The sequence below is a fragment of the Bos indicus x Bos taurus genome, chromosome 10, assembly GCF_003369695.1.
Source record: "Bos indicus x Bos taurus breed Angus x Brahman F1 hybrid chromosome 10, Bos_hybrid_MaternalHap_v2.0, whole genome shotgun sequence".
NCBI lineage: Eukaryota > Metazoa > Chordata > Mammalia > Artiodactyla > Bovidae > Bos > Bos indicus x Bos taurus.
In genome coordinates, this window is record NC_040085.1 from 14,404,295 (window position 1) to 14,667,599 (window position 263,305).

Here is a 263,305-nt window from a genome sequence, read left to right on the forward strand (position 1 = left end):
ACTCCCTCATTGGCGTCAGTGTGTAAACATGCTTGTTTTTCCTTATAACAAAGATAAACATCTCAACCCTTTTCAAGATTCACAGTTATATATTTTGTAGAATGCTTGCCAACTTGGGCTTGTTTGGTGCTTTCTTATGAATAGACTGAGGTTATGGGTTTGGAGAAAGAATATCATGGAGGTTATATGAGATTCTTAATGTATCATATCAGGGACCCCCTGATATCAAATGACTTATTGCTGGTGATGTTAACCTTGATTGCTTGGTTAGGGTGGTATTTGGCTGGTTTCTCTACTGTGAAGTTTTTAATTTTTCCCTTTCCATACTCCATTTGTTAGAAGCAATCACTAAGTCCAGACCATGTTCAAGGCAAGAGTTATTAAGCTCCATCTTCTAGAGCAAGGGACAGTACATTAAAACCCTCACAGTAATTAGTAGGGCTAATTTTGGAGCAGATACTTTGAGGCTTTACAAATATCCTGGTCTCCCTGAAAGTTTTACCTACAGATTTTAGCACTCATCAATGGATCTTGCCTATAGCAAGATGGTCTAATGGTGATTTCCTATTTCCCTTATTCCTTCTACACATATTAAGAGAAATTTTTTCTGAAAAGATTATCCCTTCTCTCATTTATTCAGTCATTTATTTGTAGCAGTGTGGACTTACAGAGATTTATTATTTGAATTATAATTTAATATTATCATTACTTTTTACATTGCTCAAATTGTTTCAGCTCTGGCCACTGGAACGTCATTTGAGTTGGCTCTTGTGTCTTTTGAATAGGTGCCTTGCCTTTTTGGCACTTACTTTCTGGCAATGTACATTGCTCCAGAATTACGTCGTATTTTCCCTGTTCCAGTTCTAGAATTAGCCATTTTTCCAAAGAACCCTGGTTCCTTTTATTGGAGAATGGTATTTAGAAGCCAAAAGCTAGATGCTAGGTGTCTCCATTGCTAATGAGTGCCACTCATTTTAGGCTTTCCTAGCAGACAAAGCTTCCAGAGAAGGCAATGTCACCCCACTCCAGTACTCTTGCCTGGAAAATCTCATGGATGGAGGAGCCTGGTGGGCTGCAGTCCATGGGGTCGCTAAGAGTCCACGACTGAATGACTTCACTTTCACTTTTCACTTTCATGCATTGGAGAAGGAAATGGCAACCCACTCCAGTGTTCTTGCCTGGAGAATCCCAGGGACGGGGGAGCCTGATGGGCTGCCGTCTATGGGGTCACTCAGAGTCGGATACGACTGAAGTGACAGCAGCAGCAGCAGCAGCAGACAAAGCTAACAAATATATGTATGTATATTAACCCCTATATACACACAATATCTATATTTATCTCTGCATCTATTTGTGTGTTTATGTGTGTGTAATATGTACATATATATCATAGAGATACCTATGGATTATTGGTCTATGTAGATATTTATATAGCTCTATTATATATATTCTATAACATGTATAATATTATGTTAATAGACATAGACATAGATATCTGTAAAGTGAGAATGAGTTCATTCTGATATCTCCAACTTGAATCCAGCACCACAAAGTTTATTCTGGCCTTCCACTCCCCACATTAACCTAACCACCCCCTTCTTTCCCTGACAGTAGAAACCCTATCTCACTACAATTTATTTACTTACTGTTCAACACTAGTATACAGGTTAAGTAGTATCAGAATTGTTAACCTGTGACCCTTTTACCAGCTATAACCTTTATGTATGATTCCTTTTGTCTTACAGTATCCAGTCAAAACACTGTTTTCCAAAACTACCTGTTTTAGCTCCTCCCCCACATTTTCCGTTTATATTCATAATACAGTTAGATTCATATATTACATTTTGCATTCTATTTAGGATTGAATGACTTTTAAAAGTTTTGATTACAATTAAGTTCTGTCTTTGTAGAGTTCTATAGATCTCGACATAGAAAAGTGGCATAGAGTCATGTGTTCAGCATCATGATAATCACCCAAAACAGTTCCATCACACTGAAAATTCCCATGTGTGATCCCTTTGCAGTCAACAACACCTTGTTCTCTAAGTATTCCCCCTGCAACCACTGATCTGTTTTCTATCATTTTGCCTCTTCCAGAGTGTCATGTAAATAGAATCACACAAAATGTAGCCACTTGAGTCTGGCTCCTTTCACTTAGCAAAGTGCGTTTAATGCTTATGTATATCGTTGCATGAATCAATAGTTCATTGATTTTTACTGCCGAGTAGTATTCCACTGTACGGGGCTTCCCAGGCAGTGCTAGTGATAAAGAACCTGCCTCAGTGCAGGAGATGTAAAAGACACAGGTTCAGTCCCTGGGTCGGGAAGATCCCCTGGAGGAGGGCATGGCAACCCACTGCAGTATTCTTGCCTGGAGAATCCCATGGACAGAGGAGCCTGACAGGCTGCAGTCCACAGAGTCACACAGAGTTGGACATGACTGAAGTGACTTAGCACATACGCATGCATTCCACCACATGGACATACTACACTTCATCTGTTTACCCACTGAAGAACATCTTGGTTGTTTCCAGTTTGGGTTGTTAATGAATAAAGCTGCTATACACATTTGGGAACAGATTTTTGTATGAACATATTATTTTATTTACCAGGGTCAATATGTAGGGAAGAGATTGCTGGTGGTATTGCATGGCAAGTCTATGCTTAATCTTATAAAGAATACCCACACTATTATGTCTATAAGTCTTGTATAGTCAAGAGGTTCCTTCCCCATATCCTTTTTTTCCCTTTTCTTTTCTTGAAATGTTTTGTGGAATCCACTAGACAATGATGCCATTAAAACCATCTTCCAAAAATATACCAAACCCCTGCATACTTCCCAAACTGCGTCTGGAGTTTCCAGGAGGTATGTGAGATGTTAATCCTCTGCAGCCTTCTTCCAGACACTTACCAGGTCTGGCAAGGGGTGCTCCAAGCAGAGCCCAAACCCACCTGGAAGCCTGCCCAGGGTGCCCTCCCCACGTGCCTTAGAGGTCCAGACATCCAGCCAGAGAAGGCGACTCGAAAGTTCTAGGGCAGCTCATCCTGCACCAAAGCTCCAGGCTGCCCGGAGACCATCTCAGATTGTCCAGGGAGCAAGACAGAGTCGGGTGAGGGGAGTGGTAAGCTGCAATGGCAAGAATGTGTGTGCCTTTCCCCTCCCCCAGCACACCTTTCCAGGTGACCTTCCACCCAGAGTAGGCCAGACTAGATCTGTGAGAAGGGGGCAGGGAGCTGTTTTAGAGCCTGAAGTGGGAAGGAATGACCCTTAGTTGACAAGCAACTCTAGTTCTCAAACTTCCTTGTCCTGGAGAATCACCTAGGGTACTGTTTAAAATGCTGAAACTCAGGCCTGCCCCCAGAGAATACAACAGAGCAGGTCAGGGGTTGCCTAGGAATCTGTATGAAGAACAAAAATGAAAAAATAAATAAATAAAGCCAAAAACCCTCCCTAATGACTCAAACACAAGTGATCCTCAGACCACACTTCGAGAAACCCTGGCCAAGAAAATGTTTTCTGGCACCAACCGAAGATCCACCCCCCTTCTCCTCTCTCCCCCAACTCCAGCCTCAGGGAGTTGGATGTCTTAGGAACCTGGGAAGAGACAATGACCCTGGGAGCTGACCTACTTTAGGATTCTAATGGGAAGAGGGGTTAGGCCTTTAAATTGTGGGCCCAGAGGGCAGAACAGTGCCCTGGCAGAGCAGTCACAAGGAAGCAGATGAAGAACTGTAAGGCAAATCTACTGTACCAATCCCAACCTGTTGCTGTCGTGATTTAGTCACTAAGTCGTGTCTCTTTGCAACCCCATGAACTGCAGCACACCAGACTTCCCTGTCCTTCACCATCTCCTGGAATTTGCTCAGATTCATGTCTATTGAGTCAGTGATGCTATCTAACCATCTCATCCTCTGCCACCCTCTTCTCCTTTTTGCCTTCAATCTTTCCCAGCATCAGGGTTTTTTCCAACTCATTGGAAAAGTATTGAAGTTTTAGCTTCAGCATCAGCCCTTCCAATGAGTATTCAGGGTTGATTTCCTTTAGGATTGACTGCTTTGATCTCCTTGCTGTCCAAGGGACTCTCAAGAGTGTTCTCCAGCACCACAGTTCAAAAGCATCAGTTCTTCAGTGCTCAGCCTTCTTTATGGTCCAACTTGCACATCCATACCTGACTACTGGAAAGCCTAAGCCCAATCATCTAGTGGGAAAGCGCCCTTTACCTTTGGATAGGTTTCCCACTATGGCTACAAAGCGCCTCAGAATCCAGCTGCTGCTTCCCCCTAGTCCTTACTCATGGCGCCCCATTTCTAGAACTTCACCAGTTCTATGAGTGTGCCAAGGCCCTGATTTGTGGGCCCTCCCTCCAGATATAGTCCATTTGGGGGTACTGCCTGGGCCTGCCCTTGCCCCACTCTCAGCCCAGTCAACCCCCAGGTCATGCTTCAGATCTCGGTCTAGAAGTCAACCCCAAAGTTCCCTCTGACCCCCACAGCTGGATGGAGCATCCCTACTCTCTGTATCCCATATTAAAATTATTTATTCCCCCCCACCCATCTGACATACTGTCTGTATAAAACACCTTTACTGAGTTGAATTGTTGAGTTATAATGCGCTGTTTTTAATCTGTCACCCCATGAGGCTACGGGGTCCTCCAGGACCCACTAGCTGGCATTTAGTAGCTGCTCAATAAATGCCTGGCAGTGAATCAATGGCAGTGCCCTGGCAGAGAGTAAAACAGTCTGCCTGGGGAGGCAATGAGCCCTCATCACTAAAGCCTTTCATTCACACAGGCTGATGCGTCCCTGTCAGATCTTGCAGGGGGAGTTGAAGAGTGCTGGCTAGGACATGTGCGCCCTGGGTCCCTCCTGCCGTGGGAGCACTGGGTGACCACACTAGCCCTGCTGGAGGATACCTTTGAGGAGCAGCCATGCCCCAGCGAGCCAATCACCTGATGTCAGTCTGGTTCGCAGCAGTTTGTGTTCAGGAAGATAAAGCAAATTCATTGCAAATCAGCAATGACCAGACCAGAGGTCACCCTGGTTCTCTTGTCCTCCATTCCAGAGCCAGCTTCTGTCACACCCACTCCTGAATACATGGGGACTTGCCAAGCCTGTCTGGACACACTGGACACAGAGAGGCCCCACCAGCCTTGAGGCAAGGCAAGTTCCTAATACCTGAATATCTCTGGGCCATGGCCCCTGCTGTGTGCCAGGCTCTCCCCAACCCACTGGGACTTGGGCCCCCTAGGCTGTGAAGACAGGGGGCCATCCAGCTTTCCCAGGCTGGGCTTGTCAGTGGTGATAGCTGCACATATAGAGCCGGCCGGAGTTCAGGCAAAGCCAGGGCTCCCAGGGAGCTGCTTAGCTTCCTTCAATCTACCTCTGAAGCATAGATCTTTCCCAAATGTCTTCACAGTCCCCGAAGAGGGCAGAATCCAGAGCACGGATGGGCCCAGGCCATTCCTCCCTCAGCCCCTACTCTGCTCCAGAGAAATAAGCTTCGGGGGCCTGACCCCCATGGGTTAGGACATCTGAGGGTGGGCTGGGGGCAGGAGCCCAGGAGTGTAGCGTTCAACCTGCTATTGATTAGCTGTGTTATAAAGGGCAAGTCCATTTCCCTCTCTGAACCTTTGAGCTCTCCTTGATAAATGAGGGAGAGGGACTAGACAGGTGTTTCCTGACCCTGGCTATGAATCAGAATCATCTCAGTGATAGTAAGAGAAAGTAACTTGAAAATACACAGATTTTCCCAAAGCTCCTAAAGGAATCTGAATCCCCAGGGAGGAGAGGTTTACAAGCTCTCGCTCCCAACCTTGCCCTGGTGGGTCAGGGGGAGGCTCTGTTGTTGGTATTGTTTAGTCCCTAAGCTGTGTCTGATGCTTTGTGACCCTATAGACTAGAGCCCGCCATGCTCCTCTGTCCACGGCACTTCCCAGGCAAGAAGATAGAAGTGGGTTGCCATTTCCTTCTCCAGGGGATCTTCTCAACCCAGGGATAGACCAGTGTCTCTTGTATTGACAGGCAGATTCTTTACCACTGCACCACCAAGGAAACCCCCTAAGGAGCCTCTGGGACCCTTCAAACCCTCCCCAGCCCCCTGCACCATGACTCTGGGATGCGGTCTTCCCAGCCACAGCCCACCCCTTACCAGGTTCTAAGCTTCCTCCAGCCAGGGCTAGAGTAAGCTGCCCCATATCTCTCTCTCCAAAGAGTTCTGGAGCCGGAAGCACTAGTCAGCGAGCAGTTTATTAGCCATTAGCCTGTCCGGGCCTCCCCTCGCTGAGGCCTGTACACAGTCTAGACAGGGCCTTCGCTCCCGGCAACCCTCCAGTCCTCGTGTGCAGGCCCCACCCAGAGTCCACCCCCACCCCAGTCCTCCACACTCTCCTGCTCCCACCCCTTCAAGGCAGCACCAGATCAGGGGCCACACCTCAGCTAGAGGAGGGGAGAGAGGGCAAGGGAGAGGAGGCGAGAGCTAGGGAAAACGGAACCAGATTGGCCCCCAAGCCTCTGGAACCACCACCCCAGGACAAGGGAAAGTGGGTAGGGCTGGGAGCAGGGTGCCAGGCGATGGTTCAGGCGGGAGGCTCTTCTCCAGGAGGTGCAGGGAAGCCACTCAGGTCTCGGCCAATGATCTCACTCACTGTAAAGGAGGGGCAGTTGAGAGACTGGGAGCAGGGCAGGTCGCCTCCTTTTCCAGAGACCCCCAATCCATTCCAGGCAGGCCTCCCTCTAGGATGCCTCTAGATTTCTCCTGCACTGGCTGGCTTCTCTTCCACTGGGCCTCAGTTTCCCCACTGTGTCCTAACACCTGCTCTCAATCAAATCTTGCTCAACTCTGTCCACGTGGGCTCTCGGGCCCTCATGCCAGCCCCTTCCTGCTGGCTCAGCCCGCACTGTCAGCAGGGCCGGAAGTGGGTGTAGCCGATGGGAAGAAGAAGAGTAGAAATAAGTGTCCTCATCGCCACTCAAGACCACAGTCACCATGTTTGGGGGGAGGTGAGACAAGGGAAAACTTGACTGAACACCAGCAAACCACTGCCCCTCTCTGAAACTCAGTGTCTGAATCTGCAAATTGAGGGAGCTAGATTGAATGGTCTTGCAAGTACTTCTAGCCCTGTGTCTTTGTGATCTGGGGTCGAGGGCCTAGGCAGAAGGGTGGGGCAGGTACTCCCTGCCCCCTTCAGAATTAAGTTAACCGGAGTCAGCTGGCCACACGCACCAGGCACTTGCCTCCTGAGGCCCTCCAACTGGCCCCGAGGGGCCATCAGGGCCCAGTCTCTGGAAAGCCAAACTCCAGCCCTCAGTAAACATGCAGAGCAACCTCTTGCACACACTCACACTCGCAGCCCCGGGTCCCACACCCACCTTCCTCCAGCGTGATACCCTGGATAGGGACACTGTCTCGGAAGCCGCTGCCGTAGCCACCCCTGGATTTCTCCTGCTCCGGAGCCCCCTCCCCAGGGCCGTAGCTTGGCCCTACCTCACTGTATCCCTCAGCAGGTGGGGGGTGAACACTGCCCTGGGGAGGGAAGGGGCCTTCAAGTGGTGGGGATGAAGGCATCGGGGGCCGGAAGGGGGAGGGAGGAGGGAACTGCAGCCCCAGGGGAAAGGGGGAGCCCCGTCCTCCATAGGGGTCACTAGGGAAGGGCCGGGGAAGGAGAGAGACTGGAGGTGGGCGGGCACAACCTGTGGCACCCCCAGTCTCAGGGAACATCCGCAGGCCGGGTCTGTAGGATGGTGGGGGCCCCGTCTGGGGGTACAGAGGGGGCGTGCCATAGCTGAAGCCTTCTGACAGGTAAGGAGTTTCATAAGCAGGGTCTTCATGGGGATAGGAGGGGTAGGGGGGCCTGGGTGGTGAGAAGTCCATGTCAGAGCCAAAGGGGGGGCCCGATGCTGAGGGGAAGCCCCGGAGAGATGCATCCGGCAGAGGCTCCTCCTTGAAGATCACTGGATGGAGGGGAAGCAGGAGGACATGCTGGTGAGAGGGCTGGCAGTCTCCCCACCACATACCCGCTGACCCCACCTCTCCAGCCCAGGTTTCATCCAGCCCTTAGCCCCTCCCCATGGGGCACTGCATCCCTCTGCCCCTGCCTTAGCCCCCACATCCCAACCTGCCACCACAGGCTGTACCAGAACGCACCAGGCAGGAACTTGAAACTCTGGGTAGGACTGCGCTTCCTCCGCCCATTGGAGACGTAAAAGTAGACCTGGACCGGCCGGGACACGCGCTTGTTGCTGTACTCAGGGACGGCCAGGGTCAGAGTCACCTGGGGAGGAGCAGAGGATGAGGCACGGAGCCCTCTGGGATCTAGGCTCAACCCAAACACCACCTCCTGGCTTTTTCCATTTGCGAAGGAGCAAAATTCATCCCCCAGAGGTGTCCCTGCTTCCAGAATGGCCAGGATGCCTCCTCTAGCAAAGAACAGGTCACTTCTGGAGTCCACTCCCAAGGCAAGGGAGTCAGCTGAGAATTTCCTGACTTCTCCCACCCCCAGGGTGGAGACCCTAGGAACACGGGTACCTCATTGCTCTGCAACCGGTTCACCGTGGCCTCCTCCTCCCATTGCAACTTTCCATCTGTGCAGAAAGAACAGGGAGCTCCAGCCCAGCCCCACAGTCCCTGCCCACTGCCATTTCCCCTCTTGCTGAGCTAAGGCCACACTCAGAAGGTCCTAACAAAGCCTGTTTCCTCAATCGAATGGAACAGCCCATTGCCTGTTTACTCAATCGAATGGAACAGGCCGGGTTTACAACTGTCTCCAAGATCTCAAGCCATCAGTTGAGCCAAGAGGAATGGCAGGACCAATCCAGGGACCATAAAAAACTCCTGAGCCCTCCCACCCAACTCCAAACATCATCCCCTCACATGATAGAGCTGGAAAGAAGTTCAAGGGTAGGAAAGGGTCTCAGCTTGAAGGGAGTCAATAAGACTCCAAGTCTCAGGACCCAGAACCTCTGACTCTGCTCTGATATGGTCCTAGGGTGCTAAACTTGAAGGCAGGGGCTGGGGCTCTGAGCAGGCAGGGTTAGGGGCGAGCTGAGCCTCAGGCTGGGGGGTGTAACTGGGCCCCTCAGTCTTCCCTTCTCACCCCTGCAGCTCTATGCTGGATGCCTCACAGGCTCTTGTCATCATAGCTGTGCTGCCAGTCCGGAAACTCAGGAGGGGCTCAGGGTCTGGCATAGTCCCTGAGGGCTACGGGTATAGTCCCATAGGGCTATAGTCCCATAGTCCCATAGTATAGGGCTATGAGTCCCATAGGGCTCAGGGTATAGTCCCCTCTTCCTTTCTCATCTTCCCTGTCCACATGAGGGTAAATTAGCTCACAGCTGACTCATCTTTAATAAAAATAATGTGTATTTCTTACATTTATTCACCATCTTGAGCATTTCAGATGGCTGTCATATGCAGGGGAAGCAGTGCAAGAGGAAGGGCATCTTTCCGTTCCATTTTACAGATAAGGAAATTGAGGCTCCACTTGCTAGTGCAGAGACTGTTCACCCTCCCCGTTCCAAGCTCTTCCTCCCAGAATGGGTACTCACCAGGGCCCCTCTCGATGAACACCACCTTGGAGTCTGGCAGGAAGTTGGAGCCAGTCAGCACGAGCTCCTCCCCTCCCCTGACAGAGCAAGCACTGGGGCTGTAGGCCTCCACCTGGGGCAGCTCCTGAGCTGATCGCTGGGCTGCAGAGCAGTGCAGGAAAGGCCTGGCTGGGCTGCTATGGAGAGGACAGGCTCCTGCGCCCCCACCCTGCCTAGGATAACTGCCACAGAGCCTGGAGGAGCCCTCCTCAGCGGCGGACACACAAGAAAAACAACAGTCTTCCTGGGGTCACACAGGCCAGGTAAGGAACCCCTCCTGGGCGGAGAGAGAGGCCAAGGGGCTGCCCAGGGGCAGATGGAGGCTAGGGTTGCTCTGGTCCAGCCTAGGGGCCGAATCTGCAGCCGGGGTAAAATAGAACACTTCCCCCAGCCCACCCACAATAGAAATAAAGGCTGGGTCCCTTAGGGGACCAGCCAGGCACGGCACACTGCGGAGGCCATGGGCAGACAGACACACGGACAAGAAGTTAGCCAGAGACAGAAGGATGGCACAGGGCCTCTTTGCTCACAGCACTCGATGGGTACCGATGCTGTCTGCACCGAGACAACCTTCCCGCTGCCTTGGGGCACGTGTACTCGGAACACCAGCCGCACGCGTGTGTTCTTGCGCCCAATGTCCGTCTCGCCCTTCCGCAGTTCAATATCTGAATTCCGCAGCTTCAGGATTCCGGCACAGTCAATGCTGAAGCCAAAGAACGGAAGGCAAGCCCTCCCATCTGAGGCCAGAAGGGGATGCCTCCCAAGAAGGGAGTCCCCATCCTCCATCCAAAGCCCTAAATGACCTTCTCTGGGAGATTATGGGGGTGGCTGTTTTAACCCAGAGTGCTCCCCACCCCCAAAGTCCTCCTCTAGATAGTAAGAGGGCCTGACACCTCCTAGGGATGATGTCTAACTCCTCTGGGGAGAGGAAGAGTTGGCCTAGCTTAGGCCCCATGGAAAAGGCTAGTCCTAAAGCCCGGAGACCAGAAGGAGATGGAGTGAGAACCTACTTGGCTGCCATGTTGTTCTCAGGGAGCAGGGTCATCTCCAGCACCTTGGTGCCGCTGACTACGGCTTCGTAGCTGGCCGTGGCCACCATCTTGCCGGTGATGCGGTGCACCTGATAGAAAGCGTGGGGCCGCAGGTTCCTCTCGTCCGCCGTGCCGATGAACATCTGCAGGGTCAGGGGCTTCTCGCTGTAGCCCAGGAGCTGGCAGAGGGAGACGGAGGCCACCCGGCTGAAATTTCCCCTGTCTCATCCTTCACCCACGCCCAAGTTTTCAGTCCCCCCACCCCCCACCACTCCAGAGGAGTGAAAGATAAAGGACATCCTGGAAGGGATTCCCAGGGGGGATTGGGCACCAACTCTCCACCAGCTGGGGAGAAAACGTGGCCTGGAGTTCACAGTGTTATTCTTGGAATGAGGCCCAAACTGGGCTGGGTGAAGGGGAAAATCTTCCAAGAGAGACTGGCCCAACTGGACAGAGACAACCTAACTCCCAGTGAACTTTGGCCTCAGCCTAACCCCTCCCCCACATCTGGCAGCCCACCATTTTCCAGAGTAGACAGGAGGCTGGTGTCCCATGGGATGAATGGAGTGGGGGTGGAGGCACAGAAGAGTAGAAAGTACATCCGGGTCCCTGAAGTGCACCCTTCCACCCCAGCACTAGTCCCTCCCCCAGGCCGCCTGCAGGGTCATTGCTGAGAGGGAGTGTGGGAAAGGGCAGTGCCATGGGTCTGCACAGCTGCGGCCCATCTGCAGGGATCTGGGACTGGAGAAGAGACAGGCTATCAGGCCTGGCTTCTACCACTTACCTTCACTACAGGGTGACCACCAGGGGCTGCTTTGACAGCTCCCCGGCTGCCCTCTGTCTCATAGTGGGCCCGGTGGTGGGCTCTGGGCTGTACCTCGATCCTCAGCTCCAGCTGCTCATACTGGCTGGGCAAAGGCCAGTCGAGTGGGGGTAGGGCAGAGGTCCTGGAGAGAGACACAGAGAAGCACTGATCACCTGCAGCCTCAGACCTGAGTCAGGGCAACCCTGGGTCCCAACTCCCAGGGGTGTGATGGAGGAAGGGGCGGGGTGGGTTTGAGAGAAAGGAAGTCAGAGCAGAAGTAAAATGGTCCACAAGCCTATAATCAGGGGCACTATGGGACAGGCCTCTCACAGGCCCTCGAGATAGGGGGGTGGGGGACACCAGGAGTGAGACTCCCTTCTTCCCAGCTCTGAACACTGGGTCTGGTGGGGGTGGGGCAAGGGTTCCCCTGGATACAGAGGAACCCCAAGATTGGGTTCCTAGATGGGAAGAGTCAAATAAAGAAGCACAAATTCAGGGAATTCCCTGGTGGTCCAGTGGTTAGGATTCTAAGCTTTCACTGCAGGAGGCACAGGTTCCATTCCTGGTCTAGTGATCAGGAGCTAAGATCTCGCATTTCAAGTAGAACATAGTGGGCTAAGCAAGCCAGCAACTAACAGAGCAGGGCCTGATCACATCCCTTCCCAGGCCAGCACACTTTCCACTAGTTGGAGCTGGACGGGTGGGTTCCAGAGAGCTGGGGATACAGATGTGCAACTTCCCTGTAGTGAGCACCCAGACACTCTGCACCAGGGGATCTCAACTGGTAAGTGCCCGCAGGTGATACTCGGCAATGTTTGGAAACAACTAAAAAGTTGTTACAACTAGGAGAGTGGATAGAGGCCAGGATGCTGCTAAACATTCTACAATGTCCAGCTCAACCGACACAACAAAGAATTATTCTGCTCAAAGTATCAGCAGTGCTGAGGCTGAGAAACCCTGCCCTACAGGAGCCTAGAGGAATGGGTGTTAAAGTTTCTTTCCCCCAGGAAATTTTTCTGGATGAAACCAGCTCAATCTGACATCCAAGATTTAGGATTATAGAAATAGACACGGTTCTTTGAGGGTGAGAAGTGTAGAAGGGCAGTAAGAACTGCTTGTTTGAACATGAATTCTTTGACTTGCAAACACATGCTACTTCATCTAAATTTTGCAGATATACTTTTAAGCCACAAGTCAGGGCCAAGGAATTGAGTTAGAGAAAGGGGACTTCCTGCTGCCCATTGCAGGGCAGAATTCCAGCCCAGGATCCAGCACAGAGCTGAGAGTGGAGGACGCCTAGAGGAATTCCTCCTTTACCTAGGTGGTCCTTCTAGGGCTCCAGGGGCTTTTTCTAATATACAGGGAGTGACTGACCTTCGGCAAATCATCTGTCCAAAGGAGATGCCTGTTAAAAAATTCTTCCTAAAACTGAGTGAATGGCAGCAGTCAAGCTGGTAGTAGAGTCTCTCTTCTGTGCCCTAGGACCTTTTCCAAATTCATCCCTTGACCCTCCTACTCCCTGGGTGGGATGGCTGGAGACAGTGGTGATTTCAGGCACAACCCTCACCTGAAGATGGGGCTGTGTCCCCCAATCCGGGCCTTGGACCACGCCAGTGGAGAAGGCACCGCCAGGTAGTCCATGCCAGCCGCCTCCTTCCGAGGACCCCCAGGAGGAGCCCCGGCCTCCTCTGCTCCCGAGGGCAGCTTCCCATTGCATGGGGCAGGCTCCTCAGACCGAGGCAGAGCCACGGCCTGCTCGCTGGAAGTCCTCCGGGTCTTCTGGGGTATGCTTTCGGCTGATGGGGCTCCCACATAGTCAAAGGGGCCAGGGGAGCCAGGATCCCGGACCAGAGGCAAGGGGGGTGGTGGAGGTGGTTCAGGCCCCTCCTCCCCTAGGCTGCCTCGGCGGGACAGAGCTGGGGAGGCCGAAGATGGGGTTCCCGAGCTGGAATAGCGCCTCTTGCCACATGGAGAGGCAGGTCGTGGGGAGGCTGGGGTGGGCCCAGGAGCGCTGAGGAGTAGCCAGCTATCCTCTGGCCCCCGGCCTCCAGGACTCGGACCATACAGGCTCCAGGGGTCATCGGGGGTCCACGGCCTTGGGGAGGCCCGGGGTGAGGGCAGTGGGGAGCCCAGGCCAAACCGGGAGGCTGCCTCATTTAGCTCAGACTCCACCTCGTCACAGGCCGCATACAAGGCTGCCTCGTCCGAGGCATCCGAGAAGAAGCTCCAGGAGGACAGGCTGCTGCTGCCCGGGCTCGGACTGAAGAACGGGCCCCCACCCTGCCCCCCTGCCTCTCGGTAGCCTCCAAAGCCTTCCGGTGGGGGGTAGTCCCTGGGGGAGCCTTCCCCCCAAGGATCTGGGTTGTCCTCCAGCGCAGCTGGTGGGTCGGGAGTGGGAGAGATAGAGGTGATGCGGATGCTGGGGCACTCAAGAACACGGCCTCCCCCAGCCCCCCCGGAGCTCCCTCCTGGCCCCCCCAGCCTCACTGACCGGGCTGGCTGGCTCTCCCAAGTGCCAGGTGAGGGGGCCGGGCGGGGTGGTGGGGAGTGCATGCCAGGCCGAGGGGGTGGAGGCCGGGGAATGCCAATGGGAGCAGCGCCATAGGGAGGGGGCTCCCCCAGGGCCAGACGGCAGCATGGTGGGGTGTCCTCTGAGTCCAGTTCTGTGGAAAGGGAAGGAGACAGAGACAGGGATGACACAAAAGGCGGGGAGAGAAAGAGGCAGGTGAGATGTCTAGGTTCCTGGAGTGGGCAGCCACCCCTGGCCAGTATGCTACCCCCGCCTCAGCAAAGAGAGGTCTCTGAAATGCCCTTCAGAGCCACAGAGACAAAAGCAGAGTTGGACTTGGGAAGGTGGAGAAGATAGATCCAGAAGTGCCGGACCTTTTCCTACTCAGAGAACTTCAGGGCTCTGGCCCTGGGACCTGGGGTACCAGACAGGGGGCGGGTCCCAAGGCGGGTCGAGAGGGGCTGGAGCTGGGTTTGGAGGCGTGTTTAGGGAAGCATTGGGCTGGGCTGGGGGCGACTCACACATGAACCCAATTAGCAGCGGTTCCCAAACCCCCAAACGGCGCTGGCAGGAGCCCCAGTTGCCATCGCAACGGTGGCCAGGGGAAGGGGGGCTCCAGGGCTGTGATGACGAGGGAAGGTGGCTCCTCCCTCACTCCCCCCAATCCGGGGGCGGGGGTGCAGCGAAGGGGGTGCTGCGCGCCGGCCCGGGGAGGCGCGGGGGGGCGGGGGCGCGGGCTGCGCGGATTCCGTGCGAGCGGCGGCCGCCGCCCCCGGCTCAATCCCAGCCATCTGCCTCTCATTGCGGCCAGACGGGGGAGGGGGAGGGGCGCCCTGGCGGGGCCTGAGAGCGCCCCCAGCCCTCGGCGTCCCGTCTGCGGGCCCAGAGCTCCGTCCCCGAGGGGCAAGCTCCAGAGCGTAATGTCCCCTTTCCCTGGCGGCGCCCTGGGCTCTCAGGACCGTGTTCCCGCCCGCCCCGCATCCCAGTGACAGTCGGCCCTGCCGAGAGGCGGCGCGCAGCCAACGGCACCCCCACCCCCACCCCAGTCACGACCTAAAAAGGAGAAAGTGGTGCCGGGCCCCCAGCCTCACGTCTGCAGATCCCCCCGAGCCCCGCGACTCCCCGCAACCTCTGACCCCCTCATCTCTCACCCCAGGCTCTCTCCCCTGAAGCCCCCAGACTCAGGACACCCGCCCCCTTCCCTCACGGAGCCCCAGACCCCTTCCCAGCCCCGCACTGACCTTCCCCCGCCCCACCCGCGCCCAGCGGGGGGGCCTCCTTTTCCTCCCCGAACACCAGCTTAAACTCCAGCTCCTCATCCTCGCAGCTCGCTGCCCCCATGGGTCCGGCCGGAGCCCCCAGGTCCCGGTCTGGGCGGGAGGGGGGATCTCAGGAGGCTGCAGTGTCTTGACCGGAGACTCCCTCCCTCCCTTCTCTGAGACGCCCCCTCCTCCGCCGCTGACGCCTCCCTCCGGACGCCCCCTCGTTATTATAGAAACTTTTCCAAACTTTTTTCCCCAAACTTCTTCAAAGTGCCCCCCCAACCTGTCTCTGATTGGCTGCCGGGGATGCTCCAGCCCCTCCTCCAGGGATGAGATGGGAAAACCACGCGCCCCTTGTGCCCCCTCCCTCCCGCAAGCCTCCCCGTCTCCCTCCCTCGGTCCTCTCTCCAGTCCCTCCCCCTCAAAAAAAAAAAAAAAGAACAAAACTGAATTGGAAAACGGTCTCTCCAGCGTTGGTAGGACCATAATGATGCCTATTGGCCCTCAGTGGTGACAATCATTTCCCGCAGGGCGCAGTCCCACCGCAATCCCCAACTTAGTCTGAATTCGAGGGCTCTGGGTTCGAATGCCTTAAAGGGGCCACATCCTGGGTCCACAGTGTAGAGGACCCACGGAAGACCCTTTCTGAAGAGTTGTGCAGCCAGCCAGCAACTAGCAAGGAAGCACCACATTTTATCCCCTTTCCCTTGTCTAAGGGCAACCAGGCTCTGGGGTGCAGAATGGCTCCAGGCTGCTCTGAAGTGGAGAAGGCCATTCCTTTGAAGTCCCTAGCCTGAGGCCGCCCCGCCTAATTCTTCTGGAAGGAAGCCTTTGCCTGGCCGAACCAGCCCCTCCACCGGTCCATCTCTCCCTGTCCCCCAAAAGTGAAGAAGAGTTATTGGTCTTGAGGCACTGTTCAAAGGTCCATGACTCCTGATGGGCGACAATCCAGGCCGGACTTTACTGCTGTCCTAGTCCCAGCCACCCGGAGGGGCCATTAACTAGCCTCCAAGGGAAGCCGGCTCTCTCCTCCCTAGAATCTTAGTCGGGAATGAATCTCGGTTCCGCTGGCATCCCGCTCCAGCTCTCCTGATAATCCTGGCCAGGTTTACCGGCGCCCAGCAGTCCCAAGACCGGGTGGGCCCCTGGGCTGGACACCTGTCACCTGGGCGGGAGAAGGAAGAAAGACTCGGACTGGAGTTCCTAGAAAGGCCAGGCATATTGGGGTCCTGTTGTGCGGGAGGGATTTAAGTCGAAATTAGTTATTCAGATGCCGGTCGGTTAGGGTGGGTGCATGGGTGTTGGTACCATTCCCCCTACGCAGACCTTAGGCTACAAACCTATCAGCAGGCCGCAGCTACCTTTAATCTAAAGACCTCCAGCTGAGGGCCCAGCCCGCAGCTGTGCTCGGGCCCCGCACCGAAGGGGTTAAGCGACGGCCCTAGGCTCAGACGTTTACAAACACTTGGGAGCCGGGCGGGGACCGCGCCCGCTACTCTAATGAGAAACAGGCTCGGCGGGGCCAGGGCGCAGGGGAGGGCTGGCCCGGCCGGCCCGAACTCCGCCGCGGCCGAGGCGACTGCCCGCCCCCCTCCCCTCCCGCCCTCCCTCCGGCCCGCCCTGGGGACCCCCCAGCCCCGGGGGACCCCAGTGACGTGCGGAGCTGCCCCGGCGGCGAGCCCAGGACCGCGACGCCGGAGGGGCGGGGAGAAGAAGCCAGGCCGGCGGGGAGAGAAGAATGTTCCGAGGCCGAGCGGGGAGGTGGCCTGGTTTGATTTTTTTTTTCCTTTCTTATTACCCCCGCTTTGGTTTGTCGCCTCAGGTTACATTTCCCTTCCAGCTTCATCATGGAAATAAAGAAAGGAGAGACCCAAGGAGAGAGAGAGTGAGGAGCATCCTGAGACGGACTGCCAACCCGCACCTAAGAGGCTGACCGAGGGCCGTGGGAAGCCGAGGCAAGGCGGGAAGGGGTAGAGACCCTGCCCCTGCTCTAGCTCACCATCCCCGACACGCCGCCTACGCACCCCGCAGCCCCCCCGCCCCCTGCTCCGCAGCACTAGCAGACGTGCGCATTCTTTTCAAATGTCATATTTCCTTTGATCCTGGGCAGCGTTTCTCCATGTGTCTGGCTCAGCTCCTGCCCAGCCAGCCGCTCCCCCCGCCCTCACCCCACTCTGTGTATTTTCCTGAGGTCCCTCCCCCTCCTCCCAGCATCTGGAAGGCCCTGAGGACTGGCGTTGGCGCACATTCCCCTGGAGACTCTGGCCTCGCCTTCCAGTGACTCAATTTCCCCTCTGCGGGTGGGGGCCGGGAGGTGTGGTGCGGGCGGAGAAAAGAGTTGTTGCGCGTAAATGTGGTATGAACAAGCCTGCAGACTGCTCAGAGCGCTAGCTTTCCTCGTGGGGCAGAGGAGGGGGGGCTCCCCTCGACTCTGAAAACCCTCGGATCTGTCTGAACTGCAGCTAAGGGATGGAATTTATAATTTCTGCGAAGTCCTGCCCGGGGAAAAGTGGGTAGTTGTAGGTTTGGGTTGCTCCGCACATCTGCCCCCTGGCGACCACAAAGACCCAGCCGCCCTCCCTCCCGCGGGTCCGGTCTCTCGACCGCCCGACCTTGGTCCCCGATCCCCTAGCGCGCACATCTGAGCACAGCTCCTCTTTCTCACCTTGTGTTCGTGGAGCGTTGACTTCCGCTCTCCACTTTCACAAGCGTGACTCAACGGCCTTGGAAGCGGACGTTTCTTGTTGTTTCTAAATTACACAAAATACAGTCTCCTTGTAAAGGATTCAAGCCATACAAAAATATATAGTAAGCTGTGATCCCCCACCATTTTGTCTAAGTTTATTAACCTGTATATGGTACATATGGCTGGGCTTCTCAGGTGGCTCAGTGATAAAGAATCCTCCTGTCAATGCAGGAGGCACAGGAGACCCCGGTTGTATCCCAAGGTTGGGAAGGAGGAGGAGGAAGTGACAACTCGCTCCAGTATTCTTGCCTGGAAAATCCCATGGACAGAGTTGCCTGGAGGGCTACAGACCCTGGGGTTCCAAAGAGTCAGACCCAGCTTAGCGACTGAGCTTGCACACACGCATGCCTGCCCTTTTTGTGTATGTCAGACCATGTTGCAAGCATTTTTCTTGACTTGCTTTTTTTTTTCCCCTCAGTTAACAAATGACTTGGAGATCTTTTCCTGTCAGTACATGTACATCTGAAAATAGTAATAAAAACACTCCTCTTCATTTGAGATTGGTGAGAAAGCTAGGTCTGGAACCCAGGTTTTCTGGGTCCTTGTCCAGTGCTAATTCTACTATACCACATTTTATGTAGGAATCTGTCTCAGAGTGGCCTTCCCCCACCGCCGAAAATCAAACCCTTAAAAAAGAATGAGATGATGCAGGTAGGTTATTGTGGAGAGCAACCACAGGGGACAAAAATGGGGAACTGGGAAGAGTGAAATGGGAAAGCGGAAAAGCCATCCAAACAAGTGATGTGGAGCTGGTGGCCACTTCGAACAACTGGAACATTGTCCCAGCACTTTCTGTGGAGCCATACAGAATGTGATTCCAGAGACAGGATATTCGTCTACTCACCCTCACCCCCAGTGGTCAAAAGTTCCCCTTTAACTGTTAATTCCCTCACTCTTCCAGCTTTACACAAGTGTCAGAAAATGGTAGGTATTCCACAGTGCTGCAGCAAAGACGCCCCCGAGCAAGAGGCGTAAAAGATAGGAGCTATACCTGCAAGCTGGTACTCTCAGGTGACAGGGGCAAGCTATTGGTTGCCATAGTAATAGCTGGAGTAAAAAGATGGATGGAAGATGTGTCCTATCTAATCTTTAATTCACACAAAAAATATGTATTGAGGAACTTCTATGTTTAGAGGCATTTCTAGGCATTGGGTGCCTGTATTTATAGACCAAGCCTCCAAGAATTGTTGGGTATTATCAGGTTAGAGATACATTTCATACTTGACATCTCCTTCTTCCTTTCCCCCTAACTGTACAGAACTGTTTTATTCACAGAGTATCTATCTATCTGTACTTAACTTATCTATCTCCTTCCTTTGCATTCCCTTCATTGCCATTCCAGTGTAGACCTTGATTTTTTCTTAGACTCTCAATAACAGTATTAACATCAATGACATACTTTACACATTTGACAAAAGAAGCATATAATTTTTAAACCCTATCTATATGATTTTCAGTATTAATCATGTATGAAACAATAATAGCCAGAAAAATTGGAAAATAATAATTTTCTTTTATTGACTTTATATGCTCATATGTTTAACAAGGCAAATAAATATATCTATATATATGTCATATAGATATACATGCCATATAGTTACAGATTATCTACATATATATATATATATATATGGCAGTACAAGACAGAAAAAAGCAACAGATTAATAATTGTAATTTTATGCATATAATTTTTATTTTAAATATAAAGGGAAAACATACACTTACATATTGGTCTGTCATAAGAATGAATTATAACGTTACAACTTCTGTCTTAATTTTTGCAAATTTGTCAATGATTTTGTCAAAATTGATCTTCACATATAGACAGTATAGCCAGATTTGTTGATCTCACTTATGGCTGATCAAAGAAAACTTTAATAGTCTTAATTTTTTGAGATATAATCCATATACCATAAAATCCACTCTTTTGGAATGTACAACTCAGTAGGTTTTAGTATATTTACAAGGCTGTGCAACCATCACCATATCTAAGTCCAGGCTATTTTCATAACCCCCCAAAAGAAGTGCCATACCCACTAGCAGTTACTCCCGATTTCCCCCTTCCCTTTCTCCCTGGAAACCACTAATTCACTTTATGTCCCTATAAATTTGCCTCCACTTAGCCTAATGTTTTCAAAGTTCATCCACTGGTAGTACATACCAGTATTCATTCCTTTTTATGACTAAATATTTTAATTTAAAAATATTTTTCACAGACACCGATAGAAAAAAATCTAAGGAAAAGATTGGCACAATTCATTAACAATCCCATTTCACAGTAAGTTCCAAAAATTGCAATATGGTTTTGTTTCTCCTTGAAGCTAACAGCTTTCAGGTGCCTCCTTCACTGAAAAGTTTTAAATACAAACACTTCACATTTTTACTGTAATAGTTTCTATTACTGTATAACAAATCACTTTCAAAACTGGGTGCCTTCAAACCACAATGATCATTTGTTATCTCGAATAGTTTCCATGAGTAAGAAATTCACTAGTGATGAAGGCTCCTTATCTGCTCCACAACGTCTGGTGAGAGACTTGAAGGCTAGGAGCTGTAGCGGTCACATGTCTAGCTATTGACGTTGACCGCTGCATGAAACTAGCCAGAACAACTGGTTGCACCACATACATATGACTGTTCGGTGTGGCTTGGGCTTCCTTACCAAACAGCAGCTTTGAGAGCACGCTTCAGGTAGGCACTACATTCTTTTCATGACCTAGTCTTTTTTTATATATATAATTTTTTTCATTTATTTATTTATTGTTGGCTGTGCTTAGTCTTCATTTCTGTGCAGACTTTTCTCTAGTTGTAGGGCACAGGTTTCTCATTGCAGTGGCTTCTGTTATTGCAGAGCAAGGGTTCTTAGGTACTCTAGCTTCAGTAGTTTTGACATGTGGGCTCAGTAGTTGAGGCTCCCAGGCTCTAGAGCACAGGCTTAACAGTTGTGGCACATAGGCTTAGTCGCTTTGTGGCATGTGGGATCTTCCCAGATCAGGGATTGGGATTGAACCCATGTCTCCTGCATTGGCAAGCAGGTTCTTTACCACTGAGCCATTAGGGAAGCCCATGTCCTAGTCTTGAGTCACAAGCCCCTGGCCAGAATCAAGGGATGAGAACATAAACCCCCCACCTCTGGGTAGAAGAAGTATCGGTTATATTGGAAGAAGAGCATGTAGAATGCACTAAACACATACATATGGTCTTCTTTAGAAAATTAAATCTGTCACCATTTGGTCATAACAATCCACATTCCTCCCACATTCATCCTCTCCCCATAAGATCTTAAAGTCTCATCCCATTACAGCACCAAGCTCAGGCACAAGGGCCCAGATCTCATCACTTAGATCCTGGACCTCAAGCCTGAGCAAATGCTGTTTAACAAACCACCCTGATACTTAGTGGTTCCTTCCAGCTACATATTATGTAATTGGGAGATAAAATATAAAGGTGAAAGTTATAAACTAATAAAAATGTTTAACAATAACCAATAATTCAGGCAATGTAACAAAACAATTCTATCCATAAGAGATGGTTGGTTGGAAGCAACAGAATATGGCTCCCTGTAACTTAAGCAAAAGAGGAACATTTTGACAGGAGAGATAGCAGAACTAAGAGAAAAGGAGAATCCTTATGAACTTGGGGCTTCCCGGGTGGCTCAGCTGGTAAAGAATCTGCCTGCAATGTGGGAGACCTGGGTTTGATCCCTGGGTTAGGAAGATGCCCTGGAGAAGGGAACGGCTACCCAGTCCAGTATTCTGGCCTGGAGAATTCCATGGACTGTATAGTCCATGGGGTCACAGAGTTGGACACAACTGAGCGACTTTCACTTTCGCTTTCTTCACTTATGAACTTGGGTTGAATCTCTCTTGGTCATAGTATATGATCATTTTTATGTATTGTTGGAGTCTGTTTGGTAATATTTTGTTAAGAATTTTTGCATCTATATTTGTCAAAGATATAGGCCTGCAATTTTCTGTTTTGATAGTATCTTTAATTTTGGTTATCAGTGTGAGAGTAGCTTCATAAAATGTTTTTGGAAGTATTCCCAACTCTTCAATCTTTTGGGAGAGTTTGAGAAGAATCAGTATATGGTCTTCTTTGTATGTTTGGTAGAATTCACCTGTGAAGTCATCTGGTCCTGGACTTTTGTTTGTAGGGAGTTTTTGTTTTGTTTTGTTTTTTGGCTATGCCAGATGGCATATAGGATCTTAGTACCCCCACCAGGGATCAGACTCACAGCCCCTGCATGGACTCAACCACTGGACCATCAGGGAAGTCCCTGTAGGGAGTTTTTAAGTTCCAGATTCTACTTCTCTTCTAGTGATTGGTGTGTTCAAATTATCTGTTTCTCCTTGATTCAGTTTTGGTTGGACTATATGTTTCTAGAAAGCTGTCCATTTCTTCTAGGTTGTCAGATTTGTTGGCATATAATTGTTCTTTTTGGTTGTTTGTTTGTTTTAATTTCTGTAGTACCAGTTGCAATTTCTCCTTTTTCATTTCTTATTTTATTTATTTTGATTCTCTCTCCTTTCTCCTTGTTGAGTCTGGCCAGAGGTTTGTCAGTTTTGTTTACCCTTTCAAAGAACCAGCTCTTGATTTTATTGATTTTTTTCTATTTTTTTTTAATCTCTATTTTATTTATTTCCTCCCTGATTTTTATTATTTCCTTCCTTCTGCTGACTTTATGTCTTGTTTTTTCTTCTTTTTATAATTCTTTTAGGTGGTAGGTTAGGTTGTTTACTTGAGATTTTTCTCATTTTTTTTTTTTAAGGAAGGCCTGTATCACTATGAATTTCCCTCTAAGAACTGCTTTTGCTGCATCTCATATATTTTGTATGCATTTTGATTCTCATTTGTCTCAAGGTATTTTTTAATTTCCTTGTTAATCCTTTGTTTTTTTAGTAGCATGTTGTTTAGTCTTCATGTAATTGGGCTTTTTTGTCCTTTCGCTTCTTGTGGTTGATTTCTAGTTTTAGTCCATTGCGGTCAGAGAAGATGCTTGAAATAGTTTCTATACTCTTAAATTTATTGAAGTTGGTTTTGTGCCCTAGTATGTGGTCAGTCCTAGAGAATGTTCCATGTGGACTTGAGAAGAACGTGATTTGGGGGGTGGGCGTGGGGGTGTAATGTCCTGAAAACATCAATTAAGTCTAACTGTTCTATTGTATCATTTAAGGATCTCTGTTGCCTGATTGATTTTCTGTTTAGAAAATGTGTCCTTTGATGTTAAAACCTTCTACTACTGTATTCCCATCAATTTCTCCCTTTATGTCTGTTAGCATTTGTGTATGTACTTGGGTGCTCCTATATCAATGAGTGTATTAATAAAATCCTCTTCTTGATTGGTCCTTTTATCATTATATATTGTCCTTCTTTATTTTTCTTTATAGCTTTTGCTTTAAAGTCTATTTTGTCTTGTATGAGTATTATAACTACCACTTTCCTGTCACTTTCATTTGCATGAAATATCTTTTCCTGTTCCCTCACTTCATCCTATGTGTGTCCTTTGCCCAAAGGTGTGCCTCCTATAGACAGCATATGGTAGATTCGTGTTTTTTTAATTTTAATCCAGTCTGCCACTCCATGTCTTTTGATTGGAGCATTCAGTCCATTGAATTTAAGGTAATTGTTGATACATATGTATTTATTGCCATTTTAAACTTTGTTTTCCAGTTGATTCTTTGTTTCTTCTTTTGCTTCTTTTTGTGGTTTGATAATTTCCTTTTATTTCATGCTTGTTTTCTCTTCTGTTTGGCATTTGTGAATCTATTGTATGTTTTTTATTTGTGGCTGCCCTGTTTTTCAAGTATGTTAACCCCTACCTACCTGTTTGCTTTAGGCTGATACAGCCTTTAGTATTGCTGTATTCTTTTAGTTTTTGCTTGTTTGAGGCTCAAACACATTCTGGAAAAAAAAAAGAAGAATCTGCATGTTCTTACTCTCTTTTCCCACATTTTATGATTTTGATGTCCTTTTTTTTTTTTCACATTTTCCTGTTTAACCCTTTTGCTGTTCCTTTTTTTTTTTTTTATCATCACTTTCACAAATAGGTGTTTTTTTCCCTTTGATCTCTATACTGGCTAATTTAAGTGATTTACTTTCCAATTATGATTTATTTCTTCCTATATCTTCTTGCTTCTTTTCTATATAGAAAAGACCTTTTGCTATTTCTTTTAGGGTAAGTTTAGTATTGCTGTATTCTTTTAGTTTTTGCTCATCTGAGAAATTACTTATTTCTCCTATTATAAATGATAATCTTACTGGGTAGAGTATTCTAGGATGTAGATTTTTCCCTTTTAAGACTTTTGAATATATTTTTCTACTCCCTTCTGCCCTGCAGTGTTTCTGTAGAGAAATCAGCTGACAGTCTTAGGAGGGTTACCTTGCTATTAAACCTTTTTCTTTTTCTTGCTGCCTTTAGGATCTTCTCTTTACTTTTAATTTTTGAAACTTTTATTGTAATATGTCTTGGTGTAGGTCTGTTTGGGACTCTCTGTGGTGGACAATCCCCTGTGAGCACAGGCTCACGCATCGCTGGTAGGAGTGTAAAGTGATACAACCACACTGACAAGATGTTTAGAAGTTTCTTCAAAAGTTAAATATACCTATCATGTGACTGAACATTCCACTCCTAGATATTCACCTGAGAGAACTGAAAACATAGGCCTATACAAAGACTTGTACATGACATGTACATTTGTAAGAGCCAAAAAGCATTGTCCATGAACAGATGACCTGATGAAGAAATTGTGGTACAACAGAATACTACTCAGCAATAAAAAGGAATAAACTATGCATGCATGCTAGCACTTCAGTCATGCCCAATCCTTTGTGACTCTTTGGACTGTAGCCTACAGGCTCCTCAATCCATGGGATTCTCCAGGCAAGAAAACTGGAGTGGGTTACCATGCCCACCTCTAGGGGATCTTCCCAATGTAGGGATCAAACCCGTGTCTCTTATGTCTCCTGCACTGGCAGGTGAGTTCTTTACCACTAGTGCCACCTGGGAAGCCCGAAACTATTTATACACACAACAGCATAGGTGAATCTCAAAATAATCACATTAAGTGAAAGAGATCAGATAAGAAAAGAAAACATGCTATGTGATCCCATTTATATTAATATAAAATAGAAAAGGCAAACCAATCTAAAGTGACAGAAAGCAGATTAGTGGTTGCCAAGAAAGGGAAAATAGCATAGAAAGGCAGAGGGAAAGATTAGAGGGAAGTTTCAGATGTGATACATATGTTCACTATCTTAATTGTGCTGATGGTTTCACGGGCACATAAGTATGTCAAAACTCATTACATTGTACACCTTAAATATGGGCAATATATTGAATGTCAACTCTACTTAAATAATGCTGTTAAAATATTTAACTTAAAAAAGTTGATAGGAACTTCCCTGATGGTCCAGTGGTTAAGAATCCAAGCTTCCAGTGCAGGAGACATGGGTTCAATCCTCGGTCAGGAAACTAAGATCCCACATGCCAGAGGATGAAATAAAAAAAAAGAAAGAAAGAAAAACTGATAAACTTACTTGATTGATTCAAAGTCCAGCTTCCAGAGGACTCTTTCAGAGGATCTCACCCATAAAAGAAGGCAGCTGAAAGAGCATCAGTTCAGTTCAGTTGCTCAGTGTCTGATTCTTTTTGACCCCATGGATGAAAGAGCATAGACCTGCCTTTTTAAAGTTTTTGTATGACCTTAGACTGTTTACTTAAACTCTCACAGCTTCTCATTTTCTTCATCCATAAAATGGGGCTAATAATAATCTGCCTCACAGGTTTGTTGCTAAAATTTGAGTGAGATAACAGATGAGAAAGCTGTAGGTACATAAAACATGATTTCCCATTTCCAAAGGAGTTAGATTCATTTCTGTTCCCACTTTTGCCCTCTTTCCTTCCAGACAGGGAGGGATCCTAGACACAAAGACATCCAGAGGATAAACAATGAGGAGGAAACATGGCAGAGGGCTGGGATTGTGTTCCCCTGAAAACACCGTCTGAGGCCAAAACATGAGACTTCCGGAGGGTGGTCCCAAAGGTCAGAGAGATGGAGTAGAAAATGTGAGTCAGGGAAGGAGATGATGCCCCGAAAAGCCATCTATTGAGCTAGCTACTGTTGTGGAGCTCAGTCCTGTCAGAGATGCTCTGAAGAGTAATAGGGCATAGCTCAGAATTGACCCTTTGGGGCTTTCCTGGTGACTCAGTAGTGGAGGGTCTGCCTGCCAATGCAGGAGACACAGGTCTATCCATGATCCAGGAAGATCCCACATGCCATAGAGCAACTAAGCCCTGAGCCACAACTATTGGGCCTGCGCTTGAGAGCCTGAAGCCTCACCTAAAGAGCCCTCATGCTGGAACTACTGAGCCTGCGCACCCAGAGCCCATGCTCTGCAACAAGAGAAGCCACCACATTGAGAAGCCCACAGACCGCAACTAGAGAGAAGCCGGAGCAGCAACAAAGACCCAGCACAGCAAAACAATAAGTTTATTTATTTATTAATTTTTTAGATGATAAGGGCCTTCCCCAATGGCTCCGCGGTAAAAGATTCTGCCTGCAATGCAGGAGACACATGAGACATGGATTCAATCCCTGGGTCGGGAAGATCCTCTGGAGAAGGAAATGGCCACCCACTCCAGTATTCTTGCCTGGGAATTTCCATGGACAGAGGAGCGTGGTGGGCTACAGTCAATGGATCCATAAAGAGAAAAGAAAAAAGAGAATTGACCCTTTGAAAGACAGGAGACTGGGGCACTGACCCATGTCCTCCACCACGAGGGTTGCCCCCAAGGCATTAACTCTCCTCTCCTCTCACCACAATTCTGTCAACTGAGAGAGAAAAATTGAGACAGGCCTTTTGGATGGGGTGCTGGCAGGATGGAGGCCGGTTGAGGGGGGCGGGGGGCATATCCACTGTGGGCACAGCTCAGATCAAAGGGGGCCTGAGAATGTGTGGCGGGGGAGCACCAAAAGCAGCTGCTTGGGGCCCAAAGCCCATCTTTGGGTCAACCACGTGACCTCCTCAACCTTAGGCAACCTGACAGTTGAGAAGCTTGTGACCCGGGATTCAAGTCCTCCCCTAGACCACAGGCAGGGACACAACTGACTTCCTCAACTGCTCCCTCTGGACACTTGTCTGGGAGAGAGGAGTGAGAATACCTGAGGGGTGAGTCATTAAAGGGGCCCTGGGAGGAAAGGGCGGGGCTGGGAATTTACCAGAAGGAAAAGCTAGCTATTTCACTCAGCAGCAGTGAAATCATTTTTCTCTGCTCTACAAATAGTGAATTAGCAATACTCCTCAGATTGGAAACACAGTGATACTGATTGTATTAGTGTCTATCACTTATTAAGCACACAACATGCACCTGGAAATGGGCTGTATTCTTTCCCGTGTTATTTCATGTCATCCTCTCAGCCACCCAGTCCAGTCGGTAGTATAATTAATTGAAGTGCAGAGAAACTGAGTAACTTGTTAAATATTAAACAGCTAGTAACTTGCAGAGGCAGAATTAAGTTCCAGGTAGCCTAACCTCAGAGCCTGGACCTTTGACCACTAGATTATAGTTAACTCCCTATGAGAGAGAGCAGAACATTCAGCTGGGAAAGCTGCCTTACTGGGATGAGAGAGACTAGGAGAGCACAGAAATTAAATCATCAACATTAATTAGACACAGAAAGCAAAGAGAGAAGGACTCCACACTGATATTAGAAGGTGAATCATGGTTGTCTGTGTATGGACAGGCTCCCTGGTGACTCGGTGGTGAAGAATCCACCTGCCAATGCAGGAGATGCAGGTTCAATCCCTGGGTTGGGAAGATCCCCTGGAGAAGGAAATGGCAACCCATTCCAGTCTTCTTGCCTGGGAAATCCCATGGACAGAGGAGCCATGGGGTCCATGGGGTCACAAAAGAGTTGCACATGACTTAGCAACTAAGCAACAGCATGTATGGACACTTGTCATTGATGGTTGTTCAAAATCTTTTTAGTCTCTTCATGATAAGGTAGAATAGAAAGAAGCTACCCTTCCAATTTCCCTTGCCTTGAAGGTGCAGACAGCTTAGGTTCTGCCAAACCCGCTCTGTGAAGAGCCAATGGTGAGCAGAGATTCCATTTGCTGAGGCAGGTGGCCCTAGACAGAGTAGTTCTTTGTGAAAGCATCGGTCTCTCCACTTTGCTGAGGAAAACAAGTGAAAAAAGGCTTTTGTCCTCCTTGGAACACTAAAGGAGAAAAGCATGCCCCAGACACTGAAAAGGTTTCCCTCCAAAATGGATCCAAAAGCAGAGAGAAGCAGGAGCCACCTCAGTAGGGATCCTAAAGGTTCTGGACCCAATTCCAATGTGTGTCAGGAAGGGGCAGGTGTCTCACAGCACCAAGGAATTCTGGGACACCAGCAGGGTGTCCTACAATTCAACTCAACCCTGACACTACCTGGAGAGAGCATCAGATCCCACAAGGCAGTGAAGGGCTCTGTTCTACAAGTCTGCCCCTCCCCCAACTTCAGATAGTAGTCTCAACTCCAGGTTATCACCTGGGTTTCTAGCCAACAGGCAATAGATAGAAGTTTCCATCAAATCTTGCCTTGGTGTCAATTAATTGACTAGAGCAATGCAGAACACAAAGAAAGATTGTGCTTACTAGACCTCTGGTTTATTAGAAAAGGATTTAACTCAGAAACAGACCGATGGAAGAGATGCACATGGTGCGGTATGGGGGAAAGGGCACAGAGCTTCCGTGCCCTCTCCAGGTGCCACTCTCCCAGAAAATCAATGTGTTCGCCAACCTGGAAGCTCTCCAAATTCATCCTTTCAGGGTTTGTGGAGGCTTCATTACATAGGCATGATTGATGAACTCATTGCCATTGATTCAATCTCCAGCCCCTCTCTCTGATCCAGAGTTTGAAGATGGATCAGGTACCAAAGGTTCCAGCCCTCTAATCACAAGGTTGGTCCCTCTGGCAACCAGCCCACATCCCTTTGGTACCTAAGGGTTTTCCAAAAGTCACTTCATCAATGTAGCAACATTCCTCTCTCAACACTGGAAATTCCAAGTGTCTTAGGAGCTCTGTGCCAAGAATGGGGCCAAAGAGCAACTATTTCTTGTTAGATCACAATACCATAGATTCCCCTCCAAGCAGAACATTTTCTCCATAACTCTTCTCTGCTCCCTGGATGGGGGATGGGGGAGGGTTGGTTTGTGACTTTTCTAAGTAGGATGCAGCCCAGTCTCCCAAAGTGACAGTTAATTTCCCCATAGTTGTACCCTTTCCCTCGCTGGGGAGGGTGTTTTTTAGCAGCTTGGAGCAGAGAGAAGATTTCCCCCGATAAGCAGAAGCAGCTGTGTGCCAGTGAGGGGAGGACCTGCCCTGCCACAGTAACAGAGGTTCTTGATTTATGTTTGTTCTTCACATCCAGAACAAAAAGAGAGAGAGAGAAATAAAAAATTTCTTCATCTACAAAATTTGACAATAGGTCTGACCTCTCAGAATTGTGATGACATTCTGTGAAAGGACTTTGTAAACCATCAAGTGTAAAAAAGACTAGCTTTTTATCATTGATGATAATGATGATAATAATGACTTATGGTAGGGAAAGGTGACTTAACCAGTCTGGACCCCTTGTCTTTCCCAAAGTTCACACTGTAAAGTTTGCACTTTTGCTCATGACATCCTCTCTGCTGGAATCACTTCTCCCAGGTTTTGTCTGTCGAAACCCTATTCCTCACTGGAACACCAAGGGCCAACTTCAATCAGGTATTAAATGTGACACCAGCAGATGGATAGCTGCCAAAGTCAAGAGGAAGCAGCAGAATAGATTTCCAGGTCAGGGTAGTGATAGGTGGGAGAGGGAAGCTGCTGCACCTCCAGTCCTGCGGGAAAAGGGAGGCTGAGATGTAGCCCTACCAAATAACTTTCATAAATTGACTTTTGTGTTGTTCAGTCGCTCAGTTTGCAACCCCAAGAACTGCAGCAAATCAGGCTTCCCTGTCCTTTACCATCCCCCAGGGCTTGCTCAAATTCATGCCCAATGAGTCAGTGAGGCCATCCAACTATCTCGTCCTCTGTCATCCCCTTCTCCTCCTGCCGTCATTCTTTCCCAACATCAGGGTCTTTTCTAATGAGTTGGCTCTTTACATCAGGTGGCCAAAGTATTGGAGCTTCAGTCTCAGCATCAGTCCTTCCAATGAATATTCAGGGTTGATTTCAATATTAGGATTCGATATTAGGATTGACTGGTTTGATCTCCTTGCAGTCCATCAAATTCACTTTAGGAGAGTTAGAAAATACAGATAAGCGGGACTTTCCTGGTGGTCCAGTGGCTAAGAATCTGCCTTGCAATGCAAGGAATAAAGGTTCAATACCTGGTCAGAGAACTAAGATCCCACATGTCTTGGAGATCTAAGCCCACAGGCTACAACTATTGAGCCTGTATGACTCAATGAAGATCCTGTGTGCCACCAACTAAGACCCAGGACAGCCAAATAAATAAAAATTTAAAAATACATAGAAAAAAAAAAGAAAAAATACATAGAAAAATATGAATATAAAATATAAGAAAATAAAAGCACCTGAAAACCTACCATCCATCACTTTAAACATTTTTCTATTTGTACATTTGGATATTTATATATATCTAAAGTTTAATGTTTCTTCCCAGTAAAATTTAATGTGTGAATTTAACTCAGATGACCATTATATCTACTACTGTGGGCAAGAATCTCTTAGAAGAAATGGAGTAGCCATCATGGTCAACAAAAGAATCCAAAATGCAGTACTTGGATGCAATCTCAAAAACGACAAAATGATCTCTGTTCATTTCCAAGGCAAACCATTCAATATCACGGTGATCCAAGCCTATGCCCCAACCAGTAACGCTGAAGAAGCTGAAGTTGAATAGTTCTATGAAGACCTACAAGACCTTTTAGAACTAACACCCCCAAAAGATGTCCTTTTCATTATAGGCGACTGAAATGCAAAAGTAGGAAGTCAAGAAACACCTGGAGTAACAGGCAAATTTGGCCTTGGAATACGGAATGAAGCAGAGCAAAGGTGAATAGAGTTTTGCCAAGGGAACGCACTGGTCATAGCAAACACCCTCTTCCAACAACACAAGAGAAGACTCTACACATGGACATCACCAAATGGTCAACACTGAAATCAGATTGATTATATTCTTTGCAGCCAAGATGGAGAAGCTCTATACAGTCAGCAAAAACAAGACCGGGAGATGACTGTGGCTCAGACCATGAACTCCTTATTGCCAAATTCAGACTTAAATTGAAGAAAGTAGGGAAATCCACTAGACCATTCAGGTATGACCTAAATCAAATCCCTTATGATTATACAGAGGAAGTGAGAAATAGATTTAAGGGCCTAGATCTGATAGATAGAGTGCCTGATGAACTATGGAATGAGCTTCGTGACATTGTACAGGAGACAGGGATCAAGACCATCCCCATGGAAAAGAAATGCAAAAAAGCAAAATGGCTGTCTGAGGATGCCTTACAAATAGCTGTGAAAAGAAGAGAAGCAAAAAGCAAAGGGGAAAAGGAAAGATACACGCATCTGAATGCAGAGTTCCAAAGAATAGCAAGGAGAGATAAGAAAGCCTTCCTCAGCGATCAATGCAAAGAAATAGAGGAAAACAGAATAGGAAAGACTAGAGATCTCTTCAAGAAAATTAGAGATACCAAGGGAACATTTCATGCAAAGATGGGCACAATTAAGGACAGAAATGATATGGACCTAACAGAAGCAGAAGATATTAAGAAGAGGTGGCAAGAATACACAGAAGAACTGTACAAAAAAGGTCTTCACGACCCAGATAATCACGATGGTGTGATCACTGACCTAGAGCCAGACATCCTGGAATGTGAAGTCAAGTGGACCTTAGAAAGCATCACTACGAACAAAGCTAGTGGAGGTGATGGAATTCCAGTTGAGCTATTTCAAATCCTGAAAGATGACACTGTGAAAGTGCTGCACTCAATCTGCCAGCAAATTTGGAAAACTCAGCAGTGGCCACAGGACTGGAAAATGTCAGTGTTCATTCCAATCCCAAAGAAAGGCAATGCCAAAGAATGCTCAAACTACCGCAGAATTGCACTCATCTCACATGCTGGTAAAGTAATGCTCAAAATTCTCCAAGCCAGGCTTCAGCAATACGTAAACCGTGAACTTCCAGACGTTCAAGCTGATTTTAGAAAAGGCAGAGGAACTAGAGATCAAATTGCCACCATCTGCTGGATCATCGAAAAAGCAAGAGCGTTCCAGAAAATATCTATTTCTGCTTTATTGACTATGCCAAAGCCTTTGACTGTATAGATCACAATAAACTGTGGAAAATTCTGAAAGAGATTGAAATACCAGACCACCTGACCTGCCTCTTGAGAAACCTACATGCAGGTCAGGAAGCAACAGTTAGAACTAGACATGGAACAACAGACTGGTTCCAAATAGGAAAAGGAGTACATCAAGGCTGTATATTGTCACCCTGCTTATTTAACTTATATGCAGAGTACATTATGAGAAACGCTGGGATGGAAGAAGCACAGGCTGGAATCAAGATTTCCGGGAGAAATATCAATAACCTCAGATATGCAGATGACCCCACCCTTATGGCAGAAAGTGAAGAGGAACTAAATTATGACCAACCTAGATAGCATTTTAAAAAGCAGAGATATTACTTTGCCAACAAAGGTTTGTCTAGTCAAGGCTGTGATTTTTCCAGTGGTCCTGTATGGATGTGAGAGTTGGACTGTGAAGAAAGCTGAGAACTGAAGAATTGATGCTTTTGAACTGTGGTGTTGGAGAAGACTCTTGCAAGTCCCTTGGACTACAAGGAGATCCATGCAGTCCATCCTAAAGGAGACCAGTCCTGGGTGTTCATTGGAAGGACTGATGCTGAAGCTGAAACTCCAGTACTTTGGCCACCTCATGCGAAGAGTTGACTCATTGGAAAATACCCTGATGCTGGGAGGGATTGGGGGCAGTAGGAGAAGGGGACGATAGAGGATGAGATGGCTGGATGACATCACTGACTCGATGGACGTGAGTTTGAGTGAACTCCGGGAGATGGTGATGGACAGGGAGGCCTGGTGTGCTGCAATTCATGGGGTCACAAAGAGTCGGACATGACTGAGCGACTGAACTGAACTGAAAGTTTAATGTTTCTCCCTAGTAAAATTTAATGTTCAAACAAAATAACTAAATGTTAATAGAAATCTTCATATCTCCCTAGCTAATATATGGAATCACATTTTTATCAGGTCTTTTTGTGGTGAAATATACATAACATAAAATCTACCATTTCAATCATTTTTAAATGTACAGTTTAGTGGCATTAAGTACATTCACATTGTTGTATAACCACCACCACTATCCTTCAGAAATTTTCATCTTCCTAAACTAAAACTCTGTACCACGCAAACAGTAACTCCTCATGGCCTTCTCCCCTTAGCCCCTGGCAACCACCATTCTCCTTTCTGTCTCTATGAACTGATTATTCTAGGTAGGTCATAACAGTATAATCATACAATATTTGTCTTTTTTGTGACTGGCTTATTTCACTTAGCATAATAGCTTCCAGGTTCATCCACATTATAGCATGTGTCAGAATTTTATTCCTTCCTAAGGATGAATAGTAGTCCATTGTATGGCATAGACCACATTTTGTATTCATTCGCTGATGAACATTTGGGTTGTTTCCACGTTTTGGCTATTACAAATAATGCTGCATTTACAAATAATATTGTAAATAATGCTTACATTTCACCAATAAATACACTGGTGTATAAATATGACTTTGAGTCACTGCTTTCAATTCCTTTGAGTGGAATTTCAATTCCAGAAGTGGAATTGCTGGTAACAGATCCTTTTTGCTTTTTTCTTTTCTTCTTGGCCATGTGGCATGTGAGGTCTTTGTTTCCCAACCAAGGATCAAACCCATGACCCCTAAATTGGAAACTCGGTTTTTAATCACTGGACAGACAGCAAAGTCCCAGCAGATCCTTTTTAAAATCAGTGAACCACATCTTCTCATTTCTATGCGTCTGATATGATGCTAAAAGATTTTGTGGTTGAACTTATGAGAAAACTGATATTCCTTCTTGCATTTCACATGTTCCTTCTGGGGTAGGTTTTCTTCGTATTCCTGGTGCACATCCACTGGAAATTTCTTTAGGCGACTCTTTAGAAATTTCTTTAGAGGACCCTGTAGGTGTTAAACTCAGTTTTCACTTATTTGAAAGTGTCTTAAAAAAAAATAAACTTTGTCCCCAAAATAACTTTACTGAGGATACAATTCAATGTTTATAGATTTTCCCCCCTTTATTTTAGCACTTTGAATCATTCCAGTGTCTTCCGGTTTCTACTGGCTGCCGAGAATTGTGCCACTGGCTTAGCTGTATTTCTTTGCAGATGCTCTATGTTTTCTCTCTAGCCTTTAGTTTGTTGTTCTAAATTGTTCTGCAGTTTTACTGAATTGTGTCTAGATGTGGATTTCTTCAAATTTATCCTTCTTGGCATAAATCATGCTTCCTGTATTTGTGAATTCCTGTCTTTCATCAATTCTGGAAATTTTTCAGTCATTTGCTCCTCAGATATTGCCTTGCCCCATTTTTTCTTTCTCTTCTCCTCATAGAGAAGCCAATTTGATGACTGAAAGATCACCTCGCTTCTTTTGCCTCAACTTTTTTTATCAGCTTGTCTCTGTTGCTGCATTCTGATTAATTTTTTCAGGTCCATCTTCTAGTGCACTTTCTTCAGCTGTGTCTTCTGTATGACAGTTTTAATTTTAATGGTTACATACAATTTTTTATTTCTTGATAATTTATTTTTTTCCTACATCTCTCCGGGCATTTTTATAATCTCTTATTTCTGGTTTATGTTTTCTATTCCATCTTCTGTTTCTTTAAACACTTCCCAACAGCTTCAGATTCTTCATCTGATTGTTCCAAATTCTGGACCCCTTAAAGATTTAAGCCTGTTGATTATCATTCCTGCTGATACTCATTTGTGGTGATTTGAATCCTTACATATTTATATTCAGTAATTTTTTGATGAGTTTATATTTGGCTGAATTTAATCCAGAAGTTTGGATTTAAGATGCTTTCCTCTAGGGAGAATTCCATTTGCTTCTGTTGGACTTCAAGGAGCATTAATAACATGGGGCCATTTAACGTTTTAAGCTGATGGTTTACTTAAAAAAAGGGAACGTTAAAATTCCAACCACAAATCCCTATGTTAGCAGATCTCACATGGAAGCTAACGTTTTTGTTGATGTTAACATCTAGTGCTGCAGTCTGGATAGGTTTGCTTGTAGGTTCCCTCTGCAAGCAGGTGGACTTCTTCCTTTCTGTTAAGAATGTAGCCCCTTGAGGATCCAAGCTTTGGGGAGAATAGAGTTGTCTCACATGTAGCTCTTTACTCTCTGGTTCTCCCCCAAACTCTCTTACCCCTACCCAGTTCCCAAAGCTCTAAGTTTCTACTTAGTTGACCTCTCTGTTTACTTACGATTTCCTTTTTGCTTTGTATTATTTTGTTTGTTTCAGGGGGACACACTTGGGAAATTATCCTTATTTCCGCAGGACCTCACCAAGTTACTTTAAAAATATGTTTGTTGTGCTTTATATAGCATTTAGGTATTCTGCCATGGGAGGCTTCTATGAACTCTGTCACACTACTGGAAGAGAATTTTTGAAGGAAACCAAAAAAAATGTGATGATATGGTATATATTGTTTTATAACCTGCTTTTTTTCCTTTGATATATGATAAACCCTGTTGTACTAATAAATGCAGGCCTAGAGCAGCATTTTAATGGCTGTATAGTCTTCCACTGTGTAATGTATTCAATCTTTTTCCTATTATTGGGTATTTAAGTTTCTATTTTTTCACTATTTTAAACAACATTTCAGTGAATATCCTGAATCTTTGGCTAAATCTTTGCATACATCATAACCTTTTTCTTTCTTTATCTGTTTATAAAAGTGATACCTGTTAATATAAAATATTCAAATACTAAGGAAAACAACGGAGAAGACAATGGCACCCCACTCCAGTACTCTTGCCTGGAAAATCCCCTGGACGGAGGAGCCTGGTAGGCTGCAGTCCATGGGGTCGTTGAGGGTCGGACACGACTGAGCGACTTCCCTTTCACTTTTCACTTTCATGCATTGGAGAAGGAAATGGCAACCGACTCCAGTGTTCTTGCCTGGAGAATCCCAGGGATGGGGCAGCCTGGTGGGCTGCCGTCTATGGGGTCGCACAGAGTCGGACACGACTGAAGCGACTTAGCAGCGGCAGCAGCAGCAAGGAAAACAAAAATTCTCCATAATCTTTCTTGCTGTCACCTCAATTAATACAATTTGGTCTATAATTGAAATCTCTTAATCAAACAACAGAGGAGAATTAGGGCTAGAATATGCAAGAAGAGAGACCACAGTCTCTGCCCCTACTTGCATCCCAGCAACTAGAAATAGGGAATCAGAGCAGGTACAAAGGATGGTCTGAAGGTCACTGAAGACAATCAGCTATAGAGAACTGAAGGGATGAGAGACACCCAAATAGACTCCAAAGGCCTGGGACAACCAGGGTCAGGTGTCCCCGGCCTCAGAAAAGGCCAGAGCTTCAAAATCCAGGAATCAACTCTGCCTTGCCAGTTCCCCACTGCTGGAAGAAGAAAGCAGAGGTCTTCTCAGGCACTCACTCCAGGCTCCTCTTCCTACCCCTCCTTCTCTTAAAGACGCTTGGTTTGCTTTTTATATTTTTTTAAAATTTCTTGATGATGTGCCTGAGTATGGACTTTTTTTTCTTCATACATTTGCTGGAAACTAGTGGGCACTTTTGTTTATTTTTGGCTTAGCTAGGTCTTTGTAGCTGTGTGGGCTTTTTCTCTAGTGGCGGCGAGCAGGGAAGACTAGTTGCAATGCGAGGGCTTCTCGTCACAGCGGCTTTTCTTATTGTGGAGCATGGGCTCAAATGTGCACAAGCTCCAGCAGCTGCAGCTCATGGGCTCTAGAGCACAGCTCCAGTAGTTGTGGCACACGGGCTTGGTAGCCCCACAGCATGTGGGATCTTCCTGGACAAGGAATCAAATCTGTGTCTTCTATATGGACAGGCAGATTCTTTACCACTGAGCCATCAGGGAAGCCCAAGTTGGTTTGAGTCAAAAACTATTATAGGTTCTGACACCATCCCCAATCTTACACTTTACAGTAACTTCTTCCGATTCTCAGGCTCGTAGGTCAATCTAAAGAAATCTAGCTGTAAAAGGTTTTTAAATGCACCTCTAACTCCTTTCTGACTACTCTCCTCAAACGGAGGCCAGGTGTTGAGACCATGAGCTCAAAAAGAATCATGAAAGGAATGACTGTCCTCTCTGATGGCTCTTAGCTCCTGAACTAGACTTTTTTGAGGAACTGCCAGACTTGCATTTATATTCTGTGAGATACCACCATATCACCACAAGACTTCAGATGAATTCTGTCAATTCTGCAGGTACAAGAAGACACCCCAAACCATAAAGAAACCCAACCTCCTAGCTCCTCTCAGTTGAGTATGGAGCACCACCTGGGATGATTAGCATCTCAGTGAAGCCTCAAAAAGTTAGGGTTGTTCATTTATTAATCCAATTCAACAAATATTTATTGGGTACCTACCTTGTACCAGCTTTTAAACAGACTACAGTTTAAGAATTCCCTAAATAGGTCAAAAATAGCATGCACTGACTCCATCAGAATTCCAGATGTGTATCCTGGAGCTCCAGTTTCTGGAGAAACCACAGTTAACTGCTGGCTGCTTTTGCTCCGGCTAGAGGAGTCCATGGACCCCTGGACAGGATGGAAAGTTCCACAAGGTGAGCACCTTCCAGTAAGTCTTGCCCCACGACCCACAGGGTTGAGTCTCCCCATGAAGGACTGAGTGCATAAGGCTGGTCGTATCTAATTCCATAACCTTCAGCTACGGTCAGGCCTTGGGCAGGTAAAGTATGAACACCTTCTGTCAACCCTGAATCCTTAAGTCTCCCCAAGCTCCTGAGTTCTCCAAGACCCTTGTCCAGAGCATGTTTGTCAGGAAGATTTATTAATATTAACCAGAGAATTTGCAATGGAGGAGTGGCTGTGGGGAGAGAGGGCAAAGAGGCTCTGCGGTGTCTCCACTGCCGTGTACACCACAGTATCAGCAACTCTCTGGTGGGCTAATTCACCTAGCTGACCACAGCACCCTGGGAGAGGTCTGTATTCGGAAGGAATAGAGCCCAGTGGACACGCCACACTTTCCCTAGTCACCTTCCCCACCAGCTGACCCCTTTGCGAAAATGGCAAAGCTTCACGGTTCAGAGCCAGCTTGACCAGGTGCTTAAACGCTGAGTGCTTTCTCACCTATAAAGAAGTAACAAAAGCAGTACCTATCCCCTTGGGGTTGATGTGAGGATTAAATGAGCTAATGGCATGTGGTGAGCTTTAGAAAAGTGTTAGCTATGATCTTAGGGCAGCTGTGGGAGAACAGAGTCCTAGGACCATGACATCCTACTCAGCGCCACCCCCCACCCAACCCTCCACTCCCCCCAACCCCGCCGCGGAATCCCAGGCTTGGCGCTGGAGCTGGGAATCCTGTGGAAGAAGGGAGAGAGACCAGCGGTAGGAGGTGGCTGTGGGTTCCTGGAGGGTGAGGATACCCAGCGACAACTGGACCTGACCTGACACCTTAGGAACAGCACTAGTTTCTGTTCTGCACCCTGCTCTGTGCCCTTCCCCGCCCTCGGGGCGGGACTGTAGAGGCATCAATTAAAGAAGGAAGTGGTTCGGGCAGAGAGATCAACCCGGCGAAGCGGGAAGCGGAACCGTGAAGGAGCCTGGAGATTGACCCCTCTCCCAGCCCTCAACTCCTCTTTCATCCATCCGTGGGGGCTCGCAACTTCCAGAAGCTTCTCTCATCTTCCAGCCTGATGTCTGGCTCTACGTTATGGTGAGTGGAGAGTGAGATATGGATGCGCCTCGTGCCAAGACCAGGGCACAGTGGGTCACACGGGAGGGGCTGGGGCTCGAACTAACAGCGCTGAGCCGAGTCACGGAGGTGGCGGTGGCGGGGGGTGGGGTGGGGGGGCGGTTAGAGGGGTGGGGATGGGAGGGGAGCAGGGAGGCCTTGGGCCCACGGCCGGCTGGTTACGTGGCCCCCTCTCTCAGGCCCAGCGGTGCCTCAGCCCCGCTGGTGCCCATCGAGGAACTGGAGAACCCGGAGTTAATAGGCAAGGGCGGATTTGGCTCTGTCTTCCGGGCACATCACAGGAGTTGGGGCGTAGAAGTGGCGGTCAAGATCGTGAACTCGTGAGTGACCCGAGGTGGGGGTCTGGTCCGGGAGGCTGGGCCGGGGAGGAGGGGCCGCTGTGCCGCGGGGCGGGGCCTGAGGGCGGCGGGAAGGATCTCTCAGGCTCAGAGCTGACGGCACCCCTCTCCTGAGGGCAGGAGGGCCATATCCAGGGAGGTGAAGGCCATGTCCAGTCTGCGTAACACGAATGTGCTGCCCCTGCTGGGGGTCACCGAGAAGCTGGTGTGGGAGTACGTGTCTGGGCCGGCTCTGGTGACTCCATTCATGGAGAACGGCTCCCTGGCGGTGCTGCTACAGCCCCGTTGCCCTCGGCCCTGGCCGCTCCTCTGCCAGCTGCTGCAGGAGCTGGTGCTCGGGATGTGCTACCTGCACAGCCAGAACCCAGTGCTTCTCCACCGGGACCTCAAGCCCTCCAACGTCCTACTAGACTCAGAGCTGCACGCCAAGGTCAGCCCATCCCTCACCCAGCCCATCTTCTGGACCAAGTCCTGCCCCAGAGCTGCTCAACCCCATCCGCGGGACATAGGACCCGCATCTGCTGCAGCCCTGTCTCCTGAATACCCTCAGCATCTCCCTCTGGACACAGGGCTGCCCAGGTGTCAAGGCCCAGCCTGGAGCTCTGGCCCCTGCCACACCAGGTGATAGAGGCCTTGACCAACGTGGTCAGGTCCACAGGTCCACCCCACCGGGCCCTCCAAAGATCCGTGGCTGATCTAGCCCAGGAGACTCAGACCTCAACCCAGTGCCATGGAGAGGGGACCCAGACCTCCAACCAGAGGCCCACTGGTCCTACCCTTCCCCTAACCCTCCATACTGTCTTTACAAGGCTGGGCCTGCACTTTTGGGGGGAGGGGGGTAAGAAAAGCATTCTGGGAGTTTCTTGGACCTGCCCATTCCCTATCTCCCCCTATTTATCTCCCTTTTCTTCCATCCCCTATCTCCTCGTTCTTATCTCCCTTTTGCAGGTGGCAGATTTTGGCCTGTCCACATTTCAGGGAGGCTCACAGTCAGGGGCAGGATCTGGGGAGTCAGGGTGCACCCCAGCCTACTTGGCCCCAGAACTGTTGGCTAATATAAACCAGAAAGCCTCCAGGGCCAGTGATGTCTACAGGTAAGGCACCCACTCCAAACATATATCCAAACATATATCCCCAATTTCTACACCTGTCTGGATCCTTCGAAGGGATGCTGTATGAAAAGGGATCTTGCCAGCAGTTGGGTCAGGCCTCAGCTTTGTGTCTACTGCAGCTTTGGGATCCTAACGTGGGCAGTGCTAGCCGGAAGAGAAGCTGAGAGTAAGACAGACTCTGGGATCCTTCACCTCAGGTGCCCCCCTCCCCTAAGCCCCCAGTCTCCCAATCTCCAAGCCCTCCTCCTCCTCCAGTTTACCTGCTCAGACTGCCCGACTCCCTCCTCACATCTCCTGCACTCCCCACCCCTTTCCATGATGGGGTAGACTTCATACTCTGAATGCCTTCTCTTCACACCCCCACCCCCACCCTATTAGTGCCCCAGACATCATTGGTGCGGGAAGCAGTGTGTGAGAGGCAGATCCGGCCCCCACTGACTGAGCTGCCCCCGTCTGGGCCTGAGACTCCCGGCTTGGAAGAACTGACAGATTTGATGCAGAAGTGCTGGAGCCATGAGCCCCAGAAGAGGCCTTCCTTCCAAGGTGTGCTGGCCATCCAGCTGGCAGTCGAGATAGGCCTGAATTTGTCAGCAGGGGCTTTTCCCCCGGAAAAGAAATTTTGTTCACCTGCCACCCACTCTGCCTTCTCTCTAGAATGCCGAATAAACACCAAGAAAGCCCTTGATCTGGTAAATAAAGGAGATGTGTCTGGGAGAAAGATGAATGCTGCAGTCTTCATGGTGAGTGCTCAACACCCCCATCCAGGAGCTGGGCAGGATGGCACAACGTGGCTCCCTTGGCCACTCAATGACCCCACTGACCACCATTCTCTAAGCTTTGACTATGGTCCCCCCTCTCTTCACCCCATCCCTGAGTTCCCAGGCAACAGACATGGACCCAACTCCCTTGGGTTTACTCCTGCTCTCCCACCTCCATGCCCAGCCAGCTCCCCATCCTTACAGGTGAAGGAGTTCCTTTCTGAGCACAGGGGCAGCAACAGCCCAGGCCTGGAAAGGACAGAAATAGACAGTCCTAGGGAAACCACAGGAAGCCATGACTCCTTGGTCTCTGAAATGATGAACCTGAATCTCGAGGGGTGCCCCAGCTCTGTTCCTGAAAAATGTACAAACCTTCTTGAGAGCATCGGGGTCCAGAGAGAGCAGGTTCCACCTGCCTGGACAGCAGAGACATCTTCAGATTCAACAGCCCGACCTCCTCAGACTCCAGAGACTTTACCTTTCAGAACCCAGAATCCCTGCCCCACCTCTGCTTGGACCCCAGGTCCTGGACCCCAAGGGAGTCAGGTGAGACACTGGCAGGACTACAGGATGCGCTGGGACTCCTGTGAATCCTGTCCGCTTGCCAGGGGACACTTGGGGCTGAGGGTGTCTGCCATAAGGGAATAGGCCCCAAGACAGGGAGCCTGAGAGCCTGTGTTGTTTGTAGGGGGCTGAGAGATGTGACACCAACTGGCATCCCAGAGGGCTGGCACCAAATCTGGTACCAGGTACCCACTCTCCACTCCTTCCTTTCCCTGCTTAATTCTTCTACTAGCTTCTTCCTCAAGACCAAATACAGATCCCAGGTACTTGGGGAGGGGGAATGAGAAAGGGCTAGAGCCCACCTACCCCAGCCTTCTCATTTTGTAAATGAAGAAACTGACAGCCACGGAGGTCACACAGCAAAGCCAACCTGGCTCCTGAGCATTTGGACTTGCCCCAACACCAGCTCTGTGAACCTCTAAATTCCATTCCACTGTCGCTGTGTTGGTCCAGAGGGTCACCCATCAGAAAAGACCCAAATATCATCAATCCAATGGACTTGAGTTTGAGCAGACTCCCAGAGATAGTGAAAGACAGGGAAGCCTGGCGTAATGCAGTCCATGGGGTCACAAAGAGTCGGCCACGACTGAGTGATTGAACAACATCAGAGTCTCAGATGTTAGTTGCCACTCCTCTTTAGCTTCTGCAAACCCAATTCTGAAGGTGCAGCGTGAAGGGAAAGGCTGAAGACAGTCCGAGACCCCACACTTGCATTTCCCCAGGGTGAACACGAGGTGTCGCTGCCCCTCCATCCTGCTGCTCCTCCTTACTATAAATCTCCAGCCACTTAATCCTCCCAACATCCTCACTCTTTCTCTTAAAGGGCCATGGTTTCCTACCATCTTTAACTGCCAAGGAGTACAGATTGGAAACAACAACCGCCTGATTATACAAGGAGGAACTGCCTTATCCACGAAGGGCGTGGCACCTGGGGGCGTGGATAGGGGCCCTCAGTGCAGCCCTCAAGGAAGAAGTTCAAAAGAAGGACCGCAAGAACCTGAAGCCTGGAGTGGGCCATAGGACTGGTATCATAATAGCAAGAATTGAAGCAGCTTCTCAACTGCCTCCTGGACTTGAGGCTGCTAGCCTAGACTTTCTCTGAGGGCCATCAAGCCTTCACCTGAATTGTCTTTGTGGCCCCAGGAGACAATAAATGTGGAATTTTAACCAAAGCACCATGAAGGAGGCTAAAGCTTCAGCCAGGGGCAGGAAGAGACATGGATGAGAGATGGGGGAGCTGACATCGAGGGAATGGGAGGCACTGTGGTTTCTCTGTGTGGCCAGAGTGGGATGCTGAGGGTTGTGGGTGGGCAATGTTGTGGCACACAAGGTCAGGGCCGTGTTGGCGGTGGGGGCAGGAAGGAATCCTGGCTCCTGGGGCAGCTCTAATCTCAGGGCAGAGCACTTCCTGTAGAGCAGGCAAGACCCCACCCTAAACCAAACCCTGAGGATACAGGCTAAGGTCCTGCCACCACCTTTTCTTCTGAGCTGTAGACACTTGGCAGTGGAGTCCTGGGGAGGGCGCTCTCCCTGGGAATTCTCAGACCCCAGCACATCTTTGCCCTGCATGATGCCCCTAGGCTCTCTCATAGGTCAGCCCCCATACTACCACCTCCCTCCCCCACATATATTCACGCACACATTGCTTCCATGGACACACTGGAAACCTTTGATTCTCAGCTGGTATTTGGGAGTGGACAGCAATGGCTCCATGAAGCTACACGCAGATGTGCCCCTCCCATGGAGCTGGACACCACTGGAGTATAGACCGCTCAGACGTGGCCACAGCACTGCCATCCAGGCTGGAGGGGCAGGGAAGGATTGCCTCTCATCTGGACCTAGACCCTGGTCCCCCTGTGCCACCATGCTTTTCTTCCCCACATCCTTGCCAGCTTTTGCTCCAGCCCACCCTCAGTCTCCCCACACCCAAGGTTTGGGGCCCATTTTGACATTTAACACTTGGTACGGCCCACACCACCCCTTGCATCTCTCCCGAGGTCTACATTCCCATTCCTTGAGGGGAACAGATGTGGGGAGGCTGTGGTGTCAGGAGAGACAATCAGAGTGGGGGAGGAAGCGGGAGTGCCGAGCATGGCTAGGGCACAGGAAGGGCCGGGCCATCCCATCGGGGAAGTAGGAGGGGGCTGAGGTGCCTGGAGGGAAGCGCCTGCTGCCCTGGGCTCAGAGCTACTAACCTAGCAGCACGCTGACTCCATAACGGTGCCCCAGAGTTACTTGGTTCAGCTGCAGCAGCATCGAGGCCGTGAGTTGGGGGGAAAAGGAGGGGGGGGGCTGGGGCTCCTTTGCTTTAACCCTAAATCCTGTGCCCCTGGCTTTTGCCTGAGCACCTCTGCAGTCTGGGTTTGAGGGTCGACATCAAACGAGTGGGGAGTCCCCTCACTGCCAGCTGGAAGAAGGCTGGGAGGCCCAGAGAGTACCTGGAAGGAGATGGGATTGCCGTGAGCTTGGGAGGTCTGGGAGCAAGTGGCGTGGTCCTGGTGAGAAGGGCACAGTTGGGGCTGGTCTGGGCCTCAGACAGTAACTCACCCTGGCCCTCCTCAGCCCCAGGGGTCCACCCCCAGGCAGTGTGGCGCAGGGCCTGGCGAGACCATGGCCCGCCTCTTCAGTCCACGGCAGCCCCCCAGCGAAGACCTCTTCTACGAGACCTACTACAGCTTGAGCCAGCAGTACCCACTGCTGCTGCTGCTGCTGCTGATCGTGCTCTTGGGGCTCCTGGCGCTGCTCCCTGTGGCCTGGGCAAGTGGCAGGGTGAGCAGGGGAGCGGAGGAGGGCTCTGGTGCAGGTGTCCTTGAGGACTTCGGGACAGGCACTGCCTCCAGGGCATTTTCAGGGTTGGGATTAGTGGGTCTTCTTTTCGATGTGTTTTCTTTGCTGGGACCCGGGAAGCAAGTGCTGGACCTTGCTAAGAGCTGCAGTGACCCTGCACAAGTCACTGCCTCTCAGGGCACAGTTCTGGGTCTATGCAAGAAGACAGCTGGCCCCTCGATGCTTCTAATTTTTCTGTGGGTCTGACCAATCTTACCCGTGCCTGTGATCCGCTGGTCCTAGGATTAATCCAACGCCGGGTTTTCCGATTTTCCAGGGGGGAAATTACACTGGGCCCCATGGGAATCTGTTTCCTGGTTTTCTTTCCCTCTTCGGGGGCTGTGCCACAGTTGTACCCACAGACTCCCAGAAAGCACTTTCCATCCTGCTCTCATTTAGTCCCCAGATAACCTATTTCCAGTTTCTTTTGTGGGGGAAAAGGGCTCTTCAGTTCCATTTCTGGAAATATCCTGCTACATGTTTTCTTTCCACATTTCGGAGGCAAGGTGGGAAACCCACTGGATGAGACCAATGGTCCTCCTCCAAGTCCAGGAAGAGGTGGGGACAAACGGTGGAGCCTGGGAACGGGGTGGTGTTTCTGCGCCTTGAGGAATGGGGAGATCCAGCTCCTAAGCAGGCAAGGGAGTTTCTCGGTGTCCCCCTGCCAAAGCACTGGGAGGTGGGGACAGGTTGAAACTCCAAGTCTCAGGCCCCTGGCAGGGAATTTCCCAAGCCAGTTGGCCTGATTGGATACACTCATGCTAAGTCCCTCTGTGAGCTAGAATTTTTCACTTCCTTTGGGATTCCAGGGGTGGGGTGGGGGTGGGAGGGGTGCTACAGTTCCTATCTGACAGATGAAAAACCTGAGGCTCGGAAAGGACATAGATTCACAAGCAGCCAATATGAGGTTGGAGCAAGGTCTTCTGGGTACATGGTCCAGGTTCCGTCGCCCTGCAGTATGCAAGTGAGATAGTGAGTTGAATCACAAGAGACTGCTGGCTCTGTTGATTAAAAACAGATTATTCGCATTTTCGTGTATTTCAATCTAATGTGAAAGACAAGTGGAGGCGCTTTGCTCACTGCTGTCTGCTCCTCCTCTTCTTGGATAAGCTCCCCAAACCCCACATTCCAATCTTGCCTCATGTTCCCCCTCCCCACCAGGAGCTGGCCGCAGACCCAGCCTTCCTGACCACTGTGCTGTGCGCTCTGGGTGGCTTCTCACTGCTGCTGGTCCTGGCTTCCCGGGAGCAGCGACTGCAGCGCTGGACGCGTCCCCTGTCAGGCCTCGTGTGGGCAGCACTGCTTGCACTAGGCCACAGCTTCCTGTTCACTGGGGGCGTGGTGAGCGCCTGGGACCAGGTGAGCAGGTGGAGCAGGGCAATGGGGGTTCCTAGGCCTCAAACATGCACCCAGGCCTGGAGGAGCAGCATAAGCTTGCAACTTCCCGTGCCTCTCTCCCCTAGGTGTCCTTTTTCCTTTTTGTCATCTTCACTGTGTATGCCATGTTGCCCTTGGACATGCGGGACGCCATCACCGCGGGTGTCACCTCCTCACTCTCACACTTGCTGGTCCTTGGGCTGTATCTTGGGCCTCAGCCCGACTCTCGGCCGGCGCTGCTGCCACAGGTGAGCACACAGGAAGCACAGGCTGCATCCGGGGCTGGCTCTGCTGGGCGCTGCTTGCTTCCTCTGGGCGTTCACCAGCTGTTTTGTTGAGCTGACTCCATGGCAGGGCTCAGGGTTGAAACAGACTTGGCGGAGCTGGTCCACAGTGCCAGCGCGATGCCTGCAAACGCCAGAAGAGGGCTCTGGCCCCCAGGGAAGGGAGTTCGCCAGGGGACCAGGGTGATGGGGACAGATGTGGATAACAGAACCTTCACAGAGAATGTAAAAATTAGAGCTTGAGTAGTTTCCTGCTGCCGCGTGGGCGGGGATGGTGGAGAGGTATTCTGGCAGAAGGGTTCTAGGCCTAAGAGGCTATGTTGGTGCAGCAACCAAGGGTCTGGATGGGGTGGCGGGGTGAGGGAGAAGAGCCCCCTACAGACTCCACAATGCGGCACCCGTTGCCTCGAAATACTCTTAACTGTAGAGTCCTCCCTGCCATCTCGGTTAGCCCCCCGCCCCCACCCCGGGGTGCCGCGTTGCCTGAGACTGACGCTCCCCGCAGCTGGCTGCAAACGCGGTGCTGTTCCTGTGCGGGAACGCGGCCGGAGCCTATCACAAGGCGCTGATGGAGCGCGCGCTGCGCGCCACGTTCCGGGAGGCGCTTAGTTCCCTGCACTCGCGGCGGAGACTGGACACCGAGAAGAAGCATCAGGTTCTCCGGGCCAGGAGGCCGAGCGGGACTGGGGCTCGGAGAGGGGAGTTGTTTGGGTCACACAACCGAGCTCCGGAGACTGAATGACTTTAGGCGGGTCACTTGACCTGTTTCTTCCTTTATAAAATACAGCTATTGTCTGCCTTGGAAGGCTGCTGTGAGGTTCAAAAAACCTGAATCTTGTGAAAGCACTTTAGAGCTTTATGATATTAAACGAAGGGCTCTAATTCCTGTGTTGGTGCTGGAAGTTTAATCCCTAACATCGATCAGTGCAGGGCAGAGCTGGAGCCGGGCTGTGGGCGGTGGGAAGGACCTGGGCCATGGCTCTGGTGAACACCTCTGGGGCTGGGGGAGTCTGTGGGCTCCTAGGAGTTTGAGGGGGTGGGGTTCCTGGCTTTAGGGAGTGGGGTGAGGGTTGGTGCTCATAGTTGCCTCCCTCAGGAACACCTTCTCTTGTCCATCCTTCCTGCCTACCTGGCCCGAGAGATGAAGGAGGAGATCATGGCACGGCTGCAGGCTGGACAGGGGTCACGGCCAGAGAGCACCAACAACTTTCACAGCCTCTATGTCAAGAGGCACCAGGGAGTCAGGTATGAAGGATGGCCAGAGGGGAGGGGGTGTGGGCTGAGACCCCAGCCCCACTGATGCTGTCTCCCCTGCCCAGCGTGCTGTATGCTGACATCGTGGGCTTCACGAGACTGGCCAGTGAGTGCTCCCCTAAGGAGTTGGTGCTTATGCTCAACGAGCTCTTTGGCAAGTTCGACCAAATCGCCAAGGTCAGAGGGGGCTTCCTTCCCCACCTTCAAACTCCCCACCCTGGAGAGACCCTGCCAGGGAAAGTCCTGCCTTATAAGATCCCTGTCCCACTTCCAAGCTCACGTGGGCTCCCAGATACTCCACTGCAGTAGGAAACCCTCTCAAACATCCCCAGGTATGGAACTACTCACGGCACACCTCAGACTTGGAGGGATCTTTCAACATCCTCACAGATGTCCCAAACACAACACCCCCGAACAGGCTCTGAGTCCCAGCACAGGTGTCTCTGGACACCACAACCAAATCTAGATGGATTTTTCTGATGCACTAATGTTAGGAGGCCCTTCCAAGGGAAATCTCTGCCCTCTGCATCCTCAGCTTAGCTACCTTGTCAGTCCCCAGGGATGCCCCCAAGGAATTTAATCTTGGGTGTCCTCCCAAAAAAAACCCTCAATCCTGAGATGACTTTCATATGCTCAAATCTGGATACACCCTACATGTGCCAAAGCTGGAGAGATTCACAAACATCCCAACTCTTCAGATGCCCTTCTGAGAAAGACAGCCACATACAAAACCTCAGCCAGCCCCATATCAAGCTGAGGGAGGCCCTAGATCTGATCTCGACACTCTCAACCTCAGAAGTTCTTCAGGGCTACCACATTTGCTCCCACTTGTCCCAGCTCCTTCCTGCCTCTTCTGGCTGCTAACCAGCTGCCGCCACCCCCTGCACACCCTTCCCCTAGGAGCACGAATGCATGCGGATCAAGATCCTAGGAGACTGTTACTACTGTGTCTCCGGCCTGCCGCTCTCACTGCCTGACCACGCCATCAACTGTGTGCGCATGGGGCTGGACATGTGCCGGGCCATCAGGTCAGCTGGGGGGGGCAGGATGGATGTGCAGAGGAGCAGGCAGGATGGTGGAAGTCCTCCTGGAAAGAGGGAGGGGTACAGTACACCATGGGTAGGGCTGAAGTCAGCATTCAGACTGTTCTCTACACATCTCGCTCAGGAAACTTCGGGCAGCCACAGGCGTGGATATCAACATGCGTGTGGGCGTGCACTCAGGCAGCGTGCTCTGCGGGGTCATCGGGCTACAGAAATGGCAGTATGATGTCTGGTCCCATGACGTCACTCTGGCCAACCACATGGAGGCGAGTGGAGTGCCAGGGTGAGAGCTGGGGCTCCAGGAGGCTATAGCGAAAGACCCATCAGGCCTCCCACATGCCTGGTTTTTATAGTTCTTTAAAATGAGCATGTTCTCAAGTGGGGCTCAGGGAGATCCTGGGGACAGGAAGGGGAGCTGGGAGACACCTCCTGTAGCACAGGATCTTGCTGGAAGTCAGACCTCCAGGAATGATCCTCGAAAGAAATGAGAAATTTGGAATCCCTCCCTCCTGACTCCCCTTGCCCTCTTCTTCCAGACGAGTACATATCACAGGGGCTACGCTGGCCCTGCTGGCCGGGGCTTATGCTGTGGAGGATGCAGCCATGGAACACCGGGACCCATACCTTCGGGAGCTAGGGGAGCCGACCTACCTGGTCATCGACCCCTGGGTAAGAACCCAGCCTGGACCCCATGACCTGGCCCACCCCGACATCCACAGCCAATGAGCCTGATCTCGTCCATGCCAGAGATTGAGCTCCTGGGTCCTGATGTGTGTATCACGAGGGAGGGGACACAAGCCTTAAAGGAGTGTGGGGAGAATGGGGAAGTCAAGTCAACGTGATCTTGACTCTCAGCCCTCATATGGCCCAGGCTGCAGAGGAGGACGAGAAGGGTACTGCAGGAGGGTTGCTGTCCTCTCTTGAGGGCTCCAAGATGCGTCCATCACTGCTGATGACCCGCTACCTGGAGTCCTGGGGTGCAGCCAAGCCTTTCGCCCACCTGAGCCACGTAGAGAGCCCTGTGTCCACATCTACCCCTCTCCCGGTACGTGCACCTCCTTCATGAGCCCAGCACTTAACATCAACCCACCCCCGTGGCCCACTTCCAGCCCTTCCTGCCCCCTCCACCAGTGAGTCACTTGATGACATCCCAAGGTCCTGAACTGTCTGGTCACCCCAGTCACTGGTTCAGGACCTTCCTTGCCCTTCTTTCCAGAGAAAGGACAAAGATGACTTCCCTCTGAGCTGAGTTCAGAGAAGACTCAAGACCCCATAGACTCCGTGCCCATTGCTCCCCGGCCTCCATTCAGGAAGCCCTTCCCCTGGAACCATACTCCCTCCTAACTCTGAGGCCCATGCTACACACCCCTTCTCGCCAGGAAATGGGTCTGTTTAGCTCAGACCGCACGCTCTCTTCTTCAGTCCCTACTGGGACCAGGACAGTGGGGGCCAATCACTCGTTGCCCCCACTCTCCAGCACTTGTACACAGATAAGATGAAGTGAAAGTGAAAATCTCTCATGGGCTTGAAGAAGGAAGTAACAATGAGTGGGCAGCATTGGGGAGAGGACAGGGAGACTGGCCTACCCCTTGTCTGGAGAAAGCTAGGGCAGGATGTTACTGATCTATGCAAAACACTTCAACGTAATGAGTGATTCATCATCTGCCGGGAAAGCCTGCATCTCCCCCACAGGCTCTTGGTACTTGATGACGAGTGGCCTGAACCCCCTCATGCAGGGACCCAGGCCATGTCCCTAAAGGCTTGCCCTGGGATTCGATTCCTCAGCCTCTTCTTCTCCATTGTACCCCATCTTCCCGAAAACTGTTCAGCATTCCTAGCCACTTGTCCACAGATCTTCCCAGAATCTTCTCAGCAAGGTAGACCTGCTTGGATTTATGGGGTGACTCCAGAGTACCCTTTCTGTGTCCCATCCCCCCTCCTCTCCCATCCAACAGGAAAGCAGACCAGAGATCAGTGAGCAGTGGGGTGCGGGGAGGGGTGGAGGACCTTGGCAGCAATGGCTCAGTGGCTGAGTGCCTCAGCGTGGGGAAGGGGAGAGGTCAGAATGCTATGCTGGCAGGATGGAGAGGAAGGAAGGACCCAAGACCCAGTGACTATTGCAGGATGAGGCCGCCTGCTGGGGGTAGGAGAGAAGGGGGCTTGCCCAGGGGCTGTAAGACGGTGTTGAGTGCAGTCCTCATCCATCATGGTGGGGATGCCTCCTCAGAACCCTGCCAGATCTCCCTAAATCCTTCACTGTCATGCAGGCTGATAAGTGTTAGGGCAGAGTGGCAACCCCTTATTCTAAGGTATCTTTCAATGCGGGACCACACCAGCCCAGAAACTCCTTTCTCAGTTCCTGACGTTCCAGGGTCTCATTTAAATGTTAGGGATCCTGAGAATCACACTTGGATTACTATTAAACAGTGTGGAACTGTGGGGTGACTGGGCAGTGTTTGTGTGGTGGCTACCATCCATCCATATCTATTCCTTCTACAATCTTTCATTACCTACTATGTAGCATGCACTAGGGTAGTTCTTGAAAAGACAGAAATGAATGAGATAGTTCCCCGCCTTTAAATAATTTATAGGCATAGGCGTGGGCAGGAGGTAGTTTGATAAAAGTTAGACTCAGGTGTAGATGTATAGATGGTTCCATGCCTAAAACATCTCTCAATCACTCTGTCTCTCCCTCTCTGCTCCTCTCACGTACACAGGGTTTTGGTTTGTGGGCCAAGCCCACAGGGTGGCCCTGCTGTGACCTGTTTTCTTCACGTGAGCCAGGGGAGTGGGGAAAAATGATCACCCTACATCTTGCCACAGGTCGTGGCTGTGGCACTTCACCTCCTTCCTTGGTACTCATCCTCAGTTGCAGGCTGAATCTCACATCTCTGCACACATTGCATATTCCTTTTGGTGCAGAAGAGAATGACCTCAACCAGGTTTCTCTTCCTCTTCCCCATTGTTTTCCATTTTTGGTTCTCTCCCCTACCACCTCCCAGCTCAGCCTGATCATCATGAAAGGGCAGAGGAGATTCAAAGTGTTCTGCATTGCCATTCCAGTTTCAACCAACAGGGATTTTTTTGGCATGGGGTTATGGGCAAGTCACTGCCTTTGGAATCTGTTGCAGCCCTTAGGGAAGATGAGACACAAGAAATCACAGCCATCAAGCCTACAGAAGATCCAGGGTTGCCTCTTAAGTGATAGAAACTATGAGGAAATCAGAGGGCATAGAGATTCTCAGAGTCTGAAAGGCCAGAAAGAAGCTTGAAGAAATAAATGTGGTTTGTGGGCAGGTGGGATTTGGTAGAGATGGAAATGGAGAGAGAAATGGTGATGTGTATATAGAGAGATAAAGATAAAGATAGAAAGGGAGAGAGAGAGAGTTGAGTCAGATGCTCAAGTCAAGGCCCGTGCAAATTTGAAATGCCTCGCTGCAGAGAGGCTCCACCATGGTGAAGGATGCTCACTGTCTTTCATCTTCCTCCATCCCTGTGTTCTCCGTGCAGGAGAAGGCCCTGTCTTCCTTCAGCCCCCAGTGGAGCCTGGACCGGTGAGGTGGTCTGAGCAAATTTGAGTGGGATTGTCCCTGCGACCAACTTCCATCCTCCCTCAGGGGCTGCTCCTGCTTTGCCCAAATGCTTTTGAGGGTCTTCCTGGTGACAGGCTGGGCTCTCACTGTGCAGGAGCCGTACCATGAGGGGACCTGATGAGGAATTAGACACTGGGGATGCCAAGTTCTTCCAGGTCATCGAACAGCTCAATTCTCAGAAGTATGGAGATCTGAAGAGGGCTGGGAGGGCTGGAGGCCAGGGCTCGGGTGGTAGAGGAGGGACAGTGCTTCCTCTGCCCAGAAATGAAGGGAAAACCTTCCCAGCTCTAGCCTTTCCACTCACCTGACCACGCCCCACCCCCCACCCCCCGCCCCTTCCTCTTCCGGGCTTACTGCCCCCCACCTCCCATCAGACAATGGAAACAGTCAAAGGACTTCAATCCACTGACACTGTACTTCAGAGAGAAGGAGATGGAGAAAGAGGTAGGCTGGGAGATGGCACCAGAGGACTTCCCAACCTCAGTTTCTCTGCCTTGGGGAGGGGCAGGCCCTGTGGTCCCACCTCCCTTTCCCAGTTCTGGGCAGTTTGTGACCTTGAAGGGGTGAAGGGCTCGTACTAGTCCTTTGGATTTCTGGTTGGTGATGAGAGGAAGGAGGACAGCTCCTTGGAGAACCGGTAGGGGCTTCCTGGGTCAGAACTGGAGGGTGGGACAGTGAGTCTGGGGCCCACTCCTTGCTCAGGATTGACACCTTCAAGGTGATGGGCAGCACTGGTGCTGACCCCTCCCCATCCCTTGCAGTATCGGCTCTCTGCACTCCCCGCCTTCAAATACTATGCAGCCTGCACCTTCCTGGTTTTTCTCTCCAACTTCATTATCCAGATGCTGGTGACAAACAGGTGAGCGACCCCTAGACAAAGGAAGCCCTGATTCTCCAAAAGAGATCCCCTGGCTCTTCCAGACCCCTAACCCACACTTTCTTCCCTTACTCACTTCCCCTCGGCTCAGGGCACTGAACCACAGAGGAAATGGAAATACTTGTCGTGGGGAACCAGTAATCCTAGCCCTCATCTCATTGTCTTACGTCCTGTGCACTTTCTGCATACCCCCAAGCATTTTCACGTGTCTATCTCCCTGTTCTAACAACAGTCCCACGAGATTTGGATTTCTTTTGTTTCCATTAAGAAATCCAAATCTCACAGCATATGAGCTTAGAGAGTAGGTCCCCACTCCTAGTTCGCTGCTAGGAAGGGTGAGGACTCATTCAGAACTCAGCCAGGTGAAAGAACTTTGGCCCAAAAGCCCAGAGACCAGTCTGATGCAGCCTCGGCCACTCTCATGAGCCCCCGTCCCTTCAGAAATTGTCCCTGGGTTATCCCAGTACTGTCCAAGACCCTGCAGCTTTCCCAGGTCATCAGTATGTAATGTCTTTCATCTGCCCAGGCTTCAGCAGCAGCCAGTTCAGATCCCCAGGACCACTTTTCCCTGTGTCCCCCACCCAGACTGCACACAGAAAGCCTGTTCTGGCTCTTCAAGGCCTCATTCTTGTCTCTCTGTAGGCCTCCAGCTCTGACCATCACCTATGGCATCACCTTCCTCCTCTTCTTCCTCCTCCTCTTCGTCTGCTTCTCAGAGCACCTGATGGTGAGGTGGGCTTAGGGGCAGAGTGGTGAGCTGGGGCCCCCGACCATGACCTGGCCTGTAGTGGGTGCTCCAGCTGCATGGCTAAGATTCGCATGCTCCTTCCACAGAAGTGTGTCTTGAAAGGCCCCAAGATGCTGCACTGGCTACCCACCCTGTCTGTCCTGGTGGCCACACGGCCAGGACTGCGAGTGGCTCTGGGCACCGCTACCATCCTGCTCGTCTTCGTCATGGCCATTACCAGTCTGGTGAGAGAGAAGGGGCCCTATGCACCCCCATCAGGCCATGCTGGACCTTCCAGATGCTGAAAGAGGACCCTTGGATTTGGGAGAACAGCTGGACTAAGGCCAGGGGATACTGGAAATGTTGGACAAGTATAAATGAAAATTACAGTCATGCACAGCCTACCACCTGGGCATAATTATCATTAATAACACTTTGGTGGACATCCTTCCTATCTTTTTTTCTATGTAGGCAGCTTTCCTTACTTACCTTGAAAATGAAAATAGTATTAGTCACTCAGTTGTGTCCAACTCTCTGTGACCCCATGGACTATAGCCTGCTAGGCTCCTCTATCCATGGGATTCTCCTGGCAAGAATACTGAAGTGGGTTGCCATTCCTTTCTCTAGAGGATCTTCCCAACCCAGGGATTGAACCTGGGTCTCCCAAATTGCAGGCAGTCTCTTTACCGTCTGAGCCACCAGGGAAGCCCTACCTTACACAATTATGATTTTGAAAGCTGAGTTTGGCAGGTTTTTTAGAACTTAGAATCATTCCTAGAATTCTATCCCTGAAAAACACTTTAGGAATCATCCCCCAACCAAGTTACAAAACCAGAAGCTGAGGCCCAGAGAGATTATGTGGTTGGCAAAAGATCACACAGTGATCTTGGATCGTGGATCTTTTGATCCATGACGGTGCTCATGACACCCACTCCCCCAATCCCTGCTCACTCCCAGCAAGGACCCCAGCACCGAGACTCCCTCACCAACCAGGGAGGATAGCAAGATCTGCCACTTTGGCAGAGTCTGGCCCCGACTCACCCTTGGGTCAGCTGAAACCCAGATGAAGTCACCATCATGCCCAAGCAGCTGCCTGCTGCCTCAGCTCCTTGTCTCCCGCAGGTCTTCTTACCAGCAACATCAGCCTGCCCTTTTCAGGCTCCCAATATGTCCTCCATGGCTTCCAACCTCTCCTGGGAGCTCCCTGGGTCCCTGCCTCTCATCAGCATCCCAGTGAGTGTCCCCCACAGCCCTGAACGTCCCTCCCCCACTCCATCCTGCGGACAGGGACAGACACAAGTCCCACTCGGTGTGTGTTTGTGTGGCTGTCACCTCTGCCCCTCCTTGATGGGACAGGAGCCCTGGGGTGTCCCTCGCCCCTGCCCGTGGGACAGGCCCCACCTCCTGACCGCCCTGCCTGGCCCCACAGTACTCCATGCACTGCTGCGTGTTGGGCTTCCTCTCCTGCTCCCTCTTCCTGCACATGAGCTTTGAGCTGAAGCTGCTGCTGCTCCTGCTGTGGCTGACGGCCTCCTGCTCCATCTTCCTGCACTCCCACGCCTGGTTGTCCGACTGCCTCATCGCCCGCCTCTACCTGGGCACCTTGGACTCCAGGTGCGCATGGCCGCTGCACAGAGGGGCCCAGGCTGGGATGGGACAGAGCAGAACTGTCCGCATCTCTCTGCCTGAACCACCCACAGGGCAAAGAGAGAGGGAGGCAGAGGGTTACATGGGAGCCGGTGCAGGAAGTGATAGGGAAGCCATGGGACAACGCTTATCTGTGGCCTCCTCAGGCCAGGGGTGCTGAAGGAGCCCAAACTGATGGGAGCAGTCTCCTTCTTCATCTTCTTCTTCACCCTCCTAGTCCTGGCTCGGCAGGTAAGTCTCCCAGCTCACCACTCCAGGGCCTCCCTAGGAAGGGTGAGGCAGGGTCCCCATATATGTGACTTAGTCCCTCTCACCCTTTCCCTTAATTTCACATTTCCAGGGGCGAACCCAAATGGTCTGTCCATTGGCAGCTTAAAGTGAAATTTCCTGCTCCCTTTCTTCTTCTTTGCTCCCTAAGGGGTGTGCCCTTAAATCCTCCCCTCCACCCCTCTCTCCCACCCCAATCTAGGAAAATCATGTTTAAGAAAAAATCCTCCACCCCTACTGCCCTCCCTCATTTGAATCTAGATTTGAGGCAGTCTCCCTGGGCAGAGTTGCACCTTAAGCTTTTCTCTAAACTGGGGGTATGGTGTGGTTTTAAGCATCATGTGTGAGGGGTGAATGCTCAGAAGCCGGGCCCTCCTGTACCGTGCCTCCCCATGGCCCGCTGTGACCCTCCACAGAACGAATATTACTGCCGCCTGGACTTTCTGTGGAAGAAGAAGCTGAGGCAAGAGCAGGAGGAGACAGAGACAATGGAGAACCTGACTCGGCTGCTCTTGGAGAACGTGCTCCCTGCGCACGTGGCCCCCCAGTTCATTGGTCAGAATCGGCGCAATGAGGTGACTCCCCATCCCCAGCTCCTGAGCCCCAGAGGACGAGAGCCTTGGCTTGGCCCATCTTGTCTGGACTCCTGCCTGACGGGTTGGGCAGCCACCCAAGCCCCCATGCCTGTCAGGGGCCTCCGTTTTCACAAGTTCTTAGGCTCTGTCTTTGGTGAGCACAGTCTCTGCCTCCCAAGGTCTTACTGGGAAGGAGTGTTCTCTCTGATGGCTGCTCCCTACCCTTCAAAAGCCTCATGGAGTGTCAGTGGGAACTGTGTGAAGGACATAGTCCTCCCATCCCTCTACCCCTTCACTGTCCACTTTGGTAGCCATTAGCCCCAGTGTGGCCATTCTTTAAAATAGAAGATTCAGTTCCTTGGTCACGCTGGCCCCGTTTCAAGTGTTCCACAGCTGCTTTGGCCAGTGGCCACCATATAGAGCAGCGCAGCCAACAGAACATTTCCATCACCACAGAAACTTCCGCTGGGTGATGCTGCTCTAGACTCTTCTTTTCCCTACTATTGCTTTTTTTTTTTTTTTTAGTTTGAATAGCAAAATTTATTTCTCAGAGTTCTGGAGGCTATTAGTGCTTCATTTTATCTTCCAAAGTGTAGCTATCTTTGTAAGCTGACTTAACACTTTTCAGCAATAAGATATAAAGATAATTCCCATGGATATGATCCTAGTTCCAAAAGAGACTCCCTTCACGTTGCCGTGAGGTGATCTTGACTCCGAACTTCTCTCTTTCCTGGAATCACAGTGAGACCCAATCTTTAACTCCTGCGTCACATCCCTGGAGCAACCTGACCCTACCCCTCTGCTTCCTTCCTGATCTTTCTTAAACTGAGGGGGAGGAGTGTGGACACAGGGAGGAGGAGCCATACAGACCCAGAAGGGGGAAGAACAGGGCATAGCCCCTCATGGCAGCCCCCTGGCCCCCCCAGGACCTCTACCACCAGTCCTATGAGTGTGTGTGTGTCCTCTTCGCCTCGGTCCCAGACTTCAAGGAGTTCTACTCTGAATCCAGCATCAACCATGAGGGGCTAGAGTGTCTGCGGCTGCTCAATGAGATAATCGCTGATTTTGATGAGGTGACAGCTCCAAGGGTCACCCCCAGACCCTATGTCCTGGATTCTAGAATTTCCCACCAGGCCCTCCTTCCACTTCACTCTCCTGGCCGGGAGGACCATCCTCCCCTCCCCAGCCCTCCGGCTCCTCCTCTGATCCCCCAGCTCTGCCCTCCCCAACAACTCTGCTCACTGCGACTCTCGCCGTGCCACCATCCCTGACCCCACAACTGGTCCTTTAGCTTCCAAAAGCCTGGGGCTGGGCTTCTGGGAGAGAGCCAGAGAGACTGGGGACACAGCCTCCTTTCTGTACAGCTGCTCTCCAAGCCCAAGTTCAGTGGGGTGGAGAAGATCAAAACTATCTGCAGCACCTACATGGCAGCTACCGGCTTGAACGCCACCTCTGGACAGGATGCACAGCAGGTACCACGTATCCCTTCCTTACCTGCTGACCCTCTTCTGGGCTCTCCTTGGTGGGCCCATAAGTGGGCCTTATCCCTGTGCCTTCATTGACCCGTCCTGGTGGGCTGGCCCTTTGCCAGGATGCTGAGCAAAGCTGCGGCCACCTTGGCACCATGGTAGAGTTTGCTGTGGCCCTTGGGTCTAAGCTGGATGTCATCAACAAGCACTCATTCAACAACTTTCGCTTGCGTGTAGGTGAGGACCCTCCCTTCCTGGGGCAGTTTGGGACTTCATTCTCAGCTTCCCAAGCTCTCCCTCCCCCAAGTCCTTTGTTAGCTGCTCCCCAGCTCATCCCGGGAAACCCCTGCAGACTCACCCCTTGGGATGGAGCATGAAGCTAGAAGGCCCATACACTTCCTTCCCTAAGCAGCACTCCTCTGGCCTGTCCTTTCCTCCAAGGCCCCCAGCCCCTTCAGTCTAGTTCCCTGAGCTTTCTTCCCCACTCTCCTTCTTCAAAATTCCCCCTCAGGGCCCCTCTTTACCACACCTCTTGTCAGGGTTAAACCACGGACCTGTAGTGGCTGGAGTGATTGGGGCCCAGAAACCACAATATGACATCTGGGGCAACACGGTGAATGTGGCCAGCCGCATGGAGAGCACAGGTGTCCTGGGCAAGATTCAGGTGAGGGAGCCACTCAGAGGCGTGGGGGCAGGGGGACAGGGTTAAGGATACCCCCACATTCCCTCACCCCTTTCCAATTGCAGGTAACAGAAGAGACAGCCTGGGCCCTCCAGTCCTTAGGCTACACCTGCTACAGCCGGGGCATCATCAAGGTCAAAGGCAAAGGGCAGCTCTGCACCTACTTCTTGAACACAGATTTGACACGAACTGGACCTCCCTCAGCCACCCTAGGCTGAGAACCCATCCCCGTCCTCTCCATCTGTAAGCTCCTCAGTAAAGAGACTCTGGTATGTCTGGGTTAGAACTGATGTCAGGAGCTGCTAGTTTAGCTGAGGAGCATCTTCTCCTCGCCTCTCAGTAGGACTGCTTCTTCCCAGGCCACACTGAATATATGTGTGCAAGTGTGAGCATGAGTGTGTTAAAAAGGAGTGATTTTTTTCTCACAAGCTCAGCAAAAGGACTGCCTCTGCTTCCCTGCCTGCCTGCCAACCTGATTCCAGTATTGGGTACCCTTGGAAGTAGAATTTTATCCACATGACTCAAAACAAAGACTTGTCCTCTCCTGCTTCCCACCCACAAATACTGGAAAGAATCTCCAGGAAAATGTCATTTGATTTTTATTTACACAACAAACACTAAATAAGCACCTGTTATGTGCTCACTATGTAGCATAGGTAGGAGGCCTGGGATATAATCTATTAGGTCCCTCCTCATTTCAGCTGCTGTTCTCAAGCTGACCCACCATGCTTTCTAGCAAGGACATGTATACAGTTGGGGGTCTCCAGTTCTCAGGTCTCTCAGATTCTCCATTGCTTCCTTTTGCCTCCTGCCCAGATGCTGATATTACATAGGTCCTAAAGCATCCATGGCTCATTCCTGCTCACATTTTGGGGTCCATGAGAGGTATCTTGATGTGCAGAAGTTACACAAGGATTTTTGACTTTTCTCCTAGGTGTCTTTCTCTTTTTATGCAAGAGATTCAAAAAGTAAACTGCCGCTACCATCTTCTTAAAATGCTGTCAGAACACAGCCAGTCCAAGGCTCTCCAAGACAACAGTCTTCCCAAGTAAAGAATGACCCAACCTTTTCGCTTTTGCAAATCTTCATTTCCTAAGGGTGACCACATCACAGAGGGCCTTCAGCTCCAGCCTGTACCACAGCATTTTAGGGGCTGGCAAGATGCTGATGTGCAGAGTTCTAAGGAATAAGATCTGACGACTTGGCTCGCTGGTGAGACTGCCTCCAGAGAGAGAGGGAAAAGAGGCAATCCCCCAAGACATCTCCCATTGACAGGACAAAGAGTACTGGCAGGAGGTTGGAGTCCCGCTAACAAAGATCCCCACCCCAGCCCTCTGGGCAGACACCTCATAGCAGGTCTAAATGTTCTTCCTGTGCTGAGTCAGGGAGTCTGGAGTGATGGGCACGCCTGGGTGGTCCTCCTTGGCCAGCTCCTTCAGGGGTCTGCAGACCTGTGTTGTTCCAAGTATGATCTGCAGATCGCCTTCCTCAGAATGGGGGTGGGAAGGTCTGATTTCTCCGTCTGTGTCCCAGAACTGAAAAGGACAGGGGACTAAAGGACGTGCCACTCTGCTACTGAGAAGGAGCAACCAGGAGCACCCCAGTCTCCCGTCATGAACGCATCACACACACCCGGGGGGACCCAGTTTCAGACTTCAGTTTTAATTGTAAAGCTGCCTGTGGGGACCCGGTTCCCATTCAGCCCTGAGTTGTGCCCCTCCCCGCCTTCCGCTCCACTTTCCCACCAGCGTTCTCTTCCTCGGGGAAGGAGGGGGCTGGTCAAAAATTGGGTCAGGCCAGCGGGGAGGGCATTCCCCCAGGAGGAAAGCTATGGTCCTTGCACTGCAGCCACCCAGCAGGCCTAGTTGAGTTCGCTTCACTCGAGAGGGTTGGTGGAGGCAGTGAGGCTCTCGGCGGGGTCAGGCTCAGGAGAGGCGGGGGTGCCCCTCACTGTCTGGGCCAGGGTGCCCTTGCGACGGCTGCTGGACGTCTCGGAGCCGGTGCCCTCTAACAGCTTGGCGATGAAGCCCACGCCGGCTGAGCGCAACAGGCCGCCCCCGGCACACGCGTACAGCAGGGGGTTCACGCTGCTGCTCAGGAAGGCCAGCGTGATGAGCACGTGGCGGGCCAGGAGCAGCCGCCGACCCACCGGTCCGGAACCCAGGGCCTTGCCCGCTGCCGCGCGGAACCCCTCGGCCAGGTTCACCACGTGGTAGGGCAGCCAGAAGGCGGCGAAGGCCAGGATGATGAGCGCCACCAGGCGGCCGGTGCGGCGGCTGCGGCGGAAGCGCCGGGCCCGCAACCTGCGCCCGATGTCGCAGTAGCTGGCCACCACGACCAGGAAGGGCAGCAGAAAGCCGGTGATCACCTCGAAGAACAGATGGAAGGCCCGATGTCTTTCGCTGGGGTACTTCAGGAAGCAGGTCAGGCTCCTATTGTTCAATCCCAAGTGCACCGTGCGGTACAAGAGGACGGGAGTGGCCAGCAGAACAGACATCACCCAGATGCCGGCCAGCACCCGCCAGGCGACTGCCTTGGTGCGCAGCTTCTGGGACACAAAGGGGAGGGCCACCGCCAGCGAGCGGTCCAGACTCATGGTCATGATAAGTAGGACGCTGGCATACATGCTGACTCCACAGATATAGTGGAACAGGCGGCAGCTGGACAATCCAAAAGTCCAGGTCCCTTGTGCCACAGAGTAGAGGAAAAAGGGGGCAGTGAGCAACACGGCCAAGTCGGCCAGGGCCAAGTGCAGCACCATCAGGGCAGTGACAGAGCGCTTCCGCAGCTTTGCCAGGATGCTCCACACTACAAAGCTGTTGCCAGGAAGCCCTACAGCCAGCGCCACTGACAGTACGATGATGACCAGCAGAGAGATGAAACTGACTCCTGATGAGGAGGGTGCTGCAGGAGATGTAGTGTTCATGGCTATAGCAAGGACCTGAAGAGTGAGGGTGACACGCACATGAAGGAAGGGTTTCCTGACACTCCCGATACACCTAGTCTGGGTACTCTCATCTGTCTTCAAGGTCAGCACCATCAGATGCTGCTCACCAGGGTATACTACCCTTATCATCACCCACTGACCTGTCTTAAGAGGATCTGGCTGAGTAGAAAGATTAATTTCCTAACTGTGCCACATACCCCCTTCCTGCCCATAGACCCAACTGCAAAATGTACAGCAACAGCAGAGGCAGTATTTCCAGACCTGTCAGCCTCCATACCTTAGGAGACCCTAAAATCCAGAACCAAAGTGGAGGCTTTTCTTAACAATGCTGTACCTCTCAAAAGGCTAGCTCCTTTCCCCTACCACCACCCGACCCCTGCCAGACCCTCAGCCCACTCAAGTGCCACTGCCCTCTTCCAATCACCTACCCACTCACCCCAGAGGTGCCCAGGCTCCACCAAGAACAACAGGGATGGGGAAGATTTCATGGACAGGAGACAAGACCAAGTCCTCTCAAGTTCCTTTACCACTGGTCAGCTTTCTTTGGAAGTCCTTTGGACCTTACAGCTGTGCTCCCTCCCCCCACCTCCCCTACTCCCAGGGTACTTACTTAAGGCTTTGCCGGGCACTGGTTGGAAGCTGGTGCCAATCCCAGGGTGAGGGCAGAATGGCGTAGCCTATCCCCAGATCCGAGCCGGTGCCAGGGGCCTGGCCTGGGGTCTGGGTGCTATCAGTTAAGTCAGCTAGAGAGGAAGTACCACAGAGCAGGGGAGGGAAGATGCATCTTCCTAAGGGTGGGGCCGAAACTCCTACCCGCTCCCTTCCCTAGGTGGGGTGGAATAGTCTTTGTGTTCCAGAGTCCAGTGGGGAGGAGGACTCCTCAGGGGTGGGGCCAGAAGAGAAGATCCCCGAAGGGGTAGTGAGAGAGGAAAGAGTGAGGGGGCGGGTAGGCTGCAGTGTGGCCTCAGATGCAGGTCTAGATTGAAGAATTGAACAGAATGATGAATTGTGTCATGCAGGAGAAGGGGGGAAGGAAGCCAGAGAGGGGAAATGGACTCAGACTGAGAGGTCAGAATGTTGAGTATCTTTATATCTTCTGTGAACGATGTAGATTTTCAGATTAATAGGAAATGTGGGCTGGGGCTGGGGCTCAGTTCTGGGCTTGGGTCAGGTGACGTCATGACTTAAAGAGGACAGCAGTCTGTCTTTGCCTTGGTTTCAAGCCATGACTGGGATTTGGTGGAGAGGACTCCCTTCCAGTACCCTCCATCCCTCCCCTCATTTAAAAGAACTACTTCCATTCTAGGTCCATCTCCTTTTTCTTTCGTAGAAGCCAAATGGTCTCTCTAGTATCACAGAGAATGACAATTTCTTCCCCTTCCTGAACCACTTGTCTTGCACTTGCCAATGTGGCTAAGCTGCCACATGAATTTGGACTTAAGATGTGGGCGCTGGGCAAGTAAGTCAGCACCACATCTTTCCTACTTTCCCACAGCTGACTTCTGTCCCACCTTAGACACAGAGGGAAAGCAGAGATGAGCACAAGAAGCAGACATGAGAGAGGGGGGAAACCAGGAATGTGGAAAGCGAAACAGCCCCCAAAAGGATCACTCTTCCCCCTCCCTGGAAGGAGGGCAGTCTCCTCTTCTTGACTCACCTGCAGAAGCTAAGAACCAAGAAGTCTAATTTTCAATCCAATAACTAGCCTTCCTGCTTCCCTTCCAACTCCACCCCTTCTTGGGAAATACGCGTAGTGGTGCTAATGGGTACGAGTGGAATGGTGGTCATTGAGGTCCCTTAACCTTTGTCGTGGCCCCAGCTTTCCTGCTTTGAGAAAAGCCAGAGCAGGACTTCCCTGTGGTTAAGAATCTGCCTGCCAATGCAGGGGACATGGATTCAATCTCTGCTCCAGGAAGATTCCACATGCCAAGGGGCAACTAAGCCCGTGTGCCACAATTCCTGAATCCGAGCTCTAGAGCCTTTGAGCCACAACGAGAGAAACTCACACACCATAACTAGCGAGTAGCCCCCACTCACCACGACTTGAGAAAGCCTGGGCACAGCTACGAAGACCCAGCACAGCAAAAAATAAGTAAATTAAATTCTTTTAAGAAATAAAAAAAGAGACGAGCCAGAGCAGAGTTGACCCAGCAGCTATCAGCTAGAGGATATGATGAAAACAAATGGGCTGAAACCGCAGCAGAAACTGGAGGCAGAGTTGAGGAAGAGCTTTCTGACCACAGCCGGCCTGTGGGATGGGGAATGTGTAACAGAAGTTAGGAAGCCTCTGCTCTGGTGTGGGAGGACAGGAAGAAAGCCATGAAGTCAGTGTTTGAGGGTAGAAGCTTCTGGCTCAGAGCTCTGGGGTCACCCAGAGGCCCCTTCTGACAGGAACTAGGTTGTCTTTGCCTCCTCTTCCACGTTGCTCCCCACCTCCATCTCTCTCTCCCATCTTTCTCCCTCTGCCCCAGACTAGACGCTCTAACCATACTTTCTGCCCGCCCAAGTCCAGAGCTCTGTCCAACCCCAGTTTTGGTGGCCCTGGCCTGACCCTGAGGACTGGATTTCCTCTAACTTGACTTCTGCCTGGGTGGTGTGAACAGTCACAAAAGCAGAACCTAGGGTGATGGTCGGTGTGACCACTCAGGTAATCAAGCATCTAAGTTTGTTAGAGACTCAGGGGTCTGGGACAAGAGACTTGCAGTGCTAAAACTGAGAAAGTCCTAGGCAAATGGGGATGAGCTGGTTACCCTAGTGACCACACGTGTGTGCACATGGACATCCCCTAAAAAGGACTCCATCCTACATTCCCAAACTCAAAAGTGTCAGGATCCAGAACAATTTTGAGACCTAGAGAGATTCCAAAAGATGGGAACCGAGAAGTATTGGGAAGCCAAGACTTGGCAGAGAGGAAAAAGAGAGAAAGGAGAAGTGGCATCTCCCTGAAAAATTCTTTCGTCTTCCAGATATCCACACCGTTCCTCATACCCCTCAACTCCAACCCCCAGAAGCCTCCTGGGTGAATGAGTGTCTGCCCCTGAGCTCCTTTTTTGAGTCAGGTGACCTTTTCAGGGAGAGTTACATTCAGAGAAGGTTAAGTCTCCGACTTCAAGGTCCCTCCCCCGCTGTTCCAACCACAAGACAGACAAGAAAACTTTCCTTCCAAACCCTACAGACTGACTTTCCCCTCCCAGAGCCAGTTTCCCATCCACTTAGCTCTAACAGACCCGGAGAGTAGATCTTATCACCATCCCTCTGCCAAGCACTCACACCTCTCCTTCCTCCTTCTCCTTTCATTTCCAGAGCGATTCTATGGGTTGGCTTGGGGGAACCAGGCCATCTGGGCTGGGGAGGACAGGGTAAGATTGAGGGCTTGCATTGCCCAGACTTGGCCTGACCCAGCAGTGAGCTAGGTGAACATGGGGTAGTTTCACTCAAGTAGGATGAACCACTGGAGGGAGCACTCTTAAGCCACCCTGTAATGTATTTCACACAATTTCACAGTATCTTTCACAATAGCTATTGGCAACAAGTTATCAGCTCTGGCACCGGGCACAAGCCAGCCTGCAGGTACGTGATACTCTTTAATACAGGCCATCACCACTCCCAGTCCTGGGAGGAACCTGGGCCTGCCCCAGATGTATAATAATTCTGCCCAGAGAGATCTCAACGCTAGCGGGAGAAGGATCCCCAAACCATCCAGAGTGGTTCCCTGAGTTCCAAGGGGGCGCTGGAAGGGAACAGGGAAGAGCCTGGTGATAGGGTTTGACGTCAAGGGTCCCAACCCTGACTATCCTTCTGCGCCCCGCCCCCAGGGTCTCCATTGCCGCCGGCCCGCCCCACCACTTTGAGCCGAGGGGTAGTTCGGAGCTCCAAGGTCCCCTCCCTAGAGCGGCCGCCCCCTCGGGCCTCTCCGGAGCCCTCAAAGAGCCGCATGAGGAAGCGGGGACCCGCCCGGGGCAGGAGATCCCCGGCGGTGAAGAGGTAGAGCACCGGGTTGACGCTGGAGCTGAAGAAGGCCAGAGCCGTAGTTCCGGCTCGCGCCGCCTGGCCCGCGCCGCCCAGCCTGGCGAAGGCCCCTTCGGGCGGAGCCAGCGCGGCGAGCGCCTGCAGCACGTTGACAGCGTGGTAGGGGGCCCAGAGCAGGCCGAAGGCCAGCACGATGGCGCCCACCAGCCGGCCCACCCGCGTCACGCGCCGCCCGGCGCCCCAGCGGACGCCCCGCAGCCGCGCCAGCGTCACGCCGTAGCAACCGAGCACCAGCCCGAAGGGCAGCACGAAGGCGGTCAGGGTCTCCAGGCTCAGGTGGGCAGCGGCGTGGGCGGCCGACGGGTGGCACAGCTGGCACACATGGTCCGCCCCGAGGTGACGGTAGACAGCCGCCGGGGTGGCGAGCACCAGGGCGGCCAGCCAGACGGCCAGCAGCAGGCGGCGGGCCAGGGCCGGGCTGCGTAGTCGGGGCGCCAGGAAGGGGCGCGTGACGGCGAGGCAGCGCTGCAGGCTGAGCAGGCCGGTGAGCAGCACGCTGGCGTACATGCTGAGCGCGCACACGTAGTACACGGCCTTGCAGCCCGCCTGGCCCAGGGGCCAGGCCTGCCGGGTCAGGAAGGCCACGAAGAGCGGCGTGAGCAGCAGCACGGCGCCGTCGGCCAGCGCCAGGTGCAGCACGAGCGTGGCCGCCAGGGGGCGCCCTCTCGCGGACCGCCAGCCGGCCAGGCTCCACACCACAAAGCCATTGCCCGGCAGCCCCAGCAGCGCCGCCAGCAGCAGGAAGGCTGTACCCGTGGCCCGCGAGGTCTTCCAGCTCAGCAGCGTCTCGTTCCCCGGAGGACGGTAGCAGACTGACATTCTTCTGTCCTTCCGGGAGGCTGGAAAGAGCCGTGGGGCGCATTCAGGTGGGGCAGAAGCCCACGTTCCGCCTGATGCTAGTGAGAAGGGACTGAGCGTCCCTCACTCCCCTGCAGCCTGCCTCTGTTCTGTCTGGGGGCCTCTGTCTCTACCCCCCACCAGAAACCCAGCCCCAGCTCAAACACTACTTCTTGTAACCCATGTCCCCTGCTCTCTGTCAGGCCACCTCCCCAGTCCTGACTCCCAGGCTGTCCCTGCCTCCACCTCCACTCTTCTCACCTGGCCTCTCCTTGGTCCGGCCCCATTCCCTATATGTATATACCGCAGGGCAAAAGTGAGTGGAGGGGAGTAAGGTCTAGTGGGCAGATCTACTTACCCAGCTGGGCGGGTGCAGGGTTGGGGGCTCTCCAGGGGCCTGGGGAAGCCCAAAGGCAAAGCGGCAGTGGGCAAGTTGCCTAAGTCTGTCCTGTGCCTGTCAGGTTGGCAGAGGGTGAGGCAGAAACAGGGAGGGACAAGGTGGGGCTCCTCTTGGGCCTTTCCAGGAGCCCTCCCTCACCCTGCTGCTTCCCATCACTAACTCGTCCAGGCATGTGAGAGCCCGCCTCCCACATGTGGGCTCCAGGAAACAGGATAGGCTGAGGGGGTGCAGATAAGGTTCCCTGGGTGTGTGGGTGAGTAGGGACACTGCTGGATCCTGCCCCTGGGTCCTGCCTCTGCGCTCATTTCCCCCCTGCAACACACACACACCCCCAGTTCTCAGCCCTCCCACCCTGCAGCTCTTACACTGTCAGGCATCCCTTGCCAGCTCTCAGCAGAGAAGGCAACCCAACTCCTCATTCCCATAGCTGCTGTATCTTTGCCTGTTTTCCGACTCCTGACACTGCTAAGCCCCACATTTCCTCAGCTTCCTACCTACCCCCTCTCACCTCCTGCCTTGGGCCCTGCCCCAGTCACTCCAGCCTCACGGCTCTCAGAGGACTATCAGTGACAGCTTTCAGTGTAAAGCATGGGGCTAAGTTCCCGGGGGGAGTGGGAGATGCACAGAGGTGTGACGGGCTTATAGGCTGCGTGAAGAGTTGTGACACACACCCATGAAGAGGCCACACTGCTGGGCTGCACCGGGATACGAGGTGAGGAAAAAGGAGAGGCTGCGGTGAGAGACACACTGGAAGGAAGCCGTCTCTGGGTGGCGACGTCAGGCAAAACTTAGGAAGGACATTTGGCAGATTGATAAAATTGAGGGAAGAAGGAAAAAGGCTTCTGCCTGTCAACAGCCAGAAAGGGGCTCCCTGGGAGCCAGGACACCAGTATTGTCTCAGTTTGGTTTTCCTCCCAGCAGAGCTTGAGTCGAGGGTGTGGATATAGGTAATCCTGTCTTTAGGCAGTCAGCTCGGGAAGCCAGAGTGAGAGCAAGGGAAGGGGAAGAGGGGAGCCAATAAGAGGGCGTTATTAAGTTCCTTCAGTGGGCTCCAGGAACCTCTGAGCACACAGAATACCTTCCGGAAAGACAGAAGGCAGATGTTTATGTCCAGCTCACCTTCCCCATTGTTTGAGGGTTGTCCTAGAGGCTTTAATGCCCTGACGCACACTTGCAGCCTGTCCTGTACAGCTTCAGACAAGGCTCCTGGACAGTGTGTGTGTGATGTGTTCACTGACAGTGAGAGTCTGAGCTTCCATACAACTGTTAGCACAACCACAGCTGAAGTGAGAGATGGGACACGGGATACCTCAAGTCCATTAAAGGAGGCATTTTCTCTGCCCCCAGCCATGACTGTGTGTGCTGTCGCTCAGTCATGTCTGACTCTTTGCGACCCCATGGACTATAGTCCACCAGGCTCCTCTGTCCATAGGGACCATAAGAATACTGGAGTGGGTTGCCATGACCTCCTCCAGGGGATCTTCCTGACCCAGGGACTGAACCCGCATCTGTCTCCTGCATTGGCAGGCGGGTTCTTTACCATTAGCGCCACCTGGGAAGCCCCCATCCATGACTCCTTCATGCTAATTAAGTGGCCAGTGGAAGGGAAAAGTGAGTGACTAATCCACTGTGACTGAAACAGGCAGTTCTAGAGAAGGAAGTCAGAGAAATGTTAAGCCAGCCCCTCCCCTGGACCACAGAAGGAAGAGCAGGAAAGCAGGAAGGCCAAGGTCCCAGACAGGATCCTGATGATCCTGGATCCATAGATCACACCCCGTGGGCGCACACTGCCTCCTATCCTGTTTTCTCCAAGCCCTGCAGGTCCTCAGCACCCCCTCCCTTTTCCTAAAACTGCAGTAAATTTTTTTTCAGTAGGTGGCAGCACATACAAAGCAAATCACACAACGCAGCTTTGCACAGATTGGCAGCTAGAAGTTCCCTCCATATAAAGAAAAACACCAGAGATTACATTCCATAGCTCCTGTTTACTCTCACATCACACACTACCACCAGAGACACACTCACAAAACCTCCATGGCTTCTGCCTTCCACCACCACACCCCGCCTCCACCCCCACCTTGGACTTTGCCCTGTGTATTGGCCAGGCAGAGGGGGCCAGAGTCCAGGCTTGACTCATCCCCCTACTCACTGGGGCTGAGATCCCAGCTCTGGAACAGAAAACACCACCACTTCAGCTCCAACCCAGCAGAGAAGCACCCAGCCTAGGACGCCAAGGAGAGGCCCCTCTCCGGGTCCCTCCCTCCACCATGGAATACCTCTCTAACCTGGACCCCAGCAGCCTGCTCAGGTGACTCCTAACCCTCCACTCCAGCTCTGGGTGTATGGGCAGAGCCACAACACTCCATTCAGCCTTGAGTTTCCTAGACTCTCCAATTTGTACCCCTCCCCCTCCCTGCCACCACTTTTCACAGTGGGCTTGTCTAGATTCTGACCCACACCCAGTCCCCCATTCTCCTCATTCTCCCCATTCCCCCGCCAGCCCCCTACTTCCTCCATCCCCCACTCGGTAGTCTCTTCCTCTCCCTGGGCTACTCTAATCTGCACACCTAGATCCTCTCTCCCAACTCCCCTAACACTGCAGCTACCCCACCCACGCCCATCACCCCCAGTGCACTCAGCAGACCTCTCACCCCTTCCTGACCTTCATTCCCACCTACCAGGTCAGTATCCAACATGAGCGCCGATTTGGGCCGAAAGGTCTGGACCTCGGCTCCACCACGCCAGCGACCTTTCCGAGTCTGTGATAACAAGCGGACCACCCGGAAAGGCCTGACAGCCGCTACCCGTCAGGAACTGCTAGACAAGGCAAGTGAGTCAAGTCCCTGGGTTCCAAGAGTGGGGACAGCCAAGGAGCTAGTCAAGAGGGAGAGCTTGGAATGACGAGCAGAAAGAGCGGTGGTTATTACATGGCTGCCCCTCCCTCTGAGGGCTGAAAGCAGGGGGGTCAGCCCGATGGCTTCTACTGCATTTGAGACGATTCATTTTTTTTCTAAGGAGCAAGCTTGTCTTTGGGGGTGGGGAAGGAGTGGATAGGGTTGGAGCAATACATTTCAGAACTCCAATGTATGGAACGGCAATGTCTGACAGATCAAATTCAAATCCTGATTCTGCCACTTCCTACTGTCAGACCTTGGGTAGGTATTCAGCCCATCAAAACTTGTAAAAAGGAAACAATACAGCTGCCTCCTTGGGCTGTGGAAAGATGTAGAAGATAAGGTATGAAAGTGCTACAACAGATACTTGACCCTCGTGAAGACTCAAAAAGGTGAAAAGTCACCATTACTGCAAACAGCTCTGGAGAACTCTGTGGGGTTGGGGAGAGTGAGGTGGGGCGTTGGAGATGAGACCCCATCATGGCAGGCCTTGTCAGCATAATACCTTGACCCCAGAGAACTTGGCTAGCTTTTCAATTCCAAACCGGCAGGGGTGGCTTGGAAGCTGGGAGAGGTGACAGTGCCATGGCAGGAGCAAAACAGGACAAATGGGAAACAACGGGCCCTAATGAGGGTTTCCCAACAACCAAAGAACAGCGCGAGCTGGAGCCTTCTGCAGGGACGCCGGAGAGCCGGGGTCATCACCCAGCACCCAGGGCCGACCGTTGGGTGCTGGGCAGCTGGGCAGGGACAGGGCATAGGATAAGCTCTGCCCCTCCCCTCCTGCTTCTTGCCACTGGGCAGGCTCTGGAGGCCCTGGTGCTGAGTGGAGCGCTCACACTGGTGCTGGAGGAAGACGGGACCACCGTGGAGAGCGAGGAGTTCTTCCAGCTGTTGGAGGATGACACGTGCCTGATGGTGCTGGAGTTGGGACAGAGCTGGAGCCCCCGCAGGGTGAGAGGCCCATAGTGGGGCTGCAGTAGACCACTGATCCTTCTGTCTCTCCCAAGCCTCTTGTCTCACCTAGCCCTGATCTTGGGGACAGAGGCTGAGAGAGGTGAGGAGTTGTCAGACTCCCCATAGAGGACAAACAATCCAGGCAAGGGGCAGGGGGTCAGTGTCTGTCCCAGGGCTGACAGGGTTTAGTGGTGAAGCTTCAGTACACTGATGAGGGGGTGCCCTGCAGAGTGGGGTGCTGTCATATGGCCTGGGCCAGGAGAAGCCCAAGCACAGCAAGGACATCGCCCGCATCACCTTCGACGTATACAAGCAGAGCCCTCGAGATCTCTTCGGCAGCCTGAATATCAAAGCCACGTTCTACGGGCTCTACTCCTTGAGCTGTGACATTCAAGGACTCGGCCCAAAGAAAATACTCAGGTCAGAGGCCACACGTCACACTTTTCCACCCCTACAGTTGCAGCCCCAACAATTCCTTCTCACGCTCTCCCCCACCCTGTTAGCTCTCCCTTGTGGAAAACCCCCAGCCTCCAGCCTGTGGCTGCCTCCCAAGCTCCCCCCACCTCTGACTTCCTCTTGTCTCCGCCCTGCAGGGAGCTCCTCCGATGGGCCTCCTCACTGCTGCAAGGCCTGGGCCATATGCTGCTGGGGATTTCCTCCACCCTTCGTCGTGCAGTAGAAGGGACTGAGCGGTGGCAGCGGCAGGGTCGCCTCAAACCCTACTGAGCAGGGGGTCTGGCCCTAGCCTCATTCCAAGACACAGACTGGAAAGGACTGTGACGGCGTCGAGCCTGGGGGCCTGCACAGTGCAGACTGGCCAACTCACCTCATCTCCCCACTGTCCTCTGATGTGCTGACAACAGGCCTGTTGGCACGATCCTTCCAGTCCCAGCCTACACCCGTTCCTGAAGAACACTATCCCTTCCTGACCATCGTTCCAGCCTCCCACTTACCCTGAAAAGCCACAGCCTGTCCCCAGGTGTCTGGATCCCATTCTGATTGCCACTACATCTAGAAGTCATACTCCCCTGCTGTCCCTAGGCTCCTCAGTGCCCTGAACAGAGCCCTCTCTAACCTCACCTTGAGATCTCTCTTTCTCTGTACCCTTCCCCCTGCAACATAACAAAAGTGTTTCCAATAAAAATATAAAAATGTTTATTGGTAAGACATTTGACTCCAATTTAAACTAGAACAGGGCAAGATAGATACTTCCTCTCCTCACCCCCCCATCAACACCCAGTCCCAGATCCAAGCCCTCAGTCTTCAAGTATGGAGTTCAAGGCCCGCCTCCGCTTGGCCACCGCCCCCTGCTCCTGTTCCCAAGCCTCTCGACGCTTCAGGAAGGTAGTCAGGGCCACGTTTCGAGCCACATGGTGGCCAAAAGGGTCTCTTATCAGCTCCTGGTTCCGCTCCCCTGCAAAGGGAACCATTCATGTTCAGTATCACCACGCAGTCATCCCCCTAGGCTTGAAGAGACTCTACTTGGGGAGAAGGTCCCTCCATTTTTCTGGAATCCTGGGTCTGCCTCAGGATAGAGTTAACACCTCACCGTCCAAATAACAAAAATGGAAGCGAAGGGCTACACAGAGGGGCAGACTACATGGAGGGGCAGGGAGAGCAGACTGCTCAAACCCACAGCCAAAACCACCCTTTAGAACTGAAGTCTCTGCTGAATTTAGGTCCACTCCCAGCCATCCAGCTTTTCAGAATAAGGAAAGGGAACGTTTGGAAAGGTCAAAGAGAGGAGCTCACCCAGCTCGGCAGCAATTTCCTTCCGGGCCCCCAAGGCTGCTCCGCTCCAGATAGCATCTAGCACACGGCTGCCATGGCGACTACAGGCCAGCGTCACATAATGTCCCTGCATTGAGGTAAGTAAGGTAGAGCCATCTACTGCTACTGCTAAGTCACTTCAGTCGTGTCTGACTCTGTGCGACCCCATCTAGGGCAGTCCATAAAAGGGTATTGTTGGTGGGGGTGGGGTGGGGAGGTGAAGTTAAGAGGCCAAGTTGAAGCAGTCTAGGAACTACGCATCCTCTCTGTGACTGAAGGCCAGTCCCAGGGAAAGCACACACTCTCCAAATGGAGGGATGGCAGAGGAATCAAACAGGAGCCAAAACTCTAACCTTTAGTGTCTTTAGCACCCGGCGGCGCTGCTTGCGTGTCACGGAGGGGCTGGTGAGGACGGCATCGAGCACATGGGAGCCGGCAGGGCTTTGGGCCAGAGTCAGGAGCTGCGGTCCTGTCAAGGCACTGAGACTCTGGAGTATGAGACAGGGACTGGAGAAGTGCAGCAGATGCTGCAGCAGGAGAGACCCAAGAACTGCCACTTCCCCCAGGCCCCTGGCGGCGGCCATTTCCACCTGAGAGGACAAAGACAGGCAGTTAGGAGGCAGCCACCAAACCGCCACCTTCACTTGGATGAAGCCAAGAGATCCCACCTCCCTCACCTCTGTGGCGAGGGGCTTCCTCAGCTCTGGGAGGCCTGGTTCCCAACTAGTCACAGGCTTGGCCTCTCCCCTGCCTCACCCACCTGGTGCTCCATGGGCACTGCCCGCTCCTCCTCCGCCAGTCCATAGTACACCTCATAAGCCATCAAAGCGGCAAAGAGGGGCACACAGGCCACTTGCCGGGAAGAGGGCTCTGCACAGTGGAATGCCTAGAAGGGAAGACAGAACGTGATGAAGCTGAGAACTACCTCATCTGACACCTCGGCTTTCCAGCCAGGGGAAAGCGTTCAGGACAGGTGCCTGACTCCACAAGAACATAACCTGCATGTGGAGAGGATCTCATCTTCCTTGCTGTATTCACAGCCTCCATATATATAACAGGGGCTGAATAAGTTTTTTTTCCTTAAAAGTTCTTTCTTTGTCCAGGGAGACACTTTTCATTCCAGGGCCATGAGATGGCTCTGGCTTCATTTCCCCCATACCTGTGAACTCGCTGGGTATCAGATCCCACGGGTCCAGAAACACAACAACTGAAGATTAGCTAAATCCTAGCAGGTAGAACTTGAACTCAGGGTACAAAGGGGTTGCGGGTAACCCCCACTCACCTCCAACAGCAGCTGCAGGACCTGGGCTTGGTGGGTCCCAACTCTGCGGCAGGCGCCAACCAGGGCAATGACTACCCCTGGGTGACCCTGGGCCAGCACAGCTTCCAGGGCGGGGCTCAGCTCCTCAAACACAGGGGACAGCTGAGGGGAGACATGGGGTAAAGAATTTGACATTCTGGTAATGGTGGGCTAAGTTATTCGATGAAATCTTCCTGCCAAAAGCAACTAAAAATGCTAGGTGAAACATAAAAGCATTGGCAAAAGCCAAGACTTTGGTTTGGATGGATACGGAAGGCCCAGAACAAAAGGAGTCTTAGAGGGGAGGCCTCACATGGGGAGGGGGGAGCAAAAGGGAGGGCTAGAGTTAAACCTGCCCTTCCATCCTAGCTCTCAACCCAGGGGATCCTGGCAAAGCATGCCTTGGCACTAAACAGCAAAGAGAAAGAGAAGCTACGGAAGCAGTTTTGCTGCTCGCATGGATTTACAGCCAAGCACCCAGAGACTGAGCAAGCCACGGAAGCTCAGGCTGAGAACTTGGATTAAGCCAATCTCCTACTGGCACTGGCACCTGAGAAAAGCTAGAGCACATCCTTTCTGGGAAGAAGGCACCTTCACCCTAAGCTCTGGGAAGCCTCCAGGAGTGACTTCTCAAGGGGAATGGCCAGCACACTGTTGGAAATACAGAGGCATGTACACAATAAAGCAAAGCCCAGTGAACAAGAACTAACAGAAACAGACTCGGCCAAGTTCCCAACTCACCAGCTCAGGGGTGGTGATGGCATCCAGGAAACGCTGCAAAGGGAAGTTGGCAATAGAATGTGCAGCCAAGGCCTGCAGATGTCCTTGGAGGTGATCTTCAAAGAGGCTCTGGAGCCTTGGGGGCTCTGACACTAGCAGCACCTGCTCCAGGAGCCTGGAGCTTGTCTGATCTCGCAGAAACAGCAATAGGGGGCTGGGGACAAGGAGAAGGTGATCAGGTAGTCTTCACTTTATTCACAATGCTCACATCACTGGACTTATCATGGCGATCACCATGGACTTATCATGGTGAAGTGTACTGAAATAGCAAATCACTATACTGTCTAACAGGAACTAACATAATGTTGTAGGTCAATTATACTTCAAGAACAAACAAACGGAGGGAAAAAGATCAGATTTTTGGTTACCAGAGACAGGGGGTCTGGGGGGAGGGGGAACTGGCTGGAGACAATCAAAAGTTACAAAATTCCATTTATAAGGTAAATATATACTAAGGATGTAATGCATAACATAATAAATATAACAACACTACCATATGTCATATACAAAAGTTGTTAAGAAATTAAATCCTAAGAATTCCCATCACTAGGAAAAAAAAGTTTTTTTTTTCTCATTTCTTTAATTTTGTGTATAAATGAGATGATGGATGTTCACTAAACTTATTGTGGTAACTGTTTCATGAGGTAAACCAGTCAAATCATGCTGTATACCTTAAAATTATATAGTGCTGTATGTCAATTATATCTCAATAAAACTAGACAAAAAAAGTAAAATAAAAAAATAAACACACACATACAGAGAATGGAAACAAACAAAATACCCACATCATGTCATTCATTTCACATGGCCCACCACCTTGATCAATCCTGAGGCCCTGTCCATACCTGCCATCTGCTGAGGAATTCCGGCTACTCAGATAGCCAATCACAGCACTGCAGAGGTGGGCACAAAACTGGGGCAGCTTGCGGTGTAAGATCTGTAAGGCCACTTGAAGGCAGAAGCTGGATATCTTGTCAGTGATAAACACTGTGGGGGAGGGCAGAAATAATAAAAGTGGCTTTCCCAAAATCCAGACAACCTACACAACCTCAGGCAACAGGGTATAAGGGACTATGGACACAAATGGTCTAAACAGAGCCTTTACAACAAACCAGGCAAGATTTGAAAAAAAGACGAACAAGACCAATGGAAATAAGAGCCTTGTTTGATGATAATCCTCTCCAAAAAAGAAGATCCGAGATCTTCCTCTATTTCCCTCCTTACCAGCAATGTCCTTTAGAAAGCAGGAGCTCAGGTTCTGAAGGCAATTCAAGAAGGTTTCAGGGACCTCAAAATCAGTTGGCTTACATTCCCGAGATGGGGCCTTTTGTGCTTCTGAAGGAAGATCAAGAACATATACAGTGGTGAGACCACAGACTGCCATCCCGAAGGGAGAAGAATTGCACAGCTGAACAAGGATTTGGCCTGGAGATGCAGAATGCATACAGTACAACTCAATGTCTCATCTCCATGACTGAACTGAGACTACATTTCCCTTTTAATTTTTCTAAGGAACTTCAACCAGCTCCCGCACGGTCCATAGGAAATAGTCCAAACTCCTCAGTCAGGAATTCAAGGTGTTCCAAAATCAGGCCTCACCTAAACTCACTACCCTATTTCCCAACGTTTTTCAAAATGTAGGTCCGCTGCCTATGAGTGTATTATGAAATCAATCTAGTGGGTCTCAACAAGCACTTTTTATGTAACACACAGAATAAAATGAAAAGGGAGGGAATTCCATGGTGGTCCAGTGGTTAGGGCTCTGCACTCCCACTGCAAGGGGCAAGGGTTTGATCCCTGGTTGGGGAACTAAGATCTTGCAAGCCACACATGGCACAGGAGTAAAAAAAGGTTGGGGCGGGGGGCGGCTGGTAGAAAATATCAGTGGATTGTATGTAGAAAGGTCTTGCTTCCTGACCTTTGGCTTGAATCCAATATGTGTATGTACACACACATGTATATTGAATGATGCTTGAAAATTGTTTTCTTACTGTGAGCTGTAGTTAAAAAAAGTTTGAGAGGCAATGCTCAAGTGAATCACTTCTTCCACTTACCCCCATTCTTCTAACAGCTGTCCCCTAAACACACATAGGCATCCTCACCTCTGGGCCTCCATGCGCACTAATCTTTGGCCTGCTATATCCCTGTCCTAATTTCACTGCTAATTCTTCAAGGACATGAAGAAATCTTCTGCTTACTCTCTCCTTCTGAACTTCCTAAACTCTCCTTCCCTGGAGGTCCACACCCCTTTCTTGTAATACTTACCAGGTGACTGGGAGCCACGGTGCCTGGCTCTCTCAGACTCCAGAAGAGTCCCTCCCAATACCTGCAGCAAAGTTCTGACCACGAAGCTGCCATGTGTGTCTCCACAATAGAAAAGAAAATCATCACAGACCTCAGCAGCTAGTCCCAGGACCAGCTCCTCCAGGGTCTCCACATGACCATCCTTCCCATCCTCCTCCTCCTCCTCCTCCTCTTCTTCAGGGCTCCCTAGCAATCGAGGCAGCTGTAGCAAAGCGCTTTGCAAAACGTGGACCCCACATCGATGACAGGCCACAAAGCGCAAATTGGAGTGCAGAGCAGCCCATACGCGACACATCGGCTTCCGGGGACTGAACCCCAACAGTTCCTGTAGCATCTCACTGCCAGTCCGGTTTGTGGCCAAGGCTAGGGCCTGAGCCTCCACTTCCTTCAAAACATTGTGCACCATCAGCTCTGAAAAAAAACAAGAAATACATTAAAGAGAATGAGAGGAGAAGGTTATGCCTTAGGGGAGATGAAACTAAGTCCTCACACCCTGGGGACCCACGAAATTGTCCTTACCTGTCCTGAATTTTATACCCAACCAGTTCCTCCCTTGATCCCTCTCCCCAAGTTGCTCCCTACCTCGTTCTTCTCCCGTCTCGGGGGCCTCTTTCAGCGCGGACAGCGCTTGGCGGAAATACCCCAGAGCTTCTGGGCTCAGGTGAGGGTGCGCATCTGGGGCCGGCTCCGAGCGCCCATCCGGAGGCGAGCAGGGATGTCGCTGGCGGCCTGGTGGAGGGCGCCCCGCGCCCTTGGCCCCGCGCCCTCGTTTTCCGCCAGCTGGGAACCGGCGCCCCTGTTTGTGGGGGGAACGCGGACCCAGGCCCATGGGTGCTTCGGGCCCGCTCCGCCCGGAAAAGCTGCCTTAGCCGCTGGGGGAACCTCAGTCAGCCGGTTGAGGGCCCGGGCCCGGCAGAGTTTCGACACGCCGGCGCGCTTAAGGCGCAGCATTACACGTCATAGCCTCGCGACTGCCTCTCTGGGGAAGGCGTGGCTGAGTCTCTGGATCTCCACGCCCCGCTGGTGGATCCTGGCCTCCGCCCCTTGTCCAGGCTCCTACGTGTCGTACTCTTTGACCGGATCCTCCGAGTCTCCTGCTGAAACCGGACCAGAACGTGTACTTCCACTCGACCGTCGTCCTCTTGACTTCTTGTCCCGCCCCTGCGACCAGAATTAAAACTCCTCGACTTCGAGAACTTTGTGAGCCAGACGGCACGAGGACTCCAGCGGCAGCACAGGTGGCAGGTATGGAGTTCGAGCTCCCTCCACATCGGGCTCAGGGTCCCTGGGCCTCGCGCCAACCCTCCACGCGGAAGCCGCACCTCTGGGCAAGGGGCCTGAACTCCATAGCTCAGGACTCTGTAAGACATGCCGAGAGAGACTGCCCGCCACAGTCCCACTCAGAGTCCCAGTAGATGGCCGGCCTGGACAGCCCCTCGCAGCCCCCTTCTTCACTCCTTGGTCGCCCAAAAGGGACAGCCAACCTTGTCCGGGGCCTGCGCTAGTTATCCCTCGCAGAAACTTCTTTCCCCATCAAAGGATCTCAACCTTGGCTCCCCTTCCTACCTGTATCAGGATCACCCCCCTTCGACATAACGCAGTCTGCACGCTTCCCTCAGAGCAAGTCCTTTCTTCCACAGATTTAACCCCTTTGCTTGTTGAGTCATGCCAGCTACCATGAAGGGCCAGGTGTGCGTGGTGACTGGTGCCTCCAGGGGTATTGGCAGGGGCATCGCTTTGCAGCTCTGCCAAGCAGGTGCCACAGTTTACATCACTGGCCGCCACCTGGACACACTGCAGGCCACTGCTCAGGAGGTGAGTGCTTCCTCTGGAGTCCCAGGGGGCAGAAACCATCCGAGGGAGCTCTTTCCATTAACTACTCCTCTTAATCCCTTACCTGAAACCAAAATATTCCTCAATAAACATGAACATTTATTCTAAGTGGGATAAGTAAACCCCATAAGTAACTTCAGATCAGGGCACAGTTTGCCATTAAGTGAATTTTATGAAAAAAAAAAAACAAAAAAACTTTATTTGAGAGCTTTAGGGATTTTGGAATTGAATTTCAAGAGTTGTGGACCTGTGCTCTTTCTCTTTTCTTGTTAAGATTTTATTGAATTGTGTTTTCATTTGATTTTTCTACTGAATTTCAGTTAAATAAATTTTGGGGTGCCTTTGATTTGCTAGGCACTGGAGTTACCAAATTTAGTAGGACATAACTTTTGCTCTGAAGTCTAAGGCAGAAATGGATCCTTTCAATGTAATGTGAATACAGGAAGTGATAAGAGATGAAAGGAATGAGTATGAACATGATAAGCAATAAGTGTATCCAGAATGTACTAGAAATGTGAGTGAGCAGTTCGGCAGGGAGGTCAGAGGGTGGGACCCAGAGCATGAATCTTCAGGATATGAAGATTGTTCTTGAATAAATTATTCTTCTTTCTCTGAAGTTAGAGGAGGGGACACATTTGTATAGGAATAGGAAGTAGAGAGCGTTCGTGTCTGAGAGCTTTGTTTTTTCATTTACCAGGCAGCAGTGTTGGTGGAGTGAGGGTAAGAAGGCTGGGATTGAGTTGAGATTCCAGATGAGTGGTTAGGGGTGGGAGCTAAGGGCACAAGAGATGGAAATGACCAAGAATGAAGAAAAAGAACTCCTTTCTCAAGAGTTCCTCCTTTCTCAAGAGAGCCTCCAAGCCTATTTGTCCCTCAGCCTCCACGTGCAGAGTAATACAATGCCTTGAACAGAGTAGACCTCAGAAAATGTCTGTAGATTTTAAACCTGGGATTCCCCATCCCCCTTGCTCCACGACAGTACCTAGCATTACTGACGGAGAAGGCAATGGCACCCCACTCCAGTACTCTTGCCTGGCAAATCCCATGGACAGGGGAGCCTGGTGGGCTGCAGTTCATGGGGTCACTAAGAATCGGACACGACTGAGCAACTTCACTTTCACTTTTCACTTTCATGCATTGGAGAAGGAAATGGCAGCCCACTCCAGTGTTCTTGCCTGGAGAATCCCTGGGACGGGGGAGCCTGATGGGCTGCCGTCTCTGGGGTCGCACACGACTGAAGCGGCTTAGCAGCAGCAGCAGCAGCAGCAGCATTACTGAAACTCCTCAAACAGACACCAGAGGGCAGTATTGCCCACCATGTTGCCTCAGCTACTGCCTGAGGCCTAGGATTGCCTCGCTCCCACGTTGAGGCTGACGGGAGCTGAGTTCTGTCTCACGTTGTGCAACTCGGAGCTCATATCCCTTCTGCCTCTTTCCAGGCGCAATCCCGGGGAGGCCGGTGTGTGCCCGTGGTATGTGATTCAAGCCAGGAGAGTGAAGTGCGAAACCTGTTTGAGCAGGTGGATCGAGAACAGCAAGGACGTCTGGATGTGCTGGTCAACAATGCCTATGCTGGAGTCCAGGTGCTTTTTGAACTTTGACCCCAGCTCCACACTTCGGACCTCCCCCTCTGACCTGAGTCCTCATCCCCACTGGTTGTCCCCTTCCATTATCCAGCCCCTTCTTGCCTCCAGAGCATACTATTCATCACTCTCCCTGTGCCTTCCAGCCGATCCTGAACAACTCTAAGAAGTCATTCTGGGAAAGCCCCGCCTCCATTTGGGATGACATCAACAACGTCGGACTCAGGTAGGTGCTTCCCCGGCCACCCACTTAAGGGCCTGGGCTCCCCTCAGTCACTCAGCCAAACATTAACAAGCGCCCTCTCCTTTTCCTTCTGATCTCCTCGTCTCTTTGTTCTCCCATCTGTCCTATTTGTCCACTGCCCTCTGAAGGAGTTTCATGCAGGTGAATCTGGGCCCAGGAACGTCAACTTTGGCCTTGTTTCTGTCCATACTTTTCATCTGAACTCGCCCTTGCCCGCTCTCCTGTCTCACTCTCTGCTTGTCCAAATGCATGATCCATAAGGAAGCCTCTTTCCTTTGGTAAAGCTTGCCACGGTATGTCCAAACATGGCTGCTGCTAAGTCGCTTCAGTCGTGTCCGACTCTGTGCGACCCCATAGACGGCAGCCCACTAGGCTCCCCCGTCCCTGGGATTCTCCAGGCAAGAGCACTGGAGTGGGTTGCCATTGCCTTCTCCAAACATGGCTAGAGGAAAGAATTATTTTGTTTTAGATCAGCAGAAGGTCAGTGAGGAAGACTGAATGCCAGCCATCTTCGCCTCCCCTCCTCACTCCAGGCCCGCAGGCAAGAGTGTTCCAGGTGTGAGTAGAGAGGGCAGGGGTTTCACACGCATCTGGAAAAGGAATGAGATGAAACACAGCGTGTACACTTCACCCAGCATGACATACATCCTTCAGGTCTGTGTTTATTGTTGGGAAGTGGGTACCCTCAGAAACTATACTGCATGGATGTGATCAGCCACCTGTGGGAGTCACCCAGAGATTACATGCAAATCTACATCTAAAGCATCTAAGGAAACCCTCGGCTTCTAGTGGCAATCTCAGGGAAGCAGGATTACAATCCACTTGTCATTTCCAAAGTGGAATAAATGTTGTGAGGAGATGGAGATGGTCAACCAAGCATCAAGAAAAACCCAAAAAGTTTGAAATTGGCAACACCCATGTCCTTAGCCCTCTAAAGAGAGGGGCCTTCCACACTCTCACCTCTTGCTGGTCAGGGTTTTGAGCCTGCAAAGCAGAGGCCCAGACCCTGGCACCAGAGCCCTGATGAATGGTCCAAAGCGCAGGTTACTCTGGGACCCTGCTGGAAGCGCACCAACACCTCCTCTCACCACTCACACACATAATTATCGTGCCTCTCCTCTGCATTGCCTGAGGTTGGCCTTCTTTTTGATACCGTAACTCACTCTACTTGTTTTCATCTGGAGAGTCCTGTCTCCTGTGCAAAAAAAATGTTTTTCTGGTTATCAAGTATGTGTGTGTTATTTTTTTTTTAATATACTGTGTAGACCAGTGTAATCATATTCCCCTGGTCACCACCCCTCTCTTTTGCCCGAGATATCGTTGTTGTTCTTTAGTCACTAAGTCATGTCTGACTCTTTTGCGACCTCATGGACTATAGCCTGCTAGTCTCCTCTGTCCGTGGGATTTCCCAGGCAAGAATACTGGAGAGGGTTGCCATTTCCTTCTCCAGGGGATCTTCCTGACCCAGGGATCGAACTGACATCTCCTGCATTGGCAGGTGGATTCTTTACCACTGAGCCACCAGGGAAACCCCCAAATATACTGGGTAGATTAGTATAATCTTATTCCATAATCACCAACCCTTCCTCTTTTGCCTGGGATATGGCTACTGTTAATAGCCTAGTATATATTCTACCATTCATTTAAATATTCCACTGGGAAGAGATACCATAATTTATTTATCTAAGCCCTTATCTGTTGCGGTAGTGGGAAAAAATTAGGCTAAAAAATATGTACCTCAGAGATTTTAGTAAACATTATCAAACTGTCCTCTAAAAAGACCCCACCAATTTATAATCTCAGAACGATGAAGGAGAATATCTGTTTCCCCATGTCTTCTATCATACTAGACAATATCGGGCCAGGAGGTCAGGCAAGTTTGGCCGTTCTAATAAGCCAAAGATATCTTGAAGATGTTTTTTAAATTCACATTTCTCTATTATTTGTGAAGTTGAGCTTTTGTTTTTTACATTTGTATCGGTTCTTTATTCTTTCGTGAGTTGTGTTACTAAATTATTCTTTTTACATCAATTTATAAGAGACCTTTGTAGAATAGATCCCTTTAATGTGTGTTTTACAAATATCTTTCCCAATTTATTACTCATTACTTGCCTGCATGCTTTCTTCAGCTCTCTAAACATACTTAAATGTATATACGTGTATGTATTTGTATATCTACGTATATACATGTCTTAATGTATAAGTCATTTATATCTTGGTATGGTACTGAGACAAGCTTCCCCATGGTAAAGCGTCTGCCTACAATGCGGGACACCCGGGTTCAATCCCTGGGTCAGGAAGATCTCCTGGAGAAGGGAATGGCAACCCACTCCAGTATTCTTGTCTCCCCCTCCAAAAAAGGGGCTCAAAGAGATATTGGAGAAGGAAATGGCAACCCACTCCAGTATTCTTGCCTGGAGAATCCCATGGAGGGAGGAGCCTGGTAGGCTACAGTCCATGGGGTCGCAGAGTCAGACACAACTGAGCAAATTCATTTTATTTATTTATACTTTCTTTTATTGCTTTTAGGCACTCATTTTTTTATACCCAAGTATTTTGGGAATGCATTTTAAAGCAATAAATGAGGTAGAGAATCCATCCCACCTACTAAATAACTGACCGTGCATACACGCTAAGTCACTTCATTCATGTCCAACTCTGAAGTGGACTGTAGCCTGCCAGGCTCCTCTGTCCTTGGAATTCTTCAGGTAAGAACACTGGAGTGGGTTGCCATGCCCTCCTCCAGAGGGTCTTCCTGACCCAGGGATCAAATCCGCGTCTCTTATGTCTCCTGCATTGGCAGGCGGGTTCTGTACCACTAGTGCCCCTTGGGAAGCCCAAATTATTTGTTGGCCAGATGTTTGTTATTCAGTCTCTCAGTTGTGTCTCCAAGGGTTGGACACCACTGAGCGACTGAACAACAACCATCTCTCCCTGTTTGAAATGTTCCCTTACTACTTTGCTGAATTCTTCTTTACACTTGGATTAACTATTGAGCACTTTGTTTCATTGGCATATTTAGGTATTATAATGCCAGTCCTGAATTCTTTTTTAAAAAATATTTACTTATATGGCTGAGCCACGTCTTAGGTGTAGCAGGCATGATCTTCGACCTTTGTTGTGGCATGTGGGATCTACGTGGGGTCTAGTTCCCTGACCAGGGATTGAACCCTCTACATTGGAAGCTCAGAATCTTAGCCAGTGGACCACCAGGGAAGTCCTCTGCATTCTTTTAACTATTATGTCATTGTACAGTTTATGGCAGCATATCCCCCTCACCCACAAGATATTCTTCTTCCTTTTTCAGAATTTTCCCGGCTATTTTCACACATTTATTCTCATTGACCTTTAGATTATTATCAATTTCTCCAGAAGTCTTGAGATATCACTCAAATTGAATCTGTGGATTAATTTAAGCAGAACTCAAGTTTTACATGTTGGTTCTTCTAAACAGATTCTGTCTGTACTTGTTCTTTTTTTACATATTTAGGTGAGAAGTGGATTATTTAGAGAGAAACACTGTCCATACGTAAAGTGTGGGCCATCTCAGAGGGATAGAGCGGCCTGTATTCTTTTATATTAAATAGAGCTTTATAGTTTTTCCTTGTAGATCCTATGTATTTATTATATTTTATCCCCCAGAGTTATTTTAGCTTTGTCATTGCTGTCATGACAGAGCACTTTTCTTCCGTTACAGTCTTCTAAAGATTGCCATTTCTCCTCTTTCAGTGGTTAATTTTACCTGTGGGTTTCTTAGTATGTGACCTCAGGCCCTTGGTTCACCAGGTTGGCGGCCCTGTTGGAGAAGGAAATGGCAACCCACTCTAGTATTCTCGCCTGGAGAATCCCATGGGCAGAGGAGCCTGGCTAGCTACAGTCCATGGAGTCACAAGAGTCGGACGTGACTTAGTGACTAAGCCACCACCACCACCTGGCTCAGAAGCCACTAGGGGGCAGAAGAAGCTTCTCGAGACAGCCCTGACGTGGTTCATTTCTTCTCTGCCCCACCTTCTAGAGGCCATTACTTGTGTTCAGTGTATGGGGCTCGGCTGATGGTACCAGCTGGCCGGGGGCTCATTGTGATCATCTCCTCCACTGGGGGGCTGCAGTATCTCTTCAACGTCCCCTATGGCGTGGGCAAAGCTGCGGTGAGGACCCACTGGCGCAGGGGTTGGGGTGGACAGTCACAGTTGCCAGAGCTCAGGACAGATGGTCCCCGGTGGTCCAGGTGGTGAGGCTGACTGGCCCTCCCCTCTTCCCCTCCCCTGTATAGACAGTTCCTTAGCCTGGGCTCCTCTCCCCTGGCCGGCCAGTGCACTGGGGAAGGTGGATAGCTAAGACGGGGCTCCTGGGAAGGCCAGGGGTTGGGGGCATCCTCGGCAGAAGCAGGCAAGGCAGGAGAGGGAGGTGACACGACCAGGTGCCTTGACTCCCACCCGGCCTTCTGTCCCTCTGCAGTGCGACAGGATGGCTGCGGACTGTGCTCAGGAGCTGCGGCGCCACGGGGTCAGCTACGTGTCTCTGTGGCCGGGGCTGGTGCAGACAGAGCTGCTGAAGGAGCACATGATGAAGGAGAATGCTTCAGATCCCCTGATTAAGCAGGTGGCCGGGGGAGGGCGAGGGTGGCAGGGAATGCAAGGAACCAGTCTTTCCCTCTCCAATGACAAAACAGTAACAGCAACAGAGAGTAGATACCAGGGCTCACCGTGGCGGGCGCAGGGCTGAGCACTGACGCGCATTCTGTCCTTCACTCCGTAAGGGAGATGGTAGCTCCATTTTACAGATTGGGAGACTGAAACTCAGGGAGGTTAAGAAACTTGCTCAAGTCACATATCCTGTAAGTGGAAAGACTATCCGCCTCCAGAGCCCATAGTCTTGACCTCCACTCTGAACTAATCTAGAAGGCCCAGATGCGGTTGGCATCCCCATATTCTTCCACTTAGGAAAGGCAGAAAGGCAGTGGGTACCAGTACGTGGTTACAGGGCTCGCGGATGTGGGAAGGAGTGATTCCCGTACCTTCCCAGATGCTGAGTCCTGCAGGCGCGGTGACAAGCACCTCCCTCTCCTGGAACAAAAGCTGAAAGCAGGAAAGGGACTTGGGCAGCGCTCTTGGAAATTAACCCTTCACTCTCTGCCCCTGTATTTCAGTTCAAATTTCGTTTCTCATCCGCGGAGACCACAGAAATGAGTGGCAAATGTGTGGTGGCGTTGGCAACAGGTGAAAAGGTTGGGGGCGGCTGGTAATGAGAAAGGGCATGGGGGATCTGCAGGGTGGTGGCCACTGGTTCTGGGTCCTAAGCCAGGAATACGCCCTTCTTTTCTATGGCTTCTGGACACCCAAAGGGTCCAATGTCCAGTTTGAGGTGTGGGAGCCTCAGCAATTGGATCCTGGGAACAGTGGCCAGGAGCCAGAGGCCCAGAAACCAATATGGGCTCTTAAGCCTATCTTGGTGATGCCCTGTGCCATTGGGCCCAGGCCTGGTCACCCTGGGCCATTTGCAGGCTGTCTCAGCTGTCTGTGTGCCCACAGATCCCAATATCCTGAGCCTGAGCGGGAAGGTGCTGCCGTCCTGTGACCTCGCACGACGCTACGGCCTGCAGGATGTTGATGGTAAGAGCTCTGGCCCAGCAGCCAGCCTGAACCTCTCTTCCTTCCGTTTCCAGCTCACTCCTTCTCCCCTTCTCTCCCTTCCTTCCTCACATTCCACTCGGTCTCTGCAGCCACGTGGGGGTGTCTGAGGAATGGGAAACAAGGATCTAATCCTTCTTTTCCTGTGGTCCACAGGCCGCCCTGTCCAGGATTATTTGTCTTTGAGCTCCGCCCTCTCCCATGTCTCCAACCTGGGCTGGCTGGCCTCCTACTTGCCTGGGTTTCTCCGGGTGCCCAAATGGGTCATGACCCTCTATGCTAGCAAGTTCTAACCCTGCTGGCCTCACACAATTCTGCTTCCCTTTGGGCTGAGTGGTTGGTCTATCTCAGTTGGAACACAGCCTCCTTCCCTGCCTACCTACTGCACACCGTTGATCTGAAGAGAAGCCTCTGCTGTGCCCTGGTTGAGCCCTGGGGGCCTTTATAGGTCCTTCTTCAGGCCTTCCTTACCCCATCATTTTACTTTTTGCCTTAACACTGAAAAATGTTCTAGGGGCTAATAATAAAGCTCTCATTTCTCCTTCAGTTCATTTTCAAGTACTTATCCTTTGCTCAGCAAGGTGGTAGGTACTTTAGAGGAAGACCTAACGATATGCAACATGTTGAGGCTCTCAAGGAGCTGCATCCACAGGACAAGGCCCCTTTCCTCCACATCTGCTCCTGCTCTTCCCTGCAGAGCTGCCTGTCCCTTGCCCCAGCCAGGGAGCGGGGTACCTCCCCAGCCAGAAGCAGGCACACCCACCCCTTTTCCTCACTGCTTTCCCACGCCCTCATTCCGCCGTCTCTTCAGGGATGCCCACTGCCTTCTAGCTGGGCCTGATCCCAGGGTGAGGCCCAATCCAGGGAAGGCAGAGTCCATGATATTCAGGATTTCTTGGAACTGGGGAGGAAAATCCCAAGGGAGAGGCAGAGGAATAGTTGATGACACTGACACACTCGCATTCTTGGGATGACACCCCAGGAACTGTTTCCTGAAGAACTGATCACAAGAACCTTTCAGAGCTGCTTTCCCTGCTTGGGGGTCTGTCCCAGCCTGAGGCAAGGCAACAGCGGGTGTGTTCCAAGGAGGAGCCAAGGGCCCCTTTGAGGCCACCTTCCCGCCAGCAGCTCCACGGTCATCAAGGTAATGGGAGAGCTACTATAAATCAGAGTGGCAGAGGCCATTTCTAATCTTCCAAAAAGGCAGGGGGAGAGCCGAGGCCTCCCACAGCTGCCTACAGAGCCTATGGAAGCTGCGATCTTCCCGTGGCTTTCTGGGAATAGCCCCCAGTTACTGCTCCAGTGACTGCTGGGGTGGCTCTCTCACCCATGAGAGCTGATATGTGCATCTCCTCCAGTCCTGCAGCCAGCCACTTCACGGTGGTTGCTTGAGTTTAGCCATGGTGAAAATATACATGCTACAGGAATCAACAACTGCTGTCAACCAGGGTTTTTTTTCTTTCTTTTTTTTTTTCAAAAGAGCCAGCCAGCTTGCAAGCATGTGACTGGAACTGCGTACCTAAACTCCACCATTTGCTGAGGCACCCTGTTTAAATCAGAGCAATCAGATTTCCTCACCACCCTCTCACCCCCTTCCACTCACCACCCTAATCCCCCTGAGACTGGTCAGGGGCAACAGCAATTGCCTATATGCTTTAGGAAGGACAAGGGCCTCAGGATCTCCTCCAGCCTTCCACAGCCATCTTTAAAAGCCATCATTTGGACAAATCCTTTCATGAGGGCCTTGTCCCCTAAAGGTCACAAGGCATGATGGGAAGAAAATGGGCTTCAAAGGTGTACAAATCTGCATACAAACCCTGACTCCACTCCTTTGAAAATTAAGTGAAATAACATATGGGCCAAGCAATATGGAGCCAGTAAAGTCAGTTCTTTCTCTTGACAAATATGCAAGAGTGTGCTTTGCAGCAGGCACAGTTCTTGGCTTTGGGAGAGCAGAGAACCAGACAGAGTAGGCTCCAGTCCACAGAGGACTTTCATTCAGCCCTGGAAGACCTTAGAAGTCAGTACAAACCTTCCACTTACCGTAGGAAGTGAGTGAACTGGGGCCCAAGAGTCCACACCATGCAGGGTACAGCCTTGATCCTGGTGTCTCAAGAAGCCAGAGGGAGCGGTTTTCTTCAAAAGACACCACATTGCTTCCCTCCAACAAGACTTAATTAATCTTAGAAATGTAAACAGTAGAGTAGAGGTCTGAGAGAATGAAACACGGAGAGTAAGTGTTGATTGGCAGGAGAAGAGTGTCAAGATCTGAGAAACCCAATAGCAGAGAGTCTTAGGACGTGTTGGGAGTCAGTATTCATTCAGAAACATTTCTTTTGACACCTGCATTCTGCCCAGCACCATGCTAGAGAAGACTGGTTCAATTTGACGAGATGGGTGCTGTAATAAGTACACAGTACAGAGTACAGGAGGAAGCAGCTGGCCTCATTAGGGAATTGAAGGGAGTGATATTGATCAGAGACTTAAAGAATGGGGGTGGAGTAGTTTTTCCTAACTGAAAAAAAAAAAGCAGGTATTGAAACACAGAATGTTGCAGGACAGCTACAAGTTGCTATGATGTGACTGTAGATGTGATATGGGATAAATTTTCAGAGAAAGGAGATGAATACAGATCAGTGATTAAGATTTAAATTGTGGGTGGTAGGTTTCCACATGAGGGATTCATCTAGACGCTGAGTGACTCTTAAGGCAGAATACCCAGGGGAGGTAGGTGGTTGGAGAGAGGCCAGCTGGAGCTCCAGTTCAGCTGTGGAGGTGACTTCCCTCGGAGCCCAGCAGGACAGCCTTAGAGTGTTCGGCCTCAGGGTAGCCCTGCTGGGACGAGAAGCTGGGCTTTCATTCCCCGCCACCACTACCACTGAGCAGTTGCCAGCCACAGCGTGGCCCAGGTGGGGCTGGGCGGGGTAAACCAGGTCCAGATCAAGGGCAGCCCTCCAAGAAGAGCTGCAGGTGTCAACCCTGAAAGCACTTGAAGGGGGCGTTGGGTACAAAAATGGAAAGGGGCATCCAGGCAGAGCTGGGCAGAGCACTAATGCTGTTGGCTACAGGAGGATGTAAGCGGGAGAGGAGTGTGCACAATTTGTATCTGAGGAAGCTGACTGGGGCTCAGGGGTGGGGAAGATGGACCGGGGGAAAACAGGCAGGCATCAGAAGAGCTGCGTGGAGTCTGACCAGTGTCCCAGGATGTGATGGCAGTGGGGATGTGGATTCAGGAGAGATTGCAGGAGGCAGAGTCAAAAGACAGGGCCTGTCAGAAGGGAGGGGGCTGCTGCAGGACTGAAAGCAACAACAGGCACAGAGAAAGAAAGAGCATGCTGAAGCTGTGAAGGAGACACCAGCCTGCTGGAGGTCAGCCCTGGCGAGACACAGGCTGCTGAGATGGAGCCCCCACCCCTACCAGAGCAAATCTAGGGACTTGATCAGTCCCCAGGAGATGCTTAATCCCCTAAAGGAGCTCAGGCCAGGATGGAAAAGAGACTTTTGATTAGCATTTTAAAATGTACATTTCTAACAGCATTGTTTTAGAATGTGGGTCAGAATCCAAAAGGTATACAAAGGTAACGTGAGAAGCCTTCCTTTTATCCCTACTCACCACTGCCAGTCCCAACCTAGGAGCAGCCACAGAGAGAGCCCAGGCCTGTGCAAGCGGAGAGCTAAGCATACTCAGAGAAGAGATTTGACTGCATGCAAATCTGGGCCTCTCTTGTGCTAAGGGGTTGTATTTTCCAAGCTCGAAAGGCCTGTTCTGGCTCCTGTGTTCTACACTTCTAAGAAGGGGCAGCCCTGGGTCCAGAGGCCCCACCACTTCCCACGTTCTTATGCAGCTGCTCCCATCGCCAAAACCTTCCCTACCCTGGTAGCAGGGAGAGTAACAGAAACAGCAACTGAAGGCCCAAGGAACGGAGACAAATGGCTGCCAGAAGCAGCAGTGGTGCCGAGGAGCTGGGCCTCAGCAGCCTGGCCAGCCCTGGGCTCCTCAGAAGCGGACCCACACTGCTCCTGCAAGATGCATGTCACACCTGAAGTGGACTCCTCTTTCTAGAGCAACTGCCCAAGCATTAGGGGTGCCCAGATGAGGCCACCTGTGTAGCTTCTGTCCCCAGAGAGTCCCCAAGGAGGTAGCTCTGACCAACTGGCTGACACAAAAAATGAGAAGGTGATGGAAGCAGGGCAGAACCATGGGGTATCAGATTCCAGCTTTCGGTCATTGTAATACGTTCAGTTCAGTTCAGTTCAGTCGCTCAGTCGAGTCCGACTCTTTGCGACCCCATGAATCGAAGCACGCCAGGCCTCCCTGTCCATCACCAACTCCTGGAGTTCACTAGACTCATGTCCATTGCGTCAGTGATGCCATCCAGCCATCTCATCCTCTGTCGTCCCCTTCTCCTCCTGCCTCCAATCCCTCCCAGCATCAGAGTCTTTTCCAATGAGTCAACTCTTCGCATGAGGTGGCCAAAGTACTGGAATTTCAGCTTTAGCATCATTCCTTCCAAAGAAATCCCAGGGCTGATCTCCTTCAGAATGGACTGGTTGGATCTCCTTGCAGTCCAAGGGACTCTCAGGAGTCCTCTCCAACACCACAAGCTAAATGACACACCCACCAGTGCCCTGACAGTTCTAAGGCCAACCATCAAAGATCAAAACGTGGGTGGTACCCCAGTTCCTGGAAATCTCTGTCCCTTCCCCAAAATGGTTGGAATAACTCACCCACTCATTAGCCTGTGAAATTACCCAGCCCATAAAAACTGACACCCCATATTTCTGGGCCTCCTGTCTTCTGAGACGGCCCACACTCTGTGAAGCATGTTTCTCTCAAATAAATCCACTTCTTACCTATCCCTTTGTCTCTCACTGAATTCTTTCTGCAATGAGACATCAAGAACCTGAGCTTCATTAAATTCTGAGAACAGGCCTGTGATCTCAATTAAAAGACCATGAAGGGGGACTTCCCTGGTGGTCCAGTGGTTAAGAATCTGCCTGCTAATGCGGGGAACACTGGCTTGATCCTTGGTCTGGGAAGATTCCACATGCCACCAGGCAACTAAACCTGTGCATCACAACTACTGAAGCCTGTGCGCCCAGAGCCTATGCTCTACAAGAGAAGCCACTGCAATGAGAAGCCTGAGCACTGGCAGCTAGAGAGTGGCCCCCACTTGCCCCAACTAGAGAAAGCCCACGAGCAGCAAGGAAGATCCAGCAGAGCCAAAAATAAATACAAATTTAAAGTGTGACTCTCCATAAACTTAAAAAAAAAAAAATGATGAGGGATTTCCCTGGTGGTCCTGTTGTTAAGAATCTGCCTTGCAATGCAGGGAACGTGGGTTTGATTCCTGGTCAGGGAATTAAGATCCCACATGCTATGGAGCAAGTAAGACCACATGCCGCAACTACAGAGCCTGCAAACCACAAGTAGAGAGTCCGTGTGCCTAAAGGAAAGGTCGCACAGGACACAGTGAAGATCCAGAGTGCCACAACCAAGACCCAAAACAGCCAAATACATAAACAGTAAAAAAATGTTTAGCCTTTGACATTTAAAATAAATACACAAATAAAAAACTGTGAGTTCAAGTCCCATCCTGGGTTTAGGCTGGACTCGAGTCACAGTCAGAGTTACACGGTTTCAGCAGTGTAAACAGGGGGCTGGCTGTAAATGTCTAACCTGGAGCCCATCTATTTCCTGCCTCAACCTCAGCTCCCTGCCCCCTGCTCAGGGGTCTGGGGCTTGGGAGAGGACTGCACAGGACAGCTGCCAGCTGTGGGGGGACCGGGGGCCTCTGTGGGAACAAGCCCTGGGGAGGCTGGCCAAGCCTGCAAGCTCCCTGAACCTCAGCTCCAGGTCCTCCCTGCCCCACCCTTCCACTCCCCTCGGAACTCAAGCCTGAGTCATGATGGGTGCAAAGGGGATACAGAGACACAGTGTTGCTTTAGTCAGCAATTCCAGCCGTTCTGCTTCTTTGCACTGAATTCAGAGGTTCCACACCACTCCCTGTCCACTTCCTCCCCACCTCACATGAGGCCTAGGGTGCAGACACCTCTGACCACCCTTCCCCACCTCACCCTAAGCTCCCAGCTCTGGGATCTAAAGGATCTAAGTCCCAGCTCGGCCTCCTCTTCCCCACCCAGATGGGTGCAGCATATCTTGCTCTGACTGCCATGGCTCGTCATTCATTCACTCACTCATTCATTCTTTCCCAGGACCCCTACCACCACCACTAGCTTTATCTGAATGCCCTAGGGCTATTTAATTTTCCTAGGGGCACTTACGACTCGATGAGACCATCTTTTGTATGTATTTGCTTCTATAGAGTGGGTCTCCCCAGCTTGAGAATAAGCTTTTTGAGAGCAGGCACCTTGGCAGTCTTCATCATGCTGTGGGGTGAGCTGTATTGGTACTCAGGGATTACTACTCAAGGACTGACTGGCTGAATTATGTAAATGGTTGTTGAGTGGCTACCATGGTGCAGACACTGGACTAGGTGAGGGGACATGCAATCAAAGCAGCCTTCTTAAGAGAGCATGGCCAGAGAGAAAGCAGGGATGTGCACCCCTACAGGATGACCTGACTGCAGGCACCATAGGGTCTGCTGCTGGGGAGGCACAGAGGAGATGCGTGTTTGAGCCCCAAGCCAGGATTCCTCCCCGGCACCTGCAGCCCCAACTCCAAGCTCACTTCCCTGGGAATCTCACCCACTAGCATAAGAGCTCCTCCAGAGTCACACATGTCTCTCTAAGGGCAGAGCCATAATGTTACATTTGCCTATAACATTACTTGACTGCCTCTCTATACTGTTTCCAAAGGTTCTGTGGACAGCCCTGCTCGGGACCATAACTCCATGCATCCATATGGCCTCCATGCCTACCATGGCGTCCAGTTCTGGGGCACCCAGTCACTCTCTGTTGAACAAAGGAATGGACAGGGAAGAGGTAAGGGCTGGGTCCTCCCCCAGGCAAGCAGCTCCTCCTTCCTGGGACTGTCCTCTGTCCCTTGTTCTCATCTACCAGCCAGAGCACCCCACAGTCTCTCCTTGTTCTAAGGATTCTGTTTCTCATGCAGGCGTAGAATCCAGGGCTACTACTTCTTGGCACCACTCGCACTGTATATGCCCCAAACCCAAGGCATGCCCTCGACTTGTGCACTGGTGGTTGTCATCCAGGCCATCAGGCAGTGAGTTTCTTGGCCATGTTCCCAGCCTCACCATACTCTGGGCAATTTTAAGGCAAGGTTGTCATCTTCACCAGCCACCATGCAGTACCTGGCTTTTGTAACAGAGACTAGTTCTGGCTCAAGAAGTTTTTCCAGCTTTTCAATTGCATTTCCTGGTTGCTTTCCCTTCATCTCTTCCCCTAGATTTGCCAACCTGAGTCAGCACCTGCCACACCCTGGGGGAAATAAGGTGCTCTAGCATCGGGACTTTCCCTCTGGGGCCCTTCTGTCTTTGGGGCCCAGCCTTGGCACCCTGCCCTTCCCTCTCACTGGCCAATCTATTCCCTCTTCTTCTCCAGTTATGGGTATCTGGTGGCACCACTGGTCATCAAGGAATTTCCCCAACCTGGCAGAGCAAACTGAGGAGCAGAGAGGAGATCTGTAGCCCTCAGATCAAGTACAAAGGACCCCAGAACCTTGGGGAGGTGGTGAATATAAAGGATCTTCTTGGACTTTGAGTCATTCTAGCCCTCTGGGCCATCCCAAGAGTCAGATTCCTTCATAACTTTGGAGAACATTCTAGTCCTCGAATATTCTCTACCCCATTTTCACAAAGTTGTTGACCAGCACACATTTGGTTATCCCCCTCTCTCATGATGGTGAATTCACCACCACTTATTTAGGCCCATTCTATCTTTGGACAGCTTTAATTGTAAGAAAGTCTTCCCCCATAGCAAGTGTATATACATTCACTGGTCTTTGTTCTTTGCTCTCAAGATTAACAGAATCAATATGGCTTCTGTTCCAACTAGAAGCCCTTAGAATCTGAAGATCCTCTGCCCCTTGAGTCTTCTCCTCCAGTTTGACATTCCCGTGTCCTCTTTCTGGTCATGGCCTGTTCTCACCGTCTTGATTTCTCCCTCCGGACCTTGCTGATTGTCCCTGTCCCTCTTAAAATGGACCACACACTCCCAACAGGGTCTGACCATCACAGATCTGGGGCCTCTGCACCCCCTCATTCTGGGTCCTAAAGTTCTCTTCATACTGCTCAAAGTCAGGCCACTACTTCTGGCAAGGTGCTAGCTCTTACCAACCCTGTCCCAACCAGAATCACCCTGTCTGCCCACTGGTGTCATTCCATTGCCCACACATCATGCCCTTGTGCAGAGGATGGTTTGAGGACCAAAGAACCAGACTGTGCCTCTGTCCCCGTTCGATGCCATCTGGTCAAATCTGGGTCTCAAATTAAGTTTAGATCTGGATTCCATCATCCAGCATTGCTCCCAACTATGTGTTAGCAGCCTTCAGTTCTTGAGAATGGCAGTGTGCTCAGCCAGCATGCCACTGAAAAGTGCCACCACCAGTAGAGACTTCCCTCTAAGTTGACAAACACACATTAATCACTGTTATTTGGAGATGAAATTCCTACCAGTTATATCTGCTATCCTATCATCCTACCCACAGTTAACCATTTTGTCCCTAAACATGTCCCAGGATGGAGCTGATGGCTGCAGAACCTCTGTGATAATCACTGGGAAACCTGGTTTCCAGCCCTGGCTGCCACCAACGTGTATGTGATTTCATGTTACCAAGTGTGTAAGGGCTGCTGGGAAATAAGCAGGAGCCAGATGATCCATCGAGCCCTCTCCAGCTCTGACGTCCTGTTCTGGTGGTGGTCAAGGTTAGAGAGAAGGTTCAAGAAGCTGAGGGAGAGGAGCTTCCATGTTGCAAGAGACAGGAAGTGGGCACTTCTGCTCCTGTGTAGAGAAGCTTCATCTCCGCCCTTCCTTCAGGGTGGCGGGTGGCAGGCTCAGATATTCCCCCTTGCAACTCCTTTACTGCCACTTAAGCTGATCTCTGGGCTTCCCAAAAGCCCAGGATGGTAAAAAAAAAAAAAAAAAAAAAAAACAACCCTACCTGACAATGCAGGAGATGTAAGAGATGCCAGTTCAATCCCTGGGTCAGAAAGATCCCTTGGATGAGGAGATGGCAACCCACTCCAGTATTCTTGCCTGGAGAATTCCATGGACAGAGGAGCCTGGCCCAGACTTCCCAGCATTTGATTTCCCCTCAAGTGCCTGGGGTGCCCCCTCCAAACATCTAACCACTGCTTGCTTGATACCCTGCAGAACTATGGCCTCAAGAAGATCCAGACCATCAGTTCTGACCATCATCCAGACCATCAGTTCCTCCCAGTAGAACTCCCTCCCAACCTGGCTCTCCAGAACACCCACCCCAGCTTCCCAGAAGTCTTGCGACGCTTCACATCCCCATACTCTGGACGTTTGTTGGGCACAGCTGAGCACAGTGAACAAGCTAGATGGAGGGAAAGTAAGGTGTCTTCTGAAATCAGACAGCCAAGGTTGGTTGGTTGGTCAGTTTGTTTTAGAGAAGGAGAAAACTTTATTGTGTGTATATAAAGGGTGATTTCAGTTGTCCTCTGAAGGGCACCCTGACTTTCAGCATGAGACCAGGCTGCATCACTTACAAACTGTGTGACCTTGGGCAGAATCTCAGTTTCTTTTTATCCTGGTTGTAAAGAATTTAGTTGTTATTAATATTGGCTTCAAGGTCACAGAACCTCTCTTCACAGTCTATTTTTTCCTTCACTCCCCAGTGAGGATTCTTCACCCCACCGCCCAAGTCTGGCCCTGACATGCCTCTACTAGAGTTTGTCGGTGGGTCTCTCAACTCTGCCTCCCGTGGTCCCCATTCCCTACTGGGTGGAATTCCTGCCTGCGCCCACCCTGCCCTCTTCTGTTATCGACAACAGCAGTTTTAGTCATCTGACTTTGGTTGATTGGTGTTCAGTTAGCACAGGATTGAGATCAGAGGGTATACATATTAGTTAGAGAGACTAATCACAAACTCGGTGAGTGAGCGCAGTGTTAGGGGCACTTGGTTTCCTCCCAGCTGTGTGGCCTTGGGCAAGCAACTTGACCTCTGTGGGAACCCACTGAATGCACTGGTCCTCACCGTGCAATCATGATAGGTGGTGAGTGCCCCAAATAGGATGTCTGGGCCAGGTCAGTACTCGGTTATTCTTGCTCTTTTCTCTGCACAGAAGGGAGTAAAATCCTTTCCTCAAGCATCATTCAGACTGTGGCCTCAGACACCTGCCTGCTTCCCACTTATCCCACACAGGAGGCCAAATATAACTCCTGACACATCCTTTTGCCTTAAAGCAAGAGGCTTGTCTTGGCTCCACTGCTCTTATCTCTACAGGCACCTGGTTCAGTCTCTGCCAGCCAGCTAAGTCTGTTTGGCTATCTCTCACCCACCTTCCTGTCATAACACGTGCTTGAAATGCCCTTCCTGTCCTCTTTCCAAAACCAGGCCCCACCTTCTTGGAAGCAGATTTAAGAATCACTTCCTCCCTTAAGTCTGCTTGACTCAAACCTCCCAGTTTCAGGATTGCTAATCATGAAAAAATATTTCATGCCTACTGCAGCCTTCCTCCACCCCGTCTCCTCCACCCTTTGCGACTATGACGTAATAAGATTGCACCTGTCACATCTGTACCTGTGGGCACCTGTCTTCCCAGATATCTGGTTGTACATGTGAGTGGTTACAGAGTAGGAGGCAAGAATATACAGTGACCAAAAACTCAACCAACAAAACAAAAAAGTAGCTGGTGAGGTGGAGAGAGGACTGGGCCAGATCAGAACTATGTCCATTTGACCACTTACTACATGGGTGACACTTAGCAAGTTACTTAGCCTTTCTCTTTGAGCCTCTATCTCCTGGCATATTTGTTAAGAAAATCAGAAAATTACTAGGACTTCCCTGGTGGTCCAGTGGTTAAGAATCTGCCTGCCAATGCAGGGGACATGGGTTTGATCCCTGGTCAGGGAACTCCAGCGTTCTTGCCTGGAGAATCCCAGGGACCGGGGAGCCTGGTGGGCTGCCGTCTATGGGGTCGCACAGAGTCGGACACAACTGAAGTGACTTAGCAGCAGCAGCAGCAGCGGCAGGAAACTAAGATAGCACATGTTGTGGGGCAACTAAGCCCGCATGCCACTAGTAGAGAGAAGTCCCCACACGCTGCGATGAACACCCAGCCCAGCCAAAAAGAAAAAAGTACTACTATTATTATTTACCTTACCCAGTACTGTCCTTGCTCAGTACTGTTCAGACTCTGTCCTAAACACTTTACATAGACTTTTACATTTAATTTTCACTCAACACTAGCAGGTAGGTAACATTATTTTCCCTATGCTTCAGTTGAAAATACTGAGACACAGTAGAAACTCAACACAGATATTAAGTACCTTGCCCAGGTCACATAGCTAAACAATGGCAAAGCCAGAATTTGCACCTAGGCAGTTGGATCCCAGAGTCCATGTTCCTAAGCACTCTCCTTACTGCCTCCCACATGTAATCCTGTGTGTGTGCAAAGCCCTTGACACAGTGCTTGTCACTTCAGTCCCAGTGAGGAAGGTGACTGCAAGTGTAGGAGGCCAGGGCAAGTGTCTCTTTCCCTGAAGCATGTCAGGACAGAATAGAGAGCGGACACTTTACACGCATTTCCAGGGCCTAAGAAAGGTGGGGAAGAAATATAAAGAATTTAAAGCCATATTTTCCTACCCAGATGTGTCTTATAAACACACATATGCCACATGGACACACACTTCTCACAAATACATCACACTCACACATACACAATCAGTGGCCACTCTGAACCCATGAAACTTCCATCAGGAAACCTTCCTGAGCTGGTCCAGGCCTCACAATCTCTCAGATCCCTAAATGTGTACAGCACTGACCATTAGGCCCAGCCAAGCCAGCCCTCACTATGTAGTGTTCTATTCATTCAAATAACTATGCAATAACTACTGAAAATCGGGACCAAGTATTGGAGAAGGAGGACCAAAAAAAATGTTGTTTCTGTCCTCCAGGAACTTTGAATCTCCTAGGAGAATCTAGCATACACATCAAGACGTCACAGTAGGACAAAGGAATAAGTGTTGTCAGTGACAGACAGGTATTTTGGAAAGCTTCCTAGAGGTGACACTTGAGTTAAATTTTAAAGGTGAACAGGAGTTATTCTGGCAAAGGAAGAGGTGTGGAGGAAGGAGAGTAAGGAAGAGGGAACAGGTTAACAAGCTTGGGAAACCCCAAGTCGTTCTATCAGCTGAAATGAAGAGTTTCTCATAGAGGCAGAACATGAGGCCATAGGGATAAGCAGGGCCCAAATGCCAAAAAGCCTGATGTGCTGACCTGAGAGATTCAGAGTCTTTCCCAAAAAGCGTCATGGAAGGGTTTTTGGCAGAGAAACATCACAATCGAATCTGCATTTCAGAAAGGTTGACTCAGCAACACAGAGATAAAGGGGTGACAGGGTGAAAATGAGGGGACATTGAAAAGACTTTCAACTATCTCTGGAATAAATGAACTGAAATTCTTAGCACAGTGGGAATGGAGAGGGTATTTATGAGATACTATGGAAAAGTGCGGAGGTCATCCACTGATATAGGTAACATGAAGGTCAAAGGTTAGACTGGAAGGAGAGGAGCCAATGATACTTTTTGACTTCTGGAGTTCCAGGTGTCTCTTGGACACCCAGGTGATACCTAATAGGCTTATGAATATGTGTGTGTCTGTATTTTTCCCCATTATTACAGTTTGCAAGACATATGGACTGGAGATACAAGTTTGAGTGCCAGGGCAGTACAGGTAGCAAGAATGTCGATGTAGTCACTCAGAGAAAGTGTGGGCCAGGAGGTCTGTGGACTCAGGACTGAGCTCTGAGGAGCTCCAACTTCAAGCAGTTGAAGGCTTGGATTTGTGAACATTCTTCCAGGAGCAGGGTGTGAAGAAAGGAGTGAGAAAAGGAGATCAACAACATTTAGGGGAAAACAAGGTGAACAGACGAGAAGAGAGGGACGAAACTGCAGGAGAGACCAGAACACGGTGTCAAGTCGAGGCAAGTCAGTAGCATCAAACACTGCAGACGTCAACGAAGATAAGGACAGGAAACTTCATGTTAGGTTTGGCAACTAAGAGGTGGCCAGTGCGGCCAGAGTGAGGTCACTCGAGCGATGAAAGGGTGGGTTTCCGGCTGTTGAAATCTTTTCAACTGAAACGCAGTTTGAGCATCTGGCTGGGAGCTGCACCCCGCGCTGCTTTCCCGAGTTCATCAGAGTCGAGCGTTCACACTGACACACCAGAAGACTAACAGGAACTTGGCGTTTTCGAACAGAGCGCGCAGGAATCCTGCGCAGGCGCTTCCGAAGTCGGTCGGCTCTCCCGCGAGCCCCTCCCCAGGCCTGCAGAGGGAGCTGCGCCTCGGAGAATCCAGGGCGTGACGCCGCTCTAGCCAGCGCTCGGGCTCGGTGGCGGGCGCCGCAGCTCCGCGTCCGGCTCGCCTCCTCCCAGCACAGGTGGGTCCGCCCGCGGTGGGCAGCAGTGCTTGGGAGCCGTGGGGCGGGCGGGTAGCGGCAACCTCTGGGCACGGAGTGGTCCCCATCACCTACGTGCCCCAACTCGGGCTCGGCTCCGGCGGATCGGGCTGTGGCCAGGGCCGCACGTGTGCAAGTCCGGTTCGGGTGGGTTCCTCCTGGACTTGCAGTGTCTGTCCCAGGACCCCTTAACACCCCAGGGGTCTCCGCCCGGGCTTGCTCACGGCTTCCTGGGGACATCGAGGGGCGGAGCTCCAAGGGGCGGGACTCCCATGATTGACACGTCTTTCGCCAGGTTTCACGGGCACCAGTGGACCCTTCTTCCCCTGCCCTGAATCTGAGCCAGCACCATGGTGAGAACCCTGAGCCCAGCTCCTCACCTCCGCATGCTCATGGGAGGTGGGCTTGCCTCCGTTGCCCGATATAAACCTGGGGCTCTGCAGGGGTGGTTCCGGTGGGTCTGCCCCAGCAAGGCAGCCTGCACTCTTGCAACCCGCCCATCCCTATAGCACGGGCGCCTGAAGGTGAAGACATCGGAAGAGCAAGCGGAAGCCAAAAGACTAGAGCGGGAACAGAAGCTGAAGCTATACCAGGCAGCCACCCAGACTGTATTCCAGAAGGTGGGGCCCTCAGAGGTAGTCCTCTCCCACCGTGGCTCCCTTAGCATAGTACTTGGCCAAGAACTGCGCCTCAGAGTCAGGTTGCTTGAATCCACATCTAGGTTCTATCACTTACTAGCTGTGTGTCCTTAGGCAAGCTACTGAATCTCTTTGGACCTCAATTTGCCCATCTGTAAAACAGGGCTAACGATTGCACTTACTGCATAAGGCTGTTGTGAAAATCAACGATTGCAAGATTACATATTATCCCATAAAGGGCTTTGTATAGTACTTGTAGTAAAGTGTGGCATTCACAGAACATTCAGTAGTTCTATTTATGTTATGAAGCTCTGTAGCAGAAGAGTGATGTGATCCCTGATCCTGCTATCTGTCTTCTCAGCGCCAGGCTGGAGAACTGGATGAGTCAGTGCTGGAACTGACAAGCCAGATTCTGGGAGCCAACCCTGACTTTGCCACCCTCTGGAATTGTCGACGAGAGGTGCTCCAGCAGCTGGAGGTCCAGAAGTATGTAAGAGTTTAGGGCCCAAGGAAGATGGCCCTCGCTCTGGCCCTGCCCGGCCTGGGTCCAGGGGTGAAAGAAGAATGCGGCAGCCAGGGGCATAGGCGGAGGGCTGGGTGCAGAAAGTCAGGGGTGAACTGAGACTGGGTGTTGGAGGGCCCTGACCCCCATTCCTCTGGGCACAGGTCCCCCGAGGAGTTGGCCACTTTGGTGAAGGCAGAACTGGGCTTCCTGGAGAGCTGCCTGAGGGTGAACCCCAAGTCTTATGGTACCTGGCACCACCGCTGCTGGCTGCTGAGCCGCCTGCCAGAGCCCAACTGGGCCCGGGAGCTGGAGTTGTGTGCCCGCTTCCTCGAGGTTGATGAGCGGAACTGTACGTGCCTGCAGATTCTGTCTCCCTGCCTACACCTGCCCCATGTCCCGGTAGTAGGGCCTCAGTAAGGTCCAGAGTTGGGAGGGATGGCCAGGATGGGCCCACTGAGCTGATGACACAAGGGATGATGAGGTCAAATATGTCCTCCATGGAGGGCACAGAGGTGTTTCTTGGGGTCTCCAAGGGGATGCCAGGGTCCCAGCCAGGCAGCTCTTCTTGCCCTGCTTCTGAGATGTGTTGTCTGCCCATGCCCCTAGTTCACTGCTGGGACTACCGGCGGTTTGTGGCTGCACAGGCAGCTGTGCCCCCTGCAGAGGAGCTTGCCTTCACTGACAGCCTCATCACCCGAAACTTCTCCAACTACTCCTCCTGGCATTACCGCTCCTGCCTCTTGCCCCAGCTGCACCCTCAGCCAGACTCAGGACCCCAGGGGCGCCTCCCTGAGGATGTGCTGCTCAAAGGTAAGCAGGGTCAGGGCGTGCTTGAGAGGACTCTGCCATGCTGCCCTTCTGACCCTGATGCCTAGACCTGCTCTTGAAGCTACCACTCGGGAAAATGCCTGGCTCTGGGGATGCATAAGATCCAGCCCCTGGCTGCAGAGAGCCCAAGTGTCTACTTGGCTCCTGATGTATGCAGCCCCTGGGTAAGGCTGGCATATAAGTGAAACTGAAGGCAGGAAGTTCTCCAAAGAGAGGGCAGTATGTGGGGGTAGACAGGAGCCCAGAAGGGTCCTAACCAAAGCCCCATGCCTCCTTGGCCCCTGCAGAGCTGGAGCTGGTGCAGAACGCCTTCTTCACTGATCCCAATGATCAGAGTGCCTGGTTCTACCATCGGTGGCTCCTGGGACGAGGTGAACAGTACAGAAGAGGTGGGGATAGGAGCCAAGAAGGAATGGAAGGATATTTAAGGAGACCTGAGACTATTTCTTCCCACAGCTGATCCCCAGGATGCCCTGCGCTGCCTGCACGTGAGCCGGGATGAGGCTTGCCTGACTGTCTCCTTCTCTCGGCCCCTCCTCGTGAGTCCTGAAGCTTTTGCTGAAGGGTACCATGGATGGTGGGCCTGGTGCCGTTGGAGTGATGGTCTGTCTCTGTCCCCTGCACCAGGTGGGCTCCGGCATGGAGACCTTGCTGCTCATGGTTGATGAGTCACCCCTGGCTGTGGAGTGGAGGACCCCAGAGGGCAGGAACCGGCCTAGCCACATCTGGGTATCCCAGGGTTGGTGGGTGGAGTCGGGGCTGGGACAGGGCTGGGGTGGGACAGTCAGAAAAGTGGTGCAGCCTGGGCTTTCTCTTAACCCTGTGCTCCCAGCTCTGTGACCTGCCCGCCACCTCCCTCAACGATCAGTTGCCCCAGCATACATTTCGTGTCATTTGGACGGCAGGTGATGCCCAGAAGGAGTGTGTGCTCTTAAAAGGTGAGCCAGCCTGCAGCCTCCCCGCTTTGCAGCAGCACCCCCCATCCCTGTCTTCCTCTCACGGGTGTCCTCTCCTACCCCTGCTCTGTCTCTCAGGCCGCCAAGAGGGCTGGTGCCGGGACTCTGCCACGGATGAGCAGCTCTTCAGGTGATGAGCACAGGGAAGCACACAGACAGGAGCAGGGCTGTGCACTCTGGGCAGCTGGGTGGGATGCCGGGGGCTCAAGTAGATGTCTCAGACTGGCTACTGGGGATGACCAGCACTGCTCCCCCACCCTGCCCACCCTCAGGTGTGAGCTGTCAGTGGAGAAGTCCACGGTGCTACAGTCGGAGCTGGAGTCCTGTAAGGAGCTGCAGGAGCTGGAGCCTGAGAATAAATGTGAGGCCCGATTCCCCTGAGCTCCTGCTTCTCTAAGGAGGGCCCATCCTAGACAGGCTCCTTGCTAGGACCTTCCTAATCCCCGCCCTCTCCCCAGGGTGCCTACTCACCATCATCTTGCTGATGAGGGCGCTGGACCCCCTGCAGTACGAGAAGGAGACACTGCAGTACTTCCAAACCCTCAAGGCAAGTTGGGTCCGCGGGAGTTGGCACGGGGGCAGCCCAACACGCAGAGGGCAGGCAGCTGACACACAGTCCCTGTGCCCTCTTCTCCCTGCCAGGCTGTGGACCCAATGAGGGCAGCGTACCTGGACGACCTGCGCAGCAAGTTCCTGCTGGAGAACAGCGTTCTCAAGATGGAGTACGCGGAGGTGCGCGTGCTGCACCTGGGTCACAAGGTAGGGCGTGCGCATGCGCCTTCCCCACCCTCGCCCGCTGGCCCGCCTCCCTCTTCCTCAGGACCCGGCAGTGTCTATATCTGCTCCTCAGGCCTCAGCCAAGACACTCAGCGTCCCCCGCTTTGCCTTCCATCTCACATGCCCTTCTGGACGTTTCTTCCTTAGCTCATTCCATGCTTCTCTCCCTGGGGCAGACCCCACCACCTAACAGCTGAATAGTTCTCAGAGATTTCTGACAAACTCCTGACTCTCTTTTTCCTCTGTAGTCCTTCCTAATCAATCTCCCCAACACGTTATTTTTATCATGGCGCTGCTGCCCACCTTTGCTCCCACCAAACCAACTCCGGGCTCACCAGGCCCTCCCCCGCTAGTGGTCTGTGTTCATCCCAGCACCGTGTACCTGCCCTGCTCCCTGCACCACAGGCCACCGTGGCCCCGTGTCCTTGATCTGCAGCATGTACTGCCAGGGGTGGTGAGGTATGCTTCCCAGCTGCTCCCTCCTGTCCTCAGCTGGGGTCCCCTAGGGCCTGTGTGGGGCGCACTGGGCGAAGGCCTGATAAACGACAGCTGAGAGCTGTCCCCCAGGCCTCGCTGGGTATCTCGTCCCCCTCCTCAGGATCTGACGGTGCTCTGCCATCTGGAGCAGCTGCTCTTGGTCACTCACCTTGACCTGTCACACAATCGTCTCCGAGCCCTGCCCCCTGCCCTGGCTGCCCTGCGCTGTCTTGAGGTAAAGCCCCCAATCCTCTGTCATTGTTCTGGGTTTTCCTTTCTGCCTCAGCGATTCTCTTATCTACTTCTTCTCATGTGTCCTTGTGAATACATAGTAACTCATGCTAATGTCTGGGCTTCATACCACATTCCTCAGTTTATTTCTTATCTTTCTAAATCCTGTTGGCCCCTAGTGTCCTGAGCTCACTTTCTCTAAAAAGGCTTCTAACCACTAATATCTCCAAAATTCCTAATCCCTATAAGCTATAGTAAAATATGCTAACATTACAACATTCCTTAAATCTTTAGCTTCTAACTATTTTAATTATTCCTAAGCCCTTCAGCAAACTCCTTTGCCATAAACATTTCCCTCACAAACAGGTTTCAGATAGCAATCCATCCCATGGCCTCAAGCTGTGGCCTACGTGCTCATCCTGGAACACTCTTCTGTAAAGGTCCTTGAACGAATGTCAATGATTAACTTTATGAATTATTCTCTGAGCACAGCTGCAGAAGGCTTTGTGCCTTCTCATGCTCCTCTCAAGAACAATAAGCACCTTAATATTCCTTTCAACTCAATATTCCTTTCAACTCAGCCGAGGAGAGGAAAAAACAAGTCAGAATCACAAGGCCTAACTCCTTCATCCCAAGTCTGTGCCTGCGGGACAAGGAGAGGGAGTTGGGGCTGTGCCTCCATTTTGTCAGTAATGCCTAACGTGGCTCCTGACACCTTTCCCCTTCCTCCACCTCAGAAGTCTCCCCACCCTACTAAGAGATGTCAGGGTCCTCCAGCCCCTACAGATGACCCCAGCCTTCTCTTCTGTCACCCAGCCTGATCCCAGGAGCCCTTCCATACCCTGTAAGCTGATCACCCTAGGCTCCCCAGTGGCTTGTACCAATCCCATACTGACAGCTGCCTGCCTGCCTGCCTTGTCTTCCCTGCTCCCAGGTGCTGCAGGCCAATGATAACGCAATCGAATCCCTGGATGGTGTCACCAACCTGCCCCGGTTGCAGGAGCTCATCCTGTGTAACAACCGTATCCTTCCGTCTGGGTGCCGTTCAGACAGCAGGGAGGGCAAGGTGCCACACCAGGAAGGGATGGCCAGGAGGCGGGATGGGCATGCCCTGGGCGTGAGGAGGGGGTGTTGGCCATCTAAGCTGAGGAGAGGATAGCCTGGCGCTGTATGAGGCTGTCATTGAAAACTGTCATTGTCATTGAAAACTCTCACTGGTAGAGTTTTGCAGGATGGAAGGAAGTGACTCCCTCAAACCTGAGTTCACAAACCGCTGCCTATAGATGCTCTTGGGTACCACGTTGTATGTTTAAAATAAGGAGGTTTTATATTCTTTAAAAAATGTAGAATTCTGATTCTTCTCAAAACGTGTAAGTTGAAGCATGCTTTGGCCTGCATTTCTACTTGGGAGCCCTTGGCCATTGATGAATGATGGGCGCCTCTGCAGCAGGGGCTGGCTTTCCCCTTGGCCACAGTTTCCACCACTCCTCTGGGACCATATCGCATCAGGGTCCTACGCCTCCTGCCTGGCCCCCGGCAGGTATCTGCAGCCTAGAGGCCTGTGTCCTACTGGGAAGTGGCCAAGGGGCCCATCCAGCAGGCTGCTCAGTAGCAGTGCTCGTTCTGCAGTGACAGGTGTTCAGGAGCAAGCGGATCTGGAGAACCAGCTGAGCTTTCCTTGACTCCTGCCCAAGGCCTCCAGCAGCCTGCGGTGCTCCAGCCTCTCACCTCCTGCCCCAGGCTGACCCTCCTCAACCTGCAGGGCAACCCGCTGTGCCAGGCGGAGGGCAGCTCGGAGCACCTGGCCGAGCTGCTGCCTTCGGTTAGCAGCATCCTCACCTAAGAGGCCCTGCCCCCACCCTTGCCCTTTAACTTATTGGAACTGAATAAACAATGAAGAGGTCCCTGAGCGCTGCTAAGCTGCTGCCGCCACCACCATTATTGCTGTCACCACTGCATTTCTGGACAAGAAAGGGAGAGAGATGTGTCGGCTCCCCCTCTCTGCTTCCGTTTTATGCTCAGTCTTGCTGTTCCCTGTCGCAGAGCATCAGAACCTCCATTTTTAGGGCAGAATCTGGGCCACGGCTAGATTGGAGTCTGCCTTCTGCTTTGGGGCTGGGCTGCGCCTAAGCTGCAGGCTGGCATCAGGTTTGGGTTCAGTTCTAGTTGGAGTGGGGCTACAAAGCACCTGGAAGTCTCTCCAACTAGAAGGGCTCAGAGAAGTTTCTTCCGTGATCTGTGCCCCTTCCAGATACCCTGTCTGCCCTGGCTCTCCTTCACCAAAGCTGTTCCCAGGAGGTGTGTTCAGAGCGCCCTGGCTCCACTCTCTTATAACAACATTATTAGTCCTCATGAGTAGCATGCCCAGGATAAAGAGCCCTTGAAAATACTTGATCCCATTTGATCCCCACAAGCTCTCAGGGCTGAGATGATTAGGCTCATTGTGCTGATGAGGAAACTGCTGTTCAGACGCACCCAAGGTTGCTGAGCTCAAGTGCTGGAGCCAAAGCTGTCTCTGTAACTTGGTCTGGGATTCCAGATTCATGTTCTTGCTTCTGGATTGGGCAGAACCTGGACTTAGCTCCTGAAGTACCGAGATGGTGTCTTTTCCCAGGGTCTCCCCTCCAACACACACAAGTACCTTGTCCTGACTCTGAAAGCCCTGCGGCACTTGAGCCTCCCGGGAGGACAGGGGAGTGGCTCAGGGGTGAGGGCACTGAGTCAAACCTGGCTGGGTGGGGAAACAGAAAGATTGATTGAAACAAGAGGGAGCGAATGTGACCAGGCATTTTCCTGTTTCCCTGAAAATCTACCTGGGCCTACATGTACACACACAACTCTCAGGGCCCTCCCTGTCCTTTTGGTATCCAGAGTGATACACAAATAGCCTTCCATGAAGCCCTTTGGCTGACCTGCCTGGAAATTGGATTCCTGCTCTTGAATGTGCTGGAGCTGGGGTTAGACACCCCCTGCCAGGTCTGGAGCTTAGACTTGGACAGGAAAAGGTCATGGGGATGTGGAGGGCTCTGCCAGGTCCTGGAGCCTCCGTCCCCACTCCCCAAGGCACCTCCTTGCCACATGCATCACCAAACTCAGCCTCTCCTCTCGGCAGCTTCCTTGTATCTCCTTGCCCTCCCTGTTTTTACTGTCTTCTGTTTAGTGTCCCATGGGCAGAGCTGGGACAATGGCAGGATGGAGAAAAGAGAACCCAAGAACAGGTCCCAACCTTCCGGAAGATGCCTGACCTCCTCTTTGCCTTGGGGTTCTCTCAGTGGCCTCCGTGGTGTTTCTCCCAGGGTTGGGATGGAATTGGGCAGGTGCCTGCAGCCGGTTGGTCAGGATTCCTAGGAAGAATTCCAAGTTGAGAACCGTGGCCTCCAGCTCACCAGACATTTGTCTCAGTGGAAGAAGGGGGTACTCTGCAGCCTGGGGGCAGAGACTTCATTCCCACCTGAGCCTCAGAGCAAAGACCAAAGTCACCTCCAAACCCCTGGGGGGTTGGGGAAGGGTGACCGTTAGAAAACGAAATCGCTTCCACTCTGACCTTCCTAACCCCAAAGGTGGAGGGACCCAGGGAGCAGGAAGCAGCTCTCACTCATACTGGGGGCTTGGCGGAGCCAGAGGAAGAAGGAGGGACAGGTGGATGGTAGGGTCAGAGGATCTGGTAGAGCCGGCAGGTCAAGGGCTGGCTGGTGGAGCCAGTCTGAGGGCCAATTGCTGATGTCACCAGTATGTAACAACTTGGGATCCAGGGACCTCCCTGGACTGGGTGAGTCCTAAGAGCCCATGGGCAGTTTCAGAGACACAGCCAGGCAGCCTGAGCTTGGGAACAGCAAGTCTGCTGGATAGAGGTGTGGGTGGAAGGGGCTCCCTGCCCCATTGCCCTCTGAGCTTCTCCACCGAGAAGGTGCCTCTGATGCACCCAGTTTGGCAGGCAGCATCCCCCAGACAGGTGGTCTCACCGAGTCTTTCCGACTTCAGCCCTCATAGACTCCAACCGTGCCCTCTCCCTACACGTCGGTCCTTAGTTCCTCGAAAAGGGAAAAGAGGGTGTGGCCCAGCGTCATTTCCCGGCCCCCAGACGCTGGACCTCCTCCCCCACGTGGGGGGACGAAGCAACCTTCCTTCCTCCTCTTCCCAGAAGCTCGGCCCCGCCCTCCCCCCTTAAAAACCACTTACCAGCCCGCCCCACGCCTTCCATTCGTGCGGCGGAGTCCGTCCAGTCCCATCGGTCCCAACCTGTTCCACCTCCGCCGCGGGACTCAGAGATGCCGTCGCCAACACCTTCATCAGGTGAGGGGCTCCGACGGGGCACTGCTGAACCCCAGCGATGCTGTCTGGCGGCCGAGGTCGGGTCCCAACAAGGTGGAGTGCGGGCCAGCCAGAGCCTGTCCGCCCCAGCGAGGCTCCCGGAGACCAGAGATCCCCTGCCTGGGAAGTCTGACTTCAGGCACCTCAGGCCCCTCCCAGCAACTCCTCATGGGTGTCTGACCCAACGACATGGGGAAATGCCAGGACCCCCGGTGGTGAATGTCACTTATCTGTCTAATTCAGAGGGCAGTGGGTGGGGGATTCCTTCTAAGCAATGGGTCCTTGAGGCTGTCAGCATTGGATCTCTAGACTGAGGAGCTGGCAGGGGGAGCAGGCTCAGGATGGTCTGTGCTGCCACCTCTCGAAGCTGTGACAAGTGTACACTCGTTTCCTGGGATGAGTGCTGGAGCAGGTTTCTGGACTGGGCATCTGCTTTGGAGGATGTCCGTGTGAGGGTGAGAGGGGAAAAAGACTCGTCTCTCTAATTTGGGGAATTTCTCTAGGTGAGTGAAAGGAGTCTTTGGGGGAAGGTCTCTGGGTGGATCTGAGGGAATCTCAGGGTCAGGGTCAGATCATCTGTCATCTGGCTGGGATGGAATCAGCTCTCTGGATGGAGGGTTTCTGGGTGAGCTGACTGGAGCATCCTGTAGGGGTAAAGGAGATCTGAGTGAGTGATCAGAGCCCCCCTGCCTCTTTCACGTAGGCGGTCCTCGTTCAGATGTCGGCCGCTGGGGCGGAAACCCCTGGCAGCCCCCCACCACACCTTCTCCAGAGCCAGAACCAGAGCCAGACAGACGTTCTCGCCGCGGGGGCCGTTCCTTCTGGGCTCGCTGCTGTGGCTGCTGCTCTTGCCGGAACACAGAAGACGATGACTGGGGGCCTGAGCGCCATGGAGACCGGGGAGGTCGAGGATCTGGCTCCAGGAATCGAAGACCCGACTCCCGGGGCTCAGACTCCCGCCAGCCTGGCTCCCGGGACTCCCGCCGGCCTGGCTCCCGGGACTCCCGCCGGCCTGGCTCCCGGGGCAGTGCTGTGAACGCAGCTGGAGATGGCACCATCCGGGGTGAGGCCCACCTGGCCACGTTATCTGAGAGCCAAAATGCCTTAATTGGGCCTGAGGCTCATTCTGACATCTCTGGGGGCCTGGGAGGCTAGTGGTGGGGGCCTGGACGCCCCGTGGGGCTTTACTGAGCTGGAGCTGTGGCCTTGCAGAGGGAATGCTGGTGGTGACTGGTGTGGATCTGCTGAGTTCACGCTCAGACCAGAACCGCCGAGAGCACCACACGGACGAGTTCGAGTACGATGAGCTGATTCTCCGCCGTGGGCAGCCTTTCCAAATGGTCCTCTTCCTGTCTCGTCCCTATAAGTCGTCTGATCATGTCACCCTGGAGCTGTGCATCGGTCAGTGGAGCCTGCAGTGGGGGATGGGGATGATGGTGGTGAAGTGAAGTAGGGGTGGTGGTGGAGTAGGGATAGGGAGCTGGTTAGCAGGGCTGCCAGCCCTGGTATTAGGGTCACAGGGATGTCTTTAGGCTCCTCCCTTACCCCACTCCTCACCCCTGCCAGCTAAGGCAGGTGTAATCATGTAAGTATGTCCCCCGGAGGGAGGGTCTTGGCTTCCCTGTTTTCGTTTCCTAAGCTCACCCTCTCTGAGCCTCCAGGAGCATTTGTCCCAAGATACTTTTCCTTTGGATCCTTACTACTGCATCCTCTCCAGTGTTGCTGCTTTTGGGTATCTTTCTTTCTGGGTCTGCCCTCCTTCCCCAGGATGTGACTTCACTCTCTGTCCAACTCTGTCTCTCTGTTCCCATGGCCCAGGGCAGGTGCCTCCCTCATTGCATTGCTTGGTGGCCATTGACTGCCTAGGCTGATGATTATACTGCTGCCGGGGGCGGGTGACTCCTGGTACCCTTTGATTAGGGCCTAGCCTTGCCCACCCCAGCCTCTAATTTCCCAGGTACCCTTACCACCTCCAGCAGGGATGCCCTGGGCCCTGGCATCTGCAGCCCCAGTGAGCAGGCAGGCTTTCAGGACAGGAACTGTGCTTTCATGTGGGGCAGGGCCACCTAGACCCAGACAGGGCGGCTCTGCTCCTCCTGCCCGGGTACTGGGACAGTCAGGCAGGTAGAGGGTGACGGTGACCTGGTCTCTTCTGCTCACCTCCGAGCTAAGTGCAAGGGAACAGGTTTGGGATGTTGGACTGGAGCTCTGCCCTGACATGTGGGCACGCATCGGGTGGGGACAGAGCTATTCTCAATCTGGCCCAGGTAATTGTCCAACTTGGGACACACATCCTGGGTGGGGCTGAAAGAAGTCCAAGGCTCCATCCCCCTGCTTCAAGTGGGCTGCAGCAGCTAACTGGTGTTTCCTCCACGGCAGGAAATAATCCTGAGGTGGGCAAGGGCACCCATGTGATCATCCCGGTGGGCAAGGGGGGCAGTGGAGGCTGGAAGGCCCAGGTGACCAAGTCCAGTGGGCAGAATCTGAACCTACGGGTCCACACCTCCCCCAATGCCATCATCGGCAAGTTCCAGTTCACCATCCGCACACGCTGCGAAGCTGGAGAGTTCCAATTGCCCTTTGACCCCCGCAATGAGATCTACATCCTCTTCAATCCCTGGTGCCCAGGTGAGCTGCTGGAGCAAAACACGGACAGGAGGGGAGGGCGTGTAGGGCTTCCTTCGCTAGATCTGGCTACGCGCCTGGGTGCCTAGCCCTAGGAGAAGCCAGCTTCCCAGTGTCCAGGTGAGGGAACCTCGATGCAGGACGTAGAGAAGTGACCAGCCCAAGGTCACAGAGCCGCATCACCTCTCCTGGTGAAGGGCCCTGGTAACAGCCACCCTTCTCCCATTATCCCCTATCCTGTTTGCTCTGTCCTTCCTGGAAGCAGTGCTGTCAGGCTAGAGGCGTCCCTGCTCTTCCTCTGCAGTCATGAGCCCTGCAGAAGCAGCTGAGGGGCAGGTGGGACCCAGGGAGAGGGCTGAAGGGAACCAGGCATATGTGTTTTGGGGACACAGAGGACATCGTGTATGTGGACCATGAGGACTGGCGGCAGGAGTACGTGCTTAATGAGTCTGGGCGAATTTACTATGGGACAGAAGCGCAGATTGGCGAGCGGACCTGGAACTACGGCCAGGTAGGGTTGGCTGGGGCCTCGTGCCCTTAGGGGCACTAGAGGCAGGTGAGGTGGGGTGGGGGCGCAGGTGCTAGCCTAAGGGTCACCTCTGCCCTGGCTCCCCCCAGTTTGACCACGGGGTGCTGGACGCTTGCCTGTACATCCTGGACCGGCGGGGCATGCCCTATGGAGGCCGCGGGGACCCCATCAGTGTCTCCCGGGTCATCTCTGCCATGGTGAGCCCCCTTGAGTCTCTGAGCCCTACTGAGTGTCTGCCTGCTGTCTCCCGCCCCCACTCCTACCATTTCTGATTCTTCCAGGACCCCAGCCCTGTCCGTGCCCTTGCAAAAGGTACGGTGGGAAGGGATCTCACTCATCTCCCCTCCCAACCTGCCCCCTAACCCTCCCCTTCCTGGCTCCAGTTCCAGCTCTTGTGGAATGTAGGGCCAAACCCCAAACTTGGCACACCCAGGATTCACATTCCTGTGTCAGACCAGGATGGTGGGGCAGAGGGCTGTGGGAGGGGCAGGCAGGACTCAGGCTGCCTCTGAATCCTGAGCGTTTAGGGGTGAGGGATGGTTGCAGGGCCAGGGGTTGGGCTGGGGGCCACATGGCAGGCCCTGAGCCTCTTCCCCAATTCTGCCCCACCCCATCCTGTCCTGGACAGGTGAACTCCTTGGATGACAATGGGGTCCTGATTGGGAACTGGTCTGGAGATTATTCCCGCGGCACCAACCCATCAGCATGGGTGGGCAGCGTGGAGATCCTTCTCAGCTACCTACGCACCGGCAACTCTGTCCCCTTCGGCCAGTGCTGGGTCTTCGCTGGTGTGACCACCACAGGTAGTGGAGGGATGGGACGGGAACCGCCTGGGCTTTACACGGAGGGTGGAAGGAAGCTAGGCTCCACCTTCATGAGCCCAGCCCAGTTGTGGCTGCAGTGCAGGGACGGGCGGGGGTGGCTGGCAGGCTGGCCTTAATTATCATTAATTAGTGTTAACAACCCAGAAAGGCCTAGAGGAGAGGAGGGAGAAGGGACAGTCAGGCACAAGGCCAGGCAGGTGGCCTGGCTTCCCCTAACACCCAACACTCCCTGGCTCGGTGAACTTCTGACTCTAGTGACCCCTGACCCAGCTTGGCAACCCCAGTTGCCCCTGTCCCCTTGCTATTCCTGACCTCATGCCTCACCTGCCCCCCTACCCCTGCCCTGGCCCCGGGCCCTGAACCCAACCCTGGCCGCCCCCCTACAGTGCTGCGCTGCCTGGGCCTGGCCACCCGTACTGTCACCAACTTCAACTCCGCACACGACACAGACACTTCCCTCACCATGGACATCTACTTCGATGAGAACATGAAGCCCCTGGAGCACCTGAACCATGATTCTGTCTGGTGAGGCTGGGGCTGGGCTGGGCTGCCTGTCCCTGCTGATGACCAGAGACCCGAGGCCTGGATATCGAGAGCAGGGGATGCTGGGGAGGCCCCAGGTAGGCAGCCCACCAAGCCCTCCATCTATGTCCATCCAGGAACTTCCACGTGTGGAACGACTGTTGGATGAAGAGGCCAGATCTGCCCTCAGGCTTCGATGGATGGCAGGTTGTGGACGCCACACCCCAGGAAACCAGCAGTGGTGAGCAGGGCCCCTGCCTGGCTCCTAGACCCCACTGGGGGCCCCTCCCTGTGTCCCCAACTAGGGGAACAAACTCCAGTGTCCTGGACGGGGACTTGGAGTCAGATCCTTTCGTTCCACAGTTCTTCAAACGGACTCATGAGGGCAATCACCATGTGACCCGTCATTTATTTTCACCTTTCTGCATAATTATTTGCCCCAATTTTATTTATTTATAATGGTTATTACACTCAGATGGCTCAAAAGTCCAAAGATTTGAGAGAATTCAGGGAGAGGTTTCCCTCACCCAACAAATCCACTTTTTCTACTTACATTTTTATTTACATGTCCTGGAGATAATTAATTGAAAGACCTTTTTATTTATATATATATATATATTTTATAGTTTAAAAAGTCACTATTTTAAGTAAAGAGCTTCCCAGGTGACTCAGTGGTAAAGAATTCACCTGCCAATTCAGGAGATGCAGGTTCGATCCTTGGCTTGGGAAGATCCCCTGGAGGAGGTCATGGCAACCCACTCCGGTATTCTTGCCTGGAGAATTCCACGGATGGGAATTCCCTGGTGGGCTACAGTCCATGGGGTCATAATGAGTCGGACACAACTGAGTGACTAAGCACATTTTAAGTAAAACATGCTTGGAAGAAAAAAATATATAGAATTGTGTAACATAAAATGGAAAATTTCCTATTCTCTCTCAGGTGGTTTCAGTTTTGTTTCAAGGAAATTTCTAGACCTGAATTCCGGGAACAGATTCCAGAAATCTGTGTGTTTGGAAAGTTCCCCTGGTGATGTTGCAGATCGGCTGGGTTAGAGGCTTTCTCTAGGGCACAGTGTTAGGTCAGCAGCAGTGTGAACCCAGCCCCTGACTTCCTCTCTTTTGACACATATTCTTGCTTTTACCAAGTTCTTCTCATTGCTCCGCTGAGTTATATATATGGTATGGGGGAAAAAATCAGGGTTCAGGTAGGTTCAAAGGAGATAACAGCTTCTATAACGCAGTCCAGCCTAAGAAATAATCACTGATGGTGTAACCTACTAGTCTCTGTTCCACAACGAATGTTTCTGCAAAAATTAGATCTCCCCAGACTTTCCTGGTGGCCCACTGGTTAAGACTCCACACTTCCACTGCCAGGGCTGCAGGTTCGGTCCCTGGTGGGGGAAGTTTTGCATGCCATGAGGTGCAGTCAAAAACAAAATTAGATCTCAAACAGGTCCCCCACACCCTTCCCACTTAATAATCTGGCCCCAGGGAGCCCTCACCTGCCCCTCCAGCTGCTTCTCCCCTCCCTGCCTCCCCCTTCTCCCTTCCTCACCCTGAGTCAGATAGCCCTCCCCTAGCCTACCTTCCTCTTCTGGTCTCTGACCAGACCTGTCCCTCTCAATCATCTCTGTAAATAGTGCCCCCTGAGTTATACAACCCCAGAGATGCCTGTGATGTTGAAACAGCCTGTCACAGGACACCAGGAGACATGAGTTCCAGTCCCCACTCTAGGAAGTGGGTGGGCTAGGTGGCAGGCAGGGATTCTGAGGCCAGCCAGGCCCGGGCTTGATTCTAGCTTGATCACTTCTTAGATATGTCATCTTAGGCCAGTTCCTTGCACCTTTGAGCTCTGGTGTTCTTGTTTGTAATATGGGGATGATGTATACCTTATAGGGTGATTGGGAGGAACCAATGAGAAGTCATATTAGACTAGCAGCATGGCTGGAGCTTAGTAGCTACTTAGTAAGGATTAGCTCCTTCCAGTCTCTCTGTGTCCGGCTGTCTTACATCTCCTGGCAGTCACTTTGCCTTGCTGAGCCTATTTCCCCATCTGTAAAAGGAGACCCTAGTTCAAGGTATTTTCTAAGATTCTCTCCTGTTGGACAGCCCTCACTTCCTGTTCTGTGTCCTCTCAGCCACACCTCCTCTCTATCAACCTGTCTCCTCCAGAAAGCCCTCCAGAGCATGTTGAAGACAGACATTGTTTCCTACCAGCTCCCCTGTCACCTCCCCACAGAAAGGATACCGTGGGCTATAGAGCTGAGGGTGGTTCTGGATCTTTCTGGAATGGTGACTGTGATTTCATCTGTTTCCCAGCTGGCAAGCAGAGCCATAATGGGCTCTGGGTTTGTTTTGATGTAGGATGGGGTGGGTGGGGTGGGATCTTGACCTCTGGGGGTCATAGACAGCCGACATCCAGCTTCAGCCAATGGAGGAAGTGTGCCAGCAATTCGGTTAACAAGGCAGGCTTATCCCCCCTACAGTCGTCACTGCCCCCCTCACCCCCACCAATGACTGAAGCAAAATAGAACTGCTCTCCCCTTTGTTTGCCCTCCCTGAGCTGGACTGTGAAGTGAAATCGGTCAGTCGTGTCCAACTCTTTGTGACCCCATGGACTGTAGCCTGCCAGGTTCCTCCGTCCATGGGATTTTCTGGCAAGAATACTGGAGTGGGTTGCCATTTCCTTCTTCAGGGGATCTTCCTGACCCAGGGATCAAACCCAAGTCTCCTGCATTGCAGACAGACTCTTTACCATCTGAGCCACCAGAGAATCTGGACTGGTGGGGGCTGAACCTGGGCAGTGGGCACTGGGTGGGCTTGGAAGGGTGGGCCCAGGATCTGGGGGTCCTACTCAGCCTCCCTGGATCTCTCACCCCTGTGGTGCCCTCACTCCCATAGGCATCTTCTGCTGTGGGCCCTGCTCTGTGCAGTCCATCAAGAATGGCTTGGTCTACATGAAGTACGACACACCCTTCATTTTTGCAGAGGTGAGAGCTGTGCGCCTGGTGCCTTCATGGGCGGCCTGGGGAGACCAGGGCACTGGCGTTGGTCCTAGGTTCTCCAGGCGTGCCCCACTGCTGACCAACTACCTCTGTGACCTTGGGCAGGTCACTCATTCTGCAAATCTTAGTTTTCCCAACTGTAAAAAGCCATAATAATGGCTGCCGTGCTTTCTGTGCTCAGGATCAAAAGAAATAATGGGTATGAAACTGCTTTATAAGTCATGGAGTCAGCAAGTGAGTGCAAGGGATTACTGTTATTAATGCCCAATGCACTGTGAGGAGCCTCCCAGATAAACTTCTTTCCTGCTCTCTGGCCTTGTCTGGCTCAGCTTGAAAAGTCTCCCAGTTTCACTCTGCCAGGAAGCTCCCAACCTTTGGATCCGGCCTTCCCTGCAGTTCCTAGGATCCGGGAAGGCAGCTGGAGGGTCATGCCCGCCCTCAGACCCTCTGGCTCATTCATTCCTGGCTCACACCCCTCACAACTGCCCTCCTGACAGGTGAACAGTGATAAAGTTTACTGGCAGCGACAGGATGACGGCAGCTTCAAGATCGTGTATGTGGAGGAGAAGGCCATCGGCTCACTCATCATTACGAAGGCCATTGGCTCCAACATGCGGGAAGACATCACGCACACTTATAAGCACCCAGAAGGTAGCAGCTCCCCATCCCGGCCAGCTCTGGCCACAACCAAGGGTGCCTTCCAAGCGTCCGCCCAGCCAGCAGCAGCTGTAAGCTCACCCTTGACCCTCAACCCCCAGGCTCAGAAGCAGAGCGGAAGGCAGTGGAGACCGCGGCCGCCCATGGCAGCAAACCCAACGTGTATGCCACGCGGGACTCAGCGGAGGATGTGGCCGTGCAGGTGGAGGCGCAGGACGCAGTGATGGGGCAGGACCTGATGGTCTCCGTGGTGCTGACCAACCGCGGCAGCAGCCTCCGCACCGTGAAGCTGCACCTCTACCTCTCTGTCACCTTCTACACTGGCGTCGCGGGATCCGTCTTCAAGGAGAGCAAGAAGGAGGTGGTGCTGGCGCCGGGGGCCTGTAAGTGCCCCGTCCCCAGCCTGTAGCACCCGCCTCCATGGCTGGGTAGCCCAGGGCTGGGGACATGGAGACCTGGGGAGGCTGGGTCTGGGGAAGCAGGCCTTGGTGACACCAGGCCTCTTCCCTGCAGCGGAGCGTGTGACCATGCCTGTGGCCTACAAGGAATACCGGGTCCACCTCGTAGACCAGGGGGCCATGCTGCTCAACATCTCAGGCCACGTGAAGGAGAACGGGCAGGTGCTGGCCAAGCAGCACACCTTCCGTCTGCGTACCCCAGACCTCAGTCTCACGGTAGAGCAGCGGGCTGGGCTGGGGCAGATTGGAGGGCAAGGCGCAGGGCACTAGGCCAGAAGCAGTGGTGGGAGGAGGTCAGGGACCAGCCTGGGCTCTTGGGCTTCAGTTCCCTTTTCTGGAAAATCAGGTCTCCTTTCCCTTACTCTGGGGTGGCTTCAGCTGGGGAGTAGGTTGGAGTTTCCTCTCTGGCTTTGGGTGAGCCCTCCCCCAGAGGCAGGAATGTGGGGTCAGGGCGGTCTTCATTCTAAGGAGCTTTCCCTCCCTCTCTGGTGGGACTGTCCAGTCCCATAAATTTGGCCCGAGGCTCTGATAATGGGGGTCTCTTTCTCTCTCAGTTACTGGGAGCAGCCGTGGTTGGCCAGGAGTGCGAAGTACAGATTGTCTTCAAGAACCCGCTGCCTGTCACCCTCACCAACGTCGTCTTCCGGCTCGAGGGCTCCGGGTTGCAGAGGCCCAAGATCCTCAATGTTGGGTGAGTGCAGCCCCTCCTTCTGCCCCAGCCACTGCCCTTGCCAGCCTCCTGGCTGCATGGGTCCCACCTTTGTCCCTCTCCTGCTCAGGTCAGGACGGTAAGGTCTGTCACTTGGGGCCAGCCAGCAACACCTCCTGCCTGAGTTCAAGAAGGCCTGCTTCAGGCAGTGCTCCTCGGTGTCCCTGCCCTGCCTTGCTGGCTTGTTAGGGAGCTAAAACCTCAAATAGGAATCACTAGTAATTTGTCACTACTGTCGCCCAGCACTCAAGAGTTGAGCAGGCACTTTCAGGAATGTAAGCTCATTTGGAGACCCCCAATACCCTTTAAAGTACATTAGAGATAATCATATGATGAGCTTCAGGTCCTGGCTTCATCACTCATGGGCTGTGTGCTCTATGTATGATCTTCTCTATGCCTCAGTTTTCTCACCTGTAAAGCAGGGATAACAGTAATAACCTGGCTCTGAGAATCACAGGAGACAATGCATGTAAAGGCCTCAGCGTGGTGCTGGGCACAGCATCAGTGCTCCGCTGGTAGCTGCCCCCCTTTACAGATGCGGCAGCTGAGAATCACAGGAGACAATGCATGTAAAGCCCTCAGCGTGGTGCTGGGCACAGCACCAGTGCTCTGCTGGTAGCTGCCCCCCCTTTACAGATGGGGCAGCTGGTGGCCACATCTCCCAGAGGGTCTCGGCTCCTAAGGGGCAGGCTCCACTCCTCCACCACAGTGAGCACCTCACGCAGGCTCTCGAGCTGGTTGCTGGGCTGGTGTGGTGAGCAGAGTGAACAGTTCCTAAGGAGAGAGCCCTGTGCCTCAGGCCCTCATCCCACCTGCTGGGGCCTGATCCCAAGGGGAGGCTGTGTGCCCAGCAAGTGCCCAAGGTCGTGTTCCCAGGCCATGCTGCCACCTCTGACATGGACTCACACATGCAGGAACAGGGAAAGCAGAGAAGGCCAGAGGCTGACCTTTAAGATCAGCTTTCTGGTGACAGGAGCAGGCATTTTCCTCATCCAATAAAGAGCACCCGAAGGAAAGTGATCACACTCACGGAGGGGCTGGGTGGGGAAACAGAGGGTCCCTGACCACCCTACCCATCCCTCTCCCCCAACACACAGGCTCTGCCTGGGGGTGGCCACCCCTTTCGCCAACAGACCAGAGCTGAAAAGGCTGCTGTTCTGACCTTTGCCCCATCCTGGGCTCCTGGGTGATGGGACACCTCACAAAGGAGCACTCTCCTCCTATCGCCCTAAAAGAGTTTCTGGCAGCTTAGAGAGTGGAGCTTGGAACTCCCAGGCAGCCTGCTTGCTGGGGTCTCTCACCTGCCGCTGACAGACAGAGGTTCCTCTGTCCTGAGGGGTCCCCGGAGCTGGGCTCCCTTCAGCTTCTCTGCCAGATCTTTGATTCTCTTCCCTTCCAGGGAGTAAGGCAAGGGCCACCCACACTGCGTACTGGAGACTCAGCCCCTCTCTTCAGCTGTGGGGCTTGTATGGGCCCAGTCTCCCCACCAGTAAATGAGAGGGTTGGATGGTGGTTTCTCAAAGCAGGCACTCGGTTGACATTCTGTGGCTCCTCCAGCTACTGTGAGCCCAGGCGGGGCCTCCAGCACGGGTGAGAGCCCCGAGCTGCTGATTTGGGTATATTATTGGCTGGCCAAAAAGTTCGTTTGGGTTTTCCCCTAACATCTTAGAGAAAATCCCTGAACAAACTTCTTGGCCAACCCAAGCAATTCCAAAATTGGCATTACTTTGCTCTCATTTGCACATCAAAGGCTGTGGTATGGAGCCTCATTATGGCAGAAGGCATGCCACCCCACCTGCTGACTGGCCACTTAATAAACATTCCAGCACTTACTCCTCCAGACAGCTGTTGTCACCACTAAAGCAGTCACCAGGGGAAGCTAGAAGTCTGCTCCAAACCCTTCTCGGGAATTTCCCCCAGAGCCTGAATCACATTCTCTAGAATGTCCTTAGAGTGGTCTTCTAAAGGAGTGAATTTGACTTTGGGGAGACAGCTTCAAGTCATTTAGAACTAAGATTGATTAATAAGGTAAATAAGTGAGCCGGGTGGGTCATAATGCCCTTTTCAATCAGAAATGAACCTTGGCTGTAAAGGAGGGACAGTGACTTGGCCAGGTGTGAGTGCACGCCCAAGTGGGTACATGTAATGTGTGTGTGGTTTTAAATGGCTGTGAAGGAAAATCTGAGAGGAGCTTTTTTAAATGTTCAATGTGGTGGAACAAGAGCATAAATGCTAATTTGATGCTAATACTCAAATTGGCATCAAAGACAATGCTAATTTGGATGTCTAAGTTCTGATGTCCTGTCAGGGAGTTTGTTTTATTACTGGCACTCAGTTGTGGGCACATTCCAGTGTTCGTAGCTGATGTGTTTGCCTCAAACTCTCAAACTAGGGTGCAGTCAAGGTCTCGCCCGACACTAAGATCAGGGTAGGGAGAGATCTTGACATCCCTAGTTGGAACCTAGAGAGCAATTTATCTTGGAAATAATCTTATAAATAAAGGCTAGGCTCTGAAATAGTACAGTTCAATTACACATGTGTGTGCTCAGTTGCTTCAGTTGTGTCTGACTCTTTGTGACCCTATGGACTGAAGCCCACCAGGCTCCTCTCTCCACGGGGATTTTCCAGGCAAGAATACTGGAGTGGGTTGCCATGCCCTCCTCCAGGGCATCTTCCCGATCTGGGGATCAAACCCATGTCTCCTGAGTCTTCTGCATTGCAGGAAAATTCTTTACCCCTGAGCCACCGGAGAAGCCCCACAGTTCAATTATAGTATGGGTAAATAGACTTTTGAAGGCTGGTCTGAACCCAAACAACCTTTAACCTCATATCAATGGAAAAGTGGGCACAAATTAAAAACACAGATTTGTTACCAGGCAGAGTACAGCTTGAGGCTTCTGCTGTAACTCAGTGGTAAAGAAACCACTTGCAATGCAGGAGCTTAGGAGATGCAGATTCTGTCCCTGGGTTGGGAGGATCTCCTAGAGGAGGGCATAGCAACCCACTCCAATATTCTTGCCTGGAGAATCCCATGGACAGAGGAGCCTGGTGGGCTTCAGGGCACAGGGGCTCAGAGTCGAAGATGACTGAGGCAACTGAGCACGCACGCAGAGTATAGCCTACCTGTTAAGTTGTAGACTGAATTTCAAGTTGGATATTCTGATAGGAAGTCTAGAAATTAAGTCTACAACCTATCAGGTAGGCTATAGACATCTATCTTCCAGACTTTCCTACTTCTCGCCTTCATAGAGCTTGGAGGCACCTTCAAGACCGTCTGATCCCACCCCATCATTTTATATTCACTTCCATTTTACATCAGAAAGTGAGGATGACTGGTACGTGTTCTAAACTACACAGTTAATGGGGTAGAAGGAGTACAGAGTGGTCCAGGGACATCCCTTGGCAGCAGGCTCCAAGCTAAATGTTTTGCCCCAAGGAAATCTTTGATGTTGGGGTGTTGGCTCATTCCCTTGGAGGACTGTGGTGTTTGCACAAGTCTGGCTCCAGAAATCGTCCCCAAGGCAGGCTCAAGTTTAGCAGGGGCCAGAGGTAAGGGTTTCAGGCAGAGGTGGGAAAGGACAGACGCTAACAGGTGTGATCAACTGCAATATACATTCAGTCACAGTCAGTGTGTCTGCGCACATGCAGATTGCTGGAGGAGCTCAGAGAAAGGCGAGATTCATTTTCCTGAGGGTAGGAGGTGCTCCAGGGAGCCCCCAGTGAAGAGGAGGTGTGAACTGGGTCTGGAGGCAGCCCAGAGGCAAGGCAAGAAAACGGGGTGAATTCAGGGGAGGGGTGGAGCTCACTGGGGCTGGTGGGCAGGAGGAATGTGGTGGGGGGTGGGGAATGATCCCAGGCAGGCGGGGTGAGTCAGAGTGAGCCTGTGTGTCAGGTCGGGGAGCTACAGTTTTGTCTATCTCCCAAGCAACAAGGAAGCCAAGCCCTTGAAAGGCTCAGTTCACCTCTGAGTGACTGGAAAAATGAATGGAAAATGAGATGAGAGGCAAGGAGGGCAGTTAGAAGGCAGGTGAAATTGTAAATTCCTGGAGAGGTGATCTGGGACTAGAGGTCCCTGGGAAGGAAGAAAATAAAGACACTGAGGTGTGTGTGTGTGTGTGTGTGTGTGTGTGTGTGTGTGTACACTAGCATGTGTATTTCTCTCACATACACACTTGCGTGTGTGTCAATTTAAAGATGCCAATTGTCTCTGTTCTTGGGAGGGACTGCAGTGTTGTTTGCTTGCCTTTTAGGGGACTCCAGTTTTGTTTTGTTTGTTTGGGCTTTTTTTTCCTTTTTCTTTTTTTTTTGAGATAACATCCTAAGAGGTGATGGTAGCAGAGAACTCCTTTTCTTCCACCTTCTTCCTTGGCAAGCCTGGAAGTATTTGGCAACACTGTGTCAAGCCCCAAAGTCTCCTTTTGAGGTTTCCTTGATCTTGGAAACCCATTAGGGGATGGGGCTGACCTGGTTGGGGCAGGAGCATCAGTGATGGAGAGGAAGGGGGCTGTGCTCGCTCTTCGCCCAGATGTTTGTGAGAGCAGGGAGGGAGGAGTTCTGAATGCCGAGGAGGTTTCCAGCTCGGCAGCTGGCTGAGTAGCTACTGATCACGCTTTGTGGAGGCGGACTTGGGGTTCAGGCTCTGTCCTCCTGTAGGTTAGGTCGTGGGTGTAGAGATTCCAGCTGAGCCCAGAAATGCCTGAAGGGCTCCGCCTGCTGCTCCTTCCTTCCAGCTGCCCCATCAGCCCTTACTCCCCACTCCACACCCTGTCACCCCAGGCCCATGACCCTATCTCTGCCCACAGGGACATTGGGGGCAACGAGACAGTGACCCTGCGCCAGACGTTCGTGCCTGTGAGACCAGGCCCCCGCCAGCTCATTGCCAGCTTGGATAGCCCACAGCTCTCCCAGGTGCACGGGGTCATCCAGGTGGACGTAGCCCCGGCCAGCGGAGGCGGGGCCTTCTCAGACATTAGAGGCAGCGGTCGCTCAGGGGAGACCATCCCCATGGCCTCTCGAGGTGGGGCTTAGCCCTGAGCCAGGAGCAACGGGACTGATGTCAGATGAGCAAGGACACTGCCTCAAGACGGGGGGCTACGGCAGAGAGGCTCCCCAGGGGCTTAGGTGGGAGACCCGGGCCCCTGGGAGGAGCTGATCTCATTTGCACAGATGCTGGACGTAGATGCTAATAAACTGTTTTTTAATAAAGCTGCTGTTCTGTCCATGTGTCAGTCTATGTCAAGCCAAGGAGTGTGGGCTCACGGCCTATCCTGGGGATGCAACTTGGCATTTCTGACACGCCTAGTTCTGAGAAGCGTGGTTGTCAGATCACCAATGGCACCTCTCAACAGCTCTTAATGGGGGCTGCTTGGCATCAGGACAGCCTCCAGTGCTTCCCTGGCCAGTCTCCCCCCACCCCAGGGTGCTTCTACTGACCGAAGCCCTTCTGAAGCTACCTGGGCTGAGGGGGACTGCCCCTTCCACAGCAGCCCCTAATGGAGAGAAGGAGCTAAATTCCTTTCTATGGGCACATGTTTGAGGTAGAAATAGGCTGGATTTCTCTGGGAACAGCAAAAGTCACTTTCCAGTATTGATCTTCAAATATCCTTGTCAAAGAATTTTTACAAAAGTAATACATGTTCAGTGTTAAGCATTAAGAAAATACAGAAAATGGTAAAGGAGAAAATAATAATCCTCAACTCCCACCATGTACAGAAAGTAACTTAACATTGTTTCACATGCTGCTTGCCACCATCCCCTGGAACCCTGCCCATAAATTCCTACAGAGTTAAATATTCTTTGAAAACACCTTGGTTAGAGACTAGATGGTAGACTAGGCCCTCCTGGTCCCTCGAATCTCTGGCTGCCGTTCTCACTCTCTTCAGCTGGTACCTCTGCCTCTGCTCAGGTGACTCAGGCCTCTGTCCTGGGCTGTCTGTCATCCAGCTACACTCTGCCAAGGTGAGCTCTGCCAGCCTTGAGGTTTTAAAGACTCCCCAAGTTGTATGTGTTCCTTGAACCCCAAACTTGTATATTCACTGCCGTCTCCATATCTTTACAATATGACTGTCCAATGTGGTTGTCTCATAGACACCCCAAGTGTACCAGGTCTGAAGTCAGACTCATGACCTCCCTCCAGCAGGTATCTTCCTGCAGCTTCCCCTCCTACATCAGTAAATGGCACTTCCATCTTTCCAGTTTCTTGGCCCCAAACTTTTGGAGTCACCCTTGACTCCTCTCTTTCTCTCATAACCCACATTTGGATCTGTCAGCAAATCTTGCTGGTTTTATCTCCCATTCATAGGTGTTCAGCTTCTGACCACTCCTCATCTCCTCCACAGCCACCATCCTGCTCAAGCTGCTTTCCTCCCCCAGCTGGACTGTTGCACTTGCTTCCTAATTATTTCCCCACTTTGACTCAGAATGAGCAAGTGGACCAGATCGTGTCAATCCTCTACTCAAAGCCTTCCACTGCATCCCCTCAAATCAAAGTCCTTATAGCGCTCTGTGACTCCGACCCCCGCCCCAGGCTCAGTCCATCCAGCGCGCTGGCCCCTTCCTACCTGGACAGTGTGAGGCACACTCCTGCTCCATGAGCTCCGTGGGGCTGCACTTTGCCTGCAGACTTCTTTCCCACGTGGCCCCACGGCCCACTCCCTCTTCTCCTTCAAGACTCGCTAAACTGTCACCATCTTCTGGTCTTCTCTTTCATTCTATTTTATTTTATTTTATTTTTTTTTTGCGGATCTCTGGGCCAGAGGTGCTGTAATGGCTGTGAAATATGTCAGATCCACAAAAAATTAAGTTCAAGTTTTCCCTTTTTAGTTCGTATACAAAATGACTGGGTCCCCACTCTGTGTACATCTGGAATTTTCCTTTCTGCAAACTTATAAGGACATTCAGTTTACAGTGGAATATCTGATCAACAGTTCTGAGTCCTTTCACATAATTTATCATCCAAACCCAGACACGCTTGAGATGAAAGGGGCATTAGAAATACATAATTTTTAAAAGCAACTATACTCCAATAAAAATAAAATTCTAATGCCTATTAAAAAAAGAAATATGTAATTTTTGAAACGTTTACTTTTGCTCAGTGTTTTGCTATACAGATGAACTTAAATAGTTCTGTTAAAACTATTCGCAAAGATTTTTTTTCTAAAAAGTGAATATATATGCACAGTAAATAAATATTTAAATTTTCAAATTATTCTTGCTATATATTCACAAACATCAATAAATTTCTTAGCTGTATTTCTAAGTAAGGTGTTACTGGCATTTTTTCTGAAGAATAAAGATTTTTCAGTATGGTTTTGTCACACGAGTGTATGTTTCCCGGTTCTTTGTCTCGTCACAACAAAGATTTGGAGCAACGGACATTAAAGCCCTTGGCACGTCACAGCTCTCGGGTCTTGGAAAAACCGTGCTACAGCTCTTAGGCAAATCAGTGTTACAGCTCTATTTTATTTAGAAGATAGCAGGAGAATCCAAGACTCAAAGAGAAGAGAGTGGAGGAATGCGAGGGGACGGGGGGAGAGAGAGAGCAAGCGCCAGAGAGCGAGAGAGAGTGCGTGGGCGCAGGAGCGCACATGCACTCGGGAGAGAGAGTCACCCATTCTATTTTAAAATTGCAGCACCTTCCATGTTTGCTGTTCCCCCTTGTTCTTTACTTTTCTCCAGAGTGCATGTTACCATGTGATGTTCTTATATTGAATTTTTGTATCGTTTGTTTATTCTCTAATTCTCTTTACCACTACTGCCCCTACTACTACTTCTACTACTAAGTCGCTTCAGTCGTGTCTGACTCTGTGCTACCCCAGAGACGGCAGCCCACCAGGCTGCCCCGTCCCTGGGATTCTCCAGGCAAGAACACTGGAGTGGGTTGCCATTTCCTTCTCCAATGCATGAAAGTGAAAAGTGAAAGTGAAGTCGCTCAGTCGTGTCCGACTCTTCGAGACCCTATGGACTGCAGTCTACCAGACTCCTCTGTCCATGGGACTTTCCAAGCAAGAGTACTGGAGTGGGGTGCCATTGCCTACTGCCCCATCCTAGTGCAATCCACCATGCTCCATCACTTGGATCGAAGTTCCAGTTCTTCCGCAAGACTTTGCCCTTCCCTGTCTATTCTCAACTTGGCATCCAGGGGATGCTTTTAAATGTCAATCAGATTATGTTACCAATCTGCTCACACTCCCCAGTGGTTCCTCACCTCTCACAGAATGACAGCTATGGCTACTTCACCTTTCTTGTTTCTCAAAGTCTTGACATCATGGCCTTCCGACTGATGGTTTTCCCTGCCTGGCACATCATTCCCCTGCTATCCAGGTGGCAGGTACCTTCCTTTGAAGTCTGTCCTCGAATATCACTGTCTTAATGGAACCTTTTCTGGCCACCCAATTTTATTTTGTATTTATTTTTCTCTGTGCCAGGTCTTCACTGCTGCACGGGCTACTCTCTAGTTGTGATTCAAGGGAGGGCTTCTCACTGCAGTAGCTTCTCATTACGGAGCATAGGCTCTAAGCACGCTGGCTTCAGTAGTTGCGGCTCCCAGGCTCTAGAGCACAGGCTCAGTAGCTGTGGTGCACAAGCTTAGCTGCTCCAAGGCATGTGGGATCTTTCTGGATCAGGGATCGAACCCACAGTCGTCTCAATCGAACTCAATCGTCTCCTGCATTGGCAGGCACATTACTACTGAGCCACCAGGGAAGTCCCTGGCCACACTATTTTAAATTGCAACCCACTCTTCTCACGACCACTTTTCCTTGCTTTATTTTTCTCCATAACACCTATCTACATCCAACATAGTCAATATTTTAACAATGCATTTATTTATTGTGTCTCTCCTGCCCCAACTGTAATATAAAACAGTGATTTTTATATTTATAAACAGTGTAATATAAGCAGTGATTTTTGTCTGATTTTGTCTTTGTTATATGCTCAGAAGTTAGTGCATGGAAATACTCAGTGAATACTTGCTGAGTGAAGAAGAATTTGGTACTAACCTATGGCTTTCCTGGTGGCTCAGACGGTAAAGAGTCTAACTGTAGTGCGGGAGACCCAGGTTTGATCCCTGGGTTGGGAAGATCCCCTGGAGAAGGAAATGGCAACCCACTCCAGTATTCTTGCCTGGAAAATCCCATGGATGGAGGAGCCTGGTAGGTTACAGTCCACGGGGTCACAAAGAATCGGACATGATTGGGCGACTTTACTTATGTATAAGAATGACTGTCATCTTCACAACAACCGCTTAAGGTAGTTGGATTGTAATTCCCCCTCTACAGATGAAGAAACTGAGGCAAGGGGCTAGGGTACCTGTCAAAAATCATTAAGCAGTCTGGAATAGGATGGGAACCTGGGCAGTCTGGCTCCACAGCCTGCATTTTATCTGAGATTGAAAGTGGCCCCACAGAGTTCTTAATTTCACCCTCAAACTCTTCTTCCCCTAGTTTTTCCCATCTCATTGTTACTATGATCATCTAGTTGTTCCAGCCAAAAACCTACAAATCACCCTTGATTCCTCCCTATTCTCTCTCCCAAGGTTCACTCCAGCAGAATTTCTTATCAGTTCTATGTCCAAAATATATCCGAGTCTGTCCTCTCCACTTACACTGTCACTGTGCTCTTTCCCTACGGAACTGCCATAGCCTCCTGATGTTTTTCCACTCTTGTTTCTGAATAATCCAATTTCTACACAGCCAGTGAGCTTTCGAAGCTCTAAATTAAATCCTGGCACTCTCCTGCTTAAAACCAGACAGGGCTGGTACTGAACCCAAGTTCATTTGTTTGCTTCTTGAAAGCCAATACTCAAGAGACACCTGTTGGTGGGAAGGACTAGCTGCATTATTCAGGAGGACATCAACCTCAGAAGATGGTGGACTAATGTCCCCAAACCATCTCCAAGTTGCCGGTTACAGGACAAAGCGTTATAAATTGGAGTTTCAGGGGTGTTCGAGATGGGGCTATGTGCAGAAGAGCAAAGTCAGCTCCAATAATAATAATAAATTGGCCATGTGGTGTTCTGGTCAGCACCATCTAGAAGGGTTTATGTGCATTTAGTCTTCTACTCCAGGCTCGGTCTGCTCCCATATTCTTAAGGCCAGTCCCTGGGATTCTTAAGCAAGCAAGATTGTCTCCCACTCAACTAGTCATTATCTAAAAGCTCTAAGACCGGCCAGGGTCAGTAGGGAGCGAAGATGCAGGTAAGTTTTAAAATCTGTGCTGCTGGAGCAGCTTATCTTATGGCTACACTTCCAGTGCTTTCCCAACACCCTTAGAACCATGCAAAGTGCTGCCCTCATCTATTTGGCCTTGCAGCCGTCTCTAACCTCAACTCCACCACTTGCCCCTGACCCTGCTGCCTCAGCCCCACAGTCCTTCTGCTTCTCAAATTCACCAACCTTCTACCTAACCCTTGGCATCTGTTCTTCCTTCTGGAGGAACACTCTTCCGCATGGCATGGCTGCCCCTCATTCTTCAGGTCTCAACTCAGATGTCACCTCCCTCAAAAGAGAGGGGATATATGTATACCTATGGCTGATTCATGTTGAGGTTTGACAGAAAACAACAAACTTCTGCAAAGCAATTATCCTTCAATTAAAAAATAAATGAATTTTTTAAAAAAAGATGTCGCCTCCCCATTGAACTCTTCTCTATCCATCAATCTGATTCGTTGGTTACCGCCAGCCTCTTAAGTATATCACCCTATTTTATTTCGTATCCTACTTAGCACTTATTGTTTAACATCAGTGTGCTTGTTTGTTCATTAAATTCTGTCTCTTTTCTCTAAAATGTAAGCTCCTTAAGAGCCTGTCTGTTCACACCCAGGACCAAGAACAGGGTCGAGCACAGAGCTGCAGAAGTGTTTGCTACTTACACACTTAAAAGCAACAATTTGCAAGATGTAACTTATCATTGTTCCTTGAATGTGTGGAGCAAACTCCAATAGTTGTACTGTTTTTAAATAAAAATGATGTGATTTACTTGATTAATCTCTCATTCCTAGAAATTTAAGTCTTCCCAAAGTTTTACTATTTAATTTTTTTCTCAATTAAAAAAAAATTGGAGACTTCCCTGGTGGGCCAGTGGCTTAGACTGCATTCCTAATGCAGGGGGCTTGGGTTCGATCCCTACTCAGGGAACTAGATCCCGCATGCCACAACTGAGAGTTCTGCATGTCACAACTAAGACCAAGTGCAGCCAGATAAATTAAAAAATAATAATAATAATAAATTTAAAAAATTGAAGTATAGTTGATTTAGTGTTAATTTCTACTGTGCAACAAAGTCAACCATTATACGTGTATATGTACATTCTTTTAAAATATTTTCCATTATAGTTTATCATAGGATATTGAATATATAGTTCCCTGTGCTATACAGTAGGGCTTTGTTGTTTATCTGTTCTATATATACTAGTGCATCTGCTGCTGCTGCTGCTAAGTCGCTTCAGTCGTGTTCAACCCTGTGCGACCCCATAGATGGCAGCCCACCAGGCTCCCCTGTCCCTGGGGTTCTCCAGGCAAGAACACTGGAGTGAGTTGCCATTTCCTTCTCCAATGCATGAAAGTGAAAAGTGAAAGTGAAGTTGCTCAGTCATGTCTGACTTTTAACGATCCCATGGACTGCAGCCTACCAGGAGGTAGGTAGGAGGTCCATGGGATTTTCCAGGCAAGAGTACTGGAGTAGGGTGCCATTGCTAACCCCCAAACCTCAGTCCATCCCTCCCCTCCCCTCCAAAAGTTTTGCTATTCTAAATAGAGCTGTAATAAATATCCTTGTACAAGAAAATAAATCTTTGGGTTCATTTTAAATTATTTCCTTAAGATAACCCCCAGAGTGAGAATTATTATGTAAACAAGATTGAGCACATTTAAGGTGGTTCAATATACTTTACTAGTTTCCAGAAATACATCAGTATCTCTTTTTATTGAACTTGGGGGAAAATGTGAGAGCTTAAGATTTCTAACAACTTTGTAACTTGCTTCACATTTATTCACTTCATCCTGGTCCTCTGCATGTATCAGAACTCAAAAATGCTTGAAATCCTCAAAAAGAAAAAGAAAAACAACAACAAAAAAATGGGAAGGCAATGTTATTCTCCAAACAGCTAGAGGGAAAGAAATGAATATATGTTGAGCTCCTACTATGAGTTAAGCTCAAACTGGGTGCTTTATGGGGATCATCTCCTTTTATTTTCTGGGGGTGAGCATCAGAATCCCTATTGTCCCAGTTTAATTTGTTCTTAGGCCTCTGGCTCCCCTCCTACTAGAACGGAAGGGCAAGGACCTTATCTCTGTTACTCACGCTGATTCATAGCCTGTGACATACTAGGTGTTCATCAAATATCTGTTGAATGGAAAATGAACTAAATTGGAGGGTGATGGAGAGTCTGGAGGCTTAGGAGTGCAGTGGAGGATTATGTTTTGGAGCATTTGTGGGAAGAATGCATGAGTGATAACTAGTCCAGCTCTGGGAAGAGATAATTGGGTACTCAGGGAGAGCTGAGTAATGACCAGTCGAGCAAAACTCTTACTGGGATTGTACCTCAGCAAAAGTACTAGGGAAACCTATTTAATACCATTTACATTTTATATGATTATTTCCTTTACATCCTCCTTTATCTAACAGAATGCCTTCCTTAAAAAATTAAAGATGTATTCTTAGTTTTAAGAAATTCACTAGAAGACTTCCTTGGTGGCTCAGTGGTAAAGAATCCACCTGCCAATGCAGGAGACACAGGTTCAATTCCTAATCCGGGAAAATCCCACATGCCTCAGAGCAACTAAGCTCATGCACCACAACTACTGAGCCTGAGCTCTAGAGCCAGTACTCTACAACAAGAAAAGTCACGGCAATGAGAAGCTCAAACACCACAACCAGAGGGTAGGCTCTGTTCACCACAACTAGAGAAAGTCCACACATGGCAGTGAAGACCCAGTACAGCCCAAAATAAAATTTTTAAAAAAATTTAAAAAGAAATCTGCTAGAATTTGCTGAGGGAGGCTTGGGGAGATAACTATGAGGGCTTTTGTGGAGGCAGTCAACACATGAGCCACAGAAGATGAAAGTCAAGTCCACGAGGCAAGGACGAAGGACTCACCCAGTATGTGCGAAGCACAAAATATGAGACAACTCAGTATATCTGGAAATGCAAGCAGTTTGAAGAGGATTGGCTTATAGGTGCATGATAAGTGCAAAGTGGCAAGGAATGTGTTAGAAGAGGTAAACTTATTCAGATCATTAAAAATCCTTTTGCCATATTAATAAGGGGGAGCTTTCAGTTAGGGATGATGTGGTCAATTTTTCATTTCACCAGATTTATGATGAAAGCAACATGGAAAAGAAATTAGGAGTTGGGCTGGAGGTAGGGAAACTAGAGTCTTCTCAATGTGAGAGACAGGGAACCTGATATAAGATACAGACTGTGAGCATGAAAAAAAGAGGGGGTAAGTTTGAAGGTTCCATTAGAAGTAGAATTGATTAGACTTGGTGAGGGATTAGATTTGGAGAACAGAGAGGACAAACTTAAGGGCAATGGTCTTGTTTTCTGAGTCACGGGTAAAGAAACATGTCATGCACAGAAATACAGAGGCCATGAGAAAGAACAGAATTTAAAATAGAAGATAATTTTCAGTTTTCAGTCTGGCATATAAGGAGCTTAGAAGTTCTTCTCACTTCTGTCCTTACAAGTAGGATGAACAGAAAATCAAAAACCAAGAGAAAATCTTGAAGGAAGCCTGAGGGGTAGAAGTGGGTACATCTTATTTATAGAGGAGCAAGGGTAAGAATTACATTGGGGGAATTTCCTGGTGGTCCAGTGATTAGGACCATGTGCTTTCACTGTCAGGGCCAGGTTCAATCCCTGGTTGGGGAACTAAGACCCTGCAACCCATGCGGGGAGGCCAAAATAATAATAATTACATCAGACTTCTTCAGAAACCAAGAAGAGAGCACAGTAAAATGTCTAAAGTGTTGAAGGAAAAAAAAGTCCATCAACCTAGACTTCTGTATCCAACAAGATTCTCTCTCAAAAGTGAAGGAGTAACACTTTTTCAGGCAAACAAAAATTGAGGGAGTTTGCAGCCAGAAGATCTGACTTGCAAGATATGCTAAAAGAAATTCTTCAGAAAAGAAGGAAAACGACATAGGCCAGAAACTCAGATCTACATAAAGGCAGAACTTTAGGGAAAAGAATAAAGATAAAATTAAAAAGTCGGGTAACCAGAATTTCATAGATGTCCGATTTGAGTACTTTAGAACTTCCAGCTAGATGTCCCGCGGGCAGTCGAATACGGCTCTGCAGGGAGGAGTATAGGGGCCATTATCTCTAAGGAGATGGCCCGTGGAAAGGGTAGTTTCACTAAATCGCTGTAAGGCGGTCAGAGCAGATAATTAATTCAGAAAACAAAGAATACACACTGTGTGTCAAGGTTCTGTCCCTGGAAATAAGGAGAGACTCCAGGAAGGGTGACAAGGAAAAAGACAAGTTATATGAGGGGGCTGACTGGAGTAAGCGCACAACAGAATTCGAAAAGGGAAATCTCTGTTACTATTTTTAGCACTACACGCCTTTAAAAAACATATCAAACACAGAAAAACACAAAAAATTACCTACAGTCTCACCATCTAGAAAAAAGTTAACTATCTGACGTATTTTTTTCAAACTTTGTATTTTATTTTTTAAGGGCGGGCGCCCTCTCCTGTTCTGTGAAAAGAGCCGAACCCTTACTGGAAGCCGCGCACCGCCCGGGGAAGGCTTTGAAGACGCTGGGATTTAAGGAATCGGATTAGAGAGGCTGAAGACGATGGAGAGGGAAACTGGCACGAACCTCCCTTTACAGACTAGAAATTCAAAGAACGAAGCGCTTTCTCTGCAGGCTCCCCGAAATAATGCACCGGTCGGGGGCGGAGCCCAGATCAGCGGCCCCGTCCACCCCGAAGCTGTCGGAAGTGCGCGAAAGCGAGGGCGGGGACCAGCAGCGGCGCCGGATCTGCCCGGGCGTGGCCTTGTGACGCGACGTCACGTATCCCCTGTCTGGCGGCCCATTGGTTCGCCACTACCACCCTTTTCCCGGGTAGGAGAACTGGTCGCAGAGCCGGAAGCGAGGTAGACTTCGGGTTTGAGACAGCGGCGGCGTTTCAGGCAGAGCGGTCTAGTGCCAGTGGAGCTGGCCAGCCTCTCCATTCAGGCTCCATCCCGAGTTGGAGAGAAACAGGATTCTGGTGGCCCTTGGGAGGCGCAGAGTCGGATAGCCAAGTATCCGTTGCAAACTGAAATAGCGGAGCTAGTGAGGGCCACCGGAAGCCCCGCCCCTGGGAGGAGTCGGGAAGCCGCGCCGAGGAGGTAGGAACCCAAAGAGACGGCCCCTGGGGTGGGGTCCGCCTGCCATGGCCACACCCCCGGGGGCCGGTCCCGCTGCTCTTCGCTTTGTAGCTGCTGCCAGCTGGCAAGTCATTCGCGGACGCTGCGTGGAGCATTTTCCCCGAGTAGTGGAGTTTCTGCGATACCTGCGCGCTGCTGCCCCTGGCTTGGTTCGCTACCGGCATCATGAACGCCTGTGTATGGGCCTAAAGGCCAAGGTATTGGAACCAATAGGACCTGGTAGAGGGGATAGGGATCGACTACTTGGGGGTGGAACCGGTAGGAAAAGGGCAGTTTGCTCCGACGTGGGCTTTCTGAGCTCAGTACCCTCCACAGTTGGTGGTGGACCTCATCCTGCAGGGCCGGCCTTGGGCCCAGGTTCTAAATGCCCTACATCACCACTTCCCAGAGTCTGGACCTGTAGTGCGGGACCCCAAAATCGTGAGTAACCCTTGAAGCGAGCCCTACCCCGGTTAATACCTGATGCAGCAAAGTTGCTTCTCTTCGTGGTCACTGGATACTGGTGCCCCTAACCTGTTTGCCTTCCTTACCCTCGACAGACAAAGCAGGATCTGAGGAAGATATCGGAGGCTCAGGAAACCTTTTGCCAGCAGGTGAAGCAGCTGGCAGAAGCCCCTGTTGATTTGGCCTCGAAGCTGCAGGTGGGACTGGCTGCTTTGGAAGCAGTGGTGTAGCTGTTGTCTCTAGCCCTCTCTGACCTGCTGCTTTTCCTCCTGCAGGAACTTGAACAAGAGTATGGGGAAACTTTTATGGCAGCCATGGAAAAGCTGTTTTTTGAATATTTGTGTCAGCTGGAAAAAGCACTGCCTACGCTGCAGGCACAGCAGGTTTTGTTGGGGCAAAACACTTAAGGGCAGAATGCTGGGATGGCAGGTGGGGTTGTAACAAGGCCTGTGGTCTTCATGCCTCTCTCCCTTCTCACAGCTTCAGGATGTGCTGAGCTGGATGCAGCCTGGAGTTTCTATTACTTCTTCTTTTGTCTTGAGCCAATATGGTGTGGACATGGGGTGGCCACTTCCAGGTACCAGGACCATGTGGGAGAACTAAGAATTTGGGGGGTGGAGTTTTAGCTTGAGACCTTTTGAGACAGCCCACTGGAAGGGTTACATCGGCCTGAGGTATAAGAAACCAAGCTGAGTGGATGTGTTCGAATTTTAGCTTTTTAAGAAGCCTTGTTTTCTTCTTCAGAGTACTCTGCTACTGATTCAGTGAACACGACAGAGCCCTCAGAGCAGAGTCCTCCTCAGCAACCAAGACCAGCACTCCACGACCCTCTGCCAAAAGCCTCTCCTGGCCCACTGCTTCCTCAGGGACCAGCCTCGAGGAAGCATCCGGAACCTCTGACAGGCCACCATTTCAATCTGGCCCCTCTAGGCCGGCGAAGAATCCAGCCCCAGTGGGCACCCACTAGCAGAGGCCATAAGGAGCGCCCCACAGTCATGCTGCTCCCCTTCAGGGACGTGGGTTCACCAGCCCAGGTCACATCTAAGCCTGGGAAGAGCAAAGATGGCACACATACAGCAGATGCAGCCGGTGCTGTGGGCACCAGAGCACCCTCGACCGGGAAGTCTAAGAGTCCATCTGAGACCCTGGGAGGAAGAGCTCTGAAGGAGAATCCAACTGACTCATCTGCGTCGGAGCAAAAGGAGTGAGTAGAACAGCTGCATCTCCCTACTAGCAGCACGTGCCCTGCCCGCTTTCCTTTCACCCTGTCTTTGCTTGCTCCCACCTCAGGAACTGCCACATGGACTGCCACATGGAACCACTTAGACTGTCATTATCACCTCCTAGGAAGTCAGGTAGGTATCCTGAGTCAGAACCAGATCAAACAGCCCTTCCTCCTGGGGACTCCTGAGGATCTGTGTTCACTGAGGAGAGTGCCTGGACTCTGCTTTTCTCCCTACAGTGTGTCCTCCATCTCTGTACAGCTCTGACATTACCATAGGGGACCTGGTTTTGGACTCTGACGAGGAAGAAGATGGCCAGAGGGAAAGAAGAGTGAGTAGGAAAGCTGGGAAGTGGATGGGTGGGCAGAACAAGACAGAAAGTGACATGCTCTAGGATATGGAGGGCTCAGGGCACGTTTCAATGATGATAGGATCTCCCTGCTCCCTTCTCTGCAGGAATCTCTGGAAAACTATCAGAAGACAAAGTTTGACACCCTGATCCCCACCTTCTGTGAATATCTACCCTCTTCTGGCCCCAGCACTGTGTCTATCCCCTTCCCTGACTGTACAGACAGTTCTAGACTCCTGTGATAAGACTGAAATGCTCACGACATTCTGCCTGTCTCCTTTCTCTCATACAGTTTAGTGGGGATAAAGTGAAAGCCTGGGCTTGGGTTGCCCGACTATAATGCTGAAGTTACTTTGTAATGCTTGATAATTAAATTTTGGATTTGTTAAACACTGTCTTGATGCAAGGAAGGGGAATGAAGCCTTCTCTAAGGTCTAGGTAGGTCATTCTTGAGAAGCATAACCAGCCTCTCTGGGGCTGGAAGCTGATCCTTTTGCCATTTTACTTCCCTTGGAGAGTGTTGTTCAGACATGTCCAATTACCAGGGCTGAGAGCCTGGAAGAAAAATTTCCTTTTGCTATTCTGAAAATACTCTGTGGTCCGATGCCAGAATATACTTTGTAAATTCTCATGCTGCCAGGTTCGTTGCAGGTAGTGGCTCTAGAATGGAGATGTTTCACGGGAAGGGTACTCACTGTCCCTGACTCTACTGGGTCAGTGCCGGCTCCACTTGCCCTGGGGTAGCACCCAGATGCCAGCCTTATGCAGAAAATCCCAGAATCTCAAAGTCATTGGGATCTCTCTTTATTGAGGTATTTAAATTATGTAAATACTTCCACGCTTTGTAGATATTCAGAGGTCTATTTAATGAATCCGATTAACAAAACATGATTCTAAAAGCCTACCTCTACCAGAACCAAGGCCACATAAAACATTTATGTATGAATCAGCCTCTCTTTTCAATCCTCTTCAGAATGCTGGGTCCCCAGATTCCCACTTGATTCTCTCAGCTTCCTTTTCTCAGCCTGCCTGCCTTGCTTCCTCCCCACTAAGTGCCGTCGGCATTTTGCATGTGCAGATAGAGAAGTACAGGATTACTGCAGGAACCGTCAGGAGAGGATAGGAAATGACCAAGTAATAGCCTAAGTAGCTGGGACGAGAGAGGGGCCCACTTGGGAGCCCTGTGGTGGATGCTAGAGCCCTGGGAGGGCAGAACTGCTCAGGTCTAGCTCTCGTCACTGAAGATCGGATTCACCTGCTGGGTGACACGGATGAAGGTAGTTCTCCGGCTCAGCTCCTTCAGCTTAGCTGCTCCCACGTAAGTGCAGGTGGAGCGGATGCCTCCAAGAATGTCTCGGATGGTATGTTCCACATCCCCTTTAAAGGGCACCTCCACTGTCTTTCCTTCTGAGGCCCTTAGAAGAAGAAAAGCTTTCTTACCTTTTCTCGCTGGATTCCTTACCCTGGTCTCTAGCGTTTAGTTCTTCCCTGTTCATCACTTTTCTTCCAAGAACTGTACCATCCATCTCCCAGCAACCATGAGTTCTGCCATCACCCTTCTAGGAAAGTCATGCTTTCCAAGAACCCTTGGCCTCTGGCCACCACACCTACCTGTACTCAGCCACACCCCCGGCATACTTCTTCATGGCCATTTCGGAACTCATGCCGTAGAAGAGCTTGTACTTCCTGCCATTCCTCTCGATGAGCTCACCACCTGACTCACTGTGCCCAGCCAGCATGCCGCCCAGCATCACGAAGTCAGCCCCTGCCCCTGCCAGCACCAGCGAGAGGGTAAGAGATGAAACTGGCCCAGGTGCCCAAACTGTCACCCTCAGAAGCAACTCACACCAAGTTTTCAGGCCTCACAATGATTCTGGCATCTTCCTGGTTTTGTTTCCTTAGCTGGCCCATAACCCAAGCACACAGGCCTGCTCTGCCCTGACTCTATTCCTCAGTAGGCCTGACTTTTCCAAGAATTTCAAAAAGAGTCTCTGCCAGGCTTCTGCTCTCTGCTTTTTGTTGCTTTTGCCATCTGCCTCTTTTTACTGTGCCCAGCCAAGACTCACTTCAAGTGTCTCAAGAGCAAAGGTCTCCAACTTGAGTGTGAGCAAGGATGACCCAGGAAGCTGGGAAAGTACAGATCTGCAGCCCTACTCCCCAGAGCTAGATCCTGTGGATGTGGTGTGGGGCTCGGACCTCTACTCCATCCAGTTGTCCAGGCGATGGTGCAGATGGTCCTGGCCCACATTTGGAGAGTCTGTATTAGAGTTTCAGGATGTCCCCTGCTGGCTGCCCCAGGTGACACCATAGACTTCTGGGTCCCTAGTCATATTATTAAAGAACAGCTTTCTTGGACTTCCCTAGCCTGATCCTCAACCCGCTCCAGTGTTCTTGCCTGGAGAATCCCAGGGACGGGGGAGCCTGGTGGGCTGCCGTCTATGGGGTCGCACACGGTTGGACACGACTGAGGCAACTCAGCAGCAGCAGCCTGATCCTAGACCCTCAGAGGTGACTCATCCTCTTCTACAGGATCCTCCTTACGTGCCCTCCTTACCGAAAGCCTTGGCCACATCCCCAGGACAGCTGCAGCCTCCATCCTGCAAAGTAAGGAGCACTGTGAAGAGACAGCATGGATGCCCCAAGCCCTCTAGGAGGTCCCAGCGGCCCAGCTCAATGCTGACAGGGACCCAGGAACCCTAATCCAAACTCTACCAGAACCTCCAGACGTGGGTGAGAACCCAGATGTTTGGCAGCTTCATACTCTATCCTGCCCTTGACCTTACTGAAATGATGTGGCCTTTGAGGCCGTGAGCAGCATCTGCACACTCCATCACTGCACTTAGCTGTGGATACCCCACTCCAGTTTTCTTCCGGGTGGTACACACGGAGCCTGAGAAGAATGTGACAAGAATGAGGATGAAGTTGTTCACAGGTGTCTGCCACTGGAGGGGTGGCCAGTGGCCCCCAGTGAACCAGCTTACCTGGTCCAATTCCCACTTTGATGATGTCAGCCCCAGAGAGGATCAGCTCTTCCACCATTTCTCCTGTTACCACATTCCCTGCCTGGGACAGAACCATCAAAACAGCATGCTCAGGGTCAGAAAGAGTCAACATTATTACGAAGAAGAGTCGCTGGGTTCCCCTTTTAGATGAGTCACTTCAGAGGACCCTGCTTCCCAAGCTGAGCTAAGGGGGTGAGTGGCCAGTGTTACGGTTGTACTAGGGTAAAGTGGGGTCTAGCTGGAATAAGATCACACCGGATTTACAGTAGATTTCTCTCCCTCCCCACCAAGACACCCAAACATATCCTGTCCTTAAATTGTTACGTCATGAGACCTCTCTGGCTTCAGGGGAAGTGGGAGGACATGGTAATGTAGGCTCAGTACCCACCTACCCAGCTGTATTTGCTTTTGATGAACAGGACAGAGAGACCCCACAATGCTGTGAAGAAAACAAGGCCTTGTCATCACTCCCCTGAGCTTGTAAAAAATAAAACTGCATTTCATGCAACCCCTTTAATGTAAGACCGTAGTGTCTGTCCATGTCTTTGGGCAGGTGTGTATGTACCAGAGATATGTACAATGCATAAGTGTTCCATTGTGGTTTGGTGAGTGACATCGGGTACTGGATTTACAAGACCGTGTATCAAGGGTCAGAGAAAACAGCACTGGCCAGTAAACAAACATCTAAAATGGGGGACCGTGGATAACCACCCAGTGCCATGATTAAGTGGACTAGGAAATGCAGTAGAGGAGAAAGGAACTTATAACAAAATAGAGTGGCAGGAAGAGTGGAGGAAGGAGAGGAACGGACCCACTAGAGGGCAACAGACATACCATGATGGTGTGTTCAGGGAAGCGCTTCCGCACATCCTTCACAAATTCCACAAAGTGTTCAGAGTAGCCATTGGCCACGTCCAGGCATACATACTTCACCTGGGGAATAGCGTTCAGGATCTGTTCCAGCTGCTCAAAGTCCGAAGAGCCTGTGCCTGAGCTGGCAGCCAGATGCTGTGAGAGAAACAGGGCCATGAGCATGTCAGAGGCAACAACATGGCTGGTTAGCCAAGGGGAGTGGGGAGGTCAGGGTTGGAAGACAAGCAAAAGGGATTGTCGGAAGACGGCTAAGGCAGGGGTCGGGAGGACCGGTGTTACCTCAAGACAGTCAGGATTCTGGCTGGCAAACTCTTTCCACTGCTCGAGGCTGTAGTGTTTATGGACAGCAGTGAAGAGGGAGAACTGGGGAGAAGAAAGCGTTAAAAAGGAAAGAACTTGTTAGAACCGCTTTCTCTGGAAACAGACCTTTATATTATCCTATCTGAGGGACAAAAGGACTGAAGTCTGGAAAAAGCAACTTGAAGATGTCAGTGGTTGAGCTGAGACCTCAGTTCCACCATTATTCTCCCTACAAATGCAATCGGGCTTTTCCACATAAGCCAGTACCTGCCCAACACTCCCACCAAAGCACTAAGTCATTTGGATTGGACTTTACCTGCCAGCGTGTGCAGTGCTTCTGACTTAAAAGGTGACAAGGACAAGCTGTTGGTGCAGTGGGATAAGCAGCAGACGAGAGAACCATGAAAAGGCTGTACAGAGACAGTGTCTGCCTGCACTGACTCAGCTCCTCCAATGACAACCTAGTACAGAACTAACCTATTTTTGGTATTTTCTGTTCCATTTATCAGCAGTAATTCAGTGAGCCTAAATGCTCACAAAATCAAAAGAGGTAAAGCCTTAAGGTTAACAGCCAATAAGGTACTACCCTTTCTCCATCTCTGCTAAAGTAGTGGACAAAAGGGACTTTGTCGGTGGTCCAGTGGTTGAGACTCACTTCCCATGCAGGGGGTGGGTTCGATCCCTGGTGCCACATGCTTCAACACATGGAACCCACCCCCCCAAAAAAAAGTAATGGACAGATTTTCTTAAATCATGGACCAACCTGAAAAGTCTGTTTCATTCAGCCTGTTTTGGTTAACCAAGTTCAAGGCTAGAATGACTCATCAGACTTATGTTCCCTAGCTCAAAAAATTGCAGACAACATCCCAATACAAAGGCCACTGTGAATGCTGGTGTTTGTGCTTTAAAACTGCAGACATGTGAATAAACAAGGCAGCAGTTGAGAAAGCACAAATCTTGCAACTGATGAGATCCAAGGGATTAGCCGGCAGTAAGGAAGTGCGCATGCTATACTCAGACATCATCAACATTGCTCAGCCAAAGCTGCTACTGAATTCTGCTTTCTCAGAACACTGCCACTAACAAAGAAAAATCACTCTAGGAAGTCATCACACCTGGGAGATATCTTGGCATAGGGTGGCATGATGAATACATCCAATTACATACCAAGCTAGAGATCTAGAAAAAGGTCCTTGCTTGCACCCAACCTTTTAATTATTACTGAGACTTGCCTGTATCTCTAAAATCTGACTTCTTAAACATTCATCAGCAGAAACAAAAAGCCAGTCTCAACATAAAGCTCAAGAAAGTCCCAGCAAGGTCCATACGTTGTAGGACATCTGTTAACACTGAAGTCAGATTCACCATTGCTGCTTAACTCTACTGGACAGGCCAGGTGGACAACAGGCAACAGTGGGATTGCTAAGCAGATATTGAATGGCAACAGAAATATGGTACCAAAGCTGCGTAACTATGAACCTCAGAGAAATGACAGCATACATTCCAGAAAGACTTCTAGCAATCAGAAACAGAAAGGGAGACGAAGTCCTTAAGGATAGCAGAGCCACAAGCAGCAGCAGAATCCATCAACCAGGGCTACATGGATAACCAGAAGAGTGTATACGTCCTCAGGATACCCAAAGTAACTATCTGCTTTCTCAGCTACAAGTATAGAAGCAAGTAATATAACTGACAGGAGCAGCATCTTCCATTTTGAAAACAAGCAATAACCTGAATAAGAAAAACATTCCATTTTGGGCACATCCCAGAACACTCAGGAACCTAGGACTTAAAAGGAAGAAAAAAAAAAAAAAAATATATATATATATAGCAGGCATGAAAGAAACTAAATTTCTTCTCGATAGGATTTTCTAGTTGGGAATTTTTGAATGCTCAAACTATATTTAGTTTCTGGACTAAAACAGTGAATGCTGAGTATCCTAACAGTAGTGTAAAGAGAGATGCATGTGGTTTGTAGAGGGTGATCTGGGTAGTGGGAAAAATTGGCAGGATGTTTAAAATGCTGGACAGGAGAAGAGGGAAGTTTCGTTAAAATGGGTGCAAAACTTAGCTTTGAATCTCCCTAAGTCAGATGGCCATTTAAAGTTATCAGATAAAGAGGCCTTAGTACTATTGCAGAAAGCAGTAAATCAAGCATCCTGTTAATTGTCAGAGCTGACCTGGGATGGGAGTGGGGATGCAGATACCTATGCAGTCAGCCCACAAAACACCATGAGGAAGGGGCATGAGGGAAGTCCTACCTTACAGAGGACCTTGGCCATCTCAAAGGTGCCCACAGTATCCATATTGGCAGCAATAATGGGGATCCCAGTGTACATCTGCTTTGAGTTCCGAAAGGCAAAGGATCTTGTGAGATCCACCTGCAGATGCGAACAGGAAACTGAGCGTTTCACTCATCCAAAAACAAGTACTGCAGGAGAGCAAAAGCCAGGAATCTTTCCCAGTTCAGGCCCTCCAAGGAGCTTGGAATCAAGAAAGAGCAACTAGGAAAGCAGGCTCACCTCACTTCGAGACTTAAGGGTACTGCGTTTGGGCCTCAACAGGACATCCTTGAAATCCAGTTTGACGTCGTTGTCGATGTGAGGCATGGCAGGGACCTTAAGATAGCAATGAATCTGAGGGTTGGAAGGTAGGAAAAGTCTAGGAGAGGGTAGCTGAGTCAACTTCCCTTTAGCTCTTAATGCCCTGTTAGGGCTGGGTGGCTTATCTCTCTCCTAGCTTAAATCGTGGAAAGTCTGAGCATTGACTGAGGTACAGTCCCTGAAGAATGTCACTTCAGACCCATGAGGTTTCACTTTCTCTCGGTGTCTTCAACAAATAGTACTATTTGTTGGGGAGAACTGGGATGGAGTCGTGAGTGACCCTAAAATGGTGCATTCTTTACCCCCACCACTCTTCTTTCTGCCACCCTTACAAAGACCAATCTGGGGTAAGGGGCAGATTTGGAAGCGAGGAGTGGTGGGTTTCTCATAAACCAGCTTCCGGGATAGGGGTACTCACTTCCTGTCTCCGTGATTCGAGTGGCAGTTGACCAACGCTTCTCTCGCTTAACCACAGCCTCGCGCAGCCCCGCTGAGCCTTGTGGGATAACAGGTTGGGCTAATTTGCCGCAGAGAACTAGCAGCCTAGGAATTCCGGCTTCGGTGGCAGCCGTGCAAGGCCTTCTGGATAACAGAGTTCACACACTGAGGATGCCGTCGGATCCGAGGGACAGGGGACTACAACTCCCAGAGTGAGACGCGCGGAGCTGCCCCCTGGCATGATGGGAGGAGTAGTTCGTTCCGTGCCCTCTTATTACTAGCCCCAACTCACTGGGGACTCTCAGAATTGTCATCTCTGCTGTGACTAAGCTGGCTGCCTTTTTACTTTCTTTTTTTTCTTTCACTACGCTACCGAAACGAAACGCAGAAATATTCCTGAGCCTTTCCGGAACCCCTTGGAAAGAAGGGAGAGGGGGAATGCGAGGCAGGGGTGGAGCCTGGCTGTGACCCGGAAGTAGAAGTGATTCCTGCCGGCGGAGTGCTGGGGAGAGGCATCGGCGACCGTAGCGGCAGAAGCAGCAATTTGTCTGTGTGCAGCCCCAAACTGAGAAGAAGATGCTAATTAAAGTGAAGGTGGGAGCACCACCAGCCTTGCCAAGACGCAGTGGTACTGGGCTGGCCGCTGTGCCTTAAGGGAGAAACCGGGAAGGAAAACCACGCCTTTCCCGAGCCTGGAGGGGGTTGACAGCTTCGGGGCTCCGCGCGAGGGGTGCCGGGAGGTAGGGGGGAGGCCCAAGAGGACTTTGAGAGCAGGGGGCTGGCCCCGTCAGGAGACTTTTCCTTACCTGCTTTTACTTCAGGGCCGCCTTTGTCCGAAGTCTCGCTGTTTGTATGCACCCCCGCGGTCTTAGAGAAGGCCTAGCAGCATCTTGGCCTCCTTATCTCTCGGTTTTTTTGGAATGAGCTCTGTTCCCCATCCTTCATCCCAAGTTACCCGGTTCTCCCAGCGCCTAACGTAGGCTACTCCGAGTACAGCACAGCACAAAAGCGTTAGCCTTTTGTGGGAAATGGGGCCTCCCAGAAACTAGACTGTAAGCCTTGGCTAGTTGTTGCCAAGATGTAGTATCTCAGCCTTCCTTCAGGAACCAAAGGTGGGAGCGTGTTCAGTCAGCGCCTGCCTTTCTGAGCCAGCATCCTGGACTAGCCTCAGTTCCTTGACTGAGGCAAGTTATCAGTATCCTAGTACGCGATCTCCATCCCGCCTCCCATGGTTCTTCACTAATTCCCAACCCTCATTAGCCCTACCTGCAGTTTCCTCCTTTGTGCCTTAAGACGGAGGGACAAAAACTAACAATTGGTGCAGTGCAACGTTAAACTTTTTTTTTTTAACTGCTAAGTAAGTCTGTCGTTACTGCGTCTGCTCCTTAGTGTATTTACCACGCATAATAGCAATTAACATCTTTAGCTCTTCTGAACTACCTCTTAGCTAGGGATTGGGGCCAAGCAGTATTTTAAAGGTCATTGTTTTTTAAAATTTGAATAATGACTTACAGCTTATAGCTCAGTCAGTAAAGAATCCGCCTGCAGTGCAGGAGACTTGGGTTCGATTCCTGGGTCAGGAAGATAGATCCCCTGGAGAAGGAAATGGCAACCCACTTCAGTATTCTTTCCTGGAGAATCCCATGGACAGAGGAGCTTGGCAGGCTGCAGTCCATGGGGGTCACAAGAGTTGGACACGACTTAGCAACTAAACCACATATTTTCATTTCCTTTGGATAAATACCAAGGAATGGAATTACTAGGTCATGTATAACTTTAAAAGAAACTGCCAAACAGTTCTCCAAAATGTGGCACCATTTTACATCCCCACCTGCAATGAGTAAGCATTCTAGCTGCTCTGCACCCGTCTTTATTTTAGCTGTTATAAGGCAGTGAAATGTTACCTCAGTCAGGTTTAAATTAATCACTGTTGGTCTTCCCCCACCACAGCATTTTGTCATTGAACTTTTGTATTTGGACAATAATAATCAGTATGGCATTTCCTTGTATGTTGGTTTGTTTTATTAATTGTATGTCTCATTGTCTGTTGATTGTAAATCTTCACTTGAAAAAGATTGTTGACAGAGGCTGAGTCACTTAATTTCTTTTGTATCCCCTCCAGTGCTTAGAGCAGAATGTTAAGTTTAGCTTCATCATAGTTCAGTTGAATACCATTAGATGTATTCCTAGGTCACAATGATCAGATTTGAGGGAAGAAACCCAGTATGACGTGATCTTTTAAAATTGTTCGGTTTTATTTATTTATTTTTAATTGTTCAGTTTTAGGCAGTTTTAATTTATGGACAATTTCAAACATATAAACAGCAAAGAGAAGGAATAATGCACCCTATGTTGTTGTTTAGTCACTAAGTCATGTCCAGCTCTTTTGTGATCCCATGGACTGTAGTCCACCAGGCTCCTCTAGGTCCATGGGATTTCCTAGTCAAGAATACTGGAGTGTGTTGCCATTTCCTTCTCCAGGGCATCTTCCCAGCCCAAGGATTGGACCCAGGGATCAAACCCGTCTCCTGCATTGGCAGGCGGATTCTTTACCACTGAGCCACCAGGGAAGCCCAAAGCACCCTATACACAGTTTCAAAACTATCATCTCATGGCCAATCCTATTTTATTTATACTGACTACTTTTCTTACTTGATATTTTAAGAAGCAAACCCCAGATAGTGTACCATGTATTATTTGTACATATTTCAGTATTTATCTGTAAAAAAGAATTTTTTTCCTAACATAACCATAATTATTACACCTCAAAAATCAATGATAACTCCTCACTATCATTGTCTTATTTATTTTTTACAATTTGTTTGAATCTGGATCCAATTAAAATTCATACATTGTGCTTGGTTGGTAAGTATTTTAGGCCTCTTTAAAATTGTAATTCTACATTTCCCTGATTTTTTCTTGTTTAATAACCTAGATTATTGGCCCCATAGAGTTTCCTATGTTTTGGATTTTGCTGACTACATCCCCATGTAGTCTTTTAATATATCTCTTTCCTCTTTATTTCCTGTCAATTGATAATAAGATCTAGAGGCTCAGGTAGTTCTGTTTGTCTGTTCATATGAGAATAATTCAGGGGTGGTTTTGTGACATTTACTTCTGTCAGGTGGTTTTGCTTTCTGTGATGTTAGTAGTTGCCTAGATCTATTATTGCACTGGAGTTTACAAAATGGGGATATTCTGATTTTATTGTTGCTTCCTACATAAGCTGGAATGCTGAGCCGTGTCCAGCACAGTGCCCATTAGCCCTCGTGGGCTATCAAGCACTTGAAATGTGGCCAGTGAGACTGAGGAATTGGAAGTTTTATTTCAGTTATTTATTTTATTTGTATTTCATTTTAGTTAAATATAAGAACTAAAACTTTATTCAGCCCTTGCTACTGCTGCTGCTAAGTCACTTCAGTCATGTCCAACTCTGTGCAACCCCATAGACGGCAGCCCATCAGGCTCCCCCGTCCCTGGGATTCTCCAGGCAAGAACACTGGAGTGGGTTGCCATTTCCTTCTCCAATGCATGAAAGTGAAAAGTGAAAGTGAAGTCGCTCAGTCCTGTCCGACTCTTAGAGACCCCATGGACTTCAGCCTACCAGGCTCCTCTGTCCATGGGATTTTCCAGGCAAGAGTACTGGAGTGGGGTGCCATTGCTGGGAAACCTTTTAACTTGTTTGGAACAAGTTGGGAATGTAAATCTTTTTCAACTGTAAATTATGAAAAAAATTTTAATCTTTTGAATACTTATTTATGTGGCTGCATTGGATCTTGGTTGCATCATGTGGGATCTTTTGTTGTGGCACATGGACTCCGGCTCAGTAGTTGTGGCACTCCGGCTTAGTTGCTCCTTGGCGTGTGGGATCTTAGTTCCCCTACCAGGGATCGAACCCTGATCCCCTGCGTTGCAAGGTGGATTCTTAACCATTGGACCACCAGGGAAGTCTCATCAACTGTAAATTATGAAATTTAAATACAGATCAAGTATTTGAGATGAAAACTTACCATCTGCATTGAAGTGTGCTGTAAGTATGAAATGCACACAGGATTTGGAGATTTAGTTAGAAAAAAGAATGTAAAATATATTAATAATTTGCATATATTGGGTTTCAGAATATTAAAATTGCACCTTAAAAAAATGTGGCTACTAGAATATTTAATATTGTATATGTGGCTGTTACTAAGTTTCTATCTCTAGTAGACGGTGCTACTTTACTCTCATCAAGGACATTATTTTAATTTTTTTTTTTTATTCCAGAGTGTTCATGGTTTTTAAAAAAGGAAAATACAAAAAAGCACAAAAAAAGTAATTTAAGTCAGCCATAATCTCACAACTCAAAAGCACTGATGTGTATATCCTTTCAAACTTTTTTGAAAGCATATAAATACATATGTTGATTTATTTATTTACAAAATTAGAATTATACTATTAATCTAAACACAATTTGAGGAGTCTGTGGTTTTCCCCCTGTGTCTGTACCATAATTTATTTAACCTTCAATTTAACCTTAAATTGCTCTTTCTAGTTTTGCAGTTTCAAAAGGTTGCAGTCCCATTATCATAGATATATTTTTGGACATATTATTTTCCCAGAAGCGTTGTTGCTGGGATGCCATATGCCAGAATGCTGTCTGGATACATTCATAGGCTTTTGTAGTCAATCTCAGAAACAAGAGAACCAGTCCTAGACTTTTAGAATTTATAAACCAGTAATTTTTTTCAAACCTTGTAAAGCACAAGCATCCAACTCTTGGGAGGGCAGTTCTAGGCCTCCTGTTAGAGTTTTTTGTACTCTTTAAAAATTGTTATTATTAAATCAGAATGAATATTTATTAATATCCATATGATAAAGGAATATATTTTTATTAGAAATGTAAATAGTACAGATAAAGGGAGAGTCAGGTTTGGTAAACCCTGTGCTCAGTCCTACTCCTCTTCTCAAGGATAATCATCATTTTAAGAGATATGTATACTTTTAATCCTTTTTATGTATGTATGTATATATCTACATGTAGAAAGTGATACTAATCGTATATTCTTTTAGATCTTTCCATGTCTGTGTATAAGCTGTTGCATAATAAATATATCATTCTATGGATGTACCATAGTTTGTTTTCTTATTAATAGGCATTAGGCTATTTCTCGGAGAGGGCAGTGGTGCCCCACTCCAGTACTCTTGCCTGGAAAATCCCATGGACAGAGGAGCCTGGTAGGCTGCAGTCCATGGGGTCGCTAAGAGTCGGACACGACTGATCGACTTCACTTTCACTTTTCACTTTCATGCATTGGAGAAGGAAATGGCAGCCCACTCCAGTGTTCTTGCCTGGAGAATCCCAGGGACAGGGGAGCCTGGTGGGCTGCTGTCTATGGGGTCGCACAGAGTCGGACACGACTGAAGCGACTTAGCAGCAGCAGCAGCAGCAGCAAGCTATTTCTAGTGTTTTGCTTTTATAAAAGGTGTTACTGCTACTGCTAAGTCACTTCAGTCGTGTCCGACTCTGTGCGACCCCATAGACGGCAGCCCACCAGGCTCCCCCGTCCCTGGGATTCTCCAGGCAAGAACACTGGAATCGGTTGCCATTTCCTTCTCCAGTGTGTGTTACAGTATACTTTATATGTTCCTCTTTGAATATGTACTGAAATTTCAAGTTTTTCCTTTAGGTTAGTTACCTAAAGATAGAATTGTCTGGTTAAAGAGTCTTTGCATTAAGAACAATAAAGTGAAATATTTGTGGACAACGCAGAATTGTATACTTTTCATTTGGTCAGGAAAGAGCCTAAAAAAAATACCGTATATTGTCACTGTCATTTCATGAAAGGATTTTTAACAGCTGAATATATTTAGTTTCAGGGCTTCCCAGGTGGCACAGTAGTAAAGAATCTGCCTGCCAGTGCAGGAGATGCAAGAGACACAGGTTCGATCCCTGGGTTGGGAAGGTTCTCTGGGGTAGGAAATGGCAACCTGCTCCTGTATTTTTGCAGAAAATCAGAGGAGTGTGGCGGGCTACCGTCCATGGGGTCACAAAGAGTCAGACACAATCGAGAACGCATGCACATATTCAGCTTCATGAAAATCTCACTGTTGCTATTCCTTTTCTCATTTTAACATAGACTATTGAATTTTCATATAGACCAGCTTGGTTTGGGGTGGAAACTTAAGAATCACTATTGTAATTTATTATTTTGCATCCAAACAGGTCAATCCAAGGGAGTTACTCCTGCATTTTTTTTTTTTTTAATATCCTTAGTACTGAGCCATTGTCATGGTTGAGAAATTAGGTCTTATGTCCTTTCTTCATTCTGACCCCATAAGTGGGAACCATATGTTATTTTGTTATCTGCCACAGGAGTGTACATCGAGTCCCAATACTAGGTCACCTGGGCTTCTCAGGTGGCTCAGTGGTAAAGAATCCACCTGCCAAGGAAGGAGTTGGAGATGCAGGTTCGATCCCTGGGTCAGGAAGATCCCCTGGAGAAGGAAATGGCAACCTCGTCCAGTATTCTTGTCTGGAAAGTCCCATGGACAGAGAAGCCTGGCGCACTACAGTCCACGGGGTCATAAAGAGTCAGATGCGACTTGGCAACTGAGCACGCATGCACTAGATCAGCCAGACTCAGGCAGTGCTGAATATGGAGCTAAAAGCTCTGGTTCTGGGGCCAGCGAATTTGTGTTTGGATCCACACTGTCCTTTTGACATCATAGGCATGCTTTTTAACCTGTCCAAACCCCATTTTCCTGATCTATAAATGGTTATAGGAATAGTACATATCTCAAGTTACTTGCAAGGATTAAATATTGATGCATTTAAGACACTTGGTATAGTTTCTGACTCTTAGAAAGTGTTCAGTAAGTGTTGGCTGTGATCATAACATGATCTTCAGTGTATTTAGTGAGTGAAGTTGCTCAGTTGCGTCCGACTCTTTGTGACCCCATGGACTGTGGGTCCTCCGTCCATGGGATTTTCCGGGCAAGAATACTGGAGTGGGTTGCCATTTCCTTCTCCAGGAGATCTTCCTGACCCAGGGATTGAACCTGGGTCTCCTGCGTTGTAGGCAGACGCTTTACCGTCTGAGCCACCAGTGTATTTAGCCTTTCCATTATTATTTATTGACTGCTTATATGTCAAACACCATACTTTGTGCTTAGACTGGGAAGATTGAACAGTCTCTGTCCTTTAAGAAGTTGGAGTATAAATTGGAGAGTTTGACACTTAACTAGCTGTAATATCTATTAAAGTGCATTGGTGACAAGCCATCAATCTTAAAGGGTCCCTTAAAGGTTTGAGAAGGAGTGGAAGAGGGGATGGCAACAAGGAAAACAGTAGAAGCAAAGAAAATGCCCCTAAATTAGACTGTCCATTTGTAGTCTAGATTACTGTAGACTGATGCAGGTGGAACTTTTAAGAGCAAGGATGGATGGGAGATAAGATAGGATGAAGCACAGTATTTGTAAGTGTACAGTTGTGTTTTGGGTATCAGCAACCTTTAGCCTATGGAAGAAGTCAAGAAGACCAGAGCTGCAATTTTAGGATTTAGGTGAAAATCTGGAGAAGATACAGAAGAATAGAATGTTGAGTTCTAGTATGGCTTAAAAAGCTGGTCAGAGGTGATCTCTAGTGTCCTTGAGAATGCTTTGAATTATCTGAGTGTTAATTTCTAGCATTAGTACATAAAACAAGGTCCTTTTCAAAGGAATACTCTCCTTAGGACAACTCTCATTGACGTCTTATCCAAAGGAGTTATAGTATCCTCATGGATTCTAATTGGGTGGGGGATGAGATGACCTGTGAGATTAAGAGGTCAAATGGTTTACAGACTCTTCCCCTGTCAAAGTTGTTCACAGCCTAAAAATGTCTGAAATTGGGTATGAGCAAATACTCCTGACACTTCAAATCAACTTTGCTGAGAGTGTGCATTTCTCAAAAGGAAGTCGATCCCCCAAGGCTAGGCCAGGATGTTTTACCTAGGAGACAAATTGTATACTGAACTATAAGACTCAGGAAACCCTTGCCTATTTCAGACGCTGACCGGAAAGGAGATTGAGATTGACATTGAACCCACGGACAAGGTAATGTATGCCCAGTACCTCTCCAAGCCTATCTCCCTACATGTACCTTTGCCTGGGTATGCTGATGAACTTAGTCCTTTTGCTCTCATGCTATCTGCATAGCTCTTGTTCTTTCCACTTCCATGGTCCCTCCCCCTGAGCAGCCCCTGACTACTTGTACCCCTAAAGGTGGAACGAATTAAGGAGCGTGTGGAGGAGAAAGAGGGAATTCCACCACAGCAGCAGCGGCTCATCTACAGTGGCAAACAGATGTAAGTATGGAATGGAAATGAAAGTATGCTGATGGGTTTTTTTTCTTGGCTATGCTGGGTCTTTGCTGTGCTGCCTTTGCTGTAGTTGAAGTGCATGGGATTCTCAACGCCGTGATTTCTCTTGTTGCAGAGCACCAGCTACAGGGCATGTGGGCTTCAGTAGTTTCAACTCCCGGGATCTAGAGCACAGGCTCAACAGTTGTGGTACATGGGTTTAGTTGTTTCTCGGCATGTGGGATCTTTCCAGATCAGGGATTGAACCTCTGTCTCCAGCATTGGCAGGTTGATTCTTTACCACTCAGCCACCAGGGAAGTCTGAAAATATCTCTAATTTCTCTTGTTAACAGGTTACCCATATTGCTAATACCCCTGTGGGCTTTTGTCTGTGTTCAAAATTGAAAGAAATATCAAGTTACAGTTGGGGATTAGTAAAAATATAAAAGATGTAATTTTTTTTCTCATATGCATTCATAGATCTCCAGAGATCCGTGAAACCCAGGTTAAGAACGCCACTCTAAAGGGTATTGCTAATACCTTTTTTTTTTTCTTTTTTGCCTCTTCCTGTAGGAATGATGAGAAGACAGCAGCTGATTACAAGATATTAGGTGGTTCAGTCCTCCATCTGGTGTTGGCTCTGAGAGGAGGAGGTGGTCTTAGGCAGTGACGGACTCTGCTCCATTTTACCTCCCTGCCCTGTCACTCATAATGAGGCATCATATATCCTCTCACTCTGTGGGACACCAGAGCCACTACCCCCTCCCCTGGATGCCCAGTCTTGTGTGTCTGTTGGTGGGAGATTGTGAGGACCCCAGGAGGCAGTGTTCCTGGCCCAAAGGGCCCTTGCTGGCTATTGGGTTTTAGTTTGCAGTCCTGTGTGCTTCCCTCTCTTATGGCTGTGTCCCTGGTTCTCAATAAAATATTTCTTGACCTCCTGGAATCTTTCTTCTATTGCACAAATGTGACTGAAATCAAAGTGGACCCAGGGAATTCCCCAGTGGTTCAGTGGTTACGATTCCCTGTTTTCACTGCTAAGGGCTGGAGTTAAGTCCCTGGTTGGGGAACTAAGATCCCACAAAACGGGTGGGATCTTAGTTTTGGGTGTGGCCAAAAAAACCCAGAACGGACCCAGTGCACACCCAGTTACACCAGGTTGAAGGACTGTGACAATGGAAGGGAACATACCCTTAGAGGAATTCTCAAACTGTAAGTGTATACTCAGGAGTGTGCTAGAGCCAACTGTTACTTGTGCCAGAGCTAATCGTTGGCATCTTTCCCAGCCCCATATTAACTTACTTCATGTTGGTAGCTTGAAATTGGCCATGGTCAAGAGTATTTACAGAAATTGACAATACAAATCAGTCCTTCCCCCCAAACTGGTTGTTAAATCTCTTTCAGCATACTACTGATGTGGGTGGTAGAAACCAGGAGAGTGAGTTCTCCCCCATTGAGATGCTACAGGACATTTGGGCCTGGTTCAAGAAAAGCCCTCAAGAGCTTAATCAACACTACATTCTTTTATGGCTGGAATATTGCTGAGGGCTTAGGTTTCTATACCATGGAGAGGCTGATATTGAGATAGGATGAGGAGTGATGAGCTATGATGGATCACTTTAGGTCTCGGTGAGATAAAATGAGAGAGGGGTACTAGAAGAAAGGGCTTCCCTTCCTTGGCTCCTCTAGTTCAGTAGTATATGATGAGCCTGGGTTGGATGGAGAAACAAGACCTTGCAGAGACCTGAGGGTCATAGGAGCTGTCGGCGACGGTACTTTGCTGAGGTCCTTCCCCTCCTCCACCACCAGAGGGCGCCCTTGTGCGGTCTTGGGCCGACCTTCCCCGCTCGGCTTGGCGACGCTCTAGTCGCCGTTTCTCTGAGGCCCGCCGGCGGCCACTGAGCTGTGAGAGCAAGGCCTGCCTCCGTGCGCACAGCCTGCGGGCACGGGTCATGGCGCGACTCCCCAAACTCGCAGTCTTCGATCTAGGTGAGGGACCGGGTTGGGGAAAGTTTCGTAAGGCACAGTATTTCTCCAAAGCCCAGTAGCTGCTCTCGAGGCCCTGCGCCCTCGCAGGCTGAGACACCCTCATCTTCTCCCTCTCGCAGATTACACGCTCTGGCCGTTCTGGGTGGACACGCACGTAGACCCCCCGTTCCACAAGAGCAGGTGAGGCAGGGCTGGGGAGGCCTGGGGCCAGGCGGGGCTCCGCGGGAGCTGAGCGCACTCTCGCCGTCTCCAGTGACGGAACTGTACGAGATAGGCGGGGCCAGAGCATCCAACTGTACCCTGAGGTGCCTGAGGTCCTGGAACGATTGCGGGGCCTGGGAGTACCCATCGCGGCCGCTTCACGGTAAGAAGAGGGGCTGAGTCGGTCTAATGTTGAGAGATGTGTGCATGAGGAGACTTCCGTGTAACCCTTTGGCTGCAAAAATTTAGGCCGCGCAAATTTGCAGGTATTTGTACATTTTCGAATTGTACCCTCTGCTGTGCATTTTGTAACTTTATAAACATTGGCTCAGTGGTACCCGTATCAGGCAGGAAGGATATGGAATTGAAGCTGGACGGAAGATGCTTGCCCATCCCGGACAAACAAGAAGTTGATTTCCCCCTGGTTACACGTTAACTTCACTTGCAGCCTTGGCCCTCCATTCTCCCCATCTACTACACCTTTTTTCAGGACAGGTGAGGTTGAAGGAGCCAACCAGCTGCTGGAGCTCTTTGACCTTGTCAGATACTTTGTTCATCGGGAAATCTATCCAGGCAGCAAAGTCATGCACTTTGAGAGGTATGAAGCGATAAATGGTGAAGCAGGGAGAGAGAAGACCAGGGAGACTGGAGGAGCTAAGAAGCCAGCGTGGTCACTCCCAGCGTGTCTTGCACAGGTTGCAGCGGAAGACTGGAGTTCCTTTCTCTCAGATGATCTTCTTTGATGATGAGAAGAGGAACATCGTAGATGTCAGCAAATTGGGTACTAAGTGGTGAGGCTAGCCATTTGGGGAATGAGGAGAAAGGCTTCCTAAGAGGGAAAGGGTTGGGAGGTATGTACAGGATAGTCTGCATGCAGGTGATGCCCCCAAAAAGGCGAGAGTCCTAACTGGGAGCCCTGAAGGCCTGATGAAATGTGGCTTCTTTTCTTTCTAGGTGTTACCTGCATTCATGTCCAGCATGGAATGAGCCTTCAAACCCTAACTCAAGGATTAGATGCATTCACAAAGGCCCAAGCTGGACTCTGAGGTCCAGTCATTTGAGGCACAGAACTGAAAGGAAATCAGGAGGGCATTTTCAGGTCCATTTGTAAATTATTAAAGTGTATTTGTGTGCGGCAGAAGAGATCTTACCCTGTGTGGGTTGTTTCTGTTTTGACCTGGGGTGGGCCATCCAGAGGTGCAAAGACCAGAACGTGAGGCACTGGATCCGCCTTATGAACTTGTGGCAAACCGACTACGATCTCCTTGTGCGCTCCCCATTCCCACCCCTCTCCCGAGCTCTGTCAAGGGCGTAAAAAACTCTTGCACTGGCCCCAAGTAGTAGGGTGCATTACCCTGCACATTTCTTTCCAGGAAACAAAGAGTTTGTTTGCGGGTTGGAGTGGGGCGGCCTTTTTATTCAGCGGGAAACTAAGCGGCCGCTTTGAGAGGAGCGCGTGGGTTTGGGGCTGGTGTGTTGGCTCACGTGATAGCAGTGGTCTCACTGGCGCCTGTTGATGATGTCGCCGCGGTGCCCTAAGGAGGGATTGGCCGAGGCCGGTCTCGGAGTGAGGCGTACGGCACCTACTCGGGAGCAAGGCGGAAGCGCACGGGATACCGTGGGGCGGAGGCGGGAGAGGCGAGGGTCGCGATGAGTGGGCTTGGCCGGCTGTTCGGGAGGGGTGAGCCCGGGCAAGACTGGTCCCCGGGAGGTGCTGGCCGCAGGGGGCTGGAGGCGGGGAGAGCAGGAGACGCTGTCTGGAAAACCCCTATAGCCCGGCCTTCTCCCGAGCCAGCACCGCCGCCTTGTCTGCGTGCGCGGTTCCAGCTGCCTTCCTGGGAGGGAAGAGCCTGAGGCCCCGGAGGGGGCGCGAGTGGAGGGCGTGGCTACTGTGCTGGCTCCCACTGTTGAGGCTTTGGGGACGAGTTTCTTGGCATGCAGTCCTTTCCAAAGCACTGGTGCTTCCTTCATGCTGGGCCGGAGGCAATCTGAGGTGACCCAAGAAAGTTAGCCCTCTTGAGCTCCTCTGAGGTGGGGGAGACAGGCAAAATCTGGCATTTACAGTGTGGTGTGGCAACTCCGTGATGGAGATTTTCCCGAAAGCCAGGGGGTACACAGAAGAATCAGGGTGCTAGGTGGTGATCCGGAGTCTAGCAGTATGCCAAGCGGCGGGTGGGTGGAGGGTGGCGGGGGTGGGAGGGTGGTTGAGGTTCTCTAGGAAAAGGTAACTGTGCAAAACAGAGGCAGGGAGAAGTGTGGTATATTTAGGGAAAAGAAGTTCTGACCTCTGAGTATGGGTGGCTGGGTGGGTGGGTGGGTGTGTGTGTGTGTGTGTGTGTGTGTGTGTGTGTGAAGGACCCTGTGTATCTTGTTAAAAAACCTTTTTTGGATTTTATTCTGTAGGCAGTGGAGAGTATAGAAGGATCTTAAGCAGGCTCAGGCCTTCAGCTTTTTTATTTTTTAAAAAATAAGTCTGTTAGAAGTGCAGAAGATACAGGGGAAAATTGAGATCAGACTTTTTTTCTTTAGCCTCTATGCTCTGTTCACTTTGATGCTGTGGAGTCAGGACCTTGAGTATCTTCTAGGATAACAAGTGGAACACTGATTATAAAACGTGATTGAACTCTGGTGGGGAACGAGATAATGAGGAGGTTATGCATGTGTGGGTGCCGGCGGCACACGGGAAGTCTTTGTACCTTCCACTTGCTCAGTTTGCTGTAAATCCAAAATTGTTCTAAAAAAAAGAAAAAAAAAAGATTGGAAATGACTTGAAATGTAGCTAGGAATAAAAAGGATACTGGCTTTGGAATTCATACTGTCACATTTCAGTTCCCTTGCAGTCTCTTACTACAGTAGTTGTGATTTTAGATCAAAATGTTAACCTCTTTGTGCCTGTTTTCACATTTGTAAACTGGAGTTAGTACATTCATTATAGAAGGTCATTTGGGGATTAAAAACAACACTATTAAGTGCCTGGCACATACCATGCACTCCACGCTGCTAAGTCGCTTCAGTCGTGTCCGACTCTGTGAGACCCCATAAACGGCAGCCCACCAGGCTCCCCCGTCCCTGGGATTGTCCAGGCACGAACACTGGAGTGGGTTGCCATTTAATCGTTGGCTAATATTTTTCTTTCACACAATGTGGGCTGCTCCATTGGATTCCAGGAAAGAAGGAGAAGGGGCCAACCCCTGAAGAGGCAATACAGAAACTGAAGGAGACGGAGAAGATATTGATCAAGAAACAGGAATTTCTGGAGCAGAAGATTGAACAGGAGCTACAAGCTGCCAAGAAGCATGGGACCAAGAACAAGAGAGGTAATGGGGAGGGAAAGGTGCCACCAGGGAGGGCCCGGGGGAGGCAAGGGCTTCTGGCTCTGATGTTCAGGGTGTGGGCTGGATCAGCTGCCCTACAGGCTTTGCGGAGGAAGAAAAGGTTGGAACAGCAGCTGGCACAAACCGACGGGACATTATCCACCCTGGAATTTCAGCGTGAGGCCATTGAGAATGCCACCACCAATGCAGAAGTGCTTCGTACCATGGAGCTTGCTGCCCAAGGCTTGAAGAAGGCCTACCAGGACATGTGGGTATGGGGGGAGGGGAGGAGGGGACCCAGGCACTGGGGAGAGTAGCTTGGTTTTGTGCTGTGACTCTTAAAACCTCTCCAGATGTGAATTTAGAGTAGAGACGCCTGTGATGGCTAGACCTCTGTCAGCCTTCTTGCTTACTACAAGATGATCTCTGCTGGCTGGGACATTCTAGGGAGGAAATATGATTTCCTGGGTTTTTTTTTTTTTTTTTTTTCTTTTTGGCTGTGCCGAGCAACTATGGGATCTTAGTTCCCCAATCAGGGTTTGAACCTGGGCCCCCAGCAGTGGAAGTGAGGAGTCTTAACCACTGAACCACAGGGAAGTCCCAATTTTTCTCATTTTTTAAGACCCTTCAGAGAGAGCAACCAGTCTTCCCCACTGTGGCTTCATGTCATTTCTCAGCCCATGTTTGCCTCTTTATACTTTTCCAGGGGTCTCTTTTACCTGGTAGCCCTGGATTTGTCAGTCTGAAGCCACAGGCAGGAGGGACGTCATTCATGTGAGATTAAAAAATGAAGGGGATTGTCACCTGATTTCTGGGCTGTGTATCTTGTTCTCAGGGACATTGACAAGGTGGATGAACTGATGGCTGACATCACAGAACAACAGGAGGTGGCCCAGCAGATCTCAGATGCCATTTCTCGGCCTGTGGGCTTTGGAGATGACGTGGATGAGGTGACTGGGCAAGAGGGGTCAGGGAATGTTGAAGGCATGGGACCAGCCAGAAGGAATGCCCAAGAGAATTGTGGGGCAGGTTTGGGGGGAACTCCAAAAGTATGTTTTTGGAAGTAGAATTTTCCTTTGTTCTGAGTGGCCTGTCCTCCCGTATCCAGGATGAACTGTTGGAGGAGCTAGAGGAGCTGGAGCAGGAGGAATTGGCCCGAGAGTTGTTACACGTGGGTGACGAGGAGGAGGAGCCCCCGGTCGCACTGCCCAGTGCACCCTCTACACATCTGCCTGCGGAGCCAGGTGCCCAGGGCTCTTCTGTCATCTCAAGGACTTGAGGGTGGGATAGACAGGGGGGAAATTATTCCTCATCCATCCTGCCTCAAAGGATCCAGGCAGAGAGGGTTACTGCTACAGTTGCATAGGTTGTTAACTGCATAAGGGTACCTGGCTGAAGGGGAATGGGGACTGAGATCCAGCTTGTCCTTCACCCCACAAACCATGTATCCTGGTTTAGGGATGCAAATGCTGGGAGAAATGAGCACCTTCTGATTTGCACAAAGGTGCTATGGGAATTAGCAGCAGCCCAGCAAGCAAGACCATACCCTTAGGTTCTTTGCTGGGAGAGAGCATTCAGCAGGTTCCTAGTGTTACAGAAGGGGATGGTTGGAAGTTGCTGAGACCTTAACACTTGTCTTTCTCTGGGTGTTCTTGTCTCCAAAGCTCCCAAAGCGGATGAAGATGAAGCGGAACTAAAGCAGCTGGCTGAGTGGGTGTCCTGATGAGTCTGGGGTTGTCAGCTTGACGCTGCCTTTGTTGCTCTCTTTTCCTTAAGTGCCAAATGCTGAGCTAAAGGAACATGGCCTTGTTGGTAGGTCCTGCTGAGGGTGGTGGTGTGACCCTGCCTGAGAAAAGGGTCTGTGGCCCTCCCTTCCCTGGCTCAACTATGAAGAAGGATTGGTACGGGAAGAGCCCCTGGGCTCCCATGGATAGCATTACAGTGCCCTCATCCCCAATAAAACTGGGTGGACGGAACCCTAGTGCTTATGCTGCCTTGTCTACCACTGAAACTCATCTCCTGGTTCTTGGAGCTTTGTCTCAAGAAATGAGTGACAATGAGAGTGAGAAAGGGGAGCTGTAGCGTAGAACAAATGGAGCTTCCAGTATCTTAACCTGGTGTGTTCCAGGCAGATATTGTTCCATCTCTCAAGCTGGTTTGTCCTAGGGATGCCTAGTGCTGAGCGTAAGGAAACTGCCGTCTAGTGTTATCCCAGAATCATGTGGGGCTGCCCCTAAGTCTTCCCTCATCCCTTTTTACCCAATTGTGCCACTGCAAAGAGAGCCGCATGATTTACTACCCATATTCCTTTTACTAAGCCCGTTCACAGATAGGAAAGGAGAAATACACGGATGACGGGGTAAATAGGTTTGCTTTCTCCAGAACGCATAGTGAATAGGCTTGGTTTGAAACTGTTACTTCCACGTGTAGGAACAATAATGAGGGACCCTAACTCCCGGGACTGTTTCAGTGGTGGTTAAGGTGGCATTTGGAGGAGGAAGGAACCAAAATATTGCCCACCTCCTGATACTGGTTTCTAAAAGAATGAACAATGCTGTCCCTTTGGACTGTAGACAAACAGAGCAACCAGGGTAGAGCAAGTTCTGCCCCACTACTTGAACATGGGGAGTGCATGGAGACACACAGCAGCGAGCATGTCCTCAGCCAGAACAGTGAAGCGTCTCCGAAGCAGGTGTTCCTCCCATCTCGCCCAGCCCACCTTCAGAACCACAGAAGAGCTACACTGTAAATTACAATCTAGACTTAACTGGTGTCAAGATGACTGGTTACAGGCTCTGGGCAGAAATCCACCTCTCACCCTCAGCACTGTTCCCTGCTAAGGGTCCCCTGAGGAAAGAATGTGACTCCAGCTAATGAAACTAAAACAGAATTAGATTTATTTATTTTTGGTATAAAAGATTTTTATCCCCAGACCCTCCTGCTTTGCTCCTCTTTCAACCCCCCTCCCCCCTCTGCCACTTTCAGGTACTGATTTCCAAGGACTGGTGACGATTAGTGGTGCTGGGGGGCTGGCACATGGCCTCGAGTAGCCTGATCTCATGGGTGGGTTGCTCAGGCTGGAACTTCAGCACCCAGGGATCCTTGATGATGTCCAGGATGGTGGCACGCTTGGGGGCTTGGCGTAGCGTCTGGAGGATCAGGTTCTAGGGCAGGGGAGAGAGAGGTCTTGGCTGAGCTGGCCCCCTACTGTGCCACACAGGCAATGAGCAGCTGGACCTAAGGAAGAAGCAGGATAGCCCATCACACCACTCTGGTGAAAGGGAGTATGGCCCTGACTTTACCCTTAAAAGCCTCCTGTCTGCTCAGAAAGCCAATATCTTGAGGGGAACCTTGCAGAATCCCCTTCTGGCCTAGAGATAGAGACTAAAACCTGCTCATCACTCATCCCAGGTGCAAGCCCAGGGGTTGGCCCTTTAAGCCCTCCCTGCCATTCTAGGGCAGAGGGTGGGCGTGAGATAGCCCTGGTGGCGGGGAGCCTTCCCCTGGATCGGGAGGTCTAGGTTGGGTGTTCCCTCCCTACGGGGCACCCAAGGCTTCAGCCCTCCTAGGGGAGCCAGCACCTTGCACTCCTGGGAGATGGCATAGTTAGGTGGAAAAGTGACCTCCTTCTGAGTCTCTTTCAGCAGCTTCTTGAGATTGGTGTCATCAAAGGGTAGACGGGCGACCACCAGAGTGTAGAGGATGACGCCCATGCTCCAGGTGTCAGACAGGAAGGGGTTGTAGGGCAAGCCTAGCAAGATCTCTGGGCAGGCATAAGCAAAGCTGCCACAGTAGGTCTGGCTGAGGTGGCTGAAGCAGTTCATTTGGCGGTAGGAAGGGCTATTCCGCACAGACTGGTTGGAAGGCACCATCTTGGCGAAGCCAAAGTCCGATATCTTCACGTTCTCCCGCTTGTCCAGCAGCAGGTTCTCCAACTTTAAGTCCCTACCAGCAGCAGAAAGGCTGGGGGTCAGGAGAGGGCTTAGTATTAGACTGGGAGCTGAAGGGCCAGGGGTCAGAGGCTAGAGATGAGGAAAGGCAAAGGGAGAGAGATGCTATTATGAGGACACAGGGCAGAGAGGAAGGAAAGCCAGGGAGTTGTGAGCAGAACCCAAAGGGGAGAGGATGGCAGCTAAGGACTACTGGGAGCTTAACATCACTTTTCATTAAGTGCTCTGCTCACAGGGGGCACTTAATATGTGTTCTTGAGCAGACGATTAAAGTGGATGGATGGGCCTAGATACTCAGGAGGGAGATCAAGGAGGGGAGGGTGAGGGAAAGAGAGCAGAAAGTAGATGTGCATAAAACCCCCTGGAGCCCAAAGGCCCCAGTCTGAGTGGCAGCGCCCTCACCGGTGCACGATGCCTTTGCTGTGCAGGTAGGCGATGCCCAGGGTCAGCTGGGAGAACCACTTTCCAGCAAGGGGCTCAGAGCAGGCCCCGTAGCGCTGGATCCACTCAAGAACGTCACCACCCTGAGCCAGCTCCAGAATGATGTAGACCCGGGATGTGGTCTCGATGGCCTGATAGAAGTTGATGAGATACTTGTGCCGCAGGACCTTCATCACCTGGCTCCAGAAGAGGGACCCATCAAACCCAGGCAGGGAGCTGTGCTCCAGCCCTCCTCCTCTCCCACTGCTGCTTTTTTAGAACTCTGCAACAGAATCAAACCCCAGAGGGCTGGTGGCCTGTGGACAAACCCTGTTTTGTACTTTTACTTTTGGAGGGTCTGAAGGTGAGGTGGAAAGAAACTTAAATTTTCCTAGCTGCCTAGTGAGCCATTCAGTCGTGGTTTAGTGGTTTCTGGCTCCACCCCCTCCTAACCGTACCCCTTTTGAGAACCATTAAGTATCTTGGTATCAGTTCCCTCTTCTAGACCCCTTTCCAACCTGTATCTCACGGGGCAGGAATTTGTTAAGATAGTCCTCAGAGGCCTTCTTCTTCGAGATGATCTTGATGGCCACCATGACCTTCTGCTTTGTGTAGTAAGCCTCATACACTGTCCCGTAGGAGCCATTGCCAATGACTTTGCCCACTTCGTAACCATACTCCTCCATGACAGAGCGGTAGGCCGAGGTGGGTGGTGCTTCCATGTCTCCCTTCCCCATGGTGTTGGGCTTGCTGAGTGCAGAGAGCTTTGCTACTTAAAAGCCTCCTGTCTGCCTAGAAAGCCAACACCTTAAGCTGCTGTAGGCTAGGTAACTTTAAAGTGAAGTTAAAGTCTCCAAAAGCTTGCCTATGCAATCTGGGATGCTGGGCTCAGCTCTCCACTAGGAACTTGGAGGGGGAAGAAGGGAGAAGCAGTTCTTTTGTCTACACTGGCTGTTGTTACTTCTTTCTCTTCTTGGTTACGGAACTCCCCAAGGTCCCATGTTCTGCACACATCATAATTCACCTTCTATCTACCACTGGCCACAAGGCTTGAGAGGAAATGCAGTTTCATTGCTGGAAATTATCCCTTTGTAATCTGGTGAGACTCATTCCATGGATCTGGTCCTTTCAACCAATCATGTTTATTGAGTACCTGCTATGTGCCAGGCAGTGTGTGGCATCCCGGAAAATTACCAGTAAGACCAATAGAGACCCTATGCTACTAGTGTTTATAATCCAGCATGAGAAACACCTGAGTGTGAGAATATTACAGAGAATGGTAAGGTATTGCAGAAGCATGTTCTAAGGAATCTAAAATATTCTTTTTGTGGAGGTGGCTTTTTTTTTTTTGAACAGATTGAGCTGGACTCACTTGAGTAGTTCATCTGGTGACATCATCTCAGCTAGGCTGGTTTGTTTCTGCATAAGTGAAGTGAAGTGAAAGTTGCTCAGTCGTGCCCTACTCTTTGTGATCCCATGGACTGTACTGGAGTAGGTAGCCTTTCCCTTCTCCAGGGGATCTTCCCAACCCAAACCCAGGTCTCCCACATTGCAGGCAGATTCTTTACCAGCTGAGCCACAAGGGAAGCCCAAGAATACTGGAGTGGGTAGCCTATCCCTTCTCCAGGGATCTCCCCCACCGAGGAATTGAACTGGGGTCTCCTGCATTGCAGGCGGATTCTTTACCAACTGAGCTGCATATCATGTCATTATTCAGTAGACTAGCTCAAGTTGCCTTACATACTTTGCACTGAATTCCAAGTGGAAAAAAAAAAAAAAAATCGGAAGCTGCATGACCAATTGAGACCTAGGGTCCAAAATCAAAAAACATCACTTCCGTACCTTTATATGAATAAAGACAGGTACAAGGATCACTCGGATGTATGGGGGTGGGGATGGACATGCTTCTTAACCTTGAAATGCACACTTATCTTGCCTTCCATGACCCTGGACTCCAGTTTTCCTTACATCCAGCCAGCCATTCCCCAGGATTCCCTGGAGCCTCTCCCACCATCCATCCCTGTAACAGAACCTTATTTCTGTTATTTCTCCCTCTGTTACTAATAGAAATAAGGTTCTGTTACAAGCCTTATTTCCTCTGACCTTTACATCCTTCCTAAGGATCTCATCAAGACCCTTCATTTCTTCACTGATGACTCCAGCAAGCCTTCTGCTCCTCTCCCCTTGGTGTGTTCACCGTGAAATCCAGGAATAAATGATTTTGTTCCCACAATAGTTCAGTGCCTCCCCATTCTCCTTAGGATCAACTCGAAATTCTTTTATGTGACTTCAAATTTGACCCCACTTACCTCTCCAATTTTCTGTTGTAACATACATGTAATGCTCCAGCCAAACAACTGCTTTTCCTTCGTTGTTCCCTCTGTTCTGGCAGACTGTGACTCTCTTCAGGGCTTAGCTGATGTGCTATTTTAAGGAAGCCTTTGACTGCTCAGGTCCAAATCAGATGTCCCTCCCTCCTGAGTGCTCCCACAGCTCCAATACTTTGTCTAATGTAGTGTCTGTTGTTTTTCCTGCTTGCATCTCCCACTAGGCTGTAAGGAAGGTCAACTGATGAGAGAAGGGGTATGAAGTCAAAGATCTGAGAAGAAAGGCTTGTGAATGGGAGGGAGCTGACTGGGAAAATGAACACTGGGCAGCACTGACGGTCCCACTGAGACTGGAAAACCCAGCTTATGGACACAATCTTAACACAGTGTAGTGTTAAGATTCTTTTAGCATCCTGGATATTGGTGCTTGAACATTAACAGACAAACTGACCCAAGATTAAGATTTCACTTTGGCAGCTGCAGTGAAAGGATAATCAAGAACTCAGGCAAGAAGGTGGCTAAAGACCCAAGCTGCGTGGGTTAGGAAGACAAGCAAGAAAAAGGCCAAAGGGCAGGGGGAGGGGCTGCAGGTCTCTGTGAAATGAAACGAGTCTGGTGGGAAAGACGGAGGAAGAGAGGTTATCTGGATTTAAGATGATGGGGTGGGGGGGTGGGGATGGCACACAAGGAATAACAAGGGAAGAATCAAATTTTCTTTTATCTTCCATCCTCCAAAACAAAACTTTCAACAGATTATGCCATAGGCTACTGGTAAATTCTCATTTATTGATAATCCTGCTGGCAGGGTGGCTGAAAGTCCTGTTGGAGTCAGATCTACATCCTCAGTCTATCAAAACGAGCAGCTGTCCAGGACACACCATGGGAAGAAGGCGCACCCAGCCCCGCCTGTCTTCTGCTCCCCTGGATAGGCAACTTGGTGGCACCTCTGTTCTCATCATGTATAGCAGGTAAATCAGTTCATGCACAGAATGCGTATTAAGCTGCCTCAGTCGCTCAGTCGTGTCTGACTCTTTGCAACCCCATGACTGCAGCACTCCAGGCTTCCCTGTCCATCATCAACTCCCAGAGCTTGCTCAAACTCATGTGCATTGAGTCAGTGATGCCATCTAACCATCTCATCCTCTGTCAGCCCCTTCTCCTCCTGCCTTCAATCTTTTCCAGCATCAGGGTCTTTTCTAATGAGTCAGCTCTTCACATCAGGTGGCCAAAGTATTGGAGCTTCAGCTTCAACATCAGTCCTTCCAAAGAATATTCAGGACTGATTTCCTTTAGGATTCACTGGTTTGATCTCCTTGCTGTCCAAGGGACTCTCACGAGTCTTCTCCAACACCACAGTTCAAAAGAATCTATTCTTCGGTGCTCAGCTTTTTTTATGGTCCAACTCTCACATCCATACATGACTACTGGAAAACCATAGCTTTGACTAGATGGACCTTTGTTGGCAAAGTAATGTCTCTGCTTTTTAAAATAGGCTATCTAGGTTTGTCATAGCTTTTCTTCCAAGGAGCAATTTCATGGCTCCTTAATTTCATGGCTGCAGTCACCATCTGTAGTGATTTGGGAGCCCAAGATAATAAAGTCTGTCACTGTTTCCATTAAGCTGCCTACTGTATACAAAAACACTGCTAGGTTGTGCTTGCTAAGGATTTATCCTTTGCTAAAGATACCAAAATGGATAAATTATAATCCCCCTGTGAGGAGTTAGCAATTAGCAAGGGAGACCGACACATAAGAAGTTAACGAAATCAAAATGAATCCGCCACAGGTATAAATAAATAATTTTTTTTTATTATTATTTTTTAATTTTAAATAAAAATTAAAAAAAAAAAAGAAGTTAACGAAATAGTACAGTGAGATAAAGTTCTATAAACAAAGTCTGAAAGGAGATGCAAGGGAAGGCTTTATAGAGAAGGTGGCATTTGTACTGTTCAAAAGAAAGGTAAGCAGGGAATGCTGGATTGAACAGTATAGGCAGAATGAACCATATGAAGCTTGCAGGCCTGAGAAAATATGACATTCAAGATTTCAATTTAAATACAGGATAGGGTTCCAGAGGGGAATGTACCTGGAGAAGTAATTTAGATCCAGGTCTGAGAGGCCTAATATGCCAAGTTTTTTTTTTTTTTTGCTCTGTCCTATGTACTCATGGTTAAATTTTGGTATGCATCAAAATCAGAGCTTGTTAAAAAATACTGATGCCCAGTAATGTCCTCCCCAAGATCCTGATTTGGGAGGGGACCCAGGTATCTCTGTTTATAATAAGTTTCTAGCTGAACCTGATGCATACTGAGATTTAAGAACCGTTGTTGCAAACTAGTGAATTTACTTTTTTTTTTGGTCGCACTTCGAGGCATGTGGGATCCTAGTTCCCTAACCACGTTCCAGGCATTGGAAGCAAGGAGTCTCAACCACTGGACTGCCAGGGAAGTCCCAAACTAGTGAATTTAACAAAAATAAGCAGACTCACAGATAAAAAAACAAACTAGTGGTTACCAGTGAGGAGGGAGAGAGGGACAATACAGGGGTGGGGGAATGGAAGATACAAATTACTGCGTGTAAGATACGCTCAAGGATGTACAACATGGGGAATACAGACAATATTCTGTAATAACTAAATGGAAAGAAACCTTTAAACATCATATTAAATTTTTTTAAAAAAAGAATCATGGGTGCTGGAAATAGGACATCTTTAAGATTAAAGAAAGAAAAAAAACTTGCAGCAACAGTGTGGAAAATAGATACAAGGGGAGAGATGACCAAGAGAGAAGCAAGGTGGCTGTCAACTTACTTGAGGGGATAGGGCCAGCACCAAGGCAGCATGGAAAGCAATTTGGAAGATACTCGAGAGAAAAGCAGAGGAATCCTGGTGGCACTGATCTTATTGGGGGGGAGGAGGGAGTGACTGTTAACTGTGAAAGAGGCCCAGGTTTAGAGACCAGAGGGTTGTCACATAAAAGATTATTCCAAAGCCACTCTAAGTTACTTTTCTAGTTACAAAACTCACTGTCTAAAAATCTGAACCCCTACATCCTGGAACCTCACCTCCTCCTGCAGGGAGGGAGGGAGTAAATGAAGGACTTCTCAAGCCAGAAGTTACTTAACACTTTCCACTTTATTTACTCCAGTAAAAGGAACCTTAAGTTGTTCCCAAGTGACCAAAGTCACCGACCCTAGGTCTGATCTTCATAGGAACTTCCCTAATGACAGATCCCCTTGACAGAATAAACTTTTCCAGAATAATCTGCAATACAAAATTAAAAAGATGCTCAAACACATACCAAGAACTTCCAGATGTTCAAGCTGAATTTAGAAAAGGCAGAGGAACCAGAGATCAAATTGCCAACATCTGCTGGATCATAGAAAAAGCAAGAGAATTCCAGAAGAACATCTACTTCTTGCTTCATTGACTACTCTAAAGCCTCTGACTGTGCATCACAACAAACTGTGGAAAATTCTTCAAGAGATGGGGATACCAGACCACCTTACCTGCCTCCTAAGAAGCCTGTATGTAGGTCAGAAGCAAGTTAGAACTGGACATGGAACAACAGACTGGTTCCAAACTGGGAAAGGAGTACATCAAGGCTGTATATTGTCACCCTGCTTATTTACCTTATATGCAGAGTACTTCATGCGAAATGCCGGGCTGGATGAAACACAAGCTGGATTCAAGATTGCCGGGAGAAATATCAATAGCTTCAGATATGCAGATGACACCACCCTTATGGCAGAAAGCAAAGAGGAACTAAAGAGCCTCTTGATGAAGGTGAAAGAAGAGAGTGAAAAAGCTGGCTTAAAACTCAACATTCAGAAAACTAAGATCATGGCATCTGGTCCCATCACTTCATGGCAAATAGATGGGGAAACAATGGAACAGTGACAGACTTTATTTTCTTTGGCTCCAAAATCACTGCAGATGGTGACTGCAGCTATGAAATTAAAAGATGCTTGCTCCTTGGAAGAAAAGTTATGACCAACCTAGACAGCGTATTAAAAAGCAGAGACATTAGTTTGCTAACAAAGGCCCGTCTAGTCAAAGCTATGGTTTTTCCAGTGGTCATGTATGGATGTGAGAGTTGGACTATAAAGAAGGCTGAGTGCCTAAGAATTGATGCTTTTGAACTGTGGTGTTGGAGAAGACTCTTTAGAGTCCCTTGGGTTGCAAGGAGATCAAGCCAGTCAATCCTGAGGAATATCAATCCTGATACTCATTGGAAGGACTGATGCTGAAGCTGAAGCTCCAATACTTTGGCCACCTGATGAGAAGGGCTAACTCATTAGAAAAGACCTTGATGCTGGGAAAGATTGAAGGCAGGAGGAGAAGGGGCTGACAGAGGATGAGATGGTTGGATGGCATCACTGACTCAATGGACATGAGTTTGAGTAAGCTCCGGTAGACGGTGAAGGACAGGGAAGCCTGGAGTGCTGCAGTCATGGGTTCGCAAAGAGTCATACACGACTGAGCGACTAAACTACAACAAACACATACACACAGGTAAATAAAAATAAAAACAGCGATCAAGGCATGTTAAGATGCTTTACCTGCAATTAATAATAAGCATCAAGCTGCCCAACTCACGGGGTAAAAAACCCGATCTCTTTGCCTGCTTCTGCACCAGACCTGGCCCAGGCCTGCCTATCGTCGGACACAGGACGGTCACTATACAGTCAAGGAGGCCTCCAGTACAGCCTCGGAAAGATACTTTTATTTACGTATTTGGTTTTTGGCGAGAGGCCATTTATGACTGTTGGCAGAGCAGCCGTGAGGTGAGATCCGACTCCAGGGCCGTTGTACGGGCTGTGTCCTCGCTGTCCTAGCACAGCAACGCCCAAAGCCTCATCCTCGTCCTCGGTGGGAACCTTGAACCACCTCTCGGGACTCGGCCTAAGCACTCGGCGGCGAGTCCCGTTGGTTCAGCCGGCAAACGCTTCGGGCATCCACTAGGCGTGGGCTAGCCGCCCCCGGGATCCGGACGGTCACTCGGTGCGCGCGGCGGGCACTGCTCTTAGGCGTCCAATCCCAAACTTCCCGAGAGGGGACGGACTGTCGGCGACTCTTATCCAAAAAAAGGTGTTTGTGTCCTCTTAGCGAGGTCTCAACCGCAACCCCTCCAGTGCAAACAGGATCGCGTAGCTTCGGCTTCAGCCGGGGGGCGTGGCTCCCTCCAAGCTCCAGGAAAGGAGTTTTCCGCGGGGCTGAGGTCCCTGCGGGCGAAGGCGGAAGGGGTAAGATTGACGTGTCCCGAGCTGCCCTTTCGATTGCCGGGAGGGCCCCGCGCCGGGCGACGCACTAGCGGAGAGTCGCTGGGTCTGCAGAGGTGGGCCGAGCCTCCAGCCGTAGAAAGTTCCTCCGGCAGCACTGAGGTGAGCCGAGCGCGATGTTTTGCGGTGCGGCCGCAGCCGCTGTGATCAGGCACCGCGGCGGCCAGCCCCGTGGAGGTCGGTCGTCAAGTCCTCTCCAGGCCCCCCGCTAGCGCGCCGCTTTGGGGGAGACCCCGGCTGGAGCGCAAGAGCGGCTACGGGGCCGCAGAGGCCTCCTCGGCCAGCCCTTCCCGCGCGGAGAGCACCCCGGGGCTACAGCGGGAAGGTGCCGGAGGTGCGGGGCCGCGTGGCGTTGCCATGGAAATGGGCTGGGGCTCGCGGGGAGGTCCCAGGCAGGATGGCTGCTGGAGGGGGGACCCCAGGTTCAGAGGACTACAAGAGCAGAGGCGGAACTTAATGTTGGGGCTAGAGAGACTTGGTGTGGTGTGGCGGTGGGGACGGGGGGTGGTGGTCTCCCGAGGGATGGGAGGAAAGGCCAGGGGGAGGAATTGGAGCCATCGGCTTCAGTTCGAAGAACCTGACCTGGGGCGTCATTTGATCCCTGGTTCCCATAACTGCAGGACTCCCTCGAACAGGTTCCGCTGCCTTAAGGATGACAGTCCTAGGGCACCCTCGAAGTTGGAGCTGCCGGTGGTGGCCGCTCCTGCTGCTGCTGCTGCTCACAGGCCGTGAGCCGGGGGTGGAAGGTGTGACACACTACAAGGCCGGCGACCCCGTCATTCTGTATGTCAACAAAGTGGGACCTTACCATAATCCTCAGGAGACTTACCACTACTATCAGCTTCCAGTCTGTTGCCCTGAGAAGATACGCCACAAAAGCCTCAGCCTGGGCGAAGTGCTGGATGGGGACCGAATGGCAGAGTCTCTGTACGAGATCCGCTTTCGGGAGAATGTGGAGAAGAGAGTTCTGTGCCACATGCAGCTCAGTTCCGCACAGGTCAGCCTCTCCACTGTGACTGGGACTCAGCCCACCCTCCCAGGACCTTGAGTTTATGGTTTTCAAAGCACCTTTATGGAAATGATCTGATTTGATTCTAACTACAACTTTATGTGACAGGCAGGACAGTTGGTTGATACAGAAACATCCTTGCTCAGAAGTAACTTTTTTCGAGACTACATAGATGGTGGATTGCAGAGTTGATATGAGAGCCCAGGGCTCCTGACTCGAAGCTTCTCTGTTGATCATAAGGTCCCAACTCCTACGTAGTCATTTTTTTCCATTCCTACCTCTCAGCTATGTTAACTGGCTCCTTTACACTCTGTTTTGCCTGTCATGCTGTTTTCTTCAGCGATTCCTATCTTAGGGCATTTTCCCTTGGTCTACTCTAGGCCTTCCTACACCTTCTCCCTCTCCTTCTAAGGCCTTCATCCTGACAAATGATACTTGTTCATTTAGGAGAATCACAACATACTAGGGTCTGATCCAGTGGCTCTCAGCAGAGGGTTTTTGTCTCTCAAGGGACATTTGGCAATGTCTGGAGATATTTTTGATTGTCGGGATTGGGGGCTGCTGCTGACATTTAGTGAGAAGCCAGGGATGGAGCATCTTACAATGCGTAGCCCCCCAACAACAAAGAATCATCTAGCCCAAAATGTCATTAGTGCTGAGGCTGAAATCCTGCTCTAATCCATTGCTTGGGGAGGCCTTGTCTGACTCCTGACTTGCTCTCTGTAGGTGGAACAGCTACGCCAGGCCATTGAGGAACTATATTACTTTGAATTTGTGGTGGACGACTTGCCAATCCGTGGCTTTGTGGGCTACATGGAGGAGAGTGGCTTCCTGCCTCACAGCCACAAGATAGGACTCTGGACCCATTTGGACTTCCATCTAGAATTCCATGGAGATCGAATTATATTTGCCAATGTCTCAGTGCGGGACGTCAAGCCCCACAGTTTAGATGGGCTACGGCCTGATGAGTTTCTAGGCCTCACCCACACCTACAGTGTGCGCTGGTCTGAGACATCAGTTGAGCGTCGGAGTGACAGGCGCCGTGGTGATGATGGTGGTTTCTTTCCCCGAACACTGGAAATCCATTGGTTGTCCATCATCAATTCCATGGTGCTTGTGTTTTTACTGGTGGGTTTTGTGGCTGTTATTCTCATGCGTGTGCTTCGAAATGACCTGGCTCGGTACAACTTAGATGAAGAGACAACCTCTGCAGGTTCTGGTGATGACTTTGACCAAAGTGACAATGGCTGGAAAATTATCCATACAGATGTCTTCCGCTTCCCTCCATACCGTGGTCTGCTCTGTGCTGTGCTTGGTGTGGGTGCCCAGTTCCTGGCCCTTGGCACTGGTGAGGTGATAACAGTTAATCAGGGATTTCTTTCAAGGGGTAGCACTAAGTAGGTGGTTTGTTCAGAAAAAAGATCAGATCTTTTCTGTTCAAGTTGAGGGGCAGACCTAAGGGGTGGGATGGCTCTAGCGAGGATGCATATATTCTGTTGTGGGTTTTCTGGACAACAGAACTGGGGGATATTGGAAGCCCTGGGTCTGGGAGAAAGGGGGCTGGCTGATCCCTCTGAAGTGGGATAAATGAGATCTAACACAGGCTTTCCACTACCACCCTGCAGGCATTATTGTCATGGCGCTGTTGGGCATGTTCAACGTGCACCGTCATGGGGCTATTAATTCAGCAGCCATCTTGTTGTATGCCCTGACTTGCTGCATCTCTGGCTACGTGTCCAGCCACTTCTACCGGCAGATTGGAGGCGAGCGCTGGGTGTGGAACATCATTCTCACCACCAGTCTCTTCTCTGGTATGACTGCCTGTTTCCTGGTGGGCCAATTTAGGAACTTAGAACACATTGTGGAACCTGAGATAGAGTCCAAGTAAGGCTTTAAGGGAATGAAAATAGGCAAAAGAAACACTAAAAAAACTATTCAAAAAACAAAAATGCATTTTTTTCCATAGTTAAAAATGATTAAGCCCTTAAAATGTTCTAAGCAGCATGATAAGCACTTGACATGCCTTCATCTCATTTAATCCTCATTACTGACTTTATGAAGTTGGTACTCTTGTTCCCATTTTACAGATGAGGAACTTCAGCTTAAGGCTGGTTGGGTAACTTGCCTGAGATTATACTTCTAAAAAGCAGGTTTCATAACTAGGCAAATTCTAGAGCCTGTATTCTCAACCATTCCACTGAAATAACATTTTTTAATTTATCTTTTGATACTCCCTTTCTTTTTCCCGAAGCTTTTTAAATTTGGAAGTGGGCTACCCCACTCCAGCCTTTCAAGCCAGCTTGTCCTTTCAAAGACAGTAATTTGCATTCTGAACCTTTTGTGTTTCCAAATCAAGTGTCTGATTTTTGTTCCATCACATTTACATTTGAACCAAAGCTTTCTGAAAACAGGGCCTTAATTCAAAGGAATGTCTCATACTAGGAGTCAGCCAGTGCTATGGCAGGACAAGTCCTTGGAGGCAGGTGGATTTGTCATTTGTAGATCATTATGTAACGGGCTTGCCTTGATCCTTAATGATAATGGGTAGTGGAGGGAGTGTTGGTAAGCCAGGGAACAAAGAACAAGACATGAAAAGGGTGGAGTCAGCCTGGGAGCAGGATGTTTCACTCCTCACCCCTTTAGGTCCAGTCTGATTGGTGCTCCCAGGGATGTAGCTCCTAGTGCTGACCCTCCCTCTGGGGGCCCATCCCTGCAGTGCCTTTCTTCCTGACGTGGAGTGTGGTGAACTCCGTGCATTGGGCCAATGGTTCAACACAGGCTCTGCCAGCCACTACCATCCTTCTGCTTCTAACGGTTTGGCTGCTGGTGGGCTTTCCCCTCACTGTCATTGGAGGCATCTTCGGGAAGAACAACGCTAGCCCCTTTGATGCACCTTGTCGCACCAAGAACATCGCCCGGGAAATCCCGCCCCAGCCCTGGTACAAGTCTACGCTCGTCCACATGACTGTTGGTGGCTTCCTACCTTTCAGGTATCCTCCCTTTATTCTGTGGCCATCACTCTCAGGATCCTGACCTTAACTTTCCCCTTCCCTACTCACCAGTACCCTAACCCAATGTCAGTGATGGTCCCTGGTTCAGCTGTACCATTAAGAGATCACTAAGTGGTTCCTCCTTTCTCCAAGCAGGAGAATCATTTCAAGTATGAGGGTATCTTAATTTGAAAAGCTCTCCAGAGACATTGGTCCTTTCACTGTCTTCCTAGTTTCTGACCTTAGTGACACCATGTGGGGCTTAAAACCCTTTTGATTACTCAATTTGTTGAGTACCTTTTCATGCCAGGCAAATACAGTGCAAAACAGAACAGACAAAATCTCTGCTCTCAACCTACCAAAGATGTTCTTGAAACGAAAGCAGCTAATCATAGGTTAAAAACAATCCCCATCAAGCCAGGAACTCCAGGGCAGGAAGAGGCGAGGGCCCACTTTCCATAGTGACCCGGTAACACGGAAGGGTGGTGGCTGGATTTGGCCTGGCCGCTGCGCTGGCAATGCACACAGTCCTTTAACTGCTGTCTACCATCTCTTCTCTTCACAGTGCCATCTCTGTGGAGCTGTACTACATCTTTGCCACAGTATGGGGTCGGGAGCAGTACACTTTGTACGGCATCCTCTTCTTCGTCTTCGCCATCCTGTTGAGTGTGGGGGCTTGCATCTCCATCGCACTCACCTACTTCCAGTTGTCTGGAGAGGATTACCGCTGGTGGTGGCGATCTGTGCTGAGTGTTGGCTCCACTGGGCTCTTCATCTTCCTCTACTCAGTTTTCTATTATGCCCGTCGCTCCAACATGTCAGGGACGGTACAGACAGTAGAGTTCTTTGGCTACTCCTTACTAACTGGATACGTCTTCTTCCTCATGCTGGGCACCATCTCCTTTTTTTCTTCCCTAAAGTTCATCCGTTATATCTATGTTAACCTCAAGATGGACTGAGTTTTGGGTGGCAAAACTATTGCTCTTTCCCTTTCTTCATGCTGCCCCCCCATTCATACCAACATCTCTTCGATTGAGTGACTGACTTGTGTGGTGGTTTTGTTGCCTTCCCCTTTGCCCTTTGGGTCTCCCTTCACCAGAGGGCCTGGAAATTATAAATCTCTATTATTATAAGGAGTATATATTTGAATTTTTTAAGTTGCTTTTAGTTTTGGGCCTGATTTTTCTTTTTACAATACCAAAATAAAATTTATTAAGAAAAAGGTTTGGTCTGGCTATAGGAACTCATGCCCTGCCGTTAAGGGCAATGTCCCGTAGGAAGCCGGGTCGGCCGCGAAATGCACGGAACTGGAATTCTCCGCGGAGCTTTGGAACTGTCTGCTGGGGGAACTTATATTACCAGGGCCCTGTTTCCGCGGCTCAGCCGGCGCTCGGCCCAACGGAAGTGGTAGAGCCCGAACTCCGCTGGAAGCGAGTTGAATCACCCTGGTGACGGGAGGGGCGCGGAGTAACGCCCTTTCCGCCGGAAGCGGGTTTCAGAGCCTCCACGTGCTGTCCCTCCCCCCTCCCGGTCCGCAGCCGCGGCTCCGCTGCTGCCATGGAGCCCGCTGGCCTGGAACAGATCCTGCGGGAGCTGCTGCTGCCGGACACCGAGCGCATCCGTCGGGTACGGGGCAGGCGGGACCGGGCCAGGGCGAGTAGGGGATTGCGGGAACGGCCCGACTCTGACCCTCAGCCTCTTCCCAGGCCACCGAGCAGCTCCAGATCGCTCTTCGGGACCCCGCCTCCCTGTCCGCGCTCTGCGAACTGCTGGCCTCAGGGGGCGACCCTCAGGTGAGGCTTCTGGCCCTTCCCGCTGAGCTGTAGTGAGCCACATGTCAAGTCCTAGCTCCTGCCCTCGGCCATCCGCTCAGCATCTTCGTGCCCCGGTCCTCACACGCCCGCTTCCTCGTCCTTCCCCGGACCCCCAAACGCTTGCTTCCTCGTCCCGGCCCGGCCCCTCACGTATCTGCTTCCTTGTCCCAGATCCGCCAGTTCGCGGCCGTGCTGACCCGCAGACGACTGAGCACCCGCTGGCGTCGGCTGGCGGCAGAGCAACGGGAGAGGTGGGTTGGGCCAAGGGCGGGGCGGGGCCAGACTGAGGCGGCTCCTGGGTACCAATCTTCTGCCACCTGTGTTCCAGCATCAAGTCCTTGGTCCTGACGGTCCTCCAGAGAGAGACAGAGTAAGTGCCTACCTGCCACCCCCCGGGGTTCTAACAGACTCCAGGCTGAGACCTCCGGGTTTGTAACTTCTTTTTCAGCTCTAGGCTGGGTCTTGGGGGGCAGGGACTTTGGTTCTAGATCAAGGGTGGAGGAAGAATTTTTCTCAGGATGTATTAAAGACTAAAGTTCTTGAGAGTGGGCTGTGATGGTCTGGCAAACTCGAGTCAGAGAATGGAACTGAAATTCAATATGAGGTCAACCCCACCACGCTTCTTTTTTTTGTTTGTTTGTTTTTAAATTTTATTTTATTTTTAAACTTTACAATATTGTATTAGTTTTGCCAAATATCGAAATGAATCCGCCACAGGTATACCTGTGTTCCCCATCCTGAACCCTCCTCCCTCCCCATACCATCCCTCTGGGTCGTCCCAGTGCACCAGCCCCAAGCATCCAGTATCGTGCATCGAACCTGGACTGGCGACTCGTTTCATACATGATATTATACATGTTTCACTGCCATTCTCCCAAATCTCCCCACCCTCTCCCTCTCCCACAGAGTCCATAAGACTGATCTATACATCAGTGTCTCTTTTGCTGTCTCGTACACAGGGTTATTGTTACCATCTTTCTAAATTCCATATATATGCGTTGGTATACTGTATTGGTGTTTTTCTTTCTGGCTTACTTCACTCTGTATAATAGGTTCCAGTTTCATCCACCTCATTAGAACTGATTCAAATGTATTCTTTTTAATGGCTGAGTAATACTCCATTGTGTATATGTACCACAGCTTTCTTATCCACTCATCTGCTGATGGGCATCTAGGTTGCTTCCATGTCCTGGCTATTATAAACAGCCCACCACGCTTCTTGTTTCTGAGTTGCCATCTTCTGTGTCCCAACTTGGCAGAGACCATGTGCACACACCTGGAGGTTTCTCTTCTGGCCATCCTAGGGAGACAGAGCCATTGTGTACAGAAGGGGAGTTGGGTGATATAGGGTGGGGAATCTCTCCTGTTTGCAGGCATTCTGTGAGTCTTAGCCTGGCCCAGCTCTCAGCTGCCATTTTCCGAAAAGAAGGCCTGGAGGCCTGGCCTCAGCTCCTGCAGCTTCTTCAGCACAGCACACACAGCCCCCACATCCCGGAGAGAGAGGTACTGTCACATGGTTGGTGGGAGGAAGAGACCCAGAGGCTGGATAGACTCTAAGCTTTTCCCTCTCAACCCTTCTTCCTGAGCAGATGGGGCTTTTGCTTCTAAGTGTGGTGGTGACCTCCCGACCCGAGGCCTTCCGACCCCACCACCGGGAGCTTCTTCGACTTCTGAATGAGACCCTTGGTGAGGTGGGCTCTCCTGGGCTCCTCTTCTATTCCCTGCGCACTCTGACTACCATGGCCCCTTACCTCGGCATTGATGATGTGGTGAGATGTGGGCCCTTACCTTCCTTGGTTCCTGTCCTCGGGCTTTCGTGTCCTTCCCCTAGTGCACGCAGATCTACTTGAGATTCTTTCCCTGGTTTTTGTTCTGCCTAACAGTTGAGAGGGGATCCTGTGGGTGGCTGTCCCTGGACTCCTCCTATGTCCAGACTTTGAGGAAGCTGCCAGTTTCTCGGGCTGGAGATTAGGCTGTGTCATGCTGTCTGTGATTCATCTCATCTTGTGTCCTCCAGCCTCTTGCGCGGATGTTGGTGCCCAAGCTCATCGTGGCCGTGCAAACTCTGATCCCCATAGATGAAGTAAGGACATTTGGGTGGGAGCTCTGTTGGAAGGAGGAAGGTTGCAGGAGTGTTCAGCCTGATCCACTAAAGAAGAGCATAATAGGCCTGTGACTTCTCTGTTTGGTAGGCAAAAGCCTGTGAGGCCATGGAGGCCTTGGATGAATTGCTGGAGTCAGAGGTGCCCATCATCACCTCGCACCTCTCAGAGGTCCTCACATTCTGCCTGGAGGTGAGCCTGGGGTCAGCACTGTCCTTGCTGCTTGTTCTGCTGGGAGCTTCCTTGCCTGTTTCTGACTTGAGCTGGTCTCTGGGCAGGTGGCTAAAAACGTGGCCCTGGGTGATGCAATACGTGTGCGTATTCTTTGCTGCCTCACTTTCTTGGTCAAAGTCAAGAGCAAGGTGAGTTGCCTTCTGACACACATCAACCCACCCCCATCTCCTCCTCTGCCTCACTCCTGGGGCTTGCTGTCCTTCTGGGGATGTATAAAATACCATAGCTAAGGTGTTCCAGATTTGGCCTGGACTCAGCCCAGCTCTTGGCTTGGGGACTGGGAATCTCCTGCTGGACCCGTTGTAGCCTGGAAGGCTAGAATTTTAAACGTGAGCCCATCTTGGGAGCAGATTCTCAGGACACCCTTCCATCCTTCCCCTTCAGGCCTTGCTGAAGAATCGCTTCTTGCCACCCTTGCTGCACACCCTTTTCCCCATCATGGCTGCTGAGCCCCCCCTGGGCCAGCTGGATCCTGAGGACCAGGATGTGGAGGAGGAAGAGCTGGATCCTGGGCTGGTAGGGGAGACCCCCAAGCACTTTGCTGTTCAGGTGCGATAAATGTGGAGGGTCCGGTGGCTGGGCTGTGAGGTGGTTGGAGAAGGTTGCGGAACAGAGATGGAGTCCGGCTGGGTCTTCCTGTCTTGTTCCAGGTCGTGGACATGCTGGCACTCCATTTGCCTCCTGAGAAGCTCTGTCCCCTGCTGGTAAGTGTGGCTCTGTCCTTCCAGTGCTCCTAACCCCAGGTTTGCCTAGTCCCTCCGAGGCTGAGGATGTTTGGGCTCTGGTAGGCGTGGCAGGCTCTTGCTGGGGTCTCAGGAGACTGCCATCTGCTCCCCTAGATGCCCATGCTGGAAGAGGCCTTGCGGAGCCAGAGCCCATACCAGCGCAAGGCTGGGCTCCTGGTATTGGCGGTACTCTCCGATGGAGCTGGCGACCACATCAGGCAGAGGTGTTTGTTCCCCTGTCTTGGAGTGAGGGTGGGCCATGGTGAGGAGGACCACACCGCCCATGGCAGTCCTGGGCTGCGCTTGTGCTTCAGCCTCATCATCAGTAGCATCTGCCCTTCCTCTCAAACGTCCTGATCTGGCAGATCATTGTCCATACCCCAGAGGCCGGTGCTTACCGTCTGGTGACAGAAAGCTTGGTTTTCCCAGGGGAGATAGCAGCCTGGCTCAGCCCAGGGATCTCAGGGCCTGCCCCTCAGACTCCATTGTCTTGTCCTGCCCCATCCAGACTGCTGCCCCCACTGCTGCAGATTGTGTGCAAGAGCCTGGAGGACCCGTCGCAGGTTGTGCGCAATGCCGCACTCTTTGCCCTGGGCCAGTTCTCAGAGAACCTACAGGTCAGCAAGGCCGCAGGGGGCAGCCACCATTCCAGAGTTCCCACCGCTCCCCCAACCCCCTGCCCCGTCCCAGGAACCAGCCTCCCCTCAGCTCATCCCTCTGTATACCTGTTGCCCTCAGCACTTAGACGCGTGCCCTGCAGCTAAGCTGACTCAGACCCCCTTTCTCCTCCCCCCAGCCTCACATCAGCAGCTATTCTGGGGATGTGATGCCACTGCTCCTCTCCTATCTAAAGTCAGTGCCTCCTGGGCACACACATCACCTGGCCAAGGCCTGCTACGCCCTGGAGAACTTCGTGGAGAACCTAGGTAGTGAGGGCATTTGGGGGTGTGAGGGAGCGGATGGGGCTGTGGTTTTGGCCGAAAGGGCAAGGATGTGCAGCTCCATAAACCACTGCCCGTGGTGGGGACAGGTGTGGCAGGGAGACAGGCGCGGTGGGGCCACAAGGCGGATTGGCCTGGAGGCAGGCATGAGAACCTTGGTTGCTGGAGGGGTGCCCTTTCCCACAGGGCCTAAAGTGCAGCCCTACCTTCCGGAGCTTATGGAGTGTATGTTGCAGCCTCTGAGGACCCCCAGCAGCTCCCGGTCCAAGGAGCTGGCTGTGAGCGCCCTGGGAGCCATTGGTGAGTCCGAGGCAGGAGGTGGGCGCCCAGGGTTCACTCACCGTTCACTCACTTGCCGTGCCTGTGGCAGGTATCCTGGCTCACCTGCCGGCTCTGAGTCTGTCCTTCCATCCATAGCCACGGCTGCCCAGGCCTCCATGCTGCCCTACTTCCCCACCATCATGGCGCACCTGCGGGAGTTCCTGTTGACGAGCCACGAGGACCTGCAGCCTGTTCGGATCCAGAGCCTGGGTAAGTGAGGGGCTCCTGGCAAGTTTCCCGGGGCCAGGGAAGGGCCAGTGCTCACCTGATGTTCACAGAGATGGGCTCCGGAGCAGCACAGGTGTCTTCCTTCCCTCGCACTGTACCCAGGGGTGGGAGGGTTTCTGAATCCCCCTCAGCTACCTCTAGTTCCCCAAGCCTCGGTCCTGCACATCTCTAGCCTAGAGCTCCTTGTGCTAACCATGCCCTTGCCTCCGCAGAGACGCTTGGGGTGCTGGTGCGGGCAGTAGGAGAGCCCATGAGGCCCCTGGCTGAGGAATGCTGCCAGCTGGGGCTGGGCCTGTGCGACCAGGTAGACGATCCTGACTTGCGGCGCTGCACGTGAGTGAGCCGTCACCCTGCCCCCACCCAGACCCCAGACCTCCTGTTCTGGACCATGGGTTCCCCGGGCTCCCCCATCCAGCCTGGCTACAGCAAGCAGGACTATACAGCTTCCACCTGCCTCTCCCAGGTACAGCCTGTTTGCAGCCTTATCAGGGCTAATGGGTGAGAGCCTGGCTCCCCACCTGCCACAGATCACCACACTCATGCTGCTGTCTCTGCGTTCCACTGAGGGCATTGTGGTGAGTGGAAGGTCAGGGGGAGGGTGTGGGCCCATGGGGGAAGGCCACCCCTGGGATGGGAGCTCTCTCCAGGGCCCAGCTGAGCTGAAGTCCCTGCTGGGCCTCCCTATCCAGCCTCAGTATGACGGAAGCCGCTCATTCCTTCTTTTTGACGATGAGAGCAGTGGTGAGGAAGAGGAGGAGCTCATGGAGGAGGATGACGAAGAAGAGGATGACTCAGAGATCTCAGGGTGAGGCGGCTGCCCTTCTGGGCCGGGGGTCCTGGCACAGACGGGCCCAGGGCCAGCTCTGCTCTTCCTGGCATTGATTGCTGCTGCCTGCCCGCCTTTCTCTAGATACAGTGTGGGAAATGCCTTTTTTGATGAGAAGGAAGACACCTGTGCTGCCCTGGGGGAGATCTCTGTGAATACCAGGTGGGCATCAGCCCTTCCCCAGCACTGGGAACCCCTCCTGGGACCCTCTTCTCCATGGTGTGTCTGTCTGTCTGTCACAGCGTTGCCTTCCTTCCCTACATGGAGACTGTCTTTGAAGAAGTGTTCAAACTGCTGGAGGTGAGTGGGCCGGTGGGCCGGTGAGCAGGGCCAGAGGGCTCGGGTGGGCCCTGCACACAGCGTGCACGACCTGCCCCTCCTCATGCTGCAGTGCCCTCACCTGAACGTGCGGAAGGCAGCCCACGAGGCCCTGGGTCAGCTCTGCTGTGCACTGCACAAAGCCTGTCAAAGCTGCCCCTCGGAATCCAACACTGCTGGTGAGAAGGGGAGGCCAGGAAACGGGGTGGGTGGGAAAAGGGGTAGGGTCTGACCAGGGCTTCAGCCAATCGTGTCCCCAGCTCTGCAGGCTGCCCTGGCCCGGGTGGTGCCATCCTACCTGCAGGCGGTGAACGGGGAGCGAGAGCGCCAGGTGGTGATGGCCGTGCTGGAGGCCCTGACGGCGGTATTGCGCAGCTGTGGGGGTCTGGCACTGCAGCCCCCTGGGCGGCTTGCTGAGCTTTGCCAGGTGCTCAAAGCTGTGCTGCAAAGGAAGGTGAGGAGGGCAGCAGGCTGCACGGTGAGGAGGTGGCCCAACCCCGGGTGGGGCTAGTCAGAGACATCCCCCTCCTTCCACCCCATGGAGCCGGGAAGGGGCTGGAGAGCCCAGACGGAGCTGAGCGCCCTTTCCCGCAGACAGCCTGTCAGGACGCTGATGAGGAGGACGAGGAGGAGGAGGAGGACCAGGTGAGAGCTTCGGGTGCACACTGGGACCAGGTCATCTCCACGGGGCAGGGTGGACAGTGCACTTGGCCTTGGCCTGGGGGTACAGGGGCTGCTCAAAGATTGCTGGTGGCTCTGAACAACCAACCCTGCCCCCACCGAGGCAGTGGAGATTCAGGGAAGGCTTCCTGGCGGTGGGGATTTGGGGCAGCTTGGATCAATGGACGGGGATAGGAGAACCAGGAAAGAGGAAAGGCTGAGCTGCAAACCAGCCTAGCTTGGGAGGGGCCCCCAGTCCTGTCGACCAAGGGCAGCCCTCAGGGGAGACCACCTGCAGTTGCGGAGGAGCGCGATGGGAGCTGGTCCCAGGCTCAGAGCTGGCCCTGGCACTCCAGTGTCTGACCTGGCTCCATAGGCTGAATACGATGCCATGTTGCTGGAGCATGCTGGCGAGGCCATCCCTGCCCTGGCAGCTGCAGCTGGGGGAGATGCCTTTGCCCCCTTCTTTGCTGGCTTCCTGCCATTACTGCTCTGCAAGACGGTGAGTGCTCTGTTCTCTTCCAACCCTGTTCCTCCCGGGCCCCAGTGCCCTCCTCCCCTGTCTGTCCCCGTCCCGGGCTGACTTGCACTCCTCCCCTCACCAGAAGCAGGGCTGCACAGTGGCAGAGAAGTCTTTTGCAGTGGGAACACTGGCGGAGTCCATTCAAGGCCTGGGTGCCGCGTCGGCCCAGTTTGTGTCCCGGCTGTTCCCCGTGCTATTGAGTGCCTCCCGGGAGGCAGACCCCGAGGTACGAAGTAATGCCATCTTTGGACTGGGTGTGCTGGCAGAGCACGGGGGTCGCCCTGCCCAGGAGTATCCTCAGTTTGCAGGAGGGGGGGCCTGAATGTGGTTGGGAGCGTGGCCCCGGGGTTCGGGAGGAGAGCGGTCTGCCCCTGTGCCTGTTCCTTGACTTTGGACCAGACACTTCCCCAAACTGCTGGGGCTCCTGCTGCCCCTCCTGGCGCGAGAACGCCATGATCGTGTCCATGACAACATCTGTGGGGCGCTTGCCCGCCTGCTGATAGCCAGTCCCACGAGGAAACCGGAGCCCCAGGTAAGGTTGGGGGGCATCAGGCAAGGCCATGGACCCTGCTGCAGAGTGTGTGGGGCCAGGGGCCAAAGTCTTCTGTGTGTCCAGGTGCTGGCCCCCCTGCTGCATGCCCTGCCACTGAAGGAAGACCTGGAGGAGTGGGTCACCATGGGGCATCTCTTCAGCTTCCTGTACCAGAGCAGCCCTGACCAGGTAACCCCGATATTGGAGCCCTTGCAAGGGGCTTGATGCTCCAGTCTCATTGATGGGCAGAGTTAGCGTCAGTTGAAGCTGCCCTTCTCAGCTTTCTCATTAGTATGGCAGGATTGGCAGCCATGACTTTAATGTGAGAGAATGGGCTTCCTCTTACCACGTAGCATTTTTCCTCAGGGAGCCTTCGTTTCCACCCTCTGTTCTGAGCCAGAAATCCCAGCTTTCATAAACTGATTTCCTAGACCAGGGCTCTTTCAGACTGTGCTCCATGAAGCCTGGTTCCTCTGGGCCACCCTGCCTCCTATTCTAATCAGAGCAGCTCTGCTTTCTGAATACAACTTGCCTGAACCAAGTGGCTAGCTCTGGAACCACGCCCCAGTGCTCCCATCTATCACCCCTGCCTTGCACCTTCAGAGACTGTGTTGGTGGAGCTCCTGAGTGTCTGAGCTCCTGTTGGTCTTGAGGCCAGGATGTCAATTATCTGTGGTCACAATCCCATCCTCCCGCCACCCCTCATCCCCCTGCAGAGTTACTACTACCCTGTTTCATGGGTCCTTCTCAGGGTTCACAGTTGTTTGGGATGTCTGTTAATCAGTGTCAGGCTCAAACAGCTCAGGTGGGAGGCTGCCTCTCCGGGGCTCCTGCTGCCCACCCCAGTGCTGGGGCCCAGAGGTTCTCCTTCCCCTTAGTTGGCCCATCTTTTCCCACAGGTTGTAGACGTGGCTCCAGAGCTCCTTCGTATTTACAGCCTCATCCAGGCCGAGAACAAGATCCCATCAGGTGAGGATGGCAGTTGTGGGCAGGGCTGGGGGGAGGCAGGGAGCAGCAGGGCTCGGAGGGCCTGGGGCAGCTAGGGTTGGGGGCCAGTCCTCCCCAGACGTCTCCCTCTTCACTCTCCACTCAGACACCAAGGCGGCGCTGCTGCTTCTCCTCACATTCTTGGCCAAACAGCACACCGACAGCTTCCATTCAGCACTGGGCTCCCTGCCTGGCGACAAGGCTCAGGAGCTCCAGGCCGTCCTGGGCCTCACCTAGACTGTGGGCTGCAGCTGGGCTGGAGAGAACAAAGCCTGCCCATGCCCAAGACCAGCTCTCAGCCCAGTTCCAGCTCAAGCCTTACCAAAGATTCTGGGCCTGGGCCTCATACCCACTTGGAGTCCCAGCCTTACTTGCTGCCTTACGGGGGTGTCCCCTAGGGCTGGAGCTGTGGGACAATACAGAGTCGTGACACCATTCTGTAATAAAGGCATTTATTTTCTTCTTGAACGGTAGCTCTAGGAGCAGGAAGGACAGAGATACACGTTCAGAAGGACACAGTGTAATGTAGTTGGTTGCCTGGCAGCTTTGTAAATTGGCTCTTAACTGTCGTGGAATCGGGGCCCTGGCTGGATCAGGAGGCGCCCATATGGCTCTTCTTGTTTCACACGAAGGATCTGCTGTGCGGCAAGCACTGGTCAACAGAGGAGGAGGGGGCGGTCAGAGGAGTCGCTACCACAGCCTCTGGCCCGTGTGTCCGCTCCCCACCCTCCGCGTGGGCGCACACGCTCCTCACTCACCCAGGAGCAGGTAGAAGACGCGGGCGGCCATCCTGCGGGGGCTGAGAGGTGGCACCAGGCTGCTGAAGTCGGGCTCCCTGTCGGCCTGCAGCTCCCGCGCCACTGCCCTGTGGTTAAGAACCAAGAACCGTCAGGTGAGGCCGCAGCCCGGCCACCCGTGGAGGGACGTCCTTCCTGGTACCTGTGCACAGCCTCCAGCGAGAGCAGCTCGGGCTCTGGGGGCAGCTCCACGGGCAGCTCCACGGGCACCTCTGGGAGCTCAGGCACCACAGGCAGCACAGGGGCCTCTGGCTGCTCCGCCTCCACCCAGGCCCTAGAAGAACACACGAGTTGGGCGGAGCAGGGGAGGAGGCAGCGGTGACAGGCCCGTCCCACTGCTTGCCCCTCCTGGCCAGGGCTGCGGGCAGGCCGCTGCTCACCACCGCTCTTCCGGGGGCACGAGGCTGATGCGGGTCTTCTCCTCCTCAGCTACTTCCAGGGAGAGCTCTGTCAGGGAAAGGGGAGTGTCTTGAGCTTATCTGTGTGCATCTGAGCAGTCAGGATTTGGGGTCACCTGGCTCAACTGGGTGCCACAGTGGGCAGTGACTTGCTAACGGCACTTGGCAGGGAGGGGAATGAAGATAATCAGTCTGTGAGTCCTTATGTTAAATGCACTGACAAGAACTGTCAGCAGTTGAGGCTCCACTTTCCCGGGACAGTGGTTAGAGTGGTGGTTGCCGTTGCCCCTTCTCCAGGTACTTACCAGAAGATACCATGAGGGGCCCACTGGGCTCCTGGGCCTCCCTCAGGACCTGGGGATGAAAGAAAGAGAGCTAAGGCCCCAAGCATCGCACCTGGGGCAGGGGTAAGGCAGGCCTGTTGGCTCATGTGGGCAGAAGGCGGCCTGTGGGACTTGAGTCAGAGCAGACGGGGCTCCAGGAAGGACTGAGGGGGCCGCTACCTCAATATCGCTCGGAGTCTCAGCCTTTCTCCTTTCCTCCTCAGCCGCTGCCTCCCTCTCAGCCTCTTCCAGCTCCTCAGGCAGCCTTCGCCTTAGTGCCCTTGGAGGTGGCTGGGCACAGTGGGTCCAGAAAGCCAGCAGTTCTGGGGGTAGCCAGCCAGCTGAGGAGAGGGGCAGCAGGGAGGGGGTTGAGGTGTGAGGAATAGGGGTGTGGAGGATCCCCTACACCAGCTCCCATCACTCCTCACAGTAAGTCGGGTTTCGGAACAGCTCCACAGGAGTCCTGATCATCCTCTCAGGAGGCTGGACCATTGGCTGTGTGCAGAGAAGGCCAGAAAACCAGTTAGGAAGGAGCTGTGGCCCTTCACCTGTAATGCCTCGTTCCAAGGCCTCTGGCCTTCCAGCTCTTCCAGGCTCGTGCACCTGCCTGCTCTGCTCATTGTTAAAATGATTTTTCAATTGATGCCCTTGGATGTGCTAGGTAGGGTCATGAAGTGCTGCATGGGCAGCTCCCCAACCCATGCGTTTTGGGGACTGTTCTCAAGATTCCCCCAGGAGTTTAGATGGCCCAGCATGCACCTGCCTCCCTCCATCCCTCCAGAGGCTGGGGTGTACTCACACACTCCCTGCAGTGGGCTCTGGTTTGCAGTTGTTCCTGGAATTCCTTCCGGGAGATCTGAGTCTCTTCGTCCCAGAATAACAACTGGCGGCGGCGACGGCGAGCTGGTGGGCCCCTGGGAGGTGGGGGGACTGGGGGCCTCCTCCACTGAATGGGGAGGGGAGGTGGGGGCAAGGCTACCCATTACTCTTTTTCCTGAGGTCCTGGTGGACTGTAAATAGGCCCCACACTCCCAATCCCTAGAGGTGCCCTGGTGAAGGGCTTGGGTGGGGACTCGGGGGGGTGCAGCCCCCACTGTATGAGGTTCCCATCTGGGAAGTTTAGGCTGGATAAAACGGGGTGTGGACCAGGCTACCTTGTACAAACTTGGACAAAGGCCTGTGGAAGCCAGCAGGGGCCTTGAGGAAACTGAAAATGGGTGAGGAGCTCTGGCAGAGGAGGCAGTGTGGAGGGGCACCACTCACCTCAGGGCTGACTGGGATGGGTGGCGGACGCAGCTCCAGCGGGGGTGTCACCTCTGCAACAACAGTCTAGGTCCACACCTTTTGCCCTCAAAGCCACCCAGGTGAGAAGCTAGAGGGTCCTCCCTTCAGCAAGTTGGGTTACAGGGCATTGTCTGCAGCAGCTGTGCCAGGACCCCCAGGAAGGACCCTGGTTTAGTGGGTACTCACCGGTAAGTGGGACCTCCGGCTTCAGCTCCTCTGGGGCCAGGACCTCCCTGGGAAGTGGCTCTGCTGCCTCCTCCACCCTGAGGGGAAATGGGCAAGAGGATGAAAACACCCTCCCAGCGCTGACCCCTACCTGGCCCAGGGCTCCTGCCCTTACCCTACAAGAGCTAAAGGCGAGGGCGGGGGTACTGTGATCTCCCGCTCTGGGGCCCAGGGCTCCTCTTTTAATTCTGTGAAGAGAGGATCAAGCTTAGGACACAGAAGAGATGTGAACATTGCCCGGCCCAGATGGCCAGTGCCTGGGGTCTGACCGTCCACTGCCAGGCGGGTCCTACCTAGCCGACGTTCCTCTAACAAGATGGCTTCATCCTCCTCAGCAATCAGCAGGTCCAATTCTCGGCGGCTGACTTCTGGGAGGTCCAGTTCACCCTGTCAGGAGAGGTGACAATTTCATTTCTGTCTGAGAGACATGCCACAGGGCCAGGCCAGGCCAGGCTGAGGAAGCCTATGGGTACTCAGGCATCGAGGGAAGGGGTAGAGAAATGGAGGCAAGAAGGCAGGACTCTGGAGGCAGTAGGAGCGGGTACAGGGGGCCTGGGCCATCAGACGCAGGACTCAGGCCTTGGACTCTGTGTGCAGGGGGACAGCTCACCTCGATCCGCAGCATACGTATGGGCTCCGCCTCCTGGATCGTGATGGCTTCGGGGGTGACCCGAATCCTTTCTGGAGGGGGAGGGAAGTCACACAGCCTCTGTTTCTTTTCAAGTCCCCACACCCATGTACGTAAGGCAAAAACGGACTCTAGAGTCAAGCCAACCTGGGTTCTAGTCAGGCCCTGGCCAGTCACTGGCAGTCTGACCCAAGGCATATTGCTTAACCACTATAGACTTCACTTTCCTCATCTGTAAAATGGGCATAATAATTCCAATCTTGTAAGAATCTTGTAGTGCCCCTCCCAAGGCCTTGCTCCTGAAAGAAGCTCAAAAACAGTTATTTCTTCGGCCCTTGGGCGCTCCTCTGTCTCTCACCAGAAAGAAGGGTCTCTGCTCACCTGGCTTCCGAGGCTCTACGGGGACTTCAGGAGGGATCTCTTCAGGAACTTTCTCTGGGGTCACAGCCTCTAGAAGGTGTCGAACCTTTGGGAAGGGATGGGAACAAAAGACGGGATTCAGCTTCAGTGCCCTGCTCCCCCACTTTTACAACCTTATTCAGACAATGGACAGTGACACCCCTTTATGCCTAATCCTGTGGCACTAACAGCAGCATGCAGGCTGAACCCACTCACCATCCAGCTCCCCTTCCATTCCTGCCCCCACCCAATCATCTAGCCTGGGTCACTTTGTGAAAGAAGTACTGCATCCTGGGGTCAAGTGTTGTCAGGGACAGAGGAAACAAAAGATCCTTGACCTTGAGGATATTGTCTAGTGGGGAGATAAGTTTGTGTATGACCCCAGCAAAAGCCAGCACAAAGAATGCTGTGCTGCTGAAACTAGCACAACGCTGTAAATCAACTGCGCTTCAATAAAAGCTGGTCCAAGCTGTAGGGGTGTTAGGAGTGGATGGACAAGGACATGGAAAACCCAGTGCCGAGGGACACTGAGGGCCTGGAGGAATGGTGTGAAGACAAAGCTGCCTCTAGGTTGGTCCTGAATAGGTAAGTGCAGCAGGCTTGTCTGGATAGGCCCACCATGACAGCTGCCCTGCACTGACTCCTGTGGGGCAGAGCTGGAGCAGGCTACCCCCAACCCTGGTGCTGGACCGGCACAGAAATAGCATGCCCCTCTGCACTGTCAGCTCATCAGTCTGAGCTGTCCGAGGGGGAGGAGACCTACCTGAGGGATATCAAAGGGATCAGGCAGCATGGGAGCCACAGACATCATCCCAAAAAAGGGGTCTGGAGCATCTTCCAGAGTCTCCATCCTGGCCAGGTGGTCAGGCAGCAGCAGGCTGGGTCTGAGGGAGACCGGGGGCTGTCAAGGACTGAGGCCAAGTTCCCTTCCAAAGACCGGGTGGTCCCAGCCCCAGGGATGCACTCACAGTTCAGTCTCCACCATATCAATGCGGATCTGCAGCTGTGCCCGGTGCAGGCGCTCCAGGATATGCTGGATGTCTTCTGTGGTGAGGGAGGGCAAGCTACAGTGCCCGCCCAGGGGAGGACCACTCGGCACTGCCCTACATCCAAGCCTTCCAGCCTTACCTACAAGGTACTGGCATTGTTGAGAGTAGACCCGGATGACGCCAATCTGGAGCTGCGCTGAGAGGTAGAGCGAGAAGCGGGGCCGCGGTGCACCCGGCAGCGGGGGCTGAACTCGCACCAGCACGTAATTGAGGATTTCCTCGCTGGGGGAACAATGCCCCCCATCACTGCTGCACCAAAGACCTACAGCCTTGCCCAGCCCAGTCCATCTGCTAACCCACCCCAGCCCTGGGCCACTCTTTATGGACCTTACCAGGTCTTCACCACATTCACGTTCAGGTATTCGCGCTTCACCAACCGGCAGCCCCGCGTCGCTGCCAGCCTGGAAGAAGAATGAGGGGTGTAGAGGGAGGGGGAGCCCTCAGGTTGGGACCCCTGGGTGTCCCTCCCAGAGCACCTACCCTGGCCGGGCCCGCCCTTACCAGATGGTGGCGAAGCAGCCGGTGTGGCGCTGAAGCACATTGGGATAATAGAACATGGTCCCTCCAGGGTTTCACCCTCGTCTACACCACTTCCGTTCAGATGTCAATCCAAATTCTTCAGGGTACAAAATTTCCCAAACCGTTGGAGAGAAGGATGTGGACAGGTAGCGTGGCAGGTGGACCCAGAATGCCAAATAAAGGAACCGATGAACTATGTATGGGTGGATAAATGATTAAGGGGATAAGTAAATGGAGACAGACTGGATATACGTCAGCCCTGAGCCAGTCTGCACATCACGTGGGTGCTTCGAACTTAACGGGAGCCTTGCAGGTTGGGTTCCAGGTTGGAGATGCCAAGATTCGCGAAGGAAGAGGGTCCGAGCTACAGCCCAGGCCCGGTCCGAAGGAGAACGGGTGTCCTCTGCAGATAGGCCCGGCAGCTGACTGTTGCGCAGCTTCGGCCGCCGCCGGTCCGCTCCTGCAGCCTAGATCCCGCCGCGGGGAGCGCGTGCTCTGGTGCTTTGCACTTTGCTCCTCATTAGATGGCGCGGTCTCCAGAGCAGCCAATGGGGAACAGGGTCAACTTGGGGGCGCTCGTTCGGGGCGCTAAGTAGTCTAGTCCGAGGCAACAGGGGGCTCCCGAGGCAGGCAGCGAGCGAACCAATGGGACGAACCCTGCAGGCGGTGGGGGGAGGTTGGAGGGATTGTGAGGTGTCTGGACCAATGGGCTCTCATCCTCGCCCGGGTAACAGAGGTTCCTCGGAGGTGCTTCCCCATGGACCAATGAGTGGGGAGGAGACTCCGAGCACCGAGCCTGGTAACAAGGGTGCTTCAACTAGCAGAGGAGGTTGCGTCATGACAAGGGCAATCGCCAGGCCCTGTTTAGGGCGCCTGACTTGCAGTTAGACCTAAGCCTTTTTCCGAATCCCACGGAGCAGCAAGTGGTTGGTCTACTTTTGTGCCCAGCCTAAGGCCTATGGTGAACGGGTGTGAGGTGGCCTTGGAGCCACCACAGGTCGATGGGGAAGAAAGATCTCACAAGCAGTGAGGGACTTGCCAAGTCACTCCCTAAACTTGAACAGCTTAGGTTGTAGGCATTCCTCTCCTGGCTGTTTCCCAGGTGTGAATGTTCTCCTGGCTGAGACCTTAGTTTTGTTGGATGTAGGGCGTATTTATCAGCATAGCAAAAGCTGTTTGTCTCAAACAACTGTTTATGTGCTATAAATTGTGTGGCTGTAGTTGCAAATATTCCTTTCCTCATGCCTCCTGCACAGTCATTTCTTTGGTCTAGAGTGCACTTTTCACCCTTGACTCCAGGGCGTGCTTCTGTCTCTAAGACTCAGCTTTTCACACCATACACAAAAATAAACTCAAAGTGGCTTAAAGACTTAAATAAGACATGACACCATAAAACTCCTAGAAGAGAAGAGAGGCAAAACATTGTCAGATATAAATTGGAGCAATATTTTCTTAGATCAGTCTTCTAAGGCAAAAGAAATTAAACTCCAAAATAAATGGAACCTAATGGAACTTAGAAGCTTCTGAATAGCAAAGGAAACCATAAACAAAAGGGGAAAAGCCTACAGAATGGGGAAAAATATTTGCAAATGATGTGACTAACCCAGGCGTAATTTCCGAAGTATACAACAGCTCATACAATTCAGTATCAGAAAAACAAACAATCCAATCAAAAAAATGGGCAAAAGGGGACTTCCCCGGTGGTCTAGTGGTCAGGGTACACGCATTTCATCCTTGCTCTGGAAAGATCCCACATGCTGTGGAGCATCTAAGCCCATGCGCCACAACTACTGAGCCCACGCGCCACTACTGAGCCGACGAGCCCTAGAACCATGCCCTGCAACAAGAGAAGTCACTGCAGCGAGAAGCCCATGCACTGTAAAGAGTAGCTCCCCGCTCACTGCAACTAGAGAAAGCCTACTCGCAGCAATAAGGCCCAGCACAGCCAAAAAAAAAAATACAAATTTAAAAATATTTTTAAGTGGGCAGATCTAAATAGACATTTCTCTAAAGAAGATATACTGATGGCTAACAGGCACATAAAAATATGCTCAACATTATTAGAGAAACGCACATCAAAACCACCGTGAAGTATCACCTTACATCCATCAGAATGGCCATAACTGAAAAGTCTACAAATAATAAGTGCTGGAGAAGGTGTAGAGTATAGGGAACCCTCCTACACTATTGGTGGGAATGTAAATTGGTGCAGCCATAGTGGAAAACAGTATGGTGATTAAAACTAAAAATAGTTACCATATGATCCAGCAATCCCACTCCTAAGCATATTTCCAAAAAAGACAAAAAGTTTAATTTGAAAAGACACATACCTCAATGTTCATAGCATTATTTTCAATAGGCAAGACATGGAAGCAATCTAAGTGTCCATCAACAGATGAAGATGTGGGGTATATATTTATATATATACACATATACAATGGAATATATTACTCAGCCATAAAAAAGAATGAAAAATGCCTTTTGCAGCAACATGGATGGACCTAGAAATTATCTAAGTGAAGTAAAAAAAATACAATGATATGCTATCACTTATATGTGGAACCTAAAAAAGAATACAAGTGAACTTATTTACAAAACAGGAATAGACTCACAGACATAGAAAACAAACTTACGGTTACCAAAGAGGGAAGGGGAGGAAGGGATGAGTTAGGATTGCGGGATTAACAGATACACACCACTATATATAAAAGAAACAAGGACCTACTGTATAACAGAACTATATTCAGTATCTTGCAATAATCTATAGTGGAAAAAGAATCTGAAAAAAATGTACATAACCTTGTTTAGTACTTTTGAAACTAAAACAATAATCAACTGTAGTTCAATTAAAAAAAAAAAAAACACCTCAGCTCTTATTAGAGCCAAACTAACCCTATTTTATTTTGCTCCTTCAATCCAGGGGCTCTTAAGATTGGGGTCTTGGGAAAAAAAAAAAAGATTGGGGTCTTGTTTTTTCCTTTAGTGCCTGAAACTTAGCAAATATTTGTCAAATGAATGTACAATTGCCCTAAATTTACAACCACTGAATATTAAGGGTGAATGGGATTCCAAAATCTAGTCCAAGACTTGCCTTCATGGTGAGAAAAGAGAGTCCCATACAGACTGTTTCTGCCAGACCACACGGCTCTGCAGTGGCAGCCTGGTTGGGAACTCAACTCTTTTGAATTCCAGTGTTCCCAATCCTTCCATGGTGCCTGGCTAAACTGGTTTCTTCATGATACTTACAAATTGTTTGGATCATATATTGCCAATGTTCCTAAGGGTTCACACTGGGGCACACGTATGATAAAGTTGGGGGCATCTGCCTTTAAGGCACTTATAACCTAGTTTAAGAGATAAGGGATACAGTAATTTGTTCATTCATTTAACAGATATTTATTAAATGCCTACCATGTATCAGGCAGTCCTCCAGGCACTGGGGGTGTAGCAATGAACAAAATAAGTCCCTGTTCTCAAGGAATAGGAAAGGAGTGATGATAATCAAATAGACAAACAGAAATGTATGAGGTCATAATCTGTGCTGTGAAGAAAAATGAGGCAGCGTAACAGAATAGAGGAGTGAGGGGTGCTATTTGGGTCAGGTGCTCAGGGAAGCTCTCTGAAGAGAAGGGGGGCAAGTCAAAGTGCTTACCTGAAAGAAGAGTGTTTTTGACAAAAAAAAAAAAAAACTTAACAAGAAGCAATGAGGTCCTGAGGCAGAAATGTGTTTGGCAGGTTCAAGGAGCCTAGAGCAAAGTGACTAAGGAGAAGTATGGCAAGAGGTGAGGTTAGAAAGGTGGATAGGAGTCACATCCCCTTGGAGGCCAAGGAGAGGATTTGGGCTCCTCCCTGAGTGAACAGAAAACTATTGGAGAGCTTTGAGCAGAGGAGTGACATGATGAGATTTATGTGTTAAGAGGATCTCTTCTGTGTTGAGAATGGACTGATGGTGAACAAGAGTAGAAGCAGAAAAGATGTGGAAGGAAGCAGAAAGAAGAGGTGTGGGAGATAACTGGTTGAACAATCAGTCTTAGCGAGGGAAGCAGAGGCCAGATTCTGGAGAGAATTCTGAAAGGGATGCTAGAACCAGCTGATGGGTTGGAGGTGGGGTATGACAGAACAGGAAGTAAAGGGCCTGTGCCCCTGTGCACTCAGCACCCGACTTCCTCACTGCCTATGCAGGGCCTGTCTCGGGAGGGACAAGGAAGGTCCAAGGAGGCAGGAAGGCGCCAAAGCAGCGCTGACATTTGTCAGGTGAGACAGTAAGGACTTCCTCAAGAAGCCAGATGTCTATCTAGACTTAATGATGTAGCTGAACCACTCAAAGCTTATATAAGTGGCATCACAGGAAGGAGCTGGTTTGGGAGGTTCCTTCTCTGTCCATCTGGTGTCCTGTATGGGGAGGGGGGAGCTGGAGGCTATGGCAGTTTGGTAAGTGGTGAACTAGTTTGGTGAAGGTGAACGTCCAGAGAGGTAGGAGGCCCGCTGGCAAGTCGTCCTTGGGAAGAACTTCCAATTTGGGAGCAAGATAAACACAAAGTAAGAGAGAGAGGCGTTGGTGGATTTGGGCCCCTGGGATCCCCACAAACAGAGTGCTGCTGACGGGGCAGTCTAGGTTAGGCTGTTTGTCGTGGGGCTCTGGCGGAGCAAGGAGACCAGCATGCGAGCACCCTTCAGTGAGGGTGACAGTGCCCCAGACCCTGGGAGAGAGGCTCCAGGACCTGATCCGCCTCGGGCACGGGAGGCTCAACCCCTCATCCCTCTGATGTCCTCCATGCCAGGCCCCAGGGCCTCGAGCTCATGGTTTCAGGTCTGTTCATTGAGGCTTCCAGGTAGGAGTTCAACCCTGGGCTGAATCAGAGGCCTCTAGCCACGGGCTGTGGACACAGGACTTTCCCATGAGAGAAGGTGGCTTGGAGCCCTTCTTGGTGGCTGACCCCAACCCTCCCTCCAGTCCTGGTTGCCCAGAGGACACAGAGAGCTGGGCCCAGAACCCACAGAGCCTGGACAACTCCCTCGCCAGAACCTGTGGGTGGAGGAGGGGAGAGGGGCCCAGAGACACCAGCAGTAAGAAACCCTGGGAACCCTGCTCTCAGGTGACATCTCCATCATCTCCCTGTGATCCCGCTGCCTTCTTCTCTCAATGAATCCGATGCGGAGTCCTTTTTCAGTAACATTTTATTTTAAATCCTTAGTGAAGATCTAAGACAAAAATATAAAGTGCTAGATTTTAGGGTTGGGGGCAGAGGGAAAGGCCCACTGCGTTCACACCATTTGGACTTGCCCTGTTCAGTTCCTCAGAGATGAAAGACGGTTTATCTCAAAATTGGGGGAAAAAAAGTCATTCTTGAGTTTCCCACCAATCAGTGTCCATGAGGAGTTGAGGGACAAAGTCATCACAGACCACCAATGAGAACGCTCACTGTGGGAGGCAGGTTGACAGCAAGGAGGCTGAGGCTGTCTCAAAGAAGACGGGCGGGATAGAGAGGAGAGGAGGCACCGGGTCCTGCAGGCTCTGCAGCAGAGACAGGGTGGCCGCCTGCTCCTCTGGGGTCTCCTTCAGCATACGTCGGGCAAAGGCCTGCTCCATCTGTGCGGAGAGGTGGGAGAGGGGTCCCTGAGCACCACAGGGCCAGATGCTATACCCCGGGCCTTCTTCCCCAGGATGCCTTCTCTGGAACATACCACCTCCGCGAAGGCAGGCTCTGCTGACTCACCTGCACCGCAATCAGACTCTGTGAGGTGTGGCTGGGGTCAGGGTTCTCCTCCCAGAAGTTCAGTGTCACTTGAAACTTGGGTGGGGGCCCCAGGCCCTGGAAGTACCTGGCCAAGTCTGAGAGAGAAAAGGCCAGGAGTTGGAAGAAAGAGAAGACAGAAGGCCCCAGGCAGGGAGGGACGAAGGAGGAACCCATAAGGGAGGAAGAGGGGTGGTGATGGGGCCACTCGGAGGCCAAGGCTAGAGCAGGAGCCGGGGGTGGTGGGACCGCTGTCTCGTGCTAGGAGCTAAACTGCTACTCACCTGAGGACAACAGGGAAAGGGCCCCTTTAGGGGTAGCCGATCGTCACACACCCTGAAACCCCTCTGCTGGGGGAGCTCAGGGTCCGCTTGGCAGCAGCCCTGGCTGCTGACACAGCCATGCCACACCTTGGTTGCCTGTTCACTCCCTTCCACACTCACGCTCTGCATCCCCTATATTCCTGGCCCCAGTCCCAAGGTCCCGTTGAGAGCTGAATGGAGGCAGGAAGTGGAATTCTCAGCATGGTTGGGAGAGGGGGAACCCCAGGGCAGCTCGAGCAGTGGGTGAGAACATGTGACATGCACAGCTCTCACAAGTGTGGATGGTTGTTGTGCGAGTGTGTCTGGCGGGGGAGAGGGGTGTGGTGCAAAGCACACCTTCTTGTAATTACTGTATGCTCCCATGTGGTGGCGCTCCTGAGATGCAATATTATGGTGGTGAGCTCCACCTGGGCCTCACCTTCTGTGGCCTTGGCCCAGGAAGGAGGGCTGCCAGGGCTGAGCCCTGGGATGTGCACCACACAAGTGCAGGGGCCAGGCCTGGACTGTGCTGGGGGATTGGCTGGAGGGAGCACAGGGTGACGGCCGGCCTACAGGTGGGGAGTGGAGGTGGGGGAAGGGGCTCAGGTGCTTGGCTGGAGCAGCCTCACCTCTGCAGAAGTAGCTGGTTCTGAAGAGCTCCACGCACTCGTTGGTGGGCAGCAGGTGCGGACCCGGGCCAGGTGGCATCTGGGGCGCGTTCCAGGAGATGGGAATGGGGCAGAGGCGCTGCACAAAGAGGCCCCGGGAGTTGCTGGCCAGCAGGACCCCTCTCTGGAGCTGGTTCAGCAGACGGTGGGCGGGCTCGCGTGGGTCGGGTTTGGGAAAGATCACCTGCTCCATGCTGCACTGGGAGCTTGAGGGCTCAGCCACGAGGCGGCAGTCCAGGCTCTGCACCTGGGCCTCACCCACCACACGCCCGTTGTAGATGAAGGTGAGCAGCAGAGAGTAGTCTGCAGACAGAGAAAGGCCAGCTGCACCAGTGCCCTCCAGGGGGCCCACTGACTGGCAGGAAGTTCTGGAGAAATGAAGAGGGACACCTTGCAAATCCAATATCCTCATTTTGCTGGTGAGGAAGGTGGGCCTCACAGAGACCAAATGAGGGCTGGTAAGCACCAGGCAGGCTGCGAGGCGGGGGCAGCAGCTGTACCTTCTGAGGACAGAGAAGACCCTTGCCTTTCCTATCCTCATCCCCCAAACCTCAGCAGCCGGGGGCGGGGCGGGGGGCGGGCGGGGCTTCCACTCATGCTTTCCCAGCCCTTATGTATGTGTCTGACTCTCTGCAACTCCATGGACTGTAGCCTTCCAGGCTCCTCTGTCCATGGGATTTTCCAGGCAAGAATACTGGAGTGGGTTGCCATTTTCTTCTCCAGGGCATCTTCCCGATCCAGGGATCAAACCCAGGTCTCCTGCATTCCAGGCAGATTCTTTACCACTACACCATGGGAATTCCCTGGCTCCCAGCACTCAGGAGAGGAGCTAATACATAGGTTTCCACTGAGGCCTTAATGCTCAGGGTCTTACAGTTTACAAGAGGGTCCCTGAGATCAGGCCTCTACTTAACCCACAGAATCAACATCTCAAAGTGGATTTCCAGGTTAGAGAATGTGTAGGGGGTATTTTTGAGAAGTGAGCTGTGTGGAGTCTGGAATCTGGCAGGCATGCTGCCTAGAAACCAGTGCCTCTGGGTCAGGGAGCCTGCTGCAAGCCCTGACAGATTAGATAACACATGCATGGCCTTAGGACGACGAAGGGAGACAGGGACAGGGGTGAGTCAGAAACGCCAAGTACCTGAATCTGGAGGGGGCAGAACCTCCAGGGACAGCAGTTCTCCCTGGAAAAGAGCCTCAGCTGTGTCCCTACCTGGAAGGGAGGCAGAGGTACTGGTCATTCAGAGTGGACCGGGGAGTCCAAGGGCCATAGGGTGTGGTGTGGAGGATGACAAAAAAGGCAGGGCACTCAGTACCTTCCTGAGGCTCAGGGCTGTTGCTGCTGCTGCTGCTGCTTCCACTGCTGCTGCTGCTGCTACTGCTGCTTCCGGTGCTCCCAAAGTCTAAACGGCCAGCTCCCCCATTGGTCTCCACCATCTCCTGCAGACACAGTTCCTGTGGTTGGCCCACCTCGCCCCCAGTCACTGCTCTGCCCTCAGACCCATCCGGTTCCCTCCCCAGCTCTCACATTCTGAGGGGGCTCCTGGAGCAACGAGGGGCTGAGTATGCAGTTCTTTGCGGTAACTTCTTCCTCTTTCTTCTCAGAGGATGCAGAACTGTGGGGTCGCTTTGATGGTAATTTCTGGGTCCCTGATTGAGCTGTGGAACGTTGAGAGGGAGGCAAACGTCAGAGCCTTAAGTGGGCACAGAAGGAAGGGGAAAGACAGGAGGCAGTGAAAGCACTGGCAGGACTGGGCAGGGAACCTCCTTCCCAAGGACAGGGCAGATCTCTGAGCGAGGGGCCTGGAGGGAGGCCCACCACCCTCCTGGGAGGCGCAGAACTCCATCCTTCCCCCACACTCCACCCCCAGCTGCTGATTTTAAGAGTGGTGGGGCACAGGGACACCCACCGGGGACAGTTCCTGGTGGCAGCAGTCGGTACACCTTGTAGGGCTCAGCGCCATCCCTGTGGCCGATCTCAGGAACCTCCTCAAATTCACAACTTTTGTTGAGAGCACAGCGCAAACGAGTCTTCCAGATGGCAGGGCCTTCCGAGCTCCCCTCCCTGTACTTCCCCTTGTATATCGCCCAGGCCTAGAAGACAGCAGCAGTAAAGAAGAGATCGCTGGTAATGGACCACTGACCCGCCTGGCTTCATGGATGTACAGCCTGAGCGCTCGCACAGAAGGGCTCGAGCTAGGTTTATGCTCAGTTGTTGCCACCGCGAGATCCATGCTGAGTTTTGCCTTTCCATCTTGCGTGGGGCTGGTCCTACCCTCCAATCGCCCGTTTATCTGTCACCCTACAGGGTGACAGTGCCAGCGTGTGCTCCACCCCTCCCTCCGAGAGGCCAGTTTCCAGGCTTCACCTTGAAGAAGGCGGCATCCTGGTCCTCCCGGAAGTCCTGCTTGCCTGCGTGCTTCCAGGGGATCCGGAACATGGTCTTGGCCGCATCCTCCCAGCACACTCCTGGGAACTGCCCGCTCTCCACTTGCTCCACCACCCAGTTCCGGAGCTTTCGGGTGCAGCGCGTCCTGCCTGATGCCATCCTGGGGATAAGAGCAACAGAAGTGTCAGGGGAACTGACACTTTGGGAAGAGTGAGACCCTGGCCCTTGGGGTTGGCTTCTGGCCAGGGCCCCTGGAGATCCCATTTATATTTTGCCTCCAGACGTATCTCAAAATTCTAAGGCTGAATTGTTTCATTTCTGCCATCACTAGCAAGTACCAAAAATGCTTTCTTTTTAACATCCCAAGCTGTGACGTCTGGAGGGAAATCCTAGGCATTGGTCTTGATATTTTTCAGGAATCTACTGTTTGGAAGAGAATTCCCCTGGTGTCCTGCTCCAGGTGAGATGTCCTGTCTAGATCCCCAGTGTTTACAGTAGCTGCTTCTGAACCCTCTTCACCCACCACCCACAACTCCTTTGATGTTTCCCAAACTTCCTCTGTGCTTGTCCCAGGAGCAGGTTGGGCAGGGAGCTGGGGGCTGGGGCAGAGCTGGGGCGGAAGTGGGCAGGGCCAGAAGGCAAGAAAACAATCAGGAGATGGGGGCTATCTTCTTCCCCAAACAGCCCCATAGCAGGTCCACCTGCCCTTGGCCTGTAGGGCTTGGGACACTGGCCCCGGATCAGTCTTTCACTCAGGCCAAACTTCTAGCTCCCTAGCTCACAGGCCTTCTGCTCTCTATCCCTTAGTCTAGCAGAGGCGTCCCCAGAAGCCCCTACCACCACCTCCAGTCTGGCCGGACTTTCCAAACCTAGGCCCAAGCTGATACCCATTTTTGGTTAATCTTACCTGAGCTGCTGTGCAGGCAGTTCCAGGTCTCAGCTGACCTCAGCTCAGCCCAGCTCAGCTCAGCTCAGCTCCCAGCTGGGCAGCTTCTGTATCTCTCCACCCCTTCCTACAGTCCCCACCCTAAGTTTCAGTTCTCCTCCAGGGAGGGCCCTTTCCCTGAAATCACGTGGTCTCAGAGTTGCAGGGCAACTGGTTACCACCAGGGGGAAGCAACATCTGAGAACCTTATGTTTAGAATCCTGCTGTCGGAAGGTGGAGGAAGGCCTCTCCTGCTTCAGGCTCCTTCCCTTTCCTCCTTTAAGATTCCCTTTGCTTGTATCTGACGTCTTTATGACACTGCTGCTTCCCCTGGGAGGCTGCAGTGTCCTGGAGTCTGGCCTGGGGCCTCTGTATAGCTCTGTACCACTTGCCCATCTATATTCCCCCCATGGTGCCTGCTTGGTACCTACTAGGTGACCCTAGATATCAGCTGAATTCAATGAAAGAAACAAAGGAGGCAGGGAAGGAAGAAGCCCAGGCCAGGTGGCTGGATGGGGAGGTTGCCCTTGGCTACCCACAAGTTTTAACAAAGCTGTGTTCACCCCATTCCCCTTTCCCTGGTGCCCCAGGATGGTTAGGTCAGGAAGGAAGAAGGACTACCAAGAAGCCTGGGCAAGGAAATGCCTCTTTATTGGTGCTGGAGTTGTTCCTGTGGGAGTCGAACCACAGGCCCCTCTTTGGGACCCTCGCCCTCAGCTACTTCCTCCTGCGGGGGATACTCTGTCCCAAGGGCACCTCTTCTATCAGCTTCTGCAGAAAGAGAGAGAAGACGATGATGCTGGAAGCCTGGGACTCAGACACAGGCTGGAAAGGGGACTCCTAGAGAGTGGGGTCAGAGGCAAGGCTGGTGGGGAGGCTTCACCTGTAACAGGCGGGCGTGGTAGGTGGGGGCGTCCTCCCCGGGCAGCGCCTGGGGGCGCACGTGCAGGTAGCGCTCGGCAGCTGTCTCCAGTTCTTCCAGTTCATACAGGGTGGCTGGGTCCAGTGAATGGGCGTTGATGAGGCTCACAAGATACTCTTTGTAGTGCGCCCTGGGGAGATGAAAGGGTAGAACATTTGTTCTGTTTGGCTGATTTTAACTGAGTGAGCTGAGCACCGTGCTGGGCACTAGCGTACTCAGAAGAACCAGATGGACGCCCCTCACCTGTTGCTCTTGTAGGCACTTGCCAACCTGTGCGTGCTGCCTGCCGTGCCCTTGCCTGGAGGGCCCCCTCCCTCCCACTTCTCACAGGACGCATTACTCCCAGAGGCCCACTTCTCTGCCCAGGCACACCCCCAGTTCTCCCCGCAACACCAAGCTCCATGCCCCGCCTGGCACTCACTGGCAGAGGCCAGCATAGCCAGCGGGAGTCTCCTTGCCACAGGCTTCGTCCCGGAACCCGTTGGGAACTTCCTTCTGCTCCATCACTCGACAGCCACCTAGGGAAAAGGGAAGGGACCCTTTGCCTGGAAGAGGCCACTGACCACAAAGGCCCAGGAGAACATGGGAGGCGGCCTCTGGAAGAGGACTGAGGAGAGGAGTCCCTGCTCTAACGGGGGCGGGGCGGGGGGGGCGTTGGGAAACAGATGCCACTATGCAGACCACTTGTGATACAGAAGCAGGGATCTGCTGTCCTTGCGTTTAGCTAAGCTCTTACAAGGTTAGCTTATTCTGTGAAAGTCTCACTCTATGTAGATGGTGAGAAGTGGGATACATTAGAATCACATGTAACATCTTTTCTGTTGTCCTCACAGAACCTAAAACAGTGCAACTAGTAAGTCTCATTAAATAGGCATTGAGTTAATTAATGAATCACTATCCTTTGGGAATGGGAGAATAAAATTAGCATCAAGGTACCAGGTGCTTGAATGTGGCCTTACATAAAACAGCTGGGCTGTACGTTGGACACGAGCCCGCTTCACAGAGGAAGAAGCAAGCCCGGGGAGGCTGACTCACCAGAGGACACAGCAAGCAGGCACAGGACGGGCTCTGCATCCTGGTTCAACCCCACACCCAAGCCCCCCTTCATCCATCACACTGCGGGAGCCAGCCCCTCCTCCCAGGCCTGTCCCGACACTCACCTCCGGGCACTGCCCGGGCCCCCACTGGGGGTTCTGTGTTGAACATGACATTATTGTCCTGAGGACAGAAGGATGGGAGTTAGTTTCCCTGGATGCCAACCTGCTGATTTCTCCACGTCTGACCTTTCCCTTCCTGCCACCCTACACCCTGCCTCCTCTCCTGGGCAGCTGGCAAACCAGCCAAGTTGGCCACCCGACCTGAAGTAGCTTTTGCAGCCGGACAGCAGACCAGTCCCGCAGGTAGAAGAGGCAGTCTCGGGGGTGGTGGCCGTGCAGGGACTTCTTCACCCTGCAGTTAGGGTCTGGACATTTCTGGTGGAAACCCAGATAGGAGAGGGGCAGTTGGAAACTGTTGGGGTCCTGGCCTCTCAGGAACCCCTGCATGAGGGGTATAGGGGTGGGGGAGATGGAGACATTGGAGGGTCTGGAGCAAGCAGAAGCGGGGAGGGGACAGAGAGAGGTCCTTGACCTCACCCGCCCTGGTCTCCTCTTCCCCTGGGCTGCTCCTCCACTGCCTCCGCCCCTCCTCATGGGAGCCCCACCCTGCTACCCCTTCCATCCCAGTCCTGGGGGCTCACATTCTTGGCGTAAAAGGCACTGTAGCAGCCACTGCAGAACTGGTGGCGGCACTGGGTGCAGTGAAAGTGCATGCAGCCTCCCCGGGCCAGTGCGTACGAGAACTTGCACTTGGGGCAGTCTGCAAGGGTCAGCAGGTCAGGGTCGGGGCTGCTCCTCAGGCCCCAGGAAGTGTCATTCTACGCAATGAGAGATTACTGGGCACCTTACCTATGCCATTTTCCTGAAGGTACATCGCCAAGCCCTGGGCTTGGTATTCTGGGTCATTGGTGCGTTTCCAGTTCTGGAAATCTTCACAGCTCCGGCCTCGGTGCTGCTCCTCCCACTGCCAGAAGGAAGCAAGCTTCCCATGAAAGCTCCATGCCAGGCCCTTCTTGCTGGCCACCCCACTCAGATCCAGAGGGCCCTGACTCAGTGTACAGCTCTGCCATCCACCCTGTGCTCCAACACCAAACTGCAGGGCCAGCCTTGGTTCTCTCATCTCTTTACACCTGACACATTCACCAGCAAGTCTCATTTCTGTCACTCCAGCCCAGCTCCCCTTTTCTTTATCCCTACTCTGACGACCTTTACTCCAGGCCAGGTCAGGTCTCGCCTTGATTGCTTGCCTTGATGACCAGTCTCTCTGCCTCCACTCCTGCTCCGCTGTGGTTCAGCCTCCACCCGGCAGCCAGTGTGCCTCTGAATGCACACATCAGGCAGCTTCAACTGCACTGGGAGTGTTCTAGCTTGGAAGTTTGGAGGTAGGGTGGCAGGTGTTCACTTTATTATTGTGTTTCATAAGACAGACGCAAATTTTTGGTATCAAATATTTAACCTTTTTTATGAAGAATAAACAGCCAATTTTATTGGGCTCACTCAGACTAGGAATCCATTCAAATATTCAACATTTTAAAGGTACATGAGAGCGCACAACCCCTTGTTCAGTCTTAGAATGAAAGGACCTGAGACTTCCCTGGTGGTCCGGTGCTTCAGACTCCACACTTCTACTGCAGAGGGTGCAAGTTCGATCCCTAACTGGGGAACTAAGATCTTACATGACCCATGGCACAGCCAAAACAGAGAATGAAAGGCCAATGCCCTCCTCACTCGGCCTCATCATGACCTCTCCTGACCTGGCAGCCAGCTCCTCTCGGACCACCTGGCACTCTCGCCCTTGCTCTTGAGGCTCCAGACATACAACACTTTTTTGGATTTTGGCCTTTCTGTGTTTTGTTCTTTCTCTCTCGAATACTTTTTGCATAGTTGACTTTTAAATTTTCAGGCCTGAGCTTAAATTAAGCCATTTCATTTATTTCTAAATATTGATTTACTTTTGGCTTTGATGGGTCTTAGTTGTGGCAAGCCACTGGGGCTCTAATTGTGGCGCATAGGCTCAGATGCCTCAAAGCATGTGGGATCTTAGTCCCCCGACCAGAGACTGAACCCCTGATTGCAGGGCGGATTCTTAACCACTGGACCACCAGGGAAGTTCCTAAATCAAGCCATTTTAGAGAAGACTTATCTAACCTCCCAATCCCATGTACCAGGTAGGTCCACCCTGTTATTCCTGACCTCAGACTCCTATTTGTTTTCTTCATAGAACACATGGTGATGTATATACTTCTGTTCTCACTCCCTTCCTCAACCTTGCCCCCTCCCTCCCTTGCTAGTCTGTAAGCTCTTTGAGACCGGAGAGCTTGTCTGTTCTGTTCTGTAGCAAACCCCGAGCCTAACACAGCACCTGCAGTGGCTCAGCAGGTATTCCAAAAGGTTAGATGTGCCTCACCTGGCGCTTACAGCGCACACAGAAGGTCTGTTGACACTGGGGACATGTTGCTTCCAGCTGCTCACGCTCGTATATGAAGCCAAAGGAACACTGTGGGTGCAAGAGCATAAAGCTATCTAAGGCCTGACCGCGTGCTACTCCCCACCCCTCCTTCCGGTCAGCAACTCTGGGCAGCCCACTGACCTGGGCACACCACAAGAACTTGGGGTCCCGCATGAGCACGCCCTCCGTCAGCTTCTTGTGGAACAGTGCATAGGCATCTGGCTCTAGGCTCTCTCGAAGCTGGGGACAGGATGCCAAAGTGGCGGGTGGGCAAGGCTCCTGTTCAAAGCCCAGGGCATCCCGAGTCCGAGGGACTGCCCTACCTGGATGTCGAGGGTGGAGAAGTAGCCGAGCAGCTGGGTGTCATCGGTGAGGTCGGGGCGGCCACATCCAGGGCACGCCATATCTGTAATGTGCTTCTCCTTCAAGGCGATGGTGAAGTGCTGGCGGAAGCAGTCAGGGCAGATGGTGCACTCACAGGAGGTCAGGGACTGCATCTGGTGGAGGGGAGAGGATGGGAGGGGAGGGGTCAGAAGCTACAGCTGCCAGCCGGTGGGAGGGGCAGTGGCCTGGTGTCTGCTACAACTGGTCAGGCAACTTAAATGTCTGAAGACCTTCAGATGGAAAAAAAGCAGACAATGGTGAGACCTAATGTAAATGGAAGAAGACACTCTAAAGGCATCCTCAGTCAATTAAAAGCAAACACATGATAACTGAATCACTCTTCTGTGCTGTACACCTGAAAGTAGCACAACATTGTAAAACAACTCCACTCCAATAGAAAATAAAATTTAAAAGAAACCAAACATTAATTACAAAGGAAAAAAGGGAGGGGGGTATTCCCCGGTGGTCCAGTGGTTAGGATTCCACACTTCCACTGCTGAGCACCTGGGTTCAATTCCTGGTTGGGGAACTGAGATCCTATAAGCCATGTGGCATGGCCACAAAAAGCAAACATACAAACATCCTTGAAATGATAAAACTATAGCAATGGAGAACAGACTGCTGCTGCTGCTGCTGCTGCTGCTAACTCACTTCAGTCATGTCTGACTCTGTGTGACCCCATAGACGGCAGCCCACCAGGCTCCCTCATCCCTGGGATTCTCCAGGCAAGAACACTGGAGTGGGTTGCCATTTCCTTCTCCAATGTATGAAAGTGAAAAGGGAAAGGGAAGTTGCTCAGTTGTGTCCAACTCTTAGCGACCCCATGGACTGCAGCCCACCAGGCTCCTCCATCCATGGGATTTTCCAGGCAAGAATACTGGAGTGGGGTGCCATTGCCTTCTCCGGGAGAACAGACTAGTGGTTGCTATATGACAGGAGGAGGGGAAGAAGGTTACAACTATAAAGCTGTAGCACAAGGGGGTTCTTTTGTGATATCTTGATTGTAGTGGTGGTTACATGAATCTACATGTGAGATAAAATTGCACACAAGTACACACATAAACCAGAAAAAATGTCAACAACCTCAGATATGCAGATGATACCTCTTTAATGGCAGAAAGTGAAGAGGAACTAGAGAGCCTTTTCATGAGTGAAAGAGGGGAGTGAAAAAGCCAGCTTAAAACACAATATTAAAAAAACTAAGATCATGGCATTCGGTCGCATCACTTCATGGCAAATAAAAGGGGAAAAGGTGGAAGCAGTAACAGATTTCCTCTTCTTGGGTTCTAAAATCAGTGTGGATGGTGACCACAGCCATGAAATTAGAAGATGATTGCTTCTCTGTCTATGAAAAACCTAGACAGTGTATTAAAAAGCGAAGACATCACTTTGCCAACGAAGGTCTGTATAGTCAAAGCTATAGTCTTTCCAGTAGTCGTGTACAGATATGAGCTGGACCATAAAGAAGGCTGAGCACCAAAGAATTGATGTTTTCAAACTGTGGTGCTAGAGAAGACTCTTGAGGGTGGGTCCCTTGGACAGCAAGGAGATCAAAGCAGTCAATCTTAAAGGAAATCAATCCTGAATACTCAATGGAAGGACTGATGCTAAAGCTGAAGCTCCAATACTTTGGCCACCTGATGTGAACAGCAGATTCATTGGAAAAGACCTTGATGCTGGGAAAGATTGAAGGCAGAAGGAGAAGAGGATGACAGAGGATGAGATGGTTGGATAGCGTCACTGATTCAATGGACATGAACTTGGGCAAACTCTGGGAGATGGGTGAGGGACGGGGAGGCATGGTGTGCCGTAGCCCAGGGGGTTGCAAAGAGTTGGACACAACTTGGTGACTGAACAACAAACATCCACGTCCACGAACAAAATGAACAAGGTCTGCAGTCTAGCTAATGTTGTACCAATATTTATTTCTTGGTCCTGACACTATACTACAATTATATAAGATATCACCATTGGGAGGTGGGCAGAGCACACACGACTGTACTATTTTTACAATTTTCTGTGAGCCTACAATTATTTTAAAATAAAAAGTAAAAACAAACAAACAAAAACACAGAGCCAGCCTAACTAACCTGGGCTGTATTTGGCCAAAGAACTGCCACTTCTGACCTAGAGTTAAGTTAGAAGGGGCTCAGGAGATAAGAGGGGCCTATCCCTACCAAACGGGTATTTGATCAGGACATTAAAGAATTACTGGTAATTTTTGTTGGCGTGACAGTGGCATTTGTGCTTGTATTTTCACAGAGTTTTATCTTTTAGAGATAGATATGAAAATATTACAGGTGAACTATCTGATGTCTGAGATTTGCTTCAAAATAATCCTGTGTAGATAAGTAAAGATTGGCCATACATTAATAATGGTTGAAGCGTGATGATGAATACATAGTGGAGGGAGGGAGGCTGAATTTCTTATACAATTTTCTCTACTATTGCATACTTGAAATTTCCCATAATAGAACATTAGAAAGAAAAAGAGAGAGAGGTGGCCTATTCCTGCTCTCCCCTTCCCAGAAGCCTTCAGGGGCACATGGGCAACTGCAGAGCAAAAGACAACATGAGAGACAGGACCCGGGGTAGAGGGGAGGTCCAAAGGGAACAGAGCGATTCTAAGGCTGGAGGCAGTGGAGACTCACCCGGTTGCGGGGCAGGACCCAGCTGCACACGGCACACTCCTGGGCAAGCAAGCGGCGCAGGAAGGCCCGGTCCTGGCTCTGCCTCACAGCCTCCACCACGTCCCCCAACTCATAGTTCCTAGGTGTTTCCTGCAGCAGCGCCAGCGCCAGCTCTGCCCGGCCCCAGCTGGGGAGTGAGTGGACTGCCAAAAGCCGTCTGACCAGGCTCTGCAAGGCGATTCAGGCGGAAAGGGAAGAAGTGGCTGTCAGACCCCAGGGAGCCTACCCTTCAGCCTGCCCTCAGCCCTACTAAGTGGGCTCTTCACCTCCTTCCAGCACCTGCTTATCTGGCCCATCCCAGGAAGGGGTGGGCTCAGGGCCACTGTCCCAGAGGCGCTGATGGAAGGGCTCCAGGCGCTGGCGCTGTAGCTCAGTCAGGGCTCGTGCCACATCACCCCCATGTTGGAATAAGGCTTGAAGAGACCCTTCCTCAGGCTCGAAGCCCAGGGACCGGAGCTCCTGCACCTGTGAGTTGGGAGGGGCGAGAAGCAGTGAATCAGAGCGTGAGAGGCTCTTAGATCCACAGCCCTCAACCGTGCCTCACCTCCAGTATGGCTGCTATACCTTCCTCCGCCGGGTCCTCACACACTCTTCCACAGCTTCATCCAGGTTGCCATGACGATCCAGCCAGGCCTTCCGGGCCTCCTGACAGGAAAAGGCGCCCAGCCCCGGGTCCTGCTGTCCAGCCAGCTCAGCCACCATCTCCAGCACGTACGGCAGCTCTGAGCGCAGCCACTGCAGGGGCACTTCGGTGCCCGAGTACTGTAGAGCCGAGAAGACCTCCTCTGGACAGGCGCCTCCAGCTTCCCCTTCCTAAGAAACAGCCCCGCTCAGATAGACAGCCCATCAGGAAGGGCACACTCCATCCCCCCCTTGAAGAAGTGAAGTTGCTCAGTCATGTCCTACTCTTTGTGACCCCATGGACTGTAGCCTACCAGGCTCCTCGGTCCATGGGATTTTCCAGGCAAGAGTACTGGAGTGGGTTGCCATTGCCTTCTCCAGGGGATCTTCCCAACCTAGGGATTGAACCCGGATCTCCCGCATTGTAGACAGACGCTTTACCGTCTGAACCACCAGGGAAGCCCATCCCCCCCTTAGCCTGAACCAAAATGCTGACAGTGCTTGAGACCATGGATCATGTGAGCAGTGCACAGTCTGATACCTGCCATGGGGGAAGGGTTCAGGCAGCTGCTGCTGACAATGACAGGTTTTGAGAACGCCCATCAATCAACTGCAGCCTTTCCCTTCCCCGACAAGCTCATCCCAGGCCCACCTCCTCACCCGGATCTTGAGCACCAGCTGGAGTCCTTCTTCCCTCATCTTGTCTTGGCGCTGCTTCTCAAGGTCCCCACAGGAACTAGTCACGGGGGCATGGAGGGGTCGTGGAGGCCCTGGTTCAGGGTGTCGCTCTTCCAAAGAGCTGGCATGGGGCTGGGGGGTCTGCTGTACTGGGACGGGGCTGCTGGTCCGGTTGCACATAGCACATACCCAGCCAGGGCCCGAGTTGCAGAAGGTACAGTGAATACAGTACCACGCTGGAGTCTGGACAGGGGAAAGCACAGTATCCCCCTGCTGGAAAGGCAGAAAGAATTATCCTATCAAAGGGTGGCTAAGGCTCAAAATGGAAATATAGGAAGCTTGGGGGAAGATACCGGGGAACTAAGGGAAAACAGAGGATGAAGAAGTAGAGAATGGCCTGTGGTAACAGATGTAAATAAAGAGATGAGAAGGCCAGGAACAAGATACCTGAAGGGGCTTCAGGCAAATGCCGGAATCCTGAGAATCCACCACCAAGCTGGGAGGCTGAGCCAGCCGAGGTCGCTCACATATGGCACACAGCACGGCCGCAGCCTCGTTCTCAAAGGTGCAGCTCTGGCAGGCCCAGTGACCCCGAGAAAGCTCAGGTTCTAGGCCCCCAGTTCCTTGGGGACCCTCGATTCCCGGACCCAAACCCTTACAGCCTCGGGGCCGATCACAGGCCACACAAAGTACTGCCCAAGGTTCATTTAATAGGGCACAGGCAGAACAGGGCCAGAGCAGACGGGCACTTGCAGGATCGGGGGGAGAAAAAGAGCTGTCTCCCAGGGTCGGCCCGGAGGCTGGCTGAGGCCGTGGTGGAGCTGAGGCAGGTAGGCTGTAATGGATAAATAGACATGGCCTGCTGAGGGGGTTGCATAGGCCTCTTACCCATGGGCCCCCCTCATACCCTGCAGGACAGCACATGGCTCTGGCCTTTGCACATGTTATCCTCTCTGCCTGGAACATTCGCACACTCATAGCCTATTCATCAGTGAAATGACAGCTTAAAGTTCAGGTCTGGCTGGTAAATATCTCAGCCTCACCCCTATTAGACACTTAAAATACTGCCAACTGATTGAGCTGATCCTTCTGACGAGGGTGCATCCTCCCACTACCTATTCGCACACCATGACAATCTATTTTGCTATGACTGGTATGTATATCTTGCTTGGTATGTATGTCTATGATCTCCTGAAGGGCAGGAGCCAGCTGCTTGGCATCTATGAAACAGTCTTTAGCACAAAATCCAGCACACAGTAGATTCAAGGAATATTAAGTTCTCTCAATTTTGCTCCCACTCAGAAAAGAAGATCTCTCTCGCACCTGGGGTGGACGGCCTGAGGGGCTCCATGCAGGGTCTGGCGATGGTGATGTGCACGTTCTGGGTGTCCGTGGAAGAGGCGATCACAAGTTAGACACAAGGCCTGTTTACAGGCTGAGCAGTGGAGCGTGCCTGGGGCAGAACCACAGAGGAAGCAGGGAGCAGGAGTGGAGCCTGGAGAATGGGAGACAAAGAACAGAGTATCTTTCTAAAAAAGACCAGGTTACATTTGAATCAGCTGTGGAGGGAAACAAATCACAGACTACTTTTCAACACATCTTTCTACCCAAAGAAACAATCTTAATCTCTTTTTTAAAAGAAAGGGAGATAATCAAGAAGAAAGAGGAAATTTCTATCAACATGATCTACTAGCACTCCTTCCCCCTAATACATAACAATAATACCTGCAGCAGAGGGTATGGTGAGGGGGCTGGGAGCAATCTCTCTCAGTAAGGGGGCAAACTCTGAGAGCTGCAGTAGCTGTGGAAAAAGGACAGGGAATGAGTAAGGGCTTGGGGACACAGGCCCACAACAGGTTTCCTTTGTTCATCAGGCCCCAAAGCCCCATTCCTGCCTTCCTTACATCATCTTCAACCTTGTCTTTCAGCAGCTGCTCCAGTGCTTGCGGTTTTGGATGAGCATTCTGCAAACAAGATGAGAAGAGTTCCCACCTATAGCCTTAGAACAAGACCCTCCCTCAAAGCCCTGGTCTCCCAACATTCAGAGTGAAAAGAACAGAGAGATCCCAAGTTACTGTGGGGACTATGCCTGTGATTCAGCAGTATGAGAGTCCCCAGACTGGCTTTGTTGTTAGGCTAGTCTCCCCAGCTCTGGTGCTTAAGTCCTCAGGACCAGAGATACCTTACCTGTAACAACAGATTGAGCTCTGTCCGAAGCAGCAGTACTTCCAGTGTGACTGTAGCAACTTGCTGCTGATCCGGCTCCTCCTGCCTTTCAGGAAAGCTCAACCCATCTGGCTGCTCCTCTGTGTAGCCATACAATCGCAGAACATCCCGGCCCCCCTACCACACAGGCAAACCAGTTACCGCCCAGCAGGCCCCCTTCCCAATAGGGCTGGGACTTCTAGCCAACTCCCAGCCAAGGCTAAGTCCCATTAGTCCTACTCCCATTAGGGGCTCAGGGGCTTCACCTGCACAGCATCCACCGTAGAACGAAAGACAGGGTTATTAAACTTGACCCCGCGCCAGTACCGAGGCCTCTGAGGGCTTAGGAGGTTGCGGCCATATTTCTCCAGGATATTCAGGGCCGTGGAGAGAGTGTTGAGGTAGTTTCGGGGCTGGGAGCAGTCAGAGAGCAGAGAGCTGTGAGCCCCGGCCCAGCCTCAGGTCCTCTGTCCTCCTCCCGAGCCGGGGCGGGCCTCACCTCCCCATGAGCGTTGCAGCGGACCAGGCGTGCAGCATCCAGCTGCAGGTAACGGGCTTCTGGCGGCAGAGAGGTGCCCAGTAGCGGCCAGAGCTGCTCCTGCGTAAAGGCCTGCCCGGAATCCCTCCTCAGGGCGCTCGCCAGCTCCTCGCGGGCCTCCAGGAAGGCCCGCTTCTCCTCCTCCCCCGGCATCCTGAGACAGGAGTCAGCCCCGGCCCGCTGCCAAACTGGACCGGGCGCAGGCTGTGCACGGCCCGAGCACCGCCCGGAGCGTCTGGGGTCTGGCTTCCCGGCCCGACCCTGGTCGGTGCGGACGCCCCGGGTCACTCAGGCCACGGTCACTCTTCGGCCCCGGGCCCCATGCCAGGGTTAGCGGGAACAGGAAGTACTAGGAAAGAGGGCGGGATTGAGACCCAAATTCAGGGGAACGGGAGGGGTTTAAACTTCAGATGGGGTGGGGCCAGGAAGTCAGGGGGCGTGACCATGAAGACCCAGCCAATTATAATGGTAAATAGTCCCTGGCTCCTCCCCCAGAGCGCCTAGGCAATAAACCTCGTTCTAGGTCGCTTCCCCTCTTTGGTCCAGGCTGGTTCCACCCTTCTCCGGGTAGCTCCCGGTGCGGGGTTAATTTATTCCCCTCAAAGTCCTCCTCTCTATCCGCACCCCACTGAGGAAATCCCACTCAGCTGGGGACTCAACTCTGGCCAGCCTGAGCCCGTCAAGCCCCTCTGTCAGTCTTGAAGATACAGCGCCCTTCAGGAGGAAGCCCCCTCTCCTTCTTCCATATCCTCTATCCTGTCTCCCTCCTACTACTTCTCCCACTCACTCTGATCCCTCTCTGACCCTTGCCCGCAGTCGAGCCTTCCTGGGGGAGCCACACCACTGAGCACCCCCTTTCCCACTCTCCCACCCTTCTCATCCCTACACCAACCCTGACTATTCTTGGGCGGTCCTTTCCCTTCTCTCTAAGCCTCTCCCCTTCGAGAGACAGCCCCTGTTCAATCTCCGCCTGTTCCACTTGTCCTAGCCCCTCCCCCGGGCAGCCCCTGGGCTTGTGACCAGTCGGCACCGCCTCTCCTACTCGCACAGGCTGAGAATGGCAGAGGGGCTCCCTACGGTTTGCTGCCTTCCAGGGGGAGGGGGAAAAGAAGGAAAGGGGCGGGGCTGAGGGGGGCGGGCCTGGACGTCGGGAGTGAAAGCGAAAGCCCAGGCGGCGAACTGGGGGACCGGAGATCTAGCAGCAACTGGAGCAGCATGGCCAAACCTTGTGGGGTGCGCCTGAGCGGGGAAGCCCTCAAACAGGTAACGGCGGACCGGGAGGCCAGGAAGGGGCCGAGGAGCCCCTCTGAATGGAGGCCAGACTGGGTGCTCCGGGGGAACGAGGCCGCACCAGAGAAATCTCCCAAGCTCTCTAAGTGCTTTCACTTCTGCCCCGGGGGATTACAGATACCACCTGCTCTCTGGACTATCTCTGCACTGAGCATAGGTTTCCAGGGAAATTTGGCTTGTGGTGCGAAAGAACTGAGCCAAGTTGGAGGGCATCCCATTGAGGGTGGGATCTTACTCTGGACAACCGAGACCCTTAACCGACATCCGGGTACTGCTCTCTGTGCAGGTGGACGTCTTCAGGCAAAATCTTTTCCAGGAGGTAAGTAAATCTTCAGGATTCAAGCGATTTAACCCAGAATCTAAAGCCAATACTTGAGGGTTGCAACTTCTCAGACTGATCCCCAAACCCACCCTCGCCCCGTGCCCTACTTTATCAAACCTTCACCCAAGATAAGCTCTTAATTGTTGATCTCTACTTTTACTTTGACCTCTCTTAAAACCGTCCTCAGTTCCGTCACTTCCTCTCCCTTCTTTTGGTGTGGAGGGAAAAGCCATGGCCCCAAAGTAGGAATGAATACCACAATTCTTGGTTCTGCTGCGTCCCAGCTTGGGCAAGTCCCTTCACTTTTCAGGGCTTCAGTTCCCTCATTTGTAAATGTTAGAGTCAATGATTTCCAAGGGCCCTTCCAGTCCCACTTCTCAGACATCTCACTGAATGTCTTCTGTGATTCTGACCGTTGCAATATAACCCACAGGCTGAGGAATTCCTCTACAGATTCTTGCCTCAGAAAATCATATACCTTAATCAGCTCTTGCAAGTAAGTAGTATGAACTCCTCCTGCCCATCCCAAGGCCTCTCTCCTCTTCATCCACTCTCTCTAGCTAACAATTGCATTCTGAATGCAGAATACAGTTGTAAGTGGTAGACTGGGAACATTAGAATAACATGAAGCCTGAGCCTAGGTTCCGAGGCAGAGGGTGGGTGTGATGTATGAAGGGAAGTCTGTGACCCAGGTTGAGGGGGAAGAGGCTGGGCAGCCCCTGACAATGAGCTCTATGCAGGAGGACTCTTTCAATGTGACTGACCTGAATTCTCTCCGGGCCCCACTGGACATCCCGATTCCAGACCCCCCACCCAAGGATGATGAGGTGAGGCACTCAGGGTGTAGGGCTCTGGCTATAAACGCTGTGTAAATGATGGCCCTCCAACCTCCGCTACTTTTCCCCTTTTTCCCTTAGATGGAAACAGATAAGCAGGAGAAGAAAGAAGGTAAAAGAGGAAGAGGTGGCTAGGGAAAGGGAAATGGCACATTGACTGCTGGATGAGAAAGGGTCTAAATCCCCTCTTTCTCACAGTCCCTAAGTGCGGCTTTCTCCCTGGGAATGAGAAGGTTCTGGCCTTGCTTGCCCTGGTTAAGCCAGAAGTCTGGACTCTCAAAGAAAAATGCATTCTGGTAAGCCTGGGAACTGGGGGACATAGAGAAGACAAGCAAGGCCAGGCCCTAGATACTCAAGTCCTTCATTCAGGAACTTATTCCCCAATTAGGAAACTTCCTTCTGTGCCTTGTGTTTAGATACCTTTTGTTTATCACAATGTTGATCACATCCCCAAGTCAGATGGTGCTGTATCCACCTCCATAACCTCTGAACCTACTGCTGTACCAGGTATGCAGCACAGGTGCTATGATATAGTGAGCTGGTTTAAGAACTTAGGCACTAGAGGGAGACTGCCTTGGTTCAAATCCTGACTCTATCACTTACCTAGCTGGTTACTTAAAGTAAGTCACTTAGACATCCTGTGACTCAGTTTTTTCATCTGTTGAGTGGGTACAATAAGAATATTTACCTTGAAAGTTTGTTGTGAAGATTAAATGAGATATATAATACATAGCACAGTGCCTGGCATATAATAAGTACTCAGTTAAATGTAGGTTTATTAGGAAGTAGCAGTAATAAGAACAGAGAGTTTGTTGAATGATTCCTACATGATATCTTTTAATGTAGGTGATCACATGGATCCAGCACCTGATCCCCAAAATTGAGGATGGAAATGACTTTGGGGTGGCAATCCAGGTAAGAAAGGGTATGTGAGGATGCTGAAAGCAGGGAGAGACTTGGAGAGAAAGGGACAGGAGCTGGACATGAACCAGGAGGAGGTGGGAGATAGTGAGCGAAGGAGGGAGATGAAGTGTTTTCTTTGCCTCCCATCTCTTTTGTCACCACAGGAAAAGGTGTTGGAGAGGGTAAATGCAGTCAAGACCAAAGTGGAAGCCTTCCAGACAACTATTTCCAAGTGAGAACAGTTGGAGGGCTAGTATGGGGGTCTGCAAGGACATTTATTTGGACATGCCCAAAGCTGAGCATGCCCACTGGGATGTAGCAGGGCTTTGGGAAGGGTCTGAGGCACTCTCTCTCTCTCTCAGAATAGTCATTCCTGTGGTTATTCCTCTTGCTTCTGGCAGGTACTTCTCAGAACGTGGGGATGCTGTGGCCAAGGCATCTAAGGAGACCCATGTAGTAAGTACATAGTCTACCTGCCTTTTAGCTGAGGCTGGCTGGGGTGGGGGCGGGTGAGGAAGTGGGGATAGAGGTCCTCTTTGTCTTGTTTATGACCTTTCCAATGTGGAGTATATTAAGCCCAGGAAAACTGATTTGGGCTTCACAAACCTTGACCCCTTTCTCTGATCCTGTGTGATCCCATATCTTGGCTGAGAAGGGGTTCATTCTTCAAGTTACCTATTCCCTATATGAGCAAATGAGACTAATATCCCACCCTTCTATGGGGCTGACTCAGCTTTGCTTCTCACATCCCAGATGGACTACCGGGCCCTGGTGCACGAACGAGATGAGGCAGTCTATGGGGACCTCAGGGCCATGGTGCTGGACCTGAGAGCTTTCTATGTGAGTCTGGAGTAAGCCCTTAAGGGAGGTGGATGAGGGAGGCAGGGGAAAGGCCAAGAAACTGACTGTTGTCCTCTGGCCTTCTTCCAGGCTGAGCTTTACCATATTATCAGCAGCAACCTGGAGAAAATTGTCAACCCAAAGGGTGAAGAGAAGCCATCTATGTACTGAGCCCAGGGTTAGAAGGGAAATAAATGACCTATACTTTGTGTAGATAACCTCTGGTGTGTGTCTTTCATTCAAAAAACATGTACTGTCACCTGGGCTTCTCTTGGGGCTCAGATGGTAAAGAATCTCCCTGCAATGTAGGAGACCCAGGTTTGATCCCTGGGTCAGGAAGACCCCCTGGAGAAGGAAATGGCAATCCACTCCAGTATTCTTACAGTAGCCTCAAGACTTCTCCATCCATACAGCACTGATGATAAAATATCTAGGTTAATGATGAAAAGATTCTCCACAGTGAGGGACACCTAGAGAGGTTCACAGAGTTACATGGAGAAGAGAAGAGGGAGGAGGGAGATAGAGGTGACCAGGAGAAGAGGGGGAATCAAAAGGGGAGAGCGCAATCTAGCCAGTAATCAATTCCCTATCTGCTTTCCACAGTCTGGAACACTCAGAGAGGTTCACGGAGTTACACAGAGAAGAGAGGAGGGAGGAAAGAGATAGAGGTGACCAGGAGAGCAGGGGGAGTCAAAAGGAGAGAGACCAGTCTAGCCAGTAATCAGTTCCCTAAGTGTTCTCCACAGCCCGGAACACCCAAAGAGATTCACAGAGTTAAGTAGAGAAGAGAAGGGGGAGGGAGGAGATAGAGGTGACCTGGAGGAGAAAAAGAAGAGTCAAAAGGGGAGAGAGCAACCAAGCCAGTAATCACACTCCTAAGTAAAAAATGGGTACTGAAGATTGGATTCTTAAAGGTACAAAATTGATAACAAATACCAAAAAGCAAAGATTAAAAATCTAGAGTAGAGGTTAGACTCTCAAAAATACAATATTAAAAAAAAAATTGCAAAAATTATTAAAAATATATATACAAAATATGCTTTAAAATAGGGTCTTTTTTTGCAAGCTAATAGGTTTTTTTAAATGAAAATTAAAGGAGTAATAACTTAAATTTTTTAAAAATTAAAAAAATAATAATAGTAAAATATATCTAGGAATTTCTCTGGAGCTGTTGAGGGCAGTGTGGGGTCAGTTCAGTTTCAGATAGTTCCTTGTTCTAGCTTATACTTCGCAAGGTCTATAGGCCCCTTCTGATGTACTCAATGCTAACTACTGGGTTTTAATCTGTTGCACCTGTCACTTCCAAAACCATTCCCTCTTCTTTATTTTGGCTTCCTCTGTTTGCAAGTCTCTTCAGTATCTGATTTCCACCCTGACGCAAGGGTGTGGTGGTGGACACTTTTTTAGGCTTACTTGTTCAGTCGTGCTGTGGGGAGGGAGGAACACTGCAAACAAATATCACTGGTGTGTGTGGGGAGCGCTCACAGTGTCTGGGCCACACTGGGTTTGTCCCAGCTCACGGCGTGTGTGCTTTCCGGGTCTACACTGCTCAGGCTTCAGGTTGCTCTGCAGGGGAACTGTCTAAAGTGGGCCTTGGGTTGTATGCACTTCCCAGGTCTAAGCTGCTCAGGTTCAGTTTCTCGGGTACTCCACAAAGGCACAGTCTCGGTTGGGCCTGCGCTTTGTGCCCTTCCCAGGTCTGAGCAGCTCAGGCGACCAGGTGCTTGGTGACCACAACACTCCAGTATTCTTGCCTAGAGAATTACATGGACAGAGGAGACTGGTGGGCTACAGTCCATGGGGTCACAGACAGTTGGACACGACTGAGCAATTACACTTTTACTTTCAAGTGTCACCTGTGTCCAGACACTAAATGTGAATGATGTGGTGATAGGAAAGGCAGCGGTGCCAGGAAGACAAAGATGAATTAGAGATCCATCCTATTCTTAGGAAGTCATCCCAAAGAACAGGGTGGGGGCTGTTACATGCCATGACAGCCATGAAGATAATCTGTATTTGGGACTTTCGTAAGATCATTTCCATCTGGAGGTCTCTTGAGTGCTTCCTGGGAGAGATGGCATTTGGGCAGAGCCCTTACAAGAATAATCAGGCTTTGGGAGGCTCTGTGGCTGAGGTCAGGGAATGAAGAAAGGTACAACCCTTGTCATCAGCTCAGGGGAAGCCCAGAGGGAGAATGAGGTTTTACTGCGAAAATTATGGGTAGATGGTTGGGCTTCTTCTCAAGGGTTGGGAGGGTAAAAAACACTCCCAAGGCATTAAGGCGAAGGAAATTATACCACAGGACATTATGGGAAGGATAGGTCAATAAAATTCTTTTTGACCTTTACCTCCTCCTTTCTGCAATTACTTCCCCGAGGAAACCAAGGGCCATATAACCTGAAGTGCGAAAGTAACACGGCTTAGTAAGTGGCAGAACCACTCTAGAATATAGACCCACTAATTTCATAGTAGGAACCATGCTGTCCGCTATATACCCAAGTTCGAGACTCCACGGCTCCTGTAGACTCCCGACTTGGGTGCGGGCTCCACCCAGAGGGCTCAACAGAGCCTGTACGGACGGGAAGCAGAGGTAACAGACGCAACCATCTTGCAATCAAGAACCGAAGTGGGACAGCTTAGCCAATCAGCCCGCGGGCAACTCACTTTAGTTTCCAGTCAAAGGCGGGGCAAGGTTGGATACTGCCGGTGATTGGGCAAACGAGACCCTCTAAGCCTATCAGAGTACCATGTGGGCGTGACTCCAGAAGCTGCTCGGACGCGGAGCCCGGGTTTTGCGTGTGGGAGGCTGCGCCGCTTGGGGGCCGGAGAGGCGGAGCTCGGTGCTGCAACATGCAGTTTCGGCTGCCTGCATTCCGGGCCAAGAGGGGGCCGGGCGCCGGGCCGAGGTCGGCCTGAGCTGACTGGCTGCCTCCGAGTCGAGTCAGCGTCACCGTCGAACCTAAGTGAGGGGGCACGGGGAAGGGCCCAGGAGGGCTCTGGGGCTCTGGAGGGGGCTCCGCTCGCCATGGGGGAGGTGGAGATCTCGGCCCGGGCCTACGTGAAGATGAGCCTGCACGCCGCCCGGTATCCGCACGCCGCTGTCAACGGGCTGTTGCTGGCGCCGGCGCCGGCGCCGCGGTCGGGAGAATGCCTGTGCCTCACCGACTGTGTGCCCCTGTTCCACAGCCACCTGGCCCTGTCTGTCATGCTGGAGGTCGCACTCAACCAGGTGCCGCCGCCGGACGCCCATCGACCACCGCGAAATCCCCTAACACCCCTAGCCCAAGCCCATCCCTGGTCTCTTGGCAGTAGTGCGCACCCACAGGGCGGGCGGCACGATTTAGTTACTGATGGCCCCTTTCCCATGGCAGGTGGATGTGTGGGGCGCGCAGGCCGGGCTGGTAGTGGCAGGGTACTACCATGCCAATGCAGCTTTGGACGACCAGAGGTGAGTGGGGTAGCCAGAGGCAGAAGGCTAAGGGTTATGGGGTGGGGGGTGTAAAGAGAACCTCTCTTGGTCATTCCTTCCATCTTCCCTTCATTCAAGCCTTAGGCACTGTAAAGCAGGCACTAGGCTGCGTACGCAGTGAGGAAATAGAAACGTATTTTTCTGAAGGAGCTAGGTGGGGGTGGGTAGGACAATATCAGTCTGACACCTGCTGTAAGTGAGATACCCCCGCCCCGTCCCGCCCCAACAAGTGCTGAAAACACAAAGAAAGCTCAACTGGAAACTTTTTTTTAAAAGGAAGTTTCTTTTTATGTATACAGTTCACCATTTAAGGACACGGGCTTGAACTACCTGGGGCCACAAACAGGCAAAAGTTTTTCACTAAGTACTGCAATACAACAGGACCCAATGGTTGAATTCCAATGTGGAATCCAGAATAGGGAAGGCCCACTGTAAAGTTATCTGCAGATTTTCAGCTGCCGAAGGCTCAACTCAAGGGTCAACTATATATAGAAAAAGCTATCTAGTTATAATCGAGTATTCGGATCAAACTATACTGTTTTGTAAGTTGATTTTCCCACCTTAATAAATATCTGACATCTTTCCATCTCTACACTAATAGCTACCTTACCCTAATAGCTATATAGTACGATATGGGTGTACCATAATTTATTTAATGCTTTACAGTAAACATTGAGGTTGTTTCCTTTTTTTTTTTTTTGTTATTACACACTGTCCTATTAACACAGTAAATTCTTTATAAGTAGAATTTCTGGGCCAGCATATGTATAGTATACAATATAAGTTCGGATGGTTATGCCAAATTACTCTCCAAAAAGACCATCTTAGATTTCCACTCTCACCAGCAGTGTCTGAGCACCTGTTTGCCACAGCACTCAAGCATCAGGCAGTCATGCGTGAAGCATCAAGTAGGCCTGGCGCCCCCAGGCCAGATACAGGGAAAGGCCATCGCTGCATCCACGTCTTTGAGACCTGGGAGGCCCAGCTCAGATGGATGCGGTCTGCCCACAGTATGCTCCTCACACCTCTGATCTTCCCTCCACACAGCCCTGGGCCCCTGGCCTTGAAAATTGCTGGGCGGATTGCTGAATTCTTCCCTGATGCAGTACTTATTATGGTGAGGCTTGGTTTTCGGAATGGGGAGTTGGAAAGAAAGTAGGAAGGGGGAACCCTTGAAACCCTCACCAGCCCTTCCTTGTCCACACAGTTGGATAATCAGAAACTGGTACCCCAGCCTCACGTGCCCCCAGTTATCGTCCTGGAGAACCACGGTCTCCGCTGGGTCCCCAAGGACAAGAACTTGTGAGTGCCCCTCTCCTTCCACCTCTTCTTGGAAGCCCACAGCTCCTGAGCCTCCTCTGTTGTTGGTTCTGTCCCAAGGGTCCTTCTCTAGACCCTAACCTGGCCCCACTCCTTGCTGAGTTTGACTGCCATGGGGGTTATTATTTCAGAGTGATGTGGAGGGACTGGGAAGAGTCACGGCAGATGGTGGGAGCATTACTAGAGGGCCGGGCCCACCAGCACCTTGTGGACTTTGACTGCCACCTTGACGACATCCGAGAGGATTGGACCAACCAGCAGCTCAACGCCCAAATCACTCAGTGGGTTGGTCCCGCAAATGGAAATACCTGAGCCAGGGCCAGAGGGGAGGCTCAGGATCCAATAAAGAGACTTGGGCTGTTGGGCAATGGTATGACTATATTTATTGTGCCTGGGAGGTAAGGTGAGGGAGAAACCAACAGGCAGAAGGTGGGGAAAGTCTGGAGTCCCCTGTAAAAGTCAGAAGGTCTCTGTTGGAGCCATCACAGAATGAGAGGAGGGTCTCAATAGATCATTCCCTTTGTTTCTCCCCTGGGCTTCTTGAGCTTCTCGAAGTTCTTCAGGATGATGTCATATAACACAGCCTATGGGGCCAGGGAGGAGTAGGAGTCAGCCACCAGCCCCCAGTGGCTCTGTACCCCATTTCTAGCCTTGTGGAGAGGTTGAACTTTGTAACCCTTCACCCCCAGCCTGCAGGGTCAGGGAGTGGGTGTGGAAAGCTGCCTCGGCCCACCCCCGCCTCCTCACGTAAGCATTGCGGATCTCCATGACCATCAGCCGGATATCCCGGTACTCTGCCTCATCCAGCTCGTGTACCAGTTGCCGATAATCACCCTGTGGGAGACTTGGATCAGGCCTGACTTCAAGGGTGTCCCTCCTCCCTTGCACCCAGACTGAGGCCTCACCTACCACATGGGGCTGCTTGGCTGCTTTGGTTACAGCATCACCGCGCTCAGAGAAATACCTGTGGGAAGTAGAAGGGTATGGAGCAGGAGGAGGAGGGAGCAGAGGCCTCAGTCTCCACCAGAGGCAGAGCAGTGGGCAATGACTCACTTGGAAATTTGAGTGTGGAAGCCTTCCAGCTTGGTGTGAAGAGCAGTCATCAGCTCAAACACCTTCTCCTGGGGAAAGAAAGCAGGAGGACTGTGGAAAGCAGCAAGGACTGGAGAGATAAGGATGGCAGAGGAGTGGGGCAGTGCTCTCACCTGGACAGCCACTCCAAAATTATTCCCATCCTCAATCCGAGGTATTTGCAGCTGCAGCCAGGTGGTGACCTGGGAGGAGGGGATGGCAATGAAGCCCCATCAGTCCCAAACCCAATTCCCAGTTTCCTATCCTGTTTCCTTGTTCACAGTGAATGGGAGTGTGTCAGGTCTGTCCTAAATGCCATGGCCTGGAATTCTGGCTTTACTTGTTGTGCCCTCTCTGCTAAGACCTGGCAGGTGCCATGCCCAACTGGTAGGGACAAAGGACAAAGTGTTTGACCTGAAGTGTGTGGATGGAAGTGGGAGGGCTCACCAGGTTGAGCTTCTCAATGACATCCTTGATCTCAGGCTTTACCCGCTGCAGGAGGACCACAATCTTCTCATTGCAGCTCACTGGGCCACATGGAGGACCTAGGAGGTGGGCGCTGGGTCAGGCACATGACTGGGACTGTGCCAGGCAAGGAAAAGGCATCCTTAGGGAGGAGCTCCTGGGAAGTGAGACACAAGTCCCTTCCACCATAGCGATACCTTTGTCTTCATCTTCCCCTTTCTTCTTTTCATCCTTGTCTTCCTTCTGCAGGGAAAGGGAGGCTCTTTGGAGTCAGGCCTGAGGCTGATTTTTCCCCGGGTTGGGTCCCTCCTCCCAGGAATTCCCATCTTGCCTCCTGCTGTTTCCTCCGCTCCTCCTTCTCTTTCTCCTTGACTGGATCAGGCACTGGGATGTCCAATGGGGCCTTCAGATTGCTCAGGTTGGCTTCATTGAGATCTGGCTCCTGGTGCAGGGTGGGAGAAGGGCTGGAGGCAGGGGCGAGCTCTCACCTCCTCACTCTCACAGCCCCTGAAGCTCTCCCTTTGGCCTCTACTCCCTGCCCATCCCCAGTACCTTTAAAAATGCATCCAACTCAGAAATCTTCTTGGGAAAATAGCTCCCGAGCAGGTTCTCTGTCTGTGTGTAGGGTAACGGTAAGGGAGGATGGGGGTCAGAATCAAATTCCCTTCCTAGGCAGTAAAGGAAGGGCTGCCGCTGCCTAGCAAGGGAGGGCTGAGCAGCGGGCTTAGGGAGGGGTGGGGTGATGACCACGCAGGTCTTACCTTAGTACATAGGTCTTCACGGAACACATCCACCTGTGGAACACAAGCAGCCCTTCAGACATCTGGCTTCATGGCCAGTTTATTCGAGAACCCTTAGGGTTGCATGGGGTCTGACTTGGGTTGGGTGGGATTTGGGGAATAACATTCCTGGAAGGGAAGGGCGAAGGATTCAAGAGGGAACAGATCCCTCGGTGGGCAGTGGGAGGAGGGATGTAAGAGAGCTGCTGCGACTGGGGCAGGGTCGGAGTGCCCTGTGGAATGGGCGCGGGGCCTCCCATGGTGGAGGGACAGGGCCCGAACCCAGTCTGTGTGTGGGCTCGGGCCCCGGGCCAGCAGATTTCCGCTCCACGCCAGGGCTCCGCTTCACCTCACCCCGCTGAACCTCGGCCGCCTCGCCTCTCCTCCCGCAGGCAGACCTGGCGGGGCTCCCGGGGCTCAGGTGCTCTGGGTACGGGGCCCATGAGTGTTCGGATGACTGACCCCTACTCGAGGGGCTGGGGGGCGGGTCACGGACTCCTTCAACGTCTCGGAGGCACGCCTCCCTGATAGACCCTTCCTAGAACCCGCAGCGCTCACCTTGGCTTGGGCTTCGGGCAGGACCCTGAGCGTGGCCATGGCCGGGGTAGGGGCCTACGCCGCACGAGGAGCGAGGAGTGGGCACGGAGAAGGGAAAGTGAAAGCAGCGCTCGCTCCCCGCACGGCCTTCCTGGGTAGTGGGAGTGGAGGTACTAGAGGAGGCGGGGACAGACCAGAGAGGCGAGGAGCTGAGGAGTGCCGGGAGGCAGCCCTGCCGGGGCTCCCCCTAGAGTCGGAGAGGCGCCTTTCCGCTTCCCCGCATCCCCATAGCTGCGGGTCTTTCGATTCCCCGCCTACATCCCCGCCCACCTGCCCCACCCTCCCCGCCCTGCCCTTGACGCCCCGCCTCCCCGGCCACTAGGCCGGGGCCCGCCTCTGGACTCCCCGCCCCTCCCGCCCCCTGCTCCAGATCTCGGGCTCTCTTCCCAGCACCGCCTGGGACAGTGATTAGCCTTACCTGCCTCTCTTCTTTTCTGGGTAGTGAAGCAAGACTTGGCCTCCCTTCCTTTGCTCTGCCAGCGTGGACCCCTGGCTCCACGGGTATCGTCTGGCCCACGCAGTGACGTTCAGACTCTGGCATCATCCCATCAGAGGACCCGGTCAGCTCTCTTAAGACCCTTGTGGGCTCCATTCCTCTGTAACCCACTCACCACGCAGCAGCAGGATTCCACCTTGCTCTTGCTTAAAACTTTCTCAACTTCCTGTTGACCTTAGAATCCAAAGGACTTTCCTGGTCCAAAAGGCCTATCTGGCACCTGTTCCCCTTCAACTTTGCTTTCCAGTTTTCTCCCTCTTTTCAGTTATAAATACCTGGACTTTACAGTTGTTTCTCAAACCTGCCACCGTTGTTCATTCCTGCCTCAAGGTCTTTGCTCTTGCTAATCCCTTTGCCTGACACAACCTACCCTGCGTCAGGATGTCATTCTGTTCTCAGCTTAGATATCACTTCTTCAGAAAGAACTCTGCCTATAAAGTAACTCCCTCCAAGTCTATTAGAAAGTAGCCTGTTTTAGTACCTTCACGCACTATCTCTATGAAGTTGGTTTCTTTTTTGAGGATACTGTGGTTTAGAGCAGGGGTTGGCAAACTTTTTCTGTCAAAGACCATATAGTAAATATTTTAGGCTTGTAGTACCTGTAGCAACTACTCAACTCTGCCATTGTAGCAGGAAACCAGCTATATACTTAAATGAATTAGTGTGGCTAGTTACCCTAAAATTTTATTTATGGACAGTGGCATTTCAATTTCATGTAATTTTCACCTGTTAAGAAATATTCTTTTTTTTCAACCATTAAAAAATGTAAAATCATTTCTTAGCTCTCAGGCCATATAAACACTGGCCATAGGAGAACTGTTGCTTGCTGATCTCTGTTTTAGAGCACAAACAACGGATCCATACTGCCTGGGTTAATAATTCTAGCTCCAATATTTACTAGTTGTGAAAAACTTACTTAGCTCTGCACCTCCATTTTCACATATGTACAGTGGGAACACTACTACCTCATGGTGTTGTGAGGGCTAAATATGTGAATTTATATAAAGAATTTATAGATACTTAGAATGGTGCCTGACACAGAGTAAGCACAATAGTATTATTATTTGTGAGTTTATCATCAGGCAGTAACCCACGGGCCCCCAAATAGCAAAAACTTTGTCTTTCTTATTCACGTGGCAAAGAACTATGCTTGGCTCAATGAACATCTTTTAAGAAAATGAGCACGTATAGACCCTCTTTGGAAAGACAGGGTAGAAAGGGTGGCTGAGTAGGGTGCCCAGATAGAAAGGCCCCTGAGGATGGTGAGGAGGGGTTCAGTGCTGGAGGCAGGAAAAACAGATCAACCAAGCTGGAGATGGAGCATCTGCTTAGCGGGAATGCTGCCTATCCCTGAGGACAGTTACCTGCCCTGGCAGTGCCAGTCTTTGACATCAGAGCCCCAGATAGCTTGACGTCTGCAGAGACCAGGAGACTGAAAGGACAATGGGAGGGATAGGGGTCAAGCATAAGGACATTCAAGGTCAGTGACAGCAAGGAATGACTGGGGAACCCTGGCGACTATTATACTCTCTTCTTACCCTACCCACCCTTTACAGGTCCTGCCAACCCAGTGATGAGCAGAGTCGGAGCTAGGTCTGACGTGCCTTTATTCCTTTCAGTTATGCTTGTGGATGGAGTGGGGGCGAGGGAAGAGCCCATGGCCGGGGCTCCCTGGAGACCAGGGCTGATGATACCAGCTGCCATAGGTGAGGTACCAGGCAAAGGTACCCACCGCGGCCCCCACCACCTTGTGAGTATACTGGTGGAAATAGATGACGGTGCAGAGCAGCAAGAAGTTCCAGAGGCCCAGCAGCAGCACGTTGAGCAGGAAGACAAGGCGCAGGGGTGCGCCGGCAGGCAGCCCATGGGCCAGATACTTGGCGAACACTGCTGCTTCCTCGGCCATGAGCAGGCAGCAGAAGGTGAGCAGGAAGGTGTGGGAGGAGACCGTGTATCCCCGCCACTGGTGGCCGGCCGCCAGGCAGCTGCGGCGATCTGGTAACTCGTGGAGCAGCAGGCCCTGGGGCAGAGGCTCGAAGCAGGAGCCGGTCAGGTCCTCGATGAGCAGGAAGGCCCGGCCGGCCCCCCGCCACACGGCTGCCCCCACCACCAGCCGGCTCAGGTGCCGGGCAGTCACTGCCACGCGCCGTGTAGCCAGGAAGACCACCAGCAGCACAAAGCCCCCCAGGAACGTGCAGGTCCAGCCCCACGCTGAATTCACAAACTTTCTGTGGGCAGAAAAGAGGAAAGGCTATTGAGGCCCCTCAGCCCCATTGCTCCCTGTGTGTTCCCAGCCTGGCTCTGTCTCCAGTCGCACATGTCACCCCTGTTGTTTTCTGTGCCCTCTGCCCCGCTTCTCCCACAGCCACTTGAACTTGGCCATCTCCTTGGAGGTCCATTCAGTCTTCTAGGGTCCATGTTTCTTCTTCAGCCCTGCTTCTGTACCCCCCGGCTCTGTTCCCCTCCCCCCTCTGACTTTGTCCTCAACCTCCTAGTCTATTTTTAGAGTCTCACACTGGCAGGAGGACAGAAACCTGGAGGGAGCTGGGATCCCTGAGCCCAGGCAGCCAGCGCCCCCAGCCTTGAGTGGACTCACATGTTGAAGAAGTTGCCGTGGCTGGCGAAGATGGTCCGAGGGTTGACGTGGAACTGCAGAAGGGGCCCGAAGATGACCACTGCTGCCAACCAGGCATGGTAGAGGCGCCGTAAGCAGGGGCTGCCCAGGAGGCGGGCAGCCTGTTCGCTTCCAAAGTACAGCAAGGCAGAGGCCACCCAGAGCAGCACCCTGACCAGGCCGCCCAGCAGGGCCCGGATCCGGGCCCCGGCCCCCCGCCCTGCCCCCACCACCGGCCCCCGCTCCATGTTCCCTCCCCTCCCCGCTAACTGCTTGCTCTGCTGAGCAGCTGAGGAGGGGCTGATGGGGCCCCCCCTGGACAAGGACAGGCAGTGACAGGTGTGGCAGACACAGGGCAGAGCCCTGTTGGCAGCTGGCAGGCGGGGGAGAGGGGCGGGGGGCAGTGAGGGGCCAGGGCTGAGGGTTGCCACGTCAGCAGGGTTCTCACTTTGGGTGTGTTTCCTGACAATGGTCTTGTTCCTTCCCTGTTAGTCCTGTGTCCCTTGACTTTAGGTCCTATGTCTCTAGGTCAAACCATGTTCATGTTTTAGGGCCACTCCTGTGGTTCAGAGCTGTTTTTGTCCACAGCTTGCTTGGGTCTGTTTGTCCCTATTTGGTCAGCCAAAGTCACCCCCACCCCACACAGGTTGGACTCTCAGAGCCCCAAAGATCAAATTCACTCCCACATGATAGTGGGTGGAGGAGACCCTAGGAGGAAAATCCCAGTCTGGAGTCCATCGAATCCTTGGGGTTGTGCTCCTCAATTACTTTGGGGCTTGGCTACACATAGAATGTGGCCTCCGAGCCTGACCACTGAGGCTGGAGCCATAGGGCGGTGAGCAACTTACCCAAGGGAAGTCCCTGTTATTCATTCAGTAACTGTTTTGAGATCCCTATTTGTCTTCTCATTTCTCAAAATGAGATTTCAGGGGCTACCTTTGTGGAGGCTCATGAAGTAGTGAAAGGAATGAACAAGAAAGGGTACCTGCGTTCTGGCCCAACTCTGTGACTTTGAGAAAATAAACTAACCCTCTTTGGTCCTCAGTGCCATCATCTGCAAACTGAGCAAGATGGATTAACCAATTAGGACCCTTCCAGATTCCATTGCCCATACCTCGACATAGCACATGCTCAGGGCCTCTATACCTGAAGACCTCCAGAAGCACTCACACATGTTTAAGCTGACACAGAATTTTTCATTGTAATTTTAAATAGTTGCAAAAGACAAAACATCTAGTATATTATATATACTTACTTTTCAAAAATAAAGCTATCTATATAACTCTTTCCCTGGTGGCTCAGATGGTAAAGAATCTGCCTACAACAAATAAGACCAGGGTTTGATCCTTGGGTTGGGACGATCCCCTAGAGAAGGAAATGGCTACCCACTCAGTGTTCTTGCCTAGAGAACCCCATGGACAGAGAAGCCTGGTGGGCTACAGTCCATGGGGTTGCAGAGAGTTGGACACGACCATGTGACTAACACTTTCACAACACTAGTGATTATATACCTCACCATTTTTCATTTTAAAAATGTGACAAGATCTTAACAGAAATTATATTTCCATTCTATTCTCCCTACAGAATTTATCCTAATATGTTTTTATGCCTGAAAATCTTTCATTGATCATACATAAGTCTCTGCCAAAAAAAGAGAGTAGATGATTTGAAACAGTTTTTACACATTTCCTGTGACCGTTAAGTTGAATTTTTTTCTTCTGCATTGAATTTCCATATGCTGCTAAGTCGCGTCAGTCGTGTCCGACTCTGTGCGACCCCAGAGACGGCAGCCTACCAGGCTCCCCAGTTCCTGGGATTCTCCAGGCAAGAACACTGGAGTGGGTTGCCATTTCCTTCTCCAATGCATGAAAGTGAGAAGTGAAAGTGAAGTCGCTCAGTCGTGTCCGGCTCTCAGCGACCCCATGGACTGCAGCCTACCAGGCTCCTCCATCCATGGGATTTTCCAGGCAAGAGTACTGGAGTGGGGTGCCATTGCCTTCTCTGGAATTTCCATATAAATTAGTACAAATTTCAAAATTGTTAGTAGCACAAAATATATTATTTGTACAACAAACCTTTCACAGAGTTTGATAATACAATAAGATTGTATCGGAAATGCATCTCTTAATGAGAATAGATGGCCCTTGGGGCCTTGATTGAATGAGGATTTGAGGACACTAATCATTTTAGTTGGCATCTCCTTCTAGCATCCTGGAGGTAAAACAGTTCTGGGTGAGATGGGTGGCATCTCTGGGTGTTAGGGGGTAGAGATAGGTATCATTTGTTAACTAAGCTTTGCAACAGGGAGTCCCTCCTTGGAGAAGAGGCAGAGGCGGGAATGAAAGGAGCCAGTAGGGAAGATCCATGTGATGGTTTCATGCAGGCAGATCAATTGGAGGAAAGAGATCACCTGGAGGCCAAGCATCTGGACAATTTATTCTTTTAAAAGTGTTTTGCTATTGAACAGGTACATCTCTTAACCCCTTGCTGTGTCTCTAAAACCCCCTGGAGGTGTGCATTCTGGTTCCAGAACTGCCTTAGAGATAATGGGGAAGGTCAGGCCAAGCTGCTCCCCTATTGTCCACACCATGGTCTCCCCTGAGGCATGGTGGCTGACCTCTGCCTGCCTCCATTTCCTCACCTGGAAAAAAGGGTGCTGTGAGAATGGGTGAGGTCCTGAGTGTGAAGTGCCCAGATGGGGCCTGCCGTCAGTGCTCAGCAGGTGATCTCTGGCTCTGGGCTACTTCTTTCCATAGACTGGACCAGCTCCAGGGCAGAGCTGACGGGGGTGTTCTGGGTTCTCATCTAAAACGTGTTTCCTTCCTATTATCTCAATTTCCATTTGCTGAGAAGTTTCTGAGGTCGGTGAGGGACGCCCTGTTGCAAAGCTCAGTTAACAAATGATTTTGGTATTCCCCTTCATCTTCGGGCATCAAAGCAGTGATTTCTCTAACAGAGGAACATATCTGAAAGCTTTGCTGAAACCATTTTCTTAAAGTGAGAGGATAAAAGATCTGCAATAGGATAAAGAGAGAGACAAGCGGATGCTGAGCCAGGTTCCCACAGAGTTTATTGAGGGAGCCAAAGCCAGTGATAGGACAAAGGAGTCCTACTTCAACATCCCTCCTTGAAGCTGCTGGCCTCTGGCATGATGGAACATTCTGGGAGGGGGAGGACCTGCCCTGTGTGGGGCCACACAGAGCCTCTCACACCATAGCCTGCCCACCCCAAAGACCCAGATGCATGAGAGAGAAGACATAATTCCCGCCATGGGAGGGTGCTTATCCATCCCCCTCTCCCTGAGGGGCTAGAGCTCTAGCCATTAGGACCTCTGGAACAAAGGCCAGCACTCCTGGCCCTCTGACTGACCAGTCTAATCCTCAATGTGAAGGCCTGGGCAATGGGCCTTGCTGATGGCACAGTTCAGACCTGGCCCCAGGCATCTACTCTAGGAGCTAACACTTAACATCCAAACATGATTAAAAACCCTCAGGACAGTTCTCCTGCTGATCAGATAATGGCAGTCCTGCCAGACCCCGGCCCGAGACAGAGGTCCAAGATGATTGGGTGTGAGCATGTGAGAGGACCACACTACCCCAAGGGGAGGATCTCCCAGGGGTCAGCTAGGGGCCCAAAGCCTGGGCTTCTGTTTCTCCCCAGCCAGTGCCAGTGAGTCCCCAAAGATTCCCCCATAGGGGAGAAAGGGAGGAGAAGGTGGAGAGCTGGTGAAGAGGCTCACCCATGACTGGGCCTGGAGGTCAGATCTACTGGGGCGAGGAAAAGGCTGTAGAGGGGTGGGACATTGGGGCAGGGGTGCTGGGGTGCTCCTCCGACTCTGGCATGTCATCCTGGAAGTACTCAGCCTGGCGGTACTGCCACAGACGCAGATTCCCGTCCCACTGCAGGGTAGAAGGTGGCAAGTAATCAGGGGACGCTGCCCTCACCTGGTCCCGGACACACACTGGCCACCCTCACTCTAGCATCCTCACCGAACTGCTGACAATCTTCTCCTCAAAGGGGTGCCAGCTGACGTCACGCACACAGGCCTTGTGGGTGGTCAGCTTCTTCACGATGTGGCCACTGAGGAGGTCGTACACTGTCCGGGGAAGGCCAGAGTGGAGAAGGGCAGCCAGAAGACCTTCCAGCCATCCCTCATCTCTCCCTGCCTCTCAGGCAACCTCCCACCTTCCCAGAGGAACAAAGCCCACATCTAGGGATGCTGTTAGTTTCTTTTCCCTACCTCAGGTTGAGAGTATGATCTAGCAGAGCTTGGGTATCTCTGGCCCTTAGCTAACTGTTACAGGGTCAACAGTTAAGAAAATGAAATGTGGCTTTAAAGCAGCAATTTTTTTGAAAGCTCACAAGATACGGGAGACACCACAAAGGTGAACACGGGCTTGTCTCCATAGACTTGTGAACCTGCTGCTCCTCTTCTGGACTCGGGTGCGCCTTCCTCTCTCCCTGGATGGGCCTTCATCTCAGCACCTCCCTAGGTCTATCTTCAGCTCCATCCATCTGTGTCTGTGTTTCTTTTCATGCATTCCTCCTGCTTCAGTGGCTGTGCATCCTTTACGACTTGCTGCTTTTTGTGTCTTTCTGTCTCTGTTCCCTCCTACCTTTCATCTGTAATCTCTTCCCTGACTGATTAAAAAACAGAACCGTGTATATTTTTGGTGATCTAGTATATTTACTGACTAGAATTCTGTGTTCCTTTCTTAATTTAAAATGCTAATGAATAGAATGTTTTCTCTTTCTCTGTTTAAGCCGCCCCACTTCAGGCTAAATGAAATTTCATTATAGTTCTCACTGGATTTCTTAAGGTGCTCACTGATGGTTACAGGTAGAATGCCAGGGGAACATTCCTGCCCTTCCTGAGACTCCCTGGTCTGACACAGTCCTTACCGACCACTTTGCCAGTGGAGCAGCCACTGTAGATGAACTGCTGGCCGGTGCTGTGGGTGGGGGAGAATCGGCAACGGATGAGGGTGTGCAGCACCCCGTGGCCCCGGTAGGTCATCAAGGAGCTGTCCCCTGGGAGCTTCAACTTCCGCCAGGCTGGGGAGGGATGCAGGGCAAACCCGGGGTTAGGGAGTCTGGATTCTCCTGTATCACCTGTCCTCAGCAAACACTGATGCTCACAGACAGTCATCTTTCCAATCCCCAACTGGTGTCTCTTTTCCCACCAAACAGTCAGCTGATATACGCCAGTATGGCTCTGCTGATTGTCAAGATGCTGCAGTACTTTGGTATCCATTGGCTTGGAGTGAGTGATCCCCAGTTCCCACATTGGTAACCCCTGACTTTCCCTTGGTTCAGCAAACAAAGAGTTAATGCCTGGCAAGGGGGAGTCAGGAGAGGGGTCCCAGCTTCATCCACCATGCCCATGCTGGGCCTTACCACAGGTTAAATATTTTAACTACCACTCCTGACTCTTCACTCTCCAGGTCTCAGGTTCTACCGCTCTCACCTTTTTTGGGCACCTGCTGCCAGCGGTAGTCCCAGTTTTGCTGTGTGGCAGCCTGGCGAGAGGCTTCCATGCCTTCCCGGCTAGAAAAACGTCGGATATCCCAGAGCTTGATGGTCTGGTCTTTGGAGTTGGAGATGAGATATCGGGCATCACCCTGTGAATCCCAGGATGGATAAGGAGGATCAGAGCCCCCCTCTCTCAGTTGAGGGGTATGAACGCAGGCTGCTCTCTGCTCGCCTCTTTCTTCACCCAGGTGGGCCTCACCATTGGTCTCCTACCACGAGCCACACACCCTGGCTAGGTTTCCCCTTCTTTGTCCAGCACACTGGCTGGCTCCTGTTCTACCTTGGATCAGATTGTCTTCTACTCTTCTTGTACAGAAAGCCCTGCTCCTTGTGGGATGGTGCCGATCTTGCAAACCGTGGCTAAAGGAGGAGCTTGGCGAGTTGCCACACCTGTTTGCTTTGATACCACAACTCAGTCGCCTGGCCGTGCAGTCCTGCCTTTGCACCCACCTTACTGTCAATGAAAGTGATGCCGTCCTGATGCCCAGCGAGCGCGCCCACAGGCTTGGGGTCATCTTCCCTCATGGTGCGTCGATCCCACACTTTGCAGATGGCATCGTCACCCCCGGAGAACAGGATTTGGGAGCTGACGTCAGCAAAGGCCACCGCGTTCACATCATCCTCATGGGACTCAATCTAGGGGAGAAAGAGGCCAGGATGTTTACAACCTCTTTCTAGGTCTTCCAACAAGCCAAGGACTGGGAGGCAGAGGCTTGAAATCTTGGGAGCAATACCTGAAGGGTCCGCCGGTTCTGTTCTCGATCAAAGACGTACAGGCAGCCATCATTGGCCCTGAAGGGGAGGGGATAAAGAGGGCTTTGGAGCCAGGACCGAGAGGACCCATGCTACGTGTGCTCTGGAGACACTGTGTCTCGAAGTCCCGCTAAGGGGCAAGCCCTTGTGTCTTCTTATACAGGAGGTGGGAGAAGAGTTAGCTGTGACCTCCCATCTCGTGCTGGAGAAATGGTGCTTGAGAAGTGAAGCCACTCGTAAATCTTGGCCCTGGACAAGCCCTGGTTGTTCTCCACAGCTGCCTGGATACGGGTATCTGCTGTAGTCTCTGTAATGGCAGAGCCCGTTTCTGGGAGAATTTCTATCTCATTAAGTTCTGGAGGCATCCCCACAAACACTCACCCTCCTAGCACTTCTCGTCCATCTGAGGAGACAGCGATGGAGAACACAGCGAAGCGACGTTCATCTGGCCTGAAAAGAGACGAGGAGGAGTTGCATTAAGTGAACTTCCCTTCAGCCCTGATTAATCCACACAGAATGTGACAGGGGCCGTAAGGCACACTGCTGAGGGGAAAAGAAATCCCGCCAGCACACATGCCAGAATGTGGGGCACCTCAGTGAGGAACCAAGAAGAATCCTGCAGCCATCTATTTGTTCCTGGTCCTCTGGCTGACAGGCTGGGTGGTTCCCTCCCAGAAGTCCACACAGAGAAACTTGCAAGCAGTGTACTTTCCCCTCTAAGCAGGAATTCCAGTTCAAGTGGTGTGCTCCTAGAGAGCCTTTCTTGAGTAGTTTCTGATGAGTCTGACCAGGAAGGGAAGCCAGTACCTTAGATCCAGGGCAGTGTGTGTGTCTCCCTCCCCGTAGATGTTGCAGATATGAACTAAGAGAAGCAAGAGAAACAAGAATCTTTCAGGGCCCCAGGTAAGGAGGGTACAGCCAGGAAGAGACAGAACAAATGGGAAGGAAGTTGGACCCAGGGAGCAATTTGTCCAGGAAAAGGCATGGAGTCATGGCACGGAGGAGACGGAGGTCTGGGGCACACTCACTGTAATCAGACCAGCTGGAGTAAAGGAAATGATTCCCATCAGGGGTGAAGGCCACATCCAAGACGCTCCAGCCGACATCCCGGGCTTTGATGCTCTTGAATTTACGAAAGCGGCCATACCGGCAGTCATATAGTCGGATTGTCTGGTCTGTGTGAGTGGCGATCAGGCAGAATTAGAAAACAGCCTCCTGGAATCCTCCCTAGATCAGACCTCTCTCACTCACCACTGATCTGTGGAATGTTCCCTTGATCATGGGACAAAACATGTGTTCTAGCTAAGCATCCTTAAGCCAGGGTCTGAGCTCCCTGGATGGGGCTTTCTAGCATCAGTCAGAGGAACATCTCTTATTCTAAGGCAGTTGGTAGGACTAGGGTATGGTACCTTGACAGGCAGACATGAATATTTGACCATCTTTGCTGTAGATGCCACAGAAAGCCTTCTGAGAGTAGGTATCGGTGAAGCCCAGATCATTGGGCAAGAAGCTGGGGAAGCAGAAAGAAAGTGAGGGTAAGAGGAGCTCAGGATGGCTCCTGTCCCAGTTAGCAGCATCCTAACAGAGCTGGATGTGAATACAGGGGCATTCTTCCCAGCTTTGGGTATAAGCCTTTGTCTTTGATTCATTCTATCATCCTCTCACTTGCTATACTTTTCCCCTTTGCTCATCCTCAAAGCCTCAACCCCACATAACCTAACTTTAATATCCCTGAGAATCCTTTAACACTCATCCTTTCAAAGTTTAAGAAAGTTTAGACTTATCTGGCCCTTGGAATCTCTCCACCAAGCCCCATACTCACTGAGACATCACTCGAGACCGTTCTCCAAGGGAGAAGCTTCCCTGGTGGCAGAGGCCCCGTTCTCTCTAAAGGAAGGGATTGGGGAATATTGCTAGCAGAAACAGAGGGCCACCTCAGCCACACCAAGCCCCCTCCTCCAAAAATATTGCTCTTGCTACAGGAACGAACCCAGCACACAGTAATAAGTCCCACCAAATGACCACTCAGGCTGGTTGAGAGCTCTCCAGCCCCAGCACTTGAGGCTTCCTTGGAAAGTTTACTTCCCTTTTCTCTGGGATTGTGGCTTCTGGCTGCACTGATAGTCCTGCGGCTAGACTGGCTGGATGAGGAGAGGCCTACCTGGTGCAGCATTTGAGGAAAGCTGAGCTCCCGGGCTGCCCGCCTAAGCCCCAGCCGCCCCGTGGCCAATTCCACTTGTGTCTTGATCTCACTGCATTCCAGCTCCCGGGTGTCAGGGGTTGCATCCACTGTGAGCACCAAATAGAAGTTTCATCCTAGGTCTTTTCCAGCCCCAGCAGACAGTTAGCAAGGCTGTGCTCAGCCTTCTCAATATGGCTGAATATACTGGGGCTGCAAAGACTCCCTCATTCCCTGAATTATCTCATCTTTTTCTTTCAATTTTTGCCGAAATTAATTTTTTTAAAACTTTTGTAGTGGAAATCCTTTGATATTAGGGTCTCTGTCTGCCTTTCCTCTTACCCGGTGGATTGTATCGATCTCCAAGACGACCATCCCAGGCACTGTCATGCTCTTCCTCGGAGTCCGAGAGGGCCTGGATGAGCTGCAAATTTGCTGCACCTCCTCCCTGCACCAACCTCACTTGGCCTCTGTGGAGAGAGCCCCACCCCCCATGATAAAGGGGAGGATCCCTTCCCCAGACCAACCAAATTCAGAGTCAATGGTTATGTAGTTCATAGACCACCTTGTCCTCAAACCCCTGTACTGTTCCCATATTGAGGTTTGAGGCTGACTAGACCATGGCTGTTATTTTGTCTCCTATAAGACACACCAGGAGGCTAATTTTCACTCTTACAAGAGGAGTAGAAAACCCCAGCATTGCATGGATGTTGACTGATCTACTAAGTTGACTTCCCAGAGAGTTAGAAATTCTGAGAGCATTTCCTTCTGAGTCTCTCTGCCCAAGGAGTCTAGCATAGGACATGGTTTTCTGAAGGGATTCTCAAGCCTGTCTTCTCCCTCAAGGAGCCATAGCTAAGAACCAAAGCCAGTTGCACCCCCTTTCCAGTCAATTGCTGGTAGTCACTTCCCTCAAAGCATTCTTTCTTCAGGAACAGGATTAGAGTTAGGTTAATTTAAACTTGTTTTTCAGGTAAATCCAAATGGCCTCATATCATGTGTCAATGACTTCACTTAAATTCAACACTCACATCCCCAACTCTTTTCTTCACCCCTCATAGCACTTCCTTCCCACCTCCCTCTTTTTTTCTTTTACTTGGAAAATAGGTTACATGTATGTAGTCATAGCAAGACTCCCTTGAATAGTCCCCTCAACACAAAAGCAAATCATCCTGTTGACCCTGCCTAGGGGGGTGCTGCCAGTGTCCAGCAGAGAAGGCTGTTCTGCTCAAACAGAACAGCTGTCCTGGGCTGATCCCATTCCCTGTTCTCTGTAACTTCCCCGACAGCAGCTGGTATCAAGGGACTGTGGTGGCGCCTGGTGGGGACACACCAAGGGGTAAGTTACCTGCGTAGGAGATAGGCCAGTACCTGGGCCAGATCCACATCTTCATCCTCCTCTTCCTCCTCCTCACTCCTACGCAGGCCAGCCCCTCTTCGGGGCAAGCCCTCGGAGGGGTCTCCAGACCCAGTTCCTGCGCTGCTACTATTCCGTGATCCCATCTTCTGGTCACAGCATCCTTAAGTCCTGTATGGGGACTCCTCCTGTCACCTCCTTGGGTTTGGTGAAAGCAAAGCCTGCTCTAGAAACACCAGAGTTTCCTGAGATCGATAGTAGCTATCTCTAGGAGGGCGACCCTTCCTAGGTATTGAGATCCCTTCTCCTCAGCCTGTAACAACTCCCAAGGCTTCGGGAACACAAACCTTTCCCAATCCTGTGAAGCAAAATAAGCAGAGTGAAACCTAGGGCTTGACCCTAGCTCACTAGTGAAAATCCTTTGAACAGGAATTTCTCAGTTTTCCACCTCAAACTCACCTATCAAAGTCCCTGGGGTGGGGGTGGATTCCCAGGTAACCTCTCTGGCGAACCAATCAAAACACCTCGCGGAAGGAAAGGCGCCTCATTAGCTTACCCATCTAGCCAATCAGAAGCTTTAGAACTCAGAGACCCCCTCGACGCCCCCCTTGCCGGCCAATTAGAGCACTCCCTTGCGAAAGCCGGTGGCAGCAACAACCAATGAGGTTAAAATTCGGCCTAACACCCCCCCCCCCCTTTGCCTCACGCCCACGTGGTGTTCCGGGGGTGTGTACGCTAAGCGGGGGCAGGCAGGGAGGAAGCCGAGAAGCACCTCCCACAGAGCTTGCGGTTACCGCCACGCGCGAGACCACCCACCAGCGAGAAGCAGTCGCAGGACCAGCAGCGGCGCGAGGCCTTGTTTACACGGACTGCCGCCGCAGCGTCGGCTAACCGCTTCTCCGTCACGCGCCGCCTTCGTCACGCATCTCCCCGCTCCGCGACCGGCGGATTACGGACGTCACGCGACAGCCCTGACGGCCCAGCCCTCTTGGCCAGCTTACTGGACAGCTGAGCGCGGTGATTGACAGACGGGCGGGAGAAAGTGCGCGAGGGGTTTGAGGGGAGGAGAAAGCGCGCGACCCAGTAGGGGCGACCGCTCCTCGTGGGAGGAGTATGTAGGGAACCGGCTGCTTCCTGAATATGAGACCACGGAACTAGACTAGATGGGCGAGGGGCGGGGCTTACAAAAGACGTTGGCGTGCTTCCGTGAGGTGTCTTAGCAAGGGATACAATTTGCTGTCGGTCCCTTGGGTTAGTTTGGCTTCACACTTTTCAGACGACCTCTAAGGACCTACTCTTTCCTTCTCTTTTCCCCTTTCTGCTCTAGCCTTTCTCTTTTCTTCGACTGCAGCTACTGCCGTCCCTGCCCTAAGAGGTGCCCGGCGCCTTTGGGACGTGTTCACGTCATAGGCCCTCACATCCTCCCTTCCGGACTTAGCTTCCGGAAGCCTTGTTCTTGTAGGGTTTGCCGTTTCTAGACCTCCTGTTAGCAGCTTTGGCAACTTTTAGGTGACCCCTGTCGGTCTTTGCTGACGTTCCCTAACACAGACGCCGGTCTCCTTTGGCCTTTTCTTTTTGTCTGTTCCCCTCAGCCGCCCCCTGGGCCCTCTGGGATTTGCGGACTTTCCTTAGACCTTCTGTCCTTCGGGTGCCTCTCCAGGCCGGTCCTGGCGCGCGGCGCCTCCTACCCCGGTCCTCCGGGTTTATGAATAACTCGGCTAAGTCCAAGGCCGCGACTTGTGTATTTTGGGATCCTTGCCCTTGCTGGGGTTGAGTATGTGTGTCTGTGGGGGGAGTGTTGATTGTCCGTGCCGGGCGCGTAGATCTGGGGTCCGAGGTGCACCTCAGCAACCCCAGACAGCACTCTCTTAGAAGTGTTGTCATCTGTCCCCCTCCCAGTGCCGCCTCGGGGCAGGTAGGGGAGTGGGGACCCTTAGTTTCCCTGGGCTCATTCTCCCTGGGAGGGCGAAGGTGTGGTTAGTCCTTTGGGCGTTGCCTCCTGGTTTCTAGGTCGCTAGATCGGTGCTTATCACCTGATCACCAGGGCCGGCTTCTTGGGCCCACACTTGGTTTAATATTCTGCTATCACCCTTTGAAATGTTTAAAAAAAAATTTGAGTAAGTGCCCCACAATTTTCTATTGCTCTGGGATCTACTAATTAAGTAGCCTGTTCTGCCAGTCAGCCATCTCCTATTGCCAGGTTACTTACTATCTGTCCTGTAGTGTTTATTGTCTCAGTAAATATTACATATATATTTATAAATAAATTATAAAATAATATAAGCGAAAGTGTTACTACCCTCTGTGACCCCATGGACTGTAGCCTGCCAGGCTCCTCAGTCCATGAAATGCCAATCCTTTCTTCACCGTCTTGAGTCATCATCAGAGAATCTTAGGATTCTGTGGTTTCTGGGTTGTCCAGCCTGGAAAATTTGGAATCCTTTTCCAAAATGACCTTTCCCTTCTCTTTGCCCTTTAAATTCAGTTATTCAAGTCCTGTGGTTTTCAGAGTCATCACCCAACATCAAATTTTCATTGTTTCACACCTCTCCCGGTTAGTTGATCTCTGGAAGTATTCTTCTTTAATAGCCTTTAGTTCTTAAGAACCTACAACTGGTTCATTAGTGTTTGTTTCAAATACAAACTTCCAAGCCTGCTTGGCTCTTTTTTTACTCTTAGAAGTGCTGCGATCTGTCCCCCTCTTGTCATTTTTTTTGTTACTTCTGCCAAGCAAATATGGCCATAAAGTCCTTACTCGTTTCTCTTCTCTGCACCTTCCCTGAATTTCTTGTCTGGGGGAAACTTTGTCTCTACCAATCAGACTCCCTTTCTCATGACCCAATAGTGTCACTTCTGGGAAGCTAGTCCTAGTCTATACGCCAAGTTTAGCATAAATGTTTATGTTCAGGAGAGCAATTATGGATTGTAGTAAAACACTGGAAACAATATAGATCCAAGCACACTGCTACAGGATAGGATTGGTTCATATGGTAGACACAAAAATGCCAGGTAGCCATTAAAATGATGTAGTCTTCTATTATTATGTTGTGGGAAATTGTGCAAGTTACATTTTTAGATTTCAAAAAGGTGGTAGTTCTTCTGGTGACATGTGGTGGATGCAAAAACAATATGTTTAAATTCTGCATTTAAAAAGTATAAAAATACCCAGGCTTATTATTAGACAAATAGTAGAGAAAGTCTTGCATGAACTAATATGACAAAGATACAGTATGAACAAATCATTATGGTTAACACAGTTCAACCACTTGAGGTCCACAGAAAACAAAAACTTCTGTTAAACTCATCTTCTTAACTCATTTAAAAATGACCTCTTTCCTCTTTTCCTCCTTAGCTTACAAATCTGTTTTAATTTACAAATGCAGTTTAAAGCCGAACAAAATCTATACTCAAATCTTTGAAAGATGGAACTTGTGTGTTATTGAATAAGACATTTTAAAGTCACAGTAAATGTTAAAAAGAAAAATCTGAGGTTTTATGGCCAAAATGAGTCTTGACATCAAATGCTGAAGAGTGTAAGATTTCTTCTCTTGATGCATCGATTGACTTTTGTATGTAAAAGATTTTTAAGCCTATGAACTCGATTATATCACTTGTGACAATAATTAAAAAATGCATATGAGCATTTATATGTTAGGATGTACTGTGTGTTTCATTGAAAGAAAATGCTGTTTCTTTAAAAAATAATTTTAATTAAGTCATTTTGATAAACTTTGTTGGCCCTTCCTCTCATGAATTTGAAATTTGGCACGTTGCTTGGTGACAAATTGTAAGTGCTTTTCGGTTAGGCAATCTCCACTCTCCCCACCTACACTTAAAGCAACAGAGAGATTTTTTAGTTAGCACCCATTTTAGGACTGGTTCTAGTGATTGCTCTGTAAATGTCAGCTAGTTGACTTCCTGTCTGACCTGCTTTGGGCATTTCCTGCTCAGTAGCATGTCCACCAGGGGGCGGACTGGGCTTGAGAGGAGAGAAGGAAAGCAAATTTTTTTCTGGCTACCTTTGTCTTCCCTCTCCCCAGTCCCAGCCTGGTGAAGGCACAGAGCTCCTGGAACACATGTCCAGCTACAAAGGAACACGTGGGCAACACAAAGGAACCTTTTGTCTTCTGAAGTGATGGATGACGTGTGTTTATACATTCTCTTCTTATAGCACACTCAATGTAGAAGGAAAGGGGGAAGTATGCTGGTTTACCCAGGACTTAAAAGTGTGTTGACTATAAAGCAATTGAGTAATTACGGAATTTCTAATACTTTGGTGTCCTTGGGAACCAGAATTTTTTGTGTGGCGGGTAGGAGGTACAAATGTGATATGGAAGTTAAAAACCCTTTAGCTCTGAATTTGAATAGGAACTATCAGTTTGAACTCAAGAGGTGCTTTATTTTCCTATCCCTATCCACTGAAAAGATCTAGAAACAATCTAGTAGCAATAAACACTCCTACCACCTAGATTTTTTTTTTTTTTCCACCTAAATCTTAAAATACCATTTTCCATGAAGGAAACCAGAGCTCGGGGTAGGTCTAGGGTGCATGTGTGCGTGCTCAGTCCTGTCTGACTCTGCGACCTTATGAAATGTAGTCTGCCAGCCTCCTCTGTCCGTGGGCTTCTGCAGGCAAGAATACTGGAGTGGGTTGCCATGTCTTCCTCTAGGGAATCTTCCCAACCCAGGGATCAAACCTGTGTCTCTTATGTGTCCTGCATTGGCAGGTGGGTTCTTTACCTCTAGTGCCCGGTCTAGGGTAGGAGATATACAAGGAAAGCATGGAACTTACCATACCAGATAGAAAAGAAGCCAGTAAACATTATCAGGGTAAAGTCAAAAGGACTCAGGAGCCAAGCCTATGGCCAAAGATGGGATAATTTTAGCATTATAAGGATAACTTAATAAACGTTAAGTATGTTTAAATCCTTGAGTTCATAATGGGTGTGTGTGTGTGTAACTGATGGTCACAAATAAAAAACCAACCTGGTCATCTGTTTGAAGGATGATATGAAACCAAATCATTATTTTTTTAAATAACTAAAACATTTATTTGTGCCGGGTTCTAGTTGCGGACCATGGGGTCTTTGGTTGTGGCATGTGGGATCTAGTTCCTTGACCAGGAATTGGGACTGCTGCATTGGGAGCTCAGAGTCTTAACCACTCACTGGACCACCAGAAAAGTCCCCAAAACATTATATTGAAGATGGTAAATTAAGGAAAAGAATCAGGCAGTTATCTTGCTGTACCTGTATAAACTGTGCCTCAGGGTAATGAAAACAGAAAATAAAAGGAGTGTCCCTTTGTAAGGGAATTCCAAAGATTATGACAGAGTTTGAGGAGAGCTTTTCTGAAATCCCTAACAAATTAATGAATCTAGGCGATCAACATCTGGGCCTGGATTCAATGGTTAAATTGAAGAAAATAGTAGAGGGGTAACCTGTAGATTAAAAGATATATAAAAGGTATACAGTAGTTTTTTTTTTTTAATGGATAAGGTTAGGCTATAATGTCTAGGGTTCTGGATTTAGGTAATACAGGAAAAAAAAGCAAGGATGTGATTATCATGAACCATGGTGTCAATTTACACCAGGAAGGAGGGACTGTGAAGATGAGGAACGTGGTGGTGATGGTGGTGGCAAAGTTTTAGTGTTTGGCAAAGTTCTATTTTTCTGGGTAATGACTTCAAGGTTCGATTTAGTTTATTAAGCTATACTTTTATTTTGTACGGTTTTCTAAATCTGTGTTTTAGTTTAAAAAATAAAGTTTAATAAAATGTGTTAACTATATTTTATCATTTATCCGGAGCTGCAGGGCATGCAATTTTGTTCTAGTTGGCAAAATCTTTTTTTTTTTTTTAATGGGGGCTTGTCCAGGCTTTTTATTTTTTAAAATTTAAAAAATTGAGGTATAGTTGTATTAGTTTCAGGTGTACAGCACAGTGATTCAGATACATATGTGTGTGTGTATATGTATTCTTTTTCAGATGTTTCTTTTATAGGTTATTACAAAATGTTTATAGTTCCCTGTGCTATACAGTAGGTCCTTATTTGTTATCTATATTTTATATATAGTAGTGTGTATATGTTAATTCCATTCTCCTGATGTATCCCTTCCTCCTACCTTCTGCTATGGTAACCGTAAGTTTGTGTTCTCTGTGTGGGTCTATTTCTGTTTTGTGAATAAGCTCACTTGTACCTTTTCAGATTCAATATATAAGTGATAGATATTTGTCTTCTCTGTCTGGCTTACTTCACTTAATATGATAATCTCCCAAGTTCATCTGTGTTTCTGCAAATGGCATTATTTTATTCTTTTCTATGGTTAATATTCCACTGTATATATATACCACATCTTTATCCATTCATCTGTTGATGGACATTTAAGTTCCTTCCACGTTTTGGCTATTGTAAATAGCGCTGCAGTGAACACCGGGGTGCATGTATCTTCAAATTCTAGTTTTCTCTGGATATGTGCCCAGGAGTGGGATTGCTGGATCATATGGCAACTCTGACTTTAGTTTTTTAAGGAACTTCCATGGTGTTCTCCATAGTGGCTGCACCAGTTTACATTCTCACCGACAGTGTAGGAGGGTTCCCTTTTCTCCACACCCCCTCCAGCATTTATTTGTAGACTTTGATGATGGCCATTTTGACCAATATTAGGCAATATCTCATTGCATTTCTCTATTAGTGAAGTTGAGATTTTTTCATGTTCCTGTTGGCCAGCTGTATGTCTTTGGAGAAACAAACAAAAAAAACGTTTTTTTGACCTTGCCATGCAGCATGTGGGATCTTAGTTCTCTGAAAGCTACTGGATTTCCAGGGAAATCTCCAGAGTAATTTTTAAGGCTAACACCTTCCTATTCCTGTGCATTTAGCTATGGTATCAGAAAGGTGCCTGGAATCCCAGTTCCCTGCCTCTTTCCAGGAAGGACTTTATTTCCAACCTATTTTCTTTCTCTTCTAAATTGTATTTACATTGCTCACTTGCCTCTTAAACTGTCAAGTCAGCAGAGTATAACATGCCTACAGGGCCCACTCTAATCCATATTGAGTGAAAAGGTGAGGACAGCTAACATATAGTCAATGGTTATTCCTTGTCAGGTATAGTTATGAGTGCCTGGCTTCACTGACTCTTAACCCAAACAACACTGTCAGATGTAGGCACATCCCCATTTTATAGCTGAAGAAACTGAGAGGCACCCCTGGCCTGAGTCTACTGTGTGCCTAACATCTCTACTATGCTACCTCTGATCATATTGTTTCAGTTATCCCATGCTGTTTATGAAGTTTTAATATGTTAGTGCAGTTTAAAATCTATTTTAGTGCCATGGACTCCATTGCTGTGTTTCAGCATGTAATCTACTCTGACTTTAGATTCCTTTTTGCTCTTTACACATTATAACTCGTTATTGGCTGTTTTCTATTAAAAAAATTTGGTGTTTCCTCCTCCAAGGTTTTCTTCTGAGGAATTTTCAGTTATTTTGTGAATATTTGTCCTCATTTTGTGGGTACAGCTTCCGTCGTACCCATCTCAGTTTATACATTCACTCAGGTGGATCCAGATCACGGGTGAAGTTACTCTCAGCCGTCACCCCTGAACAGTGCCTGTCACACAGAAGGTACTACGGAAGTGTTAGCTGCCTCAATATTGGATCAGCTCTCATGAATACTTTGTGAGTCAAAACTTCAGGGTAATGCAGGAGGAAGAACAGGTCTGAGAACTGACAGTGGAGCCGCTTCACTGGAGTGGGGTCAGAGGCTTCTGCTTCTCCGATGGGAGATTGGGAATTTTAGGCCTGGAGGCTATACTGAGCAGCTCACAGAGGTCCCTCCTTTTTAATTCCTCAGGACACCAGTAGATACTGTCTTCTCCCAGCAATTTCTACTTATCTGGCTCGGTGGTTGAGCTGCCTGTGAGAGAGATCCTTATACCACTGGGCCATGCCAGGGCAGGCTGCACTGGGACACCAGCTGCTTGGAAGAAGATTGTGAAATTAGTGTTAAAGGGAAGCCTGTGAAGACAGGCAGGAAATGAAAACAGCACAAATGTTATATAAATGAGCATTTCATTATTAGGCAGCATGTGGGGAAAGCTCTGGGGCCTGATCCCGTAGCACCCAGAGGATGAGAGTGTTGTTAAGTTGCTCATAGTTTCTGCAAGCCTAGTGGCTTACTTATTCCAGGGGAGTTGGAGTAGGGGTGGGGGGTGCTGTGCCCCCTCGCTAGCTGAAGGCTCAGGTCACATTCTGCGCACACGTCCCTCCAAGGCCTCCAGTTCAGCCAGCACTTCCTTGGGCAGATCCTGGTTGACCTGTTCTGTCAGATAGCTCCGAATGTCATGAACCTCCTGTTGCCAAAAGTCCTTGGGGAGGGAGAACAACTGGGTGGTGTCAATGGCTCCCAGGCTGCTGAGATCCAAGGCGCCTTCCTTAGGCACCAGCCCGATGGGTGTCTCCCGGGCACTCTCCTCCCCGTCGAGCCGTCGGCAGATCCAGTCTAGCACCCGGGCATTCTCTCCAAAGCCTGGCCACAGGAAGCGGCCTGCCTCGTCGCGCCGGAACCAGTTGACGTGGAAGATGCGGGGCAGCTGGACCCCCTTGCGCCCCTCCATGCTCAGCCAGTGTTCAAGGTAGCGCCCAAAGTTGTAGCCGAAAAACGGCCGCATGGCAAATGGGTCATGCATGATGACCTTCCCTGGGGAGGGGAGCAGGATGGGTAAGGAATCTCCTTTCTTACTGGAGAAAAGTATCCCGCCTCCAGCTGGAGGAAGCTGTGAAATGTCGGTGGTACTGGAATATTCTTAAGGCAGGGCTAGGGGAAGGGAGTGGGGAAAAGATACACCTGGAAGGGGTGGGCAGGAGGAAGGTCTGGCTCAGGGAGGGAGAGAAGAGGCAAGGTGGGCACAGGAGTGAAGCAGGGAGGGCACTCACCTTTGTGTTCAGCCGCTGCAGTGGCCTCGGAGCGCATGGCACTGCCCACAAACACCCCGTGGCGCCAGTTGAAGGCCTCATATACCAGGGGGACTCCTGGGACACCAGGGCACACGGTCACAGGCAGCCCTTATCTTTGCACCATCACTCTATCCCTTCTGGTGATCTCAGCTCCTACTGTCTCCTAGGACCTCCACTGTGGATTTTCAAACCCCATGCCGCCCGCCTCCACCTTGATTCTCCAGGTGGGGGCGCTCTACAGGCAGACAGCTGTAGTTAGCAATCCAGGTTGAGGCCCTCTGAGCTTTAAATACAAGAGGGAGGTGCGCCCTGATAGGGAGCCTGACTCTTAACCCAGAAGGCACAGAGCCTACATGATGTTTACCTTTGGGTCTACGGCCTCCAAAGATGATGGCGTCAATGGGGACTCCTTCTGGGGCCTCCCAGGCGGGGTCTATGATGGGGCACTGGCGAGCCGGGGCACAAAAGCGAGAGTTGGGATGCGCACAGGGCTCCTTGTCACCTGGCAGAGCAAATACAAACACTATCACTTCCAAGGGCATGTCCACTCCCAACACATATACCTTTGCAGGCACTCTTGCACAATTTCTTTTTGCCTCATCAGCTCCCTGCAACCTTGAGTTGGAGGTTGGTAGGGAGAAGGGAGCCAGAACATCTCCCCTGAAGATCAAGTTATTTATCCATGATGGTGCTGCCAACTGAGTTATGGGAGAAAAGAATGGGAGAGGAACTGGGGTTTAGCAGGATATTAATGTTTATGCTAAGTTACAGAACTTGGCCAGTGCTCAAGGGAATGGGGTTAAATACTGTCGTAGAGTTATAATAGAAATTTTGCCCCAGAAACTCTTCTTTTATGAGATTATTATTTAAATAAACACTCAAACCTAAAGCAAAAACTGAGACTGTCAGGTCAGTATTTCAGATAACTGACTTTCCATCAGCAAATGGCGGAAGACAGAATTTCCTGAGTTATCAAAATGCAAACAGGAACTAATTTTAAAGCTAGCAGTATTTTGGTAATTTCCCTGGGTCTGCTTAGACCCTGCTGGAGTGACAGGGCTTGAAGAACTCAGTTGAGGACGTAACCTGGACAGTGGTAACCTGAGGAGACCATTTTAGGCCCCTTCAGATGCATGGAGAGGAGTTGGGACCAAGTCAGTGGCATATGTATAAAGCCCCATCATGGGGGCCCTGAATGGGCACAGTGCTTTCTCTGCTAGAAGTTGCTGCTCAAACCTGGGGGGCAAGGGAGTCACAGACCCAGTGTACCCTGCCCTGCTCCAGCCCCAGCTCCTGCCTCCACTCTCATATAAGCACCATCCCTTACGCTTCTCTCTGGCACTTTCATCCCCAGTTCAGGACCTAGCTCAGGGTATTATTCTGAGAATTGAAGCTGGTACAACACGCCCTAGTAATACCCCTGAATCCAGAGATGATGAAAGGGTTGGGCAACTAGCCTGTGGGGAAATATGAAAGTTTCTTGGATTTCTCAGTTGGGTGGGAAGGCTGAGGAGGGCTTAATGATGGTGTTAGAGAAAATGAAGGATGATTAGATGAAGAGTGTGACTGCTAAGCCAGCCTGGAAAACTTGAATGTAAGCTTCAGTGACCACAGGCCACCCTCCCCTGCTAAGCTCTTCTTTGCTCCCAACCCTAGATCTCGGCTCTCTAAATGCCAAAGGCCACTAAAAGCTGAAGGTCCAGAGTGCAGGGCTGGGGGAAGGGGAGGGCGGCAGGGCACTGGAGAGTAATGACAGGGTTGAGAAACTAGCTTCCAGGAGAGGCTAAAGAGCTGGTCTAACTTCGTTTGAAAGGACTGGGGTGAATATGTTGGAAGAGCAGGGGAAAGTTAACAATACTGACCTTTAGCCAATGGTTATTTTAGGGGGGTGGTGGTGGGGACCCATGGGAGGGGAGGGGCAGGCTTCCTCCTTCCTAATGGGTCAACTTTATGGATTGTGCTTTGAGTCCAATTCTTTCTGTAATAATTTCCAAGACAGCCCTTCCCCTTTAAAAACATTCAGCTTATATTAATTGAGAATTTACTATGTATTCAGCACTATGTTGAACCTTTTACATGCATTATTTAATCCTCCAACACCTTGTGAGCTAGGTACTGTAATAACTACCCCCATTCAAGTGATGGGGACCCTGAAGCTCAGGAGGTTTTAGCAACTCAGTCAGGCCACAGAGCCAATGTTTGGTGGAGCTGGGATGTGACTTGAGATCTTGCTTAGGGTTAGAAAACAGAACATTCATAACTCCCTGTGCCTCCCAGAGTTCCTGGGAGGTGGCTGCAGGTTGAGGAAAACTTTACATCAACAAGGTGCTGAGCCCCGGGTCTGACTAACCCCTCATACCAGGTTTCCAGGGTTTGCCTAGCCAGGAGGTCACGGTGATGCCAGGTGGAAGAGGCTGATCAATGCCCTCCCAATACACGCCGCCATCGCTGGTCTCAGCCACGTTGGTGAAAATGGTGTTACTCTGGATTGTGGCCATAGCATTGGGGTTGGTGGTGGCAGAGGTGCCAGGGGCCACCCCAAAGAAGCCATTCTCAGGGTTGATGGCCCGGAGTCGACCTGTCGAGAGGAGAAGTGAAAAAAAGGAAGGACTAACCAGGAAGAGTTGAGAGGCTCAGTCTTGGAAGGTCTTGCTCAGCTCCTCCCTGCCCTGAGCTAGACCCTAGATCTGAGGGGAAAGGCTCTGCATCTCCAGGGTAGGGGGCTGCCAGGAGGCAGGGGGGGTGGGGCGGTCGTTCAGGAAAATGTTCTCACTGACAAAGTTCACCCTGAGCAGTGAGGGGAGCGTCGAACCAGAACCCAGAGTATGATCTGAGGGCCTCTCACCATCACTGTCAAACCTCATCCAGGCGATGTCATCCCCCACACACTCCACTTTCCAGCCTGGCAGTGCCGGCCGCATCATGGCCAGGTTTGTCTTGCCACAAGCACTGGGGAAGGCGGCTGCCACATAGCGCTTCTTCCCCGCTGGATTGGTGATACCTAGGATCTGCGAGTTGGGGAGAGAGAGGACAAGGAAGAGAGCACCAGACAGAGGTCAGGAATGGTCTGCCTGGGAAGGACAGTTAGGGGTCGACAGGGAGGACCAAGGTTTATTCACTATTTGGGTACACCGCCTGGCCATGGGGCCTGGGGTGGCAGCAAGGGGAAGCCCCCCAACAGTCAGCAGCTTCAGGCCAAAACTTCAGGCATTTGGGCTGAGTCCTTGGCCTCCAGTCTGGCAGTGGAGAGGCGAGGCTGAGGCTGACTGGTCAGGCCCTGCCCCTGGCCTGCCCCCTTCAGATCCTCACCAGCCCCTCACCAGCATGTGCTCCGCCAGCCAGCCCTCATCCCGGGCCAGCCGAGAGGCGATGCGAAGGGCAAAGCACTTCTTGCCCAGCAGGGAGTTGCCACCATAGCCGCTGCCGAAGGAGATGATCTCCCGCTGGTCAGGCACGTGGCCAATCAGGGTTTTCTCTGGATTGCATGGCCACTGGCTCACCGGCTCCCCTGGGGACAATGGATTCATGGGGCTGCTGGCAAGGGCATCAGGCATCAGGGTGTCAGGGGCTGGAGGGACTGGGGTTGGCAGGAAAGACACTGGGAGCAGTGGTGTTGTCAATGGGTGGCTAAAACCTCCTACCTCATGACACCTGTCAGCTCCTGTGCCCCTATTCTTGGATAATTCTTCTCAATCTTGTGCAAATGACTTTGTCACCACAGACTCACTCCCAGCCCACTCCTGCTCTAGAACATGGGACTTTACTATCTCACTAATCAGGATGGCTAGGATGTGGGGTTCCCTCTGAATACAAGCTGGCCTCTGTGTCCTCCCCTGGGCAGAGCAGGTGCTCACCTTGCCCAGTCAAGGGTTGGCCCACAGAGTGAAGACACTTGACAAAGTCGCCATCTCCCAGGGCCTGAAGCACAGGTGTCCCCAACCGAGTCATAATCCGCATGCTTGCCACCACGTAGGCAGAGTCCGTGAGCTGCACTCCGATGCGGGACAGCGGGGAGCCCACGGGACCCATGCTGAACGGAATCACGTACATGGTTCGGCCTATGGAGGAAAACGCCCCCTGGATGAAGGGTTCCAACCTGTTGATACCTTCAGTGCCCCTGCATCTGTGTCCCTGCCCTGATTACCCAGCATGCAGCCTGGAAACCTCTCATCCACAGCTTGCTGGAACTCAGCTGGGGACATCCAGTTGCCCAGCTGCCCACGGGCCCCACCAGCCGGGAGTGGCACCGTGTCCCGTTGAGAAGGAGTTACAATCACCGTCTTGCTCTCTACTCGTGCCACATCCTTGGGGTCTGTGCAGGCCAGCCAGCTGGGGGAGAGCGGATATCAAGAAGATAGTGGCCAGCAGACTGCCCTCACCCCAGACCCACTCTTTCATGTCCAGCTTTGTCTCCAGGTCTTCTGTTGGCCTTATTTTTTCCCATCCATTTGCATCTCAGTTCTTGCCCCAGATTTTTTTTTTTTAATTTTTGGATCTTAGTTTGCGGCATGCCAAGCACATGGGCTCAGTAGTTGCAGTGTGTGGGCTTAGTTGCTCTGCACCATGTGGGATCTTAGTTCCTGGACCAGGGATCAAACTCACGTCCTCTGCTTTGCAAGGCAGATTCTTAACCACTGGACCACCAGGGAAGTTCTCTCCCCAAGATTTTGTCCCAGTCTAAGGGGTAGTTCCCTTGGCCCCCAGCCCTCTAATGGCCTGTGCCCTGGCAGAAACTCCCTGAATTTGTTAAGTAAAAAAAAAAAAAAGTAAAGGCTTTTATTTGTATCAGCTTAACATAAAAAACCACAATAATTTCTGATGGTTTCCCTCAAAGCTCCATTCTGCTTATTCCATTGGCATGGTCTATTTAAAATTGGATTTTGTCTCGGTAAACACAAAGTGGCCTCGTCCACGGAGCTGCCCCCATTTCACAGGTTGCTGGGCTCAGGACTTACCAATTGTTGTACTTAGGGAGTTTTCGGATGAGTCCCTGCTGTTCCAGCAGGGCCAGTGTGGCAGTGTTCTCCGCCTCGGTCCCATCACAGATGTGGATGCCCTCTGGTTGGCACAGGCGGGCACTGTGCTCCACAAAGTCTCGAACCTTAGCAGGCAGTTGGCCCAGATCTCCGCTGAGGACTCGCAGCGTCTGGATGCTACACCGTGACGCCCAACCCCAGGGGCTCAGCCTGTGCCAGCTAAGCCTGCAAGAGAAGAAACAGAGAGGTAATGGGCCAGGTGTTCTCATGGAAGATGGGCAAGTCAAGGGTACAGAGGGCTGGGCCTCTAAAGACGAGCTAAAGTCTGTCTGGGTATAGGCACCACGAAGAAGTCAGACTAGGTGAAGGAGACGGGTTCAGGCCATGTGTATTTTGTGGCCTTTATGAGGCTTAGTGAGGGTGTCTCCTGATTAGCAAGGGACAGGTATCACCAAATGAGCATAAAGGCACATGTCTGGCAATATGGAAGTATATGTTTAGGCATGCTGATGTTATTGTAGGCTTGGCTCATGCCCATGATTTACTATGTCTGGTCAATGTCTGGAAATGAGCAGGTGTCCTGTGGCCCAAATGTCAATAAATTGTGCCCAGGTGACAGCTTCATGTGTCTGGTGTTCTTTTCATTCTCAAATATAGTTTTGCATGCTGGAAGACTGTGAAAGCTTCAAGCAGAGGACCAGGTCTGGGACATGGTTAAGTCCCAGTTTTCTCAATTTGGGCCCTTGCACAAAGAGTGGGTGATCGGATCTCAGGGTTCCAGGCATTGTTTCTGTGGCTGCCCAGCGGCCCAACAAGGATTGGATAAAATGTTGCCACTGGGTAGGTAGGTATTTTCAAACTGTGTGGAAGGCTGACTGTCAGGGAATATCACTGGCTGGGCTGCATGCCCCAATTCTTAGAACAGAGCCCCTGGAATCTGTCCCTTCACACCCCTAGGAGAGGGAAAAGTAGGGTCTGCTCTGATTGGCCTGGACCCAAGGTGGAGTGATCCAGAGAGAGCAAAGGCCAAGAAAGGGAAGTTACCCTCCTCCTATGCCAGGGCCTTGCCCACCAGAAACTGTACCCCACACGCCCAGTACTGCATGACCCTGTCCCTCCCTTGGCTCTCTTTCCTAGAACACAAATTGCCTAGAGCTTTGGAGGTGGGGTGGAGCATTAGACTCCAGGGTGCTCAGACTCACAGGGAAGAAGCCTGGGGAGGAGAGGACACTCAGGCTGTGCCTGGAAGCTGGGTGGCTTCACTGGGCAGGGCAGGGTGGAGACCTAGTGTGGCCCTAGGGGCAGAGGAGGAAGCCTTCTGGGACCTGTTCTGTTCTGCCTCTGAGAGTTTCCCCCAAGCATTAATTTTAAAGGCATTCAGCCTTGGGGAGAACCTCTCTCTGTGGGGAGGCTGCCTCTGGGAGTCTCCTGTGAAGCTCCCCCTGCTCTTCTCCAGTCTCTGGAGTGGGACCTTCTCCTTTTTATCTGCTCCAGAGACCACCCACAATGGCTGGCCTAGTGGAACCAGCTGTGGGAGAGACAGCGGGTCGGCTCAGACTCTGAGACAAAAGCTGAGAAGGGAGACTACAGAGGGAAGACAGAAAGCTGTGAAAAGGGGGTGACGATAGACAGGCAGGGCCTGGGGGTTCGTCCTGGACAGGGGATGAAGCCAGCCAGGTAAGAATGAAGGCAACTTAGTCCCTACCTCTACCATGCCTTCCTCCTTCTTGGGACCCCAGACTCCTCTAGCTGTGCAGGGCTCCCCGCCAGGTTCCCATCCGGGGAAGGCCGGGGAATGGCTGTTTACCTTCTACCTTCTTTAGGGAGCTCTGAGCTCAGTCCCCAGGGGGTTCGTGCATCCTTGACCCCAGGGCCCTACTTTTCCTCACTGCAACCTGTGGAACCATTCACATCTGTACCAAGCAAAGGAGGAGATATGGGGATTCGGCCCCGCGAGGGCGAGAGAGGAGGGGAAAGGAAGTTCTGAGAGTGGCAGATACAGACGCTGTGGTCAGGGACCAGTAAAGCAGGGAGAGGGAGGAGGGGACGGAAACCGAGACACCCGGAGCGGCTGAGGCCGCCCCGATCTCCGGCGTGACGCACGACCCGAGAGGACGAGATCCAGACACACTCGCCACCTGCCCGCCTCCTCCTCTCGGATGCACAACCAGGCTGAGCGGGGCGAGCAGGACAACGCATATGGCAGCCCTGAGCGGGCGAGCGCGGCGGAAAGTGAGGGTCGGCCCCGGTCTGGGGGTCACTCACCGCAGGCCGGGGCGGTACACAGCGGCCATGGCACCTGCGCTGGGGCTGCGGGGTGGCCGCGAGAACCGAGCGGAGCCGGGGAGATAAGGAAGGCGGGGAACGAGGGAGCAGCGCCGAGAGCGGGAGCTCAGGCTAGGCGGGAGGCGCTTAAAAAGGAGGCGGGCCGGCGCAGGGGCGGGACCCAGCAGCGCCGGGAGACCCTCTCTCCGCCCCCGTGCTACCCGCGGGTCCGCCCAGCCGCGGCCCCAGCCGCTGCATCCTAGCCCCCAAACCCTTGTCTCCCATTGGAGGATTGGTTCCTCTCCTCGGCTCCCCTCCCCGAAGCCCCGCCCCACCGGTCCGCCTTGCCCACTGCACATGATGTAATTTTGAGGACTCTTGCTCCTGGGAAATAGCGACTGGCAGGCACCGTGGCAAACAAGCCAAGAATTAGGGGCGAGGCCAGGGGCTGAACCCACGGGAAGCTGGAGGTTTAGAAGCCGGGGGCTGGGGCTTTGCCTTTCCCTTTCCTCCCGGGGCTTGGGCACTCTGGGCCCAGGCTCTTCTGTTGTCCAGGACTCTAATATCATGGTTCCCGCAGTCCCTAGCTCCCAAACCCCTGTTTCTTCTCCCAGAGATGAGGATTCTTCTCTGCCCTACCATGGTGGTAATGTCTCTCCACCCCAGAATCTCTTCTTTGGGGCTCTGGGCTGATCATTCCCTCCACATTCCCCTGAAGAACGCATCTGCCCCAGCCAACCATCAAGTCCTCTGGTAATTTCTCAAGTTATGTCTCCATCCAGACATCTGTCTTCAGCTTGAGGCCCTGGGTATTATCCCAAATGCCATAGCATCTCAAACTCAACATGGCTATGGTAAGCCAGCATCCATTCCTTATTTCTGTTAATAGCACCCTGATGTTCCTTTGGGGAACCACCTCCTCAAACTCTGTGGTCCTGTGGCCTCTTGGGGGTGGGCTCTGAGCTTGGCCAAATTGTGTGTTCTTTACTCTGGCCATAGCCAGTGGAAATGTTCAGGAATGGGGATGGTGTCTCTCTCTCTCAGGCTTATTCTGTCAGCTTTCAAAATGGGCTCCCTGTCTGCTGGGGTTGCTGGACTGGAGGAACCTAAGCCTGATGCTGCTGGGTGTCAGCTTGGCCCTTCAAAGGAGAAACCTGCCTGAGATGGAAGCCAGTCTAGAGGAAGCAGGCCGACGGACGGAGAGCAACAGATTCCTGATTCGAGAGTTCAGTTCAGTTCATTTCAGTCGCTCAGTTGTGTCCGACTCTTTGCGACCCCATGAATCGCAGCACACCAGGCCTCCCTGTCCATCACCAACTCCCGGAGTTCACTCAGACTCACGTCCATCGAGTCAGTGATGCCATCCAGCCATCTCATCCTCTGTCATCCTCTTCTCCTCCTGCCCCCAATCCCTCCCAGCATCAGCATCTTTTCCAATGAGTCAATTCTTCGCATGAGGTGGCCAAAGTACTGGAGTTTCAGCTTCAGCATCATTCCCTCCAAAGAAATCCCAGGGCTGATCTTCAGAATGGACTGGTTGGATCTCCTTGCAGTCTAAGGGACTCTTGGTGAACCCAGGCTGCATCCTGGACTCAACCTCATGTGTATGTATTTGGGACAATTTCTTCCAGTCCCTACATCCAAACTCTGTCTATAGCCACTCCACTGCAAGCATCTGCCTCTTTGTGCCTGCTTTCTGGCCTAAAGATGTGCACACTGGTGGTGTCACAACCACCCTTTCAAAGTGATGCTGAAAGCCCAGCTTGTCTGTACACTAGTGCTGAATCTAATCTTGGCAACAGAGTTTTGGGTGAAGTAGAAAAGAATTAACTTTATTACTTTGCCAGGCAAAGGAGGCTACAGTGGGTTAATGCCCTTAAAACTGTGTGTCCCAATTTGGAGAAGATAGTGAGAAATTTTATAATAATTGTTCAAAGAGAGCATGATCAATTTGTGGATGTTCTTCTGATGGGTTGGTGGTGAGGTAAGTAGAAGTCAGCATCATCAACGTTCATCATCAACTGGTACATGCTTGTGGATAGCATACCATCATTTGATAACTTCTCCCACCTGGAAAAGTTTTCAGAATTTGCAAAATAACTCAATGATATTATTATGTATATCAGTTGCTAGGGAAACAGGACCTTGCCCCATAGTTGCCCTTAACTGTCTCCCTGGTCTTGCATCCCTTCCCTTCCCCAAGCAGTTCAAGTTAACAACTGCTTGAATCTGTCCATTGGAGCTCAGGGAAGGTCATGGAGGCTGAATGAGGGCTGTTTCCTATAATCAAAGAAATGGGGGACACAGAAAGTCTTTGCACCTAGGAGCCCCACGGAGCCTAGCTTGATATCAATAGGTCATCATCTCTTGTGCTCTCATGGTTCCCTATCAGCAAATGGAACCACTATCTAGCCAGTTGCCCCAGAGGAACCTGAATCAGTCTGGACTCTTCCTTCCTTATCTTCCACAGCCAATCACACACCAGGACCTTTGGATTTGTACTTCACAATTAGCTCTCAAATCAGTGTCTGTCCACTTGACCCTTGCCTTAGTTCAAGGTTTATCTCTCACTTGGCTTCAGACAATAGCTTCCAAGCACCTGCTTGGCCTCCCACATCTCCAAATGCTACTCCCTCTCCCTCCCACTAAGTTCTTCTCCGAACTTTGCACATAAGTGCACTTTGGAAAATTAAGAGAGAAGGATAGTGTTTATTGTATGGCCACTAGGTGCCAGGCTCTGAACCAGCAGTTTTACACGCATGTGTGTGCGTGTTCAGACGTGTCTGACTCTTTGCGACCCCAGGGCTGTAGCCCGCCAGGCTCCTCTGTCCGTGGGATTTCCCAGGTGAGAATACTAGAGTGGGTTGCCATCTCCTCCTCCAGGGGAATCTTCCCGGCCCAGGGATGGAACCTGCATCTTCTGGGTCTCCCGCACTGGCAGGCAGATTCTTCACTGCTGAACCGCTGGGGAAGTTCTCTACATGCACAGCCTCATTCCATTTCACAACAACTCTGTTTTATCGATGTGGCCACTGAGGCTTAGAGTTTAAGCCATTTTTTCAAAGTCACACAGCTGATCAGCAGGAGAAACAGAATCTGAATCCAAGTTTTTCTTTTTTTTTGAATCCAAGTTTTTCTCACTCTAGTTACCAAGTTGGTTTTTTCCCCCTGCAATTCTATATTGTCTCTGATTTATCATTAAGAAAAAAAAAATGAGATCATAGCATTCTTAGGCTTAAAATTCCTTGAAGGCTTCCTACCACATGACAACTGATGTCTTTCATAATTTGGCTTCTGTTTATCCAGTGGTATCACCTCCCGCTCCTTACTTGCTGTCTTCTCTCCTATATGCCAAACTCTGCAGTTTCCAGAGCACACCTGGGAATCCTTTCTGCCTTTCAGGTTTAAATTAAACATCACCTCCCGTGTGAAGGTCTGTGTGCCCCTTAGAATTAACATCTCTCTCATCTCTGTTAGCTCTATACTGTGTGCATACCTATATCTTTGAATTAATTGTACTTTATTATAGTTGTTTTTGTGTCTCTGTAATCCCTGGGCCTTCTTTTAGCCTGACCCACAAGATGGTCCAGTGTCAGAGGAACACCACCAGGGGGCAGGGCAAGCCCTGGCTTGGTCTGCATTTTCTGTTCCCCAGGGCCCTCTGGTTCACCCCATGGATGTCTCACAGAACCTCTGCAGTAGATACTAGGACTCTGGCCCAGATCCCCACTTTAGAATCACAGCACTTATTGAAACTGAGTGGGTCCCTATGGGACCCTCCCAGATACAAATCCTTTTTGTGTCCCCAGTTTCTTATTTGGAGGAAAAAGGCTTTAGCTTCCTAGACCTTCCCTGAGTACCAAAGGGCAGATTCAGGGAGGAGAGATAATGCAAAAACAGAGGAGGAGCAGTCCAGAAAGGATAGTGTGGCTATAAAGCAGGGTCCTGGTTCCTCCTCAAGGGATATCAGTTCAGCTCAGTTCAGTTCAGTTGTTCAGTCATGTCCGACTCTTAGTGACCCCATGGACTGCAGCACGCCAGGCCTCTCTGTCCATCACCAACTCCTGGAGTTTACTCAAACTCATGTCCATTGAGTCAGTGATGCCATCCAACCATCTCATCCTCTGTCATCCCCTTCTCTTGCCTTCAGTCTTTCCCAGCATCAGGGTCTTTTCAAATTAGTCAGTTCTTTGCATCAGGTGGCCAAAGTATTGGAGTTTCAGCTTCAGCATCAGTCCTTCCAATGAATATTCAGGACTGATTTCCTTTAGGATGGACTGGTTGGATCTCCTTGCAGTCCAAGGGACTCTCAAGAGTCTTCCCCAACACCACAGTTCAAAAGCATCAATTCTTCTGCACTCAGCCTTTTTTATAGTCCAACTCTCACATCCATACATGACTACTGGAAAAACCATAGCTTTGACTAGACAGACCTTTGTTGGCAAAGTAATGTCTCTGCTTTTGAATATGCTGTCTAGGTTGGTCATAACTTTCCTTCCAAGGACTAAGCGTCTTTTAATTTCATGGCTGCAGTCACCATCTGCAGTGATTTTGGAGCCTCCCAAAATAAAGTCTCTCACTGTTTCCACTGTTTCCCCATCTATTTGCCATAAAGTGATTATGCCAAAGCCTTTGACTGTGTGGATCACAATAAACTGTGGAAAATTCTGAAAGAGATGGGAATACCAGACCACCTGACCTGCCTCTTGAGAGATTTGTATGCAGGTCAGGAAGCAACAGTTAGAACTGGACATGGAACAACAGACTGGTTCCAAATAGGAAAAGGAGTACGTCAAGGCTGTATATTGTCACCCTGTTTATTTAACCTATATGCAGAGTACATCATGAGAAACGCTGGACTGGAAGAAACACAAGCTGGAATCAAGATTGCCGGGAGAAATATCAATAACCTCAGATATGCAGATGACACCACCCTTATGACAGAAAGTGAAGAGGAACTAAAAAACCTCTTGATGAAAGTGAAAGAGGAGAGTGAAAAAGTTGGCTTAAAGCTCAACATTGAGAAAACAAAGATCATGGCATCCGGTCCCATCACTTCATGGGAATAGATGGGGAAACAGTGGAAACAGTGTCAGACTTTATTTTTCTGGGCTCCAAAATCACTGCAGATGGTGACTGCAGCCATGAAATTAAAAGACGCTTACTCCTTGGAAGGAAAGTTATGACCAACCTAGACAGCATATTCAAAAGCAGAGACATTACTTTGCCAACAAAGGTTCGTCTAGTCAAGGCTATGGTTTTTCCTGTGGTCATGTATGGATGTGAGAGTTGGACTGTGAAGAAGGCTGAGTGCAGAAGAATTGATGCTTTTGAACTGTGGTGTTGGAGATGACTCTTGAGAGTCCCTTGGACTGCAAGAAGATCCAACTAGTCCATTCTGAAGGAGATCAGCCATGGGATTTCTTTGGAAGGAATGATGCTAAAACTGAAACTCCAGTACTTTGGCCACCTCATGTGAAGCATTCACTCATTGGAAAAGACTCTGATGCTGGGAGGGATTGGGGGCAGGAGGAGAAGGGAATGACAGAGGATGAGATGGCTGGATGGCATCACTGACTCAATGGATGTGAGTCTGAGTGAACTCCGGGAGGGGTGATGGACAGGGAGGCCTGGCGTGCTGGGATTCATGGGGTCGCAAAGAGTTGGATGCGACTGAGCCACTGATCTGATCTGATCTGATCTGATGGAACCAGATGCAATGATCTTAGTTTTCTGAATGTTGAGTGTTAAGCCAACTATTTCACTCTCCTCTTTCACTTTCACAAGAGGCTCTTTAGTTCTTCTTTGCTTTCTGTCATAAGGGTGGTGTCATCTGCATATCTGAGGTTATTGTAATTTCTCCCTGCAATCTTGATTCCAGCTTGTGCTTCATCCAGCCCAGCGTTTCTCATGATGTACTTTACACATAAGTTAAATAAGCAGGGTGACAATATACAGCCTTGATGTACTCCTTTCCCAATTTGGAACCAGTCTGTTGTTCCATGTCCAGTTCTAACTGTTGCTTCCTGACCTGCATACAGATTTCTCAAGAGGCAGGTCAGGTGGTCTGGTATTCCCATCTCTTTAAGAATTTTCCACAGTTTGTTGCGATCCACACAGTCAAAGGCTTTGGCATGGTCAACTCAACAACACAAGTGAACAACCTCAAGGGATATATATAAAAATACCTTTGAGTTCTTCTGCAGCAACTGAGGCCCCCGCCCAGGTTATTGTTCAGTTGCTAAGGTGTGTCGACTCTTTGCGATCCCATAAACTGCAGCAGACAGGCTTCCCTGTCCTTCATTATCTTCCTAAGTTTGTCCACCCAGGTGGAGAATGGTAACTTCAGGCTGAGCACACGATCCCTGGAACACAGCCCTGTTACCTCACCAGCAAGCAGTCAGAAGAAAAAATTCACACACCCTAAAGGCCCTACCCCAGATTTTGTCTATAAAATCTTCTTCCAGAAACCCACTGGGGTTTCTGAGCACGAGCCACACTTTCTCCTTGCTTGGCCCTGCAGTAAACCTTTCTCTGCTCCAAACTCCCACATTTCAGTTGGGCCTCACTGTGCTTCATGGGGTATGCAAACTTGCATTTAGTAACAGGTGCAGGGTGTGACCAGCCTTGTCTTACTCTGCATTTTCTGCTCCCCAGGGCCCTCTGGGTCTCCCCTTGGATGTCTCACAGATCCCCCGTTGTGGGTGCTGTGGCATGCTGCCCAGATCCTTCAGGATCCTGTCTCAGCTGCTGAGTGTTGGCTGCTGATAGTGAAGAGCTGAGCACTTCCCTGGGTACCACCTATGGCTGAAGGGAGCTGTCTTGCCAAATGTGTATGCCTCTTTCCTGGGGCAGCCTGTGTCCAGTGGCTGATTGGTTCAGGGGTCCAGAGTCCCAGCCCCTTTCTCTCAATTGAGGACACTCTGAAGTTTCATCCTAGCTCCAGAGCTCCTATAGGGTCAGCTGAAGCCTCTGTTTCAGCCATAATGCTCTTCAGCTCTTCTCTCTATCCAGTGCTGCTTCCCTCACAGACTCTGAAAATCCTCCCATCAAACCACCTGTACACAAGTTTCCATCTTGGAGTTGTTATTTTTTTTTCCAGCTTAAGATATCTCCCCAACTCAACTTGGATACTGCATTAACCCCCTAATCTGACTCTTGATTCCATTTTGGCCATCCTTCACAGTAGATCTGAAGTGGTCTTTTAAACACAACCTGATCATTCCACGTCCTTGCTGAAAATCCTTTAGTAGCTTCTCATTGTTCTTAAGGGCTTCCCCCGTGGCACAGAGGTAAAGAATCCACCTGCAATGCAGGAGCCGCAGAAGACGTGAGTTCGATCCCTGGGTTGGGAAGATCCCCTGGAGGAGGAAATGGCAACCCACTACAGTATTCTCGCCTGGAGAATCCCATGAACAGAGGAGCCTGGTGGGCTACAGTTCAGAGGGTCTCAAAGAGTTGGACATGACTGAAGCGACTCAGCATGTTCTTTTTAAAGTCCATATCCTAAACTTGGCCTACAAGTCTCTGCATGATCCAGCCCCACCCTCACCTATCACCATGCTTCCCACTTTGCTTGGTCTTTGCTTTTTGGCTAGTTTTTTTTTTCAGTTTCATGCTTTTTTTTTTTTTCAATTTCATGTATGTGTCTACCTCTTCCCTGCCCAGAGCCCTTGCATAGATTATTCCTGTGACTTGGAATCCCCATCTTCTCCACCCCTCCAGACACAGTCCCTTTTTACTCCCCTGACTAGTCTCAGTTTAATGTGACTTCTTTAGGCTAGTTGTTGCTGCAATGCCACTGCCTCCCCTGCCCCCACATTAGATTAGGTTCCCATGAAATAAAGTCTCATAGGTCCCTGCCCTTCTCTTGCATAGCACGCATCTTCATATAATGAATTATTTTTACGTAGGCCCATCCCTAACTAGAGGCTCTAAATATTTGAAATGTATGACTTAAACAAGCTAACAACTATTAAACAAATATTCTATTCTTCTACCTTGACAAATACACACATAATGGTCTGGAATTTGAATTCAAATTTGGATTTTGTTTGGAATTCTCAGGATTCCACAGCAGAATGTGGTATTGTGGGGGAAGGCATCTCTTTGGATCCACTTCTTTTCCCACCTCTGACACCATCTTCTACCACAAGGGGACTCCTTTGCATGCATGTAGACCTTCCTGTCTACACAGCCCAATTCTGTCCACAGTCTCCTGCCAATAGCCACTCCTTGGCCACCCCCTGGGTCTAAGGATGTGTATCTGAGTAGTGTGATCTACCCTTGGGAGGGCAAACCCAGGAAAGAGGTCCATGTGGGCCCTAGAAGTGGGCTTGGGGCCCTTTGCACAGAGAATTCCTAAGTATGTGAAGTATAGTCCAGAAGGCACTTGGGGTATGGGCAGGGGAGGCCTGGACTCCTCGCTGCAAGGGACATAGCCAGAAGAGGGCCAGAGAGATGCCTTCCAAAACACAGGGCCCAGGGCAGGGGCTATTCCTACCTGGGCCCAAGGGCAATAAACTGACATTTCCCTGGTTCATCAGTCTGTAAGCTTCACAAAGATGGGGCTGGTGATGGTCTGATTTACTGAGGGTCCCTAGTGCCCAGCATATTGTTTGGTGCAGAGTAGGTGTTTAATCAATATTTGTCAAATGAATGAATGTATGAGAGGTAAACCAAGAAGAGGTCTGAGGATTTGGATGCATTACTGATGATCTAGATTGTACAGGTTGTACAGGACTGCAAAACGGGGGGCGCAGGACAGAAGAGAAGGGCAGGGAACCCCAGATCACTGGCTCTGTCTCCCTTCCTCTCCTTCGTCTTTGTTCCCTGCCCCACTCCTCCAGGACCTTTGCCTACCTAGGCTCCCTCCACATGGTCTAGCATCCCTCTATCTGTATCCTTTTACCTTTAGTTCCTTTGTCTACTGCTCTTTTTCTGTGGCCCGACCATCAATTTGTCTGTTATGAATTTGTTTCTAGTTCTTGGTTGCCAGTCTTACCTTCCTCTCTCCCTTCTTCTGCCACTTTTACTCTTCTAGCCCCTTGTTCCCGTCACCTCTTACTCCCTCTTGATCCCCTCTTGGAAACTTTCTTCTCTCTTTTAGTTCCCCATGGCCCTTCGCCCAACTCTGCGTTTTGCCCATGTTCCTCTGTCTCCTTCAATCCAGATTGCTGGGGAGCCCCTGACTTGTTCTGTCCTCTCGCCCAAGTCTATACTTACTGCCTCCTTAGCTAAGTCTTCCTGCCTCCCTTCCTGTTTTGTCCTTCCCAGAGTCCACCTGGTTTCATCTTTCTCATCCCCATTTCCCTGTCCCTGCTTGTCCTTGAGCCAGACAGTCTCAGCATGTAGCCCCCTCCTGCCAAGAAAACCTATGAAGCACCTTGTGGGTCCTTGCTGGCTACTGCAGGTTCTTCCCTCTGTGCCCTTAGTCCTTTCCCCTGGCCCAGCCCTCACCCCCCAGACTCCTTTCCCTGGTCAGTGGTGCCTGGTCTGAGCCCCGAGCGGCTCAACTTGCCTGAGCTTGTTTAGTCTGACTCCTTTAGCCCGTTAGGGGCTTAGTCCTCCCACCTCTCCTTTGAGCGCTCCAGTAAACAAGAGGATCAGTGCAGACCTGACAGCTGCTGGGGGGCAAGTGTCTGGCTAGACCAGACCGGGCCTGCGAAAGGGGCTGCAGTCAACACTTGCTATTTCTTCTTCACAGGGAAATTCTGAGGCCTCTTTCCTGTGGATTTACCTTAGAACCCCATTCCATGGGCATATGTATGGGGTCCCTAGTCTCCATGGTTCCCATTCCCATTGTGTGGCCTTGTTCCCAGGCCTTGGGTTTTGTTTGTTTGTTTTTCTTTTGCAGCAATAACACTAGATCCAGGCCATCACACCACTTGAATGATGACAATGGCTTCTGCTCCATAAAATGGAGGCCAAGTGTGGAAAGACAGGTATCCTTTGATGGAATTCTTTATATGTATGTGTAGAGAGAGAGAGAGAGGAGAGACCACACCCACCCACCCCCCCCCACACACACACATACCCCAGAGAAAGCTGAGTTGACTACAGGTATTCTGTAGACCAGGGGTTCTACTTTAGTGTTCATCAAAATAACCTGGAGGACTTATAAAAACACAGAGTTTTGGGGTCCTATCCCCAAAGCGTCTGATTTAGTAAGTTTGAGATGATTCCAGAGAACTTGCATTTTTTAACAAGTTCCCAGATGGTGCTGCTGATCTGGGGACCCCAGTCTGAGAACCGCTGTCTTCCGAATCCTAATCCACCAGCTCTTAACCTAACTCCAAAGGCTGGGACCCAGTTAAGTTTTATAATTGATGATCCCTGGGGCTGATGGACACCCAGGTTTCTCTTTGGGTGGGGAAAGAAGACCTGTTAACCCCATGGAGTGTTTGGATGTCCTTAGAAATTAGAGAATAGCCTTTAACTCCTGGAGTTCTATTCCAGTACAGACTCTATTTAAACAGCTTCAGACAGGTTTAAACATCTCCTTGGCTAATACCTAGTATCCCTGTTCCAACTTCTACATGGGGATGATAGCTCTAAGAGGTGTTAGGGGATTAGGCTGAAAATGTAGGTCACCCCCCAGCCATCTGGGAACCAGGAGGAGTGAGAGAGGAAGAGAGCGGTTCAGAGACACACAAGGAAAAGGTGAGGGGAAGCAGAGGGCAAATGAGGGCAGTTTCAAAAGTGCCTTGGATGGATTGATGGTGATTGGATTTCAGTGTCCCGAGGTGGCCCGGAAGGAAAGAAGGAGCAGGGCTCCTCATTTCCCTTATGCTCCTGCTCCCAAGCTGCCTGTCCTGGGGCTGGGTCCCCAGCAATGAGAGAGGCTGGGAATAGATTAGGCAGGTCCTGAAGGGTTGTTTATCTTTCTGATGCCATAACTGTGAGGGGCATGAGGTGGGAGTGAGGTAGGCAGCAGAAATGTAAGGATTCCTGAAAACAGGAAACAGATTCAACAGGCCAGGTGAGAGTGGGCTTGGGAGAATTCATACTCCCCTAAAATACCCACAAGGCATGGCAGAGCCGTGAAGGCTAAGTGTGCTGGAAGCTTGTCTGGCCCTCTTTTCCAGTCCCAGGCTTTCAGTCACCAAGGGCTGAGGGTTGTGTCTGCATGAGGTTGCCGATGGGGGCCAACATGGCACTCTGTACTGGGGAACGGGGAACAGTGAGTTGGACCATCTGTGATATGCTTTGTTGGGGAAGATGCCCCCTTCCCTTCCTTGAGACCAGGCAGACTTGTCCTCTCATTTCCTGCAACCCCCCAGGTCAACGAGATATGCAAATGATCCCCTCACCTCATTGGCTGGAGGCCTGAGAACCATGGATGACCTAAGAGAGCTGGCCCTTTAAGAGTGCCCAGTGGGCTCTGTGCCCACAGCCCCTTGTTCTGAGCACAGAGGTGCCAGGCCCTGCTCAATGGGGCCTCCATTCTCTGGGGAAGCTGTGCCTGCCTGGCTCTGACATTTGACCAATCATCTCTGCCACTCCTAAAGTGAGTATGTCTGAGGCCTCCCTGAGTGCCAGGCCTCTCACCTAGAGCCCCCTCCTCCAACACCTGCTATCAGCTTTTTGTTGGGCTTTTTGTTTTCTGTTTTCAGGAATCTTCACATTTCTGCCCCCTGCTCTACTCCCACCTCAACTGGCTTTAGGTCCCTCACTGCTATCACATCAGAAAGAAAAACAGCCCTCCTCACTTATGTTTTCATCCAACTCTATCTGGACACCTCTCTCTGTGTGTCTCACCTTCTCTCTGTAAAAGATAATTCCTTCAATGTGTGTTTTTGTTCCCATCCCCTCTACCCTCTCAAGGGTGAGGAGCTCAATAGATATGGCAACACCTGGGACAGGAAGAGAGAGAGGCCTTGTCCTTCCTCCTGCCTCTCTGGGCAGAACCTGGGGACCTGAGATGTGGTTGGAAAGCAGCTACCTAGGTTTGAGGCAGGAAGATGGAGCCAAACTCTAAACCCTGGGGCTAAGTGTGTGTGTTAGTTGCTCAGTCGTGTCCGACTCTGCAACTCCATGGACTGTAGCCTGCCAGGCTTCTCTGTCCATACAATTCTCCAGGCAAGAACACTGGAGTGGATTGCCATTCCCTTTTCCAGAGGATCTTCCTGACCCAGGGATTGAACCCTGGTCTCCTGCATTGCAGGCAGATTCTTTATTGTTTGAGTTACAGGGAAGTCCCTGCCTTGTCCCTCCTGGGGCTGTTGGAACTGGGAGCTGGGCTCAAGCTTGGGACTTCCAGGCTGGGAAGTCTCTCCAAGGTCACCTAGCCAGAGGTGCCTCAGGTGGGCACATGCTCTGTGGTTGATAACGGAGAGGAGGGTTCCTGGGTGACACAAGTTTGGGATTCAACTCTGTTGAAGTTGAGCAGATGGCTTACTGAAGGACTTCTCAGATGACTATGTTGCTTGTGCTCTGTGAACCTGCAAGAGGTGAGGATTGGAGGTAGCATTTCTCAAAATGATCTGAGCATAGACCCCCTCCTTGGCTATTTCTCAGACTTCATGTTTTGCAGAACAGTCTTTGAGAATTGTTAAAGTCTAACTATCTTCCTTGAACAGAAGGGGAAACTGGGGTCAGAAGGGGAAGGTGACCTGTTCAAGTTCACATGTCTTAGGTCCTGGATGGAAGGAGGAAAACTAATCTTGGTTGGTTTTCCTTGGAGAGATTGGCCTTGAGGAAAGATGGTCACCACTCTGTCCTGATCTTTTTAGAATTGATTCTGGGAACTTTTTTCCTTGAAGAGTCTCTTGCTCCTTGATTAATCCATAGAATGAATGTGCACTGAGGGTCTTCTACATGCAAGGTGTTGGCCTGGGTGTTCTGAGAGAGGAAGGTATTACAGCATGTGATCCAGCTATATTAAAATCCACAGCATATGTGCCTTGCCAATGCCCTAAAATATACACATTCTCTGTCACAGTTAATTAAGCAACATTTTTTTAATTGCTTGGAAATGAAA

At 51.0% G+C, this 263,305-nt stretch overlaps 27 protein-coding genes and 1 long non-coding RNA gene across 60 annotated transcripts; 15 read left to right on the forward strand and 13 right to left on the reverse strand.

Moving 5' to 3' along the window:
• Positions 1-6,227: 6,227 nt before the first annotated feature.
• Positions 6,228-15,558, reverse strand: NFATC4 (nuclear factor of activated T cells 4). The gene is made up of 11 exons (XM_027553190.1): positions 15,473-15,558; positions 15,169-15,297; positions 12,986-14,081; positions 11,398-11,560; positions 10,593-10,792; positions 10,113-10,285; positions 9,544-9,684; positions 8,525-8,580; positions 8,144-8,270; positions 7,369-7,950; positions 6,228-6,643 (listed from the first exon to the last, which is right to left on the reverse strand). Exons 2-11 carry the CDS (start codon positions 15,266-15,268, stop codon positions 6,576-6,578), a joined length of 2,706 nt encoding a protein of 901 aa, XP_027408991.1. The 5' UTR covers positions 15,269-15,297; positions 15,473-15,558; the 3' UTR covers positions 6,228-6,575.
• RIPK3 (receptor interacting serine/threonine kinase 3) lies at positions 9,690-42,897 on the forward strand. Of its 6 annotated transcripts, none has more exons than XM_027553192.1 (12): positions 9,690-9,845; positions 17,030-20,626; positions 37,674-38,904; positions 39,123-39,263; positions 39,402-39,711; positions 40,230-40,375; positions 40,513-40,559; positions 40,772-40,936; positions 41,048-41,133; positions 41,356-41,697; positions 41,840-41,900; positions 42,539-42,890. In XM_027553192.1, the coding sequence occupies exons 3-12, from the start codon at positions 38,885-38,887 to the stop codon at positions 42,733-42,735; spliced, it is 1,515 nt and encodes a 504-aa protein (XP_027408993.1). In that variant the 5' UTR covers positions 9,690-9,845; positions 17,030-20,626; positions 37,674-38,884; the 3' UTR covers positions 42,736-42,890. The 6 variants fall into 6 exon arrangements, with proteins under 6 accessions (XP_027408993.1, XP_027408994.1, XP_027408995.1 ...); XM_027553193.1 differs by lacking the exon at positions 9,690-9,845 and adding an exon at positions 15,639-16,326 and having other exon boundaries at positions 17,012-20,626; XM_027553194.1 differs by lacking the exon at positions 9,690-9,845 and adding an exon at positions 15,639-16,326.
• A 935-nt stretch (positions 42,898-43,832) lies between these two features.
• Positions 43,833-59,407, forward strand: ADCY4 (adenylate cyclase 4). 3 transcript variants are annotated; one of them, XR_003513017.1, is made up of 27 exons: positions 43,833-43,978; positions 44,278-44,484; positions 45,703-45,900; positions 46,005-46,166; positions 46,708-46,857; positions 47,299-47,447; positions 47,522-47,633; positions 48,357-48,484; positions 48,624-48,782; positions 49,036-49,168; positions 49,371-49,544; positions 52,010-52,053; positions 52,187-52,273; positions 52,467-52,536; positions 52,854-52,951; positions 53,612-53,696; positions 53,804-53,941; positions 54,819-54,929; positions 55,126-55,310; positions 55,490-55,574; positions 56,027-56,185; positions 57,112-57,258; positions 57,550-57,657; positions 57,777-57,891; positions 58,194-58,318; positions 58,402-58,605; positions 59,271-59,407. XR_003513017.1 is itself a non-coding variant. In XM_027553189.1 (27 exons), exons 2-26 carry the CDS (start codon positions 44,326-44,328, stop codon positions 58,552-58,554), a joined length of 3,234 nt encoding a protein of 1,077 aa, XP_027408990.1. In that variant the 5' UTR covers positions 43,833-43,978; positions 44,278-44,325; the 3' UTR covers positions 58,555-58,579; positions 59,271-59,407. The 3 variants fall into 3 exon arrangements, 2 of the variants coding, with proteins under 2 accessions (XP_027408990.1, XP_027408989.1); XM_027553189.1 differs by having other exon boundaries at positions 58,402-58,579; XM_027553188.1 differs by lacking the exon at positions 59,271-59,407 and having other exon boundaries at positions 58,402-58,731.
• A 570-nt stretch (positions 59,408-59,977) lies between these two features.
• Positions 59,978-64,682, reverse strand: LTB4R (leukotriene B4 receptor). The gene is made up of 2 exons (XM_027553197.1): positions 61,894-64,682; positions 59,978-61,277 (listed from the first exon to the last, which is right to left on the reverse strand). Exon 2 carries the CDS (start codon positions 61,260-61,262, stop codon positions 60,213-60,215), a length of 1,050 nt encoding a protein of 349 aa, XP_027408998.1. The 5' UTR covers positions 61,263-61,277; positions 61,894-64,682; the 3' UTR covers positions 59,978-60,212.
• A 65-nt stretch (positions 64,683-64,747) lies between these two features.
• LTB4R2 (leukotriene B4 receptor 2) lies at positions 64,748-67,580 on the reverse strand. The gene is made up of 2 exons (XM_027553198.1): positions 66,508-67,580; positions 64,748-66,151 (listed from the first exon to the last, which is right to left on the reverse strand). Exon 2 carries the CDS (start codon positions 66,129-66,131, stop codon positions 65,055-65,057), a length of 1,077 nt encoding a protein of 358 aa, XP_027408999.1. The 5' UTR covers positions 66,132-66,151; positions 66,508-67,580; the 3' UTR covers positions 64,748-65,054.
• A 536-nt stretch (positions 67,581-68,116) lies between these two features.
• CIDEB (cell death inducing DFFA like effector b) lies at positions 68,117-71,558 on the forward strand. Its single transcript, XM_027553202.1, has 5 exons — positions 68,117-68,857; positions 69,231-69,375; positions 70,248-70,397; positions 70,630-70,820; positions 70,994-71,558. Exons 1-5 carry the CDS (start codon positions 68,817-68,819, stop codon positions 71,124-71,126), a joined length of 660 nt encoding a protein of 219 aa, XP_027409003.1. The 5' UTR covers positions 68,117-68,816; the 3' UTR covers positions 71,127-71,558.
• On the reverse strand, positions 71,532-77,488 carry NOP9 (NOP9 nucleolar protein). The gene is made up of 10 exons (XM_027553199.1): positions 77,137-77,488; positions 76,516-76,965; positions 75,475-75,585; positions 75,096-75,237; positions 74,212-74,404; positions 73,453-73,593; positions 72,931-73,056; positions 72,524-72,760; positions 72,153-72,258; positions 71,532-71,814 (listed from the first exon to the last, which is right to left on the reverse strand). Exons 1-10 carry the CDS (start codon positions 77,381-77,383, stop codon positions 71,657-71,659), a joined length of 1,911 nt encoding a protein of 636 aa, XP_027409000.1. The 5' UTR covers positions 77,384-77,488; the 3' UTR covers positions 71,532-71,656.
• Positions 77,489-77,528: 40 nt separating this feature from the next.
• DHRS1 (dehydrogenase/reductase 1) lies at positions 77,529-86,390 on the forward strand. Of its 2 annotated transcripts, XM_027553200.1 has the most exons (10): positions 77,529-77,799; positions 78,195-78,369; positions 79,827-79,970; positions 80,117-80,196; positions 80,689-80,772; positions 84,230-84,362; positions 84,673-84,816; positions 85,364-85,433; positions 85,746-85,826; positions 86,001-86,390. In XM_027553200.1, the coding sequence occupies exons 2-10, from the start codon at positions 78,220-78,222 to the stop codon at positions 86,135-86,137; spliced, it is 1,023 nt and encodes a 340-aa protein (XP_027409001.1). In that variant the 5' UTR covers positions 77,529-77,799; positions 78,195-78,219; the 3' UTR covers positions 86,138-86,390. The 2 variants fall into 2 exon arrangements, with proteins under 2 accessions (XP_027409001.1, XP_027409002.1); XM_027553201.1 differs by lacking the exon at positions 80,689-80,772.
• A 6,278-nt stretch (positions 86,391-92,668) lies between these two features.
• Positions 92,669-95,589, forward strand: LOC113899860. Its single transcript, XR_003513020.1, has 2 exons — positions 92,669-92,789; positions 95,139-95,589. It is a non-coding gene; the product is annotated as an uncharacterized LOC113899860 (long non-coding RNA).
• A 3,689-nt stretch (positions 95,590-99,278) lies between these two features.
• Positions 99,279-105,741, forward strand: RABGGTA (Rab geranylgeranyltransferase subunit alpha). 2 transcript variants are annotated; one of them, XM_027553204.1, is made up of 17 exons: positions 99,279-99,392; positions 99,706-99,763; positions 99,920-100,030; positions 100,410-100,534; positions 100,715-100,902; positions 101,160-101,363; positions 101,669-101,752; positions 101,838-101,920; positions 102,009-102,110; positions 102,214-102,319; positions 102,416-102,467; positions 102,610-102,698; positions 102,796-102,884; positions 102,980-103,096; positions 103,713-103,826; positions 104,757-104,844; positions 105,517-105,741. In XM_027553204.1, the coding sequence occupies exons 2-17, from the start codon at positions 99,761-99,763 to the stop codon at positions 105,663-105,665; spliced, it is 1,704 nt and encodes a 567-aa protein (XP_027409005.1). In that variant the 5' UTR covers positions 99,279-99,392; positions 99,706-99,760; the 3' UTR covers positions 105,666-105,741. The 2 variants fall into 2 exon arrangements, with proteins under 2 accessions (XP_027409005.1, XP_027409006.1); XM_027553205.1 differs by having other exon boundaries at positions 99,389-99,557.
• An 89-nt stretch (positions 105,742-105,830) lies between these two features.
• Positions 105,831-122,670, forward strand: TGM1 (transglutaminase 1). Its single transcript, XM_027553203.1, has 15 exons — positions 105,831-108,115; positions 108,837-109,196; positions 109,346-109,534; positions 110,513-110,761; positions 111,151-111,269; positions 111,377-111,484; positions 111,916-112,090; positions 112,498-112,636; positions 112,771-112,874; positions 115,535-115,623; positions 116,136-116,289; positions 116,397-116,678; positions 116,809-116,969; positions 117,308-117,444; positions 122,265-122,670. Exons 1-15 carry the CDS (start codon positions 108,091-108,093, stop codon positions 122,488-122,490), a joined length of 2,517 nt encoding a protein of 838 aa, XP_027409004.1. The 5' UTR covers positions 105,831-108,090; the 3' UTR covers positions 122,491-122,670.
• A 9,450-nt stretch (positions 122,671-132,120) lies between these two features.
• TINF2 (TERF1 interacting nuclear factor 2) lies at positions 132,121-138,380 on the forward strand. Of its 5 annotated transcripts, XR_003513024.1 has the most exons (11): positions 132,131-132,801; positions 132,892-133,037; positions 133,156-133,260; positions 133,380-133,481; positions 133,560-133,667; positions 133,765-133,861; positions 134,029-134,488; positions 134,575-134,639; positions 134,747-134,838; positions 134,964-136,647; positions 137,386-138,380. XR_003513024.1 is itself a non-coding variant. In XM_027553213.1 (10 exons), exons 2-10 carry the CDS (start codon positions 133,020-133,022, stop codon positions 137,554-137,556), a joined length of 1,218 nt encoding a protein of 405 aa, XP_027409014.1. In that variant the 5' UTR covers positions 132,131-132,801; positions 132,892-133,019; the 3' UTR covers positions 137,557-138,380. The 5 variants fall into 5 exon arrangements, 3 of the variants coding, with proteins under 3 accessions (XP_027409013.1, XP_027409012.1, XP_027409014.1); XR_003513022.1 differs by having other exon boundaries at positions 132,129-133,037; XM_027553213.1 differs by lacking the exon at positions 134,964-136,647.
• GMPR2 (guanosine monophosphate reductase 2) lies at positions 135,644-142,218 on the reverse strand. Of its 2 annotated transcripts, none has more exons than XM_027553214.1 (10): positions 142,053-142,218; positions 141,554-141,649; positions 141,293-141,412; positions 139,011-139,094; positions 138,693-138,866; positions 137,838-137,919; positions 137,640-137,746; positions 137,411-137,453; positions 136,468-136,627; positions 135,644-136,271 (listed from the first exon to the last, which is right to left on the reverse strand). In XM_027553214.1, the coding sequence occupies exons 2-10, from the start codon at positions 141,638-141,640 to the stop codon at positions 136,082-136,084; spliced, it is 1,047 nt and encodes a 348-aa protein (XP_027409015.1). In that variant the 5' UTR covers positions 141,641-141,649; positions 142,053-142,218; the 3' UTR covers positions 135,644-136,081. The 2 variants fall into 2 exon arrangements, with proteins under 2 accessions (XP_027409015.1, XP_027409016.1); XM_027553215.1 differs by having other exon boundaries at positions 135,698-136,271; positions 141,554-141,667; positions 142,053-142,146.
• On the forward strand, positions 142,187-151,333 carry NEDD8 (neural precursor cell expressed, developmentally down-regulated 8). Its single transcript, XM_027553220.1, has 4 exons — positions 142,187-142,666; positions 150,098-150,145; positions 150,314-150,396; positions 150,964-151,333. The coding sequence occupies exons 1-4, from the start codon at positions 142,649-142,651 to the stop codon at positions 151,058-151,060; spliced, it is 246 nt and encodes an 81-aa protein (XP_027409021.1). The 5' UTR covers positions 142,187-142,648; the 3' UTR covers positions 151,061-151,333.
• Positions 151,334-152,231: 898 nt separating this feature from the next.
• On the forward strand, positions 152,232-157,867 carry LOC113899871 (magnesium-dependent phosphatase 1). Of its 3 annotated transcripts, XR_003513025.1 has the most exons (11): positions 152,244-152,376; positions 152,496-152,556; positions 152,630-152,740; positions 153,068-153,175; positions 153,273-153,368; positions 153,532-153,676; positions 155,745-155,894; positions 155,982-156,159; positions 156,727-156,841; positions 157,000-157,135; positions 157,556-157,867. XR_003513025.1 is itself a non-coding variant. In XM_027553219.1 (6 exons), the coding sequence occupies exons 1-6, from the start codon at positions 152,340-152,342 to the stop codon at positions 153,621-153,623; spliced, it is 495 nt and encodes a 164-aa protein (XP_027409020.1). In that variant the 5' UTR covers positions 152,232-152,339; the 3' UTR covers positions 153,624-153,727. The 3 variants fall into 3 exon arrangements, 2 of the variants coding, with proteins under 2 accessions (XP_027409020.1, XP_027409019.1); XM_027553219.1 differs by lacking the exons at positions 155,745-155,894; positions 155,982-156,159; positions 156,727-156,841; positions 157,000-157,135; positions 157,556-157,867 and having other exon boundaries at positions 152,232-152,376; positions 153,273-153,358; positions 153,532-153,727; XM_027553218.1 differs by lacking the exons at positions 155,745-155,894; positions 155,982-156,159; positions 156,727-156,841; positions 157,000-157,135; positions 157,556-157,867 and having other exon boundaries at positions 153,532-153,727.
• Positions 154,148-157,872, forward strand: CHMP4A (charged multivesicular body protein 4A). Its single transcript, XM_027553217.1, has 6 exons — positions 154,148-154,258; positions 155,745-155,894; positions 155,982-156,159; positions 156,727-156,841; positions 157,000-157,135; positions 157,556-157,872. Exons 1-6 carry the CDS (start codon positions 154,228-154,230, stop codon positions 157,612-157,614), a joined length of 669 nt encoding a protein of 222 aa, XP_027409018.1. The 5' UTR covers positions 154,148-154,227; the 3' UTR covers positions 157,615-157,872.
• A 674-nt stretch (positions 157,873-158,546) lies between these two features.
• On the reverse strand, positions 158,547-161,220 carry TSSK4 (testis specific serine kinase 4). Its single transcript, XM_027553221.1, has 4 exons — positions 160,780-161,220; positions 160,244-160,458; positions 159,473-159,872; positions 158,547-159,055 (listed from the first exon to the last, which is right to left on the reverse strand). The coding sequence occupies exons 1-4, from the start codon at positions 160,996-160,998 to the stop codon at positions 158,873-158,875; spliced, it is 1,017 nt and encodes a 338-aa protein (XP_027409022.1). The 5' UTR covers positions 160,999-161,220; the 3' UTR covers positions 158,547-158,872.
• A 6,726-nt stretch (positions 161,221-167,946) lies between these two features.
• On the forward strand, positions 167,947-173,034 carry TM9SF1 (transmembrane 9 superfamily member 1). Of its 3 annotated transcripts, none has more exons than XM_027553208.1 (6): positions 167,947-167,970; positions 168,489-168,865; positions 169,604-170,225; positions 170,503-170,688; positions 171,594-171,867; positions 172,433-173,008. In XM_027553208.1, the coding sequence occupies exons 2-6, from the start codon at positions 168,521-168,523 to the stop codon at positions 172,824-172,826; spliced, it is 1,821 nt and encodes a 606-aa protein (XP_027409009.1). In that variant the 5' UTR covers positions 167,947-167,970; positions 168,489-168,520; the 3' UTR covers positions 172,827-173,008. The 3 variants fall into 3 exon arrangements, with proteins under 3 accessions (XP_027409009.1, XP_027409010.1, XP_027409008.1); XM_027553209.1 differs by lacking the exon at positions 167,947-167,970 and adding an exon at positions 168,052-168,202 and having other exon boundaries at positions 168,504-168,865; XM_027553207.1 differs by lacking the exon at positions 167,947-167,970 and adding an exon at positions 168,054-168,202 and having other exon boundaries at positions 172,433-173,034.
• On the forward strand, positions 172,910-182,546 carry IPO4 (importin 4). Its single transcript, XM_027553206.1, has 30 exons — positions 172,910-173,493; positions 173,574-173,660; positions 173,853-173,932; positions 174,010-174,051; positions 175,055-175,184; positions 175,271-175,450; positions 175,699-175,764; positions 175,874-175,975; positions 176,062-176,145; positions 176,402-176,566; positions 176,668-176,721; positions 176,857-176,966; positions 177,251-177,359; positions 177,539-177,668; positions 177,870-177,983; positions 178,101-178,214; positions 178,445-178,565; positions 178,696-178,807; positions 178,922-179,037; positions 179,143-179,220; positions 179,301-179,358; positions 179,450-179,555; positions 179,637-179,830; positions 179,971-180,021; positions 180,413-180,538; positions 180,642-180,850; positions 180,959-181,091; positions 181,176-181,280; positions 181,991-182,060; positions 182,185-182,546. The coding sequence occupies exons 1-30, from the start codon at positions 173,425-173,427 to the stop codon at positions 182,313-182,315; spliced, it is 3,246 nt and encodes a 1,081-aa protein (XP_027409007.1). The 5' UTR covers positions 172,910-173,424; the 3' UTR covers positions 182,316-182,546.
• REC8 (REC8 meiotic recombination protein) lies at positions 182,517-188,351 on the reverse strand. The gene is made up of 19 exons (XM_027553210.1): positions 187,683-188,351; positions 187,514-187,582; positions 187,261-187,403; positions 187,101-187,176; positions 186,896-187,016; positions 186,115-186,199; positions 185,716-185,786; positions 185,399-185,492; positions 185,221-185,293; positions 185,067-185,143; positions 184,860-184,912; positions 184,396-184,542; positions 184,025-184,091; positions 183,777-183,937; positions 183,579-183,627; positions 183,256-183,322; positions 183,018-183,149; positions 182,837-182,943; positions 182,517-182,730 (listed from the first exon to the last, which is right to left on the reverse strand). The coding sequence occupies exons 1-19, from the start codon at positions 187,736-187,738 to the stop codon at positions 182,639-182,641; spliced, it is 1,740 nt and encodes a 579-aa protein (XP_027409011.1). The 5' UTR covers positions 187,739-188,351; the 3' UTR covers positions 182,517-182,638.
• A 4,509-nt stretch (positions 188,352-192,860) lies between these two features.
• Positions 192,861-198,423, reverse strand: IRF9 (interferon regulatory factor 9). Of its 3 annotated transcripts, none has more exons than XM_027553224.1 (9): positions 198,341-198,423; positions 196,774-196,954; positions 196,316-196,499; positions 195,934-196,064; positions 195,722-195,845; positions 195,547-195,618; positions 194,367-194,708; positions 193,418-193,533; positions 192,861-193,290 (listed from the first exon to the last, which is right to left on the reverse strand). In XM_027553224.1, the coding sequence occupies exons 2-9, from the start codon at positions 196,951-196,953 to the stop codon at positions 193,120-193,122; spliced, it is 1,320 nt and encodes a 439-aa protein (XP_027409025.1). In that variant the 5' UTR covers position 196,954; positions 198,341-198,423; the 3' UTR covers positions 192,861-193,119. The 3 variants fall into 3 exon arrangements, with proteins under 3 accessions (XP_027409025.1, XP_027409024.1, XP_027409026.1); XM_027553223.1 differs by lacking the exon at positions 198,341-198,423 and adding an exon at positions 197,702-198,272; XM_027553225.1 differs by lacking the exon at positions 198,341-198,423 and adding an exon at positions 197,133-197,665.
• RNF31 (ring finger protein 31) lies at positions 198,347-209,669 on the reverse strand. Its single transcript, XM_027553222.1, has 21 exons — positions 209,265-209,669; positions 209,032-209,178; positions 208,748-208,903; positions 208,465-208,524; positions 208,286-208,361; positions 207,884-208,055; positions 207,008-207,395; positions 206,543-206,833; positions 205,826-206,074; positions 205,541-205,726; positions 205,223-205,429; positions 202,511-202,684; positions 202,329-202,427; positions 202,146-202,235; positions 200,588-200,702; positions 200,380-200,498; positions 200,000-200,113; positions 199,802-199,859; positions 199,063-199,159; positions 198,603-198,771; positions 198,347-198,490 (listed from the first exon to the last, which is right to left on the reverse strand). The coding sequence occupies exons 1-21, from the start codon at positions 209,454-209,456 to the stop codon at positions 198,437-198,439; spliced, it is 3,213 nt and encodes a 1,070-aa protein (XP_027409023.1). The 5' UTR covers positions 209,457-209,669; the 3' UTR covers positions 198,347-198,436.
• Positions 209,670-209,801: 132 nt separating this feature from the next.
• Positions 209,802-213,712, forward strand: PSME2 (proteasome activator subunit 2). The gene is made up of 11 exons (XM_027553226.1): positions 209,802-210,566; positions 210,880-210,912; positions 211,349-211,411; positions 211,656-211,742; positions 211,833-211,863; positions 211,950-212,047; positions 212,598-212,666; positions 212,819-212,886; positions 213,056-213,110; positions 213,408-213,494; positions 213,585-213,712. Exons 1-11 carry the CDS (start codon positions 210,519-210,521, stop codon positions 213,663-213,665), a joined length of 720 nt encoding a protein of 239 aa, XP_027409027.1. The 5' UTR covers positions 209,802-210,518; the 3' UTR covers positions 213,666-213,712.
• Positions 213,713-216,299: 2,587 nt separating this feature from the next.
• On the forward strand, positions 216,300-218,651 carry EMC9 (ER membrane protein complex subunit 9). 2 transcript variants are annotated; one of them, XM_027553231.1, is made up of 5 exons: positions 216,300-216,723; positions 216,866-216,942; positions 218,011-218,080; positions 218,171-218,265; positions 218,415-218,651. In XM_027553231.1, the coding sequence occupies exons 1-5, from the start codon at positions 216,520-216,522 to the stop codon at positions 218,593-218,595; spliced, it is 627 nt and encodes a 208-aa protein (XP_027409032.1). In that variant the 5' UTR covers positions 216,300-216,519; the 3' UTR covers positions 218,596-218,651. The 2 variants fall into 2 exon arrangements, with proteins under 2 accessions (XP_027409032.1, XP_027409031.1); XM_027553230.1 differs by lacking the exons at positions 216,300-216,723; positions 216,866-216,942 and having other exon boundaries at positions 217,697-218,080.
• On the reverse strand, positions 218,649-221,434 carry PSME1 (proteasome activator subunit 1). The gene is made up of 11 exons (XM_027553229.1): positions 221,157-221,434; positions 220,581-220,613; positions 220,372-220,434; positions 220,151-220,261; positions 220,017-220,062; positions 219,802-219,899; positions 219,489-219,557; positions 219,337-219,404; positions 219,193-219,247; positions 219,031-219,117; positions 218,649-218,867 (listed from the first exon to the last, which is right to left on the reverse strand). Exons 1-11 carry the CDS (start codon positions 221,193-221,195, stop codon positions 218,787-218,789), a joined length of 750 nt encoding a protein of 249 aa, XP_027409030.1. The 5' UTR covers positions 221,196-221,434; the 3' UTR covers positions 218,649-218,786.
• Positions 221,435-223,281: 1,847 nt separating this feature from the next.
• On the reverse strand, positions 223,282-225,573 carry FITM1 (fat storage inducing transmembrane protein 1). Of its 2 annotated transcripts, XM_027553228.1 has the most exons (3): positions 225,291-225,573; positions 224,288-224,369; positions 223,282-223,919 (listed from the first exon to the last, which is right to left on the reverse strand). In XM_027553228.1, the coding sequence occupies exons 1-3, from the start codon at positions 225,415-225,417 to the stop codon at positions 223,307-223,309; spliced, it is 822 nt and encodes a 273-aa protein (XP_027409029.1). In that variant the 5' UTR covers positions 225,418-225,573; the 3' UTR covers positions 223,282-223,306. The 2 variants fall into 2 exon arrangements, with proteins under 2 accessions (XP_027409029.1, XP_027409028.1); XM_027553227.1 differs by lacking the exon at positions 225,291-225,573 and having other exon boundaries at positions 224,288-225,273.
• A 1,777-nt stretch (positions 225,574-227,350) lies between these two features.
• Positions 227,351-235,261, reverse strand: DCAF11 (DDB1 and CUL4 associated factor 11). 10 transcript variants are annotated; one of them, XM_027553237.1, is made up of 16 exons: positions 234,943-235,261; positions 234,586-234,650; positions 234,118-234,297; positions 233,112-233,239; positions 232,752-232,879; positions 232,413-232,477; positions 232,000-232,100; positions 231,619-231,765; positions 231,398-231,452; positions 230,972-231,040; positions 230,572-230,629; positions 230,288-230,473; positions 229,773-229,926; positions 229,208-229,360; positions 228,295-228,401; positions 227,351-228,204 (listed from the first exon to the last, which is right to left on the reverse strand). In XM_027553237.1, the coding sequence occupies exons 3-16, from the start codon at positions 234,270-234,272 to the stop codon at positions 228,070-228,072; spliced, it is 1,641 nt and encodes a 546-aa protein (XP_027409038.1). In that variant the 5' UTR covers positions 234,273-234,297; positions 234,586-234,650; positions 234,943-235,261; the 3' UTR covers positions 227,351-228,069. The 10 variants fall into 10 exon arrangements, with proteins under 10 accessions (XP_027409038.1, XP_027409033.1, XP_027409039.1 ...); XM_027553232.1 differs by having other exon boundaries at positions 234,118-234,484; XM_027553238.1 differs by having other exon boundaries at positions 234,141-234,484; positions 234,943-235,260.
• Positions 235,262-242,178: 6,917 nt separating this feature from the next.
• PCK2 (phosphoenolpyruvate carboxykinase 2, mitochondrial) lies at positions 242,179-250,474 on the reverse strand. Of its 2 annotated transcripts, XM_027553242.1 has the most exons (10): positions 250,324-250,474; positions 248,038-248,283; positions 247,227-247,411; positions 246,937-247,140; positions 246,403-246,590; positions 245,928-246,090; positions 245,442-245,660; positions 243,447-243,584; positions 243,062-243,157; positions 242,179-242,825 (listed from the first exon to the last, which is right to left on the reverse strand). In XM_027553242.1, exons 1-10 carry the CDS (start codon positions 250,350-250,352, stop codon positions 242,371-242,373), a joined length of 1,923 nt encoding a protein of 640 aa, XP_027409043.1. In that variant the 5' UTR covers positions 250,353-250,474; the 3' UTR covers positions 242,179-242,370. The 2 variants fall into 2 exon arrangements, with proteins under 2 accessions (XP_027409043.1, XP_027409044.1); XM_027553243.1 differs by lacking the exon at positions 247,227-247,411 and having other exon boundaries at positions 250,324-250,471.
• Positions 250,475-263,305: the final 12,831 nt, after the last annotated feature.

Coding starts and splice junctions, on each gene's coding strand:
- IRF9 (XM_027553225.1), bottom strand. CDS start 197,191: ATGCCTAGGATTTCCCTCCAGACGTCACAGCTTGGGATGTTAAAAAGA. Junction 194,709..195,546: donor TCTGCCCCCTCCAGATTCAG/GTACTTGGCGTT, acceptor CTCTGTCTGCAG/ACTACTCTCTGCTGCTCACC. Junction 193,534..194,366: donor AACCAGCTACTTCTGCAGAG/GTGAGGCTGCTC, acceptor TTTCTCTCTCAG/ACTTGGCCAGGTACTTCCAG.
- NEDD8 (XM_027553220.1), top strand. Junction 150,146..150,313: donor ACATTGAACCCACGGACAAG/GTAATGTATGCC, acceptor GTACCCCTAAAG/GTGGAACGAATTAAGGAGCG. Junction 150,397..150,963: donor ATCTACAGTGGCAAACAGAT/GTAAGTATGGAA, acceptor CTCTTCCTGTAG/GAATGATGAGAAGACAGCAG.
- GMPR2 (XM_027553214.1), bottom strand. CDS start 141,640: ATGCCTCACATCGACAACGACGTCAAACTGGATTTCAAGGATGTCCTG. Junction 138,867..139,010: donor AGAATCCTGACTGTCTTGAG/GTAACACCGGTC, acceptor TTTCTCTCACAG/CATCTGGCTGCCAGCTCAGG. Junction 137,747..137,837: donor CAAAGTGGGAATTGGACCAG/GTAAGCTGGTTC, acceptor CATTCTTCTCAG/GCTCCGTGTGTACCACCCGG.
- TGM1 (XM_027553203.1), top strand. CDS start 108,091: ATGCCGTCGCCAACACCTTCATCAG. Junction 109,197..109,345: donor TGGAGATGGCACCATCCGGG/GTGAGGCCCACC, acceptor GTGGCCTTGCAG/AGGGAATGCTGGTGGTGACT. Junction 112,875..115,534: donor ACCCCAGGAAACCAGCAGTG/GTGAGCAGGGCC, acceptor TCACTCCCATAG/GCATCTTCTGCTGTGGGCCC.
- NOP9 (XM_027553199.1), bottom strand. CDS start 77,383: ATGGGCCTGGGTCCGCGTTCCCCCCACAAACAGGGGCGCCGGTTCCCA. Junction 75,586..76,515: donor CCGTGGCTCCCAGTCACCTG/GTAAGTATTACA, acceptor ATCTTCCTTCAG/AAGCACAAAAGGCCCCATCT. Junction 72,259..72,523: donor GGGTGCTAAAGACACTAAAG/GTTAGAGTTTTG, acceptor ACCTCAATGCAG/GGACATTATGTGACGCTGGC.
- REC8 (XM_027553210.1), bottom strand. CDS start 187,738: ATGTTCTATTATCCCAATGTGCTTCAGCGCCACACCGGCTGCTTCGCC. Junction 187,404..187,513: donor GTGAATGTGGTGAAGACCTG/GTAAGGTCCATA, acceptor TTGTTCCCCCAG/CGAGGAAATCCTCAATTACG. Junction 183,938..184,024: donor GTTCCGAAACCCGACTTACT/GTGAGGAGTGAT, acceptor CCCTCTCCTCAG/CTGGCTGGCTACCCCCAGAA.
- DHRS1 (XM_027553200.1), top strand. CDS start 78,220: ATGCCAGCTACCATGAAGGGCCAGGTGTGCGTGGTGACTGGTGCCTCC. Junction 79,971..80,116: donor ATGCCTATGCTGGAGTCCAG/GTGCTTTTTGAA, acceptor TGTGCCTTCCAG/CCGATCCTGAACAACTCTAA. Junction 85,434..85,745: donor TGTGGTGGCGTTGGCAACAG/GTGAAAAGGTTG, acceptor GTGTGCCCACAG/ATCCCAATATCCTGAGCCTG.
- PCK2 (XM_027553242.1), bottom strand. CDS start 250,352: ATGGCCGCTGTGTACCGCCCCGGCCTGCG. Junction 246,591..246,936: donor CCAACCCTTGACTGGGCAAG/GTGAGCACCTGC, acceptor CATTGTCCCCAG/GGGAGCCGGTGAGCCAGTGG. Junction 243,585..245,441: donor AGGCAAACCCTGGAAACCTG/GTATGAGGGGTT, acceptor TTGCTCTGCCAG/GTGACAAGGAGCCCTGTGCG.
- RABGGTA (XM_027553204.1), top strand. Junction 101,921..102,008: donor CCTTCTCTCGGCCCCTCCTC/GTGAGTCCTGAA, acceptor CCCCTGCACCAG/GTGGGCTCCGGCATGGAGAC. Junction 102,885..102,979: donor AGTACTTCCAAACCCTCAAG/GCAAGTTGGGTC, acceptor TCTCCCTGCCAG/GCTGTGGACCCAATGAGGGC.
- ADCY4 (XM_027553189.1), top strand. CDS start 44,326: ATGGCCCGCCTCTTCAGTCCACGGCAGCCCCCCAGCGAAGACCTCTTC. Junction 47,634..48,356: donor AGTTCGACCAAATCGCCAAG/GTCAGAGGGGGC, acceptor CCCTTCCCCTAG/GAGCACGAATGCATGCGGAT. Junction 52,274..52,466: donor GAACAGCTCAATTCTCAGAA/GTATGGAGATCT, acceptor ACCTCCCATCAG/ACAATGGAAACAGTCAAAGG.
- LTB4R2 (XM_027553198.1), bottom strand. CDS start 66,131: ATGTCAGTCTGCTACCGTCCTCCGGGGAACGAGACGCTGCTGAGCTGG.
- IPO4 (XM_027553206.1), top strand. CDS start 173,425: ATGGAGCCCGCTGGCCTGGAACAGATCCTGCGGGAGCTGCTGCTGCCG. Junction 173,661..173,852: donor CCTCAGGGGGCGACCCTCAG/GTGAGGCTTCTG, acceptor TCCTTGTCCCAG/ATCCGCCAGTTCGCGGCCGT. Junction 179,831..179,970: donor AAGCTGTGCTGCAAAGGAAG/GTGAGGAGGGCA, acceptor CCTTTCCCGCAG/ACAGCCTGTCAGGACGCTGA.
- CHMP4A (XM_027553217.1), top strand. CDS start 154,228: ATGAGTGGGCTTGGCCGGCTGTTCGGGAGGG. Junction 155,895..155,981: donor TGGGACCAAGAACAAGAGAG/GTAATGGGGAGG, acceptor GGGCTGGATCAG/CTGCCCTACAGGCTTTGCGG. Junction 157,136..157,555: donor ACATCTGCCTGCGGAGCCAG/GTGCCCAGGGCT, acceptor TTGTCTCCAAAG/CTCCCAAAGCGGATGAAGAT.
- PSME1 (XM_027553229.1), bottom strand. CDS start 221,195: ATGGCCACGCTCAGGGTCCTGCCCGAAGCCCAAGCCAAG. Junction 220,614..221,156: donor TGCCCGAAGCCCAAGCCAAG/GTGAGCGCTGCG, acceptor TGTGTTCCACAG/GTGGATGTGTTCCGTGAAGA. Junction 219,558..219,801: donor TCATTGAGAAGCTCAACCTG/GTGAGCCCTCCC, acceptor CCCTCCTCCCAG/GTCACCACCTGGCTGCAGCT.
- LTB4R (XM_027553197.1), bottom strand. CDS start 61,262: ATGAACACTACATCTCCTGCAGCACCCTCCTCATCAGGAGTCAGTTTC.
- NFATC4 (XM_027553190.1), bottom strand. CDS start 15,268: ATGGGGGCAGCGAGCTGCGAGGATGAGGAGCTGGAGTTTAAGCTGGTG. Junction 10,286..10,592: donor GAGAACAACATGGCAGCCAA/GTAGGTTCTCAC, acceptor CTTTGGCTTCAG/CATTGACTGTGCCGGAATCC. Junction 9,685..10,112: donor ATCGGTACCCATCGAGTGCT/GTGAGCAAAGAG, acceptor ACTGCTCTGCAG/CCCAGCGATCAGCTCAGGAG.
- CIDEB (XM_027553202.1), top strand. CDS start 68,817: ATGGAATACCTCTCTAACCTGGACCCCAGCAGCCTGCTCAG. Junction 69,376..70,247: donor GTCAGGAACTGCTAGACAAG/GCAAGTGAGTCA, acceptor GCCACTGGGCAG/GCTCTGGAGGCCCTGGTGCT. Junction 70,398..70,629: donor AGAGCTGGAGCCCCCGCAGG/GTGAGAGGCCCA, acceptor GGTGCCCTGCAG/AGTGGGGTGCTGTCATATGG.
- RIPK3 (XM_027553192.1), top strand. CDS start 38,885: ATGTCTGGCTCTACGTTATG. Junction 39,264..39,401: donor GCGGTCAAGATCGTGAACTC/GTGAGTGACCCG, acceptor TCCTGAGGGCAG/GAGGGCCATATCCAGGGAGG. Junction 40,376..40,512: donor AGGGCCAGTGATGTCTACAG/GTAAGGCACCCA, acceptor TGTCTACTGCAG/CTTTGGGATCCTAACGTGGG.
- TM9SF1 (XM_027553208.1), top strand. CDS start 168,521: ATGACAGTCCTAGGGCACCCTCGAAGTTGGAGCTGCCGGTGGTGGCCG. Junction 168,866..169,603: donor TGCAGCTCAGTTCCGCACAG/GTCAGCCTCTCC, acceptor TGCTCTCTGTAG/GTGGAACAGCTACGCCAGGC. Junction 171,868..172,432: donor GGTGGCTTCCTACCTTTCAG/GTATCCTCCCTT, acceptor TTCTCTTCACAG/TGCCATCTCTGTGGAGCTGT.
- LOC113899871 (XM_027553218.1), top strand. CDS start 152,340: ATGGCGCGACTCCCCAAACTCGCAGTCTTCGATCTAG. Junction 152,377..152,495: donor ACTCGCAGTCTTCGATCTAG/GTGAGGGACCGG, acceptor TCCCTCTCGCAG/ATTACACGCTCTGGCCGTTC. Junction 153,176..153,272: donor AAAGTCATGCACTTTGAGAG/GTATGAAGCGAT, acceptor TGTCTTGCACAG/GTTGCAGCGGAAGACTGGAG.
- RNF31 (XM_027553222.1), bottom strand. CDS start 209,456: ATGCCGGGGGAGGAGGAGAAGCGGGCCTTCCTGGAGGCCCGCGAGGAG. Junction 205,430..205,540: donor GGGATGGGCCAGATAAGCAG/GTGCTGGAAGGA, acceptor ATCGCCTTGCAG/AGCCTGGTCAGACGGCTTTT. Junction 199,160..199,801: donor GGCCCGGGCAGTGCCCGGAG/GTGAGTGTCGGG, acceptor CCTTTTCCCTAG/GTGGCTGTCGAGTGATGGAG.
- EMC9 (XM_027553230.1), top strand. CDS start 217,727: ATGTATAGTATACAATATAAGTTCGGATGGTTATGCCAAATTACTCTC. Junction 218,081..218,170: donor CTGATGCAGTACTTATTATG/GTGAGGCTTGGT, acceptor TTGTCCACACAG/TTGGATAATCAGAAACTGGT. Junction 218,266..218,414: donor GTCCCCAAGGACAAGAACTT/GTGAGTGCCCCT, acceptor TTATTATTTCAG/AGTGATGTGGAGGGACTGGG.
- TINF2 (XM_027553211.1), top strand. CDS start 132,846: ATGGCCACACCCCCGGGGGCCGGTCCCGCTGCTCTTCGCTTTGTAGCT. Junction 133,038..133,155: donor GTATGGGCCTAAAGGCCAAG/GTATTGGAACCA, acceptor TACCCTCCACAG/TTGGTGGTGGACCTCATCCT. Junction 133,862..134,028: donor CATGGGGTGGCCACTTCCAG/GTACCAGGACCA, acceptor TTTCTTCTTCAG/AGTACTCTGCTACTGATTCA.
- DCAF11 (XM_027553236.1), bottom strand. CDS start 234,272: ATGGGATCACGGAATAGTAGCAGCGCAGGAACTGGGTCTGGAGACCCC. Junction 233,240..234,117: donor CTGGCCTATCTCCTACGCAG/GTAACTTACCCC, acceptor CTCTCTCCACAG/AGGCCAAGTGAGGTTGGTGC. Junction 228,402..229,207: donor CTCCACTGGCAAAGTGGTCG/GTAAGGACTGTG, acceptor TTCCCCGGACAG/TGTACGACCTCCTCAGTGGC.
- TSSK4 (XM_027553221.1), bottom strand. CDS start 160,998: ATGGGGAAGGGAGACATGGAAGCACCACCCACCTCGGCCTACCGCTCT. Junction 159,873..160,243: donor AGCAAAGGCATCGTGCACCG/GTGAGGGCGCTG, acceptor TCTAATACTAAG/CCCTCTCCTGACCCCCAGCC. Junction 159,056..159,472: donor CCATCTCCCAGGAGTGCAAG/GTGCTGGCTCCC, acceptor CCCCTGCCCTAG/AACCTGATCCTCCAGACGCT.
- FITM1 (XM_027553227.1), bottom strand. CDS start 224,553: ATGGAGCGGGGGCCGGTGGTGGGGGCAGGGCGGGGGGCCGGGGCCCGG. Junction 223,920..224,287: donor CACGGCAACTTCTTCAACAT/GTGAGTCCACTC, acceptor TTCTGCCCACAG/AAAGTTTGTGAATTCAGCGT.
- PSME2 (XM_027553226.1), top strand. CDS start 210,519: ATGGCCAAACCTTGTGGGGTGCGCCTGAGCGGGGAAGCCCTCAAACAG. Junction 212,887..213,055: donor TTCCAGACAACTATTTCCAA/GTGAGAACAGTT, acceptor TGCTTCTGGCAG/GTACTTCTCAGAACGTGGGG. Junction 213,111..213,407: donor CATCTAAGGAGACCCATGTA/GTAAGTACATAG, acceptor CTCACATCCCAG/ATGGACTACCGGGCCCTGGT.